We start from the raw sequence: 208,359 nt of genomic DNA, 5'->3' as shown, positions 1-208,359 counted from the left end.
GATGGATTTCTTTCTATAGCAAGTTGAAACACAACATGTGAAATGGTCTGGGTGGTCTGCCACAATTACATATCATATTTCTGCCTCTATTAAAATATTGGGACTAGCAGCATACAACCAGCATATTATACATTTTGGCATTTTAAATGGTACTGTTCTGATTCCTTGTTGAGATTTTTTAAATAAATTGACAGAACATCACTAACTGTAATCATCACATAACACCTGGTTGTCCTAAATTTGGCTCCTGCATCTGTCCATACACACACAAACACACACACACTAGGTGGCCACATTGTTTTGTAACTGTCCTCGCCTTAATCTGGGTTTAATCCTTTCACCCGATGAATATAGACCAATCCAATACCTCATATAATGTTGTATTTGTTCATCTATACACTCCATTTATAGAAAAGGTTACATTTTGTTGTTTTCACTGGGAGAACACATGCAAATATATGTGACTAATTCTGATTTTACATGTAAAATTTGTGAGTTTTTCCCAAAATTTGGTGACATAAATGAAGGCAGCCTACAGCATAATTTTGAGATTTAGAAATGTCTTGAATTTGTATTTCCCTAAATGTAAAAAATAAATGAAATACATTAAAAAGGCATTTCCTTACCTATTTCGTTGGAAAGTTTTGAGGATGTTCCAGCAAAAAAAAAAAAAAAAAATGTGACCGAAGTGTTTAGTCCGATGTGGTTGTGATAAGCACCCTCTCTCTCTCCATTATCTCGACCTTTCTGCTTCCCCCCTCCTGCTCCGCCTCTTCCTCCCTAGAGCCCCCCTGGCCTGCCTTTACTTGTTGCATCAGGTTGGGGGCTCCAGCATCTCCAGCGGGAGGTTGGGGCCCCTGTTGAAGAAGTGCTTATGTCCCTTTATTTTTATGTGTGTGCGATCTGCTGTTGCTATAGTGACCAGCCTAAGCCTATTTGTCCACAATAAGCTCCATCGGATGAGAGGGGAGTGATGAAGAGGCAGATAAAAGGGACAGATTTTAAAGGAGGGGAATCGAGTTCAGAGGACGATGTGGTACTTGATCATGCATGATGAGGTCACGCGTATGTATGCAAATGATTATCCTGCAGATAATGAGTTTCAGTGTCCTGCGTCATAAAATGCAACAATGTGGAGAAACATCGAGGTTTAGATTGGTGTGTAGGTGTGAGCTTGCGCCCATCACTGCAGCATGAACTGTGAACTCTGTTGAATCATATCACATTCTGCAGTGGATACGACTGAAAAAAAAAAAGCTGTACTGGAAATTGTTATTCATGGATGTGCTACCTTTTTGTCGAGTGAATCTCAAACCTACAATGTCACAAAATGATCAATTCAATCAACTGAGATTAGATCATCAGTATTTGAATTTAAAGGTCATTCGGGGTTGCTGAGATTGTCATCTTAAAGTTTAAGATCTATTCTCACAGTATGAGGACATGTTTTGCTTCGTTTGGGTGTAACAGATGGGAAGGTAAGCTGTTCACTAGAAACCTCAAGTGAGCAGCCCTAATCCTTTAAAGTGCTTCCCTTCCCCAGATAGTCACAATATGCTCCACTTGGTTTTGATTCAAATGATCAGCAGTTCTTTGGAGGTACTTGTACCATATTTTATTATGAGAAGAGAAGCTAACTCAGGTTGAGAGTCAAGGTCATAAAATTCATATAGAAAGACAGCTCTTAGTGTATAGGAGATATTATACGAAAGCGTGCAAATTTTGCCTCCAGAAAATCTGATTATTAAAGTTTTGTTTTTATTGTGTTTATTGACTTATTTGGTTTGGGTAGATGCTTAAATGTCAGAAAAATATCTTTTTTTTTTCAGCAACAGTAGGTAAATTTTCAACCTTTATAAGATATTTTCATAACATTTGTGATAATATGTCCCAGCAGGACCCCTGCCACACACACAAAAAAAAACTACAAATGTGCTGACTGCTTTACAGCATACAGTGTATCACAAAAGTGAGTACACCCCTCGCATTTCTGCAGATATTTAAGTATATCTTTTCATGGGACAACACTGACAAAATGACACTTTGACACAATGAAAAGTAGTCTGTGTGCAGCTTATATAATAGTTAATCTATTTCCCCCTCAAAATAAGTCCAAATATAGCCATTAATATCTAAACCCCTGGCAACAAAAGTGAGTACACCCCTTAGAAACGACATCCCTAAATGTCCAAATTGAGTACTGCTTGTCATTTTCTCTCCAAAATGTCACGTGACTTGTTACAGGAGGGCTGTCAGCATTGCTGCAGAGATTGAAGAGGTTGGGAGTCAGCTTATTAGTGCTCAGACCGTACGCCACACTCTACATCAAATTGGTGTGCATGGCTGTCACCCCAGGAGGAAGCCTATTCTGAAGACGGTACACAAGAAAGCCGGCCCATCTCATCAGACCATAGGACATGGTTCCAGTAATCCATGTGCTTTGTTGACATGTCTTCAGCAAACTGTTTGCGCCCCCCCCCCCCCCCCCCCCCAATGCTGACAGCTCTCCTGTAACGTGTCACATGACATTTTGGAGGGAAAATGACAAGCAGTACTCAATTTGGACATTTACGGATGTACAGTACGTTTTTTCATAGGGGTGTACTCACTTTTGTTGCCAGGGGTTTAGATACTAATGGCTATATTTTGAGTTATTTTGAGGGGAAAATAAAGTCTATTATGTAAGCTCCACACAGACTACTTTTCATTGTGTCAAAGTGTCATTTTGTCAGTGTTGTCCAATGAAAAGATAAATATCTGCAGAAATGCGAGGGGTGTACTCACTTTTGTGGTACACTGTATGCCACTTCCCCTTTTCCTCATTCATTATAAAGACAGAAGACGATGTGAACGCTTTCATGCTGAAGGAATCTGACCTTTTAGCCAGATTGCTGGAATCACGCCAGCCGAACCACCGGACCCTCGCTGGCGCAGCTCCAATGACCAGGGCTGGCGAGACCCAAACAACCTGCCCAAAAGGTCAAACTACGCACGCTCACCTAAGTCCTAACCCCTTGTACTGACTCAATTTTAAAAGCTGGAAAAAGTCTTCGAAACACAAGTTGACAATTTATTCAGGTCGACAATAATCAAACGGCAAGGCAAAACAGCAACAGACCCAGGTGTGGAGGCGGACTGGTTCCAGGGTCGCCATATCACAAGTCAACAAAAGATTTCCGAGAAAAAAGACAACGATTAGTTAAACATTCAGTCTTTTTGAAGGCTCTCTCGGGGCAGGCCGTGGGCAGAAAGAGGGGTGTGTTTGGGTCTTCTTCTGTTGCAGATTCGGGCTGTCAAGTTCATGTCTCACCGTTGCTGGGTCATGGGTAATGAGGCAACTGAGGTGGGAGGTTCGGCGCTCCTCACCGTCAGAGAGGCACGGAGCAATCAAATTTAGAGTTCTTTTTGTTATCGGGTGTTGTGGGTCAGTATATGACGTCCCGCCATTTGCTTTGGACTGTCCTCAAGAGCTGATTGCGGGATTTGGTGTTGCAGATGTGGGCTTGTAGATGTCTTGCCTATCACCTGGTAGTCAGCGTCAATCTTGCTCAGTCAGCTGCATGACGAACGCGTTGGGCTTCCGTGGTCAGAAGGCGTCATGTATCTCTTATGCCCTATGCCAAATATATTCTGCTTGTTTTCCTTAAACTATGATATAAATGCTATTCATTTTGTATTGGGTATGATAGAGTAATAAAAACAGTTAAACAGTAAATACGAGAAAAGATATTCTTCCTTCAGTGTGAATTCTGTAAAGATGGCAGAGCAACAAAAGAGACAAAAAGTTTTTTCTGAGGAGGAAAAAAAGGGAGGCTACCAGGATATACAGAATAAACATTGGCCCAGCTTTCGCCCCCTCCCCCCAGGCATTTTTCTTTTGCTCCAAAAGGCACAAAAATGGAAACATTAAACCATTTTAAATTTAAAATATTACAAAAACAGTAAATTAAAGCCGACGTTCAGCCATGTTTGGTGTTTTTAATGTTTAATAGCAGCACTGCGCAAGCCCAAAGTGATGTGTTCGAGTGCTGACGTCATCGGCGCGAGAGCTTTCCATTTATATGGTTGTGGAGCAAGCCCCGCAATCGAATACTTTGAAAAAACCGACCGACCGGGAGACCGGGAGATTGGGTTTTGATTGATTGATAATTTTATGACACCGTGCTGGTGTGCGCTGGTCCTCATGGGGAAACACAGTCTTCCTAAAGGCAAAACACGACCATTTTTTTCCACCGGCGTGCTAAAATCGACCAAAGCTGAAAAGTTACCAAGTGTTGTTTTACTGTATTTATTTTCTAGAAATCATTAACATTAACATGTATTTTGTCATCCGCAGCCATCCTGAAGATATTGAGTTAAATCCAGGTTCGATTGATTTTATCCTCACATTAATATTATTGTCCACTGTTCATCCTCTAGAAAATCTTAGATTCCAAAAAATCTGAAATGAAAGAAAATGGTTAGCAGGTTTGTATTAATTTGCTTCATCTGGACTGCTCATCCTCATGCGAGTCGAGGTGTGCATTATTTCCTCCTCACTAGTAAGCATTGACATATTTATGTGGATTATGAGGACCAAACTTTCTCTGTGTGTGTGTTTATGAACTCAAAAAGCCAAACAAAAAGGTTATTGATAACAGAAATGGTGTGTAATGAGAAGAAATTCATTCATGTATAACAAATATGTGCCTATATATATACATATAGAGGCAACGTTTTACTCTAAAACAAATTCTGTAACTAGACTAAAAAAATAACTTGAATTTACTTGAGAAAATAATTGTAACAATTTGCACTTAGTTTTATTAGGTAAATTTTACTGCTCGTTAACTGAACTTAATATCACAAGCAGTAAAATGTCAATAATAGTGGGGCAAATTGTTATAATGATTTTATTAAATAAACCCACCAGTTATTTTTTTCATTTACTTGAGAAAATCATTGCAACAATTTGCACTTACTTTTATTACGTAAATTTTACTGCTTGTGAACTGAACTTTATATTGCAAGTAGTAAAATTTATTTAATAAAAGTGAGTTCAAATTGTTAAAAATGATTTTATCAAGTAAATCCACCGGTTATTTTTTTTCAGTGTACCTGAAGATTTTACCATCCAGTAGACACGCAAGTGTACAATTACCCAAAACTTCCACTAGATGGTAGTGTTTCTCCATATCTGTCATGAAGCAATAACTGGCCTGGTTGTTTTTTTTTTTTCATTATTTTTTTTTGTAGAATTCAGATTGCTTTTATGGACTCAAGTGGAGATAAAAGGAGTGTCCTCCAGTAAGAAGTCAACATTTGAAAACAAACATAGCTTGTTTCCTCAAGTAAACATTGCGCCTCACCTACAAAACCAAAAGGTATTTTCAGAACAACACATTCTTCACTTAGGCCGGGGTCAGCAACCCGCAGTTCTTCAGCTCGCTCTTTAGCACTGCCCCTGTGGGTGGAGATTTTACAAAAATGTTTAAAAATGGGAAAAGATGGGTGAGGGAAATATATTTTTAGTTTTAATATGGTTTGTGTGGGAGTACAAACATGACACAAACATTCTTTCTAATTCATTAATATTGTAATGAAGTTAAACTTGAGGTGGAATCGTACAACAAAGTAGTCACGTGTTGCGTCATAGGATGCACTGCCGGGAAAATACACATCTACCGTATTCTCCGCACTATAAGGCGCATCGGAGTTTAAGGTGCACCTTCAATGAATGGCCTATTTTAAAACTGTTTTCATGTATAAGGTGCACCCCATTATAAAGCACGGTAGTAGGAGTGGTTGGCATTGCGTTATGAATCCACAAAATGGAGCTGAGCTAAATGGAATGTCATGCCATGATTGACCAATATTGATCAATATATACGGCACATCGCCTTATTAGGTGCACTGTCGGCTTTTGAGAAAATTGCGTAAAATAGGGTAATCATGAAGGTTCATCATATATTTGTAGCCAACTTAGTCATTTTGATAGTAGGTTAATATAGCTAATACAGTGTATCACAAAAGTGATACAGCCCGCCCATCTCATCAGACCATAGGACATGGTTCCAGTAATCCATGTGCTTTGTTGACATGTCTTCAACAAACTGTTTGCGGGCGAGCGGGCTTTCTTGTGTACCGTCTCCAGAAGAGGCTTCCTCCTGGGGTGACAGCCATGCACACCAATTTGATGTAGAGTGCGGCGTATGGTCTGAGCACTAACAGGCTGACCCCCAACCTCTTCAATTTTTGCAGCAATGCTGACAGCACTCCTGTAACGAGTCACATGACATTTTGGAGGGAAAATGACAAGCAGTACTCAATTTGGACATTTAGGGATGTAGTGTCTAAGGGGTGTACTCTCTTTTGTTGCCAGGGGTTTAGATATTAATGGCTATATTTTGAATTAATTTGAGGGCAAAATAGATTAACTCTACTACATAAGCTGCACACAGACTACTTTTCATTGTGTCAAAGTGTCATTTTGTCAGTGTTGTCCCATGAAAAGATATACTTAAATATCTGCAGAAATGCGAGGGGTGTACTCACTTTTGTGACACACTGTACATACAGCATGTGTTGCCTTCATTATAAGGCTTGTATAAGGCTTTCAATTTTGTGCGACTCAAGACATATTTGTTTTGGGGTTTTTTTTGCTCCAATATGGCTCTTTCAATGTTTTGGGTTGACAACCCCTGATTAAGGAACATTAGGCAGGGCAAGATGAGGGTTTTTACAGTATTTTCATTGGCACTATATTTGAACAAATATACACACATAAATTAATTTTCTTTCTAGAATATAGTGATATGAAAAGGAAAGTGAAATACGAACTGAGTGCATTAAAATTCCACACTTCAACTTATCTTTCAAAGTTAAATCACCACTTCTCACATGTTATTGCGTAATCTCCACTTCAGTTTTCATGACACGGTATGTTTCGTTTGAACATGACTGGGCTGATGCGGAAGGAAATTCTGTGTAATCACATGAGCACAGACAGACAGAGAGAGAGAAAAAATCCCTGATGTGCTGACATCTACTTTTCATTGGCCTTTGTCCAGTTTTCCCTTTACAATAGAAAAGCCGTATAAGCACTGTGTACTGAAGCCACAACTCAATTGTCACAAAGCTCAATATCGCTTCAGAATAGCAAAAATGCTCAGATGCAGTTACCTGTGGATAACCATATTTTATCTGTTTTACATCATTAAAAAAAATTATTAATGACATCAGATGTCCAATTAATTTGAACTAGGAGTTATGGTAGTGAAAGCTCATGTTTTACTGCCATAACGTCTCTAGATATCCAGGCCATTTTGACGCAGAGGGGCAAATGAACAAATGTTTATTCGCCTTGTACAGGGGTCAGCAACCCAAAATGTTGAGGGAGCCATACTGGAGCAAAAAACAATTATGTCTGGAGCCACAAAAAAATGAAAGCCCTATATAAGCCTTATAATGAAGGCAACGCATTCAATATGTATCTATTGTATATTAGCTATATTAGCCGAGTATCAAATGATCAAGTTGCAACAAATACCGTATTGGCCCGAATATAAGACAGTGTTTTTTTTTGTATTGAAATAAGACTGAAAAAGAGTGGGTCGTCTTATATTCGCGGCCTAGACATTATACACATTCACCACACTAGATGACGCCAGATATCATTGAAGCGACGTTCTCTCATGACAGACCACTGCTACTCTCCCCATTCACAAAGCTAGATGGCGCCAGATATCATTGAAGCCATGTTCTGTCATGACAGATCTCAGCTACTCTCAAGTTTAACCAGTTTGCATTATTTTATTGCAATGTTTTTCCTTATTCAGATTTGTTTCAAGACTACAGTAACAGTTAGACTTCACTTTGATGGTTAATGCAGTTATTGCAATTTTGTTGTTTTATCACAATAGATTAGTTTATTTACATTTCAAAACCCAGAAGCCATTCATTTACAAATGTGATTGCACTTTAGTTTACATATTTAAATGTTCAGATATTAAGATTTGAATGAGGCAAAATAACATGCTTTTTCTCTCAAATATATTGTTATAATCATTTGTTTTGGATGTACTGTAATTAGTTTCTGTATAAAAATTAATTTGGTGTTCAAAAAGTCTTTTTTAAACTTGAGTCTTGATAAAGAGGGGGTCGTTTTATAATCAGGGCCGTCTTATATTCGGGCCAATGCGGTACATAATGAGCCTTCATGATTACCGTGATTTCCACACTATAAGGCTCACCTGTAAGCCTCCGAAAAAGCTGACAGTGTGCCTTATAATCCGATTTGCCTTATATATATTTATATGGATCAATATCGGTTAATCATGGCATGACATTCCATTTAGCGCAGCTCCATTTTGTGGATGCATAACGCAACGCCAACCACTACTACACTGTACTACTACGACTACTACTACTGCGCCTTATAATGTAATGCGCCCGATACATGAAAATGGTTTTAAAATATGCCATTCATTGAAGGTGTGCCAATAAACTTCATAATTAATTGATGAAACACGGGGCGTGGGGCCGATTCATAGGAGCCTTTTTTAAAAAAAACAAAAAACAAATTCAAATTCAAATATTTTCAAAACCAAAGCTTCTGCCGACCTAAAACAAAAACAGGCACCCACCTTAGGCATATGTGAGTCTCCATGAGCAGCGGCATCAAAAAAAATTCAAAGTCGTTCCCTAATAAAATCCTGATTAAAGTATAACAAAACTTAAAATGGCTATAAAATTCTTAAATTTCACACTAGATGCACAAAGATCGCCAAATGCAGAGATAATCACCTATATTTTCAGGATCAATAGCAATGTTTAACATATCATATAAGACTGCCCAAAGTAACAACTTTTTATTTAGTGCAAGCTTTCAACAACTAATAAATCTAAATCTAAAATTTTCACAGCAGAAACTTAATACTTGAGGAAAACATGCAGAATCAAATATAAATAATATATAAATTGATTATTAATAAATCACAGCTGGGCAGTTATCATTTATTTTACGTAAATATATCGAAGTATGATGCTAGTCTGTAAGCCAATGCAGCGGCCGCCTTAGCAAAACAAAGAGCTTTTTACGTTGAAAATTCTTGTGACTAAATGCTTAAATCTCTGAATTTTTTATAGATATGACTGTAAAACAGTCTAGATTCTTGGTTAAATAACAAAAAACGGACAGTCATCATTTATTTTACGTAAATATATCGAAGTATGATGCTAGTTTGTAAGCCAATGTGGTGGCTGCCTTAGCAAAACAAAGAGCTTTTTACGTTGAAAATTCATGGGGATAAATGCTTAAATCCCTGAATTTTTATGTATAAATATTAGGGCTGTCAAAATTATCGCGTTAACAGGCGGTAATTAATTTTTTAAATTAATCACGTTAAAATATTTGACGCAATTAACGCACATGCCCCGCTCAGACAGATTTAAATGACAGTACAGTGAAATGCCCACTTGTTAATTGTGTTTCATGGAGTTTTGCCGCCCTCTGCTGGTGCTTGGGTGCGACTGATTTTATAGGCTTCAGCAGCCATGAGCATTGTGTAAGTAATTATTGACATCAACAATGGCGGGCTACTAGTTAATTTTTTTTATTGAAAATTTTACAAATGTTATTAAAACGAAAACATTAAGAGGGGTTGTAATATAAAATTTCCATAACCTGTACTAACATTTATCTTTTAAGAACTACAAGTCTTTCTATCCATGGATCGCTTTAACAGAATGTTAATAATGTTGATGCCATCTTGTTGATTTATTGTTATAATAAACAAATACAGTCCTTATGTACTGTATGTTGAATGTATATATCCATCTTGTGTCTTATCGTTCCATTCCAACAATAATTTACAGAAAAATATGGCATATTTTATAGATGGTTTGAATTGTGATTAATAGCGATTAATTACGATTAATTAATTTTTAAGCTGTAATTAACTCGATTAAAAATTTTAATCGTTTGACAGCCCTAATATATATATATATATATGAAGGTAAAGCAGTCTAGAATCTTGGTCAAAAGCAAAAAAACGGGCATTTATCATTTATTTTACGTGAATATTTTGAAGTATGAAGCCAATGCTGTAGCAGTTTTCAAACATTTTTGAAAACGCTCCAGGAAGCCATTAGGGCAGCGCTAAAGAGCCGCGGGTTGCTGACCCCCGGCCAAGTACGTACATCTAGTGCCGTCATTGGAAGCCAATGAGTTAATATCTAAAAAGATAGCTTCAATCTGTCAGTGTGATTGATTGAGGCTCATTTTTGGCGGTGTAGATATACAGTCTGTGATTGACAAAGAGAATTTTGCAGAGCAATGAAAATCATATCTGCATTTTTGTTTTGGTTGAATACAAAGACAGAAAGAAAACATACTAGGACATGACCATGGTTTCTATTGGTGTTAGCACATTTGCAGAGCAAAGTTAGCTGCATGAATTGACTTTCTGTTATGACTTTCTCTAAACTTCTAAAATGCATATGTGCATTTCAGTGTATTCAAATGTTCAATGTTTCAATCCTGTTGCACTCCTGTTGCCCTTTTAGCAACTTGTTGTGTACCAACCCTTTGTTATGCAATACACAACCCTTGCATCAATTGACTTGAATGTTGCAGCAGCGTTAAAAATAAGGCTAATGTCCTGAGATAGCACCGCCTAATAAGCTTTCCTGCAAAATCATACAGTCTGTTTTCAAAGAAGAGAAAAGAAGAAACGATTGTAGGATGAATACAGAAGATAACCATTTGTCCGAAGGCATCTTGGCCATATACAGTAACGGTACATGAACATAATGTGACAAACACAGAATCCCTAGTCATATATTTATAGAACGTCCTAAAGGGAGGTCTAAATAAATCTCCTTATTTTTTTTGTTCTTCCTCTTATTAGGGAAGACACTAACTAAAATGGCTACTTCTCTGTTATTTGTGGCTGGATCAGAATAAAATTTGGCAGGAATATTCTAGGGATGTATACGCACTTGTTGCCTGTACGCGTGGAGTTATTAAGCAGAGGGAACTGGGCAGTCGCAGATCATTTTCATGTCATGGCATGACTTTTTCCCCCTCTCTTTATCGTGTTGTTTTCACAACTCTTAAATTTGTCGCCTTTTTTTTTTTTTTTTTTTTAGTATTAGAACTTCAGCGACTTCACTATAGCAAACTACAGTTTTTATAAACTTGTGGGATTAAAAAAAAAATATATATATATATATATATATATTTCTTTAAATTATAATAAAAAAAAAGAAAAACGGTGAAATGTAACTTTATTTTAATAATTGTATCACTTGTAATGCAACATATTTATTCTGGAGTATGCCAACTTTTATTTGAAAATAAAATCAATAAAATCAAAGTCAAATAGGATACCACATTTTCCATTAATAAAATCTTACTTCAACCTGAATATTGTACAAATTCTTACCATATTCTAATTCCAGGTAATATTTCAACTTCATAAAGTAATGTTATGGTATGTTCTGCATTTCTGTTTCTCTAATACTCCATTCTATGTGTAATACATTGTCATCGGAAGTGTAACATGTAATTGAAATACATTGATAAACACCACAATCACATACAAAAAATCATCATCAGGATGGTGCAGACGTGTTTTTAATGCGATCAACGCTGACAATATTTAACTTGTTTTTTTCTTCTTATGGTTCTCAGCTGGCTGATAACAACTCCAACAGTATACGTCTCCATGTGCACACAAAGACAACTTTTTATCTTTACTGTATGCAGATGATATCACAAGGGGTCGAAAGGGGGTGCGGTTTGTGTCCACCATCCTTTCTCATCATCTGTCGTGTTTGACAACGGCTTTATGGCGATTGGGTATTAATTATTGCTGGTTGGACCCACTTAGCCTTGTGATCAAAGTCTGAGCGTAAAAAGTGATACATTAACCCACACATTTTTTATTCCCATCTATGACAGGTTACATATGTATATGGCGGAAAACACTCAGGCGACTTGAAGTTCCGCTCCGAGACCCCCAATCTGGCCATATTTCAAAATTGTACGATATGCATGTGTGATACATCATTAGAAAGCCTAAAATCTCAATTTTCTTGGGGGAAGAAAAGTTTTGAACAGGAGGGCATTTTAAAAAAAAATAAATAAATAAACAGCAAAACCCTAACTGGAGATGAGAACATGCGAGAGCAGAATTAAAGACGCCACGATTTTAATGAGGTATTATCGCGTACTTACCTTGTTTCGATCAAAAAACTCCATGTAGCATGTATCAACGTGTGTCTAGACACAGATGTGAATGGCCACAGTCGAGTTTTTGGGGGATTTTATGGGTGAAACATAGTAATATAACAAGGGTCGCGATGCAGAAATCGCAGACATCAAGGAGTGGTCGAGATGCTCTTTTTCATATATTTACCCTTTTAAACTTTTTTTTTCAAATTTTCTTTGTTTGGATCGATTATTTATCATCTAAAATATTGGGGAAAATGAGGCAGTAACAAAAAAAAAAATAAGATTAAGCGATAGTTATGAGGTAGATATCCGTGACTTTTTTACAGACGCCAATTTTTTCATTGTGACATAATTTGTTTAAAAGTTTAAAATATGCGAGTGAATAATTTTTTTAAAGTCTTTTTTTTTTTTAAGCTAAAAATAACAGACATTTCGAATAATAAATACGATTACTTACCTTTTTATGGCTAGGTTGAAAGAAAAGCAGTTGCGCGACGTCTGTAAATGGGGGTTTCCAGGGTAAAACGGAAAAATTAAAAATAGTTTGGAGAATTAATGCGCCATGAATCTGCTATGGCAGCATATAGACATATTGTTCTATCAAATGCAAAAGTTCTTTTGGCTTAAAATACAGCAGTTTATTTTAAGGAGGGGTGCAAGAGCAGACACTGCTTTTTCAGCCTTGTCTGTGTTTTCCGCCATATGCATACATACATTCACATTCAGGGGTGAGCAATTAATTTATTTCCCAAAGAGGCCTTGAAGCAATTAGAACCGTTCTCAACGGCCAAACCAGCTTAACTGTGTTCCATTATAATTTAAAGCCTTTAATACCTCTATATTGTTATACTCAGGAAAAATAAATTCTAAATAAAATTATACACACTCATCATAGTGGTTACTTTTCCAACAGTCACAAAATTATGTCAAGCACTTTTATTTCTGAAATAAGACTCCCAAATACAATAATTTATGTATACTCTGTAGATAATTTGTGAGGGCCAATTACAGACTGTCAATGGGCCGTATGTAGCCCCCGGGCCGTACTTTGCTCAGATCTGTGCTTGTATATCTATGCATACAGAGACACATCAGCGTTTTATCTCGCCCCCCCCCCCCTCCCCCTCACAGGCATGTAAAATGTTTTCTTTTGTGTGCAGGGGGTCAAGTTCCACATGCAAAGAATGGAACCTGGACCTTCAATGGGACTTCACTCACCACTTAATAGACACCATCATATTGCAATCCTAGAAACCATCAGTACGACATAAAAACACATAATGTACTGTAACTGTGACACATACATCATCTTTGACATATAGGAATTGATATTTAAGGCATAATTTATAATACAATTTAAAATATTATTTTAAAAAATGACAAATTTGAGTGTGCTGTAGTACACTACAGGTTGAAGATTTTGTGGCATACCCTCTACTGGCTAACTTGTAATCAAATCAAAAACCATACTCTAGGATCCAAAGATACTGGCCCATTCTACATAGCCTCTAAGTTTCAATCAGATCAGTGCTGGCGCACACAAAATACTCTTTGAATAGTTTCTCCTAAATGTGTATTTTAGCTATATATTGTTATAATCACAATGACTCATGTCCAAGAGCCGACCGACTGCCACCGTTGAGTCTGTTTTATTCATTTTTAATCAACGTAAACAGACAGTCTGAGCTGCTCCAGCTGTTATTTTGTTACTTCCGGTCTCCAGTCGCGTGAATTTGCATATTAAGCTACATATTTAGTTCCAACCGTTTCCAAATTTAACATTTAGGATATAGGATATCAATTTATGATTTAAATTAAATATTTAGTTCTGGATTTTAACGATCAGGTCATCATATTAAAAAATAAATATTTAAGTTGCTAAATAGCGTTGTAAATGTGCAAAAAAAAAAAAAAAAAAAAAGTGACTCCAAAAATTTCAAACCATTTTAAACACTGTGTGGTGCTAAATGTGAGAAAATGATGTCGTAATTTTTAGCATGTACTGCTTTACAAACGGCGCCCCATAGGTACATACATAATGGAAGGAGTAGGACTTCAAATTTATTTCAGAAGAGCAACAATAACGAATACTTGAGTGTCGACTTAACAGACTACCTTCAGGCTGTAATTATAATATTTCAAATTTGGGGCACGCTAGTTTTGTGAGGTGAATTTGAAATCCATTTAGAGCAGTGGTTCTCAACCTAGGGTGAGTAAGCCTCAGGGGTTCGGCGAAGGTTAAGAAACAGGTTCTATTTTGTATGCTGACTAAATCTAGGCAAAGTGGAATTTTAGACCAGGTTTTGGACTGGTTTACCATCAATTTACAGGCTTTATTCCATTTCTTTCAAATGCTAGTCCTCTAATGGGAGGAGAAATCGGGTTGCTCAGTCGAAGGATCACTGGCACTTGGTATGAGGACGTATAACAGACCTACAGACAGCGTGAACTGCATATATAATTTAAATTTTAAAAATTGTGTTATTTTAGGCCATAGAAATAGTATGTGATGCAAGGACACGACCATAAAATGAGAATTTAGACTTGCCTGGAACTCACCGCTGTTCCAGCGATAGAGTCTCGCGACCGTTCTGCGGATCAAATTTCCAGGGCGGAGCAAGCCACAGCCAACAGACAGCGGAGTGGACCAATCAGCGACGGGCAGCCGTGATGTTGGTAAAGCGACAATAAACTCTAGCGCGTTAAAATAAACACACGAGGAGAGCGGAGAACGGAAAAGTTTATTTAACATGGCTAGCGCTAGACAGACTGTTGGTTTTAGTGACTCGATGTGTTTTTGGTCATTTAAAACTGAATTTTCCATGGATTGAAACATATTCTCGTCTCTATCGTTTGGCATCTGTGTTGTTGAGGAGACGACTTTCGACGTGCAAGAGTGACGTATTTGTTTGTTAAGAACACGTTAAGCAAATAAACAAATCTGATTGCATGGATGATTTCGTTCAGGCTCGAGAGGTCATCAAGGAGCTGGGTCCCAGACTCTTCTCACGGTGTTTGAAAAATACAGGGAGAACAGTCTGGCCGTGCCAGCAAAATGTAGACATGAAAAAAGGAACAGTGTGAAACAAGGGCGTAGGTTTGGTCTCAACAATGGTAGGGATGATATAACGCATCAATATAGCCAAGGACTGATCTACATCTGAGGCATACTAGACAACCCCATGACTGGAATCAAAGTACTCTCATGAAATTCTAATGTGATTTCATTTCACAGATTTTTTTTTCGTGTCAGTTCATGTTCATGTCAGTGTCCCCCCTGAAGTGGACCCATTGTTGGGTAGCTCACAGTTTGTTTGTTTTTTTTAAATAAAGGGACTTGCACTCTGAAGCCACCGCGTTGCATTACTGTAATGCACATAATGCAAACTTATCCAAATTAGGGACGGCTAGCTTTTTCCTTGTGGAAGTTGTCCTGACCGCAGTAGTTTTGCAGGTTCACACAGTTTAATGTGATGCTAACTCTGTTGCAGGTTGAACTTGCAGTGGCAAAATTAGTGGTGTTTTCCCCACCTCTACAACACTGAACTTGCAGTAGCTGCTGCTGGCCAAAAAACTTCTTATATTCCTCCCTTTCGAAGGGGGCGGAGGAGGCGGCATGTTGTCGACATGAATCTGTCGGGGCTGTGTGACTGTGCATGTCTGTGTGTGTTTGGGGGGTGGGGGGGCCAATCAAACGTGCGCTTTGAGGAGGAAAAATGGATTGGCACATTCAGCAAGTAAAAAGGGATAAATATGAGTCTGAACATAATGAAAATAATGAACTTAATAATGGTGGGGTCAATTCTATCCTTACAACATATGGGAAGACAATTTAAATTACATATAACTGAACTCATGACATAATGCAAACAAGGTTGCTTGAAAGTTAGTTTTGACAATTTGAGCATTCTGAAAAGTTGGTAGGGTTATGTCTGGAACGTCCCTATGCAAACCTACGCCCTTGGTGTGAAATGAAATTAGTTTTATTTACCAACATGAAAATCAACAGCAAAAGGCGACCTTTTTTTGTAGTAAATTTGAAATCTGGAAGAAATTTGATAAGGAATTGACTTAGATGTTTGCTTGCTAGGTTTTGAATTCCTTAAAAAAATGGCTTTATAATGAAACTCCAAAGGGTTCGGAGAATGCACCTGTGAAACTCGTGGGGTTCGGTACCTTAAGCAAGGTTCAGAACCACTAATATAGAGTATTTGTCCCATATACAGTATATTAGGAGTGGGAACCTCTTGATACCTCACGATACGATATGATTTGCGATACAAAGCTCACGATACAACGGTTATCGATACATTCTAGGATATTCTACAAAGAACTAATAAACAGAAAAACAAGCTTCTGCTGTGAATTGGAATGAGTTTATCACTTGTAGACGTCCAATCCATTTGAACTGGGAGGGTGGCAGCGAATGAACGTTCGTTCATTCGCTGCCATCCCTCCCACTTCAAACGGATTGAACATCTATGGCCTTCAGTGGCAGCCAATGCCAGGCAATGAGGTAATTTTGGGCCATTTAAGGTCATTTACCTGTTGATTGTGAGTTACTTCCTGTTGATTTTGGGGTATTTTATGGGTCACTTCCTGTTTATTTTGAGTTACAGAACTGGAAGTGACCTGGGAATCACCCAAATGAATAGGCAGTGACTCAAACTCAACAGGAAATGACCTGTAAATGCCTTAAAATGAAAAGCAAGTGACCTGTAAATGCCCTGAAAATCGGACAGAATGACTGAACGCTCTGGTTTTGAATGAACGAACGTTCCCAGTCTAAATAATGTCTGGGTGGCAACTCAAAGCTGGAAGCAAAACCGAGTGTACCCAAAACAATGGAAGACAAAAAAAAAAAAACCAAAAAAAATAAAGGGAACTCAAAGCCAATGCAAACAGAACTCACAAGGTTATATCATCTGTTGGCTCTAAATGCACAGACAACTGACTTCAAATTCTTCAAATTTGTAACGACATGGGACTGGTCGATTGGCCACTGTCCTGCCAGAACCTGGACAACGCGCCTGCCTGGAAAACATTTTTGCGTCTGGATATTGTGGAGGGCTGGGGTAGATGGCGGCCGCTGTGTCTGACCACACTCGAAGAGGAACGATATCGAGGATGTTTCCTTATGGTGAGCTGCTGGCAGCTTCTGATTGTGCCAGGTGGGACAGTGATCGCTGGGACGGTCCTTCTGAAGGACCTAGCGACGCCAGTCCCCCAGGCCATGAGTCCACAACCGAAATGGCGATGCAACCTACTACGAAGCTGCGCAACCTTGAGATGAATGTTCGACGGGAGTCAGCAAGGAACAAAAACTGCGACGAGGATTAAGTCAACAAAAGGAGTGTGGTTGACACGGCCTACCATCGGTCCTCAGCTATTCCCTATCTTCTAGATCTAATCAACTGAATAAACTAAGTACTAAATTATGAACTAGTCTACTGGATCTAATCAACATAACGAGCACATCGATCGACTATGGACTATTGGGAAAATGAACAATCAGAGGGGATGGTTATTATAAAAAAACAAAACAAAAAAAACTTGTGATCATTACGAAATCTGAATGTCAAAAATTTGATATTTGATATTTTCTTTGTCCTTTATGGTATACTGGGGACGGGTTTCAATAAACTTCGGCTTCTCCCGTCAGCCCTTTTCTTTTCGGGTTGAATTAATTGAAAACACCTATAAATGCTGTATGTTTGTTTGGATTTGTCAAGCCTGAAGGGAAAATAAATAAATGGATTGAGCATCAAGCACCGTCAATGCAGCCTTAATTGAGACACTATTATGGTGGAAGATTTTTGGTAGCAAATTGTTGGTTCATTTTAATTTATTTTTTTTAGACATTGACACCTTTTCAAAACGATATCTTGATTCTTGGCAGGAGCATATCGATAACCTTTTGGGATACAAAGTATCACGATATATCACCATTTTGATATATTGTCACACCCCTACAGTATATGATTTCTGGCAGACGTACTGAAGTTGACAGATGCTGACATCAATTTTTTTTTTTTTTCTTACAAATTTGATAATGAAGATATATATCAATCATCTCACACTTTTCGTTCATTAAATGATTGGTCATCCCCATCTTCATAATTGTGATGTTGGTGCTGGTCGTCAGAGGAGTTAACATTCCAACCGGCTTAGACTCCACATTAACGAAGAACTCTTTGTTGGAGGCCTAGTGTGGTCAAAGCTGCCATGAGGTCAGATTAAAAAAAAAAAAAAAAGAATAGAAAAAAAACCCCTCATCGGCTGTGGGAGAGGACATGATTGTCGTCACTGGCTTTTTATTCCATAGTCCTACAGTCCAAATGTGTTCACTCCAAATGGGTTTATGAAATTATAAACATCTATACCAGTATTCTTAAACGACATCAACGAAGATAAAAAATATATTCAGATATATAGACTTTATATTTTTCAAATTGCAATTTTCGGTGAGTTTAAGCAAAACAGTTAAAATACCTAATTTCATCAATCAAGGGTCATACCTGCTGCTAAATTGATGGGACTAATTTATACACTACAGGAAATAACAACCCCAATTGACTTTATTGATATCAAGGTAGCAAGATGACACACATGATTATCTTGACTAAATGAGTTAATTATTCATGGGAAGCTTTGTGGAGTTGCTAAGTAACCAGCAGAGTCTCGAGGTTCTGCAGAGGTCCAGTCAGGATTTTCATTAATCCTTCCTTTACATTACACAGATCAAAGTGACTCATTTGAAAAATTGAAAAAAAATTGGGGGAAAAAAATGTAATGAACACATTGTCTCTAGAAGAAATACTGTTATATTGTGGGTTGAATTCATTCATTGGAAAAAAAAAAACACCATATATCTATGGTAAATATTTCAGGTATGAATAATTTGCAATTTAGTTGCAGTTATAAAGTTTTTGCTTGGATCTTTCAATTACATTGTAGGTCAAACCATAGTTCTGGTCAATTTTCAACTTATTTATTACCATTTATTTATTTATCATTTTCATTTATGGAGTTTTATGTTAGCGTCAGGCTACTATCCATAACCTTTGTTATTAATCTGGTTCAAAATGACACAATTGGATAATTTTGTTGTTTAAAGCAACACTAGGTAAGTTTTCGACCTTTACAAAATATTTTCATAACATTTTTGATATGTCAACTGACAGCTTGTTGAATTGCACCTCTTTAATATCTTGACTGGGTCTGTATCGCTTTTGCCGGCACTTATTAACTTTGAAGAAGGTGGCAGGAACCCTGCCGCGCAAAAAAAAAAACACTACAAATGTGCTGACTGCTTTACAGTCGTATGAAAAAGTATCTGAACCTTTTAGAATTTCTCACATTTCTTCTATCATTCTATATTTAATCTGTCTACAAATACATAATGAGCCTTATTGATAACCGTATTTTCTGCACTACAAGGCGCGCCGCAAATATAAGGTGCACCTTCAATTTATGGCCTTATAAGGCGCAATAGAATAGACACTAGAGTAGAGGCTGGGGTTATATCATGCATCCATTAGAGCAGTACTTCTCAAATGGTGGGGCGCGCCCCCCCAGGGGGGCGCAGAGCGATGCCAGGGGTGGCGCGAGTGACCTCGGGGAACATGCTTTTTTTTTTTTTTTTTTTTGGCCGTACTAGAATAAAGTGTACTTGCACATCCACTCCGTGGGTGGCAGTGGCGCTCTCATTTTCAAAGTGCGTGCAGTATTTTTGAAGGTAAGCAAGAGCACACGGAAGAGACTCATGTAGAGCTGGACTCACGCTGCGACCCACTGTCTTCTCCGGTTCTCACGTGTCCGGCCGAGAAGTGCCGTTTTCGGCTTGGGATCGTCACGACCACCGCCCTCACCTACGGTTCTTCCTCGGCCGCCGAGAATGCGCTTTTTTCGGGCCGTTTGCCTTTTGGCTTTGACTTTTAATATAGTGGGAAATGAGGAAAGACCACTGTTTGCTGAGTCTAAAAATGATTATAGCGGAGAGTCTGAAGCCAAATCAGTTAAGACGCTACTTAAAGACATTAGACCTCAATCTTATTGATAAGCCGCTTGATTGTTTTTCAGCGAAAACGTGCCGAATATTCCCAATTGTCACAATCGTCCCGCTTTGTCAGTGTTATATCAGTAAACCAGTGATCACTGTGGTGAATCGGCGAAAATAAAAACTTTCCTTCTGTCCAAAGACACTTTTTTCCCCCTTCTATTCAGTTTTGTTTTTTTCGGTCAAATTTTTTTGGCATGTTGTCTTGAAGAGTAAATGTTTCTAATCAATTTGAATTTGTTATTATTTACTGATTTTATTACATTTTATTTTTCAGTATCAAATGGTCAAAAATGTACCTTGAGTGTATTTTTACAGTTTGGATGTGACTTATTTATTTATTTATTTTTTTACTTCAGGCAAATTTTTACGCGTTAAGTCTTTTCTGTTACAAGCAAAACAATGTTAATAAAGTTATATTTTATTATAAGTTGATCTATGTTACTTTTTTCTTTAATAGAAAAAAAGGACACAATGTTAGGCTGAGGCGTACTTATAATAGTACTGTTTACAGTGGCGGCAGAGAGTTTGGGGGGGGCGCGAAACATTCACGTCTTCCTTGGGGGGGCGTAACAGAAAATAATTGAGAAGCACTGCATTAGAGTGAGCTTCACTCAGAGTTGCTGTGAGACCTTTTGCGGCTCAATATTGATGCATATATAAGCCGTACCAGATTATAAGGAGCACCGTTGGCTTTTGAGAAACTTTAAGGCATTTATAGGTGCGCCTTATAGTGCGTAAAATACGGTTTATTTTCTCTGCAATGCGCCCTATAGAGAATGACGCACCAAGTCACTACTCTTTTGTACGACGCCGACTCAATAATGTTTGTCCTACTAACATATTAAAACAAAAAATGTATTTTCCTCCTCCATCTTTTTCCATTTCCGAAAAAGCTCCAGGGAGCCACTAGGGCAGCGTTAAAGAGCCGCATGTGGCTCCAGAGCCATGGGTTGCTGACCCCCGGTTTAAGGCTTTGAGCATATGTATTTGAATATGGTGTAGTGGTACATTTGCCTGACCTTGGTGCAGGCAGCGTGGGGTTGATTCCCGATCAGTAGCGGATTGATTGTGAATGAATGGTTGTCTACCACTCACAGTTTGTGTGTGTGCCCTAAAACTGACTGTCGACCAGTTTAGGGTATACTAGTAGGCTGCCTTTCGCCAGCTGGGAAAGACTCCAGCACTGTGACCCTGATAGGGATAAGTAGTCCTGAAAAGGGATGTTTGAATATCTGAAAATGTGTTTTAAGTAGGCGGAGGAGCAAAACCTTTTGTGGAAAGGCCGAATTGACCTCTACTGGGCATTCTAGTGTTAATATGGCCTGAATGAGGGTTCACTGTATTCACCATGAACTCATTTGTCTGTTACTGACACTTGGCCGAGGTCAAATCTATTCAAAGAACACCTGGCGTGAACATGAGCACTCACAGAAATGGGCGAGCTATGCTCAAACAACGAGAAACAACTGCATCCCAGCAGTACATAGGAATGCTGGGTAAAGCCCTGTGTGCATGTTGCCTTTACAAGGCGCTCCCCCAGAGCCGCCTCTTATTTAAGACCCCTTGATCGCGCCTATGCTATGGTCAGCAGCTATGTATACTATGGCAGATAATCATTGACAGGTGGAATTACGGCGGTTTCTAGCATGTGCATTATGCATATGGAAGTGTTGAACTCCCATTCGTAAACATACTCATCAGCGGAATCTTGAATAGAGGGTGGTGGCCCACCATTGGTGATTGACATCACACGTTTGGTGTGTGTTGGTTTTCTCTGGGTACTCAAAACTTCCTCCCTTTGTCCCAAAACAAGCAGAGGTGGGAAGAGTAGCCAAAAATTGTACTCAAGTAAGAGTAGCGTTAATTCAAAATAAGTAAAAGTAAAAAGTAGTCCTCCAAAAAATTACTCAAGTACAAGTGAAAAATTATTTGGTGAAAAAAATTCTGAAGTAATGAGTAACATCTGCCTACGATTTTTTTTTTCAAACAATGGTATTTTTTTTTCTCAGCACAAAGGTATCAATATGAACTCGTATCATCATACTGAACCATAACCTATTTCATAAGTATAATAAACCGAAGAAATACCCCCCAAAAAATCCGGAGAAAGAAAAAAAAAATCATCAGAACTGAGGCATTATTCATCTTAAGAGCATGAGTCCCCTCTAATGGAGAAAATAGTTCCGGGTTTGAATAGTTCCTATTATGAAATTAAAAAGATCATATCTCCGGTTTTCCGTGGTCAATTGGTGCCAAATATAAACTGAGAGGTTAAAATCCGCGCTTTCGGGTCATGTTGATTGCAGCGCTCTATGTCAAATAATTTTCTACAGCGCTTTAAAGACGCCACGTGATTGAACAGGCCAGCGATATCATAGAACGAGTCTGATTGGTATAATGGAGTCATGTGATTATTGTTGTCACGTCTCATTGGTGAAACTGGAAACGCTACTGTTGACGTCACTGGCAAAAAAAAAAAAAAACTAAAGTAAAATCTGAAATGTACAAAAAAGAGGAAACGTAGTGTTTCTGCTTCACAAATCTACTCAAGTGAAAGTAAAGTTTAGTAATACTACTCTTAGAAGTACATTTTCCTCAAAAAGTTAAAGTAAATGTAAATCTGTAAATGTAATGCATTATTACCCACCTCTGAAAACAAGCAATGGCTAGTTCTCTGCTACCCCGTGTTTGATAAGTGAAGCTGCATAATGAAATGAAACGAGCTTCACTTACGCTCATATTGAAAGCAAAAGAAACTCTTTGTATCATAAGTGCTGAATAAATACTGTTGTGTCAATGCTGATGGGCACGAAAGAATTGTGCTCAATCAGACTAAAAAGTCAACTCTTTTGTGTGCTCTCGTACACAAAAATCTGAATTTTAACTGGCAAAAATCAAAGTGGTGAGGAACAGGAGAGTATAATTGTGTGGTCTGCAATATGAAATGTTGAAATGGCAGCTGGTGGGCCTGCACAATATGTTTGAATATCACCATTGCGATGTGCACTTGCACAATAGTCCCATCGCAGGACATGCGAAAAACTTCTGTTTTGCTTCATAAAAGCAGCAAGTGTGCAGAGACATGGCCTACTGGGACCCTACAGGTGTGTATATATATATATATGTGTGTGTGTGTATGTATTACATCCCTTAGCCTGGATTAAACATATGAACACTCGACTTGTGCAATTTTGACTTTACAACACAGGAGTCTCGTCAGCCATTTTGTCTCCAGTCGTTTTTTTTTTTTTTTAAGTCGCATAAACAGTACCTTATTGTACCTCACTATATCATATATATTATATATTTTTTACTTTATTAATATGACGTGTTCTGTCCTCAATCAATGTGAAGTTGTTCAGCTTTACAGAAAGCAAACAGGGCAATTGTGCTTTTTGAAGGTTTTGACTTCCTTAACCTTTGACCATTTGTAAAGCTGTAACACATATATGTACACCTATGTTCAAAACGACACGCATTTTAACAATAAAACACTTGACACAAAACAATTGTTCAAACGTCCATCTAGTCTGATCAATATGAAAATTTAGCAGATTAGCCTAATAAAAGACCGCTATCGTAAATGCTACAAATGCTAACATATTTACAATTGTCATAGCAAATCGCTCACACAACTCCACAGTCCACACACTGTACCTTTAAACGTAATTACAAATGCATACAAGAACATATATTAGCTGAAACAACTTACAGCCTTATATGGGCCAAACCAGAGCGCAGCTGGCATTTATCCATGTCAGACGAGTCTGCTCGACATTCAGTCCCGCCAGACCTAACGCTGCCACTAGAGAGCAGTGTATCCATCATTAGCCCCAATACAATACTTTTGGCATTTTTCGATAGTTATTTTGTAGGGGTAATTAACAGTCTAATTCAAACTTACGCGGAAATTCAGGTTACGTCGCCAGTGTAGGAACAGAACTCGATGGTAACCCGGGGATTCCCTGTACAAAGTGGTCATGGTGAGTCAACCAGTCTTTCCAAACAGAGCTATTCAAGTCATCTGCTGAAAATTCTTCAAGTTATAATATCGCAATATATACCGCAACCCCCCAAAAAGTCGCACTGTCATTTAATTCCAATATCGTGCAGCCCTAGTAGCTAATATATCTAGCCTGTTTTAGCTGGACTTGTGTAGTGATACAGTGAATCGAAAATTCTATTTTTGACTAGTCCAGACTGGATAAACAGCATGCTGCGGAATCAGTTTAAACTTAGTTGCATAATTAATCCACCTATTCCACATACTTTACTGAATTCTCATTCAACAATTTCTCCTGTTGAATATACAAACCAGAGGACACATGTTTGAGGTCATCAACTGTACCAAACAGCCATATATATATTTATATATCTCATGATGACAATGACAGCAACTGTAGATAAAACAGAAAAAACATCAGCTGACTTGTCATACCTAAAATAATAAACACCTTTATTTTTCCACATAAAGCCACATAAACGTGCCCAAAGACACAGTGTAGAAGTGACTAAACATTATAAAAATGAAGGAACACGTCAAAATACATTTCCCAGCACATTTGCTAACATTGCATAAACATCAATCAGGAGTGGAATTCATAACTGCACTCTTTTTAAGTGACAACAAAAGAGAACGCATGGAAAGACAATTTCAAGGCCACTATAAGGACTTCAGTGCTCGTCTGTCCAAAACAGTGGACAGACAAACTGTACATCGTGTGACTGACAGTGGTTTGTATGCTCGGAAGAGTTCTGGCACAAAGCACCTTGGAATTGTTGAAATGGAGCACCAGGTCTTGTTTGACAAAGAATGCCCCCAAAACGGTTGGCAGTCATCTGGAGCCAACTAACAACATTGCAGGGAGTGTTTCTCAGAAACGTAATGAATTAAATCTTAAATGAATGTGGGCCCCGTCATTGCACAGTTTACATTAATTACACACGGTGCTATTGCCAGTGAGCGCAAGGCAGGCTAAGAGACGTTGTTTATCCAGCGTCTTATCCAAAAAGCCCAAAAATCTAACTACCCGCATAGATGGTGGGCTATAGTGAAAAGAGAAGCAGCATCTACAGAGAGAAATAGATTCTTTCTAATAACTTAAATATTTAATTAAGCAATACAATACTCAATTTTTAGGGGTAGGAGATAGGGAGAGGATAAACACAAAAAGGTCCACAGGCTGAAGTGAGGGTATCGTGAGGGGGGGGCATTTTTGACGTTCTCAACAGAAGCTTTGGCTGAGGAACACCAGGGAAAATGGTTACAAAGTCACGTACTGTTCATTCTTTCCATTTTTAATTGGCAACCAAAAAGTGACCCATTATTTTGTAATTTGATTTATATCCAAAGCAAAGCAAATAAATAGTATTTTTTTTACATTGTTGGCTGTGTTTATACATGGCTTGGAATTTTGGTTACGGACATCGGGTGATTCGATACATTAATATGATGAGGTGACACTAATTTAAATGTGGATGACTATAAATATTAGACTGCTCTCAAGCAATGTTTACTAAGCAGTGTGACGTGAGACCATCAGGTGATAAAATATATTTTTCTATGGTGCCTTGGCTTAAAAACGGCAAACAGTGCTGTAAACAAAGTGTAATGTAAATCTGTTATTTGGTTGATATACCATTCGATAGATGGTGGCCTTGATTCTGACTGATTATTGTTACGGAAGCTTGTGACAACGCTTTACCGTCATCTGAACATGACCGATTAATATTAAAATCACACACAGACCTGTGACCTGTTTAACAAAGTCATTTTGTTGATCTGAGATAAAACGAAATATGACAAATCCGGCATTCAAAAAATAAACAATGAGTCACTTTTCACTGAGAACGACTGAGATTGAACAACTGCTTACTAGGTAGCAACGCCGGAGCCATTTTTCCTAATATTGACTGACAGCACTTCTCATTTTTCTCACAGAGACGACTCCACCTCCGAGGTGACAATCACCTGGGGTTGAACCTGAGGCAAGGCAACGACCTCCGGGCTCTCGTCGATGGACCTGGGCTCACTGCCCGTTTTCCTGTCGGTCGGAGGCTTGTCGCTGGAGCCGCAGCACTGCTTTGGAGCGCACTGAGTTCGGCAGGAGAGCTCACAAAGGCTGTCCTGGGACTCGGAGCTGAACGTGACAAATTCGGGCTGGATGGTGGTGGCGTGGATGCCCTCGTTGTGGAAAAAGTCCTTGATGCGCTTGGCCACCTCCATGTAGGACGTGGGGTCGTGACACTTGATGTGCGCAGTGGCAATGATGCGGCTGCCCGCCAGTTGCCACACGTGCAGCTCGTGGATGGCCAGGACACCGTCGAGGTTCAGCAGACGCTCATTTAGGCGATGGATGTTGATCTGCTTGGGGACTCTCTGCAACAGGATGAGCGCCGACTCCTTGAGCAGCGGGTATGTGGTGTACAGCATGATGCACACCATGATGAGGCAAAGTGTCGGGTCCAAATAGAGTGCCCAGCAGGGGCCTGCCATCTTGATGCTGGCCATCGTTGGGCCCTCCATATCTAGCACCGTGTGGTTTCTGTGATAGTGGTCCGAGGCGTGGCCTTTGATACAGGGGTTGATGCACTCCTGGTCTTCGCAGGGCTTCCAGACAAAGATGAAGATGAGAGCGTTGATGACGACGATAACTGAGCCCAGGGCGTCCCCCAGCACGTGGATGAAGACACCGCGCATGTTGAGCTGCGCAGATGATTGGTGCTCGTGTTCTAAATCCTCAAACTGGGTGCCGCCGTTAATCTGAACTTCTGAGCTTCCTTTGGGGCTGATGTCTGCGGACAAAAGCGGGGATCTTATTTATGTCAATAGTTCAAGACTGGGAATACTTTTTCAACCAAGGGCCATTGACCGAAATGTAAAAAAACAAAGTATCTTGTTGAAAAGCAGTAATTCACCAGTAATTGGCAAGACTAGCATTTCCCACTAGAAAATACCTGCCCCAGTACTGAGTACTATCAGAATCATATTGCCTTTTTCTAAACCCTCCACAGCAATCTGTGCTGACCTTGGCACAGAACAGAGCAGTGCAAAAAAACAAATATCAGGATTCGGTTCATTATAATTAAAAAAACAAAAACAAAAAAACATTGCTGCATTTTACTGATCCAGGAAGACTCATCAAACTCATCTATCCAGAGGCCAGAGGGATTAAAAAATGGATTACAGCAGGCATAAGAATTAAATCTTTAAAACATAATAACAATGCTATACATACATAAAAACTAAATTTGTCATTTGGAAAGTTTTGAGTTGGTTTGGAATGTTCACCAATCCCCCAAACTACATTTTACATTGACAAAATGGTTTATTTGTGTATGTGATAAGAGCATGTAAGGACATGCTGATCTAATCAAACTCGGGGTCAGAACCTAAAATAAGACAAATGTCAATTTTTATAGATTTGCTGACTGCCAAAAGAGGCATTTAATGCTCATGACAGAGTATGACTAAACACAAAAAAAATTGCCAAAACAATTTTGATTTCAGGATTTTTTGGGATATCAAAACTAGAGGTGTGCGAAAATTCCGATTCTTGGATTATTCGCGATTCGGCCGTGGAAGATTCGAGAACGATTCACAAACTTCCAAATTCCGATTATTGAAATATGTCAAGTAAAGCGGAAGTAAAACACACTCAGCGCGCCGTGCGGTCTTCGGGACGCAATGAGGAACGGAATGAAAGTAGCTAAACATTAGAGCTGGGAATCTTTGGGCACCTAACGATTCGATTACGATTACGATTCAGAGGCTCCGATTCGATTATAAAACGATTATTGATGCACCCCCCTCCCTTTTTTTTTTTTTTTTTTTTTAAATAAAGTTTTGTACATTAGTTCCAAAATTGTTCAAAAATACTCTCAGGCGAAACCAAACTACTATTTCAGTATCAAGTTAACATATAGCAGTAAACAAATATACAAAAATAACATTAAATAAAAAAACTCCAGTCCCCATTCTGTATCAGCAGCTTTAAACTACATTCAATTAATTTAATGTTGTGAATCAACCGTTAAAGTTGTTAAAATTGCTCCCGTTATTCCATAATTTCCCTTTTGTCTACTTTTGACATGTGAAAGTTTTAAAACTATTTTAAAGATAGATTCAAGCCAATATTTTACCGATTTAGGAGTATTTTAGATAAAAAGTTAATTAGGTTTGCTTGGAAGGTTCGCTACAACAGCATTGCAGGGAAGTTTACTGCTTTAAGATGGCGGCCGTTTACTAACGCCCGCATCTAGCTTTTTGCAGGTGTGCTGCTACCGCTACCGAGTCTACAATCCATCTAGTCCTATATAAATGATATCTACCGTAACATTATGTAGCTTAGCTGTACTTGTAGCAGCTTTTCGGCAGCAGGCAGGTATGTTGTTGTGTTTTTTTATCTCGTGGCATGAGTTGAGCTAGAGCCGTGAGTTGAGCGTTGGCATTACCCGAGGGGCCGGTTAATGAGAAGCATAATGTTTAGCTACTCCCGCTCCGTTCCGTCCCGAAGCCCGCGCGGCGCGCTGAGTGTGTTGTACTTCCGCTTTACTTGGCATATTTCAATAATCGGAATTTGGATGTTTGTGAATCGTTCTCGAATCTTCCACGGCCGAATCGCGAATAATCTAAGAATCGGAAATTTTGCACACCTCTACTAAACATCATGCTTGTCATTACCCGGCCCCTCGGGTAATGCCAATGCTCAACTCACGGCTCTAGCTCAACTCATGCCGCGAGATAAAAAAACAACAACATACCTGACAGCTGCCAAAAGCTGCTACAAAGTACGTCCACATAATGTAAAGGTAGATATCATATTTATATAGGACTAGATGCAGAATAGCCTCGGTGGCGATAGCAGCACATGTACAGAAAGCTAGATGCGGGCGTTAGTAAACGGCTGCCATCTTAAAGCAGTAAACTTCCCTGCAAGGCTGTTGTAGCTAACTTTCCAAGCGAACCTAATTAACTTTTTATCTAAAATACTCCTAAATCGGTAAAATATTGACTTGAATCTATCTTTAAAATAGTTTTAAAACTTTCATATGTCGAAAGTAGACAAAAGGGAAATTATGGAATAACAGGAGCAATTTTAACAACTTTAACGGTTGATTGACAACATTAAATTAATTGAATGTAGTTTAAAGCTGCTGATACAGAATGGGGATTTGAGTAAATTATTTATTGTTTTTAACTGTTAACTTGATACTGAAATAGTCGTTTACTTAAGCCTGCAAGGCTTTTTTTTTTTTTTTTTAACCTTTTTTTAATTTTATTTTTTATTTCTTTATTCATTTATTTTTTTTTACAGTTTTTATAACTAATGTAGAAAACATTAGCAGCTAATAGCGGGGCGGGGGGGGGCATCAATAATTGATTTAAGATGGCGGCTGTTTACTAACGCCGGCAAGTCTGACATTTCGCATCTGGTTCGCTATACATGTTCTAATGCCACAGTCGTCTGTCATTTCGGATCTAGTTCAATATATATGTGATTTCTACCATAGCATTATGTTTGTAGCAACTAGCAACTGGCCGTTGTTTGTAGCAGCTGTCGGACGCAGTGAGGTATTATTGTTTTTTTTTTTTCTAATCTAGCGGCATGAGTTGAACATAGGGCTGGGCGATATGGCCTTAAGTACGTATCACGATAAATTGAGCAGATTTACCTCGATAACGATAAATAACAATAAATTTGCCCAAGCAAACTGTTATATAATTTGAAAATTTGAATCAATGCATGGAATACAAATTAAGTTTCTCATTAAATTTATTTACCAGCTTTCAATTTAACAATTGCACATGCAGTCTAAACATTAAGTATTAAAAAAAATCTTGTAAACAATAAGAATTCTTGTGTGAACATTTATAACAGCTTGTATGACTTGAAAAATATCATCACTTGAATTTCATTAAATTCATTCCGCATTGTTATACACTAGATAGTGGCATACGTTTAGATATTTAGAATAGATACAAATACGACACATCCACCCGCCCCCCAGAAATTATACTTAATTAAAAAATAAAATGTTTCACAAACCTTTCCTTTCTTTTATTCGGCTCAATTATTTAAATCTTATGATTTTGGAAATCCCAAGCACTGTGCTTACTGTACTGTAATTTTTACAAAAAATAAACAATACATAGTTACTCCCCGTCATCTAGGACGAGCCACTTACAAGACTAGCCCTGTCGTGTATTACAAATACTGCTTTGAACACATCTTCACAGACAAAAGCAATGACACAGGCTTAAAGAGGTCAACTTTAATTGTGTAAATCACACTTAATAACGACACGATCTCCTGGTTGAAATAGACGACATCCACTTAATTCTATTGAAGATATGTAATGCTGAGGCAATTTGTCAACTTTCCCTCTAAAAAGAAACGTGCACTGTTTATCCAGTAGATGGGGCTCTTGCAGTGTGTCAAACAGTGATTCAATTTAGGACAATTGTCTTAAAAGTGGTTCATTGTTTCAGAAAGCCTCGGTTTTTCCATCCCTATCTGGAACCCGTCAAGAGTTTACTTAATGTCGGGTGAAAGTTTGGCGAAGCTAACTTAAGCCCGACTTCATCCCGTTTACTTGTAGCGTTAGCCGCTAGCGTTAGCCGCTAGCGTTAGCCTACCGGGCTTCTGTTTGATTGGCTTCCTGAAAACCATGTGACTCCAAACGTAAGCACACTGTCTGCTTTCTTAAAGGGGAATGAACATAGCCGAACAACACAGAGTCAAAGCGGGATGAAAAGACAATATTTTCTTCTTTTATTAAATTACCAAATTTACCGACATGGTCAAAATTACGTCGGTCATTGTGAAGAATTTCGGCAACGGTAAATTTTCGGTTTACCGCCCTGCTGTAGTTGAACATGATATTTACACTCAGTCCGTTCCTCATTGCGTCCCAAAGACCGCGCTGATTGTGTTTTAGTTCCGCTTTACCTGGTATGATTAAATAATCAGAATTGTTTGTGAATCGTTCTCAAATCCTCTACGGCCGCATCACGAATAATCTAAGAATCGGAAATTTCGCACGCCTCTAGTTGCTATGTTGATGTCAAGAACGCATCCAATAGCACAAGGCCGTTTCAGCAGACAGATACACAAAAATCGCGGCCGAGGAAACCTTGATAAGTTCACTTTTTTTAGGTTTCGCGAGCTCTGGGACACTCAAAAATGGCTCTGAAACTTCTTCTTGCTAAGCTAAATGATCTCGAAGTGCATTTGTGTGGAAATGTAGTTCATGATAAAAAATATATACTGGACTGTCTCAGAAAATTAGAATACACAATATTCTAATTTTTTGAGACAGTCCTGTGTATATATACAGGACTGTCTCAGGAAATTAGAATACACAATATTCTAATTTCCTGACAGGACTGTCTCAGGAAATTAGAATACACAATATTCTAATTTCCTGAGACAGTCAGGAAATTAGAATATTGTGTATTCTAATTTCCTGAGACAGTCCTGTATATATACACAGGACTGTCTCAAAAAATTAGAATATTGTGTATTCTAATTTCCTGAGACAGTCCAGTATAGTAAAACTTCTCACATGGCTATTATAATCTCCCCTGATCCTTGACAAATGAAAAGTCAATTTTTTTGTGCAGCAATGTAAAATAAATGCATTGGTGCTTGGAACTATTGTAAATACGCTTGCTGGAGTCCATCCGCTTTTCACCTCCTGACAGCGTCTGCGTCACCCTACGTGGCTCCTCCCATTTTCACTTGCTGCGGGCAGCTTTTCACACTGAGCTACCACTAGTGTGAAACAGCCTTTATCCTACATGATTGTATCAATGTTGCCTTTTCAAACTGTTTTAGATCTGAATTTAAATATAACACTCCTTTCATATTAGGCAAACGATCAAATTATTAATTAGGGTTGTGCATGTGAGGGCAAGAAGCTATTGGACTCAAACGCTGAGACAATGCAGGTCGTTAATCAGCAGCTAATGGTGTGCTTTTGGCCAATGACGCCACTATCAGATTGATGTATGGTCCAGTAACTGCTACTGGGAGCATGAAGGAGGGGTGCGGGCGCTTTCCATTTATTGAAAGTGTCAAGGCGAAAACCCGGGCCTTTGGAATGACTTAACCCATCAGGGTCCAAACAAGTGAGAACAAGACACGCCTAGAAGAAACGAGAAGACGTCTAAATATTCACATGACTGCTTGTTTCTGAAAAGACTAATAGGAAATGGGTTGTACTGTTGTGCAATGTTAACTGCTGACTAGAAGATTGTGTGGAGCAGGCTGCCAGAGCAGAGAGGCACAGCCAACTTGACTTGTCCTAGTACGCTGTACAGCAGGGGTGGGGAACATACAGCTCATGGGTATATGGCTCACCGGCTCTGGACCATCAAGCAATTCTAATACTCAACGAAACAATATTTTTTCAGAATCAAAATCAAAATCATCTTGGCCATGTATAGTAAGGAAGAGACCCACATGGAGTTTGTCTCCGGTGTATAGTCGCTCAAGTAGAAGATCAGACAAAGCCACTATTACAAGCTAAAAATTCAAAGCGTGTTTCTAACTCACCCAGTAAAGATGATTGTTTTTGCTGTATGTCATGTGTTGCGTGAAGTAGACAGTTGTGAAAGGGCATTTTAAAAGTTTGATTTTTGGTCAAAATGCCTGAAAACAACCTACTAATCTAGCATTTTTTTTTCCCGGAAAGAATCGAGAGTACAAATCAGGTTTGAGAAACGGTATGGCCCGTCGATATTAGGTGACCCACTGTTATTCAAGCCAGCCCACTGAGAATTTATTTGATCAGGATTTAGCCATTTTTCCCAGTACAGATGGGTAATATAAATGTATTAATTTGTGTTTTTATTAATTTATTGAGAAAAAACAAAACAAAACAAAAAAAAACAAGAACCTGTTGATTGCTTAATTGTAAATATGTGACCCATAAATATGTAATTGTGTAAAATTTATTTTAGGAAATAATATATGGTTAAATTATAAAATAAAATAAAGACATGTACAATACATAATATTTTTAATAACCACTTTTACTGTTCTTAACTTCTATACACGTCATATCTATTGGATTACTGTATGAAAAAGAATTCATTCTCTTTTTTCGAGTTAATTTGCCTTATCACGCCACGCATTTCTGCACAGCATTGCTATTATTATTATTAAATCAATTAAATACCAATCAGTAAAGAATTTTGAAAATGAAATGTAAAAATAAGATTTGACTTTTTGTGACAGTTAAAAAAATATTTAAATGAAATGTTCACATTTCAATATCAGTTTTTTTTGTTTTGTTTTGTTCTTAAGCGTGAATTAGGTCTATCGCCGTTAAAAACAAACAGTTAATCAGTTAATGAGCGTTAAAAATGTTTTATTTTGACAAATCAACTTTAGCCCCTTGTTTAAAAGAGTCCGCTTACATTGTTCGGCTTTTTACTCACCAGCAGTTTGAGAAGCATCCCCGCAGCCGCTGTGGTTGCCCACCAAATTGTTGGTCTCCGCTGAAGTTCCGTTGCCGGCCCGGTGAGACCTGGGGCTTTTTCCCCTCCTCCCCCCGTGAGAGTGTCCGTGTCCCCCGCCAGCGTGGCCGTGGAATAAGCACAGCCCGAGTAGGTTGACTAGCAGTCCCAAGAATCCAACGCCAGCAAGCACCTGCGGTCGCTCGATCTCGTGGGGCACAGTGTAGCGCTCAATCGCTTCCAGCACGATGGTGCAGCAAAGCGCCGTGAGGAAGACGGCGTTGACCAGCGCCCCCATCACCTCGGCCCGGATCCAGCCGAACGTATTCTTGTCGGTCGCTTGGGTCTTCTCAGAGAACCGCACCGCGACCAGAGCCACAATCAAGGCGATGACGTCCGACAGCATGTGAAACGAGTCCGACAACATCGAGAGAGATGCAGTAATCCGACTGACCACAACCTCCACGATGAAGAAAACAAAAGTCAGCGAGAGCATGCATAGCAACCGGACTCTATTCGGCTCACAAGCCATTTTGCTCCCGGTAATAGTGAAGGGACGAAAAAAATGCCTGCCCAAGCTAGCTAGCTTGAATGAATTCCGGGCTAACAACGCGCGCCAAATAACTCCGCGAGAAATGATACGAATCCCCCCCACATTAAAAACACACTACGGTTAACCCGTAATTGTAGCGGCACTTAGAATAGAAGACAATTAATCCGAGAATTTAGCCGACATTATGTTCCAAACGTTCGCCCCAGCTCCAGTTTGCAGACGGGCTGAAACTTTGCACCCGAGCCAGTAAACTTTCCACACGGAACACAGAACGACAGGGAAAATACACGCCCTGTCAACGGTTGCTATTGGACGACAGGACAAAAGGTCAACGCCGATTGGTCAAATGTCGTTACGCTCGTAAGCAGGCGGGACAAAGAAACCAGGCAACGATGGTTGCTACGCACGCCATACGAGCATAGTCTCGCGATGATTGATATTAATGATCATAAACGAATCTCTTTTCAAACACTTTATTTAGATGTGATATGACTGATGCAAACTTTCATACACTTTCCCTACAGAAACCCAACATTGCGAATATGAAATACGATTAAACCTGCCCATTAGAATACGTATTTGTACGTATGTCACTCCCCTTACGTTCCACACGTGGGTTCTTGATATCATGATGACGAACACGCACAAGTTGTCACATTGTCCTGTGGTAAATGAAGGGTGCCCCATTTCTTATTTCGGCTGTTTTTCCTTCCTTCTTTCAACACAATAATAGAAGGATTCATCGATAAATTGACGCACGACATATGGAAATCATGACTAATTACATGCATCACTTCACAACACCCCTCGAATCCTGATGCACACTACTGCAGATGGATTGATGTGTTCGAATGTCATTTATGTTGAGGGTAGGCCTAACTACAACTAAACTATTATTTTAAGTTCTATTCGTGTTATTCTTAAATCACAAATGGTCGTCAAATATGTTAATGGAAACGAATGACTATTGTGATCAACTGGCGACAGGGAGATTCAGACATTTGACTAAATGGCAATTGTGGAAAATTAGTGACCTCTTGTGGCAGACAAACAGACTCTTGTGAGTCTTGAACAGGCGTATAAATTACTGTAATACTCTGACGTAATGGCTGAATCATACCGAAACCAAAAGGTAAACGCAATTGCAGGGTTAACGTTGATTAACAATAGCTCATCGCCAATGATAATGTAATTTGTTGGCAAAATATCGACAATAACGGGGGAAAACATGACCTTAGCCAAAACACAATGCTATTCATATCTACAATTTATTGACCTGAATACATAACTTCTTGAGTTTAGTATGTTTTAGATTTTGAGTCTCTTTCAAACAATCATATCAGCTGCTAGATTTGATCTAAATACATTATATATCACCAACATCTACAGTGGGGCAAATAAGTAATTTAGTCAACCACTAATTGTGCAAGTTCTCCCACTTGAAAACATTAGAGAGGCCTGTAATTGTCAAAATGGGTAAACATCAACCATGAGAGACAGAATGTGGAAGGAAAAAAAAAAAAAAAAAAATCCCATTGATTTTTGAATAATTTATTTGCAAATCATGGTGGAATATTTGGTCAGTACCAAAGGTTCATCTCAACACTTTGTTATGTACCCTTTGTTGGCAATAACGCAGACCAAATGTTTTCTGTTTTCTCTTCACAAGCTTTTCACACACTGTTGCTGGTATTTTGGCCCATGCATCCATGCAGATCTCCTCTAGAGCAGTGATATTTTGGGGCGGTCTTTGGGCAACAGTGACTTTCAACTCCCTCCACAGATTTTATATGGGGTTGAGATCTGGAGACTGGCTAGGACACTTCAGGACCTTGAAATGCTTCGTACGAAGCCACTCCTGTGTTGCCCCGGCTGTGTGTTTGGGATCATTGTCATGCTGAAAGACTCAGCCACATCTCATCTTCATGCCCTAGCTGATGGAAAATTTTTGCTCAAAATCTCTCGATACATGGCCCCATTCATTCTTTCCTTTACACAGTCGTCCTGGTCCCTTTGCAGAAAAACAACCCAAAACATGATGTTTCCACCCCAACGCTTCACAGTGGGTATGGCGTTCTTCGGATGCAATTCAGTATTCTTTCTCCTCCAAACACAACTTGTGTTTCTACCCAAAAGTTCTATTTTGGTTTCATCTGACCATAACACATTCTCCCAGTCCTCTTCTGGATCATCCAAATGCTCTCTAGCGAACCGCAGACGGGCCTGGACATGTACTTTCTTCAGCAGGGGGACACGTCTGGCAGTGCAGGATTTGAGTCCCTGGCGGTGCATTGTGTTACTGATAGTAGCCTTTGTTACTGTGGTCCCAGCTTTCTGTAGGTCATTCACTAGGTCCTCCATGTGGTTCTGGGATTTTTGCTCACCGTTTTTGTTATCATTTTGACGCCACGGGGTGAGATCTTGCATGGAGCCCCAGATCGACGGAGATTATCAGTGGTCTTGTATGTCTTCCATTTTCTAATAATTGCTCTCACAGTTGATTTCTTTACACCTAGCGTTTTATCTATTGAAGATTCAGTCTTCCCAGCCTGGTGCAGGTCTACAATTTTGTCTCTGGTGTCCTTCGACAGCTCTTTGGTCTTGGCCATAGTGGAGTTTGACTGACTGAGGTTGTGGACGGGTGTCTTTCATACCGATGAGTTAAAACAGGTGCCATTAATACAGGTAACGAGTGGAGAAGTTAGACCACTTTGACAGCCAGAAATATTGCTTGTTTGTAGGTGACCAAATACTTATTTTCCACTCTAATTTGGAAATAAATTCTTTAAAAATCAAACAATGTGATTTTCTGTTTTTTTCTCTCCACATTCTGTCTCTCATGGTTGAGGTTTACCCATGTTGATAATTACAGGCCTCTCTAATCTTTTCAAGTAGGAGAACTTGCACAATTGGTGGTTGACTAAATACTTATTTGCCCCACTGTACCTAATAAATAAATTACCCAGCCATAAAAGCTTAATTTAATTCAGTAGTTTCGACACTTCAAGTATTTACATTGAGTATAACACAGCTATCAGATGCGGTAGCCAAGGATCTGACATGCTTTCTCTACATCACTCATGATTTGAGTGCATTGACACATGACATCGTCTCGCGGCGTCACTGTTCCAGAGTGATCTAGACGATGGTTCTCCTTGTTGGCACCGACGAAATGGACCCGCTTTGTGCTCTGCCAGACACCTATGGCACCAAAAATACATTTTTATTGCAATTTAGTGAAAGCAAACAGTTACAGTAATTAGGAGCTACATTTTTTAAAAATTTGATTCAAATCTTTATTGACATTAAGATCATTTCATACAGAAACCACTAAGCTTGGTAGTGTGTCCAATGGTGTTCAACGGACACGCATACCTAGTTCTTTATCATAGAATGGGGTCTGGTTCTTCTGGTGGTCCACATGCAAGTTCTTCATTAAATTCTCCACTCTGAAATAAAACATTGGGAAGATCACATAAGTCCAACCGTCGATAAAATTTCCGCCAGAACACAAATCATCAGTGCCATTTTCCGCATCCAATAAATTACCTCAATAGTTTCTCAGCTGCCAGGCGTTCACGAACACAAATCTCATGTTCCCGTTCTAAAAACCAAAAACATGAAAGAACTGTAGTCGAAATCTAAAAAAAAAAAAAAAAAAAAATCTCCTTTCTCAACAGTACTTATCCAAGAATTTCCATTAACAAACGTTAGAAGGTTAGGTACACAAAATGTTGGGAAGGCCCATAAAATATAGGAGATAGCCTTCACAACTTTTTAGAAAAGCGAGGAAACAATGTACCACATATAACTGTGGTGTACTGTAAATAGTGATTGCAAGCATATTCGCCACTCACAAATTAATCTGGCATCTAATGGCAATTACTTGCAGATTTTTGCTTTTCACAGCAGTGCTCAGTCACTGTTTTGATTACTGCATTGGAGAGGTGTGTGAACAATTCACTTCTTTGGGAATTGGTGCTGTAACACTAAAGCATTCCTGGTAAAGTGACAAGCTTGACTTTGGTTTACTGCTAGCTTCTGATATTTGACAACGAAAAAGGACAGCCGTGTACAGTATAAAACCAAACTCACGCTCCAGCATCGCCTCACGTTCTCTTAGTGCCTTTTCCCGCTCTTTGAGGGCCTGCTCTCGTAGCATGAGCTCTGCGACAGAAGGTGATATGTCTGTGGGCTTTTCGGGAGCAACGTCAGAGTCTGCTGACCGCCTCCGAAGCTGCTGCACCTTCTTAGTCTCTTCAAGGACTGCTTTGGCTAAAAGGCTGCTCTGGAGGATGGATTCCACAGATGGCCTCATATAGTCCTGATGGCAGCAACAACCCACAGGCCACAGCAATATTAAATTATACATGTGAGGAAAAATATTAGTCTTTGATTATTTAACATTAATTTTAAAAATGAGACAGGATGTTAATATTTCAAACCTTCAAGTTGAGCATTTTCCTCAGCAGGATATTTAGCTCTTCTGAGTAGCGATGCGGGATTCTGTTGAACTTGCCCTCTCGGATTTTGATGGCCAATTCTTTCTGGTTGTAGGCAGTAAAGGGGGGCCTGTGAAATTATACACATTACAGAGCACAAAACAGCCCGGGAAGGAATGTGTGCTCAAGCAAACTTACGATAGGGCACACAGTTCGTACAGCAAACAGCCTAGTGACCAGATATCTGACTTTTCATTGTATGACATCTGGTTCATTTGCTCCTGAAACACAAATTAAACATCAATTGGAACAGTTGGAAACTAGAACTGCTCACAATTTATGAGAACTCACAGGGGACATATAGTACGGCGTTCCAACAAATGTCTTGGCAAAGCTTGTGTCATGGTTGAGGATCCGAGCTAGGCCGAAGTCTCCCAGTTTCACGTTCTGCTTGGCATCCAGGAAAATGTTGGCCGGTTTCAAGTCCCGATGAAGGACGGTGGGTCTGCCGTCGCTTCGCCTGTGGCACTCTTTCAGCGCCAACATGAGCTGTGCGGTGACGCGAAGGATGAAGTTTTCATCCAAATAGCGTCTGAGCAAACAAGCATTGTGATTGTGTGATTGTCAGAAGATGCAGTTACTAAGCAGAATCAAAAGGTGGAAGCTGAGGGTCACAAGGTCACCTTTCCTTTATGGCTCGAGCTATAAGGCTGGCCAGGTCGCCACCCTCGCAATACTCCATGACGATGTACAGGGTCGTCTTAGTGCGGTCGATGATGCGGTCGTAGTATCTCACTATGTTGGGATGCCGGAGCTCCCTTAGGAGGTTCACCTCAGACACCAGCATCTGCTTCTCGCTCTCTGCCATCGTGCCATAATGCAGCTCCTTCCACACCAGAACCTTGTCAAATCAGGTAAAGTCAGTAGTAAGAGAGTGGAGCAAAACTAGTATAATGCAACCAACTTACTATTGTCTCTGTATGTGTATCCGTTTTACTTTTTTAACAACAACTGGACAAGAAACTGTGGACTTGGGTGGCATGGCTTTGAAGTCACATTAAAAGTAACAACATGCTATCACTGTTTCGTTGCAGTTACAGCACACAAAAAATAATGGCTACTCACTTTGCCGTCCGATTTCCGCCTTATTTTCTGACATCTTCCGAAAGAACCAGAGCCAATGGTGTGCAGAACCTCGTAGTCACCAACACGTGAAGGCATTTTGGTTTTGTCTACCAACTACTAACCAACTACGCTAGAAAACGTACAATCAAAATATTATCCTACAATACATAAACGCTCACATTACCACTTTAAAGTTTTCCGTTTTGGTTGCCCTTTGGACAGAGGTCAAAGGCTCACCGGCTTTCATGCGCGTGTATTTGTTAGGTAAATAGAAACAGACTTTTCCGTTTAAATTGACTGCCGCAGACGCCTCTCCGTTGCTATTGGTCGATTCACTAGACAGGTAGAGTCCTGATTGGTCAGAAATTGGATGGGCGTGGTAATGTTGCCAGGCGTCGGCGATACCGCGAAAATAGGCGCTAAACACTCGAGCTCTCCACTAGAGGACGACAAATATTTAACCAAATTTATCCTGCATAGGATTTGACAATGTATTTTTTTAACAAGGCAAGTCACAGGCATACCCTTTGTTTAAAATTGGCTGTTTGCTTGGAAGGATCATGAGATAAAATGTAACAAATGGAAAAAATATATATATATATATAAAACATGTTTATATGTAGATATAATTATCAGGATATCTTGCTGCTGTATGTTGAGCCAAATGAATTTTCCCCAACACCCAATTGTCTTTGTTTTCCACAAGCGGTAGCTCAGTCAGATCACTTTGTCGCTTAATTTACACTTGCTCAAATGATTCATCCGTTTGCCTCCATGGCGTGTCGCGACAGCCTAAAACTGACACTGGTCGCACCGCAGGGAGGAAACCATTCGGGACCGTATGTGTCAGTCTGGCTCTGCAAAGGTCACTCCTGCAGAGAGCTGGAGGACTATGGGATGTCGTCGTACAGTTGTAGCTGAATGAATACAGATTTATGGGTCAAGAATAAAACGGTCAGCTGAAAAACAAGAGAGATGTCTCACTGATGGAGGACAGAAGGTTGTGTGAAATACATACACGGTACAACATGTAATTTTCTTTATTTGAACTGCACACAGGTAGGCCGCAGCCGAGACTCAAACTTCAGAACTGTATCGGCAAATGACTTTACCCAAGAAACCAATCTGCTTCTTGTTGCTATTATTATTGTTATTTTGTAACCCACAGACGTATGAAATTTCCACAAACATTTCACACGGTCTTTATTAGTGCTGCAACAGTTAGTCGATTAACTTGACTAATTCGATTACAAAAAAAAAAAAAAAAGATTCAATTTAAAATTTTTCTGCTTCGAGTATTCGTTTAATTAAAGCGGCGTTGTAATGGTTTGTTTAGAAAGTGTTTGCATTTATTTATTTTTTTAATTCGGGTGGATACACTGCCCTCTAGTGGCCACAACGAATATGACATAACTAATTTCACATGGCTGAATCCAGCTGCTCCCTGTTAAGACATAAGGTTGTAAGTTTTTGTTTGAGCTAATGAATTCGTAATTTAGTTTATAAGTATATTTAGCTTTTTTTTTGTGGGAATATGTTTGAACGATTTGTTAGGATCATTGGAAAACAACGTTAGCATTTTATAGCGGACATTTGCCATGTAAGAGCAGTTGATCTTAGATCTTTTTTTTTTTTACCGTTTGAGGCTCAGCTCAGGTATTTTAATTTTTGTGTTGCTCATCAGATTATTTGATTATTCGAACTAACTACTTAATCGATCAATAGACTACTAAAATAATCGATAGCTGCAGCCCTAGTTTTTATATTTCAATTCAACAAACTGTGTTCATGCTTGTTTCTCAGCTTGTGGAACATAAAAAGCTGAATGACATGAGACCCAAAACAACCCTAAGGCTTTTAATGACATTGTGCCTTACTATTCTCTCGACACTATAAAAGGCTTGAGGCAGGTTAGTCTGCAGCATTCTGCCTGCCTGTCTGTCTTCTTCACTGCGGCATTTTGACATAGTGGACAGATAGACGGTTACTTTGTTAATCCTGTGAGGACGTAAAATGATGTTTTAGTGCTTTCTGCCACAAGAGACTCTGCCATTGTTGGAGGATCCACCAAACCGTGATATTGAGTACCTTGGGTGCCCTTACCTGCGAAATGGTTCACTGCTAGTGAAATTGCAGAACATTGAGAGGACCTTTTTCCTCTGGTGACAACATTGTCTGCAATATTATTTTTTGGTGCATATATACCATCCACTGGGCAGAGTCCTCTCTACAGAATAAACCCTTGCATTGAATAGGCTGCTTGATGCATGAGACTTCCTGCACTTGAGGTACTGTAAATGTCACCAACTCTTGGTAAAATTAGTTTATCCCATTTGCCATCAAAATTAATTTCAAAAATACGGCAAGGTAAAATTAAAGTTGTTCATTATCACAGCATTCACCCACAAACCTAAGTGAGGATAACTTGAATAGAAAATTAACACGTTGGATGAACTTACCTTCCATTTAAACTGCTCAACTTGGTTAAAAGTTCATTAAAGAGAAGCAGAACAAGGGGTTTACGATCTTTGATGTTTTATTCCAGCACAGGTTTGTGTTGTAAAATGGCTGTGTAACTATGAATTTAAAGGAGAAGTACAAAATGGGAAATTACAGACAGTTCTAGTATCATTTGTTTTAAACCCTATTGTGTTTATCTCCTAAAACCACATTTAGGAAAACATCACTTTCCCTGCCTTCTTTGGATACACGGTCGAGGGGGGGAAAAACTGATAAGGGCAAGTGAATGACACAGATTTTCAAATGTTTTACCAGCTAAGTTGGTGCTTCTTTTTTTCAATTTATTATTATTTTTATTTTTTCTACCAAAATTGACAACAACAACAACAACAAAAAAAACAAGGGGCCAGCAAAAAAAAAAAAGTTTTTCCAAAGCATTTCTAATTGCAATGATGAATGCCGCACATCTAAGAAGAATTGTCTTAATAAAAGCCCAAAAAATAAAAATAAAAAATGAAGCAAGTGATTTCATAATGAAAAGAAAATATTTTAGTGTGCTTCCCGTCTTTGCTGGCCTAATTTCCGTCTTCGCTGGGCTAATTTCACCTTGACCCCTTCCTAACTATTTATCCAAATTCCAAATACATATTTTGTTTTTCCTTAGGAAAACAAAATCACTAGGGAATGTGATCTTTCAGGCAGGGTTTCCCAAAAAATAGTGTCGATGTTCATTTAATTTGGGTCGTAAGTGTCAAAATGTGGGGGGGAAAAAATCATGACACACCATTCTTTGCAATGGATGATTGTTGTTCAAAAAACAACTAATATACTGGGCTAGTAATCATTGGTGTTATGTTCGCAATATGACAATGTATGATAAAGTTTTAGTCCATTTGGTACCAAAAGAATTCAGGACTTGAGCTGACAACGATTTAGGAAACCCTGTCTATAGGTATCGGCAAAAGCGTTGAACAACAACAACAACAACAACAAAAAATAAGAGTTCACGCTGCATCTTCATGACTCAACATGTTTGGCATGATACTAAGCTTGGGCGGTGTTACAAAGAACTTCCTGCTTAGGAACAGAAAAAAAAAATACAATTAAAACAACAACAGTGTATGAATGAGAAGTAAACAAAATAGGATTTTCTTCCTAAAAAGAAAGAAAATATATCTGAATTATTCACAGACAGGTGCCTGACAATTGCTTTTTGAAGTTTGTTATGTACAGAGGATATTCTGTCATTTAAAATGAAATCATGTTTCATGAATTATCTCCACCATTTGACGTCACACAGTAACAACACATAAAAGCACATTAACTGGGGTGGGGTGGGGGGGTGGGGTTCAATAAAAAAAAAGAGATGGGATCTGGGGCACCCACATTTTAACACTTCACCTTACTCTATCAATGCCTACACTTCTTAAAGCCAAAGTGAACGGTCATAATTTTTTTGAATGCTGTGAAAAGCATTCAGCACAAACAATTATGTTCCCTTGCGTTTGTGGACAACATTGAGCATGTTTTAAATAACTAAAATTATGCTGTTTGATGAGGGATGACAAAAAAAAGTCAAAGCCTTTTAAGTCCTTTTTGAGATGATTATCCTTGTATATGCGCAATGCTGCGAGTCCACGCATGTACATGACCAAACAGGAGTCCACATGAGTTGCTTTTCAGGTGATCTGTGTTTCCACACAAGTTTAACAGTGTTTGACATAGCGCAGACTCGCTAATGTAAACAGTCCAGACCACAACGAAAAGACATCAAATGTGCTGGCTGTCGTTGTGGAAATGCGCAGGCTAAAGAAAAAAAAAAAAAATACATACATAGGCAGCTACCATTCAGGAATAAATCCTGGGACAGGGAGCAGTTTGGATCCTTAGTGCAATGTGGGCCAAGGGGAAAAGGGAGCGTCCATACAGCTGCTTCGAGACGTCCATTGGGCGTCAGAAAAGGCTAAAGGGCAGACTCAAAGCTTCTACTCCCGCACATGTCCATACACACACCGTGAAACTATAGCAGTCCTTGGTCCTGAGCCTCTTGAATGCATGACTGTGTGACGGCCTATGTGTAAACATCAACATGAGAGTTGTGATGTGAGAGATCATGTGTAGTGTCAGGGCTGTAATTCTGTTTGTCTACACGTCTTATACATGATTTTTTGTGTCACTCCCCCCATCTCTAGTCTCGCCGCGCAATTCAAAAATGTACATTCATCCAAAGCATGACAACGGCGGATCCCGAGGCGCTTCTTTCCTGCTTTTATTGACGGCGTACTCAAAACATAACGCAGTAGAGGTGCCGCAAGAGGCTGTACCACATGTAGCCAGAGACGAAAGCGAACGACTGGATGGCGCACAGCCACACGGGATCCAGGGTCATTTGCCGGGAGACTGCTTCCTTCTGGCCCTCGGGTGGTGGGAACGCCCCTGTTGAAAAGGATGCAAGGGGTGTGACTGTGAGTGATGCAGCCTAAAATTGCTACTTGAATAAACTATATATACTTAATTCCCACAAAGAGCTACATCTAAATGTCTCCCAATATGTAGGAATTTTTTTTTTTTTTTAAATTACTTCTGTTAGATGATTTTTTTGAATGCTACTTTTACTTGAGAGGAGCCTTGTACATTTGCTAACATTTTTTGGAAATATAGACCTCTCAGATCACACAAAACTGCTATAATGCATAGCTGTAGTCTCTAAACTGTAGTATGAAAGGATTAAATCTTTCGGTATTTTTAAGGTTTTATCGAACTATTATAAAAATCAGGGTTGCCTTCCGATTCAGCTTAATGTTGTCTGCATTTTGCATTCTTAGTTCAGCTGAGTTCAGCTTTATTGTTAATCGTGGTCAATGTAGGATTTAGTTGAGGCTCTCGTTAAGTCTGTTGCACAGAGCAATTCGGCCGAACATGTATGCCCTCGAACCAGTTATGGCACCATATTGAGTCTTGTCCAGTACAGCAGCTGTCCCCAACCTTTTTTATTACCGCGGAGGCATTCCAATTTTTCTCACGGACCGACGGGGTGCCAAACAAGGGTGGGGGGGGGGGCGCGTGACGGCAAAAGACAGGCCTGGTCGCAGCCAGGAAACGAAAAACCAAGTACAAATGCATTTATTTTTCCTTTTTGTGCATTATGGCAAGGAGGAGGGCGAAATTGAAACTGCCATACTAGTTTTGGTGAGAATGTGGTGCGAGAGCAACATTTCAGGCGTCCAATAGCTCAGGGAACGGCCGCTCCCACATACAAAATGAATGGGTTTCCGTGCTGCAAACTGGGCACTGATTTTGCACCAGTGGTGTTCTGCACAGTGTGTCTCACACATTGGGCTCCCGAGAGTCTCTTTATTACGCACCGAGCGCCGTTGGCGCCACTACGAAAAGAAGAAGAGTTTCTGAAATGTACTTATAGCGCGCCACCATATTTGTTGTATGAAAAGCGCATGTGCAGTGAGTACGTAGGTGCAGCAGTGTTGACAGATTGGGCATGTTCTAGCCTAAATAGGCGGGTGATATCTACCGTATGATTGGGATGGAGACTGTTTTGATCTGGCAACCCTATGGTTCACCATTGGATCCGGATCTCTATACTTGAATATTCAGGCATGAAAATGGGTCAGGGGTTAAAAAGGTGAGAAGGGTGTGGAGGAAATATGTTCCGGTACACTGTACAACTAGGGCTGTCCCAAACGACTAATTTTCTCCCTGATTAGTCAGCCGACTATTTTTATAATTAGTCGACTAATCTAACCTAATCTATTCCCCCCCCCCCCTACCGTTTACTAATTTAGCAATGAAATTTTTGATGACGCTTATTAATTCACAAAAACATTTTGGAACACTTAAATTCTTTATTGAAGTACAAATAAACACGTAAATAACAACAATAAATCAAATAAACAACGAGGTCAAATGCTGATAGCATTAACGAGTGCAAAAGAATGGAATGTAAACAGATTCAGAACACTGACTTCGCCTTTCCAACATGTTTCAAAACAATTCTTAAAAAAATATCTAGCATTAATATTATAGTATACTACTATGTATAATAGTAATATCATTATTATTCATTGGCAATCAATTTTTCATAAAGGGTGTCAATTTAAAGCTATTCTTAGTGTAGAATCTGAATTCTGAAGTATGTGGGATTAACTCCAGAAATCGTTAATTATATGACGAACATGACATGCTTTTATTTTGAAATGTTCACCGGAAGTACGTTCGCTAAACCGCTTACCGTAAGCTTAACACTCCCCCCAAAAATCACTTTTCCTCATTGCATATGGTGTCAGTAATAGATGTTTTTTTTTCATCCGCGAATGCTGTTAACCAGCATTTTTTTATGTTTAAAGTGTCACCTTTTAGCCGCAAGTTTGCATTTTGGAGAAGACTGCCCATGTTTTATAGCAGGCTAAAGTAGGTCGTCCTACCCCCATTAGCCTCAATGTAGCAATGCTAACGTTTACAGTGTTTAATATGGATGCGTAGCCTTATTTTGCATGTCTGAACTTTAATTCTACAGTGTGTTGATGACCAATACACATCTGTTAAAGGAACTGAAGTCTTATATGCCATCAACACACAGGTGTACACGCACACACTAATGTAAAACGCAGCCGTGGAAATTACCGCCCTCATTTTTATTTACCGTGCGATAAATGGACTCATTGCATATCGCGACTAGCCTGGTACTCCAGGCTCACCGCTGTTCCAGCTATTGAGTCTGGCCACCATTAAGCGGATAAAATTTCCAGGGCGGAGCAAGCCACAGCAAACAGACAGTGGAGTGGACCAATCAGCGACGGGCGGGACGAGGGACTTGCACGCGGAAGTAAACATACGAGGAGAGCGGAGTTTATTCAACATGGCTAGCGCGAGACAGACTGTTGTCAATGACTTGTGTCGATGTGTTTTTGGTAATTTAAAACTGATTTTACCGTGGATTGGAACATATTCTCGGTTCTCCTGTTCGCCATCTGTGGTGTTGTGGAGACGACTTCCGACACGGAAGAGTGACGTTGCTCGTTAAGAACAAGTCACGCAAATATACGAATCTGATTTGTCGATTGATTTTGTACTTGCTCGAGAGGCCGTTAATGGACTGGGTCCCAGACTATACTCTCAGTGTTTGAAAAACACGGGGAGAACAGTCTGGCCGTGCCAGGCAATATCGCGACAGGCTTAACAACTTCAATAAAACATATCGTTAGTTAGTTAGATAGGCTTACAATCTGCCAGCTTGTAATTGTCTCCTGTCGTCTTCCAAAATTACAACTGGGTGACAGCGCTTTAGGTGTTCATTCACGGCCAACATGCAGCCAAGCTTGGCATTAAGAGAGAGGACACGACAGTGTACCCTCCTTTGTTTCGTTGAAATAAGTCAATGTTTTGGGCACTCTGGTACGCTATTTTGGCTTTGTGCCGCTTTCCCTGCTTGCATACTAAGCATCCGACATTAAAAAAATCTCCCCCAACAAAGATTTTCTCCTCGGATCTACACAATTTACGTAGGTACCCTTTTTGACTTCAAAACGGCGAAAGGTGAGAGATTTTCATGCCTGAATGTTGATGGTGCACACATGATTTAAAACGGAAATATTATTTCTCTAGCTGACCTGTGCCAAGTGGCTCACGGAACGGTACTGGTCCGCGGGCCGGTGGTTGGGGACCACTGCAGTACAGGATGCAATTTTCCATAACTGAACTTGACAATTTAGATGTTGCAAATGATGCTAAGAAAATAACCCTCCTTCGTGCAACCAGCCCAAGGTGACTACCTATGTTGTCCATATCAAAAACTGCCACTGAATGTCGCAAAATTAACAGCCAATTGAAAATGGCATGTTTAATTACATGAGCTTCCACAAAACAACTTTTCCTGGCACAAAGCCGTCCAAACACAGTATGTGTATGCTTTCAGCAAATGGCCATTTCAGTTGTGTTTGGCCGCATTACTGGTAAATGGAGTTAAACTTGTTTAGCGCCTTTCTCAAACTGCTTTACACTACAGCCCAATCCACCTACTGGTGATTACACCTGATGAATGGTGATACAGGATACTTAGGCGAGTTCATCAGGGCGGAGAATTGAACCCACAACCCCTGGGTTGGGGAACAACTACTCTACCACTGAGCCACGCCACCCCCATAACACGCTCTGTGGGCAATGTTTTTTTTTTTTTTTTTTAATTAAAATTTTTTTTAAACGATTTTGTAAGTGTACCTAATGAGTATCTTGTAACTGATGTCCAAATGCAACAAACCTGTGTCATAGAAGTGCGCCAGCAAGTCTTCTTTCTCCACAAACCTCTGATATAGCCAGTCCGTCAGAGCTTGCTCTTCTACAGGAACCTCTTTAATAGGATACATCCTGATAAAAGAAACACAGAAAAGAGAACTATGTATAGACCTGGTGTAGAACCTGGGCCTCAGCAACAAACCATTTAAGCGACAGTCTAATGAAAGCTGTTTGTATGAAAAACAACCTATAATTATTGTCTGGGATAAAAGAAAAAAAATCAACTAATCTGTTTGTATGAAGCTTGAACGGCCTGGGGAACCGATTGCTGATGTAGAAAGTCAGAGGCATTCAAATGTGCGAATGCCATAAAAATCTAGCCACACGGGGGCCTCAGTGGGCTACACTCAAACAGCCCCCTGGTCACCTTCAAATAGAGGTTACAGTCTCCCCTGTCAGAAGAGCATTTGCTCTGCACTCAGCGTTACTTTAATATTCCTGACCATTTAACTTCCACTCTAAAAACGACATCCGTGTTGAGGATATGTAAGACGAATGCAACGGGTGATACAGTATTGATCCCCGTTAATATGTATTGATCGGTTAAACCATTTATGCCTGAGGAAAAAGTGTTTTTCCTACAAAAAACGGAGGAGTTTTTTTTTTTAACCTCTGTTGAGTGAAGAGCGAGGTCAAATTGTTGACCCTAAATCTCACCAGCTGGAATAAGTGCACCTTTAGTTACTGCGAAATTCTTGTTGAGTGCAGATAAACCAGACCTAACAATCTTACTAAATTTGGATATGTGCCACAATTGTTCATGTGTCATTCTCAAGACATACTTTTACATGCACTTTATACAACAGTTTATTAAGTTTGTGTTCAAGACAGTTGGTTAGACAAGTACGTATTCAAAAGGTCAAGACAGCCATTTTAAATTCCCAAAAGCCCACAATGCACCACATAAAAAAATAAATAAAAAGCATACCAAATACTCATAGTTTCAGCTCAGTTTACTCACGAAAAAAGCCGAAAATTCATCTGGTCCATTAATGGCAACAGGTGGATACTATGGCTGGGCATCATTAAAACGTCCTGATTCGATTCTTTAGAAGGCGATTTGATTGAAATACTGGACATCTGAAAGTTTTCGAAGATTTTCATGCCAATGTTAACAAATAATAGACTATACGGCCTCACATTTTTTAGCAATAAAACCACAGAAAATTGACAAAAGGCCTTACTTTTTTTTTCTAGTCTGTGTTCCGGTATTACAATGAAATCAAAATAGACTATAACCATGTCTTCTCACAGCACGCCGGTGTACCCAGGCACTCTACTTAAAAATCACTAGGTTATAATAATAAAACATAACAAAAACGTTGCCAAAAAAAAAAAAAAAAAAAAAAAATCTGCTCAAGATCAATCAATTCAGAAATAAATGTATTAATCAATACCTGCCAAGAAAGAAAACAAACAAACTAGCAAAAAAATGTTATTTTTGCTACAGCTGCCATCACAAAAGCCCGTTGGACCAGATGGACAGTAAATACTGAATCTGTAAACTGAACACTAATGAGCAATTCAGGGAAAGGTTTGACCTGCATGCTGCACAGATCAGAGGACAATAATCTGACTCTGGTAACTTCAGTATATGTTTATGCCTATTTTACATCAGCATCTATGCCCAATACTTGCAAATGTCTTAGTTTGATACTAGAACTGATTATCTCAGTTTCATATCAAACACTTATTGAAGGTCAACCTCAGACATGGACCTTCACGGTTTTAGTATATTTAATCCATTTGTGATTGTAAAGATAGCCTTCACTATTGGCGGAAGTGCCCCCCCCCCCACCCCCACCACCACCACAACCACACGCACACACATTATTACACATAAGAACTACAATGAAGGGCTTAAATTTTCCGCGTGAATTTCCATGAAACCACGTGTTGACCAAATGATACATTAACATTTGTACTTGCATTACGCTAGTTGTGTTGGGGCCGAAGTGGAGCTGAAACATCATAATTACTGCGCTTGTGCTCACCCACATGATTACAGGGTGAATCATAAGCGTTAACTTGTCATCCATTTCTGTTGCCTTCCAATTTTGCCATTTTGCTTCTTTACATTTCTTATTCTCAAGATATATCGCCTATTCCCAACTGGGCTAAGAGGCTAATTAAATTTGGCAAAGGCTGCCCACCTTTACAGGAAAAGCCAATCGTTATTTAGCGACTGTTGAGTATTAAGTCTCTCTGGTTGTGAAACAGAGTAAAAGTGCTGTCCTGTACGATTAGTTTGAGGGTACAATGTCATTAAAGCTGAACATAGAGATTAGTAATCGGGCTTTGGAACCAAAAAGACACGTGTCCTGCTCGCTCACCATCTTTCTAGTTAAGATAAGGACTCCCTTTTGTGTGCCGTTGAGGCCCGAAATCCCATACAGCAGTCTTTGAGTTATTACTTTTGCAAGTCAAATGTTGAGCAGCCTTGCAATCATGTGGAAGACGTTGAGGTACAGCAGTAGTAATGTGCTTGATAATTGCGCCATTAACTCTTCAGTGTACTTCCTCTCTGCCTCAAGGCTGTCTACGTTCCTGGAAATGGTTTGGTCAGAAACAATGGACATGACAGATGTAAAAAGGCTTGGCCGGAGGAAACAACTGAATGAACTATTAACATGCCGATACGCAACTCTTTCACTCGCCACGAGGACACATTGACACTGAAGTAAAGGTACTACAATGTGTTTGACTATGGAGTAAGAGCACTTTGTCACTGTGACCACATGTACAGTATCTGATATGATGGTGTGGATGAGGTTAATGATTACCTAGACTGGGTGCCTCTTATCAGTGCAGAGGTCATGAGGAAAGAACTATAAAGTCATTGTCACAGGTGGTCATGAACTTTATGCTACGCAAACAGTTGCTGCCCATACAAGCTGCAGGATATTAGTGCAGAGGTTCTGGGAATCTATCGTATTGAATGAATAATACTAGATTTCTGAAACCTAGGTTGAACACGATGAGACACTAGGTGATCAGATTTGTTTGAAATGAGCTGATTTGTTCGCAGATCAAATAATTAAAACATCTTGTTGATAACTGTTACCATACAAGTGTAAACAAGTTAACCACTGTCTGGTCGTTTCACTATAAGATTATATTCAGCTCTTAAATAATTAAATCATTGTTAATTTAGCCATAGTATACCAAGGAGCCAGGATAGAAATGTACAGCTATACTGCTGTTCTCATGGCAGTGTTCAACAGTCATTTTTAATGTAGTTTTTATTTTTTGAGTCAGTGAATACAAACATTTAAATGAATAATTTGAGTACTTTTCCAGACAGTATTGAGTGTCTAATTCTGATAATTCTGCTTCTAGGCATTGAACTCATGACCATGTTAATGCTTGGCAGGGATAAACAAAGCGAATGCTTTTTGTGCTTGGAAAGATGAGGGGAAAAAAACAAACCCCCAAGGACCTCATTATACTCGTAGGTAACATATTGATCGTGGGAGAAATAAAGCCAATCCAAGTAAGAAATGTAGCGTGTTTCTCATGCGGTATAAGCCCCACATACTACATAGCTGAATCTTTAGCGTTTTCCCCTCTATTTTATTCATTTATTTTAAAGACAGCTTCAGAAACTATTCGATGTGTGACAAGGGCCTTATCATAAACAGATAGCCGGGTGAGTAGCTTTAAAGCACACGTGATGACCTGGCAAGACAAAGTCTATAAATCATGTCAACTTTCAGAAAATCAGCCAGTAGCATTGAAGAAGCCTTTACAGAAAAATGAGACATCTTCAACACCTACCACTGCCCTTGCTGTGCCCGTCCACCCACCTAACTCTCCCATGACATTCGGTAGGCTTAGGATCCATGAAACTGAGATTATATGGTGACAGGGCACGAGACAAAGGCAGGGTGATGACTGGTAGCAGAGACAGGAAAAGGGAGCTAGAGGGATTAAAAAAGTGCAGCGCACAGATTCATCTAGAATATTACACAATGCTCAGCTGCCCGTTTTGAGACTCGGCCAGAGTAATCTGATAGCTCAGAAAAACCTTTCACATAGAAAGAAACAGGCTGGGTCAGGTGCATTCAAGGCCCTTGACTCACCACAACCAAGCTTGAGCGATTACACAACATTAATTAGGATCCATTGATGCTTCTTAAGTAAAGTACACTTTTAGTCCTGTCATGAAGAAAACTGATATCAAGCACTCTGTGATTGTGTTGGAAGAGTGTTGACGTAACAATGTAATAAGCAAAAATGAACAAATGTTCCACCCACTTCTAACGGGAGCGCGATGTTTATGATAGAACGACAAACTGTTTTAATCCTACTCTAAATGTGGTTAAACCCACATGCTCGGATGCATAAAAATAAGGAGCCCCCACAGTAGTGGGTGATTTACTTGGCAGGACAACCACTCAGAACAGACAGTGGCTGAGGTCTCTCCTGAGGCTTTTCTGATAGCAGCAACTTTTAGCTCAAATCAAAAATGTTATAAGATTTTGTAGAACCACTGAAATATGAAACGTGTGTCTCATTGCATTGAAACATGTGCCGATTACCGGTTTCAAGGTGTACCGTGGTATGAAAACATCAAGGTTTCAAAACCCCAAACATTTTCTGTCATACCATCCCTAAGGTATTAGCTATTTTTCATGTCCCAAAAATACAAAGGGCGTGGAGGAATCCATCGCTTGCAGCTGTAAGGCTCAACCTCCCCCCACCGGTTGTTGCTCAGTGTCAGTGAGTCAGCTGTGCAACATGATGGCAAGTGGAGGTAAAACTCCTGAACCCCCCCCCCCCCCCCCCAATCGAAGAAAACAAATTGGGAATACTTCGGCTACAGAAAAGTTTCAGACAGCTGTGGCTTAGAGGAGGAGGGCCAACCGACATGTAAAACATGTTTGTGGAGGGGGGGTGCCGAGGAAGCAATATCTCCAATATGATCTCGCATTTATACAAAATTAAAGGATAGTAAACATTTTCATGAAAGTTTCCCACCAGCTACGAGCGTTAACTCTAGCGTGTTTAGTGTATCTAGCAGTGGTGAAACGTGTTTTTTTTCTCTCTGGCTACAGTGTTGAGAAAGAGTGCGTGTATAATGTAAACATGATACAAGTCATACGCACGTGCTTTTTATGAAAAATAATTCAATTATTTTTGTTCTGATGGTAATAATATTGAGTTGTGGATGTGGGGTTAGGCTCACCTAAAGGACTGCATTCATTTTGATTGTCTAGAATATTATACTGTTTAGAATATATATATATTTTTTAAATTTATTTTAACTTAATATGATACTTATGTTTCAATTTCCCCACATGAATTGAAAAATAAAAATCCTGTTCAATGAAAAAAAGTATATTTTTAAAATTTTGTTTTTAAACTGAGATATCTCAATGTAACAAACACATTTCAGAGCTGTAATCGCCATACCGTGATATTTTGGCTTAAGGTTATCATACCGTCAGAATATCATACACATGTCTAATTGTAATATTAACTACTTTTGTTTTCAAAATTATGTTTGACTTGTCATTCAAATCAATTTTCGCTGTTAACCTCAAGGAACGACTTGGTGTTATATTCAGTTGACAATGAAGGCTATCTTTTACTACAGAGGAAAACACTGTCAAAAGTAGTTAACAGACTGCTCATATGATCAAAAAACACAAATTTACCCCAAAGTTAATTCAGCCAGTGGTCAGACCGAATTCATTCCTGTATTAAATATTTCATCCAAGTTAACCTTGGTATTTTTAATCTGGTCGAACTGTCAACAGTACATCTCAATACTTATGTTTGCTGCAAATATGGCATTACAAAGGGCATCATACTACTCAAACCCCCACAGCGTTCGGTTGATCAGCAGGCACATTAATCCTTTAGTCTCCCCACCTGTACTAGCATGGGTCTAAATAGTTTATGATCACCGCTATGGCTGGAACAATGTATGTGTGTGTTCGGGCAGGTTTAACAGCTGGGGCACTTGCTTGGTAGAGTGCCTCTCTGCCTGTCTGGAGCCGCTGACCATGCAATGGAAGTTGGCTGTTTTAGTGTCTGATTAGAGGGTCTGGTATATAGTGCTAGGACTTCGGAAATCTCTGACCCTCTTATTACAGACCTAATGAGCCCTTAGCTTTAGTTAAGGATGGTGGAAAAAACCTCCAGAGAAGGATCAGCTAGCCAAGGTCCATAAATCATCTTTTGCGTTGTCCAATTATAATCCGGCACACTGAAGTGTTCACAGCATCCTGTGGGTCAGCATGACTCCTACCAGCTGCCGCTTGACCCGGAATGCATCTCCTGTTCTCTACCACATAGATACTCTGCATGGTACAAAAAATTGAGTTGTGACCAAAAAAAAAAAGAGGATTCGACTGAATATTGATTCATGAAGACAAGCGATACGAGTGCATATATAGCAAGATCCTCATCGATATTAAATCTGCGAGTAATATAGAGATACAGTACATCAATTTCAACTTTCAAGCAGTGCACTGGCTATCATGACGTTAGAAACAGTTTATCTGAGGCATCACATTGTTTTGTTCCTTCGCACTGAGCGTGCTCAGTAGTAGCAGCATGTGGTGTTTTCATTTTTAAACATTGTGCGTGTCAGTACGTTATCTGTCACGCACACACTACCTGGCCTGCGCATGTGCAAACCCTCGGCCATCTTGAATTGCCAACTACGGCAGTTACTAAAGTACAAAATATTTAAAAAAAAAAAAAAAAAAGATAAAGCACCATCTTTTCAAAAACATAAGCGCAACTAAATAGAACATGTTTTTCTTTTGTAGCAAATATTTGCAGAAAAACACTACACGGTTTAAAACACAAACACAAATACCGACCTACACACGTCAAAGGCTATAGAAGCGCTACAGCTAACTTGAAATTCAACCAATTTCATCAACTCTTTTCCACACAAACACAGAGAATGGAAAAGAAGGTCATCAAAATGTCATAACTGAAGACAGTGGTGCAGAAAGTTGTCTGATAAGTGTGAAAGGAAGTTGGTGGAAACTTCCTTTTTTTAACTTGAGCTTTCAGTGGGTGGACTCTTAATGAATTAAAAGTAAACAAAGGACGGTGACATGATTATCAAAGTCTAATAGTCCATGTATTAAATTAAAGTGCGGGTGTCTCTGCAATAGACTTGAAAGATATGTCGATTGAACAACGTCATTGCGATGTGCGGATGCGCAATATTTGCATTGCAAAGACATGCAATATTTAAAAAACAACAACAACAACAAAAATTAACAGGCAAATTTGTTTTTCTGCTTCATGCTTGTACGGTGCCACAGCCTCTCACCCTCCCTACTGCTGAGGAGTACAACCAAACTGTTGTTGATGGTCACCAGTGCAGCTGGCGTTTGGTACTTAAAATTAATGATGATTGACAGGTTTGTAGCTTTGATCTGGCAAGAGAAGACTCGGTAGCTCTACGGTCAAATTCAGAAATTTGTTAATCATCGTTAAGCTTGTTACACACTAGCGGTAGCCTAGTCTGAAGTGTGCTGTGGCAACTCGTTCAATGTGTGAGAGGCTGCTCTCGCCAGTGTGAGCGTCAAAGCGTGAATGAATTTGAGTGGAGTCACTCAATGAAGCATTTAATAAAGGCAAGCATTTTTCTACATAAATATTGTTTAAAAATAATTCACATTATGAATGTGGCGTGCATGGGTTTTCTCCGGGTTTTTGCCACATCCCCAAAAAATGTGCATGGTATACTGACTGAACACTCCAACTTGTCCGTAAGTGTGAGTGTATGCGTGAATGGTTGCGTGTCTACATGTGCTCTGCGACTGGCTGGCAACCAGTTCAGAATGTACCTCGCGCCTTCTGCCTAGAATTAGCTCCGACAAGCTCCAGCACCCCCCGCGACCCTTGTGAGGATAAGCAGTTCAGAGGATGAGTGAATGAATGATATAAATGTTAGGGAGAGTTATTAAAATTATGGCGTTAAAGGTGTTGCAATGAAAAATGCAGGTGTGGTTACATTTTGTGGTGGTGCACCTTGACAAAAAAAAATTGGTGCACCAGTGCAACAAATCCAAAAAGTAAGTGTGGATCGTTGTCAATATACATCGCAGTGTTATTTCTAACATTATCGTTCAGGCCTATCCCAAACAGAGCTATTCAAGTTATCAGGTGAAAATTCTTCTAGTTTAAATATCCCAATGCATCGCACCCCCCCCCCCCCGCCAAAATCGCAATCATAGTGTTTTTCTCTGCAATTTACTGTTTTTTTTGTTGCCTTACCTGTAGTGAACATGTGTGACTGTTGCTGACCTATATCCAAAAATCCATGTCTGGATGTCCATGGGTCGTGCTTTGGGATAAGCAATAGTCACATCTATCACCCACTGCAGGCCTTTGCGCTTTTTACCTGAAATAGAGTGAACACCATGAGTTTATTTCACACAGTATGAGTGAATTTGCATATTACAACAGTGCAATACATTTTGGCTGTGAACCTGCCAATATGACTGGTGGAGAAATAAGAGTGAGGTCCCAAATTAAAGTAATTGATTAATAAAATAAATACATACATTTAAATGTTATAGATAACTGAAAAGTGGCCTCAATTGTGTAAATGTGTTTTATGATAGAGAATCCAGTGTTAAATGTCTCATTTGTTACACGCAGTATGATTGAAAAGAAACGAAACATGTCATAATGGGTCCGAACAAAGCTTGAACGTTTGAATAGCTTTCCAACTGCGTGGAGTGTAACCACATTTCACAAACTGTTCGAATGTAAGCAAACAGACGTTACATAAAAACAGAAAACGCATTTCTGCAAGTAACTGTTCTGACTGTATCTAACTAGTCAGTGTGCATTTACCATTGTTTAAAGTGTATTCCTTTACTTTTGGCAGAGGCAGCAAGGCTCCCCTCTGCTGTCATAGACTAAACAGAGCAATTCCAAACATGTCTCAGAGCTGTCTTGGTAGTGGATGCACAGGAATGCAACATGAACAGTACAAGTGTCTGGCTAGCTGGTGTTTTTCTTCAGCTGTTTACTCACCTGTGAAACGTGTGGTGTTCAAATAATGTTGAGAAAAACTGGTTAACCAGTTTCATATCAGCACAGCTAGACCACAAAATGATAGATGTTTGCAATTCATCTTAGAAATTTAGAACTCTTAAACAAAGACTCCCAGACAGATATTTTACTAAGCATAAAGTACATTTCATATTGGCAACAAACTCTTGACTTTCATTGTGCCAGTCTACAGCAGCGTAGTATACGTATATAAAAAAACACAACCACTTGAAGGTCTTATAAAAGACAAGACACAGCTTTACCTTACACGAAGATGCGATTTAAAAAGTGAATATCTGAGTAAGGCAATACAAGTTTATTTGTATGCCATCATTTACACACAAGGCAAACCTATAGTGACGTATAGCGGCTTATAAATAATTATGAAGTATGCTGAAAATAATAAGGCATCATGTGAAAAATTAAGGATTTATAGAAGTTACGACAGAGGATGTTTCATAAACATCGGGATTTCCCCAAGTCATTTTGGCACTACACACAATTACAATGGATCTGATATGAAGGAAACAAGATTTTGTTTAACTGGAGACATTTTTATATACATCCAACGCTTTTCAAGCCATCAAAAGTACCGTATTTTTCGGACTACAAGTCGCACCTCAGTATAAGTCACACCAGCCATAAAATGCCCAACGAACAGAAAAACATATACAAGTCGCACCGGAATATAAGTCGCATTTTTGGGGGAAATTTACTTGATAAAATCCAACACAGAGAACAGACATGTCATCTTCAAAGGCAATTTAATATAAAAATACAGTAGAGAACAACATGCTGAATAAGTGTACAGTGCATGAACAACGAAATGCAAATATACTGTCCTCACCAGGACGCTCTGGCTCGGTCCTGGCTATTCAGCGGGCTAAACTCCCAAATGATGATGCTGGACGTCTGTATAATTTGCTGAATCAATTTCGTCCTCGATACCAAAAAGGGTCGCATCAACGTAAATAAATGATAATTAGGTGCTTCTCCAGCAATGACCAAAAACAGTTAGCATGCGTTCGCTAGCATTAGCACATCGCTCAAACAACCACAGGTAAGTGTCCGATCGCGGGTGGAAAACACACGACAACAGAAAAGATGACACACACAGGCGTTGCCTCTGTAGAGATATTTTACAAGCATAAATAATGAACGTAGGATCGCAGCAGTGTTTCTCTCACGCCAACTCGCCCACTCAATCAGAGCTACGTACTCTTCTTTTAGCGTGTGAGCGCTCTTCTTCACATAAACAAGTGCAAGTGCGCCCCCACGAGGGCGTGAAAGTGCTACAAATTAAAAGCATCCATTTCAATATAAAAAAGTCAATAATACAATTGAACACACATTGCCAAAGGCAGAACGCGAATGTGGCCAGAGCTAATAAGAGTTATTCAGATAACTATAGCCTAAAGAACATGCTAACAAGTTTACCAAACCATCAGTGTCACTCCAAAACAACATGTGAAATGATATCACAATGTGTTAATAATTTCACAGATAAGTCGCTCCTGAGTATAAGTTGCACCCCAGCCAAACTATGAAAAAAACTGACTTATAGTCCGAAAAATACGGTATAAATTAACAATCATATATGGAAAACTTACACTTTTTTAATACTTAGTTGCAAATCCTCTGTGGTAAATTACATTCTGAAATGCATTCTCAATTGGGTTTAGCGCTGGGGATTGATTTGGTCATTCCACTACTATGATCTGAAGAACTCAATGGGTCAGAGGTTGCAGTGCCCTGAGACAAACAAGCAATTAACCAATAGAGTACGTTTCTGGACTGAGGAAGAAGCCGGAGCACCCGGAGAAAAGTCAAGCAAGCAAGTGGAAAATTTGCAAAGTCAACACAGGAAAAGTGGAGATTCACACACGAAGGTCAGAATGGTGAGGCAGAAATGCTCACAACTAGGTCACCATGCAGTCCTGGAAACTTTTTTTTTTTTTTTTTTGCAAAAGAATACATGTAGTATTTATGGACTTGCTGTATATAAACCTCTGTTCACTCAGCACCAGGGCAATTGTTGCTGGCTCATTTATATAAGAGATAAAGTGACTTGACAGGCGTTCTTGGTATTGATCGGAAAGGCCACAGACATCACAGTATGGGTAATTGGATCCCGGGTTCTGTCCTAGAGCTTGAAGAGGCAACCATGGTCTCGTGTGTGCAACGAGCCAAAGTACGAGGCTCTGTGCCAAGGCGTCGCTACAGTGACAAGCCATACTCTAATAAACGACAAAGGTGTGTCCTTCAGCAAACACTGCTAGGGAGACAAATGCAGCGGAAGGTACCTTGGTCGGGATTACACGATGACAGAATACGACACTCCCTATAAGCATGTATGTGATTGGTGGGTCATCTGGTTTATCAAGAACTGATGCATGCCTTGAACTTTGCCTGAGTCCCCATTATCTTTTCTACAACACATCACCCTTATCAGTACTAAAGCCCATGAGACAGTGAATGGCTGTAACGCAGCGGCACACATATTTACATGAAATCCTATTTTCTGCAAGTGGCCCATTTGTCTCTAAGTGAGTCAGCAAAATGTGGGCACCTCTACAGAGTATCAGGGAGGGTCAGGGTGAGACGACAGTTGCACAAACTAAGACACACAGAGGACATGGTACTCTTCAGGGTATGTGCATATTTTTATTGCTTGTTTAAATGCCATTAGCTAGATTCAAGTAGAAGGACAAAGCCTCTAGCACCACCACGCTGGCGGTTTCCAGAGAAAGCAGCTAAAACGAGAACATGCACATCCAGCACATGTAGCCAATTAAGTGGTACATCAGCTTTGTTTTGACACTCACTCTCTAAAGAGATGAACTGACAGTGGTCTGCATCAACCGCCGGGCCTATAGGGCAAACAGCTGAGCCACAGTTTCAACAATGCTGGCCCAAAGAAAGTCAAGACTAAAACAGCCTTATTTTTCGACACTGAAGTTGGTCTGCATTTGTGTTCATGGTTTTATTTGCAGACTTGGTCCGTGTAGAAGGCATATCTGGGCCAGTCACGATAATTACTGTATCGACTTATCATCTGATATAGTGAAAGATACTGTTGCCCGTTCTCTATATTAAATGAAAAGTATTGCTGCATGGCTGATGTAATCACATGGGCTTTCAATGTTAGATCCTTGTGCCGCTGGAAAGAAGTGCTTTTATCAGATATTTTATATGTAGTACAGTCAGATGGAACACAAATTTTTGCTGAAATTGAATCGATGCATGAAATCGATAACTGACTGAAAGAAAGACCCCTAATTTTTAGTCTTTAATGAACCTGACAAGCATGTTCTTTGAAAAGTGGACAATACATAAACCCCGAATTTCTACTGTGAGTTGGAGTTACTAAAGATTACCATAATGTCCACATGACACATCTTTAAAAATAATATTAAAACACAAAAATGCAAATGCTCTTCAACCACAAGCGCGATACAAAAAACACACAAAAAATTCGATTTACTGCAGAGGTGACCTTCCTTGTCATTCCACTCCTAGGATTGGTTTCTTGACAGAAAAAATGACTAGCAAATCACCACAGAGGTTTCAGAGACCTTGATGTCATTTTTGGCATCGCTGTATGTGTCACTATACTCCTAACTGAGGACAGATATGCAAATGCCACAGAGGAGAAAATGTCATGCACAACAAACAAATAAAACCGTTTTCGTAAGGTCAAGCCTAACGGAAACCATCGTGGTATTTTCTATGCAAATATCTGTTAGTTACCTGTCTGGTTGGGGGTTCCGCTGTCATTGCCCACACTTCCATTCTCATGTTGGGCTGATAGGGTCTTCAGGATGACGTGGGTGGCACCAAGGCGAGGCAGCGTGACATGGGTCAGGTGGGGTAACGAATGCTTTTTGGCAAATATCTGGCTGGTTTCCCTCCGTTTGCGGAGAAATCCTCCTTCGGGGAACAGCACTATCCACTTCCTGTCGCGGCTATGGTAATATTTGTCAAGGTGATCCTTCAGATAGACCAGCTGTTTGTCTCGGTGGGCTTTTCCCTAAAAACAACAAACATATGGCTTGATATACAAGAATGTTTTCTATAATCGTTGCATATATGTACATATATTAATACTGTTTGATTGTATACATATAGATTAGGAGTGTAACAGTTCTCATGGATGAATTAAACAGTTTTAGATGTGTATGTTCAATTCGGAGCAGTTGCATTCCACTCCAGTTTTGTTTCATGCATTTTTCCCCCCTGTCATAAAATGTATTATTATTGGCTTGTGTCCATTGTTCAGTCTGATGGTGATGGTGTAATGTTGTGGGGGGATATTTTCTCAGGACATTTTGGGCTCCTTTGTGCCAAATGAGCATCGTTGCAATGCCACATCCTACCTGAGTATTGTTGCAGATTATGTCCATCTATTTATGATCACAGTGTACCAGGGTTGTTCCGATCATGTTTTTTTGCTCCCGATCCGATCCCTATCGTTTTAGTTTGAGTATCTGCCGATCCCGATATTTCCCGATCAGATTGCTTTTTTTGCTCCCGATTCAATTCCAATCATTCCCGATAATTTTTCCCGATCATATACATTTTGGCAATGCATTAAGAAAAAAATGAATAAAACTCGGACGAATATATACATTCAACATACAGTACATAAATACTGCATTTGTTTATTATGACAATAAATCATCAAGATGGCATTTACATTATTAACATTCTTTCTGTGAGAGGGATCAACGGATAGAAAGACTTGTGACTGTATATTGTGACTAAATATTGCCATCTAGTGTATTTGTTGAGCTTTCAGTAAATGATACTGCAGCCATGCCGCAATGCATGATGGGAAGTCGAACCATGATGGGAAGTAAAACCACGACTGTGCGTCGTGCTACCAATGGATATATCTTCTCTGCTTTGGGAAATAACTTAAGGTGTTAAGACAAAGAACAATTGCCTCCTAGCTTCCCCACATTGCTTCCCATGATATTTCTAATCATAGGGAGAGGGATTGCAAGGTTTTAGCCAATTGAAGAAAGGCTCCAAAGGCTGCCAAAATTCACTCAACTCATTTTGCATTGCCTTTAATCTCTCTATATAGGTAAAGCGGCGTCATAACAGATTGAGCGTGACAATGAGTGAGAGGGTCGTGCAGCGCATATATTAATAGCGTTAAATAATTTTAATAAAAGAATTGCCGCCGTAATCGGGATATTTTTGATAACCCTACCTTAAGCCTAAATTAAAGACTCTGGATGAATGTAACATATTATGTCTATAACGTTAAATACTATTAGAAAACGATTTAATTAAAAAATATATATACAGGTATATTAAAAAAAGGCATGGCCGATATTTTTTTTGCCGATCCCGATACTTTGAAAATGACGTGATCGGACATCTCTACAGTGTACCCATCTTCTGATGGCTATTTCCAGCATGATAACGTGCCATGTCATAGAGCTCAAATCATTTTAGACTGTTTTTTTGCTGACAAATCTGCAACATCTGCGTAATGCCATCATGTCAATATGGACTAAACTCTCTGGAGAATGTTTCCAGCACCTTGTTGTATCTATGCCACGAAGGATTAAGAAATTTATGTAGGCAAAAAGGGCACCAACCTGGTATGAGTTAGATGTACCTAATAAAATGGCCAGTGAGTGTATAGTTCAATTTCCTTAGCCTGAAGCAGCATGTGGGTGTGTAAACTGGGCTTCCCCCAGGTCTGGATTTATCAATCAATCAATCAATCAATCAATCAATCAATCAATCAATCAATCAATCAATCAATCAATCAATCAATCAATCAATCAATCAACTTTATTTGTATAGCACATTTAAAAATCCGCCAAGGAGACCAAAGTGCTTTACATAGCAAAACACAGCAAAATAAGTCAACTTTGAAAGATAAAACAAACACATAAAATAAAATAAATAAAAGACGAGGTCATAAACTGTCATTGCACATTAAAAGCTGACGAAAAATAAAATGTTTTAAGACGTGATTTAAAATCCGTAAGTGAGGGGGCCTGTCTAATAGTAAGTGGTAATTGGTTCCACAGCCTGGGCGCCATCACCGCAAATGCACGGTCACCCCTAAGCTTCAGCCTTGATCTTGGGACTACTAGAAGCAGGTGGTCAGCTGATCTGAGGGTTCTGGTTGGACTGTAAGGCTGAAGCAGTTCTGACAAATATGGCGGCGCAAGATTATTCAAACATTTAAAAACAAATAATAATATCTTAAAATGTATTCGGTAATGTACCGGGAGCCAGTGAAGAGATGCTAAAATTGGGGTGATATGTTCACGCCTGCGGGTTCTAGTTAGGAGTCGAGCAGCAGAGTTTTGTACAAGTTGCAGACGGGCCAGTGCCGCCTGACCGACACCTGCATACAAAGAATTACCGTAATCCAGCCGAGTTGTGACAAAAGCATGAATCAATTTTTCCATATCAGAGCGTGAAACAATAGATTTCACCTTAGCAATCTGGCGAAGCTGATAAAAACAGTCCCGAACAACACAAGAAATCTGCTTCTCAAATTTAAAATCAGCATCAAATTGGACCCCTAGATTTTTGACATAATTCTTAAGAAACGGAGACAATGAACCGAGGTCAACATTCAGGGAGGCCTGGCTACTCGGTTTGAACACCATGACTTCAGACTTACTGTCATTCAAACTTAAAAAAAATTACATGAGATTTATATTTATATTTATATTAAAAAGCGTCCTTCAAAAGTTAAAAGGAGTATCTCTCATGATCAACAACAGTTGAACCCATGTAGTTAATACTGAAAAACAATGGGTAATTGACAGAAATAGCAGAATTAGTGTGTCCGCACTAGCAAATTTCATAAAAATAATTCAGATATAAAATAAGTAACAAACAAAAAACAAAATATAAATTTTGTGTCCATACATAGAGGCAAACAGTACTAAGAACATAGTGGGAGCACTACTGCATAACACTTTGATCAGCAACAATGTCAAACCACCAGTGTGAAAAATGACATTAGGGACATTAGCAGTGACAGGAGGAGGAAGGATTGATCTTCAGCAAAGTTCAGTTGGTCAAAGGCCAATTTAAATTCATCAGCATACAGTCTTTCGGTTGGGTTATCAACTTGCACGGCACACCATTCACGAAGGATATCACAGCAGCATTTACGTGTCAGGGCTGGGGCAAATACAAAGTCCAATAACACTTCAGCATTAGGTGAAACGATGGCAAAAACAAACTAGGCATGCAGGCATTTTACAATGTCCATTTGGAAATTGCTTGTAACAATGTATCGGTGAAGAAGAAGTACCTGAATGTACATTTAAAAATGAATATTTGTGTGTTTCTCAGTACAAGTTCATAGTTATTAGTAGGCCTGTTGCGATAACAAATTTTAGTGTGCGATAATTTCATAAATTATTGCGATATGCGATATTATTGCACCTCCCCAATTAAAAAAAAAAATACAATATCACTGTGAGAATACAGTATATATTAATAGATCATGTACACCCATTTAAACGCAATAAATGTTTACTCTTAAATTCAAAAATACTTTTTAGGAAAAGACAACAATATCAATACTGCACAGAAACACAGAAGAAATAAAATGTGTTTTTTAAGAAAAATAAAATTCCACTTAATAATTTAAGCATCTAGGCAAATGAAAACGTTTCCCCTCCTAGCTTCTGCTGTGGCGTTTCATGTGTAATACAGTGGTACCTCTACATACGGAGTTAATTCGTTCCAGGAGCTTGTTTGTAAGTCGAAATGGTCGTATGTCAAGCAGGATTTTCCCTTAAGAATACATTATAATTCCAATAATTCGTTCCACAGCCCAAAAACCCACACTACATCCTAAATAAATACTGCTGTTACTATTGAAAATAGCAATTACAAAGAGCAAAATAAATAAAATATGAATAAAAATCAGAATAGCAATAATATAATAATAGCAATATATAATAATATAATAATAACAATAATAAAGTACAGTACCTGTAATTATGTAACGAATCGGCTTCTAATAAGGCAGACATTTTTTAGTGTACCTGAACGCACCGCGCGGCTGACGGTGAACAGGAGAGCGCTATTTTACTTTCTGTTTCGATCCTGGCGTCAACAGCAGTGGACACTTGGCGAGTTGATGGAATAAATGATTTGAAACCTGACGAAGCTGGCGATTTCTTAGGCGATGTTACCGCAATAAGAATTGTCACCTTAACTTATAAAGACTGGCGAACGGAGGGGGACCGCCGGCTGAGATCGGCATTCTACGACCCAGTTCATGGATGCACACTTATATTTTGCTATCATTAACGTCTTCATTTCAATGGTAAGCGTCACCTTTTCTTTTTTTTTTCTCCACCTGCACTAAACTTAAACTGCACTAAACTAAAAACAGAACTAAAATGCATTTTGCGTAGTTGGTAACAAGGAAGCCGAACTTTTAACGGCACGTCAGCCGCACGCGCGCACGCAGGTGCACGCGAGGCGATAAATCGCAGCGGAAAAATTATCGCCTTCATTTTTATTTACCGTGCGATAAATGGAATTATTGCATATTGCGACAAGCTTAGTTATTAGCATAGTTTTAGCCATTTGCTGAAAGAAGGAAAGTGATTTTTAGGCAGTTTTAGAGACTGGGAAATCAAGGCATACCCAGTGTCCAGTATGTGACATTCATTACTACCATGCAAATGTGTTTAAAATAGGATCCTGTCCCATGTGCGAGTATGCAGTCATTGCTGCTTTGCACATGGTGGCGAGACGAGTCAGTTAGGCCCCATGGGCAATAGATGCCTGCCTTGCTGTGTGAGGTATTTTGGGGAAGGATGTCAACAATGCACACCAGAATGCCAGAAGCAATCGCTGAAATGACCAAGCCCAGTCAGGCTAGTCTACAGTAGTGGGCACAAGCTTCAGCCTTGACAGTGGTTTGCAAGGGATTTTCTCAAGCCATTGCCGTTGCAGTCAAATGCTGTAAATAAATAAAAGGTGTAGATGGTGTACTATAGTACATTTCCAGTGTGTGCCTGTGTGCTGGCTGGTCAAAGCCACCTGCTCAGTTTCAGATGACCCCACAACAGAGGGTTAGCCTGACCCATCAAGGCTGAGCAGCTCAAAACTCCACATATTACTGTCCACAGTGGCTGACCTTCAGAGAGGACGCCGCAGACTTCAGAAGCCTAGCCACGTGCAAGCATTCCAGCTGGGACAAGCAGATGGGTAGTGACTATACTTTTGTGGAGAGTGATAAAAAAAATACCAACTCACAGCAGCCGAGATGTTTAAAGGAGTTTGGTAATGGCCTTATGGACTATGTTTTTTAATCTTCAGGCCTTCTGGGACAATTAGCCTGTAGGCAGTTGAGAAAAAGTCTTAGTGGGGGGAAATATTTAAAAGAGGAATGGAAAGCAACGACGGGTGTGGGAAAAGGTGTTAGTAGGGTAAATGTAGGAGGAGTGTTGATGACAAACCTATTGAAAATTTAACAGAGCTATGAGAACTTACCTGTCTAATAAAGAAGTCACCGTGTATGAGGGACACTAGGCCAAAGTTTGTGTATTTGAACACATGGTCCATCAGCCACATCATTTTTCGTACCACCTAGAAAAAAAAACAGTGAAAGGGAACTGGGGGAAAAAAAACCTACCCTATGGTGTAATAACAAATAGATCCTGTATTGCCTATAATAAATGTTGAGAGTACTTTAATGCAGTAATTGAAATGTATTCTATAAATCACATTTAATATAAAAGTTCTTATCAGTTGCAAAAATCTACTGACACAAGGGCTGTCAAGATTGGTTGATTCATCTAGACTAGGGTTGGTTGGGTATTGCGGCTTGAAGTATGATACAATATGGCAAAAGCATATTGCAATAAGCATTACAATATATTGGGCAACGCTTGTAAAAACTTTTTTTTCCATAACTAATTTTTTATAGATTTGAATATCCTTCCTCAACATTTCAATTTATGTAGAAACCAAAACTAACTCTTTTGCTTTGCATTGCTGCAGATATTGAAGAGGTGGGGGGTCAGCCTGTTAGTGCTGAGACCATACACCACACTCTACATCAAATTGGTGTGCATGGCTGTCACCCCAGGAGGAAGCCTCGTCTGAAGATGGTACACAAGAAAGCCCGCAAACAGTTTGCTGAAGTCATGTCAACAAAGCACATGAATTACTGGAACCATGTCCTACGGTCTGATGAGACGGGCGGGCTTTCTTGTGTACCGTCTTCAGCACTCCTGTAACGAGTCACATGACATTTTGGAGGGAAAATGACAAGCAGTACTCAATTTGGACATTTAGGGATGTACGTAATTTCTATGGTGTGTACTCACTTTTGTTGCCAGGGGTTTAGATATTAATGGCTATATTTTGAATTATTTCGAGGGGAAAATAAATTAACTTTATTATATAAGCTCCACACAGGCTACTTTTCATTGTGTCAAAGTGTCATTTTGTCAGTGTTGTCCCATGAAAAGATATACTTAAATATCTGCAAAAATGCGAGGGGTGTACTCACATTTGTGATACACTGTATATATACAGTGGGGCGAATAAGTATTTAGTCAACCACTAATTGTGCAAGTTCTCCCTCTTGAAAATATTAGAGAGGCCTGTAATTGTCAACATGAGTAAACCTCAACCATGAGACACAGAATGTGGAAAAAAACCCAGAAAATCACATTGTTTGATTTTTAAAGAATTTATTTGCAAATCATGGTGGAAAATAAGTATTTCGAAAGTTCATTTCGATCTTTTGTTATGTGCCCTTTGTTGGCAATAACGGAGGCCAAACGTTTTCTATAACTCTTCACAAGCTTTTTACACACTGTTGCTGGTATTTTGGCCCATTCCTCCATGCAGATCTCCTCTAGAGCAGTGATGTTTTAGGGATGTTGTTGGGCAACACAGACTTTCAACTCCCTCCACAGATTTTCTATGGGGTTGAGATCTAAAGACTGGCTTGGCCACTCCAGGACCTTGAAATGCTTCTTACGAAGCCACTCCTTTGTGGCCCTGGCTGTGTGTTTGAGATCATTGTCATGCTGAAAGACCCAGCCACGTCTCATCTTCAATGTCCTTGCTGATGGAAGGAGATTTTCACTCAAAATCTCTCGATTCATGGCCCCATTCATTCTTTCCTTTACACAGATCAGTCGTCCTGGTCCCTTTGCAGAAAAACAGCCCCAATGCATGATGTTTCCACCCCCATGCTTCACGGTGGGTATGGTGTTCTTCGGATGCAATTCAGTATTCTTTCTCCTCCAAACACGAGAACCTGTGTTTCTGCCAAAAAGTTCTATTTTGGTTTCATCTGACCATAACACATTCTCCCAGTCCAGTAGGTCCCCCTGTGTGGTTCTGGGATTTTTGCTCACCGTTCTTGTTATCATTTTGACGCCATGGGGTGAGATCTTGCATGGAGCCCCAGATCGAGGGAGATTATCAGTAGTCTTGTATGTCTTCCATTTTCTAATAATTGCTCCCACAGTTGATCTATTGCAGATTCAGTCTTCCCAGCCTGGTGCAAGTCTACAATTTTGCTTCTGGTGTCCTTCGACAGCTCTTTGGTCTTGGCCATAGTGGAGTTTGGAGTGTGACTGACGGAGTTTGTGGACAGGTGTCTTTTATACCGATAATGAGTTAAAACAGGTGCCATTAATACAGGTAACGTGTGGAGCCTCGTTAGACCTCGTTAGAAGAAGTTAGACCTCTTTGACAGCCAGAAATCTTGCTTGTTTGTAGGTGACCAAATACTTATTTTACCCGCTAATTTGGAAATAAATTCTTTAAAAATCAAACAATGTGATTTTCTGTTTTTTTCCCCACATTCTGTCTCTCATGGTTGAGGTTTACCCATGTTGACAATTGCTGGCCTCACTAATCTTTTCAAGTAGGAGAACTTGCACAATTGGTAGTTGACTAAATACTTATTTGCCCCACTGTACATATATAAAACAATTAATGAACAAAAAGGAATACTGACTTAAAATTTGTTACTTATTGGGTTTTCCAATAACCCGTAATAAAATTCCAATGATTTCAACGCCTCTGATCCCACGCAATTCAACCCTATTATAATCATGTACAAGTAACATAGAGCATCTGTCTTCTTACCATGCCCTTGTCCTGCAGGCACATCATGAGGGTACACACATCTCCCGTAGATTGATGGTTGACAATGACCATGGCTTCATCATCAGAGATGGGCCGCACATCATCACCCCACTCCGTTACTGCAAAACAAATGAGATACAAAGCTTTCAGTTGGTTTCCTTTTTATGTAACAGATGGACTCCGTTTCAGATACAAAATGCAACTCTTTATATATATGTCAAAATCCCTTAGCTTGCTGGTAATCATTGAATTTTAGTCAATGTCTCGAAGGAATACTAAGTTGCTATCACCCACGAACAGCTGACGACATTACAAAAAACACATTTTTCTATTTCGATTTTCAGTTGCAAAATTTGTAATACGTAAGATGTAAATGGGACTACTGTAATACATTTCCAGATGCTTCTTTTTTTTTTTTTTTTAAATTGCGTATCATTCATTTCATTTCCTTTTGCTTAATCTGGTGGAATTTGATTTAAATCTTCATGTTAACAAGGAAATGTTCTCACAAATCAAGCAGTAAACTGAGTTTGCAAATTATGCAGGCACAAGTAATATGCGTCCTTAAAGAGGTGCTGAAGAAAGTGAGTGTTAAAAAAAAAAAAAAAAATTCGAACTCTCAATATTAATGAAAGTGTGGTCCAAAAGTGGAAAATAATGTATTAGGACTTCACCACACTGGATACACAGGTAACGGAGAACACAGAACCAGCACCTCGTTTTGTTGTCAGAGTGGTAGGAACAATATGAAGAAAAATACAGCCGCAAGCCTCTTTTCCTCAGGCCAAATGGTACACTGCACACAGCCTTCAACAAGGCTTTAGCTACCAAAAGAACAATACGCAACCATCATTAACTTGCAACAGTGCCTTCTTGTGACAGACACAGCGCTTTCAACATGACAATAACTGGCATAAATTAGCACTAAGGGAGTAAATCTGAAGTGGCCTCTGGTTCTCTTTTCCTGATTTACATTGTCCAGCATCTATTCAAAGCATAAGACTATTTTACAAGCTAATTGCCAGTGTGTGTTTGTTAACAGCACACATAGGAGCTTAAACAAAAAGGAAATGTGGTTTGTGTCTGACAAAGACCACGAGAGGGCATTTGCAATATAATGTACACTTCAGCAGCACTGCATATTAATAGAGAAATACGGAGATCTGCTAAAAGCCCAAGGGTGAAAGGATTCAGCTGAGCTGCAGTCATGTGCGGGGAATCCCCAGTCATGGGAGGGTCAACTCAAGTTGTGTGATGCAAACGTTGCAGGATTTTGCAAACCATTTCTTCGCAAAAAAGCAGAAGGTAACGTTTGGCTTACTGTAGATTACAGCGAAATTTATTTATACAGATACAAAAAAGGAGCTTGTATCATGTTGCCCAGGCTTCAAATTTCACAATCCAAGAAGATCATGACACCAAAGTGTTTCATGACAGTGATAAAATCAGAGAGGTGTACTGTATTTGGAACAGTAGAAATGGGCGATTCACATTTTTGGAATTTGTATGAGACCAAATTAAGGAAAAATTGAATAACTGTTTCTAATCTGTTTTACCGTCAAATACATCTTGACATGGTAGTTGGGATGGGTGTGGAGTAGATACAGTAGTTTATTCAAGAGAAGGACCAGTGAATGCCGTACTTTTTTTGGACTATAAACCGCTACTTTTTGCCCTCATTTTGAATTATGCGGCATATAGTCCATTGCAGCTTATTTGTTGATTTATTGTATTTGGGTTCATGGGTAAAGCTTTGACAGCGGGGCCATGAGACTGTCATAAGCCCATCATAATTATGACATGACACTATAATGTGCATTAATGAATGCTTATGACAAGTGTCATTAAGTGCCATCCGGCAAAATTTATCACCATCTCCATCCATTTATGTCCACCTCGGATCGTTTACATCCATTCAAAAGTGAGATAATTTGCCGGATGACACTAAATGACGTCTGTCATAAGTAGGGTTGGGCATCGAGTATCGATGGGAACCGGTTCTAACACTCCGATGCTCCCGGAATCGTTCGCATTTTTAAATTTTGACTCGTTTCGATGACCACAGAGCGGAAAAAAATTGCTCGAGTTTAAAGACTGATATTTATTTACAAGTTATAATTAGCCCTGTGAGAAGTTCATTTAATTTAAAAAAACGTCGAGAAATTAAGACTAATATAAACTAAGCAAATTTTTTTGGGCCCTGCATTTTTTTTTACCCTGCCTCTTAAAAGAATTGGAATTGGGAATCGTTCAGAACTGGAATCGAAACGTGGAATCGGAATTGTTCAATTTCAAACGATGCCCATCCCTAGTCATAAGCATACATTAAAGTGCGTATGACACCAAAAAGCATGTTTATTTCATATTTATGTTTTATGTTCCTGAATGAAATGTACCGCTTGGATGTGTGTGGAAGCGATCGTTTTATATTTTCAATTTTTAAATCCCGCGCCAAGAAAATGAGTGACTTCCGGCTACTGACTCGGGTTTAGGACGAATGCGAATGTGACGTCACCCGGGTCAGCATCTTACAATACAGCATTGCTTAATAGCATGCAAATGGACTGCGGATTCAGCTGATTTTGCGGATTAATTTGTTTATTTTTTGCATCACGCCAGCTAAACAGCTGCAGGCTTTTGTGGCTGCACCAGGGAGAGGCGTGTGAGCCTTTTTGGGTTTCAAAAGGTTCCTATTCACCGTGGATATTGGCCAAAACAACCGGCAGATTAAAAGACTAATTTCTCGTCATCTGCACTTTGCCAAATTGCTCTCTACAGTCGAATCATCTCAAAATATGATTCTAATTTACATAATAATGCTATTTAAGACTTTTTTTCTCCTGTCGTACACACTTTAGTTCTCATGACAGTATCAGGTCATAATTATGACGGTCTTATCTTATGACAGCCTTATGATGCCGCTGTCAAATAAAGTGTTACCGGTAAATTTCTTTTGGTGTAACGATCCCATCATACAGTGAGGACAGCTGCAGCTTATAGTCCGGTGTGGCTTATCTATGAACAAATGCAGTTTTCATGTCAAATTTGGTGGGTGGCGGCTTATTGTTATGTGCGCCTTATAGTCCAAAAATTACGGTATATATGATGAATGGGGAAGAATCATGATGTAATATGTAATGCCAACTACCAGAGCCTTGATTCCTTGTGTTTAAACATCCTTGACCAATAAAAATAATGATCATTAAAATATCACTGCCACATCCAGAGTTGTGGCACTGTAACTGGCCATGGTATAATTTTCATGACTCTCTGTGAGTAACCAGCAGTTGTTTACAGAACGTACAGGGTTGCTGATGCTTAAAGCAACACATGACATTCAGACAGTAGGCGATTTTGCCTGTGGACATATACAGTAACACAGCAATGACTCAAGTCCTAACAAGAAGAATAGATACCAGTCAAAGAAAACGGGGAAATTGTCTGTCTAGCAAGTTCAAGTGACTTCGAGGTTAAAACATAATTTGAAAATGGGATGGAGGAACAGTTTCCATTTTGTCCCTTTTGAATTCCCCTGAGAAAACGAAATTGAGATCTCACTTGAGGAAAAAATGACACATTTGTGACACCCAGCGTGAGGATGTGTGTGTGTATGCCCTGAAGGGGATGTCATTTCATAAGGAGCGTGCTCTCCCGCTCGCTGATGTCCCCATTGTCGCTGGAGACGAGCATTAACGATATCACAGAGATGGGTCATCTGTCAGATAGAATACATTAGGGAAATTGTCTTTGAGAGATGACACAGTTAGTGTAGCAGGGTGACAACCATGCTACAGGCATAATTTCTAATCCAATAGTGGTGGTCAGTTAAACCTACCCGTGCTGTCGTTCCTTCCTCTCCAGAGGCAGATAAAAATTTGGCCACTGACCCTTATAATTAATCTCTTGCCACTCCAATTTTAACACGTCTGGCCATACCAGGAAAAGAAGAGCAAATTGTCATTGATAGTCAAATCTTTGGAGCCCAGCTGGGGATGGAAGGTTCTTACAGGTAAATTACTACATTAAACAAAATTGCAAATATTTAGTAATAAGGGTTCTGTGTTGGAATGGATGAACCCCAAACAAAATGCTCTGCTAAAAAAAGCATTCATTTTACTGGGTAACACCATCTTTCCACCTAATAAACACATTTTTTACTCACCTGCATCAAACAAGTGTCTTCACACACTGGATTGTTTTTATATAGATGTCACTGGTTCACAGTGTAGAGTTTTATTCAAGTCTCATAATAATATACTAAAAATAAACCTTCCCTTTTCCAGGAACTTAAAAAAAGGTTTACAGTACACTTGCTGTCTTTTAGTACGTGTAGTTTTTCTCAGGGGCAACTACTGACAGTCACGTTAAAACTGTTCATATTGATGATGGTGTTGATGTGCTAAACCATGACTTCATAAAGGTTAGTGTTAAAAAAGAACTGCCAGTTTCTAAACAGCCTTCATTACACAGGTATGGTATATACTTACTAGTATATATGTCCTGAAAGTGTGTATACCAGTAATGTGTTCATCTATCAATCAGCTGAGCGAAACGGCATCAATCAAGTACGTTTTGTATGCGCCCACACAGTCCAGAGAATAGGTCTGAGCCAAGTAACTGACAACACGCGTGTGGGTGTTGCATGACTGCACAGAGGCATTAACAAATGACGAGTGGTGGAGATCATTCTTTTTTTCACACGCAAATTTTTTGCCAGGCCAAGTGCTAGATCCCTGTTGATGGGCCCATTTATGGTCACCGTTTTTTGAAGACCATAAAGGTGACAAAATTGTACTTTAAATTCTAACACAACAAACCTTCTGTACTGACTAACGTGATCTACGGCTGACAGGTCATCTCAAACCACAGTGGAGTGATAAATGAAAGGCTACGCTCCCTTTTCACGCTTAGGTTTGGTTAAAAAATGCAAAACAACAAAAAAAGAAAAACTCTGGCCCAAAAGCTCTCGTAACGCATTTTGATATGGTCAAATATGGACTTATCATCTGTCCCATAGTGCGTACCAAACAAGCAGACCAAGACATAGGTTGTCTTGCCTGCTTGTGATAAGTAAATGATGATTCCACTGTGAGATACGGCACACAGTATGTGCAAGTTAGTATAATGGTCAGGTTGAGGGTACTGATGATTAGAGGTGGAAATCTTTAGGCAACTAACGATTCGATTACGATCACAATCCAGAGGCTACGATTCGATTATAAATCTATTATTGATGCAGCCCCCCCAGCTATTAGTTGCTTTTAATGTTTCGTACATTAGTTACAAAAACTGACCAAAAATCCACTCAGGCTTAAATAAACGACAATCAGTATCAAGTTAACAGCTCAAAACGGTAAATAAAATACTCAGGTCCCCATTCTGTATCAGCAGCTTTAAACCACATTCAATTAATTTAATGTTGTGAATCAACCGTTAAAGTTGTTAAAATTGTTAAAATTGTTAAAATTGCTCCCGTTATTCCATAATTCCCCTTCTGTCTACTTTCGACACGTGAAAGTTTTAAAACGGTTTCATCATTTAAAGATAGATTCAAGTCAAGATTTTGCCGATTTAGGAGTATTTTAGATAAAAAGTTAATTAGGTTCGTTTGGAAGTTTCGTCACAAAAGACTTCCAGGGAAGTGTACTGCTTTAAGATGGCGGCTGTTTACCAACGCCGGCATGTCTGTCATTTTGCATCTAGTTTTCTATTAATATGCTGCTAACACCGCCGAGTCTGTCATTACGCATCTAGTTCTTTATACATGTGATATCTACCGTAGCATTATGTGGGCGTAGTTTGTAGCGGCTGCTGGCAGTAGTCAGGTATTATTGTTTTTTTATCTAGCGGTATGAGTTGAGCCAGAGCTGCGAGTTAAGCATTGTCATTAGCCGGGTGACCCAGGTGATGACAACAAGCATGATGTTTATTCTCGGTCCGTATTGAGTAATGAAGACCCGCTGACTGTGTTTTAGTTCCGTTTTAGTTCCGCTTTGCTTGGCATATTTCAATAATTGGAATTTGGATATTTGTGAATCGTTCTGAAATCTTCCAAGGCCGAATCGCGAATATTCTAAGAATCGGAAATTTTGCACACCCCTACTGATGATGTCCTTTACTCCAGTTATTGCCAACCACAGTATACCCAATATGGGAAATATAATGTAAGTGTAAAAGTGAGAAAGTCATCATTAATTCACTAATCTTAATAATTATAATGATTCATGTAATTGTTGTGACATTTTTGTTTGGTGGTGCGTCGTGGGATTTTACAAATGTTTAAGTAAAATATGTGCTTTGGCTCAAGAAAGGTTAGGAAATATTGCTTTACTTTTTCTATTCTATGAAAGTCACATATTAAATTGAAATTAAAATGTTACAACCTGCATTTTTGATGTTTGAACAGACCACTTCAAGCTTAACTGACATTAACATGCAGCTAAAACTCAATCACGCAGATGTGGCGCACTTGCTTGTGTCTACCCAGTATGTGTAAGTGTGACATCCCAGTAAGACAAATTGAGGTTTTCATGCTTTTATCAACAACAGGTCTAATGACTGACAACCAAAAAAGGCAAAAAAGCCCACCCACTACAAACCATTACAAAAGTCCGGTGAAAAACTGTATGTCAACATTTTGCTTCTTTGGCCTGGCCAAACATTCCATTTGCATGTTTTTACCAACTAAACTGGGACATCCACTACTCTGACAACATTGTTTGCAAGGCGTGAAGAGCAATATTTACCTCTCTGGCTGCTCCTTTCGCAAATGTAGCATCAATACTTCATGAACTGATCTTCACAAGTGAATCTGTTTGCAAAAGACTCAACAATCTTTTGACTGACCACACATAGAGACAATATTCGATATGAGTGAAATCAACACCCATTTGAATCTAATCTCATTTCCTTAGTGCGAAAACTAAACATTCTAATTCACAGCCCTGCAACGGTCTGGAAGAACGATTCTTTTGCTGTTTAAAATCTGTGTCAAATGTCATGTACTCTACTTTATACGAGGGCTCATTAGTGACTCAATAAGGGAAACTTAAAAATTAACCTTAGATTATAAAATGTAGAAATTGTCTGAAATTCTGATTAAAATTAATATTCTGAAAATAAGTATTTAGTTGTCTGCTAATCAAGTGGAACTTAAACTAGGTGACCCTCTAAAATCACCTACCGGTGTTTTTTTTTTTTGTGTGTGTGTGTGAAACCACAGAAAACGTATTTCTTATTGTGATGCATGACATTATTGCGTATCAATGTCCTAGCTGCTCAGTACAAGGTGGCTAAATTTCTATTTCTATTTTAACGAGCTAACATTAATAATTTATATGAAATATATAATCGTATTGCGTAAAGAGACTCCACTCCTGGATGAACCCAGTTCTCTTTCCTGTGCGCATCACGTGTACTTCACCTAAGGTTGGAGATAAGATGAGGAAACAATTTATTGTATAGGTTTTATGACACAGCAGTTGCTCGTGTTATGTGCAAACTTCAATCTGTACTTTTAAGAGTTTAGAGTGTTAAAATGTATGATCTATGCAGCTGATACAAATTTTCTTTCCACTTAAACAGCACATCCCAAAGGGTGAGTACCGTAATTTTCGGACTAAAAGGCGCACCTGACTTTAAGCCGAACCCACAAAATTTGACATGAAAACGGCATTTGTTCATAGATAAGCAGCACTTGACTATAAGCCGCAGCCGTCCTCACTGTATAATGGAATATTTTCACCAAAAGATATTAACCGGTAACAGTTTATTTGACAGCGGCATCGTAAGACCGTCATAGGACCAAATGAACCACCAAGGAGCTTCGAACCAATTGGCTGAAACACTTAATTGCTTCAAGACGCTTCATTGGCCATCGTTGCTCCACCTGCTGTCAACACTTTTGTCCTCCAACATGTCTCCTAGAATGCATTGCAGCGCTACAGATGTAAATAATAATCAAAATTCATATTTTGTGCTAATTATTTCCTCAGTTACTGCCCAAATTGTTTCATTAATTGCTAGTATGGTATTTAGTAACACTTTATTTTACAGTGGCGCCAAAAGACTATCATAGTTATGACATGCCACTGCCATGACCATTAATGAATGCATATTACAGATGTCATTTTGAGTCATCCGGCAAATTATCTCACTTTTGAATAAATGTAAAACATCCGAGCTGCACGCAAAAGGAATTAGTGACAAAATTCTCTAGGTGACACTTAATGACATCTTTCATAAACATTCATTAATGTCCATGACAGTGTCATGTCATAAATACGGTGGTCCTATGGCAGTCTTATGATGCGGCTGTCAAATAAAGTGTTACCTATTAACCCAAATAAATCAACAAATAAGCCGTACCGGACTATAGACCGCAGGATTCAAAATGAGGGTCAAAAGTAGCGGCTTATAGTCCGAAAATTACGATAGTTCTGTTTAATATATGAGTGTATGACATGACTTTAAAGCATTGCTTTTTATAGAAGAACTAAACAAATTGGGAGTTCCACTAGTGTTCTAGTAATTGATGTTCTGTAATTAATACCAACAGCACAGTGCTGTCTTCAAATTATTACTGTATCTGCACATCACATACCTTCTTTAAAATTAGAAATGCATCTAATAACTATAAAACCCTGCCTATATTACAATTTCTTCCAAGTAAAGTCATCTTATACTAAGCATGTGTCTCCTCCATAGATGGACTGTCACCCTCTGATGTTTATCCTCCACAGCTTGACAAACTGCATGTACTACAAATGTTACATAAGGCAGTACTCAGCGTTATATTAGATGACAAGTTTGCATTATTGATCAGTACACCTTGTTACACCCTACGAACACCACTTACAATTAGTAAGCATTTTGCCCACAACCCCTGTGCAACCAAACACCACAGACTAAATGAATCACTTACAAGACATTCAACCCAGTAGATGTGGGAAATAATACAGACTGACCCTTGTGATTACATCTCATATTACAAAGCGATTCATTTCTTTGGTGGTCACTGGTTGCAGCAACAATTAAAAGTTCCTATGGTTTGGCTATGTCTTTCTCGACACTTTTGAATGCTCAAGTAAAAGTAGATATGAGTGAACATTTTAGTGAGAATCAAAAGCATCTTACCAGTGTAGCCTGCAATCCAGCCCCACGACGACACCATGGCCAGCAGCCATTTAAACATGACTCCCTCAAGGTGCCAGAACGTGGAGCTGTGCCATATTCTCAGGGGCTGCAGCACGAGCAGGTATAGGCAGTAGGACGGGATGGCTACACAGTTGTTGATGAACATAAACACAAAACGGAGCACAGCCTTGAGCAGAGTCCAGCTCAGTTTGCCGGCCCCGTCCAACAGCTGGGCCATCGTGATCCACACTGTCTGGAAGAGAGAAAAGGACAAACAGTTGAGTGTGAGTTTGTACAAGTACAGAGCAATCAGTGTGTGCACGGGGAGTCAAAAGTACTGTAACTGTAAATCTTTTTTAATGTACCCAATCATATTGCGGTCAAACAATTGTTATTTTTCTATTTGATCTTTTCCGCATTAAAAAGTGAATTTATCACATTATTTCAAGATATATACCGGAGCTTTTTGTGCTACTCAAGCTGATGAACAAGAAACAAGGCTACCTCAAGAGCCTAAGTGCCAAACTCCTGGCCTGCGGAACACATCCAAACCACAATTACAGAAGATCTAGGGCACAAACAATTTGATAAATAGCATGGAAGTTTGAAACTGGCAAATTACGTTCTTTCCAAATGTGTTTTTCTTCAGGAGTCAGGACTACCCAGTGAATCTCAAAATCCTTTCTCAAGTATGCATAGCCGCAAACTGATAACGATCCCAACCCAGGTGGGAGGTGCTCTATAAAGTACAATTTAACTACTGTACGTCTTAAACTGGCATAGGGTACAAGTTCACTGAATCATCTACTGTATATAACCCTAGGGCTGTCACTATGGACTATTTTATGAATCAAAAGCACTTGACTGTTGAATTGATTAATCAAATAATCTTATGTTCTTTTTGTTATTATTTGTAAAATATTAAATGAAAAAATGTCACTTTTGCTCAGCTCCATCTTGAAATACAAAGTGAAACACCCAGTAATTTAAAAAGTGATACGTTTTCAACGTAATTTTGTTTCTTTTAATGCAATTACGTGAAACTAGTACTTTTTTTCGTGGCAGTCATATGTACATAACTTCCGTAGTAATGCAAATGAATATGGCGCTGACCAATAGGGAGTGAAGCCATTCTGGACATCGTGAGAAAGATTTAAATCTGTGTCCCCTTGTGTCTTCAAGCTAGCTGTCTTGGCGCCACTGTAATGCTGAAAAGATTTTTCACCATAAAATGACTTCTAAACAAGCTAGCGAGCACAGTGTGGGCTGAGTTAGCCTAGCATTTTTTTTTTTTTTTTTTTGAAGAAGAAGAAGAACGCCCTGCTTGTAAATGTGTAAATGCATACGATAACTCTGCTGGTAAGCCTTCCACGGAACCCGCATGTACTTGACTTGACATGAAATGTACGCGCCCAGGCAAATCCAATGCGGGATACTGTATCCGCACTCCACTTACAGGATATAGTCAGACCCTGAATTGAAATAGACGTGCGGTATCTCGTTACTTACCAAATTAATGTCACGGAAGCATCCAAGGAGCATTAAAGATGGAGCAATAAGCAAATGTATTGAAGCCAGGCGAACGCAGTCATGTGCAGGAACAACCTAACCCAATAAGTTAGCACATTTTCGAGCAGATAAGGTCCGGTTTTGGATCAAAATTAGGGACATGGCTCAATTCGCCTGGTGTCGTCGCAACAATCCCGGTGTAATTAGCGCAATCACACCCATCAAGGCGTCGTTATCCGGGGCTGCTCGAGTGAATCCCGGTGGGCACCGTTAGCCAGCTAGCACGCTAGCTAGCGAGCAAGGAGCTCCACTTGAGCGCGGCCGGTTCCATCGCAGTCAGACACCGGGATAATTCCACTGATGCATCATCCCCATCGTGGTTGTCGGTGTTAAAATTGCTACCGAGATCCTGCCTTCTGTGGACAAAATAAGCCCCGATTCTGGTGTCGGCGCCGCGACAAGCATGAATTGAAGAGTAGTTAAATGGACTGAACGGCGATGCTTCGCTTGTAGGCTGGCCGGATCCGTTATCTGCTCTTAATCGGGATTCGCACATCGGTGAGTTCACTGGATGTATGTAGATGGAGGCGGAAGTGAAACGCCTTCACAATAAAAAAAAAGAAAAATACCCGCCCAAACGTTTCAGGATAAAAGTTATACAGTACTTTAATTTTATAAATCAACGTTATATCAATCCCAAACTGAATAGCTTTATTTTCAAGTAATCCGCACTATTGTGCGCGTCGGTTACAAAAATATCTTTTGTTTTGAAATCTAATAGCAGAAGTCACTCATTTTACGCCTTCGCTTGCGCTCACCTGGTACCAGTGTCTCCATCCATCCTCTAAGTGCGCAAGCTCTCTGTTGTAAAATGATGATGGTTTTATTATCTTGTTACTAAATCGATCGTCACTACATCCCGGTATACAGTGCTCGCATTTATATGCCAGTGAAGGGATGTGATCATAATGTTAAAAGGGAAGTAACTACACATTAACATTTCTATCTTGAAACACATTTTGACAGTTGGTTTTAAATTTGCATCAACATTAAATTTAATTACAATTTCTAAAATTTCACCTATTAATGCAACAGTGGTGTTTTGGGGGGGGGGGGGGGGGGGGTACAGAATTTGGTGCAGATGATGATTATGATTAGTCTGCCCCCTGATGGCGCACTTTGTGAAAAGCAAAACGGTAATCCAAGGACATCCATTCAATGTCCTAGAGATTACGGCATGAAATGTTAGTGCATTAAGAAAAATTCCTGAATTATGAGAAATTTAGCTGGCTTCCATGGAGAAAACCTATCCCTGGACTGCATACTCTTCGGATAGAATACTGTGTGATATTCAGCCTTTGTGTCTTTTAAAAAGATAATAAAAAATTAAATCTATTCTTTTAATCAATGGAATAAATATGTACATACAGACAAGCGAGTAGTTGTAGCTAAAATACTGACTAGAAGCGACTGTATGCGCTCCTCTGAGATGCAGGCTGAGCTGCACTTTGCTGCATTTGGTGGCGAAGCTGCTGGGAGTACGGATCCTCCATGGACTTGACCGCCAATGTGGTTTTGGGACCGGTCTTCCACTCAATGCCGCTCTCGTCCACCACTGAGGCCTCCACTGAGACGGCGTGAGTGCCCAAAATGGAAAAATTGAGCAGGAACTGGGTGCTAAAGTAATCATTGTGGGGTTCTACCCGTTGCTCAATCTCATTGGTTGTACTGTCCAGCATTATCTGCAAGGCAAACAAATGATGCATTTTGAAATTGAATTTATGTAAAAATATTAAAATGTGCATGATATTATTCATATCGATTCGACTCATCAACATTCTTTTCCAACACCTTGTTTGACTCTCATGCTCCACCATGCCAACAGCAGCGCTCTCTTTAAACTCAATTGTTACATCATCTTTACAGATGCAGACCTGTCAAATTGAGTTAGTAACGGTTACCTGAATGTAAGAGTAATTAGTTACTTGGCAAAGTAACTGGTGTTACCTTTCTTTTTTTTTCATTTGAAAAAAAACCCCAAAAAACATTGTAACCTTTGCTATGTTTGGAACTCATTTAATGTTTTGAATCAACTGTTAAAGTTGTTAAAATTGCTCCCGTTTTTGCATTAGTACCCTTCTACTTTCGACATGTGAAAGTTTTAAAACTGTTTCATCATTTAAAGATAGATTTAAATCAGGATTTTGCCGAATTAGGAGTATTTTAGATAAAAAGTACTTAGGTTCGCTAGGAAGGTTCACTACAACAGAGCCTTTCTGAGAAGTCTACAGCTTTAAAATGGCGGCTGTTTACTAACGCCACCATGTCTGTCATTTCGTATGTAGTTCTATATGCCTGTGATATCTAGTGTAGCATCAAGTGGGCGTAGATTGTAGGCTGTCGGCTACAGTCAGGAAATATTGGAGCCACTTAGCCTAGCATCGCGTTTGCAACAGCGTCACAACTCTTCCCTCCTTCCCACTCCCGCTCTTCTCTCTCCGTGTCTCTGACTTTTCTCGCGTGATTCAACCAACGTATTAACGCATAGCAACGCACATTGTCTCGTTGCCGAAACAGTGACACAATCCGAACGGAGGGAAAAAAACGTACAGATTTTGAACGTATGGTGTACACATTTTGAAAATATGTGCTCACTTGTACAAATTACGCTGAAACCGTACAACTTGACAGGTATGCAGATGCCTTGAGGAAGGAGGTCTATTATGCCAATGATGTCATCGTAAATGTAGTTTAATTTACCTAGAGTCTATTTCTTTTCCTGATGGGAATAGGAGGCATTAATTTAAAGTCAAACTGAAAAGAAAGCCAACATACCGGTACTATCACCGTCTATTAGAGCAGAGGCCACGTTTTGAGGAAATCCTGTACATTTGCAATACAAGCACAGGATGTATACCTTGTAGTCTGCCCCAGGTCCCTTGCTCTGGAGGGTGGACGTGACATTCAAACACACGGACTGGATCTTCCTGAAGAGTCCTGGGCTGGAACCATGTTGAACAACCCCCTCAACCTTGAGAGTCAGCTGCTGGTTATTTTGTACTGGGATGGGTTCGTTTGGTGTTCGTGGGGAGGGCGACAGGGCAAGCTAGATAAATAAGGACAGAAATGCGTCAGCTATGAGACCATATCAAAATTCAAAACCGGATTTTATTAAGTACTGACGATTTGTTAGAGGATTTTATTATTTTTGTAATTTTGATGATACACACATCATAACTACATATTATAATATTTAATGCATCTCAAGAAATTAGAATGTAACATAAGTAACTTTAATGGGAAAAATTAAGGCAGAATTGGCCTTGTTTTTAATCTGTTTCTATGTGTTTCGTCGAGTGTCATTCAAGACTTTTGAAGACCAATTAGAACAATTTCATGTAATGAAGACAAACTTCAAAGGTAAGGATTTTTTAAACTGCCAGATAAAAGGCAATGTCTTTCAAAGAGAGTTTATTAAAATGATTAAATTCACAACTTTTTAAAACCCCGCGGAAACCAAGTTAATGAATTTCACTTTATTAGTTTGACCATTGCAGTGAATGAACTTTTACTACAGGACTCTAATTGAGATGTGCCTTTGAAAATATCACACAATTAGGCTTAGCATGTTAATAACTGTTACCTTGATGCTTGTCGATTGAAGCTTTTGGAAGAAGTACCTCTGGAAAGACAGCGGGACCTTTAGCAGTGCTATAATGGCATCACAAAGACAACCTGTATGCTGAAGAAGACAGTAGATACAGTTGCACAATATAACACAAAATGACAGTAAATGTGTAATACAGTATACATTCATATATTTATCTTACCAGGTAAGACACAGGCGGATGCTTTTTGCTGAGGGTCTCCACTTCCTCAAGCACATGGGTAAAGACTGACATCATCCTCCGCTCATATTCGCTCTCTGACTGAACTAAGCCAAGGGGGGCATACTCCTGATAACTACATAATATGTAGACAAAAAAAAAAAGCGATCAGTTCTAATTTAAATGTACGCAAAGCTTTAGTATATTCGTGCCACGCCGAACATAGAAACAGTCCAGTGAACTCATTAGCATGCATTTAACTAAGCTGACATTTCACTGATACATCTCCAACAAGGCACCACATGGAAATGACTAATCTTCTCAAATGTCAGGGTAGTTTAGGTCGGAAAAATAATGAAAGCAAAATATGTATGACTAAACAGCACTTAGTAATGTGCTGCTTTGGTTTCCAAATGCAATTCTGTTAAAAATATATACCAATGTATAAGTACCTTTCAAAGGCTGGGCATACCTGAGAGACTGCGGGTCCAATATCAGAGCCTCAATCACGTGAGAGACGAGTAGACAGCTCTGCTGTTGTCTAATTAAGTTGTTAAGAAAACAAAATCGTATAATGTGTCAGTCAGAAGGTATAGAGACAGTGTTGAAAAGAAATGCACTGATAACATTTCTTTCAGAAAGAAAAAGAGTTCAGACATATAGTATCAGTGCATTACTAGAAATAGGATACAACTCTACATTCCGCAGAGTGGCATAATCGGCATCAAACGATGATTGGTGTAATTCAGCGTAGCGGGCCGCGAGACTTGTGAACTCGTCCTTGCATACTTTCATCTGAAAAAGCAAATGATGGACCGCTTTTTATGCTATTTGCCATATTCTAAATACTGTAATCTTCAGACTACATATAAAGTACAGTACTTAAAATCTTTCAATTTTCTCCAAAACAGTGCACCTTTTAATCCAGTGTCCCACAATGTATGAATTCTGGTAGTGCATAGCAATCTTGAACCAGTTATGTTTGACTGTATTTGTATAATACTGCTTCAATGAAGTGCTCAAGGCACACATTTAAGAAACCCATAATTAAACTAATATGGTGTTATGGTTATGGTGTTATACTTCAACAAATAATAAAACTATGTACTACAATATTAAAAGATAAAGAACAAACGCATTGACGTACTAATGTGCCTTACAATCAGGTGCACCTTATGTGTGAAAATATACTCTTTATCAATGGTGCGCTTTATAATCGGTGCAACCTAAATTCAGAACAGTATGCTAAATAAATAAATAAATCCAAAGAGTAATCAATTGATAATGTTGTCAATTGTACAATTAGCCTGTCTTTGAAGTGTTTTTACCTGTTGAGAGATGCGGCCGCAGCTCTGTAGGTCGTGGCCTGTGCTCAGGGCAAGAGAGGTGGCCACGGCGGGAGGAGGGCTGGTCTTTAGGCTGTTGCAGGTGCAAATAAGCTGGGACAGTGCTTGCAAGTTGTCGATCCGTAATTTAATGAACTCGCACTGGAAAGTAAGTGGATTTAGAGGAGTGCTGGCCGCCTGGAGGGGAGGATTAATCACATAACCTTACATTAATGCCACAGTTGCACACATCTCAAGATGAATTGACAAGATACATGCAGGTATTATGCACATTAATCCGCTAACAGGCTGTGTGGGATCTGATCCAACACCAAGACTATCAAGAGGATCATCAACTAGGAGCATCTGTCGCTGGTGATGGAGTTAGTAAAATAAATGTTTAATGGCAGCCAGATGCCTGGCAGTTAACTGACTGTGAGGGAGGCGATGCCCTTTTGGTACGAGCGTAGGGCCTCGGCAATGGCACTCATGGCCCCGCTGTAGTCTCCGTCCTCCATGTGTGTCAGGCACTGCTCGGCCTGAGAGAATTCCTTGAGGCTGTTGAGCCAGAAGTAGAAATGCTCCGATGCCACACGCGTTCTTAGACTCTGGTAGAGCTCGCTGGAGAGTTCGTGGCACCCCTGCAGATTCAAGAAAACCGTTTAATGCAACAACACAAAGCTCTACGTAGCAGTAAAAAGTTCCACTTCAACAATGTACCCATAATGATGACACCAATTCCCTTTACAGGTAGGTACAAGTAAAACTTGGTGCTTTTTTCCCAACAATATACAAGTTTTGTAGTCAAACTAGTTAGCGTCTCTCCTACAGTGCCTCCTCGGTTTCTTTAGACAAAACTGGACTTGTTTCTATACCAGGGGTTGGGAACCTATGGCTCGCGAGCCAGATCTTGCTCTTTTGACGGCTGCATCTGGCCACGCAGAAAAATCTTTAATTATTTAAAAAAAAAAAAAAAAAAAGTTTCATTATACTCATTTGCGCATTGCGCGAAACGGCGACGGTCACCGGTCATACGCTGGTGTTGTGAAGTAATGAGCAGACGTAACTTTTGCGGCTTATGTTAACTTTTTTAATGCTCCGACAACGCTCCCGCACTTCGCACTAGATATAATCAAATAGCAACCTAGATGTTCTACGTTAGATCCCCCCAAGCCATTTTTTTTTTAATTTAAAAAAAAAAAAAGAAAAAAAAAAAAAAAGATTTCTCCCCAAGTCCCATGCCATTGGCTCCGTGAGCCCAGAGTGATTATGGGACACGTAGCACATATACTACAACCGTCGACTAGAAAGCCGATTCGCAGTAATTTTAGTGGGAAAGGGGCAAACATGCATATAGTTGTGTCTGTCTGTCTCTGTGTCTGTCTGTCTACTATCAATCAATCATATAGGAAATGCAGATGAGGCAGAAACACTGTTGAAAATAGCGGCCTATGTGCGCGTCTTCAGTTTCGTTTTCCGCGTTGTCATCTAATTTTAGAAACCCTTTTGAGAAGATGGCCAAAAGAACAAAAGACAAGGAGTATCTTACTTTTTTAGCAGGTCATAAGGACATAAATATGGCACCGTTTTTTTCTCTCGATTTGGATGAGTCAACAGACGAAAGCTATTTATCCCAGTTCAGTGTGATTGGAAGGTTTTAACTATGAAAGGGACAAGAGGGGAAGATTTATTCAAGTCCTTCACCGAGTTCTGTAAAGAAAAAAATCTACCGATGGATAAACTTGTTTCGGTGTACACTGATGGTGCTCCGTGCTTAAGTTTCTCAACGCCTGCCTGAACCAGACTACAAAGCCATCAACGAAACCATGCAGCACCAGAAGTCACATTAATGGTAAGAAATACTCATCATTGATTAGCAACAGCATAACTATGTTATCAAAAAGAATTCAGAGACTTATTGTACTTAAAAGTGTTGAAAATACACAAAATCCACACATTACTTGTATTTCTAGTTTTAAACATATTGTATGGCTCTCACAGAATTACATTTAAAAATATGTGGCGTTCATGGCTCTTTCAGCCAAAAAGGTTCCCGACCCCTGTTCTATACCTTCAAACATCAAGGCGTAAAATTACCATGCGAGATGCCTGCCGTGCAATCCGGTACACGGTCCAACCATTGGCAACGTGCTCAAGCTGTTGTTTGATGACTGTTTTTACTTCTGCTGACAGCGATGACTGGCTGGCAACAAAAATTACAGTCGCTAAAGAAACCTGAGAAAGTTGATAAAGAATTTAAAGGGGGGAAAAAAGAGGGAAAAAAAACAGTGAAGCTTTATCTAAACTGAAGCGCTATCGATTCTATCAGTGTTACTGTTTCTAAAGCAACATGCTAGTGACAGGATACCTACCATTAGTTGAAATGTCAATCCAGCGGAAGATTACCATAATTCATGATGATTTACTATACTCCAGAAATTACAGTTAATTTAAATGTTGGGGTAAGTACTTTTCTTACCAGAAGCTCTTGCTGTTTGTCGGTGGACGAATGACTGGCCACTTGGTAGAGGTCCACCAGATCTCCCAGCATGCTTTCACCCAGCACTGGCAGATGGGTGGCAATGGCTGACAGCGTGTGGCACATGAGAACACGAGAGGAGTCACAAGACAAGTGGAGTTGACCTAGCAAGAATTCCACTGCGGATTGGCTGAGGTGAGGTCGACTCTTCAGCAGCTTGACTAATGAGGTAAGTGTGGTCTGAAATTCAGAAGATTAGAAAATTGTGAGCAAACAAAAACTTTCAGACATGTCAGAAAACTCAATTGGGCATTAAATTAGTTAACTATAATTATGGTGAATTAGGCTCAGCAAATATCAGCTTCAATTAAGATACGGTATGTAGCAGGATTAAATGGAGAGCTATTTTATCTAGGTAAATGAATGCAGATAACGTATAGTCTCACTTTAAGTGTAGACTGGGCAGTTGAACTGCCATCTTGACTGCAAAGCATCAGCAGCGACTCCAGCCCTAATACGGTATCCTGCTCCAGATGGGAAATATCTGAGGATACACACATTGAGACAAAAATAAATTAGTGTTGTAATTTAAGAAGCAATTTCTTATGCGGAGCTGGAACAAGAAGTGTCAATAGATAATATGCCAGTGGACCATTAACGTACCTTTTTCTGGACAAGAAATTACAATATTGGACAGCACTACGACCCCATGGGCAGCGACAGCCAAGTTGCTATGGTAACAGCACTCCTGTGCCAATTTGACCAAGTCAGTGATCCGAGGGGAAGCAGAGACTGAAGAAAATATTTTAAATTAAAATGAGTCATTTTGATGCGAATGAACAGGCTCTAACTTGTGTACAGATATATTGCAGAATATGAATCCTACCTGTGGTCTGACTGAAGTACTGCTTAATTGCAATTGTTTCAGACAGAGTAGAGAGGACCGCTAACATGCCCAACTTCAAACTAACATTAGGACTGCTCAGTGCACACTCACACAGGGTCTGCAAGTAAATATGAAAATGGGACTAAATATAACACTATACACTGAATGTATTCCATCCAGCTTCAACCCTTGCAGTTTAAACAATAATGTTGTATTTTTGTAAGATTTCGCCCATGTTCATATCCAAGTCAAGGCATGTGATGAATACTCTTGACGAAGTGTACGCATGTGCATTACTACTGACCTGCGTGTTCTCCCTTGTCCAAAGATGAGGAGCCTTTTTCGCAAGGAGCTTTAGATCGTTAATCGCGAGTCTCTTGACTGCTTTGCGTGGGTCATCCTTCAGGTATTGGAGGAGAAGCTGCAACTATAAAATAAAAATAAAAGGACATAATCAAAAGGACCCTCACAATAGAAATGGTATTATTTAGACATGTGCCGATTACCGTGGTATGAAAATGTCACTGTTTCAAAACCGCAAAAAAATTTCCGTCATACCTTCCCTAAGGTATTAGCTATTTTTTATGTCCCAAAACTGCAGGGAGACATCCTTCGCTTGCAACTGCAAGGCTCAACCCTCCCCCACTGAGTTGCTCAGTGTCAGTGAATCAGCTGTGCTACACGTTTGCTGGGGAAGGTGAAACTCCTGAACTTCTTCCCCCATTAAGGAAATCGAAATCGCTGGTATGGGACTACTTCGGCTACAGAAAAGTTACAGGCGGCCGCGGCTTAGAGGAGGAGGGCCAACCGTAAAACATGTTCGCGGCGGGTAGCTGCCGAGGAGGCAATATCTCAAATTTCGCATTTAAACATTAAAGGTTATTAAACACTGTCATGAACATTTCCCACCAGCTACTAGTGTCTAGCGGTGGTAACACATGTGTTTTTTTTTTCTCTCTGGCAACTGTCTGTGTTGAGAAAGAGAGTGTCTGTATAATGTAAACATGGTACGACTCGTACATATGTGCTTTTTATGGAAATAATTCAATTATTTTTGTTCTGATTGTAAAGTTGAGCTGTAGCTGTGGGTTTAGGCTCACCTAAAGGATTGCATTTAATTTTAATCTTATTTAGAATATTTCAGTTATTTTTTTGTTAATTTTTAAATCTATTATAACATTAAACTTATGTTCCAACTTGCAAACATGTATTGAAAAATTAAAATCCTGTTCAATGGAAAAAAGTTTTTTTAACCCAGATATCTCAAAGTAACACATTTTAGAGCTGTAAATGCAATCCCGTGATACCGTGAAACCGTGATATTTTGGCTTAAGGTTATCATACCATCAGAATCCCATATCGGCACATGCCTAGTATCATTTATCGAAAAGAAGTACCTGCTTGGGTATGTCAATCAGGGAAGACGCAGCAAGCTGGGTAAAGGTATGCAGGGTCACAATGACCATGGGCGTCGAGGGGTAAGACGTGACTAGGTTTTGCAAAAGTTCTCGACTACTGGATGCCAAACTAGCATCATGGTGCATGTGCTGCAGCATGGGGATCAATTTCAGCTTTAGGTCAACAGGAGTCTCCAAACCTGGGGTGGTGTTAAAACAGATACCGGTATATGAGTTTGTAAACAACAGTGTGTGTTACAGATCTTTGCAAGTGTCTTTGGACTGCTACTTTTTTATTATTAGAAAGAAAAGTATTGGAATAGAATGGGACTTTCATTTCAAAATCATGCAAAAATAAAAATTTAAGTTACTTACCTTGAATCATCTCACTGACTTTGTTACAAATCCCAGCAGCAAAGACTCTAAAACAGCAAACAGCAGTAGAATAACAAAAGGGAAGTATCCAAAGAAATCTTTTTTACCTAGCAATTAATGCAGAACTTCTAAAATTATACAAAATATTTGAAAAATTTGGAATGTTTTTCGGTATACAATTGTCTCTTAAAACTACTTTATCAAATCCTGTACAACTACAGCAAAATAAATATTTGAAATTATGAACCATGCAACTGCCGCCGTGACTCAACCTCAGATAAACGCGGAAGAAGTTGGATTGATGGATGAATGAAGGTGACATGATCATAATTAGTACTGTATTTAAATCTAAACAGTAGTTATAGGGATGTCCCCTACGGAAATCAGGCCGATCGAGCCATTTTTCAGAGGATCGGAATCGGGTGAAAAGGATCGGGTTTTTAATTTGAAAAAAAACAAAAAACAAATCCAGAAATACGTACAATGACATTGTCGCAATACTCCCAGAAAAAGCGAAAGAGGAAGTACTGTAAACAGTCCAGTACTGTAACATGTTAGGAACTTATATTCAAATAAAAACAAACAAACAACCAAAAAAAGACCCCCCCCCCCCCCTTCCAGGTTTCGGATCGGGACTCAAAATCATGTGACTCGGACATAAAAATATGAGATCGGGGCATCCCTAGTCTCTCAGTAAATTGTGTAAACGTATTAGTAAAGTCATAATTAATAAACACATTCTGTTTACAATATATCCTTACTTTGACTGCGCAGAAAAGCTGGCCGCTGCAAATATAGCAGCTTCTACTTCCACATTGTCATGAGAATCTAGACTCTGGCGAATGTTGTGATGCGCGTTCTTCCTCTCTGGGATGATGGAGGCCAAACTGCCAAGCATCCTGATGAGATTGGAAAAACACAATTAATAAACTGTAATTGTTCAAGTGAGTCAGGCACATTGAACCCAACCTACAAGTAGTACTGAATGGAATACATTTTTATGATTAATTTGAGTTGGTTAGTCAGCATTTCTTTTTTCAAACAAAATTTTTTGTATTTTTTATACCATTTTTCAAAGTACGTTCCCATTGATGTACACTGCTTAATATTACGTCACACCTTCTGTAAGGAAATTACGACATGTGCTGCTAGACATAGTTACTAGCTGTACGTTACAAAAAGTAGTGTAATTTACCGACATGTTTAAAAGTTTCGGGGGGGGGGGGGGGGCATTTTCAAAGTATGTTTGGTATCAGAAGAAACAAAACTAATCCCAGGACGTAAATAATTTATTTGAATAATGTTATTATCATTAACATTTTTTCCTAACAAAATGGAACTTCCATGAAAACTTCTATGAAAATAAGGAATAGAATTTAGGTGAATAATTTCAAATTGTTCAAACTGTTCATGTAAACTGTGCACAGATTATTCCTCAAGGAATAACCCTTCATTAGATTGATACCTCAGAGTAATAGCTCGGGCCACAGGGTCGTTGCTATGAATGACAGAAAACACTCTTTTGACGAATTCGTCCACATTCAGGATTTTTTCCAGATGTTTTTCACTCTGTTGCGTTACTTTTAGCACACAGAAGCGAAGAAAGTTATTCCTGAAATATGAAAAAAATAATACGTTTGTCAAAGGATACAATCATGCTGTTGTTTTTTCAATACTATGCCAACTGAACATCCATACCCAAGTCTGAATATATCAGCGAGTTTTAGAAAGGCAGAGTTGATGAGAATGGGAAAGGGGTACTTCAGGAAGAGTTTGGGAAAGAGCACCACAGCTTCACACTGCTCTCCAGGCTTTCCCGATCGCAGTCCTACGAACAAAAACACATTACTCACGTGAAAACAAGACACACAAGTGTCCTCAAAACATGTTCTGTTCATTTGGCTTAAATCAATAAGCACTGGAAACTATGCTAACACGTTAGCAGACTAGGATGTGGGCACCTTTGTCGAGCTCCAACAGTGCGGAATTGGCGTCAAGTTCTTGCTCGCCATAGCAAGCTTCCGACAAGAACGAACGCGCGGTTGAAAGAGACATTTCCGTTTCTTTGTGGTTTAATACTTCACACTACAAGACATGCACTCGTACGTTTTGTTACATTGTCATATTCAGACCGGATATGTAAATGACTGTTTCCCTGTTAACAGATTTTCATAATAAAATACATTGACTGTTCCGAAACCTGTATTAAACTGTTTAAATCATCGACTATCGTTTGGTGTTTAGGCTATTCCAGAAAAAACGTAACATTTATTTTTCTTACTTTAAAATCTAATTTACATTTTTAATGTCATATACTGTATTTGGCTGGTAAACCGTTCTGGGTGTACTGTACACCGCCACCTGCCCGTAGTTAGTTGGGATGTCGCAATCATGGGATTTTATTTTGAAAGTCAAACGGTAGAAAGAAATCGGAAAAGGAAGACTCTACAGAGCGGACGTGAAACTTTGGACCAATCGTAGCACAAAATGTTATTTAGCGCGTAATTCAGGCTCTGTGTTCAGACGTCTGTTCGCGGGAAAGAACAGTCGTGTTAAGACAGAGAATAAGGATAAGGAGCTAATCGGAATTAATTTTCTACAATAAATATACATAGCCATATTTTAGAGTTAATCACTCCGACTTCCACAGAAGCATAGGGATGCTTTTTCGTTCAATTGTTGGAAATCGTCTCGGCAGACAACGACAAAATGGTAAGACAAATTGTCCTACTTCGAAAAGAGTCGAATTCTGCAGCAGAACGTTAAAATTAATGGAATCCAAGTTGTTTAGTTGTTTGAACGTGTGCTTGTTCGAGTTAATATCCATTTAAAACGAAAAAAAGTTTTGTTTAGTCTCTTTGATTTGCTACAGTACGTCGCTAACCCATTTTTCATCATCTTTAAATTTACAGTACTTTCCCATGTATAACATGGTTAAAATTACACAACACCTAAATTATTGATTTTGCTCTAGAAAGGTTAACTGACATCATATGAGTATAGACTCATAGAGATTCAGGACAGTTTAGAATTTACCTCAGCCATTGATAATGTAGCAGTTGTATAGATGATACCAAAGTTTCTCAAATGATAATATTTACAGTACTATCCATGCAATAACCTCCCCAGTTTTACCTGTACCCTGGACCAAGTACCCTTTGAGCTCACTCCTGGAAGGCTACCAGTGTGTTCGCCATGATGAACACATCTCCTATGGGAACCTTGGTGATTCCGTGCCCCCGTTTGGATTATCTTTCTCCTCTGGTAGAGCAATTTTTCATTATGATGTGACAACGGGTTTGTAGCCGTAAATTTAACCCGTATATCCATGTCTAACAGTACGAGAGATTCAAGATGTTCTGGCTGTGGCAAATGAAGAAGGTATTGTTAGGATTTACAATACAGAGGGACGAGGAAGCCAACTCCTGAAAGGTGTCCATTGACAATTTTTTTGCAGCCTCGTGTTATTTTAGTTCAGAAGAGTCTAAATATGTGTATTCTTGCAGAATGGCTGGCTCATGAGAATGCTGTCTTTGATTTAGCATGGATGCCAGGAGAGTCTCAACTGGTAAAGCATCATCCTTAGTAATAATTAATAGCATGTCATACCTGATTAATACTAAGTTAATCGCTATGTGTTATTAACTTATTATACTGTTTCCTATCAAGCAATGTATGAAAAATGAAAACAAGGGAATTTTTCCGCCCCTCTTATTTTTTCATTTAAATGAATTCATCTACCTTAGGTAACTGCTTCAGGTGACCAGATGGCCAGTTTGTGGGATGTGAAGTCAAGTGAACTTTTAGGCAGCTTCAAGGGCCACCTCTGTAGCCTCAAATCTGTTGCATTTGCTCCTGAAGAAAAAGGTATAACTTCTTTGTTTTAAAAATTCTTTTATTTTTACCTTAGCGCTAGCCTTTAAGATTGGAGTATGCATCTTCTCCAACATTCAAAATGCATTCATGTTAGGTTAGTTACTACACAATACATCACCGACTTGTAGTTTAGTTAAGTTTTGAACTCCATTGTGCCTTAAACCAGGGGTCCCCAAACTACGGCCGGCCGGCCGGATACAGCCCGCCTCCACATTTGGTCCCGCCCCCTGAACTTTTGTTTTTTTCTCAATAGTGTTATTTATTTCCTGGCTTTTTTCTGGGAAGAACCCAGAGAGGGTTATTTGGTTATTATCTATTTATTTAATAGTGTTGTTATTATTATACTATACTATACTATACTATACTATACTATACTATACTATACTATACTATACTATACTATACTATACTATACTATACTATACTATTTTTATTGTATTTACTTTTGTTCAGTGAAGAATCCAGAAAGGGTTATTTGATTGTGGCTTTCTGAAAAACAATAAATTTTTACATTTAGGCACTCCTGCAATCATCAAACTTTTTCTGTTACAAACTGACCCGGCCCCTCATCAGAGAAGGGAAAAGTTATGTGGCCCTCACAGGAAAAAGTTTGGGGACCCCTGCCTTAAACAAACGACAACTGACAGCGTTTGTAATGTTGAAAAACTTTGCAAATTCACTTCTTTGCCTGTGCCTATTTAAATTCTTGAACATATTGTTGAGATTATTTGTCCTCTCACAGCTGTATTCTGTACTGGTGCAAGAGATGGAAATATTTTGGTGTGGGATATCAGATGCAGTAAAAAAGGTGCCATTTGAATTTTTTCTTTTAACATACTTTTACTTTAAAAACAATATTTGAGCAATCGTTATATCTCGTTTTTTCTTTTCCAGATGGTTTCTACAAACCAGTCAAACAAATTCAGGGTGCTCATAACAAAGCAGAGTCAAACCACTCATCTAAAACAAAGAAGAGACGACTCAGCACTCGTGGCATGGCTCCTAGTGTGGTGAGTGTAATTGACAAAGCTCTGTTCAAGCAAATAGAGGCTTGTGTTGTGGTAAATCTGATCTTTACGTGTTTTACAGGACACCCAGCAGAGTGTAACTGTGGTTTTATTCCAAGATCAGCACACCCTTATCTCCTCGGGAGCAGTTGATGGGTGAGACACGCAGCCTCATATGCTTATGACATTTACCATACTTTGTCAAAAACATTTTACGTAAATATTATTCTTTAATAATCCTTAAAGGGTTATTAAGATGTGGGACCTAAGGAAAAACTACACTGCACACCATCACGATCCAATTGCCATGCAGACGTACCCTTATCCTGGTTCTTCTATGCGCATGCGACTTGGTTAGTCTTAAATCTTTGACTACAGCTCATGCAGACGTCTTCTAAAATGAAAGAACAACGCGATAAACAAGAAGTGCAAGTTATAAAAATTCTGATTGTGTTCCAGGTTATTCTGGACTTGCCCTGGACTCCACAAGGTCTAATGTCATGTGTAACTGTACCGATGACAACATTTACATGTTCAATATCAGTGGAATAAAAACTACACCAGGTAAATACCCAACTATGCTCCAACTGATTATGTATTGTGTGGATGCCGGGCACATGCATGTATTGTAGGTGAATATAATAGGGGAATCTTTAAGAGTCAGTCTTTTTTACCATTAAATATCACTAGATGGCGCTTTTAGGTAATAATAAAATCATGTTTATGATGCCTATTATTATGTTTTCTTCCACAGAGGCAGTTTTCAGTGGCCACCAGAACTCATCTTTTTACATCAAGTCCACAATTAGCCCAGATGACCAGTTCTTGGCCAGTGGTTCAAGTGATAACCACACATACATCTGGAAGGTACATCATCATTGTGCTGATTTATTTGCCATGATTTTAAATGATTGACAAATCAATCTGTTCCAGATTTCTGATCCCATGCATCCCCCCATGACTCTTCAAGGCCACAATGAGGAAGTGACATCTGTTGCATGGTGCCCAACAGACTTCACTAAGGTGAGATTCTGGGTTTGTATCTACAGTATTTGAGTTTACAGCATACTACTATACATAAATTTGACTTATTTGAAATTCTCTCTTATGGCAGATCGCATCCTGCTCTGATGACCACACTATACGCATCTGGCGCCTTCATCGTGAAATAGATAGGGCACAGTCATCAGTAGGAGAGGCGAATCTCGTTGGATGGGCATGTGCGAAGAGTCCACACAGTAAGTACAAGCTTTGTTAACAAGTCCAGTAACATAATTCACACATATTTTCTTTTATAGCTACCGCTACTGGTTCAACTGTAATGTTTGTTCTCCTGGTCAAATTTTTGTGATTTAGTCATTGTTCATTAAAAATACTTTGGAAAAAAAAAATATATGGTAAATTATCTTATTGAATTCTTAGAACCTTCGAGCCCCACTGAAACAACCCCTGCTAAGGACCAGAGGGCTGAGAGCATTGGAGTGCTGCCCTCTCCGCGTATTGCCTCCTGTGCTCCAAGTGGGGCCGCCTTGCCTCTACCCTCCAGCACCACATCCCCTGTCCAGTCACAGCAAGCAAAAGCCCCTAATTGCCAGAGAACCCCACATTCTATCAAATCATGGCTATCACCAAGACAAGGATCTCCAAGCCAGAAAAGCCCACTGTTGCGTAAAGTACTGAGTCCATGTCCTCAGAGCCCACCGGGCAGTGCATCTACTAAGGCACCACGAGCTAAACGCAGGCTGGAGGCTGATGATGGCTTGTCTGAGGAATGTGATAGTGCAAAGCAGTGTGACTGTGTCTCAGAACTCTACTTGGTTGCCAAAAGAAGCCGGACCCAGTCTGGCATCTGCTGCCAAGCTCAGGAGGGTCTCCTCCAGACAGACAGATATAATGAGGAAGGGCAAGAAAAATCAAAACAGACTGGCAAGGAGAACTGTAGCCCAGGAGTGACGGACTGGCTCTCAATGATGGGCCAAAAGATGAGAGGTAGCCCAAGTCGTCCCCGTAGCCCCAGCACGGCAAAGAGACAAGCAGGCAAAGCACCATCGTCACCGGTAAGCACATTTTTGAAAATGTCGTTTTTAAATTGTGCTCGTTGCCAAAGACTACACTGCGGTTGTTTCATTAAACTTGAGATCCAGTTAAGCAAAATGTCTTGTGTAGATAATCACAAAATACTATGTAGCATCCGTCCGTTTTCTGTACTGCTTGAACTCTTTGTCCGCATGTGTTCCCAATGCGGGAGGAATCCTAACATAATGTAATATTTCATTCTGGGTTTCATTTTGATCTTGAAATACTATGATTGGTTGCATCACAGGGGAGGAGTTGAAGTGCATTTTAGTTATGTGCATTTCCTGAATGTGACCAATTACTACTGAAGGTGTAAATTCCTGTCAAGTTGCGGTGACTACATTTTAAACATTAGTCAAAATAATCTGAGTACAAATTTGAGTTTATACAATTCCAGGGTCCGGGCTAGATACCGCCCATTAAAGACCCATAAACTGTGTGTACTTGCGTGACCCAGTGGTTTACCTTGCACTTTACACTGTACAATAGACAAAAGAGAACAATTTCTTTTTAGTATTTCCTGATGTTAACGCTGACCATCACAAGTATTCTGAATATGTTGCCAGTCAAGAAAATCACGCTCAGTTCTCTTGCCACTTCATTTAAAGTCACCGTCATTAACTAAATGGAAATTTGCAAACCATGTCGTCAAGAAATAACTAATGACAAATGTTGTTTGACCCTTTCTCTAATCTTTGTTTCTTCCAGACACTAAGCTCGCCAGTGAACATGAAAAAAATTTCCTCTTATTTCATGAAGAGATCTGCTGAGTGACCTGCAGATTTCCATCCATTTGTTTCCGTTTGAAATGCATTATTCTATGTCATTTTAACTGGAGCCCTAAAACTGCTTTGTAATGAATGTTTTAAAACTGATTCATTTAACCTTTGACATATACGCTCACAAATTCTGACACCACCTTTATATTTATTGAAGCATATTTTGTGTGTTCTACAGTAAGTGTTTATGATGCTGTGCAAAGTCTCTGACATGACTTTATGCAATGTTGTGCGAAGCATTTTCTTATTTCCTGTAACGATGTAACCTGTCTCTTGAAGCATAAACATTACTGTAAATTGATAATTGTTCTATCTTAGAGCCATTTTATGACCATGTGTAATTCATCCACGTTGTTCTGCTCACAATTATTTTTGTGTATTTTTTTTTGTTCTCAAGCAAATGCTCCATTTGTTAATATGTACAAAATAACAAGCAATTGTTGTGTGGCTTCGGTTTGTTTGTAATGCAGCTGAGTGGGCAGATTTTTTTTTATTATTAAAATGAAAATATTTTTTAAAACGTAATGTATTTTTCGAATGTGTCTTAAGTTCCAACCTTTGATTAGTTATTGTGGTATTTTCTTCCTCGTGTTATTTCATTACTAACAGTGGCCTCATGTTATAACATTACTAGCAGTGGCAAATAGCCCTCCTAAATATTTTGTTCTATTTAAAAAAAAAATACTGACATTTTTACTTTGAAGTTGCCAGGATATTAGTTTAAATCAGTCATAATATAACCAATCATTATTAACTTACAGTGCCTTGCAAAAGTATTCGGCCCCCTTGAACCTTGCAACCTTTCGCCACATTTCAGGCTTCAAACATAAAGATAGAAAATTTTAATTTTTTGTTAAGAATCAACAACAAGTGGGACACAATCGTGAAGTGGAACAAAATTTATTGGATAATTTAAACTTTTTTAACAAATAAAAAACTGAAAAGTGGGGCGTGCAATATTATTCGATCCCCTTGCGTTAATACTTTGTAGCGCCACCTTTTGCTCCAATTACAGCTGCAAGTCGCTTGGGGTATGTTTCTATCAGTTTTGCACATCGAGAGACTGACATTCTTGCCCATTCTTTTTTGCAAAACAGCTCGAGCTCAGTGAGGTTGGATGGAGAGTGTTTGTGAACAGCAGTCTTCAGCTCTTTCCACAGATTCTCGATTGGATTCAGGTCTGGACTTTGACTTGGCCATTCTAACACCTGGATACGTTTATTTTTGAACCATTCCATTGTAGATTTGGCTTTATGTTTTGGATCATTGTCCTGTTGGAAGACAAATCTCCGTCCCAGTCTCACGTCTTGTGCAGATACCAACAGGTTTTCTTCCAGAATGTTCCTGTATTTGGCTGCATCCATCTTCCCGTCAATTTTAACCATCTTCCCTGTCCCTGCTGAAGAAAAGCAGGCCCAAACCATGATGCTGCCACCACCATGTTTGACAGTGGGGATGGTGTGTTCAGGGTGATGAGCTGTGTTGCTTTTACGCCAAACATATTGTTTTGCATTGTGGCCAAAAAGTTCAATTTTGGTTTCATCTGACCAGAGCACCTTCTTCCACATGTTTGGTGTGTCTCCCAGGTGGCTTGTGGCAAACTTTAAACCAGTCTTTTTATGGATATCTTTGAGAAATGGCTTTCTTCTTGCCACTCTTCCATAAAGGCCAGATTTGTGCAGTGTACGACTGATTGTTGTCCTATGGACAGACTTTACCACCTCAGCTGTAGATCTCTGCAGTTCATCCAGAGTGATCATGGGCCTCTTGACTGCATCTCTGATCAGTTTTCTCCTTGTTTGAGAAGAAAGTTTGGAAGGACGGCCGGGTCTTGGTAGATTTGCAGTGGTCTGATGCTCCTTCCATTTCAATATGATGGCTTGCACAGTGCTCCTTGAGATGTTTAAAGCTTGGGAAATCTTTTTGTATCCAAGTCCGGCTTTAAACTTCTCCACAACAGTATCTCGGACCTGCCTGGTGTGTTCCTTGGTTTTCATAATGCTCTCTGCACTTTAAACAGAACCCTGAGACTATCACAGAGCAGGTGCATTTATACGGAGACGTGATTACACACAAGTGGATTCTATTTATCATCATCGGTCATTTAGGACAACATTGGATCATTCAGAGATCCTCACTGAACTTCTGGAGTGAGTTTGCTGCACTGAAAGTAAAGGGGCCGAATAATATTGCACGCCCCACTTTTCAGTTTTTTATTTGTTAAAAAAGTTTAAATTATCCAATAAATGTTGTTCCACTTCACGATTGTGTCCCACTTGTTGTTGATTCTTGACAAAAAAATTAAATTTCATATCTTTATGTTTGAAGCCTGAAATGTGGCGAAAGGTTGCAAGATTCAAGGGGGCCGAATACTTTTGCGAGGCACTGTAAATATATTCATAAATCTGTCAGTTTCCCCTCACTTCATGGAGTAAGGTAGAGAGCCCCTTCAGTGCGTCGTTATCTAATCCTTTCCACTTTTTTATATAGAGAACGCCCACATCACTGAAAATCCAGTCTGCGTTTTCCCTGTCACCTTGCTCGCAGTCGGTACCGGACTACCAGCATGTGTGTGTGTGTGTACCTCTGACGCACACAGAGCAGAGTGTGAATAGATGAATGAAGGATGGATACATGGTTTTCCAAGAAAGTGAATATTAATCACTGCTGATAGCAACAGTTAGCTCCAGCCCCTGACTAACAGCAGAAAGTCCCATGTGATTAATAAACCAACTGCTCCGTGTTTGACAAATAAAAAGCTGGCTTGCACACTACAGACAATCTCTGCGTACGTCTTACATTTGTTGTTTTGCGGCCAAAAGTTACATCCCATCTCTAAAATAACGCTACTACTTAGCTATTGTAGTCTGAAATGCATTGTGAAGGTCCTGGTTGTTTATAGAGTTAAGTGTGCACTCTTTTTACCTCTATCTTTGGGGTGACTTCCTTCTGGAGTATCAGCTGTGTTTCTCACTTTACGCATAGATGAGTACAGGAGTTCAGCGTATTTACCTATGATTATCCTCAGTGGATAGTCATAATAATACACTAATAATCATCACTCCACCACCTTTATTGACCTGTAGGAGTCAGAGCAGAGTGATAGACCGATTTGCCACCCTTTAAAACAGAAGGCATTCTTTGATGCTTCTATCTACCAAATAACTTGCAATTGTAGCCATTTTTCCCTGTTGTTCTACCATATCAAAAAGACAACAATAATAAAATTGAATATATGATCAGTCTTTGTGAAGTTTTGTGCTTGTACGCGGCGTTCACTTAAATCCTGTGCATCTCCTGGGGGCTAAGCCCCTCCCCTCTCATAAAACCTAGTGACGGCCCTGATAACTTGGAATGTCAGGGCAATATTGCAGTATTTGTTTTCCAAAATTGATCTCTTAACTATCCTTAAAAATAAATATTGTGGGAAAGATTTTTTAATGATTAAATTGATCGTTTAAGATATATTAAGTGTGGCTAGTTTATATGGAGGATCAAATAGGACAGGGATAAATAAATCATTTCATTCTGTCCTATTTGGTCCTCCATACAGAAAATGAATGAACTGTAAATGCTACTTCAGACAATTACTTTTTTTCAAGTGTAATGCCCGCTGGTTCGATTAATTTAATTGGTTAAAAAGTTTCCCTCAAACTACAATCTCTTCCACGATTGGTTACTAGAGTCGTCAATCAAAAATCCGTCCGGCAATGCGGCCTACTTAACAGGTAAAAACTAAACATTTTTTAAATATTTTTTTGAATATTTTAATGTAAATGCGATTATAATAATAACAGCACAATTTTAAGTTGATTTGAATTGCATGTCTTGCGGCTACTCAAGCAACAACTGGTGCATCCTGTATTTGTTTTCACGTGTCACGTGTAAAAGCCTGCATGTCTCTGCTATTCTATTGGTTCAAAAGTTTCCTGTTTTGTGAAATCGCTTCCGTGATTGGTTTCTGTATACGTCAATTGCGAAGCCGTCACATGCAATGCAGTCTACCTAACTGTACTGTAGGTCGACTCGAAACACAGCGACACATCGGTGCTGCTGGGTTTGTTTATGGCTGCCGTCTTGCTGCGGACGTTTGGTAATTTGACACATCGAAGATAACGTTTCTCATTATCGGGGGTGCAGGAAGGTAATCAAAATCGCTTTTTTAGTTGGAGACGTAACTAATAGCGCGTGATACGTCTGGGCATGCGGCTAACTTTTAAGCGTTCAAGGCGTAGAGGGAATTTGAACTTCATCGACCGCGAGTGAAAATACTCAGCGGCCGTCAAACCAGCGGCCTGAGAATTTGGATTTTTTTGGTTTGTCTTCGTTTTTTAAAATTCTTGTGCTAATGTTTTGGGCCAAATAGCTTTACGTGAAACTACTACTTTTTTCGTCTCGGCTCGCGACGGTGGAGCAATGTGCAGGACCAATCCACCAAGTCAGCTATGCTAACAAGCTAGTTGCGTGTTAGCTGCCAGGGTACAGTACGGTAGTTTGTACATTCATACCTCTCGACAACTTTATCGCGGGAACTAAATTGGATATGCAGAGAATGTGTCAATATTTTATAATATTTTAAACAAGATCACGCTGTCAGAAAGTCTACCACTATTTGTTTTGCAATCGGGCGACTTGTTGGTTGGTTGTTGTTTTAAAAGGGCTATGTTGAGTTCTAGTTTGGCTAATTTGATTTCCTTGTCGAAGAGCTTTCCCAGAAAACAACTAGCCGTACATAAAATGCAACGTCCTCAAGCAGCCTAACACCGACACACAATGTCGAATCACGCTGAGTAACGTCGCAGTTTTTTGTCAAGGAGGCGAGCGTCAAGTTGCGCAGGTTGCTCCACATTTTTGCGCGGATGCGAAAGCTCGAGGGGGGGCAAAACACACCGAGGAGACCTTGTTTTTGTGACTGACGAGGAGGGCTACTGCCGTTCGTCCTCGGGCTCATCAAAATGTCGGCCATCTCTGCATCCGAGAAAGTGGACGGATTTACGAGAAAGTCTGTGAGGAAGGCCCAGAAACAGCGGAAATCACCCAGCTCATCTCAATACAGGACGCAGATCGCCCCTGTGGAGCTTTCGTCGCTGCCTCAGCTCAAGGGTAAGAGAATGATGATAGGGGATCTGCACTCAGCTGGCTGTTAAACAGGCCATCACTCTTGGCACGTGTTTTGTCCACTGCTTAGAATCACACTTTGTTAGGTGATTTCCCTTATTTATTCAAGCAAGTGTGTGAAACTGAACTTGAGATTTTGAAGTGAGTTTGGCTATACAGTTTTAAGATGGTAATCCCTGTAATGAAGAAAATGACCACCTGTTGCCTTGGATTTGTGAGTTTTAGGTGTGTAGCCCAGTGTCTCCTAACCTTTAATGACCCAAGACACTTAAAGAGAAATCCTCAACAAAAATATCAGTTAGGTTAATTGCATCTTTTGCCTTGGAGTGGAAGAGCATTTAATTGCAGTCTGTCAGTTTGTATTGCTTGTGAGTTAAAGAGAGGGAAATTGTGTTCATTGTTTTCATAGTACAAGCAGATGTTTGCTCATATTTTATTATTTAAAACAAAAGATAATCAGATTGCTTACAGGAAAAATTACTGCTGAGAGGCTGAAATCGGATGTGGACAAATTTCTTGAACCATTCTAATTCACTGCCATTAGCCGGGTTTACATCGAGCCAAATACAGTGGTACCTCTACATACAGTGCTGCTCAAAAGTTTGTGAACCCCCTCAACATTTTGGAATTTTCTATTATTTCAACCTGTTTTCCTAATCAATCAATTCAGTAGTTTTTTTTTTTGTTTTTTTAACAGTTGTGTTGTCGAGACTAAATTAAAAAGAGTTTTCATCAACTGATGTAGGTGCAAAATTGAACTGTTTGGTCACAACCAAAACCGCCATGTCTGGCGAAAAGTCAACACTGCATACCAACAAAAGAACCTTCTCCCAACAGTGAAGCATGGAGGTGGGAATGTCAAGATCTGGGCTTGCTTTTCATCCTCAGGACCTGGACAACTCCACATAGTCCAGGGAATCATGAATTCTGAGGAATATTGTCAAATCCTAGAACATAACCTGACGCCATCTGTTTTGAAGTTAAAGCTTGGCAGAAGGTGGATCATGCAACATGATAATGATCCAAAGCATTCCAGCAATACAACCAAGGAATGGCTGAAAAAGAAGAAGATTCGTGTTCTGGACTGGCCCAGTCAAAGTCCTGACCTAAATCCCATTGAAATGCTGTGGCGGGACCTGAAGCGAGCAGTTCATGCCAGACGCCCATCAAACCTCTCTCAACTGACTGCGTTCTGCAAGGAAGAATGGGCAAAAATCCCCCAAAGTAGATGTGAGAGGCTGATTAGTCACTACAGAAACCGTTTGGTTGAGGTAATCTCTGCAAAAGGAGGCGCAATATCCTATTAACTGAAGGGGTTCACATACTTTTGCACACATGATATCTGAGTTTTTCTTAAATCAACCACTTTTGTTAAATAAAGAATGACAATATAACTATTTCTTTTGTTTCAGTCCATTATTTGGAATGTCAGTATTGTGGATTTGGGTATAACTTAACATTTAATAAGGTTATTTTAGTTTTTTTTACAAAAAATCTGACCATCGCTGTGGGGTTCACAAACTTTCGAGCAGCACTGTACGAAGTTAATTCAATCCAGGACCTTGTTTGTTAATCGAAATGTTTGTATGTCGAGCAGGATTTTCCCACAGAAATACATGATAATTCCATTAATTCATTCCACAGCCCAAAAACCTACACTAAATAATTAATAAACACTGCTGATACCATTACAAATGGCAATTACACGTAGCAAAAGAAATATAAATAAAAATCGGAATAGTATGATGATGATAATAATAATAATAATGATAATAATAATTCCTGTAATAATGTAACGAATCGGGTTCTAATGTGGTGGACGTTTTTTGCTGTACCTGAACGCACCGCATGGCTGACGTGACGGAGAGAGTGAGCGGTGAGCTTGAGTTTACTTTCGTTTTCAATGTTTACTTGAGAACACTGTTTTGTGTTGGACTAGTTGTGAAATAAATGATAAAAACGTGATGTAGCTGGCGATTTCTTTGGCGATGTTACCACAATAATAATTGTCACCTTAACTTATAAAGACTGGCGAACGGTGGTCAGAGGAGGACCGTCGAGATGTATTGTTGAACCAGTTCATGGATGCGCACCCCGCGCTCATATTTCTCTATAATTTGCATCTTCATTTAGAAGGTAAGCGTCACCTTTTTCCTTGTTTCACCACCTGTGCCAACCTTTTTGAAACCTGTGTTGATTTCTCACACGAGAAAATCTGCCGTACGTTCGTCTGCGATGCTGTCGTCGTATTTCGAGCATGTCGTCGAATGTAGAAAAAAATGACGAATCAAATTTTATGTCGGAAAAGATCGTGTCTTGAAGCAATCGTCTGCCGAGGTACCACTGTATTTAAATTACAATCGAAATATACGTCGCAACAAAAAATACTCCATGTCATTAATAAATAAACAAACCGAATCCGGACCGATTGATGCACATGCTCCACATTTACACCACGACAATGATGTCAACGAGCAATAACGTTTACACATGAAAATATGGAGCCTAAACAGAGCACTGGTCTGCAACGGAAAGTTTGTTTTTAATACAAACTTAAAAAGAGCTCAAGATCATCAACGGCAGCCAATGTGTTACGCAGTTTTTGATTAAATTGATCGTCTGATTTTTAATTGATTTGTGTCACCCAGTCATTTTTAGTCAATCATAATTTGAGTTAATTAACTGACATTGAACAATTTCTTGTGGCGCTACTGATTATTTCTGAAGTCAAAACTGTCAAAAATGTCCATGGCTCAGTAGTTGTGCATCAAAGGTCTAGTGCAGGGGTGCTCAAGTCCGGTCCTCGAGAGCCCCCGATCCTGCTTGTTTTCCATTTCTCCCTCCTCCAACACACCTGACTCAAATAATCAGGATCATTATCAGGCTCCTGCAGAGCTTGCTGATGAGCTGATCATTTGATTCAGGTGTGTTCAAGGAGGGAGACATGGAAAACAAGCTGGATAGGGGCTCTCGAGGACCGGACTTGGGCGCCCCTGGTCTAGTGTATATAATACCACTTTTCTGAAGCCACCTTCAATGAGGTTTGGGGAACTGGTTTTACCTATCTGTTGTTTTGCTTTGTACTTAAAGTGCATGTGACACGAAAAAGCATGTTTATTTCATAATACACGCGGTATTTTATGATCCTGAATGATATGGACCGCTTGGATGTGTGTGGAAGCGATGGCTATATTTATTTAGGTTTTTGAATCCCGCGCCATGAAAATAAGTGACTTCCGGCTTCGGTCTTGCATTGAGGAGGAGGGTGCTGTGACGTGTACGGTAGAAGACGTCCTCTTCACTATACAGCGTACTGTTGTGTATGAGGATGAAGGATTCAGCTGATTTTGCGGATTAATACGTTTATTTTTCGCATCACGCCAGCCAAACGGCTGCAGAAAAATCATTCTGTATGAGGGAGAGGCGTATGCGCCTTTTTGGAGTTTCAAAAGGTTCCCATTCACCGTAGATATTTACTGTGGGACCATTGGACTTACGAGGAAGTGAGTAAACATCTTCTTTTGTATTATGTCAAATACGAATACAGCGATTACAAAGTAAACACTCCAAACTTCCTTTAAATAAAGGACTACTTATGTTTGATCATTGATAGGCATGTAAAAAGCTCTCCTCATGCACATTAACAGCACGTTAGCTGCACAACAACTGCAGCCACCCTCCTCCGGGGAACGAACTGTAAATTGCTCTCCGCCAGGCGGTTTGCCGATCCGCGAAGACAATCGACAACCCAGTCGTCATGTCAATAAATCCAGGCTAGTTATGTGTGATTTTCCGCTTCGAAGACTTTGAGACATCACTCGGTTCGGGTTAGCATGTCGGCTAGCTGTAACGCCTTTTGGTTTGTTTACATTCTCCGAAGCCGGGGAAGGGAAATGACATATGTCCGATTTAGGTGTCATAAAATATCGCTCGGGAGGTGCGACAGTAAAGGTGAAGTCGACAGTTTTGACCATTATGGAGTAATTTTGCCATGTCGTCCTGAATAAATGCATTTTTATTATTTCATATTCCATTTAGCACAAGACTGTTATTTGTCATGACCATGCCATTTATTTAGCAAGTGAGGAAAATACTTGGATAAAAAGAATATCCTGTAAAAATATTGAAGTAAAGAGACAGAAACAATGACATTTTGCAGCTCTCTTCGTCGCTTTTTTCTCGTTGTGAATAGTTCCCCCTCGACGGGCTGACTGGTCCTTCTCAAGCCATTTATATAGCTATTGGGGAAAAATACTTGGATAAAAAGAATATCCATTTTAAAATATTTGAGTAGAGAGCCTGAACAATGGCATTTTGCGGCTCTCTTCGTCACGTTTTCCTCGTTCTGAATATTTCCCCCTCAATGGGCGGAATAGTAAAACCGATGAGCCCAGTCTACCGCTGACGTCATCCACCTGTTGGGGACGCTAAAGCCCTATAATGGTAGGCGTGGCTAACTGGCAGATTAAGAGACTAATTTCTCGTCATCTGCGCTTTGCCAAATTGTTGTATATAGTCGAATCGTCTCAAAATATGATTCTAATTCACATAATAATGACATTTAAGACTTTTTTTTCTCCTGTCGTATGCGCTTTAAATGTGTTATACACCTCCATCCATCCAGCTATCGATTTTCTGAAATTTTCATCCGCAATGTAGTTTTTGAATTGCCTAGGTGGCCAGAAGAAAAGCCCTCATACTGTATGTTTTGTAGTATTTCCACTCCTGCTGTCAAAGTAGTTTTGCGTTGGGAAATACGGGTCAGTCAGTAGAATATAACGTTTAACCCATTATAGGTCGAGAGACTATTTTTGGTAAATTTTTTGGGGGGGGGGCTTGGTTAAGACATGGCGAGATGACCCAAAATGTGATGTCTACATATGTGAACGCCAGTTCTCAATTATAATTACTTAATCTTTAAAAAAAAAAAAAAATCATTGTTATATATTTGAAGTGACAAATTAATCAAATGTTAATATGAACAACATTAAAATTATTGATGTATAGATTATAATGCATGAAAAAAAGCTATGGCACCTACAACTCCAAAGTTGATTCGTTGATTGGTACTGTTGCATAGGAGTTGGGTTAAAAATCATTGTAAGTTTGCTACTTGTTCATTTGTAACCATATATCTCATTGGAAATCTGCAAAGGTTATACAATTTAGAACCTGACACAAAAATTGCCCCAGCGCTGTTAGCAATTGTGACAGAGGAGTCTACGAAGAACACAGAGAACAATTGAATTTAGTGACTGAATGCTATTTTCAGTAGCTGTGTAGCCCTCAGTCTGAATAGAGTTTAATATTTATTAAATGCAGGGGCTCCCCTTGGAGCACACGGTGTTGGATGAGTTAAGTTGTTGAATTCCAAGGGCCCACCATGTGTTTGGTGTTATCATGCTGTGGATGGGTTTTTTTTTTTCCAGAACTGTTTTTCTTTTAGCATTGAGAGGGGAGACTAGGAACTAAACCATCCAGTTGCAAGCAGCTCAGAGATTGCACTGACTAGGAATGACCTGATCACACTTTTTTTTGCATCTGAGTTATCACTTGGTGTTGTCTGTCAATGCAGTCCCGCATTTATTTTCAGGTTGAATAAGTGACAAGCTTTTTGTGGAATCCCAGTGGATGTGGTTCTGCCTTGTCTTTTTCAAGACATTAATGTGAAATGTTTTTTTTCCTTTATTGGCGCTGTATAACAAATATGTAAGTCATTATTTTTATGATTCTGGTACTGGGTTACCTCTACATCCGAGACGGTAACACAAAAGTAGGAGGGGTTTTATTGGATTGTATTATACGGCTTCCAAGGCATGTACATTATGTCCAACTATGTTAGCATTTGATTATCTACATGCTGAAGGACTAACAATATATCTTCATGAACAAACGATGTAAACATCAAGCTTTTAGATATTGGGGTGATTAACTTTAAAGTGGCATTACTGAAGAATCACTCCCATTGCTACACTGGTCCATCTTAAAAAATAGCATATTGTGATAAAGTTCATTATTTTCTGTAATGTACTTATTAACATTAGACTTTCATATATTTTAGATTCATTACACACAATTGAAGTAGTTCAAACCTTTTATTGTTTTAATATTGATGATTTTGGCAAGAAAGTCAAGAAAAACCAAAAATCCCAATCTCAAAAAATTAGCATATCATGAAAAGATACTCTAAAGAAACTACTAACCTAATCATCTTAATCAACAAATTAACTCAAACCCCCTGCGAAAGATTCCTGAGGCTTTAAAAAACTCCCAGCCTGGTTCATTACTCAAAACCGCAATCATGGGCAAGACAGCCGACCTGACTGCTGTCCAGAAGGCCATCATTGATACCCTCAAGCAAGAGGCTAAGACACAGAAAGAAATTTCTGAGCGAATAGGCTGTTCCCGGAGTGCTGTATCAAGGCACCTCAGTGGGAGGTCTGTGGGAAGGAAAAAGTGTGGCAGGAAATGCTGCACAACCAGAAGAGGTGACCGCACCCTGAGAAAGATTGTGGAGAAGGGCCGCGTCCAGACCTTGGGGGACCTGCAGAAACAGTGGACTGAGTCTGGAGTAGAAACATCCAGAGCCACCGTACACAGGCATGTGCTGGAAATGGGCTACAGGTGCCGCATTCCCCGGGTCAAGCCACTTTTGAACCTGAAACAGCGGCCGAAGCAACTGACCTGGGCTATAGAGAAGCAGCACTGGACTGTTGCTCAGTGGTCCAAAGTACTTTTTTCAGATGAAAGCAAATTTTGCATGTCATTGGAAATCAAGGTAAGAGATTAGAGGAAGACTGGGTAGAAGAAAATGCCAAAATGCCTGAAGTCCAGTGTCAAGTACCCACAGTCAGTGATGGTCTGGGGTGCCATGCCAGCTGCTAGTGTTGGTCTACTGTGTTTTATCAAGGGCAGGGTCAATGCAGCTAGCTATCAGGAGATTTTGGAGCACTTCATGCTTCCTTCTGCTGAAAAGCTTTATGGAGATGAAGATTTCATTTTTCAGCACGACCTAGCACCTGCTCACAGTGCCAAAACCACTGGTAAATGGTTTACTGACCATGGCATTACTGTGCTCAATTGGCCTGCCAACTCTCCTGACCTAAACCCCATAGAGAATCTGTGGGATATTGTGAAGAGGAAATTGAGAGACACCAGACCCAACACTGTGGATGAGCTTAAGGCCGCTATCGAAGCATCCTTGGTCTCCATAACACCTCAGCAGTGCCACAGGCTTATTGCCTCCATGCCACGCCGGATTGAAGCAGTCATTTCTGCAAAAGGATTCTCGACCAAGTATTGAGTGCATAGCTGTTATAATTAATTGAAGGATGACTTTTTTGTATTAAAAACACTTTTTTTTTGTATTAGTCGGATGAAATATGCTAATTTTCTGGGATGGGGATTTTTGTTTTTTCTTAACTTTTTTGCCAAAGTCATCAATATTAAAATAATAAAAGGCTTGAACTACTTCAGTTGCGTGTAATGAAACTGAAATATATGAAAGTCTATTGTTTATCTGTACATTACAGAAAATAATTAACTTTATCTCAATATGCTTTTTTTTTTTTTTTTAGAAGGACTAGTATGTTTACTATTTTAACCTTCACATTGAGAAGGACATTTCTTCAGACGGAATGTTTTGGGTCCTTAATGACAGTGCGATAAGGTTGCTTCAACACCCTGCGTTTGGGGTTTGTTGGACTCCCGTTGTGTGATAGACACCAAAAAGATGAGTCACTCAGAGACCATCATAGTTGCCGTGGTAACCAGAAGCCTTGAATGCAGACTAAGGAAAAGGTTTATGTTCTAAATACAGCCATCTTAATCTAGGTTGATATTTGCATCGCTGAGCTGTTTTTAGCCAAACTGCGATTTTAAACTTAACTTCATCTTACACCAGAATGCTGGTGATAAACACACTGACAGTGTTATAGTGTTATAATCCATGATATGATGTAGTAATGTGATTCAAGATGCGTGAATACTATTTACCAAATGTTTTTTGGAGACAAAAAAAAGATGTTTGTTCTGACATTTCCATAACCATCTGTTACTGTGTTGTGCAAGACGGTTCCAAATATTCTATTTCCATCATGTCTGCCAGCAGATGATAAGTCAATAAATGCTATCAAGTAAACGCCATTGCTGAGCAACAGAGTGAATGTTCTATAATGAAAGTCATAATGATGACTTTTGGCAGGCACGCTTGTGCTCCCAACCATTTTTTGAATAGAATTGCATCTTTAACTGTGTTGGTGGAATATGTGTAGTGGGAAGATGTAAATCGCTGCATTTGTGAAGCTCTCCTTCCTCTCACACACCCACTGGTACAGCTGCTCTGAATAAGCAATCTGATTGGTCTGGGTAGCTCATGTGTGCGTTTACTACTGCAAAGACCAGAATAGCTGCCAGAAAGCTGTGCAGACTCAAAACCTCACTCCCAAAAGTTGCTTGCTGTCCATTAGGGCTGGGCGATATAGCCTTAAGTAAGTATCACGGTAAATCGAGCAGATTTACCTCGATGACGATAAATTCGCCCAAGCGGACTGTTATATAATTTGAAAATCAATGCATGAAATACAAATTAACCGTTTCTTGTTGATTTATTTACCAGCTTTCAATTTAACAATTGTCCATGCAGTCTGAACATTAAGTATATAAAATTTTCTTGCAAACAATAAGAAATCAAGTATCAACATTTCTAACAGCTTGTATGACTTGAACAATGTACATTATAAAAATCAACACAACAACTGTGCAAACATGTCATTGTAACACAAATGACTTACAGCTTGAACAGTACACTTCAAACAGACAACTTATTGTTAATAGCTGCTGTGAGATAATTACTCAGTACAAGTGTTTACTTCAAGGTTTCAGTTTTTTTCCCCAGAGCATTTTTCAATACATGCACGCACACATGCACCCCCCCTCCCCACACACAGACACAACCACATTAAAGCGATATTGCTCTTATGCCAATTAAACATTTAAGATTTTATGATGGCATTAATGACCAGAATAAAGCAAGCACATACAGAGAAATAGCTGTGGCCATTAAACGATCATATTATAGGCTTCACTGTTGGATTATACTTTATGCTGAATACTTTACCGTCATAAAAGCTATCAGAGAAATCACACACGCACAGAGATACAAAATAACGTGACATACTGATTGCTAGATGCAGTCCGTGCTCAATTCACTCATTAAGTTCAGCCATTTCAACAAGGTTTGAGCCGCTATCCGACTGCATTACGTTCATTTGTAGCGTCAGCTGCTAGCATTAGCCTGTGGCCTGGCTACCAGTAGAAAGCACTGAAAGCACCCTCTCCTGAAATTGTGAGAACTAGGGAGGACAGCGGTTGAAAGCCTGTCTGGAGGCTGCCAAGAGTCTACTTAATGTCAGGTGAAAGTTTGCCGAAGCTCCCCATTGCTGCTGTGCGACACCTCAAAAGAGCTAAGAACATTATTAAAGACTCTTCCCAGCCTGGTCATCACCTGTTTGAACTGTTACCCTCTGGCAGGAGATACAGGGTGATGAGATCACGTACAACTAGACTCAGAGATAGTTTTTTTCCCAGGGCCATCCGCGTTCTCAACACTGAACAGCACTAATTGTTCATGATGCTGCTATGTAGCGACTTTTGCACAATAATTTATTCTTTGTCTTTTATTTAGTAGTATGTTTAAGTTGTGTGTTATTTTACTGTCTTGTATTTTATGGTCCCACAGAGTAGCTTTCCAATTTCGTTGTTTGCTTGAATTGCATTGACAATAAAGGAATTTAATTTGAATTAAGCCCAACTCCATCACCTTTGCTTGTAGTGTTAGCCACTAGCGTTAGCCTACCGGGCTCTTGTTTGTTTGATTTCCCGATAACCACGTGACTTCGTACTTAAGCACATTAACGGCTTTTTTAAAGGGGAATGAACATAGCCGAACAACACAGCCGAGTCATAGCGGGATGAAAACACTATATTTTCTTGTTTTATTAAATTACAGAATTTACCGACATGGTCAAAATTAGGTCATCGTGAAGAATTTCGGTAACGGTAAATTTTCGGTATACCGAAAACTGTCTACTCTACTGTCTGTCTAGTTCAAGGATTTCACCTAAACTAGACAATGACGAACAAATTCCTGTCAGAGACTTACACCTAGCCATTGAACCTGGTACACATATCCACTTGGTGCAACAGAAAATGCTGCAGCCCATGGTGTACTTGCGGGGTTACATTTTAGGCTAAACATACTTTGTTATATTTTATTGAACCACCAACAGCATGACAGTATTGTCAAGGAAGACTGTTAACTGTATTTTAGCACTGCTTTATTTTTGTCTTCTTAGAAATTGGGGCTGTTGAGTGATCCCTAAATGTCAAGGACGAACGAAACTTGGTTTTCATCTTCTTAGTAGGTCCAGTCGTCACTTTTTTTTTCATTTTAAAGTACAAACTGCTTGAAAGGAGCAGTGTTAATTAGCCCGCGAGAGACCGTTTAGGATTATGTGAAGCCATATCGCGCAATGTGTTAAGCTCTGTAAGTTAAGACAGTTAAAGGAATGTGCTTGAAATTTTTTTCTTGATTATACTAATTTGAAGCTGCATATTTTTCTTGCACCGTGAATCAGATCACAAACATAAAGGGATGCAAGGAGAATTATGTCAAAGTGAGGTAGCGCAGCACACATTGTGACAGCCCAGGTTGTGTGTAAGTGCATGTATAGTTGGATGGAAGAAAAAGCGGAGTTGCCAATTGTTTTGGACTTGAACCTTGAGCTTTCAGTTCCAAATGTGAAGTCCTTAGGGAAGAGCAACTGCTGCCCAGTGTTAAGATATGGGTCCCCACGGTGAGAATTAAAGCTCAGACTTGTACCCTAAATTGTTATTCGCTATTCATGTTGACAGTTCCTATTGGCTTTTGAATGAATTCAGATGGTAGGCTTTATCATTACATAATACTAGTGGTCATAATTTTAAGATTATTCTGTGTTTACTCAGGAAATACGGCAAACATATATATATATTTTTTTTTTTCATATCCAACTTTGATTCTGATCACAATATTTTTAAACTTAATTTTCAAAACAAGCAGTTGAAAACAGTTTAAAGAACCTGTACTGAAAACCTGAAGTTGAACTTTTTATTTTTAACGATCAAAGAACACGATCATATAATCGCACGGCTCTACTTTAAATACCATACCTTGGTGTGAATACATTCTAAATTCCATTTTAGAATCTATAAAGCCATTCATTTTCTTGTGCTCTTTCGTTGTCTGACTGAGTTTTTACCAATATTGGTATTCACACTGTACCAGCATGCTTTCAATGTGCATAGTGTGCACGTGAAAAAGAATGTTGTCAAGTGCAAACATCTTGTCTGACAAGTACGGCAACTCTTTGATGTCCACTAGTATTGTGTTGCTTTCCAAAGACATGTTACTCTAATTTTTGAAATTCACTCATGTGGAAGCTGATTGTGGGTTGACATACAAGTTACTTCACCCTCACAATAAGGGCTGCAGTTAGCTTTTTGTCTTGATATTGATTGATTGTCGCTAATGCTGCCCTCACTGGACGATATGAGCCTACGTGTGTGACAGAAGGCTAAAAAAATAACCTAAATTGAAAACTCAAGACTAGATGACAAGCCTTTCACAGTGTTGAAAGTCACTCCTTTTTTTTTGTTACCATATTTTATGGGCTACTTTGATGCAACTATTTCACGGTGTACTCTCAAATCCAAAGACCCCTGAAAGAAGGCATTTCACCCTCTAGGTTGTGTTTGTGATATATGGAGCTATTTTGTTCCTCAATCAAAGAAAAGGTACTTTTATTTCGTATATGCTGTGTTTATGTCATATCTGTGTTTTCATATTTGCTGTTTTAAGGTCTTTGTCCAGCAGTGACAACATAACCACTCTAACTGTGTTTAAGCCTTAACAAAAACACAGAACAGCATATTGTGTCATTACAGTCTTTGTGCATGACCAAAACTGTTTGTTCAGAGGTCACCAGCATGCATACTTTGTTTTGGTTTCACTCTGCTGGGTTAGTACTATGAAATGTTGATAGAAAATAACAGGGAAGGCATTATTGTCTTGGATTGGAATTTTTACACAGTGGGCTTAGTTTTTGTTAAGTATGATGTAAATATATTCGCTGGCAACCAATTAAGAGTGTGCCCTTCTTCATGCCCATTGCCAGTCTGTATAAGCTCCAGCCCCTTCACGACTCTCATGAGGATAAGCTGTGCAGATAATGGATGTTTGTTGTATGTTAACTGTGAATAGTGTTTCTACAATCATGCTGACTACATATTTTGTGTCCACAGTACAAACTGGTTATTTATAGTCGTGCCAAATACATTTCACAAAAGCCTTTTAAAAGTGCTCCAACAAAGCACGAAAATAGTTGAAGCCACTGTAATATTATTAGCAGTTTTAACATTTAATTCAATGAGTCTTTTTCGTACCACTAGAGGGAGCCCATGCACCATACATTGAGAATCACCGTTATAAGAGTATTGGAAACATTTGCTACAATAAAATATGAAATTTAACAATAGCGACTTAGCTTTTGAGCTGGAGATTTGATTCGTATTGCTAAAATGAATGTCTCCAGGATTTTTGAATGCGTCTGTGTTGTAACAACAGCAGCCTAGAAATGCACCATCTGAGTATTGAATATCTGTTTCCATGGGGGTTGACCTCTGTTGCAGCGGGTTACTGAAACATGGGATGCTAAAATGGAAAATGGTTGCATAACATAACTGCACTCTCTAATGCAGTACTTCTGCTAACATGCAACATGTTTCTAAAGTAACATGTATGCAGTAGTTGAATGCCAGGTCCAGAAATCTTTTTTTTTATTTTTTATTTTTTATTTTTTAAACTTTATCATCTTGGGGAAAATATCTTGTCAATCGCATATATAATTATATTAGTACCAACAAAGCAGCCCCAGAACATAACTGAGTCTCTTCCATGTTTCATTGTTGGAACAGTGTTCTTTTCTCGGTGTTTCATTTTTGCGTCTGAGAGTTAATGTGCCTTACCAAAAAGTTGCAGTTATGTCTTATCTCTCCAAAGGAATTCTCCTTGGAGTTTTGTGGCCCATGAATATGCATTTTCAGAAATTCCAGTTTCGTTTAATCGTAATTTTGAATGAACTCGATTCATGAATGGAAAAATTAAGCATTCTAAGAAGAGAACACTGTCCCTACTTTGAAACATGAATGCGGCTTGGTTATGTTCTGGAGCTGCTTTGCTGCATTTGACACAGGGTTTCTTGAATTTGTGCAAGATACAAAGAAATCTAAATATTCTCAAGGCATTCGGTAGGGAAATGTGCTGCCTAGTTTAAGAAAGCTTGGTCTCAGTTGCAGGTCATAGTTCTTCCAACAGGAGAATAACCCAAAACAGCCAAAAAATCTAAGGATGGCTAAGAGAAAAGCGGTGCGCAATTCTGAAGTGGCTTCCTACAAGGTAGATCTAAATCCCGCTGAACATCAGTGGAATGAGCTGAAACTGAGAAGACAACATGCAAAAATGAGACAACTGGTGCGATTTACTGGCGAGGACTGGGCCAGAGTTAGTTGATGTTAGTTGTTGACCTTTAAAGAAATGGTTTGCAGCGATTTGCCTCAAAAGGATGTGCAACAAAATATTAACTAGTAGTTATTTTGTTGCCCACGCCTGTTTCAATATTTCATTTTTTAGGTAATTCTTTTGAACGGAACTACAAAACTATTGGATAATTTTGATATCTTAAATCTATTTGTTACTGTGGTATTGTGGGTTTTTTCATTAACAGATAGGTACCAACTATTTTGTCCACAATTGCATTGTTTAAAAAAATAAATAAATAAAAGTTTGTTCATGAAGTATTATTCAAACCAAAGAATAACAGCCTCTCAACAGTAAATATTCTCAGATGTCTGAACTCCTCCATTAAAACAAACTCATTTACCAATCATAAGGCATTCATGTTTGTACATTTTTGCAGTCAATTTGATATAATGGGGTTTCACAATACAAGGATATAATGGAAATAAAATCACCCCCACCCCCAGATTCATTCATTGATTGAAAAAAAAAATGGACTAATTTGTAATTGATTATGAAAACAATCATTAGTTGGAGCCCTATTGCAATCGACTTAGTGTCTTTTGTTCTCTTCTGTTTTAGTGTATTGAGGGCGTAAGTAAAACGATGCAAAAATTGCTCACAATTTCTCTCTCTCATACCGGTTTATGAGCAGTGTTTCGTGTGAATATTTTAATCTTTCGCATCACAAGTTCTGACGTGTAAACAAAAATATGCTGCATCATGAAAAGAAGATCAAGAGATGTTCAGTTCCTCATTATCTGAACCAGACATGTTTCATCAGTAGTCGTAGTCCCATACACATGCATCAAGTCAAAATTATTCTTATAAATAACTTTAGTTAAGGTGTGTAATGCTTACACAGTAAACCTTGTGCCCACATCATGTAAACATGTCTGTTTTTAGGACCTGGTTTTGCAATTTGGATGTGCAACCAAATGGTTTGGAAATACCAACATCTCCTTTGGTTTGTGTGGTTTTAGATTCGGGGTCATGTGATTTATTTTTTGTATTCTTGAGATTTGCATGGTTAATTTTCTGTGTGCAAATAGCTTTTCCAGGTGTCTTGTAGCTGAATTAATAGGGATATTTTTGTCTTTTCTCATTATACATGTACAGCTATAGAATTCCAATGGAAATATGTTTTCTTTCCGATTCACCCTGGAGAGTTTTTGCACTTATGTATCTTTATCAGAAAGGCAAAAATAGCATCTCGTTTTGAGACGCTTAAACTGTCTAGAGAGAAAAAACACACTTCAAACACACATGGATTTCAAACAGTTGTGGTGTACGGTACGTCTAATCCAAGTTAGATTGTTGCAGTGGTAATTGTCTGCAGAAAAACATAAGGCTAAATATGTCATCTCATGCATAACCATGTGATTTAATAATTATGAATAATTATGCTGCGTATTTTAGAGAGCATTGTAAACTGCAAATGATATCAAAACTAGAAATAAACGATGACATTGACCTAAGATTATAGAGGGTGTGTTCATCAAGTACTATTTAATGAATGCCAATTTGTATTTTCCCCCATGTTAGCTCTACTTCTCGCATTCTGCTTCATGTCAAGGTGTCATCAGCACTGTGACCCTTACAGTTTCGTAAGTGCTTTGTTGGATGTCAAAACCATCCGCTGATGTTTTTTTTAAGCAACTCTCTCTCCTTTGTGGCCTGGAACACTATGTATTGCTTGTTTAGTTGCATCACTCTGTAATAGAATAAATGTTGCAGTTTGATACTTATGTTAGGATCTTACCAAGATAAATATTGTTTTTTGCAAACAAAAGTTGAATATTTTATGCGCTGGTTTACATTAGTTCTATCATTCACCAAAGTAACATAACCCACAGTTTTCGCCCAAAAACTAATTACATAGTTTACATGCACATAGTTTGAACTACTGAATTTAAAAGCATGGACTTGGGCTAGATGAAATACTGTAGTTCTAGCCTTTTGGTTCGGAAACAAAACTACACACCCAATGATGAATAGCATCTCATTTGAGGAAAATAGCAGAATGCTAATATTCACCTTTGTACAATTCAGCTTGTTCTTGTACATCGGACCTGTTATCAGACACATTCTCGAATATTGTTTTCAGCAGTTGTAGCTCTGATACATAAATATGTGTGACAAAACATCTTAAAAGTGTTTGTCTTTGACCTTGCACAAAGTGACTGAACCCTGCTCATCTCAGCAGGGTGCTGTCCTGTGGCCACAGTGATTACCTATGCTGTGCTCAAACATAACATCAGTGCGCCTGTCTGGGTGGCTTCCAAATGCTGTTAATAGATTGGCTGGGTTGGACAGCTTTAATAACCATGGACGTACTCACAGTCTAATCCATAAAAGGCTTTAGAGTCAAAGCTGGGAATGACTAGACTGCCTCTTTGTAGCTCAATGTCTTATGCTTTGTGTATACTTTTTGCCATGGATTTTGAGCATTCCAGGCAAAATCAGTACTGTGGAGTTATACATTTTTAAATAAATACTGGCTTTGTATGTGGGACACCATTCCACCAATTTAGACTGTTGAGTTTTGGTGGTGGCAGTGGCAAGCACTCTCTCAATTTCTGTATTTTTCCTTGTGTGATTCCAGATGCTCCCTCCACTGAGCAGCAAGAACTTTTCACCCAGAAACTCCAGCAGTGCTGCATGCTCTTTGACTTCCTCGATTCTGTGACTGATCTGAAGAGCAAGGAGATCAAAAGGGCCACACTAAATGAGCTGGTTGACTATGTGTCCACTAACAGAGGAGTGCTGGTCGAATCTGCATACCCTGAGATCACCACTATGGTCAGTATAGATGTAGATTTAAAATATAAAACAAAGGGATGTGGTACCATAGTTGTTCATAGAATCCCAGTCAATTGAATCATGAATTGTCCACTTAGTTAAAAAATTATGAGAAGAAAGTCAAAATCTGTGCTCAGAGCTTTGCAGTGATTGTTCACACAAACTGATGGTACTACAGACTTGTATGGGAAAAAATGGTATGATGGTTCAGAGAATATCCAATGTTTTGTATTATTGTGCACCTAAAACAAGAAAAGACAATGCTTCTACTGCAAAGCAGAACTGCATTACATAACAGCACATCCAGGATTGCACACACAAGAAAGGTCTTTGTTTTAGACTACTTTTTTAAGGTCTTGGTCTGCTCTCGGACTGAACTTCCAAAAGACTCCTTCTCCGTTTGGGCTGTTATTCAAGTCTTGGTCTTGGTCTCAATGATTTTTGATTTTGGGCAAGTCTTGGTAAGGTTGTGTGAGCAAAACACTAACAGTAACATTATAAATGTTATAAATGTGCAAATTGCTAAATGGCTAGCCAGCTAAAGTGGCTAACCTGAGGTTCCAATAGCAAACGCTACACTCTCTTTTGGGTTACACCCACATCACCAAGTCAGCCCCCCCCCCCCGTCTTTTAATAAAGCCACACACATTAAAAGTAACATACTGCACTGTAATTTAAAATGTGAGGACAACTGAACTAAATAATACTGGCACACTACTTCACATGCATTTTAAGGTTGACAGTTAAAAGCGGAAAACGTACCCCTCTTGAATCATTCTCCATTGTCCTAAGTAGTTTGTCAGCATTTTCCTCAAAGGTTCTTGTGAAAAAGACATCTTCAAATACTATATTATGCTGCCCTTCTTTCTAAAGGCTCCAGCAGTTAGCGCTCCAGCAGAGCACTGTTGCAGCTATGCTATGTGCGTGCCTACATTTAAAAGCGACCCAATGCTACATTTTAAGAAACAACAGCTCATTTATTTACTCATTTTACTGAGGCAAAATTACGATATCAAGACAAGACTGTACCAATGGGGGCATTTTAAGAGCGCAACACCTTGACATCTCTAGTGTCCACTATTAAGTTTTAGGTGTGTATGTATTTTGATCTAGCAGAGAGATATCCTCTCCACATGCTCTGTGAAACAAACCCGATGCACTCAAGAAGATTACAAAATAGAGGCTGATCATGTCTACTGTCTAGACAGGTTTTGTAGTGTCAGCTGTATATTGGATATACTGTACATTGCCATAGTTAAAATTAAATACCATACTTGCTATAGTTTTAATGATGCTGGCAGTCACCCTAATTGAACAGTTACAGAAATTGTGACCATTCTAGGCCAAGTGATAAGTTGACACTCAAGGTGCTATTTATTATCTGTAAAATTAACATATTAATTCTCTAGGCCAAGTGATAAGTTGACACTCAAGGTGCTATTTATTGTCTGTTAAATTAACATATTAATTCTTTTCCACAGATTAGCACAAACATATTCCGTACACTTGCACCAAGTGACAACCCAGATTTTGACCCAGAGGAGGATGAACCCACTCTGGAAGCTTCATGGCCTCATATCCAAGTAAGGATGTGATTTTGCCGCTTGCCTGTTCCTTATAGAGCTGCATCATGTTGAGAAAGGCTGTGTTGGAGCTCCTGAGATATTTTGGCATTCACAATAAGTTTTGATTCTAAGCATGCCATTTCACTTCCCGTACATTATTTTGTAATTTGTGGCAAACCTGCAAAAATCGGTCAAAAAATCAATACTCTTTTTTTGTTGTTGTTTCTCCTATGTATTCTGTAGCTTGTCTACGAGTTTCTACTGCGTTTTCTTGAGAATCCGGACTTCCAGCCCAGTATTGCGAAACGCTACATTGATCAGAAGTTTGTACTCCAGGTAAATGATTTTTTTTCATCACTTACTTTTGAAAACATTCATAACTAGGGTTGGGCATCGATGAGACCCGGTTGTAATACTCCGATGCTCCCGGAATCGTTCGAAATTTTAAAATCTCGATTCCATGGTTCGATGCCCTGACTGCCGAGCGGAAAAAAATTGCTGCTGAAAACCACGGAGAAGAAGCCACAAGAAGCGTGTGTTTTTGCATTGCAACTTGATTACAACTATGGACACGGTGCGGCAGCGCTCAAAAATTTGGCTCAACTTCACACAAAAAATGACCAGTCAGCTCAGTGCAACATTTGCAACACAACTATATCATGCAAAGGTGGCTGCACGACCAATATGATTAAAAACACCCGCGTATTTGACACGCTGCGCCGTCAGAACCAGGTAAGTAAAACAATGAATTACGTCATCTTCTGTTCCCGCAACCTGACCCCGGATTAAGCAGCAGATGATGGATGGGTGGAATAATACGTGAATAAGTCGTATTATTATGTCGGTATAATATCACATGTAGTATATAGAGGTAGATGCGAATTGACAGACTCTGCGACGTTGATAAACAGCCGCCATCTTAAAGCAGTAGACTTCTCAGTCAATATATAGCCTATATAAGCAGCTACGTACTTAACGTAGCACGTTACCGCCTCTCTTAAAATCAGCAGTATTAAAAGATCACCAAATTATAATCAATAGAAGAATTTATACTAATGCTTCGTCGTTGCTCCCAGGTAAGGTACATGCATGGCAAAAGAATATGTGTAAATGTGTTTTTCAAAAATAAACATATTTGTGAAAGTGCACTCCTGTGGAAAGAAACTTCATTACATTCAAATTCAAAGATTGATATTTATATACAAGTTAAAAATAGCCCTGTGAGAAGTTCATATAATTTAAAAAATCATCGAGAAGTTTAAACATTAATATGACCTATGCATTTTTTTTGACCCTCCCCTTTTTTTTTTTTTTTTGACCCTGCCTCTTAAAAGAACCGGTACTGGAATCGAAACGTGGAATCGTAGCTGGAATCGTTCAATTTCAAACGATGCCCAACCCTATTCATAACGCATGTTTTTAATGATTATGATCTTGGTAAAGGTTACAGCTGGGTTTCCCAGTTAAATTTTGTGCTGTTATTTTATTTTTGTTTATACACATTTTAAAAAATTATTCAGTCTATGATTGCATTTGCACTAGTCAGTTTGCTGTATTATATTTAGCGTGGAACAATTTATAATGATGCAATTGTGGTCTGACTACATGCTATACAGGAAGTATCCAAGGCAAAGTACACATTATTTTAAATAGTGTCGCACCGCATCTGTACTTTTAGTCATTGCACAGGAGTCCCTCACTCCACTGGAACCAAAAGGCCTGGAATGTTGGCTTGGCTGCATCAGAGGTGCCGAGACTGATTTTCCATGATGTGAGCGTGTCGTGGGGAGCTTTAAATAGCCGCCTGTTGTTTTGCTCTTTAGGAGGAGATGAGAGGGCTGCGGTTGGGAGCGATTTGACAGGATGGATAGTTGGAGTTTTGGGTGGCAAGTGGAATGTAGAAAATACACCCGCCCAGTAGTTTGGTCAATTTTATGTCCTCTATAAAAATGTATATATTTGGTGTGGCGAAAACTGGACATCTGCTAAGAAGTCATGTGCTAAAATTGTAATAGATGTCCTGGGATTTTCTCCAGCACACTTACAGCTATGGCATTATAATAAGCTTTTATTATGAGTAAATAACTCACACCTTAATTCATTCATCAAGTCTTTTACTACAATATTCAACTGGAAGTCATCAGTAAGGAGATTTGACTTGATTTGACACAGCAGACATGTTTTCAATATTTTAAGTCATGTAAATGGGTCCTTTCCAGAGAACCACATTGAATTAGAATGGATTGCATGTTTTAATAATGACACCATCCTTTCTTCTTTGCTAGGTGGTTATAAAGAAATAACAATTACAATTTGAATTGGGGATGAGGGAATTTAAGATCGAGATCGTATTAGTCGTGAAATATTTAATCAAGCAAACCTGGTGGAGATGCAAATGTATTTGGTCGATCGCTAACAGTCCCTCAAAAAGAGATTTTGATGGTTTTTACTCTTTTTTTTTTTTTTTTTTTTAATGGTTTTTAAAATCTTTATTACACTCCAAGTGAGGCAAACTGTGACGCTAAACACACAAAACAGAACATTAAAACACATGCTGTGTTTACAAAAAATTAAAATTTTCGAACATCCAAAGCTTAACGCTATTGTACAATCTAGGCGCCATCACCTGCTAAAGAAAATTCTATGAAACTCTGAGTAAAAAAAAAAATAAATTAAAAAAATAATAATAATAAAATAAAATAGAAAACCTAAGTTTTAAAGTGAAATATTGTGAAAAAAAATCAAGAACCCTAATTTATATTCTCATTGAATTGTTTTCTGTTTTTCCTTAGCTTCTAGAACTGTTTGACAGTGAAGATCCAAGGGAAAGAGACTTCCTCAAGACCATCCTGCATCGGATTTATGGAAAGTTCCTCGGGTTACGAGCCTTCATCAGAAAGCAGATTAACAACATATTTTTGCGGTAATAAACCTTATTTTGTTATTCTACTTCTCATAATAGTGTCTTTTGGGGGTCCCAATGGGAGAATCTAAAAGAAACTCAAACTGCACCAAAAATAACATTTTTGATTTCAAGCCACTGAAAGTTGTGGGAAACGGAGTACGTTCAACGCTAAACAATTCCTTGTGTTAAACACTAGCCACGTTTACATGCTGACTTTTATTCATACCGATTCAAATAATTCCGAATGGAAATTTCAGATCAGCTGTTTACATGTCACTTCATCTATTCCGAACCAGCGTTTACATGTGTCTGCCTTTATTCCGAAAGGACGTTTGACAACTGCCGTCTGACATGCGCAGATTAATCAAAACAAAGCGTCACGTTGCAAAACATGGAGATCGATCGTCAGAGTGCTGCTGTTTTAACTTTAACCCACTTGTTGTGTTTGTGGGGTCGTATCCGCTTCTGCTGTTTTGCTCTTTTGCCATGTAGTAGCCGGTTTTCCACCGGTTTCTAATCTGGTCAACGCTCCGGTCTATTCCGGCTTCATGTAACCTCTCGTGAACTTTTTTAAATAGTTCACTGTTCCTCGTTTTACGCCCGTCTAAGCGAGCAATTATATTCAATTCTTTTAAAGTTTGAATTAAATACAATCTTTCCGCCGGACTCCAATAAGGTGCGCTGTGCTTGGAAGCCATGTTGCAAGTGACGTTACTTACGTCACAAAGTGACGTCACCACGTCAGTACGGAGCATGTGCAGAAAGAACGCAACCAGACACCATTCCGCTTCCCTGTTTACATGATATAATTTTACTTCTAATCGGTTTGGGAAAAGGAATATTCCACCCCTGTGAATCGGAATGAAATTCCATTCGGTTTGGGCCTGTTCATTCCGAATGAGGTGTTTATATGGAACACATTTATTCGGTTTGAACAAATATTCCGATTGTAATTGGAATATTTGGCTCCATGTAAACGTGGCAACTATCTATATCACTAGAGGTGGGAATCTTTAGGCACCTAACGTTTCAATTACGACTAACTGCTTTTAATGTTTCGTACATTAGTTACAAAAATTGTACTAAAATAATCTTAAGTTTAAATAACTTGATACTGAAATAGTCGTTTAACAGTTCAGAACAGTTAATAAAACACTCAAGTCCCCATTCTTTATCAGCAGCTTTAAACTACATTCAATTAATGTTGTAAATCAGAGGTGGCCAACCATGGTCCTCGAGAGCCGCAATCCAGCTTGTTTTCCATGTCTCCCTCCTCCAACACACCTGAATCAAATTAATCAGGATTGTTAACAGGCAACTGCAGAGCTTGCTGATGAGCTGATGATCATTTGATTCAGGTGTGGTGGAGGAGGGAGACATGGAAAACAAGCTGGATTGCAGCTCTCAAGGATCAGGGTTGGCCACCCCTGTTGTAAATCAACCGTTAAAGTTGTTGAAATTGCTCCCATTATTCCATAATTTCCCTTCTGTCTACTTTAGACATGTGAACGTTTTAAAACTGTTTTAAAGATGGATTCAAGTCAAGATGTTGCCGATTTAGGAGTACTTTAGTTAAAAATGAATTAGGTTCGCTCAGAAGGTTCGCTACAACAGCTTTTCAGAGAAGTCTACTGCTTTAAGATGGCGGTTGTTTACTAACACCGGCAAGTCTGTCATTTCGCATCTAGTTCTGTTTACATGTACTAACGCTGCCGAGTCCGTCATTTCACATCTAATTCTGTATACATAAGATATCTACCGTAGCATTATGTGGACGTAGTTTGTAGCGGCAGTCAGATATTAGTTTTTATTTATTTATTTATTTTTTTAATCTAGCGGCATGAGTTGAGCCAGAGTCGTGAGTTGAGCATTATCAGTACCCGGTAATGAGTCATTACCCGGGTAATGACAAGCATGATGTTTACTCTCGGTCCATTCCGTTCCTCATTGCGTCCCAAAGACGGCGCCGACTGTATTTTAGTTCCGCTTTACTCGACATATTTAAATAATCGGAATTTGGATGTTTGTGAATTGTTCTCGAATCTTGCACGGGCGAATCGCGAATAATCTAAGAATCGTAAATTTTGCACACCTCTATGTATCACTGTTTAATTTGTGTGCCTACAAACAGCTCTTTGTGTTTTTTTGTTCAGGAAAAAATAGATGTTTCTTCTCACCATGTCTTTGCATTGTGGAATTCTGAACACATTAATCTAACTTTTTAAACACAGAGAAGAACATAGTGCAGAGGGACAAACATTCCTGACAACGTGTTGATTCTTTACAGCTCTTGTTGCTGCGTGACAATGGGATTTAGATGATTGAAACGTGGGCCCCTTAATGTCATTTCCAACAGGCATTGGTGGCAAAAGGGATGCACCCACTTTGACCATCTGCCATGCAGGATAAAAATAGTGTCATCATTGTAAAGCACTGTATGTACATACCTTAAGTGCATAGACGTGGCTTACTGAACACATGAGGTGAATCATTTATTCATCTGTCATTTGCTTGTGTGCCTTTTTAGCATCATGAAGGTGGCTCTATTTATTAAAAACTTTTTTTTTTTCAACCAAGGGTGGTACACTGTATGGGGTTCTCTACTTAACTGCACCCATGAATCACCACCAATTTGACAAAAAAGGGTCTCTTGTGTGTTATATTCTTTGTATGTCACTTATGTTGCATTTCTAGGTTCATCTATGAGACTGAGCATTTCAACGGAGTTGCTGAGCTCCTGGAAATTTTGGGAAGGTGAGTGCAAGAAATGAACAATCTATATCGTCTTTCAAGTCAAGGTTTTTGATAATAATTTTAGACTCTTCTATTTTGGTCTGAACTTTACTTCTGGTTATATAATTGGTCTTAGCAAAGTAATATTCCCCTTTTAGTGTAGTACATCATGATCCTCACCTGTATTCAGTCGTTATGATGAGGACTACTGTGTGTGTTTCCTTTCAACAGTATCATCAACGGCTTTGCGCTGCCTTTAAAGGCAGAACACAAACAGTTCCTGATGAAGGTGCTAATCCCATTACACACAGCAAAGGGACTGGCTCTGTTTCATGCTCAGGTAGGAATATTTCTACAACGCCATCTAGTGGTTTTCAAAACACTCAGTTGTTTTATTAAAAAAAAAAAAAAAAAAGCAAAAATCAAATTGCGGTGGTGATGAGAGAAATCTAAGATAACTTGGAGAATAATGCTATCATTTTAATTCTGCTTTAGTCTTAACAAGAATATCATATTGGGCCACTTATGTTGTCTTTCAGCTGGCGTACTGTGTGGTCCAGTTTCTAGAAAAGGATCCAACACTAACTGAACCGGTAAGAAAATAAATAAAATAAACAGACATTCCTCCCACTCTACACACTATCCGGGGGCCCTAAAATTAGTCAAGCTGCAGAGAAATCTGGTGTTCAAACCACCCACTCAACAGAGAGAAAGATACATTATTCACATTAGAGACGTCCCCAGCAAGTTGTTTTGTTTTATATTTAGGTAATCCGAGGCTTGCTGAAATTTTGGCCCAAGACCTGCAGCCAGAAAGAGGTAAAAAAAAGAAAAAAGCATGCTCACCAATTACAGCACATATGCTCAGTTTACATTTGACGCTTTTATTTTCTGACTTTTTTTTTTCCTTACCAGGTGATGTTCCTGGGTGAAATTGAGGAGATTTTGGATGTTATTGAACCTACGCAGTTCAAGAAAATCCAGGAGCCATTGTTTAAGCAGATCTCCAAATGTGTGGCCAATCCTCACTTTCAGGTAGGCTTGATCTAATTAAAGCAACACTAGGTAACTTTTCAACCTTTTATTAAATATTTTCACATCATTTGTGATGATATGTCGACTGACAACTCCTTGAATTACACCTCTTTTATATCTTGGGGTCTGTATCACTTTCACTGTCACTAATTAACTTTGAGGAGGGTAATAAGAACCCTGCCACACAAAAAAACTACAAACGTGCGTACTGCTTTACGGCATACATCACTTCCCCATTCTTTATAAAGGCCCAAGCTATGCTTCTGCGGCAGACCTGCGCCGTCAAGGAAGAACCGATTTACGACCCTCAGCTGTAGCCTCTCTTGTTCCTTCACAATTTTCTGACTTCGCGTCGCGTCAACGTGTGTGAGGTGGTGGAAATGGACTGTGATTGATTGGCTCAGACTGTTGTTTCCGGTTCAGCGCGAAATCACCGCCATTGTCAAACATGATTTTGCTACACGCAAAAATGGACCAAGCCGACAAGAGTATCAACGAAGAGCAAGTATGACAACTTCTACAATGTCTCGTCAAGAAATTATGAAGATGCGGGGTAGAGGTCAGCCACCGATTACATTAAAAAAAATGGAAGAACCACCCAAGACAAGTATGCGTGTGTTCGGAATCGAATGGCCACACGAAGCGGTGACCCAGTCAGCCAAAAACTGCCAGCTTTTTATTACTTTGTCGTATTTTTGGTTGGTGCACTTCATTATTTATTGTGTACATATGTTTGCTGTGAGTCGGCGACTTATGTACATGTCACACTTCAAGTATATGAAGAATAAAGCACAGGTTTGGTGTCAAAAGAGTTGTTTTGATGTTTAATTTTTTAAACAACAGACAGTTCACACACAATACATCATCACTGATTGAGAGTGCCTCGGTGCTTTTATGATAACGTGTTTACCATCAAGGCTTACAACGCAGTTTGGGAAGTTCCATAGCTGCCAGAAATCTGCTATGGCTTCCCACTGGCTGGTTATAGGACATTGCAAAAAAAAATCAGGCTGGAGGGCTGTCCACAATTCTTTGCAGACCTCGGACAAAACGCCGGACACAGTGCTCAACGCCAGTTTGAAGCCAGCCGCCACAGCTGGCTGGCTTCCACCTGAGGCTGGAATTCGTAATGTGACGGCATCAACAGTCCGACAGACTGCCTCCAAAATAGTCTTCTGTGTCGCCTGCTTCTCAACATTTGTATGATCAACATTTGTTGTTCAATGTTGATGAGCTGAAGATCCACATTCAAGCGTTTTAGCTCCACTGGCATTGCAAAAATTGACCAAAACTGAAAAGTTACCTAGTGTTGCTTTATTTTTTTTTGGGGGGGGGGGGTGTAATTCTTTTAAAATACATTTTAGCATAATTTATGTATATATATATATATATATATCTTTTGTTAATCTCCATTATCTCTCTCATGTATATATATATATATATATATATATATATATATCTTTTGTTAATCTCCATTATCTCTCTCAGACTCATGTACGGGTAAATGAGCAGTTACTAATTGCTCTTTCTTGGCCCTGACAGGTAGCAGAGCGAGCACTGTACTTCTGGAATAATGAGTACATTCTCAGCCTCATTGAAGAGAACATCGACAAGGTCCTCCCCATCATGTTCTGTAGCCTCTATAGAATCTCCAAAGAGCACTGGAATCCGTACGTACCCTGTAACGTATATGTGCTAAGGAAAGTCCAAAATTTGACGCATCTCCACTTTACAAAGTGATTGAGGCACCTCAATGTGATGCATCAGCTCAAAAGAAATATCCTGCAGTGCCTGCAAATATTTTGCTATTGAACCCTAGTTAAGAGGTTTCACATTGATTGTTGTTACATTACATTACAAATTTCGTTTTGCTATGCACTTGATTTTTGCTGCAATGTAGAAATGTTTCGGAATAGGACTACAGTTTGTTTTGGGGACCTGGCCCCGACTGAACCCAAATCTAATGTTTTAGGACCATCGTAGCTCTGGTCTACAATGTGCTGAAGACTCTTATGGAGATGAACTGTACACTCTTTGACGAGTTGACCTCCTCCTATAAATCAGATCGGCAAAGGTGAGTTAAAACTGAAACCAATGAATTTTGGTATATTGACGACAGAAAGTCCAATTTAAATGAAATAGGGATGTTGTATTGTAGGGCTGCAACTCAAGATTATTGTTTTTACGATCAATTAATCGGACAATTTAAAGATGATTCGATTAATCAGATAAATGTCACTTTTTGCAGTGACCATTACGATGTAACTTGCAGTTGTTTTAGGCATGTAGAAGCAATGAAGATAAAATGAATTACTATTTTCTTCAAAAAATATATTTTACATAGGGTAGTGCCATTTTAGGCACCCCACGATTCGATTCGATTACGATTCAGGGTGCTAACATCCGATTATTGAACGATTATTACGGTATTGACGATGATCGTGATTATCGATTCGACATTACTAATTAATACAGTAGCCAAACAAATTTATGTCCATTATTTATTTAAAATATCCTAATGATTCAACAGGAACGATGGAAACATGCCCATACAAAAAAAAGCTGCCCTTAAGCTGCTTTTATATTTTTTTTATTTTTTTACAAGAAAGTGCAAAAACATTAACCATTTTAAAGGGAGTACTTATTTCTCTCAACAATACAATAACATTTACATAGGTGGAATGAATTCCACATTTTCTGGAAACAAATTATCTTCAGAAAGACTTCTTTTAACCAATATATTTTGTTTTCACAGATTTCTGTACTATTTCGCATGTTTGTAGTGTTACCGCTGTACTTAATCCTGGTTTTACACGTTCTGCATATGAAATACACGTTTGCGAATTAGCTTAACGCTCGGCGCTAACTAGTAACATTCAAAAACAACAACAATAAAGGCTAAACAGTACAAGAGGGTTCGCGTACTCACCTTTAATAGATGCACATGGGTCTTAGCAACACACTCAGGACATTTTTTCAATTGAAATGCCTTAAAACTAATGCTGGACATCTGAAATTAGACAATTATATAGACAATTTATTTTCCAGTCATTTAAAAAGGAGTAAATCTCTCTCTCAGTAACCGGCAGCATCCATCATAACGTGCGTGCGCCCGTTAACGGTGCCCGGGCGGCAGACATATCTTGAATTTTGTTCTGCTACGAGCGGCTGCCATCAAGTTATGAGGGAAAATCATCGTTTTTGAACCTTTATGAATCGTAATCGAATCGTTCCATGTCGAATCACGATGCATGTAACAATCGATTTTTTTGGAACCCCTCTAATTTTATTACAGCTTCCCGACTTAACTGTAGTATACAACTGTACTGTTTTAAGTACATATAACGTTTTTTAAAAAAGGTTCTGAGTACAAAAAATTAAAAAAAAAATTCTCAGTACACAAATCAGACAAAAGTCCTGTTCATTCAAATAAAAAAAAGTGCTGCTCATACGTTTTTTTCTTGTGCACATAGCGCCGATATGAATTGTGTCAATGACTCATTTATTTTCTTTGAACAAACTAAGCAACAAAATCGAATAAGTAGGAGGCAGACTGTAATTAATCCGTTTTCTTCATGAAACAGTTGTTCATAAATAGAATCCAAATCCAATTTCAAAGCACACTCTCTTGTATGACAATTTACAGTTTGAATGGAAGGTTTTGAAAGGAGACTAAGCTGAATGGGTTCAAGTATTGGCCCGAATATAAGACTGCCTGATTATAAGACGACCCCCTTTTTTTCAAGACTAAAGTTTGGAAAAAAAGACTTTTGGAATACCAAATTTATTTTTGTACTGAACATATTTACCGTACATCCGAAACACATGATTATAACAATAGATTTGAGAGAAAAAGCATGTTATTTTGCCTCATTCAAATTTTAATATCTGAACATTTAACTATTTAAACTAAAGTGCAATGACATTCGTAAATGAATGGCTTCTGGTTTTTGAAATGTAAATAAACCAATCTATAAGGATAGAACAACTAAATTGCAATAACTGCATTAACCATCAAAATGAAGTCTAACTGTGATTGTAGTCTTGAAGCAAATCTCAATAAGGAAAAACATTGCAATTAAATAATGCAAACTGTTTAAACGAGAGTAGCTGAGATCTATCATGACAGAACATAGCTTCAATGATATCTGGCGCCATCTAGCGTTGTGAATGGGGAGAGTAGCTGAGATCTGTCATGACAGAACATTGCTTCAGTGATATCTGGCGCCATCTAGCGTCGTGAATGGGTATAATGTCTAGACCGCGAATATAAGACAACACCCTCTTTTTCAGTCTTATATCAGTGCAAAAACACAGTCTTATATTCGGGCCAATATGGTAAATAAAAACAATGCAGTGATTTGCAAATAATGTTCAAACTACAGTGTATTTCATTAACTATACTACCAAGACAAGATATTTAAAGCGGAAATGTGAAGTAAGGTTGGCCAACCATGTTTTTGAATAATATCAATGGCTAAACAATTATAAGCATTTTTTTTTTTTTTTTTAACGCAACCCTTCCAGATTCTTTGTTTAACGCATAGCAACGCCCTTGACAACGAAAATGCTTTTCTTCGGCAATCTTCGGAAATCTTCGGAAATGACGTCACACCTAGAAGTGCGAGGGAAGTCCGCCATAGAACAGTATTGTTAATTGCATTGTTTCTCTGTAAGATGCCACGGCGGTGTGTGGCGATGTTTTGTTCTCACTCTAACGAAAAGTTGTCTGAGTGGCCAAAGGATAGCAGGGCACGTAAAGGGACATCTTTCGTTCTCACGAAGCGAATGAATTTCACGCCATCATCGAGTAGTGTTCTCTGCTACAAACACTTTGAAGATGCCTGCTTCCTTAACCGGTCTGCTTATGATCAAGGATTTGCCAAAAAGTGTGATTTTTGGATGGATGACTGATGACTTTGTCAAAGCAGAGCTGCCAACTGTTGTGGAATGTACAGTAGAAGCTCGCGACGTTAGCCGAAAGCCAACTCGTGGCAATAGTCGTGGCATAGTTGTTGTTGTGTTCGCTAGGTTAAGCGTGTTTAAATTGTGCGTCATCTACGATCTTGTCCGAAAGGGTTAATCCACTGTCAATCGGGGAAGGGGTGTGGATGTGCATATAAGCGGGTCGGCGTCGCGGTAATTCACGGTCACGTTGCCGTAAGAGAGACACACCGCCGGTGAGTTTGTGCACATTTATTTGTATTTGTATTATGTATTTCCACCTTCAAGCTTCAAGCATTGCATTGCATTTGTACGGTTCGGCGTTTCTTTCACGGTGATCGCTTGATATCCTTCTAGTTTGTGTTTTACGTGCGAGAGCCGCTGAGAGGTGACAACAACAAGCATGTTGGTTTTAATGTCTGGCAGCGAATCAGCGAGCGCGCAGGTCACGCAGTGAATCATGGGAAGTGTAGTCTCGGGACAACACTGAAGTGGTGCTTTGTAATCTGTTCTCTTGTGTGGAAAAAAAACTACATTTCCTCACGCCATTAGACGCCACTTCCTGCCGAGAGCCCCAGCCCCGAGAGCCTCGTACTGTTAGCTCCATGTGTTAATAAAGAAACAAAGTTGTCAGCACGTCGTGTGTTCGATACATTTGTAAACAAAAAGCTCATAACAAGACACTTTGCACGATCCGTTTAAGAGACACTGGAATAGTAGGAGGCGAGGAGGAGATCAGCGAGAAGCAAAACTTCACGGTCGAATGTGGCGGCAGTCCGCTATTATTTTGTTGTCTTATTGTTGCCACAATAAAGTGGAGAAAGCCATCCACGACTCATCTCCTTCTTTACCCCCAACATTTTTATATTATTATTTTATATGCACGAGAGCTGCCGGATCTGCCAAAATGAACATGAAGTCCGATTATTATTTTTTTAACAATGTCATCAGATAGACAAAAACATAAAATTATGTGCAAATGCCTGCATCTTCAAATCATGAAAATAATAACAGCCTATATTTTACCAATCTTGCAATCTCGATGGGTCTTGTATCCATTCCATGTCAGGTAGTCTAGGCACATTGTTTGCATCCTGATTAGCGTCTGGCTAATACATGTTAGGTCCAACATAAAATTCCAAGCTCCTCTTCTTCCTCCATCTCTTCAAAAACTTGGATCTCCTCCCTTGCGCTCGATCTATCGCTTATATCGCTGTTCTAATCATTGTTTGAAGGGCTTTGTATGGCGGCCGTATATATGGATCGCTGTTCCCGGTGTGACGTATCACTTCCGGGTTCGTCCCCTTTCAGGCTGGCACTTCGGAAACGCGATTATTTTGTCAAGTATACAACATATAAATTATTTTTTTCATGCTTTATTTGTTGGACAATGTTTAATTACTTTAATTGTGACCCTATTTGGCATGTTATGAAATTACTTCACATTTCTGCTTTAATGTTCGAACCGAAAAATGTTGTTTTTAGCTAATAATTATTTAATACTTGTGGCCACAATATGTTCCCAACATGAAAATATATTCTTACAAATGTTTCAAAATAAATTGCAAAATCACAATATTGACCTTAACCCAAAAATTGACTCCTGGTACACTGCAAATTTATAACATCTTAATCAGATTATTTTTCTTAAATCTAGTCAAATAAATTTCTCAATCTTGTTTTGAGTGTTAAAGACTAGTTAACGGTTTAATGTGTGAGATTATTCAATTTACTTTCAGTAAATATTACTATTTGTTTTTAAGCCCATACATGTGCAAGTAAAAGTAAATCAAGAAAAAATTGCTTTCAAATAAAGTTTTGAACAATATTGTTTCCTGAATTTAGAACATTTCGAACCTTTTTTTTTTTAAGATTAAATATGTTAATCATTGCTTTGAATATGTCTGTTAAGCTTATTTTCAGCTAGCTACTTTTCTTATTTCAAAAAAACGAGTAAATTGAAGCACTGGAAGATAATTTCACTTATTTCTAGTAGATTTACACTGAAAACAAGGGAATTTAATTAATTTAAGGATGTGTGTTTCTGAAGTGTAAATGTATCAGGTTCTAGAGATGAAATGGTCTCCATTTTGTTTTCAGGGAAAAGAAGAAGGAGCAGGAACGCGATGAGCTGTGGAAGAGGTTGGATGAGCTGAAGTTCAGCAACAGCACACTAGAACAGAACAACAGCCACAAGCTCATAAGTGTCCAAAACAACAACAAGAATAGCAATAATAATAATAACTAAGATACTGCAGACTCGGGTCACGGCAGCCAGTGAGAACAAACCATGTGCCAAATAACACTTGGCTTGGATTGGTGTCGTCTCTCCAACTGTCGAGGAAGGATAAACAAAGACGGGCAAAAGACAAACAACACCTCAGCGTTTTATTAAACTCTGTTCGAGAGACTTTAAAGGCCTCACAGAAGATTTGATGTTACCGGCAGTATATTGTTGACTTGTCTGCTCTAGTCGTATGTATTTGGTGTAAATGTTTCTTGGTTGGGGAGGAAAAGAAAAAATTGTGACTTGAATTCAGCAATTCAGATTGTTTCTGTGACCAGCTGAATCGCTCAACAAAGATGTCTATTTTGTACTGTCTTCGCTGCCAACACTTGTGTGCTGACCTTAGTGGTAAAGAGAAGGGTATTGTGGGAGTATAGAGGCAGACGGGACCGCACCCACTCTGAGACATGCTGAAATGTACACTAAAGAGCCTCTATTAGTGATATATGGACTACACACGATCAACATACCAATTAAATATGTCTGTGACTTGGTTTAGTGGGGGTGTTTCGAGTTACCAGTAAATATTGCTCTTCACTGTTAGTTTTACATTTCAGGTAAATGTTTTTTTTTTTTTTTTTTTTTTTATCTGGGAGAAAACGTGAGCAGAACAGCAGCTTTTGAGTATTAACACTGAAGTATTGACACGGGGCTTTCAATTTACACGTTTTAGCCTGAGTTGAGAATTTAAGTGATAGTTGCTTGATTGTGCTAGGAAATACCGTCATGCTGCTGTCATATATTTCAGTTAGTTAAAATATTTTTCAAATGGCTGTTTTCTTAGTGTAAAGCCTGGAAACTAATAGAAAATCCACAATGCATTTGTTTCGTTTGAAATCTGTCTGCGCCCTTGTAGATGTTTGTCACAGAATTGATGTTTCCAGTCTTTATGCAAAGATGTTCAGCGTATAAATATGGGATGTATTTCTGTCATTTCTGAAGATAGGCGGGGAAGCAAAATATTTTTTGTTTTAATTTTGAATGAGGTCTGTAAAAATAATAGAAGCAAATATAAGACATACAGTACTATATTTTTCCAAAATGTTCGTTTTGCTTGTTTTACAAATGGACTAAGCTCGGTTGCCAGGCAGGCTTGATTGTACAATGTTTGTCAAATGGTTATATTTGTATTAGGGATGCACCAGTGCAAGTACAAGGACATACATGTACACTCGAATGCTCCTATTGCCTCTTGCAATTGAAATGAACATGCTAATGATTGAAACAAATATTTTGGTAAGCGTCACTGTGTAGGTTTCAGTGCATTAAACTGTCATGGCTTATTTTTTTAAGAAGGGCCGAGACATAGCAAGCAACTTTGTTGAAGGTGCCCGGCTAGCTCGGCCGGACCCGAGCAGCGTGGCATGAAAGTCGGGCTCCAGGTATTCTGCACTTGCCGAATTTAAAAAAAAAAATTTTTTTAAGGCATTCATGCATCCACACATTACTGAAATTGGTCTTGCTTCACCTGCCTTGAAGGTTTTTCAGGTTGGTTAAGTCATATGGGTGTTTTAGTATCTGAACATTTTTACTTGTTCAATAACACTGTCTTGGTGCATCCCTAATTTGTATGATAGAGGTGAATTAAAGGAAAATGCCACTCCGTTGAAAGGGGACCTATGAATTATGACATTGTTGATTCTGTTCTAAATGTAGTTTCAAAGTATTGATGTAAATGTACAGTAAAATAACATACCGGGCCTACCTGTAAAATACAGTAAGTTTCTACTGTCACGTCCAGATGAGCTATAAAATTAAGCTGTAAGATTCAATAGTGCCACACTGGTGGAATTGTTAAATCTTTACTGTAGTGCTGTCATTGTGCAGGAACAAGAACTGATCCCCCCCCAACCCCCAGATATCCTCTCATTGAGATGTTATGAAGTAGTGAAACAAGAAAATAAACACTTCGTTGTTTTGAGAAGTAAACTTTACTACCTGTTTTTGCTCATGCCAGTCTCCTTATTTAGTTTTATTTTTGGATGTTATGTAATAATAGTCTGCTCATTATGGGTACACCTATAACATAGGAACCACACCCAGATTTTTTTTTTCTTTTGTCTTCATCTGTTCTTTTAAACCTCACATATTTTAGTTCTGGTTTCTCTGATGCCTTTCTGTCACTACTGCATTCCAACGTCAGTTATGTTTTCCTTTCAGGGTGGAAACTGATAGAACCTTATTTGTAATCGCACTATCTCATATTTTTCCCTGGTTTCATTTAATAAAGTCCACTCTATCTTTCTAATCCAATTATAGATCGCGCTTGTCTTTTTCCCCCAACTCCCTGTACTTGCAGTACACCATGGTGACCACGAGATGGTGACGTGATTTCTACTTTCACCTTGCAGTATTTGACTCGTCGTTGTTGACTTCTGTTCTAGAATTTAGTTAAAAGTTTAATTTGTGCCTTCTGTGTGCATGTCATGTTTCTCCTTGCGTGAGAGGGCAGTGTGTAGTTTAATTTCTAATAATTTGAAATAAGCATGCATTGCTCAGTGAACAATGATCACTGATTAGAAGGATCACAGTACAGTAATTACATTCAATGTATATTGCCAAATGGTCACTTGAAGAACTATCAAGCGGGTTGTTACCTTCACAATTATGAATTACTAGGTTTCTTCCATGCAAGCAGTTTGCGCGGAAGTCCCGTTGCCTCGGCAACGAGTCCTGCGCCTTAGAAGAAGTAGCGTGACTGCACTGAAAAAAGTGACATATGGATGGATTTGCCTTGGATGCCTTTCTTTCATTGATTAGAGATGTTGGAGCACATGTCCCGGAATTGCACAAAGGATAACGAGACCAAGTCTTCGTTCACTTCCAAGCTGAGCTTTTCTGCTGACATATGCGTGGGACTTGCCATCCTTTCAGTAGGTATGTGCGCCACTTTATCTCCTTTATTTTTAATTTGAATACTACTATTAAATTACGTTAAAATTATACAAAAATGCAAACTCACGCCAAAAGTTTCTTTTTGAAATATATTGTCATATCAAGTATTACTAAATAACTATTAACTAATTGTAATAGTTTGATTTGTTCTAAATTACGGCATATTACTTTCCCCCCTTTAAAAATATGACGGAAAACACTAAGGTGACTTGAAGTTCCTCTCTGAGACCCCCAATTTGACCAAATTTCAAAATTGTCCTATATGCATGTGTGATACATCATAGGAAAGCTTAAAATCTCTATTTTCTGGGGGGAAATTTTTTTGAACAGGAGAGCATTTAAAAAAAAAAAAAAAATTAAACCGCAAAATCCTAACTGGAGGTGAGAGCACGCGAGAGCAGAATTAAAGGCGCCATGATTTTGACGAGATATTGTTGCGTACTTGTTTCGGTCCAAAAACTCCATGTAGCATGCATAAGCTGATTTTAAAGGGGGGTCAGGTTCCCCCTGGTGGCCGAAAGTTTCATTGCATGAAATTGACTTTCCTATTATATATATATTTTTTTTTATTTAAAATAAAAGTTGTAAAGCAATAAAACTGCAACAAAAATGAATGAACAAAAAATATATATTTTTAGAATGGAAAAAAAAAATAGGGGAGGGCAATTTTATTTTTCAAATGATTTTTTTCTAAATATTTTTTTTTGATTAAAGAAAATCTATTTGGGGATTGAATGATTTAGACACAAATGTCCTACCCATAATATGGCCCAAACACAAGACTTTTTCAATTAAAAATTAAGTGTTCAAATGCAAATTTTTCCATCTCAAATATTTTTTCGCATTCAAAAATGTTTTCTATGATTGAATTTTTTTCTTTTTTTGATTGAAGTGTTTTTTTTTTTTCTAAGCAACTTATTTATTTAATAACAAAGACAAAAACGTCCTAGCCAAAATGTGGCCCAAACACATATCAACTTTACATCAATCAAAAAAGTTGCTTCAATCAAAAAAAAACTTGGCTCCAATCAAAAAATAAAACAATCAAGGAAAAATAGCTTTCACGTGCATTTTTTTGAGTTTCAAATTTATTTTTGCAAACACTTCTTTTTTTTTTTTTTTTTGATTGAAGCGACTTTTTTGGGATTTAAAATATATATTTTGATTGAAGCAACTTTTTTTAAATTGAATAACAAAGACACAAATCTACCTCTATATGGCTCCGCCCAGGGGACACAATTTTTGACTGGGGTAACTACATTGGCATGACACCGGCGGCGTACCATATTCAATGGATGACGATCTTGGCGAAAAGTAAAAAAAAAAAAAAAAAAAAAAAAAAGCTCATTGTCAACTTATTATTATAAATATTCTTGTAAGTTAATTTTATTGCTGACACTGCGTTTCGGGGTTATCAACATGTTGTGCCCCCCCGACCCAAAAGTCAAACTCCGCCTATGGTAGCATGGCTCATCGAATGTCAAGACACAGATGTGAATGGCCACAACCGGAAAATATGCGAGTCATACACACGTGCATTATATGGAAAATGATTTAATTATTTTTGTTCTGATGTTAAAAATGTTGAGAGATGGCTGTGGGTTTAGGCTCAATTTAAGGACTGCATTTATCTGAATTTTATTTTGAATATTTCAGTTATTTGATTTATTTTTTTATCTATATTAACCTAACATTATACTTATGTTCCAATTTGCTAATATGTTTTGAAAAATTAAAATACCGTTCAATGAAGAAAAAAAAATTGACCCAGATACATCAAAGTAACACATTATACAGCTGTAATTGCAATACCGGGATGCTGTGAAACTGGGATATTTTGGCTTACGGTTATTATACAGTCAGAATCGCATACCAGCACATGCTTAGTAGTTAGCCAGCATCGTAGCAGTGTGTGGTTGTGTCACTCATGTGACATGCTGTGCCCCCCCAACTCACCCACGACTGTCCTCTCCAGTCTCCCCATTGCTTGTTTTGAGACACACACGGTAAGATTTTTCTTATCTTGGCATAGGGGAATATGCAATGTTGCTTTTAAACATCTGTGCTGAGTGATAATCACACACTAAATGTAACTCGTAGTGTTAGCATAGCATTCACGTTCACATTAGCATTAGGCAATTTCTAACGTTGAGCATCCTCTTAACCTCTTGGACATCTTTCTTCACACACAGTTCGTGGCGTCTACGTGAGTACTATTCATTGAAAATAATATATAAAATAAACTGTTTTCCTGCTGAGTTTATATTATCACATAATAGATTTGTGGATGCAACAATATTTGCTCGTCTGTCAATGTTCATTCAAAATTGTTGGAAACCTTTTTTGTTAATTCATTTTTGGAGTGAAACTTTCGAATTTTACAGATGAAAATATTGAGTAAACGTTGACTAAAAATAGAGGAAGACAAACACATTTAGAAACGGCTAAAATATGACTTAAGACTAAGTATTATCGTCCAAAAGACTAAAACGAAAATTAAAGGGCTGCCAAAAACAATAATGATTCAAAGTGTTAGAAAATATGCTTGCTTGTCTGTATTTTTTTCTTTAATTCATGTCAGTTGTTCAAATAATTAACAGTAGGCAGTGAACTTGTTTTGACCAAATGATATTGTTTGTCCTAGTGACTAGTACAGAAATTAATGACAGCACTCCCAGCTCAATGTGCAAGTATATATTCAAAACCAAGTACAATGCAAACGCAAGTGAAATAGCAAACAGAAGCTGCTTTGTTGAAAAGAAACAAGCGTGGAGCTCACACTAAATACAACAATGACAAACAATTTCAAGGAGAGTCTTTTATATTCCAGTTTCTGAAAATAGATCATGCGATTTTTCTTACAGCTGTATAGAAAATGGATGGACAAATTGCCCCTGTAAATGACAAAAAAATCACTAATTGTCATCCGTGTGCATTTGTCTAGTGTTCCTTTCCGTTATGGGCAACGGCATTGTTCTGGTGATCTGCTACCGTCGCCGCAACAAGATGGTGGGCTCTGAGCTGCTGTGCGTCAACCTGGCTGTGGTAGATTTCCTGTGCTGCATCTGTTTCTACCCGCTCTCCATTATTTCATCCTTTCACCATGCGTGGCTGGGGGAAAACGTCACGTGCATCTACTATGGCCTTGGCTGCTACATCTTTGGCCTGTGCGGCATGTTCACCATCGCCGCAATAAGCATCATCCGCTACCTTAAGATATGCTACAGCTTGGTTTCGGGTGGGTTTTGGCAAGATTCAAATCAAATACCTGCACTGGTACACGGTGGGCTGGTGGGCTGATCTTTATGGTTTCGAGGTTCCACCTTTTTATTCTACAAGTGAAGTTCAATTTGAAGAATACCAGTCAATCAGAACTTGAGGTTCATTAATATTATCTGGCACAATTGTGATGTGGAGGTACCTACTGTATCTACCCATAGACTTAACTATCAGTTGACAAGACAGCTCCTACAGACATTGCGCCGCCGCTTCCCGTAGCGGTCCTGGCCAGGCAGGTGTCGTGTAAGCTTTCACTGCGATAAACTCAAACACACTCTGCGTTCTAATGCCGGATTTAGGTGGAAACGGGACGGACGTTTTAGTGCATACAAGCAGGCAGGAGTGTCTCTAGTGATTTGGTCAAGGATTCAAGGTAATTCATAAATAAAATAGCACCATCCATGCACTTTGAAATTTTGTGAAAAAAATTAAATGAATGAAAAAAAATTAGCGTAACTTTAGCTTGAGATACTTACGTAAAATAAATGATAACTGCCCAGTTTTTTTTTTTTTTTTTTTTGCTTTTAACCAAGAATCAAAACAGTTTTACGTTCATATCTATAGAAATTCTGGGATTTATGTATTTATTTGCAATAATTTTCAACCTAAAAAGCTAGTTTTGTGATGGCCGCCATGTTGGATTTTGTATCCATACACAATAGCGTAACTTTACATTCAAATAATCAGGTAATTTTCGGCCAACTGCCCATTTTTTGGTTAAAAAAAATGTAATTTAGACATTTCTGCGTCCATGCAAAAAAATCGGCTTTTACATGTTTTATTTTATGTAACATTTCAATCTTAAAATGACTACGGCCAGATAGCCGGCCGGCAAGACGTGCTAAGGCAATAGCGACATCGGAGTTCAACCTAAATAAGTTGTGATTGTACATAGAAAAATGCAAAATTTGCTTTTGTTGAGTAAAATCAAGATGATTCTGCATGCTTTCCTCAAGTATTAGGTGTTCAACAGCTAATAATCGGAAACATGTCAAAATTGCACTAGATAACACAAATTCAAGATGGTATTTTGGGCAAAAACACAAAAACATTTATGTTAAATATTGCTATTGATCCTAAAAATATATCTGCATTTAGTGATTTCGGTGCATCTAGCATAAAATCTGAGAATTTTATAGCCGGTTTAATTTTTGTTATATAAAAAAAATAATCAGAATTTTATTAGGGAATGACGTTTTTTATGCCGCTGCTCATGCAGACTCATACTTGCCTAAGGGAGGTGTGTCTCTTGTTTTAAGTCTCTAGCGGCTTTGGTTTTGAAAATATATTAATTTTAAGTTTTTGAAAATAGACCCCCTACGGAGCGGCCCCGCGCCCGTCTCCCGTCAACTGATAGGGAAGTCTATGATCTACCATGCCTACACCCAACAGAGATGGCAAAAGCAAGAGGCGGGGGATCACCCGCAAACATGTTGAGGACAAACTATCTAGAATATGCTTTTAACAGGAGTCATTTTTCTTCCTGCAGAATTGTGGCTGGAGAAGCCCAACATCAGGCTTGTGTGCTGTGTCATCTGGCTGGTGTCTACAGTGTGGTCCAGCTTCCCTCTCTTTGGCTGGGGTGAATATGTCCCCGAGCCTTATGGACTGTCCTGCACCATTGCCTGGCGAGGCTACCACACCTCAGCCAAGGATGCCTTTTATGTCATTTGCTCCTTTGTGTGCTTTATACTAACCCCTATGCTGTTCATAGTAATGTCACATTGCCAGACACTCTACAAGATCTCACGCTTCTCTTCTTCACTGTCTGCTCGAGGAATCCACAACAACCTGCGACGTGCTGAGAAACGACTTTCCATGGTGAGCAAGGTCTCATATTCAGCTTATCTTAAGCAGTCTGAATTGTAGCACACTATATAGAAGGAAAATCATGGTATTCCTCTTAAGTTTAAAAAAATGAATGTTAGGTTCAGTGAAGGATTTACATTTCCCATAGGTAATGTGGTTAATAGGCAGCACGCGAAGCTTTACATTTTTTGTTGTTGTTGTTATTACCAATAAGTTGCCATCACTTTATCCGTCATTATTTTCAAAGTAATTTTCTTTGGAATTTCTTCCCCCAGATGTTTTTCTGCATAAGTCTCGGCTTTGTCATCGCCTGGATGCCGTATACCATCGTGTCTTTCCTCTTCATATTCCACAAGGAGGACCATTACATGTCTCCTGAGGGCTTCGTTTTCCCTGCCCTCTTTGCCAAAAGTTCCCACGTCTACAACCCGTTCATTTATTTCTACTTCAACAAGACCTTCCAGAAAGAGCTCCGGTCCCTGCTGGACATTATCTGTCCAAAAATGGGAAGGAATCGGGTCAGCGCCCACAACGCTTTAAACATCCAAGCTCCTGATCCCATCCATATCCAACTCCAAGAGAGACCCCATGTCCACAAGATATTTGCTTTATCTAGGAGTTGTACACAGAGCAAAAGCAAAACATCAGGCAAAGATACCAATGGTAACCACGGCCTCAAAAGAAGAGTCAACACCTGTTGGGGGTCGACGCCAGGACGAGCCCCAGTTATTTTGGAGGAAGCAAAGGTCAACAATCCTTTGCCTCTGTCTGTAACCTCTGTTTAGACAAGGGTTAAGCCCCAAGTCGTTATGCGATTAAGCCAAAAAATATCATTTTTCAAGTGTCGTAAATGTGCACCACGGAACGCGGCTATTTTGCAACCTAAAAAACTGGAGCTTTTTAACTTTTAAATAGTAGTCACTGTGTAGCGTTACAAGAAAAACTAGCAGTGAAGACTCCCTCTTAACCTTCTGTTAAAAACCTGGCTAAATTCAGCACCTCTCTGTGGGCAAAAAAAAAAAAAAAGTTCAGAGATTTTATTTTATTTTATTTTTCTTTTCACAGAAGAGTAGTTCTACTTAGCTTTACTTTGTACTTTTACGCGAGTAGTTTTGTGAAGCAGAAATGCAATGAATTATTATTATTTATTTTTCAGAGATGCCAACAATGGCGCTACGAGATGCTGACGAATGAGACGTTGCAAACAATGATCACATGACTCCATTATACCATTTACACTCCAGCTTGCGGCCTGTTTAAACACGCGTCCTTAAAGTGCCTGTGACAGCATAAAAAAATCTTATAGTATTATTATGTGAATTAGAATCATATTTTGAGATGATTCGACTATATACAACAATTTGGCATAGCGCAGATGACAAAAAAATTGTCTTTTAATCTGTTGTTTAGACCCGCCTGTCATTATAGTGCTCTAGCGTTCGCAGCTGGATGATGACGTCAGCAGGGTCACGATTTCATCTGATTTAGAATTCAGCCCATTGAGATTAAGGGGGAACATTCAGAACGAGGAAAATGCGACGAAGAGAGCAGCAAAATGTCAATGTTTCAATCTCTCTACGCCGATATTTTTACAGGATATTCTTTTTGTCCAAGTATTTTTTCCCTAATTGCTAAATAAATGGTATGGTCATGACAAATAAGTCTCTTGCTAAATGGAATATGAAATATTAAAAATGCATTCATTTAGTATGACAAGGCAAAATTACTGCATAATGGTCAAAACTGCCGACGTCTTCCTCTCCCAAACGGTGTTTAAAGGCACCGGAGTTAGTCCGGCTTTTGTCATTTGCCTGCCCCGGCTTCGGAGACTGAGGAAAGAGCATGAACAAAACAGGAGGCATGACAGTTCGCCCACAAACCTGAACCAAGCAGCTTTTTAGTCTTATTCTCGCCTTTCGGACTCATGTCACACACGGCGGCGGGGTTGATTGTCGTCACCGATCGGCCAGCCCCCAGTGGTGAGCAAGTTTCGGCTCGCCAAAAAGGCTCACATGCCTCTCCCTGGTGCAGCAACAAAAGCCTGCAGCACATTGGGCTTGCGTGATGTAAAAAAATAAATGAAATAATCCACAAAATCAGCTGAATCTGCACTTTTTCTGCGTCCTGTAGTATTGGCTGTACACTGAAGATTATTGTCCCGCTGACGTCACATTCGCATTCTTCATCAATCTAGGGAGTCACTCATTTTCATGGACCAGGATTAAAAAAAATTAATAAATATATTGATCGCTTCCACACAAGCGGTCCATTTCATTCAGGAGCATAAAATACCGTGTGTAATATACTGTATAGTAAACATGCTTTTTGCTGTCATAGACACCTTAAAGTACTGTTAAAAAAAAAGTGTTATTTGACATGGAGCGCTGCCGTCAACATGTCTTGAAAGCGCGTATTTTAACCTCTCGCCGCAGTTTTTATTTGGGATCGATTGACTAAAGAAAACCAGACATATCATCCTTTTATTTCATAATAGGAAATTTGTTTTCTCCACTAAAGAACACTCATGCTATTTCGACGAATGATGCCAAATTTTAGGATTTTTTTTGTCTCTCGCTGGAATTCAATGATTAAAAAAAAAAAAAATTCTGTTGCTTAATGTGGTTATGTAATAGGTTATAGTCTTGTTCTTCTTCAAAGTATGATAATAACCGTTCATATGAATTACAAAAAAAAAAAAAAAAAAAAAATCAAACATCGTAAGCAGTCACTCACAGTGTTAATCATTACTTGAGTATACTTTTCACAAAATAGTTTTTTATTTCTTGGATGACTAATTTTACTTGAGGAATATTATTTTAAAGTAACGCTACTCCTCAGTAACAGTAACGTGTGGCTACTATAACAACCTCTGAAATTTGATGTTCTCCTTTTTTTCTCACAGCGGACTAGTGCAAATTATGACATATCTCCTCTCTATTGCCTTGTGCCTTGAAGTTGTGTATACTGTTTAACTATATTTAGTTTTGTTTTTAAATGTGCCATTATTTCTTGGACCTATCAAAATTTGTATACAAACTTTATTTGTATCTGTCGAAGGACCCACTTGAGAATTAGACGATGCATTTGTCTGTGATAAATATTCATCAACATCAACCCAGTCCTGAAATGTTGAAAATTGAATTTTATGTGTGTAAGGTATTGTATTTCTCGTAATGTGTGCTACTGCTGTGCCTTGTGTAATAATAATAATAAAAAAAAGTGCAGATATTTAAGTAGTTTTAAATCTAAATTACGGTTTTCCTTGATTGCTTATACACATTTCTTGGTACTTGAAAAGCAATGGCCACAATCCCCGCTTTACACTCAAAAAGCAGTGGTAAAACACATTTTTCCTGCCTTAAACCACTACACACTGTCCTCTACATTTGGTCCAATTTTCATGAGATAACCTTCTTATTTTCACATGTCATTAAAAATTCTAAATTGATTTACTCTACTACTGCATACACTCGTATGAAAAACTATCGGAACCTTTTGGAATTTCTGACATTTCTGCATAAAATTATCTTCAAATGTGAGCTGATCTTTGTCAAAATCACACAGATGCAAAACAGCGTCTGCTTTGACTAAAACCACCCCAAAGTTGATAGGTTTTCATATTTTAATGAGGATATCATGCAAACAATGAAAGAATGGGGAAAAATAAGTAAGCGAACCCTCTGCCTGAGGAGACTTAAAGAGCAATTGATACCATTTTTACCAAACAATTTAAGTCAGGTGTGTACCCAATCAATGATGAGTGGTTTAAAGCTGCCCTGCCCACTATAAAACACACACCTGGTAAGAATTGTCTTGATGAGAAGCATTGTCTGATGTGCATCATGGCTCGGTCAAAAGAGCTGTCTGAAGACCTGCGATCAAGGATTGTTGATTTGTATAAAGCTGGGAAAGCATACAAAACCATCTCTAAAATTCTGGATGTTCATCAATCGACAGTCAGAGAAGTTGTCTACAAATGTAGAGAGTTTGGCACTGTTGCTTTTCTCCCAAAGAGGGGCCGTCCACCAAAGATGACGCCAATAGCTAAGCGCAGAATACTCAGAGAGGTAAAAAGGAACCCTAGAGTGTCTGCTAAAGACTTACAGAAATCACTGGCACAGTCCAATATCTCTGTGCACACATCAACTATATGTAAAACTATGGCCAAGAATGCTGTTCATGGGAGGACTCCACGGAGGAAACCACTGTTGTCTTTTAAAAAAAAAAAAAAAAAAAAAAAAAACATTGTTGCTCGTTTAATGTTCGCAAAAAGGCACTTGGACACTCCACAGACGTTTTGGCAAAATATTTTGTGGAATGACAAAACCAAAGTTGAATTGTTTGGGAGTAACACACAATGTCATGTGTGGAGGAAAAATGGAACAGCTCACCAACATCAACACCTCATCCCCACCGTGAAGCATGGTGAGGGGAGCATCATGATTTGGGGCTGTATTGCTGCCTCAGGGCCAGGATAAGTTGCAATCATTAATGTAAGAATGAATTCAAAAGTTTTGAGGAAAACCTGAGGCCGTCTGTCAAGCAGTTGAAGCTAAAAAGAGGATGGATGCTGCAATGATCCGAAACGCAGAAGTGAATCAACTTCAGAATGGTTTCAGAAGAACGAAACACAAGTTCTGGAGTGGCCAAGTCAAAGTCCAGACTTGAAACCCATTCAGATACTGTGGCATGACCTAAAGACAGCGACTCATGCCAGACATCCGAGGAATCTGACTGAACTACAGAACTTTTGGAGAGAAGAATGGGCCATAATTAGTCCTGATTGATGTGCTAATTGATCTGCATCTACAGGAAGTGTCTGGTTGAAGTTATTTCTGCCAAAGGGGGGGTGGCACAAAATATGAAAAGTGATGGTTTACTTATTTATCACACTTCCGTCATTGTTTGCATACTATCCTCATTAAAATATGAAAAACTCTAAATGTTTGGGTGGTTTTAGTTAAAGCAGACAGTTTTTTCATCTGTGTGATTTTGACAAAGATCAGCTTACATTTGATGGCGATTTTATGCAAGTCATGCAAGGATGAAGCGTAGTTTTTGTTGTTGTTGTTTTTTGTAACAATAAAGAAAATCATTCTCTTGATTTGTGTGAAGACCATTGTATGTGCAACTTTGTGTTTGTTGGGATGCACATTGTGTAGATTGTTGTTGTGGAAAAATAAAATATATGTTACCGTGCAAGCTGTTGTGTGTCCTGAATGTAACAATATTCTAGAATATTTTACAACACACCTGTAAAAAAAAACTAAAAACAGAGCAAAAGCCATTATGAGATGGATGTAGATAATGTTTTCCATTCATCACAGTGTTTTAGACTGAGCACATCAGTTTTCAACTGCTCATATTGTAAATGAATATTCATATTATGGCTTGTTCCTTTTGAGAATAAAATACTTTTTCAATGTAAACTTGAATTTTGCAGACCTGAGGGGTTTTGCCAATTATGTGTGTTGGGTTGTAAGATTGAGGCATGCGTTCAGAAAATGTATGCATGGAACTGAGAAAAACTGTAAATCTGCATTGTATGCCAGCTGTGGTCAGTCTTTTGTGACATTAGAAAGTTTTAAGTATGAACAAGTTAAAAAAAAATCACTCAAAAGAGATAGGCCTCTGATGATTTGACAGATATACTAGTACATATCTACCAAATTCCATTCTGATCGGTCCACAAATATTGGAGTAGCAATTCAAAGTCTGCAATTAAATAATGTACGGTAACTAATCTGCGTTCAGACAAAACTCATTTTTAAAAATGGACTCTGAGGATCGATTCGTATCCATCCCTACGACCATTCCAACTAAAATTATTTCTGACCTGTCTACGAATAACAGGGAATAGCAATTTTAGTTACGCTGTCAAGAATGTAATTAATTATCCCTGAGACAAAAATAAAATAAAATAAATCAAATTGCGATTCCTTCGTTATTCGGGGAAGCCTAAGAATGAAATTTATTGGTATGTTTTGGGTTAGTACATAGACGACATCGATTCTCGGAGCTGGACGGATCAAAATTTGGAAGATATATCATAGGGATATATGCATCGATCCTCAGAGAACTTAAAAAAAAAATTTAAATTACATTAGTTTATTGCTGTCCGTAGGTTCTGAATTAGCCAGTAGAGGGCATACTTGTTCTTTCGGACTATACGTTGCACCTGAGTATAAGGCGCACTAGCCAAAAAATGCGCAATGAAAAGGAAAAAAACATATATCTGTCGCACCAGAGTATAAGTCATATTTTTCGGGGGAAATTTTCATGATAGAATCCAGCACCAAGAACAGACATGTCATCTTGAAAGGCAATTTAAAATACAATAGAGAACAACAGGCTGAATGGGTGTGCGGGATGCTAACATTACATGATGCTATAAGTTAGATTGGGCCTAAAAAATCCAGCCTTACCCGACTGGCCCGTGGGTATTAAAGCATGATGCGGCCCGAACCCGATCAATTAACTTGATTTGCTTGCCCGAGCCGGAAAACCCCCCAAATTTGATGTTTTATTTGTAGGCACGTGCCCGAAAAAAAAAATAAATTATGTTTTACGCGATGTGTGGTTGCGTTTTGTGTGATCACATTTGTGACGATGCCGGTGCATATATGTATAATGATAACAAATTAAAACCTGTGTTTTGTAATGAATTCTCCCAGTTAACAGGACTGTAAGATGGATATTCAATAAACATTAATATCTTTTATATTTGCGTGTCTGTTCTAACAGGCGGATAGTGGATTTGACATTTATTTTAATCTCCTCGAGTTGGCAGAAAAAAAACACACGTTTTCTCAATGTTTAAATCGTCTACATATTTTTATGATCATTATAAATGCATTTACACAACGAAATAATGCTGGAAAAGTTTGTTAAATATATTTCTCGAATGAGACCAAGGCGCCACATTCGTTTACATTCAGTGAAGCCGACACAGGTTTCCGTATAGCACCTTCAACAATCAATTTGAATCCTTTCCGTATCCCACTCCTAATGTTGTTTGCTTTTCAATTCCCCTGTCTTTAGTTTGTTTTTCACTTCTATAGCTGTTCCATATCGAAAAGGAAATACCAGGATGCTCAAGGAGGGCGCCAGAGGGGAAGATTGAAAAGAGAGCCACTGCGTTCATGTGCGCAGGCATGCACAGCACCTTCTCTGTTTTATCCAAATTATTTATTTTATTTAACATCCATACATCGTTTCAGTATAAATATATGAATATATATTTATTTTTTTAAAAAGTTAGCGAGAGAGAAGTCAGCCCGACACGACTGTAAATAATCACACATAAGTCGCTCCAGAGTTAAGACGCACACTCTGCCAAACTATGAAAAAAACTGCGACTTGTAGTCCGAAAAATACAGTATACAGATAGATCCCGAGTTACGGCATACCTACCTTAGGTGATTTCGTCTTTACGACGCCGGAGTCTCCTCTGCTATTTCATCTCCGGTCAGTTTTTTAAAAAAATATAGAGAGAGTATATAGTATAATGTTGACTTTTTTTCATGACTAATTTTCATTACCATTCTGGTTGTGGCAGCCTTGGAAGCCGCTAGGTCATTCTTCACCTGTAATACAGTATGTCATCACAGGCCTTGCTGAGGCTGGTGTGGACTCCAGCGATAGCGCTGACGGCAGCAGTGGCCAATACCACTGATCTTCTTTGGCTTTCCAGTACTTTCATGATGATCGGAAGAATCAAGTGGGCTCCGAGCCCCTGCAGAAGAATCGCAGCCAGCAGCACAGGAAAAAGATACACATCCTCGATGTCTTCAACTTCGAGTGTGGTCAGACACAGCGGTCGCCATCTTCCCCAGCTATCCTCCACAAATCCAGACTTGAAAGTGTTGCCTGGGCATGGGCGTTGTCCAGGTTCTGGTCCCATTGTAGAGTATACAGTGCCTTGCAAAAGTATTCGGCCCCTTTGAACCTTGCAACCTTTCGCCACATTTCAGGCTTCAAACATAAAGATATAAAATTTTAATTTTTTGTCAAGAATCAACAACAAGTGGGACACAATCGTGAAGTGGAACAACATTTATTGGATAATTTAAACTTTTTTAACAAATAAAAAACTGAAAAGTGGGGCGTGCAATATTATTCGGCCCCCTTGCGTTAATACTTTGTAGCGCCACCTTTTGCTCCAATTACAGCTGCAAGTCGCTTGGGGTATGTTTCTATCAGTTTTGCACATCGGGAGACTGACATTCTTGCCCATTCTTCCTTGCAAAACAGCTCGAGCTCAGTGAGGTTGGATGGAGAGTGTTTGTGAACAGCAGTCTTCAGTTCTTTCCACAGATTCTCGATTGGATTCAGGTCTGGACTTTGACTTGGCCATTCTAACACCTGGATACGTTATTTTTTTAACCATTCCATTGTAGATTTGGCTTTATGTTTTGGATCATTGTCCTGTTGGAAGATAAATCTCTGTCCCAGTCTCAGGTCTTGTGCAGATACCAACAGGTTTTCTTCCAGAATGTTCCTGTATTTGGCTGCATCCATCTTCCCGTCAATTTTAACCATCTTCCCTGTCCCTGCTGAAGAAAAGCAGGCCCAAACCATGATGCTGCCACCACCATGTTTGACAGTGGGGATGGTGTGTTCAGGGTGATGAGCTGTGTTGCTTTTACGCCAAACATATCATTTTGCATTGTGGCCAAAAAGTTCAATTTTGGTTTCATCTGACCAGAGCACCTTCTTCCACATGTTTGGTGTGTCTCCCAGTTGGCTTGTGGCACACTTTAAACGAGACTTTTTATGGATATCTTTGAGAAATGGCTTTCTTCTTGCCACTCTTCCATAAAGGCCAGATTTGTGCAGTGTACGACTGATTGTTGTCCTATGGACAGACTCTCCCACCTCAGCTGTAGATCTTTGCAGTTCATCCAGAGTGATCATGGGCCTCTTGGCTGCATCTCTGATCAGTTTTCTCCTTGTTTGAGAAGAAAGTTTGTAAGGACGGCCGGGTCTTGGTAGATTTGCAGTGGTCTGATGCTCCTTCCATTTCAATATGATGGCTTGCACAGTGCTCCTTGAGATGTTTAAAGCTTGGGAAATCTTTTTGTATCCAAATCCGGCTTTAAACTTCTCCACAACAGTATCTCGGACCTGCCTGGCGTGTTCCTTGGTTTTCATAATGCTCTCTGCACTTTAAACAGAACCCTGAGACTATCACAGAGCAGGTGCATTTATACGGCGACTTGATTACACACAGGTGGATTCTATTTATCATCATCGGTCATTTAGGACAACATTGGATCATTCAGAGATCCTCACTGAACTTCTGCAGTGAGTTTGCTGCACTGAAAGTAAAGGGGCCGAATAATATTGCACGCCCCACTTTTCAGTTTTTTATTTGTTAAAAAAGTTTAAATTATCCAATAAATTTTGTTCCACTTCACGATTGTGTCCCACTTGTTGTTGATTCTTGACAAAAAAATTAAATTTCATATCTTTATGTTTGAAGCCTGAAATGTGGCGAAAGGTTGCAAGATTCAAGGGGGCCGAATACTTTTGCAAGGCACTGTATCTTGTCCAGGCACTCAGTGAGCAATTGACCAGTTCCATGTCTTTACAGAATGACACAACACTACTATTAACAAACAGTCAACTGTCTGTACGTTTACAGAGCCAAATGGTTGATGGATTACCTGTTTATTGTTTCATTTGATAGGTTTCGTGTGCACGTAATAGTATAACATGATATTCTGCGGGCCTTTTAGCTGGCTGGCACCAAAGGGGTTGTCTTTTTTGAAAATGGCTGGCATTGAATGTGTTAAGGATATTTGGTAAAAAAAAAAAAAAAAACACAACAAAAACCAATTGGCTGCTCTCTGGGAGTTCAACTGTTTAAATGAGAGAATCATAGACCCCACTAACAAAGCATTCATTTAGCTGCCATCTTGCAAGTTTTAGACAGAGTACATATGGACCAAAAAAATTTTAAAGTCCGATTCACACCACCCATATGTCATTTACTGTACATTACTTTACAAGCGTGACTGAAACCACAAATTTCTTGCGTCTTTGAACACACACTTGGCCAATAATGATGATTCTGATTAAACTGATTCACAGGATCCCTGGCAATCAGTTTAGGTTGTACGGCTTACCTTTTACTCAGAGGCAGCTGGAACAGGCTCAAGTTCTCTTGAACAAAATGAACACCATAATTAATTTTTGGACCTGACTTTATCAGCTTTCATTCAGTCCCACACAGTGGTCCGAGGAACAGAAATGCACATGTATCAATGGGGAAGGTAGGTGGGATGGAAGGATGAATGGCGAGGGAGCGGGAAGCTGGTATCAGACTGACAACATAGCAGCGGGTCAAGCACAGCCCCCCACTGCCCTCTTTTTTGTGCCAGTCGGGCCTCCATTGTCACTGTCCTGACCCTCATTAGCACCAGTCGGGGGGAGTTTGAGAATCATTTCTGTTATTACTCACTTCCAATACAGCCCTTGAACTTAGCAGTCCTTTCCCCTTTCCACATTCAGTGTGTCAAGCAGGGTGCAGCTCCTCACAAATTGCCAGCATGGACTTTTTACTTTATGGAGGCATCTCAATGAGGAGAGGAAGCTATGACGAAGCTGCAGCCTCTCTGCGACCTGTGAGTAGTATTCTGCCGTGGATGCACAGAGCTGATGTTTTAGAAGAGATATGTGTTAAAGGGGCATAATATTGATTGGATTTTTATTAAAGCAAATTTAATACAGATGAGACCTTTCCAGAAAATGATTTCCTTTGGGATTTGCAAACATGCTGGAGGTGAAAAAAGAGCCATTATAAGACATACGGTAACTCAGATACTTGTTAAGGAATATGAAAAAGATGTGACATTGTAAAACTTGAAACTATGAAGCTAGGAAAGTACCAAGAAATAATATAGATTATATTCCAAGAAGGAGATTGGGGTGCATAAATCAAGAGATATGGTAAACCTTAACATTAATAGTTTTTAAAATTATGAGGGGAATTAGTTACAATGTAAAGATAGTTCACAGAAAATATAGGCGTTTGCTGTTGGCTGACTATGTACTTATTCATAGACTTGACTATCAGTTGACGGAAAACTGGGCGCGGGGCCGCACCGTAGGGGGCTATTTTCAAAAACTTAAAATTCAAATATTTTCAAAACCAAAGCCGCCAGTGACCTTAAACCAAAACAGGCACCTCCCGTAGGCATATATGAGTCTCCATTAGCAGCGGCATCAAAAATTTGAAGTCATATAATATCATATAAATTTCTGCCCGAAATAGCGACTTAAATCTTTTTTATTTCGTGCAAATTTGACATAAGTTTTCAACAGCTAATAAATCACTCAATTTTTATACCGGAAACTTCATACTTGAGGAAAGCATACAGAATTATCTTTAACTTTACTCAACAAAAGTAAATTAGGCATTTTTCTATATGCAATCACAACTTATTTAAAATGTCTATAATATTCTCAGATTTTACGTTAGATCCACGAAAATCACCAAATGCAGAGATAATCACCCATATTTTCAGGATCAATAGCAATATTTAACATATCATATAAGTTTCTGCCCGAAATAGCGACATAATTTTTTTTTTTTAAATTTAGTGCAATTTTGACATAAGTTTTCAACAGCTAATAAATCACTCAATTTTCACACCGGAAACTTCATACTTGAGGACAGCATACAGAATTATCTTTAACTTTACTCAACAAAAGTAAATTATGCATTTTTCTATATACAATCACAACTTATTTAAAATGTCTGTAAAATTCTCAGATTTTACGCTAGATCCACAAAATCCCCAAATGCAGAGATAATCACCCATATTTGCAGGATCAATAGCAATATTTAATATATCATATAAGTTTCTGGCCGAAATAGCGACTTAATTTTTTTTTTTTTTTTTTTAATTGAGTGTAATTTTGACATAAGTTTTCAACAGCTAATTAATCACTCAATTTTCACATCGGAAACTTCATACTTGGGGAAAGCATGCAGAATTATCTTTAACTTTACTCAACAAAAGCAAATTATGCATTTATCTATATACAATCACAATTTATTTAAAATGTCTATAAAATTCTCAGATTTTACGCTAGATCCACAAAATCCCCAAATGCAGAGATAATCACCCATATTTTCAGGATCAATAGCAATATTTAACATATCATATAAGTTTCTGCCCGAAATAGCGACTTAATTTTTAAAAAAAAATTTCAACAGCTAATTACGGTAATCACTCAATTTTAACATCGGAAACTTCATACTTGAGGAAAGCATGCAGAATTATCTTTAATTTTACTCAACAAAAGCAAATTATGCATTTTTCTATATCCATTCACAACTTATTTAAAATGTCTATAAAATTCTCAGATTATACGTTAGATCCACAAAAATCACCAAATGCAGAGATAATCAGCTATATTGTCACGATCAATAGCAATATTTACCATATCATTTAAGTTTCTGCCCGAAATAGCGACTTTTTAAAAAAAGATTTTCATTTAGTATAATTTTGACACAAGTTTTCAACAGCTAATAAATCACTCAATCACATCGGAAACTTCATACTTGAGGAAAGCATGCAGAATTATCTTTAATTTTACTCAACAAAAGCAAATTTTGCATTTTTCTATAGACAATCACAACTTATTTAGGTTGAATTCCGATATTGCCTCAGCACATCTTGCCGGCTTCTAGATTGAAATGTTACATAGAAGAAAAACACATAAAAGCCGATTAAAAAAAATTTTTTTTATAAGGACGCAGAAATGTCTAAATTACTAGCTTTTTGCCAAAAAACAGGCAGTTGGCCAAAAATTACCTGATTATTTGAATGTAAAATTACGCTATGGTGTATGGAATATTAATCCGGCATGGCTGCCATCACAAAATAAATAAAAATCTTGGAAATAAATGTGTAAATCCCTGAATTTCTATAGATATGAATGCAAAACAGTCTAGATTCTTGGTTAAAAGCAAAACCTGGGCAGTTATCATTTGATTATATATCTTGTCACGTAAATACTTCAAGCTAAAGTTACACTCATTTTTTTTTTGCATTTATTTCAGTTTTTTCGCAACATTTCAAAGTGCATTCATGGTGCTATTTTATATAATCATTACCCTGAATGCTTGACAAAATCTCTCTTGAGACACTCCTGCCTGCTTGTAGGCACTAAAACCTTCGTCCTGTTTCCACTTAAATCCGGCATTAGAACCTACTCAGTGTATGTTTATCACAGTGGAGGCCGCCACAACCCTCTGCCTGACCCGGCCCCTACAGGAAGCCGTGGCGCAATGTCTCTAGGTGCTGTTTCGTCAACTGATGGTGAAGTCTATGGTCTTATACACAGAATCTTGATTAAAACTTTAACAACTTTACGTACTTAAAACAGTACAATTATAGACTACAGTTAAGTCAGGAAGCTGGAATAAAATATTATTTTCAAATGAAATAGTCATCCATTTTGTCTTTATTGTTACTTAGTACATGCCTAAAACAACTTCAAGTTAAATCGTAATGGTAACTGAAAAAAATGACATTTATCCGATTAATCGAGTTGTCGTTAAATCAATCGTCTGATTAATCGATTACAAAAAATAATCGTTAGTTGCCGCCCTACAACAAAACATCCCCACCTCATTTGAATTGGACGCTATTGTGTATTGATACAAAATCCAACGCGGCGGCCATCACAGAAACAAATTTTTTTGTAAGTGAATGCGAAATTGCCAGATTTTCTATAGGTATGAAAGTAAAACAATCTATTTTCGCAGCGTGTTTGAGCTTATCACAGTGAAAGCTAATTATGATCATTTTTAAACATGTTACTGTCCCACCAAGTTATTTTTGAACAAGAATAAAGGAGAAAAATGATTGGCTTTATTAGCCCACTCAGATCCGCTGAAGCTGCTCACTTACACACAATGAGTTGCCACAGCAACTGTTTAACAAGTTAAACAATGATTGATGCATGCGTCGCTTTGAAGTTTGCTTCTCTGGCAAGATCAAACATAAAACATCTGTCAATCATCGTTAACTTTAATAAGCAACTCCAGTGCACTGCCTGACCAACAAAGCGCTGGAGAAGGAGGGACTGAGGGCGTGAAGTTTGAAGCACGACGTACCGAGGGTTGAGTTGAGTGTATTAGTATTTTTCCATATTATTACTTATTGTACTCCAATAGTACTGTGCTGATGTTCATACATATAAACAGAGTGTATAAGATCATTTACAATGTGTAGGTGTGAAAAAGTTTTTATTCTTCCTTCTGCTTTTTGAATTTCCAAATTGTATTCTTTTTCTTGTTCGTTAAATTTCTTACGGTTTCATTGTTTCTTTTTTTTCTAAACAAATTTTTAATTCATTGATTCATTTATTAATATAAAAATTCATTCAATTAATCCTTCTTTCTTGTGGAGACTGACTTACAGATGTGAACTGTTTTTAACACCTCAAATATGGGCCTTTTCATCACTTTGATTTCCAGCCAAGTAACATCTTCTTGCCTTTGTGCATGGTTCCAGGAATTCTGATTGGTTTAATTACCGTATCTCACATTTCTGAAGTATGAATTTTGTGCTGTGTGGAGTTTCCGTGCTCTCCAAGTTGGTCTGGGATGGACTCCTGCTCACTCATAATCCTAATGAGGATATTATATAAAATGAATGCATGGATGGATGGCTAGTCCACTGAATATTGAGTGCCCCAATTTACAAGTTTTTCAGGTCAAAGTCGTCACTTGCTCTATTTCTTGGCTTTTCGTTTTATGAGCCATGGTTTTAGAAACATTTAGGAACCAATTTAATTTAAAATACAATACCTATATTGCACTTGAGCATTACTGCTTCTCAGAGAAAATACAAATGATGTATACAAGCTTGAAAACGTTTTGTTTAAAAAAGCTTTTATATGTTAGCGTACATGAGAGGAGAGTATGCTGGCATTTGGTTGTTGGCTGTTTCTCTGTCTCTGAATGACAATGCATAGACATCATAATTGTATCGACGGGTCAATTCAGCCAGCCACTGCTCAACACCTTCAAGCAGGGGGCCCATCCCACAATCCACTTCAGTTATTCGCAGTCGGTTGCAGCACATATGCAGCGATTCAACGCCGGATTTAGGATAAAAGTACAAAAGCTGTACTGCATACAAACAGGAAGGATTGTCTCAGGAGTTGAAACGTTGTGAAAAAAAAATCAATGAGAGAAATTAGCTGCCACAGCATTGGCATTACACTTCGCAATATTTACGTAAAATAACTGCTGACTGCAAGGTTTTTTGCTTTTAACCAAGAATCGAGACTGTTTTATGTCCATATCTATAAAGAATTCAGGGATGTAAGCATTTATTCACAAGAAATTCAACGTAAAAAGCTCTATGTTGTGGTAATGCGGCGCCACATTGAATTAAAGACGAGCAGCACCTTCGAACATATTTACGTAAAATAAATAATAGTGCCCGTTTTTTTTTTTTTTTTTTTTTTTTTGCTTTTAACCAGGAATCGAGACTGTTTTACGTCCATATCTAGCAAGAATTCAGGGATTTAAGCATTTATTCACAAGAATTTCAACGTAAAAAGCTCTTTGTTGTGGTAAGGGGGCGCCACAGTGACTTAAAGATGAGCATCACATTCGACATACCGTATTGGGCCGAATATAAGACGGCCCTGAATATAAGACAACCCACTCTTTTTCAAGACTCAAGTTTGAAAAAAGATTTTTTGAACACCAAATTAATTTTTATACAGAAAATAATTACAGTACATCCGAAACAAATGATTATAACAATATAGTTGAGAGAAAAAGCATGTTATTTTGCTTCATTAAAATCTTAATATCTGAACATTTAAATATGTAAACTAAAGTGCAATCACATTTGTGAATGAATGGCTTCTGGTTTTTGAAATGTAAATAAACCTATCTATCAATCTATTGTGATAAAACAGCAAAATTGCAATAATTGCATTAACCATCAAAGTGAAGTCTAATTGTAACTGTAGTCTTGAAACAAATCTGAATGAGGAAAAACATTGCAATAAAATAATGCAAACTTGAGAGTAGCTGAGATCTGTCATGACATAACATCGCTTCAATGATATCTGGCGGCATCTAGCGTCGTGAATGGGTATAATCTCTAATAATGTTTTTCTTGCAGCACTTCCGAAATTTGGCTCAAAGACGTCGCTCTGCCCCATCATTGGTTTTGGGGAAGGCTTTAAGCACACCCTGGTCTCCAATCAGGTAAGGAGGACAAAACCAAAACCAGAAGTACGACTACTATGAGAGCCAGTGCACGTTCTCAGTATATTTGGCAACTGACAAATAGATAACCACATATATAAGAAAATGCATTATGTTAGGACACGCTGACACTGATGTCCTTTTATTGCAATTGTCCGCCGGCAACGTTCTATATAAACCATGTTAACTTCTGTTCTATAAACTGCAGATTTAGATGATATAATTTTTAAAATGTTCATTCATCCTAAAAAAAAACAAAACAGTCAAGTTAAACTATTCTAAATAGACATTGAAATTCAAATTAAGTGGTGAATCACAGTCTTTATTATCTTAATTATAAAAAAAAATTTTTTTTTTAATAAAAAAAAATAAAAAAAACTTTTACATAGTGCAATGATATGAAAAAGTATCTGAACCTTTTGGAATTTCTCACATTTCTTCATAAAATCACCATCAAATGTGATCTGATCTTTTTCAAAATCACACAGATGGGTCGATTTTCACCTTGGTAAATTAAATGAAACTCATTACATTTCACACTGTTCTTTCATTTTCATGTCTACATTCTCATTTTATCATCACATCCTTGCATTGCGTACTATTTTCATGACGTAAAATTACGCAAAGGTTTTTTTCAAAATCATGTACACAGTTCACGCTGTCTGTTATACTTCCTATACCGAGTGCGAGTCAACCTTCCACCGAGCAAACAGATTTCTCCTCCCATCAGATAGAGGGCTAGCAGTTGAAAGAAATGGAATAAAGCCCTATAAATTGAGGGCAAATCAGTCCAAAACCTGGTCCACAACACTACTTTGCCCAGATTTAGTCAGTGTACAAAAATACGTGTACAAAATACGGCTCTGCGTTTCTTAACCTTCACCGAACCCATTTGGCTTACACAACCAACCCAACCCATAAACCAACACGTTATGAACAACTGATCTAACATGTATTCTATCTTTAGTTTTGGGAATATAAGGACAAGCAAGGCATTCATGGCTGGCCTAAACACTACCATAAACACTGACCTTCCACATACAGTGGAATAAAAAAGTATCTGAACCTTTTGGAATTTCTCACATTTCTGCATAAAATCCCCATCAAATGTGAACGGAGCTTTGTCAAAATCACACACGATAAAACAGTGTCTGCTTTAACTAAAACCACCCAAACATTTATAGGTTTACATATTTTAATGAGGATAGTATGCAAACAATGACAGAAGGAGGGAAAATATGTACGTGAACGATCACATTTAATATTTTGTGGCCCCCTCCTTTGGCAGCAACAATTTCAACCAACCAATATCAACAGCATCTCAATGGGGGTTCAAGTCTGGACTTTGACTTGGCCACTCCAGGACGTGTATTTTGTTCTTTTGAAACCATTCTGAAGTTGATTTACTTCTGCGTTTTGGATCATTGTCTTGTTGCAGCATCCATCCTCTTTTTTAGCTACAACTGTCTGACGGACGGCCTCAGGTTTTCCTCCAAAACATCCTGATAAACTTTTGAATTCATTCCTCCATTCATGATTGCAAGTTGTTCAGGCCCTGAGGTAGCAAAACAGCCCCAAATCATCATGCTCTCTCCACCATGCTTCACGGTGGGGATGAGGTGTTGATGTTAGTGAGCTGTTCCATTTTCCCCCACAGATGACGTTGTGTGTTACTCCCAAAAAATTTAACTTTGGTTTCGTCAGTCCACAAAATATTTTGTCAAAACTTCTGTGGAGTGTCCAAGTGCCTTTTTGCGAACATTAAACGAGCAACAATGTTTGTTTTAGACAACAGTGGCTTCCTTCGTGGATTCCTCCTATGAACACCATTCTTGGCCATAGTTTTAAATGTATAGTTGATGTGTGCACAGAGATACTGGACTGTGCTAGTGATTTCTGTAAGTCTTTAGCAGACACTCAAGGGTTCTTTTTTTTTTTACCTCTCTGAGCAGTCTACGCTGAACTCTTGGCGTCATCTTTGGTGGACGGCCCCCCGTTGGGAGAGAAGCAACAGTGCCAAACTCTCTCCATTTGTAGACAACATCTTTTTGAAGGTCGATTGTAGAACATCCAGACTTTTAAAGATGGTTTTGTATCCTTTCCCAGCTTTATAGAAATCAACAATCCTTGATCGCAGGTCTTCAGACAGCTCTTTTGACCGAGCCATGATGCACATCAGACAATGCTTCTCATCAAGACAATTCTTACCAGGTGTGTGTTTTATAGTGGGCAGGGCAGCTTTAAACCACTCATCGGTGATTGAGCACACACCTGACTTAAATTGTTTGGCAAACATTGGTTTCAATTGCTCTTTAAGTCTCTTAGTCAAAGGGTCCACTTTCTTATTTTCCCCCTGTCATTCTGTCATTATTTGCATGCTATCTATCCTCATTAAAATATGAAAACCTATAAATGTTTGGGTGGTTTTAGTTAAAATTGCCATTTTTTTAAATTTTTTTTTTACATCTGTGTGATTTTGACAAAGATCAGATCACATTTGATGGTGATTTTATGCAGAAATGTGAGACATTCCAAAAGGTTCAGATACTTTTTCATACCATTGTATATTACAATATATATATATAATTGAATAAAATTTCAACAAAAGTCAACAAAAGCATTCCCGTTAAATCTCTCCCAAATCCAATTCTGCACACACACAAAAAAATGAATTTTCATAATTCTTTAAAAGAGCTATTATTGATTTGAATGTTTGAAATGTAGAACATTACAAAGGTTGATTTAATTTGCATTGTGTGTTTGCGTGAACTTGAAGACACCCACTGTGCGGTTGCATGACATTTTTGACGTGTGGGCAACTTCCCCACGGCTTACTTTCGTTTTCACAACAACCCTTTATAAATGTTAACAGAATCGCTTGGGCGAAGACCACCACAATCTGGAAACCTCGAACAGCATCTGATCGCATTTTTAAAGTGGGCAAATATTGTCACCTTTTTTCTTAAGTGGGACTGAAGTGGTGCAAATATATTTTATCTATTTAAAAAGTCATTTATGATTAAAAAAATAAATAACTTATCAGACGATAGTTGAAAAAAGCCATGGACACATGTCATTTCATAATAGGCGGCTATTACCATGCAAGATGGTCTATTTTCAAAGGAAATACATCATCATTAACTGGCTATTACATTTTGACGGACACGTTTATTCATATTCTTTTCATTAGCAATCCAAGTGAGGCTACTCAGAGTTCCAGAATAACATTGAAAGAGGTCAATTATATTATTACAGCATATCAGGAATATTTTATACAGGCCTTTCCGAATCTTTTCAGTTTTTTATTCTGTTCTCTTTAAATGCAATGAAGTACTGTTTTTTCTTTTTCTTTTTTTTTGTATTTTATTTTGGTCAAAAACATTGCAATAAAATAATGCAAACTGGTTAAACTTGAGAGTACCGTAGCTGAGATCTGTCATGACCAGTGTTGTTAATCTTACTGAAAAAAAGTAATGGTAACACTTTATAATAACTATCCGTTTTACTAGTTAATAGATCATTAGTAAACTGTTTATAAATGATTTATTGTTGTTTGTGAAATATTTGTTAATAGTTTGTTAAGCATTTACAGGGTGTTCCAATATGGTTGACCCCATTCTAAATGCCCATGCTAGTTGATGGATCTTAATAAAACTATATATACTTTATATTGAAGGTCATAAGTTTCATTGGTTAAATATACAAAGAAAAGTCTGAATATTTGTTGGTTCTATGGCAGATTTTCATAAATGTGTAACATGAGCGCTGCCTGCAAAATGCCTTATAAAAATGCCTTTTCTTTTGAAGTAAAGGGCATTTCTTAACCTGAAAGATAGAAATGCCAAACGCTACACACAAAAACTTGAAACGTTTCTACACAAACTTTGTTTCAAGTTAAGAATACCCTGTAAATGCTTAACAAACTGTTAACAAAAACTTCACAAATCAACAATAAATCATTTATCAACAGTTTACTCATGATCTATTAACTAGTAAAACGGATAGTTATTATAAAGTGTTACCAAAGTAATTAATTATAGTTACAAATTACTTCTCCCAAAAAGTAATTGCGTTAGTAACTCAATTACCTGAATGTAAGAGTAATTAGTTACTTGGCAAAGTAATTGGTGATAATTACTTTTTTTTTTTTTTCCCCTCAAAAAACAAAACAAAAACAAAAACATTGGCCACACTATGTGAAGTTTTTTGTGAAGGTTTTGGGTACAATTGGCCCGAGCCCAATTCTTTACCCTAATTTACCCTTTACCCTGAATCAACTGTTAAAAGTTGTTAAAATTGCTCCCATTATTGCATTAGTTCCCTTCTCTCTACTTTCGACATATGAAAGTTTTAAAACTGTTTCATCATTTAAAGATAGATTCAAGTCAAAATTTTGCCGATTTAGAAGTATTTTAGATAAAAAGTTACTTTGGTTCGCTAGGAAGGTTCTCTACAACAGAGCCGTCCTAAAAAGTCTACTGCTTTAAGATGGCGGCTGTCTACTAACTCATTTAGTGCCATGTCTGTCATTTTGCATCTAGTTATATCTATGTAGAGTACATGTGCTATCTACCATGTCTACCATATCTACCATAACATGCGGGCGTAGTTTGTAGGCTATCGGCTACAACATGTATTATTGGCGCTACCTAGCATCGCGTTTGCTCGGCGTCACAACTTTCTTGCCTCCTCCCTACTCCTGCTCTGCTCTGTCGTCTCGGTGAGTCCGTCTCCCTCAGACTTTTCACCATTATAGTAACGCAAAGTAACGCATGCCTTTCCGTCCTCAGTAACGGTAACGGCGTTGCCAAGATGAGAAAAGTAATTAATTAGATTACCCACTACTGAAAAAAATAACGCCGTTAGTAACGCCGTTATATTGTAACGCCGTTATTAACAACACTGGTCATGACAGAACATCGCTTCAATGATATCTGGCGCCATCTAGCGTCGTGAATGTGTATAATGTCTAGACCGCGAATATAAGACGACCCTTCACTTTTTCAGTCTTATTTCAATGCAAAAAACACCGTCTTATATTCGGGCCAATACGGTACTTAATTTTTAACAGCGCTTTAACCCTTGAGAGTCGAAGGACGCGCCGGCGCGTCCTCAGCGCACGTCGTCTTTGAAGCGCCCTTACGTTTTAATTACGTCACCCATATGCCGTTGGTTGGTCTCGTTTTAAGTTGCGGTTTACTCTCGTTATTATTTCAAGTCAATCGACCAACTAAAACGTGAGATTTTGTCATTTAAGTTTTATAGTTTTATTGTCCTCTCAAAAAAACATTAAAACGCTGCATGGATCATTTTTTTATGTCTATATTTCCATCATTTCTTGTCCTTTTTCAAAACGGAAGCTCCATGAAAAAAACACAAATCAAACGAACCCTTTCGAAGTCACAGTGGAAGCACAAAATGCTTTTTTTAAAAAATAAATATAACTGCCGTGCGAGGTTCCACCGAACGAGAGGGAGGAGTGTTCTGAAGCAGCGAGGTGGCGAGCGACGGCCGTTTGGATCGAGCAGCGACTTTGTGTGACTTTGAGAATGAACGGAAAACTAAATTTAACGCAAGCAATTGTGCTTTTTGATCAACTTGAGGAAGAGGATGGTCCAAATTCGTCATCATCGTCTTCTTCGGAAGATTCCTCGAGTGAAGATAGTGACGGATTTGAACACGTGGGTGACGCCATCGACGAGCAGAGGTAAGCCAACTCACTTTTTTTTATGCTGAAAAAGTTTCTTTTGAAAGTTTCTTTTGATATTGCAAGCCAAAGTTAATTTTGATGCAATATAAGTGTGTGTTTGTGTATATAATAATAAAATGTGCATATCAGATCAAAGTCGTACGTGCACTGTGCGTATCCCAGGCAGGAATTTATAATTTGTGGTGGTGTTCTTTCTATATGAAGATTAGGGATGTAGCACATATTCAGCTATGGTATTCTTTCTATTGTCATACATATAGATTTCCATTATTATTTATTGCTGTATATATTTTTATTTTATACTTTATTATTTTCATAAATACTGACTTTTTTCATGTACATTTATAGTGACAATGAAAGTAAAGTGAAATGAAAATGGAAGGGTGGAAAGAGGACCGACACCCCATGGAAGTGTGGGCTGTGTGATGTAGCCCTGTGTCCCAGGACGAAACTGCTATTTGGAGTGGCATGCCTGAAAAAAATTAACTTGTTTATTGTAAATATTTTTGAAAATACTTTTTTCCCCCAATGTTATATATATATTTTTTCCCCACAATCAGTCTTCTCAATTTGTGTATATAAATGTGTGTTCAAGAAGCTTGATTGTGTGTACATAGTTTTCATCAGGTGATGGGCCGCAATACCTAAACTCATAAAGAGATGGCCTCTAAACACTTTTTGTGTTAGATGGTATATATTTTTTCACTGTTCTTCACTGTTTGGTCTGCTGTATATAACCGGTTTTGACTAGAGCATGTATAAAGGCAAAAAACGCCTACGGCTATACCTGTTGTTTATGTTGAATTGTCAAATATAAGACTATTTATTCTAAATTTTTTTGGTTGAATGTTCATCCTAACATGTTGAATAAATATTACAAAGTTTCAAAACGGTTCGTTATGCATGTTTGGTTGTCAATTGGACATCAATATTAAAAATTTTAACAAAATGATTTTGGAATTTTTGGTCTTTTTGGGCCCAAAATGATGATTTATAATTGGTCAATGAAGGAAACAACAGTTTGGACATGAAGTTCAAGGTGTCCCAAAAAAAGGGACCAAACCAGGCCATCGTAAACAATTCTTTCTTTGAAATATAAAGGCAACTTCAAAGGCATGCAAAATCAGACAAAATAGGCCCAGACCTTAAAGGGTTAAAGATGGCATTTGATTGAACCGGCCGGCGTGATCATAGACCAGATTGAGTTTAAATGGTATAATGGAGTCATGTGATTATTGTTGTAACGTCTCGTTGGTGAAACTGGTACTACCACTGTCGACGTCTCTGGCACAAAAAAAAAAAGTACAATCTAATATGTAGAATCAAGAAGAAAAATGTAACTGCTAGCGTAGCCCAAAGCAGCAGAGTAAGAGTAGCATTCCTTCTTCACAAATCTACTCAAGTAGAAGTAAAACTACACTTAGAAGTGCATTTTTCTCAAAAAGTTACTCTAGTAAATGTAACGGAGTAAACGTAACGCGCTACTACCCACCTTTTGCTTACAGTTTTAACGTTTAGGGTTCAAAAATCTTGACTGGACTTACTCACATTCTCATTCATTTGTTAGGTGTCATAATTTATCAATGTAATAAAAGAGCAAAACTGTTCTTTGGGCCCTAATGAGAATTAAGTATGATGGAAAACAGATGGCAGTTTGCTATCTTTTTGTTTTATTGACAAAACAATGAATATCAAAAGTTAGTTCCGCAATGATGTTTTCAATTTGACACATCTAAGTAAAATAAAAGTACAGCGTCATCATGACACGTAGCAAACAAAATTGGTTCTGTTTTGTGTTGGATTTTCATATTGATTATTATCTTCAATAACAGCATTTTACCAAAAGGCCAGCAAAGCATTTAATCCATAAAAAATCTGGAGAAAATGTCAAGGGAAATAAAAGATAAGCAAGATAGTCCATTTTATATTACAATTTAATGCAGCCTGAGCTGTACTTTGCTTCTTTATGGTAGAATTCAATATTTAACGTTGAGACAGCTATGTCTATTTACGGATATTCAGTACTTTCTTCCAAGAATAATGAATAGCTATAATTCTTTTGTCTCTATTTTGTCGGTAATTTAAACGGTATTAAAGTATTAAGTATGTGTGTTGTAGAAATGGGTGTGAATATCAACATGAGCAACAAACTGTTCCTTACAGCCATGGAATGTCATGTCCTTTCGCACATGTTACAAAACTGACAATTATAGAGGAAAACGGGTGTACAAAACACTATTATTGTTATTATTGTTTTCATTGGGTCAGAATGCTCTTTAAGTGCATTATGTTTGTGACTCTGTTTAAAAAAAAAAAAAAATTAACACCACATTTTTTTGGTTCATCTGGTGCTTTCCCATCAGTTTCTGTGTTTGAACAATGAAAGAACAGCAGCAGTCTAACTTACTCATGCCTAATGCAAGATTTGTGTTCAAGCTAACATGTATTCTATCTTTAGTTTTGGGAATATCAGAACAAGCAAGGCATTCGTGGCTGGCCTAAACGCTACCAGAAACACTGACCTTCCATATACAGTGGTATGAAAAAGTATCTGAACTTTTTGGTATTTCTCATACTTCTGCATGAAATCACCATCAAATGTGATCCGATCTTTGTTAAAATCACACAGATGAAAAAACAGTGTCTGCTTTAAGTAAAACCACCAAAACATTTATAGGTTTTTCATATTTTAATGAAGATAGTACGCAAACAATGACAGCAAAGGGAAATAAGTACAATTAGTAAACCATCACATTTAATATTTTATGGGCCCCCTTTGGCAGCAATAACTTCAACCAGACGCTTCCTGTAGCTGCAGATCAGTCTGGCACATCGATCAGGACTAATCTTGGCCCATTCTTCTCTACAAAACTCCTGCAGCTCAGTCAGATTCCTGGGATTTCTGGCATGAATCGCTGTCTTGAGGTGATGCCAATGCATCTCAATGGATTTCAAGTCTGGACTTTGACTTGGCCACTCCAGAATGTGTATTTTGCTCTTCTGAAACCATTCTGAAGTTAATTTACTTCTGCGTTTTGGATAATTGTCTTGTTGCAGCATCCATCCTCTTTTTAGCTTCAACTGTCTGACATACGGAAACACTTTTGAATTCATTCTTCCATTAATGATTGCAGTTGTCCAGGCCCTGAGGCAGCAAAACAGCCCCAAATCATGATGCTCCTTCACCGGGATGAGTTGTTGATGTTGGTGAGCTGTTCCATTTTTCCTCCGCACATGATGTTTTGTGTTACTCTCAAACAATTCAACTTTGGTTCCATCAGTCCACAAAATATTTTGCCACAACTTCTGTAGAGTTTTCCAAGTGCCTTTTTGCGAACATTAAACGAGCAATGATTTTTTTTTTAGACAGCAGTGGCTTCCTCTGTGGAGTCCTCCCATGAACACCATTCTGGGCCATAGTTTTACATACTAGTATAGTTGATGTGTGCACAAAGATATTGGACTGTGCCAGTGATTTCTGTAAGTCTTAAGCAGACACTCTATGGTTCTTTTTTACCTCTCTGAGTATTCTGCGCTCTTGGCGTCATCTTTGGTGGACGGCCCCTCCTTGGGAGAGAAGCAATAGTGCCAAATTCTCTCCATTTGTAGACAACTTCTCTGCCTGTCGATTGATGAACATCCAGACTTTTAGAGATGGTTTTGTATCCTTTCCCAGCTTTATACAAATGAACAATCCTTGATCGCAGGTCTTCAGACAGCTCTTTCGACCGAGCCATGATGCACATCAGACAATGCTTCTCATCAAGACAAGTCTGACCAGGTGTGTGTTTTATAGTGGGCAGGGCAGCTTCAAACCACTCATCAGTGATTCGCCACACACCTGACTTAAAATGGTTGGTAAAAGTTGGTTTGAATTGCTCTTTAAAGTGCATGTGACACGAAAAAGCATGTTTATTTCAAAATACATGCGGTATTTTATGCTCCTCAATGGTATGGACCGCTTGGATGTGTGTGGAAGCGATCGCTATATTTATTTAGTGTTTTTGAATCTCGCGCCATGAAAATGAGTGACTTCCGGCAACAGTCTCGAGTTGAGAAAGAGGGTGCAGTGACGTGTACGGTAGAAGGAGTCCTCTTCACTATACAGCCGTACTGTTGTATGAGAAGAACTAAGGATTCAGCTGATTTTGAGGATTAATACATTTAAGAAAAATCTTGCTGTATGAGGGAGAGGCGTGTGCGCCTCTTTGGAGCTTCAAAAGGTTCCCATTCATTGTGGATATTGGCCAAAACAAGCCCCACTACTGTGGGACCATAGGACTTATGAGGAAGTGAGTAATCATCTTGTTTTGTATTATGTCAAATACACGGATCATTTTAATACGGAGGTGGCTTGCATTTTGTAGCTGACATGCTCCTTGTCGCACATACCCCCGCCGGGCGAGCACTATACTCAGCTTTTGCACTCTTGGTGTGCCCGATGTTCTGTCAAATTTTCCACCCGATCAGAAATTGCAACTTTGCGTTAAAAATAGCCACGAATACAGCGATTACAAAGTAAATACTACAAACTTTTTTCAGTAAAAGACTTTTACTTTTTCCTTTACTTTTAGTAAAGTAAAGGACTACTTACGTTTGATCATTGATAGGCATGTAAAAAGCTCTCCTCATGCACATTAGCTGCACGTTAGCTGCACAACAACTGCAGCCACCCTCCTTCGGGGAACGAACTGTATATTGCTCTCCGCCGGGGAATTTGCCGATCATCGAAGACAATCGACAACCCAGTCGTCATATCAAAAGTTCCGGGCTAGTTATGTGTGATTTTCCGCTTCGAAGACTTTGAAACATCACTCGGTTCAGGTTAGCATGTCGGCTAGCTGTCACGCCTCATGGTTTGTTTACATTCTCCAAAGCCTGGGAAGGGAAATGACATGAGCCTGATTTAGGTGTCATAAAACATCGTTCGGGAGGTGCGACAGTGAAGGTGAAGTCGACAGTTTTGACCATTATAGAGTAATTTTGCCATGTCGTCCTGAATAAGAGCAGTTTTTGTATTTCATAGCACAAAACTGTTATTTGTCATGACCATGCTATTAATTTAGCAACTGGGGAAAAATACTTGGATAAAAATAATATCCTCTAAAAATATTAGAGAGACAGAAACAATGACATTTTGCAGCTCTCTTCGGCGCGTTTTCCTCGTTGTGAATAATTCCCCTTCGACGGGTTGACTGGTCCTTCTCAAGCCATTTATTTAGCTATTGGGGAAAAATACTTGGGTAAAAAGAATATCCTGTAAAAATATTGGAGTAAAGAGACTGAAACAATGACATTTCGCGGCTGTCCTCGTCGCGTTTTCCTCGTTCTGAATAATTCCCCCGCAATGGGCTGAATAGTAAAACCGATGAGCCCATTCTCCCGCTGACGTCATCCACCTGTTGGGGACGCTAGAGCCCTATAATGGTAGGCGTGGCTAACCAGCATTGTTGTATATAGTCGAATCGTCTCAAAATATGATTTTAATTCACATAATAATGCTGTTTAAGACTTTTTTTCTCATGTCGTATGCTCTTTAAGTCTCCTGAGGCAGGTGGTTCACTTACTCATTTTCCTCCTTCTGTCATTGTTTGCATGCTATCCTCATTAAAATATGAAAACCAATGAATGTTTGGGTGGTTTTAGTTAAAGCAGACACTGCTTTTACATCTGTGTGATTTTGACAAAGATCAGATCACATTTGATAGGGATTTTATGCAGAAATGTGAGAAATTCACAAAGGTTCAGATAGTTTTTCATACCATTGTATATAAAAGAAATGTGCTAACAACTGACAGGCGACCCGTTTAGGTGTAGTCCACATTTTGCTGAAAGTCAAAGTTCTGAGTTAGCAAGTAGGGGGAGCCGGGTGGTTGTAGTTCATTTTGAACTTAGAGTAAGCCAAACTGTCTTGCAAAACACATTCATTAAAGCATTGTAGATCCTTTTGATTTCTTTGAATTATGTTATCAGAAAAATACTGACTTTAAACTGCTCCAGATGAAATTAGATTGGGCAAAACCCCATTGAAGCGTCAGGGAATGAAATCCTCATCCCACTTCAGGTCGTTTTTAATTTCGAGAAATAATATATCATTATTTCATGTGTGATGTCTCTCAGGGAGGACCCTTCCTGCTGGGTTTCAGTAGAGCACAGTCCGTTCGTTCATGGCCTTACCAGTGAGAACGGAGAACTGCTCCTGGACGAGAGCGTTCGTGTGACGGAAGGCACGAAAACCAAGGACAGACACCTGTTTCTCTTCAGTGACGTTGTCGTCTTTGCTAAGCTCAAGTAAGAGGCACACGTGCAAACAAAATAACCTTTACGAAAAGGGAAATTCCCATGTTTGTTCTGTTTACGTGTACTACTTTACATGCGAGGTCAGGTTGACACAATCAATACAAAGCACAGTGACAAACAATTAAACAAGACCATAGAACAACTCCGAAGTCCCTCATGTCCAATTTGTGCCTTTATGGTGCACTCGAACATGGTAAAAAAAAAATGTATCCAAGTTGTATCCACATTTGGAAGAGACTAGTCTTATTTGAAGATAACTGATTCTTGAAATCGAATGCGTTTTTGATCTCTTTATGGTACAGTGATGCATAATCTAATTCGAAACTATGTCTAAGTCACATCATGTTTATTTTTCTCACCCCGCAAATATACTCCAAAAACCAGGAAGGGAACCACTTCTGCTTGGCACTGACAGGGACTCTTACATAAGTAGAACAAACCACCAACTTAAACCACCAATTCAAACCACTCCCTCACCACATATTTTCCAAAGCATTAGAAATAGGACATCGGATTTTCATGAGTGGAATGGAAAGCGTGAATGGGGAAGTAAATGCAAAATGCTTGTTTTTAGACTCCACATGCAGACTAGGGAATCTCCACAGAGACCAACCGTCTTTGCTTAGTCACTGTGACTTTGACCAAACAGAAATTCCTTGCATTAGAGGAACTTTGTTTTCTTACCAAATAACTGAACGCAACAATGTTGTCTTTTAAAATCAATGATTTGAAAATGTCACGAAAACTGTAGTACATGCACAACAAATAATCTATCTTTGTTCATTGATATATGTCAGCCATATATGGTGTCTAGCAAATCAATTTCATGCTATTCCAGGATCGTGTATCTTCTTGTTGCCATACAAAGACCAAAAAGGGACAAAGCTGACAGCACCCTAAGAATGTGACGTCAACACAGGACTAACCATGACACATTATGACAAGTAATTGAAACCAAGCAGGGAACTAATTACAAACAAAGTGACGAGAAGGCGTGGAACACCCCGGGCAAGACAGGAGTGCCTGCGGGATGCTGACTGGCTCACTTTAAGTGGAAAGGATAACCTAATTAGATGAAAAGAAAAGGACAATAAACACAGGGGTACAAAATATGACTTGGAAAAAACAAAACAGGCTAATCAACACTAAAGACACCCTAACATTTTCATTGTATTGTATCTATTTTCCATGACATTTTTTATTAGTTGTATGCCATGAGATTTAATGTATTTAATGACACTTGGCAAACCCAACTTCTACTGATACATGTACTGTATTTTCCGCACTATAAGGCGTACCCATAGACTTCATAATGATATTGACGGGTGAGGTTCGACCTTCACTGCGCCACGCCTTCAAGTAGAGGGCCATCCCACAATTCGCTTCAGTTACGCGCAGTCGGTCGTAGCGACACATGCAGCGATCCAACGCCGGATTCATGTTGAAAAAGTACGAAAGCTGTACCGCATACAAACAGGAAGGATTGTCTCAGGAGTGATTTGTTCGAGGATTCAAGTTAATTATTATATTTTTCGTTTTTTCACAAGAGTTTTCAACGTAAAAAGCTCTTTGTTGTAAGGCTCCTGCCACATTCTCTAACAGACTAGCATCATTCTTCGACATATTTACGTAAAATAAATGCTAACTGCACATTGTTTTTGATTTTAACCAAGAATCGAGACTGTTTTATGTCCATATCTATAAAGAATCCAGGGATTTCAGCATTTATTCAGAAGAACTTTCACCCGAGAAGCGCTGTTTACATATGGCGGCCGCTAGCTACATTCGCTAACAGACTAGCATTGCTCTTCGACATATTTACGTAAAATAAATGCTAACTGCACGTTTTTTTTTTTTGCTTTCAACCAAGAATCGAGACTGTCTTACGTCCATATCTATAAAGAATTCAGGGATTTAAGCATTTATTCACAAGAATCTTCACCGGAGAAACTCAGTTTACATATGGCGGCCGCTAGCTACATTCACTAACAGACTAGAATTGTTGTTCGACATATTTACGTAAAATAAATGCTAACTGCAGTTTTTTTTTTTTTTTTAGCTTTTAACCAAGAATCGAGACTGTCTTACGTCCATATCTATAAAGAATTCAGGGATTTAAGCAATTATTCACAAGAATTTTCACCGGAAAAGCTCTGTTTACATATGGCGGCCGCCACATTCACTAACAGACTAGGATCGTACTTCGTCATATATTTGCATATTTGCGTTTTGTTTGCCTTTAACCAAGAATCGAGACCGTTTTATGTCCATATCTATAAAGAATTAAGGGGTTTAAGCTTTTATTCACAAGAATTTTCACCGGAAAACCTCTGTTTACATATGGCGGCCGCCACATTGACTGACAGACTAGCATCGTACTTCGACATTCATTCATTCATTTTCCGAGCCGCTTATCCTCACTAGGGCAGTAGGCGGGGTTCACCCTGAATCGGTTGCCAGCCAATTGCAGGGCACAAGGAGACAAACAACCATACACTCATACCTAGTGCCAATTTAGAGTGTCCAATCAGCCTACCATGCATGTTTTGGTATGTGGGGGGAAACCAAGAGTACCCTTAGAAAACACGCAGGCACAGGTAGAACATGCAAACTCCACACAGGAAGGGATTGAACCCATGATCTAAGATCTCAGAACTGTGAGGCAGACGCGCTAACCTCTGTGCCACCATGCCACCTGTACTTCGACATATTTACGTAAAATAAATGTTAACTGCACGTTTTTTTTTTCTTTTTTTTCTTTTAACCAAGAATCGAGACTGTTTTACGTCCATGTCTATATAGAATTCAGGGATTTAAGCATTTGTCTGTGATTCCGTTCAGTCAGCTTTGACGGCCACGCCAACAATGCAGGCCCCGTGTCCCGTCAATATCATTATGAAGTAGTGGTGTTACCAGGATGCCAGGTGTGGGTGGGCATTAGTCTTAACTGGGAAAAAAAAAAGCTACAATGCTCAAGTAGGTCGAAATCCAGCGTAGGGCTACTGCACCTTACAATATGTTTTGTTTTCTCCTTGAGACAACTGTTGTTGTGATTTGGTCTAAACAAATAAAAGTTGATTTGATTTTATTTGACTTACAACACATCCATAACTGAACAGTATGGACATGCAGGTGACAATGTTTTTTTTAGGTAACCTATTGTGGTTCCTCGGTTTTATTATTATTATTACAGTTATTCTTTGTTCCGAAGCCCCTTTGAGCTCAATTTGACCCCCTTAGAATGCTTCAAAATGCACCAAAATCGGCAGGCAGGTCGACAGGTGCAATCTTTGATACCGTGTAAAGACAAATTCCAAATACACTATGTAGCACCAAGCGCCTCCTAGCAGTCATTTTTTGTCCTGCAGATGCTTTGAGCCCTACTTTGACCCCCAGAATGCTTCAAAACTCACCAAACTCAACAGGTAGGTGAACAATGGTGAAAACTTTGATAAAATGTAAAAAAAAAAATTAAAAAAAATTTTTAAATCAAAACTTGCGTAAATGTGTGTAGCGCCCCCTAGAAACAAAACCAACATTTCATTTCATTTTTTAAAATTTAATTTATTTATTTTCTTTTTAAGGTGAAAGAGTAGGTAACCACGCAAAGGTTAAAACTTATAACACATGAGTACTTGGGATACCATACACGGTGCCCAGACTGCCGTTAGTACTACATCAAGTTTTCTATGGGTGGGTAGAGCGTGTTCGTGAGTGGTCACTGCCCACCTCTATCCCCCCCGGTAACGTCTCGTTATGAAGTCTATGGCGTACCCATAAGCCTTAAATTTTTCTCAAAAGCTGACAGTGCGCCTCATAATCCGGTACGCGTTGTTTAAGAATCAACATTGAGCCGCAGCAGGTCTCACAGCAACTCGGAGCAGAGCTCCATCTAGTGGATGCATAACGCAATCCCAGCCTTTACTGTTGTGTCTATTCCAGACATGTCCAAAGTGCGCCCCGGGGGCCAAATGCGGCCCGTGGTCAAATTATATCCGGCCTCCAGCACTCTGTCATAAGACCAATAACGTCTGGCCCGCACACAGACTTAATAAAGTGGTCAGCAGTACTGCTACCAGCATATGAAGTAGCTTACACACTAAATGCTGCTCCTCATTTACCCACTAAAAGGCAGCAGCACTCTAAGCAACATTACCCCGTGTGATCCTAGACTTCCAATTTCTAAAATGGCGACAATCAACAACAAAAAAAAGTTGACTGCGACGGCTGACGCTTTAAGAATAGGTGGAAATTGGACTATTTCTTCAATAAAATACACAACAACTGTGTCTGCCTCATTTGCAAAGAGACAGTCGCTGTTTTTAAAGAATTCAATGTGAGGCGATATTACCAAACAAGACACGCTGACATGTATGACAAGATTACGGGGAAGATACGCAGCGAGAAATTGAAGCAACTTTTGAAGCTATTTTATTTCACAGCAGCAGTATTTCGCAAGAGCCCGAGAGTCGAAAGAGAACGCTAGTTGCGAGATTGTTGAAATTATTAATTAAAACTTCGGCCTTCCTGTGTGGAGTTTGCATGTTCTCCCCGTGCCTGCGTGGGTTTCCTCCGGGAACTCCGGTTTCCTCCCACATCCCAAAAACATGCTTGGTAGGCTGATTGAACACTCTGAATTGTCCGTAGGTATGAGTGTGTGCGTGAATGGTTGTATGTCTCCTTGTGCCCTGCAATTGGCTGGCAACCAGTTCAGGGTGTCCCCTGCCTACTGCCCCGAGTTAGCTGGGATAGGCTCCAGCACCTCCGCGACCCTCGTGAGGACAAGCGGCATGGAAAATGAATGAATGAATGAAAAATAATAATAAAGCAAATGTGACACACAGAATAGCTTGCTAAAATTTGCTTAAATATATTATTCTGCGTAAAGGACGTCACCCAAGGTTGGCCCTCACATTTTTACCACACTAAATCTGGCCCCCTTTGCAAAAAGTTTGGACACCCCTGGTCTATTCTATTCTATGAAATAGGCTATTCATTGAAGGTGTGCCTTATAATGCGGTGCGCCTTATAGTGTGGAAAATACTGAGCTCTTTTCATGATTTATTGAAGGCATTAATTAAGAAATTCAATACATCATTTCAGCTCCCTTTATTGCTTCCATAATTGCATTTGAAAAGTCTTGCTTTCCAAGTTTTGATAAAAACCTTGACTTCTGAATAAATATAAACTGAGCGAGAGAAACAGTAGTTTCATAGATTTGTCAGAGTGGAGGGAGGTTTTGAAGTTCCTAAGTGGGAGGTAAGTGACTCTCATTTCTCTACCGCAGCCTGCCCACTGTTCCAGTAGGGACTCAAAGCGTACAGTAATTATTGTAAACAGAATGACATGTTGACATTTTTTTGTCCTTGCTCTTAAAAGCTTATGCTTGGACATTATTTTGAAAAATGGCAACAAATTTACATCCCTGTTACTTTGCAGGTCATCTTTCAGCTACCGTCTGAAGCACCGAATCAAACTGGAGGATCTTTGGCTTCACACTTTCCAAGATGAGACTGAGAACAACAAGGGAACGACAGCAGAGGAGGATCTCAATGTGACCCTTGCCTTGGCCTGGGGCTATAATTTTTGTTTGGTGTGTTTTTGGTAAGTCCACAGTCAACATGTTTATTCAACCACCCACCTTTATATGTCTTTATTCGTCCTTCCCTCTAGCCACTCACTAATCTATCCATTCATCCACACTGTTAGAAACATAAGTAGAGCTTTTTTGTTCTCTTGTCGTCTCTCCCTGATGTTGTATCAATTTGCCAAGATGTCTGTAGTTTTTAGGGCTTGGGTGCCAGTTGTATGAATAATTTAACTGCTTGATCATGTTTGGATATACGTATGCCTTTGCTTAAAGGGAACCATGGATAAAAAGACTTATAGTTCTTAAAAGATAAATGTTATTAAGAATTAAAATAATTTGAAATTAAAAACCCCTCTTGATGTTTACGTTTTTATACCATTTGTAAAATTAGTTTAGCTAGTAGGTCGCCATTGTTGTTATTGTCGCGGTGACGTTGCTGGGCTACGCTGCCGGGCTTCCAGAGGCATGTCATCTGTTAAGCCCTTTCAATTTGAACCCGATAGGAACATTAATGAGCCTGACAGCACTGTCTATATTTCACAAAGCGAGCAGCAAAAGCAAAATGAACAGGATAGACGGGATGAGACGAGATGAGAGTAGGACAAAAGCGGTGTTCTGCCAAAATGTGCTCGAATTTGATACCCAAAGTACTACCGTGCGCTTTCAGCTTGTTTTGTTTAGATGCATACAGACAGAACATACTAAAGATACCTTAAGAAAATACTTTAACGTAGTAATATCAATAAGGGTTGTTTAAATACGCCGCGTGACAAATGCGGTCAACAGATCAACAATCTGCTTTCAAGCTACCACAAGAAAACACAATGCTTAAAAATATGGGAGGGAAACATATGCAAAAAGTGTTTGAGGCAATGAAAATGTAATAAAAGACTCATTAAAAACTCAAATAAGAAGTACTCGCCGCTTTTAACCGATGTCTGTTGGACGTCGCACCTCGTAGGAATGAACACCGCATTGCAGAACACGGTGGTGTTCGTCTAGTGACAGTGACAAACTATGTCATCACCCCGAGCTTCCATTGCGTGCATAAAACATAGCGCACTCCATAGGTAAAAACATGTACTAAATAAAATTGATTTTTAAATCAATGGCAGTATTTTATGTTTCTAATAACATATTTTAGTAAAACAGAAGTAAAACAAAAGTCTTTAAGTCCGAGGTTCCTTTTAGGAAGGAATAAGGGGATGCTTCTTGGGGGATCCATAGTGCAATAATAAATTGGATTTTAAATCTTCTCTTCTTACAGTATTCAATTGATTAGCCATTCACTACAGTTTTTTAATGTCCTATAATTCAAAGTCTTTATTAGGGGACCTAATATGATATTAAAATTTGATAATTTCGATTAATTAATTACAAATCATGTAATTAATTAGTTAGAATACTTTTAATTGACTTCTCCACTCTGTTTTCATCAGTCTGGCGTAACTAATGAAGAGAGAAGGGCACAGGATGTTTGTTAATTTATTAATAATTTATTTATTCATTAATAGAGTTCATAATATAGTGACAGGACACGGGGCGCTGACACTGCGCCACACCTTCAGGTAAGGGGCCTGCCCAAACCTAGCATCAAGAGGAGTTATTCTTAAACACACGCACGCAGTGATCTAACGCCAGATTTAGGTTAAAAAAGGACGAAATCTGTACCGCATGCAAACAGGAAGGATTGTCTCAGGAGTGATTTGTTCGAGGATTCAAGGTAATTATTATATTTTTTGTACCATGAGTGCATTTTGAAACGTTGTGAAATAAATCAATGAGAGAAATTAGCCGCCACGCCATTGGTGTCTTACTTCGCAATATTTACGTAAAATAAATGCTAATTTCCCGATTTTTTGCTTTTAACCAAGAATCCAGACGGTTTTACGTCCATATCTATGAAGAATTCAGGGATTTAAGCATTTATTCCCTATAATTTTCATCGTAAAAATCTCTTTGTGGTGCTAAGGCAGCCGCCACATTGGCTTAAAGACTAGCATCACATTCGACATATTTACGTACAATAAATGCTAACTGCCAAGTTTTTTTGCTTTTAACCAAGAATCGAGACGGTTTTACGTTCATATCTATAAAAAAATTCAGGGATTTAACCATTTATTCACAATAATTTTCATCTTAGAAAGCTCTTTTTTGTGATAAGGCGGCACCACATTGGCTAAAAGACTAGCATCACATTCCACATATTTACATACAATAAATACTAACTGCCCGGTTTTTTGCTTTTAATCAAGAATCTTGACTGTTTTACGTCCATATCTATAGAAAAATTCAGTGATTTAACCATTTATTCACAAGAATTTTCATCGTAAAAAGCTCTTTGTTGTGATAAGGCTGTGCCACATTGGCTAAAAGACTAGCATCACATTCGACATATTTACATACAATAAATGCTGATTGCCGGGTTTTTTGCTTTTAACCAAGAATCAAGACTGTTTTACGTTCATATCTATAAATAAATTCAGGGTTTCAAGCATTTATTCACAAGAATTTTCAACATAAAAAGCTCTTTGTCTGTGTTTCCACTCGGTCAGCTTTGACGGAGATAGGCTCCCTATGAATCGGCCCTGTGTCCAGTCAATATATTATGAAGTCTATGATTGATTTTATTTTATTGATTTTAATTTCTTATTATTTTTTTTAAAATAATTAATAGATTTTGTATTTTTTGCTGCTACAAATTTTAACAACATGCTTAACTGTTTAGCATAAGATAAAATGTGAAAAACCATTATTAGTCCCGACGAGTGGAAGGGTTTAACTACAAATAAATATAGCTATAAATTTTAAACATTGTGGAAATAATTGCTATAAACTGTAGCACATGCAAACTGACTTCATAGAAAACTAAAAGAACACTGTAAATTAGTCTACTCATTAATTTCTCTCTTTAGTAATCACTCTCTGTATTTATGTGTATCACTCTCTCTTTACACACACATGTACACACGCACGCGCACGCACACACACAACACATGGCGCCACCGCCTCTTTAATGACAGCGCCTGTCGACGTACTTGCTTTTGCTGATGCTGTAGATGGTTTTGTTTGAATATACAGTCCCTGACAAAAGTCTTGTAGCTTATCCATTTTGTAGAAACAATTGCTAAAAACTGACTTTTAATTATTCAATTGGTTTCAGAAATGGCTCATATGAAAGCTAAGACCCTCCCAAATGATGGTGAATGTACAAAAATATTTATTTGTTCCACTGAAAAAAGATTTATCATTTGATGAAGACATAAAGGTCAAATTTTGGCAAGACAAAAGTGTTGTCGCCTACAGAAAGTAGTGTGAAAATTGAACAAAAAATGTACTTCAAATACAAAAATATGTTACACAACATAAGCGAATTAAGTAGTGGTGCTGTGAGACCCAAATTTAATATTTTGTATGTAATGAATAAATACACAATTCAATAATTTATTAAATGTGTCATTCAAATGCTTCTATTCAATATCTATTTATTTATTTCGATATTTTATTTTTTTTATTTCACTTTTTATTTATATATTTCAATGTATATTTATTTCAATTTTTATTTATTTCAACATTTATTTATAATTCCAATATATATTTATTTATTTCAACATTTATACATTTATTTCATTATTATTATTTCTTTAATTCAACATGTATTTATTTCACTTTTTAAGGATTTCATTCTTGCACTCTTGTTCCCTATGGAGGACCAGGAGTGAAAAAATTAAATGAATAAATACACAATTAAATAAATTGTTAATTGTGTCATTAAAAGGCTTTTATTTCAATATTTATTTATTTCAACTTTTGTTTATTTGTTTTACTTTTTTATTTATTTATTTTAATTTATATTTAATTATTTCAACATTTATTTCCATATTTATTTATTTATTTCAACATTTTTTTATTTATACCAATACATATTTATTTATTTTAACATTTATTTATTTCGATTTATTATTATTATTTTTTTATTATTCCAGAGCCATTAAGCTTGACTCACTGAACTCAAACCCCGTCGAGTTCACGCCTGCCCACCGAGTTTCATGAGCCGATGACAGCTAAAGTTATTTCATGCAGTGCAAGGGGAACAAGAGCGCATGAATGAAATAAATAAAAAGTGAAGTATGTAAATATTGAAATAAATAAATAAATAAATGTTGAAATAGAAGCATTTTAATGACGCATTTAATAATTGTGTATTTAATTATTCAATTTTTGCACTCCTGGCCCTCCATATCCATCCATCCGTCCGTCCGTCCGTCCGTTCGTCCGTCCATCCGTCATTGAAGAACTTATATGCATATAATATATTATTATATGCACCAACAATATGCATCATTAAAGACTGTGTCAAAAGAGGGGGGGAAATAGCATTTATTTAGAGGACACAGGCACTTTGTCTCTCATCTGTACGGCAATGACTAATTTTAAGCGCTCATGTGATTTGTGGCTATCATGAAAATAAGGAAATAGCAAAGAGAAAGTATACTTAGGAGCATCACAAGACAAGATGTTGCGAAATAATGTGTATTTGTCGGAATAAATGAAAACTGGTGACTTTTCTAATATAGTACAATTTTACACCAGATTAAACATCTCAAAGCATTTGGTCAATATCTTTCGATAAATGATAAACCTTCAGAGTAATGCTTTGTAAAGTAATAAAAACACTTCCTACAGTGGTATGAAAAAGTATCTGAACCTTTTGGAATTTCCAACATTTCTGCATAACAATACCATCAATTGTGATCTGATCTTTTTCAAAGTCACAGAGATGGAAAAACAGTGTTTAAAACCACCCAAACATATATAGGTTTTCATATTTTAATGAGGATAACATGCAAACAATGACAGAAGGGGGAAAAATAAGTAAGTGAACCATCTGCCTAAGACTTCAAGAGAAATTGAAACCAATTTTTACCAATCAATTTAAGTCAGGTGTGTGCCCAATCACTGATGAGTGGTTTAAAGCTGCCCTGCCCACTATAAAACACACACCTGGTAAGAATGGTCTCAGAAACATTGTCTGATGTGCATCATGGCTCGGTCAAAAGAGCTGTCTGAAAACCTGCGATCAAGGATTGTAGATTTGTATGAAGTGCGGAAAGGATACAAAACCATCTCTAAAAGTCTGGATGTTCATCAATCGACAGTCAGAGAAGATGTCTAAAAATGGAGAGAGTTTGGCACTATTGCTTCTCTCCCAAGGAGTGACCATCCACCAAAGATGACGCCAAGAGTTCAGCGCAGAATACTCAGAGAGGTAAAAAAAGAACCCTAGAGTGTCTGCTAAATACTCACAGAGATAAATTGCACAGTTCAATACCTCTGTGCACACATTAATTATATAAAACGATGACCAAGAATGGTGTTCATGGGAGGACTCCATGGAGGAAGCCACTGCTGTCTAAGAAAAAACATTGTTGCTTGTTTATTGTTTGCAAAAAGGCACTTGGACACTCCAATAGAAGTTTTAGCAAAATATTTTGTAGACTGATGAAACCAAAGTTGAATTGTTTGGGAGTAACACACAACGTCATGAGTGGAGGAAAAATAGAACAGCTAACCAATATCAACACCTCATCCCTACCGTGAAGCATGGTGGAGGGAGCATCATGATTTGGGGCTGTTTTGCTACCTCAGGGCCTGGAGAACTTGCAATCATTAATAGAAGAATGAATTTAAAAGTTTTGCAGGACAACCTGCAAATAGTTGAAGCTAAAAAGAGGACAGATACTGCAACATGACAATGATCCAAAACACAGAAGTAAATCAACTTCAGAAAGGTTTCAGAAGAACAAAATACACGTTCTGGAGTGGCCAAGTCAAAGTCCAGACTTGAACCCCATTGAGATGATGTGGCATGACCTTAAGACAGTGATTCATGCCAGACATCCCAGGAATCTGACAAACAACAGCCGTTTTGTAAAGAAAAATGGGTCAAGATTAGTCCTGATTGATGTGCCAGAGTGATCTGCAGCTACATGAAGCATCTGGTTGAAGTTATTGCTGCCAAAGAGGGGGCACAAAATATTAAATGTGATGGTTCGCTTACTTATTTTCCCCCTTCTGCCACTGTGTGCATACCTCATTAGAATATGAAAACCTATAAAAGTTTGGGTGGTTTTAGTTAAAGCGAAGACATTTTTTTCATCTGTGTGATTTTGACAAAGATCAGATCACATTTGAGGGTGATTTTATGCAGAAATGAGAGAAATTCCAAGATTCAAATACTTTTTCATAACACTGTAGGTCAAACAACATTTTGAAAATTAATGTAACTGTTTGGCGGATGACGTGCACAAAGGTTAAGGCCTGTGTCAATAAATTAGCTAAGCATTTGAGCGTGTGCCACATATCAGAAACTAACTGTGGTTAATCTTTTGGGTCATGCTAATACATGCTAACTGTTTAATTCTGATGTTGGAATGATAAAACCCATAGCAAACCTTAAGTATTAAATAACCAAATAACCTTAAGTGCTGCACTCAAACAATCGACACTGCTCCACTACATCAACTCTGAAGCCAAGGTGGGTTCAAAGCTCTGCTTGTTCCAAATGTGTAGGCCACTCTCACTTTCCACAAACGGACTGCAAAGAGCAAGCATGGGGGAAGTTGAGGTTGGTTGGGGGACGCCGTGACGTAGCTTCCTTCTCCCATGACTGAGTTACACTTTCCACCTAGTTAAGAGTCCCGTGACAGCTCGCGTGGTCTCATTCCTCGTACAATTTTTTGCGGTGCGGACTAGAAAGTCAACAATGCTGTCTTTTGCCTTGCAGTTCTCCTGAGGTGAAGACACGTTGGTTTGAAACTCTTCACAGGTAGGAGACTCTTATCTTTATTGGTTTTTCTATTCCGCTGCGTAACTTGATCCAATTAATTATGTTAAAATGCAATGAAAATATACTGGTCGTAATCTAAAGACTTTTGTGATTTTTTGTTGTTGTTCAGGATTGACATTATATTTTTTAAATGTATTTTTTGTATATACATTTACTTATTTACATATATGTACATATACAGTGGGGAGAACAAGTATTTGATACACTGCCAATGGGTTTTCCCATTGGCAGTGTATCAAATACTTATAGTATCAAATACATATAGTATGTGCAGAAAACATTAAAAAAAAAAAAAAAAAAAGTGTTTAGATGGCCTGTGCCTTATGTTTTGAGCAAATATACTGATGCAGTTTGTATGGCTGACAAGATTTCATGAAAATGTACAAACGTTCAGTCAAAAGAGATATGGGTCACGTAGAGTAGACATGCACACATGCATGAATTACATTATTCACATCTATACAATAATATTAATCATGTGTATCCCTCAAAAATATACCTGCTTAAATTTGCATTATATATGTATGGCCACTTAAAAGCCAATTTCAGGATACATAATATTTCCTCAAGTGTCATTCACACGAAGAGATGCTGTGCTATGCGTCCCTCGAACAGTTATCTCCCTTTCCTCATTGGGAAAAACACTGGTCCATATCTATTCCTAGTACATTATTGTTCTCACAAACAATTGAGCTCCATTGCTGACCAAAAGAATTGGCATGTGAATAGACTCTTATGCGTATTCCTCCAAAATAGCCTTTCAATTTTTTAGATGTCACCTTCACTTGAAATAAAATTACAATATGCCAACAATAGTAATTTAATATATACTGTATATACAGTATATGGCGGAAAACATTCAAGTGACTTGAAGTTCCGGTCTGAGACCCCCAATTTGGCCAAATTTCAAAATTGTCCTGTATGCATGTGTGATACGTCATTGGGAAGCATAAAATCTCAATTTTGTAGGGGGAAACATTTTTGAACAGGAGGGCACTTAAAAAAAAAGATAAAACTTAACCTCTAAGCCCTAACTCGAGGTGAGAGCATATTTAAAGACACCATGATTGTCACGAAATGTTATCGCGTACTTAACTTGTTTCGATCCCAAAACTCAGTGCAGCATGTCTCACCGAGTGTAAAGACAACAGCTGTGAATGGCCACAGCCGGACTTTTTGGGGATTTTATGGGTGAAACACGGTAGTATAACAAGGGGCGCAATGCAGAAATCGCAGACATCAAGGAGTGGTTGAGATTTTCCTTTTTCAAATATTTACCCTTTTAAACTTTTTTTTTTTCAATTTGTCTTTGTTTGAATCGATTATTTATTTATGATCTAAAATATCAGGGAAAATACGACAATAACAGAAAAACAAAAAACAAATAAGCGATAGTTATGCGGTAGATATCCGTGACCAATTTAAAGACCCAATTTTTTTCATCGTGACATAATTTGTTTAAAAGTTTAAAATATGCAAGTGCATAATTTTATAAAGTGTTTTTTTTTAAACTAAATATTAGACATCATTTAATGATTCTAAGCTAAAAATGGTAAACATTTCGAATAATGAATACAATTCCTTACCTTCTTTTTATGGCTAGTTGAAAAAAAAAAAAAGCGGTTAAGCGGTGTCTGTAAACGGGGGTCCTCAAGGTAAAACGGAGAATTTAAAAATAGTTAGGGGGCTTAATGTGCTAGGAAACTGCTATGGCAGCATATAGACATATTGTTCTATCAAACACAAGAGTTCCTTTTGGCTTAAAATACAGCAGTTTATTTTAAAGAGGGGAACTGCTTTTTCAGCCTTGTCTGTGTTTATATATATATATAAACACAGACAACATATATATATATATATATACTGTATATGTATATACAGAGTGGGGAAAACAAGTATTTGATACACTGCCAATGGGAAAACCCATTGGCAGTGTATCAAATACTTGTTCTCCCCACTGTATGTTTATATATATGTTTATATGTTAATATATATATATATATATATATATATATATATATATATATATATATATATATATATATATATATATATATATATATTTGTTGCCAGGGGTTTAGATATTAATGGCTATATTTTGAGTTATTTTGAGAGTTTAATAAATTATCTCTATTATATAAGCTGCACACAGACAACTTTTCATTGTGTCAAAGTGTCATTTTGTCAGTGTTGTCCAATGAAAAGATATACTTAAATATCTGCAGACATGCGAGGGGTGTACTCACTTTTGTGATACACTGTATACACTGTATATGTACATATATTTGTATATATATGGTAATTTTCGGACTATAAGACGCTACTTTTTTGCTTCATTTTGTATCTTGCGGCTTATAGTCCAATGCGGCTCATATGTAGATTTATTTGGGTTAATAGGTAACACATAATAAAGACCAGACACTATCATGGGCATTACTGAATGCTTATGACAAATGTCATTAAGTGTCATCCGGCAAATTATGTCACTAGCTCCATTTATGTCCAGCTCGGATCTTTTACATCCATTCAAAAGTGTTGCCAAATACCATAACTACCAATTAATGAAACAACTGGAACAGTAACTGAAGAAACAATCAGCACAGAACATGAATTCTGATTGTTATTTACATCTGTAGCGCTGCAATGTATGCTAGGAAGCATGTTGGACAACATCAGTGTTGACAGCAGGTGGCAGCAGAGGTCTCTTGTCTCCCTCAAGGGAGCAGTAATGGCCAAGTGAAGCTTCTTGAAGCAATGAAGCTTTGCAGCCAATTGGTTCAAAGTTTCATGGTGGTTCATTTGACAGTCGTATGATGCCACTGTCAAATAAAGTGTTACAGGTTAATATCTTTTGGTGTAAATATCCCATAATAGAGTAAGGACAGCTGTGGCTTATAGTCCAGTGTGGCTTATCTTTGAACAAAATTTGGTGGGCGGCGGCTTATAGTCAGGTGTGCCCTGTAGTGCGAAAATTACAGTGTATATTTCAAAACTATTTCCTGGCATCGTTCACCTCCCCAAACCGATGAATGATGTGGCTTTGCATCAATTTTAACTTATTTTGAAATCTAAAATCACATCGTATTCTTCCAGTACAACCCAAGAGGCAAGAGCCAGGGCTGGTTGTGTTTCTTCTTGTCCCGACATCCTCATGAAGGTGTTAGGTGGCATCACTGCTGTAAGTAGGGTTACTACCACAGTCCTTAGAAAATAGAAAAGCTTCACTTGGACTCTGACTGATAATCTCTCTGCATCCTTTAGTCTAAAACTCTCATCGGAGGCGGAATGGAGCTATTTGCCAACCTTGATGTAAGTACGAACTTGCTTTTAGTGATAATGCAACCAAATAGAAAGTAATTAAGATGTATGATTGTTAGCAATACAAGGACTTTTCGTATTAGCACTTGAATTATTTTCTTTTATTCAATGTACGTGGTACACAGTTGACAGTGAGCAGAAGTGAGAACTTGAAACCAGTGTTGTGCTTGGCATAGCGTTACACCCCATCTGATTATTAGGCACTGATACTGAATGGTTTGACAGTACACCCGATGTAGTCTCAAATGGGTTTGCCTAAAAATTAAATGTGTTTTTATCTGCAGTCAGTGATGTGTAATCATTGCTATTGCAGTAAGCGTTACCAGTGTGTTTGGTTGGGAATAAATGACCCTTTTTCATGTTCCTCTTTCATACTCAATAACAGTTTTATTTTGTTGCCAGGGAGATGTGAATAGTTCTGCTGTGTCCCAGTTGTCAAATAATCAAGAGGACAAGCTGATGCAGACGCTTGGTGAGTTGAGAAGCGACTTCCTTTTTGCAGATGTTCCTCAATGGCAAGTTTGCAAAAGGGAGGGGCCCTTCAAAATGTGCCAAATATGCGGTGGCCTGCAAGCAGTTTTTAACCGCATGTACAAAGGGAGGAAATAGAATTAAGTGCAAAGACTATAACACAAATGACACTTGGTGCAGCTTAGAATGAGTTGAGTTTTACCTAGTATGCATGTTTGTCAAGCTGATGGATGGATTATTATCAATCCCGACAGAAAGTAAGTGGAACTTAGTGAGGAAGCTGAGGAAGGGCTCGAGTTTTATCAGCAAAGCAGCTTCATCAGACGCAAAAAGTCAGCTTTTTGGACGGCCCCTTTGCCATGTGTGCCCAGATGACAACTCGCTTCCTAAACCCATCACAGTAAGCTGTTCATCTGACTTTAACCTACAATATGTACTGTTTACATTGAGATTTAGATTTTGGCTCTACATTTTTTACAGTTTGGTTTGAATTCATGATATTTTGGACAGAAAAAGAGAAATGTTTAATAGCTTACTGCACTCTAAAGTACAGTTGTCTGATAATGACATTTTAACAAATAATCGATATCCCGATATTGTCCAACGCCAAAAATCCGATACTGATGTATGCGGTCGTGGACTTAATATATTATGGCTACTTGTATTGTGATGCCCCACTTGATGCTTTAATAATGATAAATGTAACAACTTCAAGGTTTTCCAAATAAACACTCTGTGAGAAATAAGAACAACTTCAACTGTAATTATGGAAAAAGTGCAGTTATTGCACCATTACATTTACTGTTGAAATTAAAATACTAGGGTAAACATTAGTTTGTGGATCAAGTACAAATGAAAGTACAAAGTGCCAATAAGACGCTTATTCTGTCCTCAATGTGTGTGTGGGTACACAAATCGACAGATAGCGAACAAATCAGGCTCTAGTCAGACACTGGAGTAAAGTTGAAATAGCTGAAAGAGCACTGATGCTTTTTTGTAAAACTAAAAACGACAAAACATTGTGTCAATAATATAAGGTAAGGTCAGAAATAAAGCAAAGCATACACTATGTGTCAAAAATAATATAACCACATTCAGGATCTTTTACATCCACGCAAAAGTGAGATAATTTGCCGGATGACACAAAATGACATCTGTCATAAGTATTCATTAATGCTCATGACAGTGTCATGTCTTAACTATGATTGTCTAATGACAGTCTGATGGCGCCACTGTCAAATAAAGTCTTACTAAATATCATAACTAGCAATTCATGAAACAACTGGAACAGTAAATGAAAAAATAATTAGCACAGAACATGAAATTTGATTGTTATTTACATCTGTAGTGCTGCAATGCATGCTAGGAGGCATGTTGGATGACAACAGTGTTGACAGCAAGTGGCAGCAGAGGTTGACTGTCTCCCCCAAGGGAGCAGTGAGGCCAAATGAAGCTTCTTAAAGCAATGATAAAGCAATGACGCTTTGCAGCTAATTGGTTCACAGCGTCATAGTGGTTCATTTGGTCTTATGCCAGTCTTATGATGCCACTGTCAAATAAAGTGTTATCCGTTAATATCTTTTGGTGTAAATATCCCACAATACAGTGAGGAAAGCTGTGGCTTATAGTCCACTGCGATTTATCTATGAACAAATGCCGTTTTCATGCCAAATTTGGTGTGTGGCGGCTTATACTCAGGTGCGCCTTATAGTGCGAAAATTACTGTACTGAATATCTACACATCGGCAAAGTTCAGAATCAGTCTGCCTTTCTATTCAATCAAATTCACCAAATCATATTATACTACTTGTGTAAATAAAGTCCCATGTTTGTAAGAGTAGTAAAATCAAACAAGGCATCAAGATTTTATTTATACCCTTCCAGATTTGTTTCGAGCAAAAAACAACAACCTCTCTTTCCAATTAAATGCATTCATTGTCCTGGTTTCCTAATTAGCACAAGAAACATTTGAGTGCATATTGTTTGGTACACATTATACACCACTGTTAATCTAACATTGATTCCTCTGGCCAGGAGATACTGGTGTTGCTGAGGAAAAGGGGGCCGTCAACAGAGGGAGTGTTTCGGAAACCATGTAACAACAAAAACATGAGGGACGTCAGGGAGAGGCTCAACAGCGGCCTGGAAGTGGACCTGGAGGCGCAGCCTGTTGCTTTGCTGGTCGGGCTGCTCAAAGTACGGACCTCTTCCGATTTCACTGCATTAATATGTGACACTGGAATGCTAATGAAACGGCCAATGGGTTATAACTATTATTCTTCAGAACCGGTAGAGGAGAGAAATAATAGTGTGCTTGGATTATACTCAAAAAGTGTGAAATTCAATTTTGTCTTGCTGCATCACCAAAAATATTTTACTTGTAGGTAGGTAGGGCTGCAAATAACATTTTATAAATAATTGATTAAGCAACGATTAATTGGATAAATATCACTTTTTTCAATTACCTTCACAATTTAACTTGAAGTTGTTTTAGGCATGTTCTAAGTAACAACTAAAACAAAACGGAAGCCTATTTCCTTCAAAAATAATATTTTATTGCAGCTTCTTGACTTAACTGTAGTCTACAAATGTAGTGTTATAAGTATATAAAACTTGTTAAAGTTTTTAATAAAGGTTCTGCGTATAAAACATTAAAAAAAATTATCAGTACACAGATCAGACAAAAGTCCTGTTCATTCAAACGAAAAAAAGTTCTGCTGATTGACATTTTTTTTTCTTGTGGGCAAAGCACTGACATAAATTGTGTCAATGATGTATTTATTTTCTTTGAACAAACTAAGCAACAAAATCGAATAAAGAGGAGGAAGACTGTAATGAATCAGTTTTCTTTATCGAACAGTTGTTCATAAATACAATCCAAATCCAAAGCACACTCTCTTGTATGACAATTTACAGTTCCAATGGGAGTTTTGAAAGGAGACTCTTAAGCTGAATGGGTTTATGTGTGTGGTTTCTCGGTAAAAAGAAGTAAGACAATTTTACCATCTAACTCAAGTGCTAATATGTTTCTCCAAAACACAATACAAACAGACACTTAAGACACTGATTATCATAACCGCTAACTATCTTAGCGCTCCATGCTAAATAGTAACGTCGCATCAACAAAAAAATACAAAACAGTACAATTGCCTATCTACTCACCTCTGATGGAGACACACTGGATCTAATATCACAAAAGACAAACTAACTCTCGACACTTTGTAATACAGTATTATTAATTCAGCAACCCAACCTGAGTGAAGCAGTGAACTCTCTCTCTCTTGCTCTATTCACTTGCGTGCGTTCGCAGCCACACATTACACACAAACAGGAACCCAAACGGGATTGCTCATGGCTGCTGGCAATCAAATCAAATTTGTATATCAAATTCGTTGGCAACTAATTTATTAATCGATTTTAATTGATTTAATTGATTAGTTGTTGCAGCCTTACTTTTAGGCTACATTATAGTTATCTAATATACTACTTTTTATTGGCATATGGCCTGGCAATGCACTGTTTTGTGTGTAAAATTCAATTAAACCACTGTAAAACCAGTTTATTAGTTAGATTACAATATGTTCCGATATGTTTTTTACCTTATCATTGTGTTTTAAATATTCATTGTATCATTGTGTTAATATGAGAGGTGGGACTCCTATAAAAATATTATTCTGATTTGGCTTTGTAATTAATCTCGATTAATCGTAGTTACAGTTGGGCAAATAAGTATTTAGTCAACCACTAATTGTGCAAGTTCTCCCACTTGAAAATATTAGAGAGGCCTGTAATTGTCAACATGGGTAAACCTCAACCATAAGGGATATAATGTGGAAAAAAAAAAACAGAAAATCACATTGTTTGATTTTTAAAGAATTGATTTGCAAATCATGGTGGAAAATAAGTATTTGGTCAATACCAAAAGTTCATCTCAATACTTTGTTACGTACCCTTTGTTGGCAATAACGGAGGCCAAACGTTTTCTGTAACTCTTCACAAGCTTTTCACACACTGTTGCTGGTATTTTGGCCCATTCCTCCATGCAGATCTCCTCTAGAGCAGTGATGTTTTGGGGCTGTCGTTGGGCAACACGGACTTTTAACTCCCTCCACAGATTTTCTATGAGGTTGAGATCTGGAGACTGGCTAGGCCACTCCAGGACCTTGAAATTCTTCTTCCAAAGCCAATTCTTTGTTGTCCTGGCTGTGTGTTTGGGATCATCATCATGCTGAAAGACCCAGCCACGTCTCATCTTCAATGCCCTTGCTGATGGAAGGAGATTTTCTCTTAAAATCTCTCGATACATGGCCCCACTCATTCTTTCCTTTACACAGATCAGTCGTCCTGGTCCCTTCGCAGAAAAACAGCCCCAAAGCATGATGTTTCCACCCCCATGCTTCACAGGGGGTATGGGGTTCTTCCGATGCAATTCAGTATTCTTTCTCCTCTAAACACGAGAACCTGTGTTTCTACCAAAAAGTTCTATTTTGGTTTCATCTGACCATAACACATTCTCCCAGTCCTCTTCTGGATCATCCAAATGCTCTCTAGCGAACCGCAGAAGGGCCTTGACGTGTACTTTCTTCAGCAGGGGGACACATCTGACAGTGCAGGATTTGAGTCCCTGGCGGCGCATTGTGTTACTGATAGTAGCCTTTGTTACTGTGGTCCCAGCGTTCTGTAGGTAATTCACTAGGTGCCCCCGTGTGGTTCTGGGATTTTTGCTCACCGTTCTTGTCATCATTTTGACGCCAAGGGGTGAGACCTTGCATGGAGCCCCAGATCGAGGGAGATTATCAGTGGTCTTGTATGTCTTCCATTTTCTAATAATTGCTCTCACAGTTGATTTCTTTACACCAAGTGTTTTACCTATTGCAGATTCAGTCTTCCCAGCCTGGTGCAGGTTTTCAATTTTGTCTCTGGTGTCCTTCGACCGCTCTTTGGTCTTGGCCATAGTGGAGTTTGGAGTGTGACTGACGGAGTTTGTGGACAGGTGTCTTTTATACCGATAATGAGTTAAAACAGGTGCCATTAATACAGGTAACGTGTGGAGCCTTGCTAAACCTCGTTAGAAGAAGTTAGACCTCTTTGACGGCCAGAAATCTTGCTTGTTTGTAGGTGAGCAAATACTTATTTTCCACTCTAATTTGGAAATAAATTCTCTGAAAATCAAACAATGCGATTTTCTGTTTTTTTTTCCACATTTTGTCTCCAATGGTTGAGGTTTACCCATGATGACAATTACAGGCCTCGCTAATCTTTTCAAGTAGGACAACTTGCACAATGGTGGTTGACTAAATACTTATTTGCCCCACGTAAATGACGTAACAATATGTTACATAAGCAAGTTTTTAAAAGGATTTCAATGTATGGTTGAATCAAATAATATACTGATGTAAAATATGTTATGAATGATAAATCGTGTTCCCATCAGCGCAAAGTTCTCCACGCTTATTATTATTATTATTATTTTTTTTTTTTACAATCCGTACCTCACGTGTTCACATTATAATAATATAAAATTTCTTTTGAAATGTCAAGGCTTTAACATGTAATTTTCTCTCCATGAAACCATTTTTCCATAATAACGTGCTGCTGGCTGTGACCACTTTGTGAAATCTCAAGTCTAAATTCTGTCTTTTATTACCTTTAGAGTTTTCTCAAAGAACTTCCTGAGAGTCTCCTGATGTGTGCACTTTACAACGAGTGGATAAATGCGCTCCAGAGGGAAGACAGCCAGCAGAAAGAGCAAGAGCTCAAAAGGTGGGCAAGTCTCAGCTTATACTGTGATTACAATTTTAGAGATCACATTTGTTTGTAAAAAAAAACATGCAATTTGCTGATGTTTGTTTATATATAGTGTGTTTTAAGAAATGGTTTCCAACCAGCTAGACTCTGACAACTTCCCTTTTTCTAAATATGAAAAAAGGCACCAAGTCCAAAACGTTGTTCCTGTTTTCTCCTAACAGAGTGGTGGACAAGCTACCTGGGCCCAACAAACTCCTCCTGCAGCACCTTGCCTGTGTCCTCTATCATGTCCTTGAGAATGCCCACCAAAACAAAATGGATGCCTACAATTTGGCGGTTTGCACCGCCCCGACCTTGCTGCAGATGGAGGTCACGCCACTTGAAGAGCAGAAGGAGGCGATGAAAAATGTAACTAGATATATTTTGTAATGTCCAGCTGTGTGGTTCCGAAAACTTTGACATCTTGTGATATATATTGTATGGTACAGGTCACAGAGCTCACGCAATTCCTGATTGAACACTTTGAGATTCTTGGAGAGAATATCCCACATCTCCTGGACACAGATGAAGGTGCGCTAATAATCATTTCTTATAAAAATGGAGTTCAACTGCTAACAAGAAGGTCTTACCATAAATTTGCTAAGCTTGTGAACTGGCGAAGAATAACATGCTAATTTAGCTCATACTCGCCCCTGGAAGACAAAAACACCCTCTTTTTATGGGTATTTTTCCTCAGACAAGACAGATAATTTTTTTAATATCAGAAGATCATGGCTTAAAGGTCTGTGATCATTGTTAATGATATGTTGCTTATGCACTTATGTGCTTTATTAGTCCCCAAAAGCTCAAACAAATAATTTGAGTCATTTTTACATTCTGTTGTTGTCTGAGCCGATTTTAATAAGCCAAAATAACGAGAAGTAGACATGTCTTTGTAACTTAGTATACTGTAGGTAGTCCCGGGGTCATGACATACTCAAGTTACTGTGCATGTTTTCGACTTTACGACGCTGTCCACCTTCTTCTTCTTTTTTTATTTTATTTTTTTTACTTTATTAATATGCCGTGTTCTGTCCTCACTAAACGTGGCATTGTTCAGCTTGACAGACAGCAAACAAGGCAATTGTGGTTTTTGAAGCTTGTATAGCTGAAACTCACACACAGTGGGGCAAATAAGTATTTAGTCAACCACCAATTGTGCAAGTTCTCCTACTTGAAAAGCTTAGAGATGCCTGTAATTGTCAACATGGGTAAACCTAAACCATGAGAGACAGAATGTGGGGAAAAAAAGAAAATCACATTGTTTGATTTTTAGAGAATTTATTTCCAAATTAGAGTGGAAAATAAGTATTTGGTCACCTACAAACAAGCAAGATTACTGGCTGTCAAGGAAGTCTAACTTCTTCTAACGAGGCTCCACTCGTTACCTGTATTACTGGCACCTGTATTAACTCATTATCGGTATAAAAGACACCTGTCCACAAGGTCACACTCAGTCACACTCCAAGGTCAGTCACACTCCAAACTCCGCTATGGCCAAGACCAAAGAGCTGTCGAAGGACACCAGAGACAAAATTGTAGACCTGCACCAGGCTGGGAAGACTGAATCAGTAATAGGTAAAACGCTTGGTATAAAAAAATCAACTGTGGTAGCAGTTGTTAGAAATAGGAAGACATACAAGACCACTGATAATCTTCCTCGATCTGGGGCTCCATGCAAGATCTCACCCCGTGGCGTCAAAATGATAACAAGAACGGTGAGCAAAAATCCCAGAACAACACGGGGGCACGTAGTGAATGACCTACAGAGAGCTGGGACCACAGTAACCAAGGCTACTATCAGTAACACAATGCGCCGCCAGGGACTCAAATCCTGCACTGCCAGACGTGTCCCCCTGCTGAAGGTAGTACACGTCCAGGCCCGCCTGCGGTTCGCTAGAGAGCATTTGGATGATCCAGAAGAGGACTGGGAGAATGTGTTATGGTCAGATGAAACCAAAATAGAACTTTTTGGTAGAAACACAGGTTCTCGTGTTTGGAGGAGAAAGAATACTGAATTGCATCTGAAAAACACCATACCCACTGTGAAGCATGGGGGTGAAAACATCCTACTTTGGGGCTGTTTTTCTGCAAAGGGACCTGGACAACTGATCTGTGTAAAGGAAAGAATGAATGGGGCCATGTATCGAGAGATTTTGAGTGAAAATCTCCTTCCATCAACAAGGGCATTGAAGATGAGACGTGGATGAGTCTTACAGCATGACAATGATCCCAAACACTCAGTCAGGGCAACAAAGGAGTGGCTTCGTAAGAAGCGTTTCAAGGTCCTGGAGTGGCCTAGCCAGTCTCCAGATCTCAACCCCATAGAAAATCTGTGGAGGGAGTTGAAAGTCCTGTTGCCCAACGACAACCCCAAAACATCTCTGCTCTAGAGGAGATCTGCATGGAGGAATGAGCCAAAATACCAGCAACAGTGTGTGAAAAGCTTGTAAAGAGTTACAGAAAACATTTGGCCTCCATTATTGCCAACAAAGGGTACATAACAAAGTATTGAGATGAACTTTTGGTATTGAGCAAAAACTTATTTCCCCCATGATTTGCAAGTAAATTCTTTAAAAATCAAACAATGTGATTTTCTCGGGGTGTCCCATATTTTGTCTCTCTAATATTTTCAAGTGCGAGAACTTGGACAATTAGTAGTTGACTAAATACTTATAAATACTTATTTGCCCCACTGCATTTACACTTATGTTCAAAACGACGCACTTTTAACAATAAAACACTTGACGCAAAACAATTGGTGTTCAGACATACATCTACTCTGATCAATATGTAAATTTAGTGGATTAAATTAGTCTAAAATGCTACGAATGCTAATGTGTTTACAATTCTCATCGCAAATCACTCATACTTAACTCCACAAACTGTAGCTCTAAATTTAATTACAAATGCATACACATATATTGGCTGAAACAACTTACAGGCTTATGTGGGCCAAACCAGAGCGCAGCTGTCCTTTATCCATGTCAGACGAGTCTGGTCCCCAGTCATACAAGGCGACATGACAGCCAGCCCCAATGCTGCCAGAGCAGTGTATCCTCCATCATTAAACACATACAATACAGTGAACCTTCGCTAATTCGTGCTTCAAACTTTGGGCCCTCAGTTCATGGCTGATTTTTTTCTCAATTAGAAAATAAATAAACAAATACAGATGAGCTGTCCCGATCCGATCGCGTAGTCTCACTCTCCCTCCTGCTGGTTTTCTTAGTCAGGCAGTGCGCTGGAGTTGCTTATTAAAGTTAACGGTATTTGACAGATGTTAAGGCTTGCTAGAGACACTTACTTCAAAGCGCCACATGCGTCAGTCATCGCTTAGCTTGTTAAACAGTTGCTGTGGCAACTCATTGTGTGTAAGTGAACAGCTTGAATGCATTTGAGTGGACTCATTCAATGAAGCATTTAATAAAGACAAACATTTTTCTACTTTATTCTTGTTTATAAATAAATCGGTGGGACAGTGACATGTTTAAAATTATTCATCATCATAATTATTACATTTGAAGTGCTTAAAAACCATTTATTAATATAGATATATCCATAAAAGTTTTTTTTAATTATACTTTGGAGGAAAAAAGTGAAAAAACATGTCTTATATGTATCTCTTTCCAATGCTAAATCTGAATAAATACATTGAGAACACACACACACACACACAAAAATTTAGGGTGGGGGGGTGCTACTTCGCGGTTTTACACTTATTGTGGCGGCTTCTGGTTCCCATTAAGCGCAAAAAACGAGGTATCACTCTAATTTTGGGACTTTTTGTTGAGTTATTTTGACAATTAGGGGTACTTAAAGTGTTAATTCCAATTTACGCGGAAATTTGGGTTATGACCCCAGCGTAGGAATGGAACTCGTTCGTAACCCGGGGACTACCTGTACAAGAATCTCATTTTGTTACTTTGTACATAAAGTTAATGGAGTCTCTCTTTACAGATTCTGTGTCCTCTCAGCTTCACGACTCAGCATACGACAGCACCGATCCAGAGGGGGATGGCGAGGCCGGGGGAAGCGGGTCGTCTCCATCCCTCAGTCTCAGCGTCACTGTTTCGACATGTTCGTCCGATGCCATCTTCAATGTCAAGCCCGCCTTCAACCGCCGCTGCTCAGAGCCCACCATCCTGCCCTCGGTGGATTCGTTCAATCTTTGCGGCTATTCCAGGAGTCATGAAGACTGCTCCATTGAGGACTTTGCAGAGCAACCTTTGAAAAAGCCAATCTCGCAAGATTCTTTCTGGCAGACGAGGCAAAGAGGAGCCCAGCGATCTGTTTTGTGCTCTAACATTGACTCTCTTAGCTACACCCAGAATCAAATCATGGGCTGCTCTAGCTCATCCCTCGAGAGTGCCGCCTCCAACCAATCTGAGGGCTCGGTCTTTACCAACTCTCCGGCAAGCTCGCCACCCTGTCCCAAGAAAACGAGCCATGGCATCCCAACCTCTTCGAGGCCTCACGACGACTCGTCTGTGATTAATGCGGATGAGATGAAGCGTTCAAACTCGTTGAGAGCAGCCTGTAAGGTCCTAATGCGTACACGGAGTTTAGGAGGCTTTGGGCGGACAAGCTTGAAGAAAGAGCAGCGAAAAGAAAATTCCTCCACTTGTGAAACGCTTCAGGAGGACTCTCAAAGCGAAGCGCTCGCTCCTGCTGAACCCAAGCGCCGGCCACTGTCAGCTGTTGAGGTGTTCAGGCAGGTAGACAGTAAGCTTCCCTGCAATCCGCCTCCGTATGAGCAGGCGGTACACACCGTGCCTCTTGTCCCTGAGTACTCTTCCATGACTGTTTATGATGCCATAGCTCTCGAGAGAAGATCCCGCCCTTCATCTTTGATTTATTCTTTACCGCCAAGCTACGTCGACAACTGTTGCATTGAAAGTTGCACACAAGAGGCGCAAAATGAACGTGAGACACTGAACTTCCGGCACAGGACCATGTCAGAGTCCGTGTCCACGATAGGTCATCGGGAGGCGATATCACGAAGCTGCAGCCAGTCTGTGTTTGAGGAATTTCCCTACGCTAAAGAATCCTATGTTTGACTGAGGATATTCTACTACTCAATCTTTGTCTTCAGAGCACAAACCCCATAACTGTAGGGCCATTATTCACTGTGTGTGTTCCACTTTTGGCAGGAATTTAATTTCCTGCCATTAATTGTGCCTTAGCAGAACAATGTGGCACCAATTACTCCCCCATGGTTCAGTCCTTTTGGTCTGTGATGTAACTCTGATGGCCTCATTACAAAGGGACTGTGTTTCTTGGCAGCTGCCATTAAATACGAAGTTTTTGTTTTCTGTGCCTCCGGTGAAGCTCTGTTGGAGGAGGTGGTGTTCATACAATGCAATCTGTTAATTGCCCTCTTGATTTCAAGCTATATACTATACTGTATGTATAGCACATATGTATAGTTCGTGTACATACGTGCAAGGGTGTAGGTTTGCATAGGGACAGTCGGGACATAACACTACCAACTTTTCAGGATGCTCAAATTGTATCCACCAACTTTTAAGCAACCTTATATGCATGATATAATGAGTTCAGTTCAGTGGTTCTTAACTTTGCTAAAGGCACCGAACCCCATGAGTTTCACACGTGGATTCACAGAACCCTTCGAAATTAGATTAATAAAGCATATTACAATTTTTTCCAAATTTAAAACCAATATATCTAAGCTATCAAGCTAATAATTTAACAAATTTCCATTCAAAACTCTTCTCATTTTGACAGCATGTTTTATACACAAGTAAAAATTTGAGACCATGCTGCCCATTGCTCTGTTGTATTCCCTCATACCAAGTGTGAGTCAACCTTCCACTGAGCAAACCTGTTGCTCTTCCCATCAGATAGAGGACTAGCAGTTAAAAGAAATGGAATAAACCTTTAAATTGGGAGCAAAACAGTCCAAAACCTGGTCAAAAAATCCGCTTTGCTTGGATTTGATCAGCATCCGAAAATAGGGCTCTGCGTTTCTTTCCCTCTGCCGAACCCCTTAGACTTACTAACTGAACCCCTGGGGTTCGATCAAACCCAGGTTAAGAACCACTGGTTCAGTTAAATAGGTCAATCAGATTGTCTTCCCATATGTTGCAAATATATAATTGACCCTAGCATTATTAAGTGAACTATTTGCATTATGTTCAAACAAACATTTACCCCTTTTCACTTGCTGAATATGCCGATCTATTTTTTCCCCCTCAAACGCACATTTGCCTTGGCCCACCCCTGACACACACACACGTTCACACTCACATCGCCCCAAAAGATTCATTCCACCTGCTCCACCCCTTTAAAAGAGGAGGAATATTAGAAGGTTTTTTTTTTTTCGGCCAGCAGCAGCCACTCCAATTTAAAAAGACACCAATATTGTGGAGGTGGAGAGCACACCACAAATTTTGCTACTGAAAGTCCGACCTGCATCAGAGTTAGCATTACTTTAAACCGTGTAAACTTGTTAACCTGCAAAATCCGAGTAGGAAGCTGCTTAGAGAGAAGTGTCCATCTGTTTGTGTAGTGTACTCAGCTGGAAAGAGAGAGGGGTGCTGCATAACCACATATGTTGCTCACACAACACAACATATACACAACATAATCATAATTAGCTACGTACATTAGAAAAAAAGTTTTGGGGGGATGCAGCGAGTTACCCACACTAGTGTTGTGATCGACTGGTCGATCGTGATCGATGTAATGAGCACCTCTGATTTAGCATATCAATTAATTAGATTTATAGGCATGACATGAGAAATGTAGCCCTGAACCCCGTTCCCGCAATCTGTTTGGTCTTATTAATGTCCCATCCCGAGCAAAAAGTGTACATGGAGGTTATGCTTTTATATCGTCGCTACCAATGTTGAGGCAAAACCTACGCCCTTGCATACGTGTCATTCCAGAGTAGTACGATTATAGAGTACATGTACATGTATAAATGCATTTTAGTGTACACTGTCAAATGAAGCTATTAACGTATGTTTATTTTGCTGTAATATTTAATGCAGTACAGTGCAAAAGTCTTTGGGTATCTCAAGCTGTGTTGTTTGAATTAGAGGGATTTTTATTAAGTAAATTGCACTTTTGTGTGTTCATTTTTTAACTAATAACTAAATGTGTCAGTCAGTCCATCTTTTTAAAAAGTATATTCATGTATGTGACAAATAAGTGCATTGAGCAGTAGTATCACAAAATGTTTTTCAGTTTAATGTAGTATTGAAGTCACAAATGATCATACTGTGTCTATGGTTATGTTCATAGTGCTACGCAACACTATAAGAAGGGCCTTGGACTTTTGCACTCTACTACTGTGTATAGCAGTACAGTAGTATGTGTTGTTCTTGATTTTTGTAATGACCTTCTTATGCCACTACATTAAATCACTTTGAGAGATTAACATTTTTTTCATTTGCATTTGTTAACTGAAAAAGTCACAGTGCAGGTTTCAGCAGCTGTAAGTGGATCAAAATATAAGAATACTTAATTTTAACATTGCAAAACTAAAGCTATGATCAAAATATTCGTTGTGCTTGTTATGCAATAAAGTGACTGTCATTTAGAGAACATGGCGTACTGACAGACATGCTCAAAAAGAGGAAACCAGATACAATCAAATGGACGGATTTGGTTTTTCTCTGAATTGTTGTTTCTTCCTATACCCTGAACTTGTCTTCCTTCCTTGTTTGATAACAAGTTGCTTTCATTCAAGACAAGTTCATGATGTTAGGTTTTCGATGAACTGATATGGAAACGGATTTTACAGTTGTGTTCAAAATTATTCAACCCTCTGAGTTTTTGACATTTATTTTTCATCTTGTTTATAATCACATTAAATAATGACATGTCAAATAGACAATTACAACTGAAATAAGAAAAATATTTTTGGAATATTCCAATTTATGGCCTTTCTGTGATTACTTCATTGACAAAATTAATCAACCCTTTAGGTATGTATAACTTTAGTACTTAGTACAACATCACACAACACAGGTATTTTTGCCCATTCCTAATAGGCAAAGGCCTCCAGTTCATTAACGTTTTTGGGCTTGCGTGCTGCAACTGCCTTCTTCAAGTACCACCAGAGAGTTTCAAAGGGATTTAAGTCTTGTGATTGCAATAGCCACTCCAGAATCTCCCAGCACCTCTTTTGCAACCAAGATTTGGTAGATGTTGAGGTATGCTTAGGATCATTGTCCTGTTGGAAGGTCCAACCTCACCCAAACCTCAGCTTTGTCAATGACTGCATGACATTTGCATCCAAGATCTCCTGGTATTGAACTGAATTCATAATACCTTGCACATGCTAAAGATTCCCTGTACCTGAAGAAGCAAAACAACCCCAGAGGATGACTGACCCCCCACCGTGCTTCACAGTAGATAGGGTGTTCTTGTCTTTAAAGGCATCATTCTTTCTCCTCCACACGTACCGTTGATCCATTGGCCCGAAAAATTCCAGTTTGATCTCATCACTCCAGAGAACGCTATCCCCAAACCTTTGTGGTTTGTCCACGTTTTTTGGCATTCTTCTTGTGCTTTGGAGTCAGCAGGGGGGTGCACCCGGGAGTTCTTGCATGGAAGCCATCATTTCGCAGTGTGCGTCTTGTTGTCTGGGATGAAACCTGAATACTTTCCTTTGACATGTCCAGTCGTAGTTCCTCAGCTGTCACCCAGGGATTTTTATCCACCTTTCGATTTAGGTACTGCACATCAGTTGCAGAGAGTAACCTCTTTCTATCACGCCCAGGTAGCGTTTCCACTGTGCCTTTAGCTTTAAACTTGCAGACTATGCTCTCAATTGTGTCAGTTTAAATTTTTTATTATTTTGTTATCTTTTATATCCATATCCTTGCTTATGAAGTGAAATGACCACCTCTCTGTACTTTTTTTCACCATTCCTTGGACTTCACCATGTTGTAAAGATGTCATTAACTGCCAGAAGGAGCCATGTGTAACAGTCCTTTTAAATCTGCTTAAATTCGGCTCATTAGGGTTCCTTTCACATCTACAGATGTTTTCATCAGCTGTTTGACAACACCTGATGGAAACCTTTGTTCTTAAGAGTGGTTGACTTGTGGGGGTTGGATAATTTTGTCAGTGAGGTAAAAACAGAAAGGCTATTAATTGGAATATTCGCAAAAAATATTTAGTTATTTCAGTTGTATTTGTCTATTTGACATGTCATTAATTGATGTGATTATAAACAAGATGAAAAACGAATGTAGAACTTGCAAAAACACTCATCCACCGTGGGGGTTGAATAACTTTATTTCTAAGCATTAGATAGTCTTCAACACCAGTGGCGCCACCAGGGGGTGGCCAGGGGTGGCCACGGCCACCCCTATAAATTGGTTGGCCACCCCACTGGCCACCCCGCTTGCCAGTATATCGTTAGATTGTTGTAGCATCAGTTATGTATTTCTTCCCAAATTAATGCATTTATTTTGTTTTGTTAAATGTAGAGCTGTCAAATTTATCACGTTAACGGGCGCTAATTAATTTTTTAAAGTTAATCACGTGAAAATATTTATCGCAATTAATGCATTCCCGGTACGCATTGCTGCAAACAGCCTACAATGGCACGGTTTTACTTATATACAGAGATAAGAGGCAGAGCGGAGTAGATACTTACATTCATTGGAGCCGTGCTTTTAATTGGCAAAAGCTTTGTCATCTCTCCCACAGCAGCTATAAATATTGTGGAAAGCGACGTGGGGAAGAATGACAGGAGTTGATCTTTTTCTTAACACCCTGTAGTGTACCCAACGTAGAGAAGATATAGCATTTGCAGCCACCACACAAAGTCATGGTTGCACCACTTCCCATCATGCATTTGGGCAGAACAGTTAAGTCGCTACAGTATCATTTACTGAAAGCTTAACAAATACACTAGATGGCAATATTTAGTCACAATATACAAACTCACATTTATCCTTTTAGAATTACAAGTCTTTCTATCCGTGGATCCCTTTCACAGAAAGAATGTTAATAAAGTTAATGCCATCTTGTGGATTTATTGCTATAATAAACAAATACAGTACTTTTGTACAGTATGTTGAATGTATATATCCGTCTTGTCTTATCTTTCCATTCCATCAATAATTTACAGAAAAATATGGCATATTTTAGAGAAGGTTTGAATTACAATTAATTACGATTAATTAATTTTTAAGCTGTGATTAACTCTATTAAAAATTTTAATTGTTTGACAGCCCTAGTTAAATGTACAGTACACCTTAAGCTATACATAACACAATAAAACAGAATTTTTGTGGAACTCAAAATGTTGACTGGACAGTTATGGACTATGCACATTCAATCAATTGTAACATCAAATATTACACAATACACCAAAGTATATCAGTAGCCGTGTTCTTAATAAGTCTTTCTGATAATTTTCTCCTGACCTTTTTACTGCAATAATATAACGAAAACCTGAAATTTTGGCTTTTAGTTTTGTCCACCCCAAGATTTTAAGTGGCCCCATCTGGCCACCCCTATGAAAAATTTCTGGAGGCGCCACTGGTCAACACATGCAAATCATGGGACTAAAGAAGCAAATCATGTGAAAATGTGATCACCATGCCAACATTGAAAGATGCTATTTTCTTTATTTTAATTTAACTGTCATTCTTCTAAAGGAGAAAGAATACCGTATTGGCCCGAATATAAGACGGCCCTGATTATAAGATGACCCCCTCTTTTTAAAGACTCAAGCTTGAAAAAAGTATTTTTGAACACCAAAATAATTTTTATACAGAAAATAATTATAGTTCATCTGATACAAATTATTATAACAATATATTTGAGAGAAAAAGCATGTTATTTTGCCACATTCAAATCTTAATATCGGAACATTTAAACATGTAAACTAAAGTGCAATCACATTCGTAAATGAATGGCTTCTGGTTTTTGAAATGTAAATAAACCAATCTATTGTGATAAAACAACAAAATTCCAATAACTGTATTAACCATCAAAGTGAGGTCTAACTGTAACTGTAGTCTTGAAACAAATCTGAATAAGGAAAAACATTGCAATAAAATAATGCAAACTGGTTAAACTTGAGAGTAGCTGAGATCTATTATGACAGAACATTACTCCTCAAGTTCAGCATTCGCTTCAATGATATCTGGCGCCATCTAGCGTTGTGAATGGGTATAATGTCTAGACCCCGATTATAAGATGACTCCCACTTTTTGAGTCTTATTTCAATGCAAAAACCACCGTCTAATATTCGGGCCAATATGGTATGTTGCATTTATGCATACATTAAAAAACAAAGAAACAATAACAACAAAACAAACTTATTCAAATTTATGGTTTTTGTGAAACTGATGTCTGCCACGACAGACCAGTTCTAAATACTCAGCAGGGTACATGATGGGTCATCGGAGTTCACCCAATCAGTCTACATGTGTTTTATGGAGATGAAGTTCGACAGTGTTGCTATTTTTTAAATTTTTTTGTTTACAAAACTTTACATTCAATGCCGTTGATGTGGCTTATTAATATGACTCAAATTGGAGCTGCGGTAAATTGGAGTAAAAACAAAGGTGATGCTGTATAGGGGAAAAAAAGAATGCTATTGCATAACTTCAATAGCTGAATGAGATGAGACCAAAGCAGGCCTAATACAATTTAGCCTTCAATGCATCTCACAATAAGTGACTGGTGAAGCATAAAAAATTGGGACAGAAGTGAACGCACTCATCTGAGCACAAATGCATGATTTCATTGAATGATAATCAAAACACATGACAAAGGCCCTAACAAGAACATTACCCTCTGTGTTTGGCAATTTGTGTTTTCTAAATAGTGTGACTATAGTGCTAGCCTTGCCGGAAGTGTTGCGTAACACCTACAGTATCTGATTGGAACAGCTTGTTATGTAATAAGAACATAGAGAGAAAAATAAAATCAATAATGCAATTGATTCTGAACACTCAAAATGAGATTAAAAAAACATTCATTCAATAAAGATATTTAATTTTTTCTAAAAAGCCTTGTTTTTTTTTTTTTTTCACCTAATAGCACCGTCTTTTTCCAACCAAAGACTACTTCCAAGAGACCTCTCCGTTAGGTGGCCTTTAGTTTTTGATTCTGATTTTTAATTGGAGCTTAAATGTGTGTGTTCTGTCAATAGTACCATATTTTTCGGATTATAAATCGCAGTTTTTTTCATAGTTTGGCAGGGGGTGCAATTTATACTCTGGAGCGACTAATGTGTGAAATTATTGACATATTATTATTAGAGATGTCCCGATCGATCGGCATCCCGATCGATCGGGTCCGATCACGTCATTTTCAAAGTATCAGAATCGGCAAAAAAATATCAGACATGCCTTTTTTTAATATGTATGTATATATATATATATATATATATACTGGACTGTCTCAGAAAATTAGAATACACAATATTCTAATTTTCTGAGACAGTCCTGTATATTGTTCTATGTAAAGGACGTCAGCCAAGGTCGGCCCCCCACATTTTTACCACGCCAAATCTGGTCCCCTTTGCAAAAAGTTTGGACACCCCTGCTTTAAATGGTGGATTAATGTACAGGACTGTCTCAGAAAATTAGAATATTGTGTATTCTAATTTTCTGAGACAGTCCAGTATATATATATATTTTTTTAATTACATCGTTTTCTAATTGTATTTAACGTTACAGACATAATGTGTTACACTCTTCCAGAGTCTTTATTTTAAGCTTAAGGTAGGGTTATTAAATTACTCGCGTTAGCTTCAAACTGGCCTCGAGCACTGCGTCCAGCGTTTTGTCCGAGGTCTGCAAAGCCCTCCAGCCCGATTTGTTCGCCGTGTCCTACAACCAGCCAGTGGGGAGCCAGAGCAGATTTCTGGCGTCTATGGAACTTCCCAAACTGCATTGGAAGCTTTGATGTTAACATTATCATAAAAAGCACCGAGGCACTCTCAATCAGTGAGGATGTATCATGTGTGAACTGTCTGTTTTTGAAAATTAAAGGTCAAAACAACTCTTTTGACACCAAACCTGTGCTTTATTCTTCATATACTTGAAGTGTGACACGTAAATAAGTCACAGACTCACAGCAAACATATGTACACAATAAATGATAAAGCCAAACCAAAAATATGACATAAAGTGATAAAAAGCTGGCAGTTTTTGGCTGACTGGGTCGTGTGGCCACTGATTCCGAATACATACGTCTCGGTGGTTCTTCCATTTTTTTATTCAATTGCTGACCTTGCCATTTGACAAACTTTATGACGTCTTGACGAGACTTGCTCTTCGATGATACTCCCGTCGGCTTGGTCCATTTTTGCGTCTAGAAAAAGAATTTTTTTGCAATGGCGGTGATTTCGCGCTGAACCAGAAACAACAGTCTGAGTGAACCAATCACAGTCCATTTCCGCTACGTCATATGCGTTGACGTGACGCTAGGGTTTGAAAAGTTAATAGGACCGCGTCAGGCTACGGCGCAGGGTCGTAAATCGGGTCTTCCTTGACGCCGCAGGTCTGACATTGAAGTATAACTCGGCCTTTAATGCGCGATGAATCTGCTATTGCAGCATATACAGTAGAGATATTGTTCTATCAAAAACAACGGTTGTTTTGGCTTAAAATACAGCAGTTTCTTTTAAAAAGGAGTGCAAGAGCAGAAACTGCTTTTTCAGTCTTGTTTGTGTTTTCGCCATATTAACATTGAAGATAATGTAAAAATTTACTTTTTTTCCTTTAAATAATAATAATATAAGTAACCTACATTCACAAAAATAGTTACAAATGACTTCCATCATGCACAGTGAAATGGAATATATTTTGAAGATCATACAATGACAGTTTTAAAAATTGAAATAAATATGTAGCCTAACATACAGTGGGGCAAATAAGTATTTAGTCAACCACTAATTGTGCAAGTTATGCCACTTGAAAATGTTAGAGAGGCCTGTAATTGTCAACATGGGTAAACCTCAACCATGAGAGACAAAATGTGGAAAAAAACAGAAAATCACATTGTTTGATTTTTAAAGAATTTATTTGCAAATCATGGTGAAAAATAAGTATTTGGTCAATATCAAAAGTTCATCTCAATACTTTTTTATGTACCCTTTGTTGGCAATAAGAGAGGCCAAACGTTTTCTGTAACTCTTCACAAGCTTTTCACACACTGTTGCTGGTATTTTGGCCCATTCCTCCATGCAGATCTCCTCTAGAGCAGTGATGTTTTGGGGCTGTCGTTGGGCAACACGGACTTTCAACTCCCTCGTCACCCCGTGGCGTCAAAATGATAACAAGAACGGTGAGCAAAAATCCCAGAATCACACGGGGGGACCTTGAGAATGACCTCCAGAGAGCTGGGACCACAGTAACAAAGGCTACTATCAGTAACACGATGCACCGCCAGGGGCTGAAATCCTGCACTGCCAGATGTGTCCCCCATCTGAAGAAAATACACGTCCATACACGCAATAACGGAGGCCAAACGTTTTCTGTTTCAATTCCCTCCTCACCCTATGGCGTCAAAATGATAACAAGAATGGGGAGCAAAAATCCCAGAACCACACGGGGGGACCTAGTGAATGACCTGCAGAGAGCTTTGGGGCTGTTTTTCTGCAAAGGGATCAGGACGACTGAGGAA

The 208,359-nt window shown here is 38.7% G+C and overlaps 9 protein-coding genes across 11 annotated transcripts in view; 4 read left to right on the top strand and 5 right to left on the bottom strand.

Moving 5' to 3' along the window:
• The window catches only part of rd3 (retinal degeneration 3, GUCY2D regulator), a 9,475-nt gene extending 8,536 nt beyond the window's left edge, over positions 1 to 939 (bottom strand). Inside the window, exon 1 of the mRNA XM_057823675.1 lies at positions 627 to 939. The gene's annotated coding sequence lies outside the window, so the exon portion shown is untranslated. The remainder of the gene's footprint in view (positions 1 to 626) is intronic.
• A 23,668-nt stretch (positions 940 to 24,607) lies between these two features.
• Positions 24,608 to 34,548, bottom strand: slc30a1a (solute carrier family 30 member 1a). Its single transcript, XM_057823651.1, has 2 exons — positions 33,727 to 34,548; positions 24,608 to 27,074 (listed from the first exon to the last, which is right to left on the bottom strand). The coding sequence occupies exons 1-2, from the start codon at positions 34,274 to 34,276 to the stop codon at positions 26,215 to 26,217; spliced, it is 1,410 nt and encodes a 469-aa protein (XP_057679634.1). The 5' UTR covers positions 34,277 to 34,548; the 3' UTR covers positions 24,608 to 26,214.
• A 2,718-nt stretch (positions 34,549 to 37,266) lies between these two features.
• On the bottom strand, positions 37,267 to 40,144 carry nek2 (NIMA-related kinase 2). The gene is made up of 9 exons (XM_057823181.1): positions 39,865 to 40,144; positions 39,423 to 39,640; positions 39,091 to 39,331; positions 38,938 to 39,020; positions 38,743 to 38,869; positions 38,393 to 38,621; positions 37,847 to 37,901; positions 37,673 to 37,746; positions 37,267 to 37,498 (listed from the first exon to the last, which is right to left on the bottom strand). The coding sequence occupies exons 1-9, from the start codon at positions 39,958 to 39,960 to the stop codon at positions 37,332 to 37,334; spliced, it is 1,290 nt and encodes a 429-aa protein (XP_057679164.1). The 5' UTR covers positions 39,961 to 40,144; the 3' UTR covers positions 37,267 to 37,331.
• A 2,248-nt stretch (positions 40,145 to 42,392) lies between these two features.
• Positions 42,393 to 80,585, bottom strand: lpgat1 (lysophosphatidylglycerol acyltransferase 1). The gene is made up of 8 exons (XM_057823130.1): positions 80,437 to 80,585; positions 78,928 to 79,180; positions 69,793 to 69,911; positions 67,171 to 67,266; positions 61,417 to 61,696; positions 56,881 to 57,007; positions 48,596 to 48,702; positions 42,393 to 44,760 (listed from the first exon to the last, which is right to left on the bottom strand). Exons 1-8 carry the CDS (start codon positions 80,467 to 80,469, stop codon positions 44,609 to 44,611), a joined length of 1,167 nt encoding a protein of 388 aa, XP_057679113.1. The 5' UTR covers positions 80,470 to 80,585; the 3' UTR covers positions 42,393 to 44,608.
• Positions 80,586 to 81,822: 1,237 nt separating this feature from the next.
• Positions 81,823 to 92,858, bottom strand: ints7 (integrator complex subunit 7). The gene is made up of 20 exons (XM_057823129.1): positions 92,687 to 92,858; positions 92,424 to 92,553; positions 92,191 to 92,337; positions 91,487 to 91,624; positions 90,726 to 90,772; positions 90,351 to 90,550; positions 89,258 to 89,380; positions 88,954 to 89,071; positions 88,731 to 88,859; positions 88,514 to 88,611; positions 88,068 to 88,307; positions 87,686 to 87,823; positions 86,023 to 86,229; positions 85,592 to 85,786; positions 84,955 to 85,058; positions 84,736 to 84,804; positions 84,267 to 84,399; positions 84,080 to 84,178; positions 83,354 to 83,542; positions 81,823 to 82,178 (listed from the first exon to the last, which is right to left on the bottom strand). The coding sequence occupies exons 1-20, from the start codon at positions 92,778 to 92,780 to the stop codon at positions 81,897 to 81,899; spliced, it is 2,880 nt and encodes a 959-aa protein (XP_057679112.1). The 5' UTR covers positions 92,781 to 92,858; the 3' UTR covers positions 81,823 to 81,896.
• A 345-nt stretch (positions 92,859 to 93,203) lies between these two features.
• On the top strand, positions 93,204 to 98,902 carry dtl (denticleless E3 ubiquitin protein ligase homolog (Drosophila)). The gene is made up of 15 exons (XM_057823251.1): positions 93,204 to 93,437; positions 93,855 to 93,989; positions 94,065 to 94,157; positions 94,232 to 94,293; positions 94,472 to 94,592; positions 95,344 to 95,409; positions 95,496 to 95,611; positions 95,691 to 95,764; positions 95,855 to 95,961; positions 96,068 to 96,172; positions 96,363 to 96,475; positions 96,542 to 96,631; positions 96,723 to 96,846; positions 97,031 to 97,665; positions 98,393 to 98,902. Exons 1-15 carry the CDS (start codon positions 93,386 to 93,388, stop codon positions 98,456 to 98,458), a joined length of 1,959 nt encoding a protein of 652 aa, XP_057679234.1. The 5' UTR covers positions 93,204 to 93,385; the 3' UTR covers positions 98,459 to 98,902.
• Positions 98,903 to 102,451: 3,549 nt separating this feature from the next.
• On the top strand, positions 102,452 to 137,715 carry ppp2r5a (protein phosphatase 2, regulatory subunit B', alpha isoform). Its single transcript, XM_057823123.1, has 13 exons — positions 102,452 to 103,566; positions 119,802 to 119,998; positions 121,480 to 121,581; positions 121,807 to 121,899; positions 124,356 to 124,486; positions 127,163 to 127,222; positions 127,433 to 127,541; positions 127,741 to 127,794; positions 127,970 to 128,020; positions 128,117 to 128,236; positions 129,779 to 129,906; positions 130,209 to 130,310; positions 135,281 to 137,715. Exons 1-13 carry the CDS (start codon positions 103,419 to 103,421, stop codon positions 135,426 to 135,428), a joined length of 1,443 nt encoding a protein of 480 aa, XP_057679106.1. The 5' UTR covers positions 102,452 to 103,418; the 3' UTR covers positions 135,429 to 137,715.
• A 329-nt stretch (positions 137,716 to 138,044) lies between these two features.
• On the top strand, positions 138,045 to 146,857 carry opn8c (opsin 8, group member c). Of its 2 annotated transcripts, XM_057823276.1 has the most exons (5): positions 138,045 to 138,344; positions 141,307 to 141,600; positions 143,131 to 143,223; positions 143,356 to 143,462; positions 143,726 to 146,857. In XM_057823276.1, exons 1-5 carry the CDS (start codon positions 138,230 to 138,232, stop codon positions 144,233 to 144,235), a joined length of 1,119 nt encoding a protein of 372 aa, XP_057679259.1. In that variant the 5' UTR covers positions 138,045 to 138,229; the 3' UTR covers positions 144,236 to 146,857. The 2 variants fall into 2 exon arrangements, with proteins under 2 accessions (XP_057679259.1, XP_057679258.1); XM_057823275.1 differs by having other exon boundaries at positions 143,131 to 143,462.
• Positions 146,858 to 153,934: 7,077 nt separating this feature from the next.
• tagapb (T cell activation RhoGTPase activating protein b) lies at positions 153,935 to 201,133 on the top strand. 2 transcript variants are annotated; one of them, XM_057822013.1, is made up of 14 exons: positions 153,935 to 154,078; positions 159,617 to 159,702; positions 171,533 to 171,703; positions 177,152 to 177,316; positions 184,090 to 184,131; positions 187,246 to 187,330; positions 187,414 to 187,461; positions 187,873 to 187,942; positions 188,196 to 188,341; positions 189,976 to 190,137; positions 193,595 to 193,704; positions 193,911 to 194,097; positions 194,178 to 194,259; positions 197,689 to 201,133. In XM_057822013.1, the coding sequence occupies exons 1-14, from the start codon at positions 154,004 to 154,006 to the stop codon at positions 198,786 to 198,788; spliced, it is 2,529 nt and encodes an 842-aa protein (XP_057677996.1). In that variant the 5' UTR covers positions 153,935 to 154,003; the 3' UTR covers positions 198,789 to 201,133. The 2 variants fall into 2 exon arrangements, with proteins under 2 accessions (XP_057677996.1, XP_057677997.1); XM_057822014.1 differs by lacking the exon at positions 159,617 to 159,702 and having other exon boundaries at positions 154,013 to 154,078.
• Positions 201,134 to 208,359: the final 7,226 nt, after the last annotated feature.

Source organism: Corythoichthys intestinalis, chromosome 19 (assembly GCF_030265065.1).
Source record: "Corythoichthys intestinalis isolate RoL2023-P3 chromosome 19, ASM3026506v1, whole genome shotgun sequence".
Taxonomy (NCBI): Eukaryota; Metazoa; Chordata; class Actinopteri; order Syngnathiformes; family Syngnathidae; genus Corythoichthys; species Corythoichthys intestinalis.
Note: the sequence above shows the minus strand (reverse complement) of the source record. Positions and strands in the feature narration are given on the sequence as shown.

Excerpts from the sequence above, each read along its gene's own strand:
- dtl (XM_057823251.1), top strand. The coding sequence starts at position 93,386 with ATGCTTTTTCGTTCAATTGTTGGAAATCGTCTCGGCAGACAACGACAA. Across the intron at positions 93,438-93,854 it reads CGGCAGACAACGACAAAATG|TTTTACCTGTACCCTGGACC; the intron begins GTAAGACAAATT and ends TAACCTCCCCAG. Across the intron at positions 96,476-96,541 it reads ACCACACATACATCTGGAAG|ATTTCTGATCCCATGCATCC; the intron begins GTACATCATCAT and ends AATCTGTTCCAG.
- ints7 (XM_057823129.1), bottom strand. The coding sequence starts at position 92,780 with ATGTCTCTTTCAACCGCGCGTTCGTTCTTGTCGGAAGCTTGCTATGGC. Across the intron at positions 92,554-92,686 it reads ACTGTTGGAGCTCGACAAAG|GACTGCGATCGGGAAAGCCT; the intron begins GTGCCCACATCC and ends TTTTGTTCGTAG. Across the intron at positions 89,072-89,257 it reads GGACAAGGGAGAACACGCAG|ACCCTGTGTGAGTGTGCACT; the intron begins GTCAGTAGTAAT and ends ATTTACTTGCAG.
- nek2 (XM_057823181.1), bottom strand. The coding sequence starts at position 39,960 with ATGCCTTCACGTGTTGGTGACTACGAGGTTCTGCACACCATTGGCTCT. Across the intron at positions 39,332-39,422 it reads GCTCGAGCCATAAAGGAAAG|ACGCTATTTGGATGAAAACT; the intron begins GTGACCTTGTGA and ends TTGTTTGCTCAG. Across the intron at positions 37,499-37,672 it reads ATTCTATGATAAAGAACTAG|GTGTCTGGCAGAGCACAAAG; the intron begins GTATGCGTGTCC and ends TTGGTGCCATAG.
- opn8c (XM_057823275.1), top strand. The coding sequence starts at position 138,230 with ATGTTGGAGCACATGTCCCGGAATTGCACAAAGGATAACGAGACCAAG. Across the intron at positions 138,345-141,306 it reads ACTTGCCATCCTTTCAGTAG|TGTTCCTTTCCGTTATGGGC; the intron begins GTATGTGCGCCA and ends GCATTTGTCTAG. Across the intron at positions 141,601-143,130 it reads ATGCTACAGCTTGGTTTCGG|AATTGTGGCTGGAGAAGCCC; the intron begins GTGGGTTTTGGC and ends TTCTTCCTGCAG.
- lpgat1 (XM_057823130.1), bottom strand. The coding sequence starts at position 80,469 with ATGCTCCTTGGATGCTTCCGTGACATTAATTTG. Across the intron at positions 79,181-80,436 it reads GCTTCCGTGACATTAATTTG|ACAGTGTGGATCACGATGGC; the intron begins GTAAGTAACGAG and ends TCTCTCTTCCAG. Across the intron at positions 67,267-69,792 it reads GCCTGCAGGACAAGGGCATG|GTGGTACGAAAAATGATGTG; the intron begins GTAAGAAGACAG and ends TTTTTTTTCTAG.
- ppp2r5a (XM_057823123.1), top strand. The coding sequence starts at position 103,419 with ATGTCGGCCATCTCTGCATCCGAGAAAGTGGACGGATTTACGAGAAAG. Across the intron at positions 121,900-124,355 it reads ATCAGAAGTTTGTACTCCAG|CTTCTAGAACTGTTTGACAG; the intron begins GTAAATGATTTT and ends GTTTTTCCTTAG. Across the intron at positions 127,795-127,969 it reads ATCCAACACTAACTGAACCG|GTAATCCGAGGCTTGCTGAA; the intron begins GTAAGAAAATAA and ends TTTTATATTTAG.
- slc30a1a (XM_057823651.1), bottom strand. The coding sequence starts at position 34,276 with ATGGCTTGTGAGCCGAATAGAGTCCGGTTGCTATGCATGCTCTCGCTG. Across the intron at positions 27,075-33,726 it reads GGATGCTTCTCAAACTGCTG|ACATCAGCCCCAAAGGAAGC; the intron begins GTGAGTAAAAAG and ends TTTTGTCCGCAG.
- tagapb (XM_057822013.1), top strand. The coding sequence starts at position 154,004 with ATGGACTTTTTACTTTATGGAGGCATCTCAATGAGGAGAGGAAGCTAT. Across the intron at positions 187,462-187,872 it reads AGCTATTTGCCAACCTTGAT|GGAGATGTGAATAGTTCTGC; the intron begins GTAAGTACGAAC and ends TTTTGTTGCCAG. Across the intron at positions 193,705-193,910 it reads AAAGAGCAAGAGCTCAAAAG|AGTGGTGGACAAGCTACCTG; the intron begins GTGGGCAAGTCT and ends TTCTCCTAACAG.